At 44.1% G+C, this 288,358-nt stretch overlaps 2 protein-coding genes, 1 long non-coding RNA gene and 2 pseudogenes across 7 annotated transcripts; 3 read left to right on the forward strand and 2 right to left on the reverse strand.

The window, feature by feature from the left end:
* Positions 1 to 55,772: 55,772 nt before the first annotated feature.
* On the reverse strand, positions 55,773 to 200,551 carry LOC147617539 (histone-lysine N-methyltransferase ASHR1-like). 2 transcript variants are annotated; one of them, XM_086775811.1, is made up of 11 exons: positions 200,242 to 200,551; positions 200,015 to 200,174; positions 175,680 to 175,838; positions 175,413 to 175,472; positions 175,175 to 175,301; positions 88,478 to 88,604; positions 73,003 to 73,078; positions 72,666 to 72,800; positions 71,798 to 72,091; positions 71,464 to 71,703; positions 55,773 to 56,011 (listed from the first exon to the last, which is right to left on the reverse strand). In XM_086775811.1, exons 1-11 carry the CDS (start codon positions 200,499 to 200,501, stop codon positions 55,940 to 55,942), a joined length of 1,710 nt encoding a protein of 569 aa, XP_086631937.1. In that variant the 5' UTR covers positions 200,502 to 200,551; the 3' UTR covers positions 55,773 to 55,939. The 2 variants fall into 2 exon arrangements, with proteins under 2 accessions (XP_086631937.1, XP_086631938.1); XM_086775812.1 differs by lacking the exon at positions 72,666 to 72,800.
* LOC147617540 (uncharacterized) lies at positions 58,726 to 63,879 on the forward strand. The gene is made up of 5 exons (XM_086775376.1): positions 58,726 to 58,921; positions 59,088 to 59,319; positions 61,382 to 62,746; positions 62,842 to 63,157; positions 63,288 to 63,879. Exons 1-5 carry the CDS (start codon positions 58,726 to 58,728, stop codon positions 63,711 to 63,713), a joined length of 2,535 nt encoding a protein of 844 aa, XP_086631502.1. The 3' UTR covers positions 63,714 to 63,879.
* On the reverse strand, positions 73,082 to 73,604 carry LOC147617541 (uncharacterized). Of its 2 annotated transcripts, none has more exons than XR_015262238.1 (2): positions 73,333 to 73,604; positions 73,082 to 73,219 (listed from the first exon to the last, which is right to left on the reverse strand). It is a non-coding gene; the product is annotated as an uncharacterized LOC147617541 (long non-coding RNA). The 2 variants fall into 2 exon arrangements; XR_015262237.1 differs by having other exon boundaries at positions 73,085 to 73,222.
* LOC147617542 (uncharacterized) lies at positions 97,864 to 102,322 on the forward strand (annotated as a pseudogene).
* Positions 200,552 to 284,286: 83,735 nt separating the features above from the next.
* LOC147617543 (TLC domain-containing protein At5g14285 pseudogene) lies at positions 284,287 to 285,761 on the forward strand (annotated as a pseudogene). Of its 2 annotated transcripts, XR_015262240.1 has the most exons (3): positions 284,287 to 284,420; positions 284,513 to 285,468; positions 285,579 to 285,761. The product of XR_015262240.1 is annotated as a TLC domain-containing protein At5g14285 pseudogene, transcript variant X2 (transcript). The 2 variants fall into 2 exon arrangements; XR_015262239.1 differs by having other exon boundaries at positions 284,513 to 285,761.
* Positions 285,762 to 288,358: the final 2,597 nt, after the last annotated feature.

Below are 288,358 nucleotides of genomic sequence, written 5' to 3' on the forward strand. Positions count from 1 at the left end.
TCTCTCAAATGGCTCGCGAGCTCATCGAGAAAAAGTACCTTTAATTAGGCCAAGCAATTGGCAGAAACTTAGAAAATTCCATCGGTATCGAAAGTAGAAAACAGTACTAAAAGTGGATGTGAATGTGATAAGATGTGAATGTGATGAGATGTGAGTGGATGTGATGTGATGTAAATGGATATAGATGAGATGTGATGTGATGTAAATGGATGTGGATGTGAATGTGATAAGATGTGAATGTGATGTGATAAGATGTGAGTGGATGTGATGAGATGTGATGTGATGTAAATGGATGTGGATGTGAATGTGATGTGAGGAGATGTGAGTGGATGTAATCCCTCTCTGAAATAGGAGAAAGATCTTGTTTTACCCTGTTTTAGCCTAGAGAGAGAAAATGTCTAGAGAGAGATAATCCAAAATTTAGATAGCTTTGGATATAAAAATCCTCCTAGTGTCTAAAATGGACTCCCCTGAAACGGAAGTTCAAAATGAACTTTCTAATGTGCATTAGGAATTAATTGAAAATGGTATAAGGAACCTTAGCCTAAGGGTCTACATTTTCAAAAAAAATTGGATCATTGTCCAATTCAGGTTCCAATGGGCCAAATGGTTAATCCAAGTGTTGGGATGAGATAAATCCAAAGAATAAAAGAAAATACCCAAAAATGAGTAAATGCTCACATAAGATGAGGAGTTGACTGAGTACAAGGTTTATTAGTTAAAAATTATGAGATATTACTAAAAAATGAGATATTTTAGAATAATGATACATTTTTGACACCTTGGTAAGGAGAGGGGGACTCTTGAGGTAGGCGCCTTTTTCACATGTGTGGAAGGGTTTTTAATTCAAAAAAATTGTGATATTTTTATCTCTCCTCTCTCCTAGATCAAACCAAATAAAAAAGGGCACCAAACTAGTCCAAATCTTGTCCAAATTGAGTCAAACTAAACCTGGAAAATTCTAGAACCCAGTTGGACTTGGTTAGTGGCCTCCCTCACCTATAAATAGATCCTTAATCTTTTGTAAAAAAATATTAGAACTATACCATGCCATTATTATATTAAAATAATCATATTTTCTATTATCCCTTAAATTTTCTTCTCTTCGGAGCTTGGAGATCTCTCTCTCTCTCTCTACAACAACTCTTGGAGTTTCTCTTCTCCTCTTGGTGGACCAATTGATTGGTCGGGGGCTTCGCTCTGCTAATAAAGAATCAAGCCAAACTTGGAGGTAAAATCAAATTTTATGATTTTTTCCAATTTATCTCAATGACTTTCTTCTTCTCAACCCCTCTCAAGCTTGTGCAGCTTTCTAAATAATTGTTTTAATTCAAATCAAGCTTTCCCTCAAAGTCTTAATGCTTAATTAAAAGAAAGTTAATTTTTATGCTTATTTGTAATGCTTTCTTTAAGTAAATCTCTCTCTCTAAAAGAATAGCCATCTTTATGGCTAAATTCTTTGAAAAAGGATGCTTCTCAATGATAGTCTCTTAATTCAAAGGTAACTCTAGGCTTGATAAGCTAGAGATTAAGAAAATGGTATTTTTATGATTTTGTGTTAACAAAATAATGGTTATTTCTTTTAGATTATTTATAAGTAGTTAAAAACTACTTTGATTGATTCTAAATGAGAAATAGATTATCCTATCAATTTGGGAAAAGAGAAATAATGAAATTAGCTTAATCTAGTGGGATGATCATAATTAAGTTTATGATTATGGTTAAAATTATGATTTAAATTCATAATTTGATTTTAAGCATAAAAGAGGAACTACTATCATATTTTCATTACAAGTTTTTATTCTTTAGAAAAATTTAAGAATTATCAGTAATAGCAACGAAGCTATGATAAAATTTTCAGAAAATAATACATATCTTATTTTTATGCATAATGCTAAAAGAGGACTTCCTACCATTTTATGCAAAAAGAGGAATTTCCATGATAATTGAGATCCAAGAAATTAAATGGTAAAAGAGGATTTTTTGGCATTATTCAAATTATGATTATTTATCAAAAGTGAAATTTTGAGCATTATTAATTTTATTGGAAAATATAGGTAGAATTGATTTTTGTAAATCCCATGAATCTTTTACTCAAAAAGAAGAATATTGAATATATTTCACTTGAGAAATTTGAGAAAGAATATGAAAGTATCCATCGAGAAAAAGTACCTTTAATTAGGCCAAGCAATTGGCAGAAACTTAGAAAAGTTCCATCGGTATATCGAAAGTAGAAAACAGTACTAAAAGTGGATGTGAATGTGATAAGATGTGAATGTGATGAGATGTGAGTGGATGTGATGAGATGTGATGTGATGTAAATGGATGAGATGTGAGTGGATGTGATGAGATGTGATGTGATGTAAATGGATGTGGATGTGAATGTGATAAGATGTAAATGCGATGTGAGTGGATGTGATGAGATGTGGATGAGATGTGATATGATGTAAATGGATGTGGATGTGAATGTGATAAGATAGATGTGAATGCGATGTGATAAGATGTGAGTGGATGTGATGAGATGTGATGTGATGTAAATGGATGTGGATGTGAATGTGATAAGATGTGAATGTGATGTGAGGAGATGTGAGTGGATGTGATGAGATGTGGATGAGATGTGATGTGATGTAAATAGATGTGGATGTGGATGTGATGAGATGTGATGATATGTGAATGGGGGTGATGTGATGTAAATGGATGAGAATGAGATGTGAAGTGATAGATGTGCATGTGAATGAATGGATGGATGTGGATAGATGTGAATGTGAATGAATGGATGGATGTGGATAGATGTGCATGTGAATGAATGGATGGATGTGGATAGATGTGAATGTGAATGAATGGATGGATAAGGATGAATGTGATGAGATGTGAATGGATGTGATGAGATATGGATAGATGTGCATGTGAATGAATGGATGAGATGTGGATCTAGATAGATGTGATTGGATGAGATGTGAGGTGAATAAATATGATGTGGATCGGGGTAGATGTGAATGGATGAGATGTGATGTGGATAGATGTGATGTAATGTGATGTGGATCTAGATAGATGTGAATGGATGGATAAGATGTAAGGTAGATGAATGTGGATCTAGGTAGATGTGAATGGATAAGATGTGATGTGGATAGATGTGATGTGATGTGATGTGAATGGATGAGATGTGAGGTGAATGGATGTGATGTGATATGATGTGGATTGGGGTAGATGTGAATGGATGAGATGTGATGTGAATGGATGTGATGTGATGTGATGTAGATATGGGTAGATGTGAATGGATGAGATGTGATAAGGATGGATGTGACGTGATGTGACGAGGATCTGAATAGATGTAATTGGATGTGATCAGATGTGATGTGGATGAATGTGATGTGATGTGAATAGATGTGATGAGATGTAATATGATATGATTGGATGAGAATGGATGAAGGATGATGGGAATAGATATGACTGGATGTGGAATAAGCAAAGTGAATTGATTTAGAAGAATATGGAATAACGAGAAATGATGTGGAACAATGTGGAAAGATGAGAGTTCGTTAGAAACTGTATTTATGACATGTTTTTAAATGATTGTTTTATGTCAAGAATGCTGGGGGAGCATTTTGACCATCTTGTGAATGAGGTCGGAGACCTAAGTGATAAAGTTGCAATAGTTGACGGAGAGTCAACGGAGGACATCTCACGTAGCAAAGTCGGCCGAGGTCCTGACCAGCCTCGGTTTGATTAAAATGGTGAGCTTCCGGTAGCTGGATGAGGGACCAAGGAAGCGGCCTATGAGTGAAGTGCTAGGTGACCTCCTGCGAAGGAACCTAGAGGGTGCTAACCATATGGTGCTCCGGCTCTGGGTCACCGAAGATACGCATGCGTGCATCGAGGAAGAAAATGGAACAAGGAGTTAGAGTTGTTTTCTAAACTTGGGCATGGATCTGGTTGATTGTCCTTTGCTAGTCCTCAACGGATGAGCCCATGGCTCTTTTATATATGGATCTGTTGGTTGATCTTGCTGATCTTCAACGGAGAGTCCATCTGGATTTTCTTATGTGATTATATTGCCGGGTACTATGAACTAGGAACTATTGAAAAGGCCCCTGAGTGAACAGGTGGTGAGCATTTTGGTTGCCAATGATGCCATAGGTACAGCGATGAAGGAATGATTGGAAATTAGAATTCAAGCTAGATATTTTTGGAGGATTATGATCAGTGATACTATGGTTTTATTAAAAGATTGTTTTAAAGACAACTGAATCTGTGAAAAAGGCAATTTCATATTGGGTGTGTAAGTGGTGTGACTATTTTGAACTTTGCTTAAAGCACTGACTAGGGGGCCTTGGGAACTCTTTTCCCTGGTACCCGAGGCAAAACATAACCAAATTTCTAAATGGATCCTATCACTATAGTGGTTGGGTGGTTGGCTAACCCATGGGATTGGATGGGGTTAGGCTGGACTGATGGATCCCTAAAATGAGACTCAATTCTGTTAAGTTATGATAGTTGAAGTTGTTCTATGGAAAAGAATCAACGGCTATGCCTCTTGATGAGGAAAAGAGCGTTGGACTCTATGATCCAAGTGCAAGTCTTTCCTTGATCTGACCACCATGAGACTTACGGGTTCAGTCGAATCATTTTGGTTAGTGATGGCCTTGACTACATTAGAATAAAATTATCATGGAGGAATCGCCTACTGGGCGAGGAAATTTTTTTCGGGTTCCGTTTTGGAAGAATCGAGGGATTAGTCTCTTGTCCAGAAATCCATGGGCGAGGCCCCGAGTGAGAGGCTCTATCCTGCGCAAGAAGTGCTACTTCCGCTGCTAGCACACCTGAATTCGTTGGGCGGAGCGTGTAGGGATCTTTCAGCTGGTATCAAAGCAAATTGACTAAAGTAGAACAATCGAGAAGCCGGAAATGTCAAAAATTTATGAAGTACCGATAAAAGATTATAATTGTGTGATGAAATTCATACAAATTGATATTCAAAATGAAGATTCATAAATTGGAAATTGGGTCTTGAGATGGAAGTACCGCAATTGTACGGAATCCTTGACTTGCTTGAGACCTAGATATGATGGTATTTACCTTATATCTCCAAGGACCGTGACTACTCGTATATACCGTGGGTATATCTGTAACTCTTTACTAACAATATATACTAGTAAATCTAAGACCTTGAAATTATAAGCAAAAATGCTATCTAGATGATGAATTCGAATGCTATCTAGATGATGAATTCGAATGCTGGTTGATATGATTTTTGAATTCTGGTTGAGAATTGACGAGTTGATTTGGATTCTAATTGAAAGATGATGATTCTTGAATTCTGGTTGAAAGAAAATAAGTTGAACAAAACGACAATGAGGATGAATGGGACAAATCCCAGTGATGATGTTAGTAACTGGAATAATGATTATGACTTCAACAAATCACTATGAGATAAGTGGATTGTGCTGACAGATTGCTACTGTTAACTTTTGACCCAGTGGATCTAATTAAGGGATGACAAATTGAGAACCTGCATAACTAAAATTCTCGTGGAGGAATGTTCAGATGAAATTTTCGGTATGATGGACCATTATTGTGTTAAGGATATGAATGATATGTTCTGAATGAATTGTTCTCTGATAATGAGTTATGTGTGTTCTTCTTGTAGAAGGGATCTTTATCCCAGGATTCTGCATGGGTTGACCAGACTATAAGGAACCCCAGAATCAGTTGGATCTTAAGGTGAAAGAGTTTTTCCTCCTACTGCGAGATGAGGACATCTCGCGTTTTTTAAGTGGGGTAGGATGTAAGATTCCTTCCTCCAGCTTTTGAGGTGAAAAGGTGTAAGAACCTCCCCTTCTGTTCTTGAAATTATTCCCCTCTTTGAAATAGGAGAAAGATCTTGTTTTACCCTGTTTTAGCCTAAAGAGAGAAAATGTCTAGAGAGAGATAATCCAAAATTTAGATATCTTTAGATATAAAAATCCTCCTAGTGTCTAAAATGGACTCCCCTAAAACAAAAGTTCAAAATGAACTTTCCAATGTACATTAGGAATTAATTGAAAATGGTATAAGGGACCTTAGCCTAAGGGGCTACATTTTCTGAAATTTTTGGATCATGGTCCAATTAAGGTTCCAATGGGCCAATTGGATTAATCCAAGTGTTGGGATGAGATAAATCCAAAGAATTAAAAAAATAACCCAAAAATGAGTAAATGCTCACATAAGATGAAGAGTTGACTTAGTACAAGGTTTATTAGTTAAAAATTATGAGATATTACTAAAAAAATAAGATATTTTGGAATAATGATGCATTTTTGACACCTTGGTAAGGAGAGGGGGACTCTTGAGGAAGGCACCTTGGTAAGGAGAAGGGGACTCTTGAGGTAGGCACCTTTTTCACATGTGTGGAAGGGTTTTTAATTCAAAAAAATTGTGATATTTTTCTCTCTCCTCTCTCCTAGATCAAACCAAATCAAAAAGGGAGCCAAACTGGTCCAAATCTTGTCCAAATTGAGTCAAACTAAACCTGGAAAATTCTAGAACCTAGTTGGACTTGGTTAGTGGCCTCCCTTACCTTTAAATAGACCCTTAGTCTTTTGTAAAAAAATATTGGAGCTATACCATGCCAATATTATATTAAAATAATCATATTTTCTATTATCCCTTAAATTTTCCTCTCTCGGGAGCTTGAAGCTCTCTCTCTCTACAACAACTCTTGGAGTTGCTCTTCTCCTCTTGGTGGACCAATGGATTGGTCGGGGGCTTCGCTCTGCTAATAAAGAATCAAGCCAAACTTGGAGGTAAAATCAAATTTTATGGTTTTTTTCAATTTATCTCAATGACTTTCTTCTTCTCAACCCCTCTCAAGCTTGTGAAGCTTTCTAAATAATTGTTTTAATTCAAATCAAGCTTTCCCTTAAAGTCTTAATGCTGAATTAAGAGAAAGTTAATCTTTATGCTTATTTGTAATGCTTTCTTTAAGTAAATCTCTCTCTCTAAAAGAATAGCCATCTTTATGGCTAAATTCTTTGAAAAAGGATGCTTCTCAATGATAGTATCTTAATTCAAAGCTAACTCTAAGCTTTATAAGCTAGAGATTAAGAAAATGGTATTTTTATGATTTTGTGTTAAAAAAATAATGGTTATTTCTTTTAGATTATTTATAAGTAGTTAGAAACTACTTTGATTGATTCTAAATGAGAAATAGATTATCTTATCAATTTGGGAAAAGAGAAATAATGCAATCAGCTTAATCTAGTGGGATGATCATAATTAAGTTTATGATTATGGTTAAAATTATGATTTAAATTCATAATTTGATTTTAAGCATAAAAGAGGAACTACTATCATATTTCCATTACAAGTTTTTATTCTTTAGAAAATTTTTAGAATTATCAGTAATAGCAGCAAAGCTATGGCAAAATTTTTAGAAAATAATACATATCCTATTTTTATGCATAATGCTAAAAGAAGACTTCTTACCATATTCTAGGATTGGACATCCTATGCAAAAAGAATGATTTTCATCATATTCATGAGAAATAGTTTTTTTATAATTATGCTTAATTAATTGATTAAGAGAAAAGAGTAATTTTTGGTAAATTTATTTTTATGCAAAAAGAGAAATTCCCATGATATTTGAGATCCAAGTAATTAAAAGGAAAAAGAGGAATTTTTGGTAAATTTATTTTATGCAAAAAAAATCCCATGATAATTGAGATCCAAGAAATTAAATGGTAAAAGAGGAATTTTTGGCATTATTCAAATTATGAGTATTTATCAAAATTGGAATTTTGAGCATTATTAGTTTTATTGGGAAATATAGGTAGAATTGATTTTTATAAATCCCATGAATCTTTTACTCAAAAAGAAGAATATTGAATATATTTCACTTGAGAAATTTGACAAAGATTATGAAAATATCCAGCATCAAGAAAAAGTACCTTTAACTAGGCCAAGCAATTAGCAAAAACTTAGAAAAGTTCCATCGGTATCGAAAGTAGAAAACAGTACTAAAAGTGGATGTGAATGTGATAAGATGTGAATGTGATGAGATGTGAGTGGATGTGATGTGATGTAAATGGATGTGGATGAGATGTAAATGGATGTGGATGTGAATGTGATAAGATGTGAATGCGATGTGATAAGATGTGAGTGGATGTGATGAGATGTGATGTGATGTAAATGGATGTGGATGTGAATGTGATAAGATGTGAATGTGATGTGAGGAGATGTGAGTGGATGTGATGAGATGTGGATGAGATGTGATGAGATGTAAATGGATGTGGATGTGGATGTGGATGTGATGAGATGTGATGGTGTGAATGGGGGTGATGTGATGTAAATGGATGAGAATGAAATGTGAAGTGATAGATGTGCATGTGAATGAATGGATGGATGTAGATAGATGTGAATGTGAATGAATAGATGGATGTGGATAGATGTGTAGGTGAATGAATGGATGGGTGTGGATAGATGTGCATGTGAATGAATGGATGGATGTGGATAGATGTGAATGTGAATGAATGGATGGATGTAGATGAATGTGATGAGATGTGGATAGATGTGATGAGATATAGATAGATGTGCATGTGAATAAATGGATGAGATGTGGATTTAGATAGATGTGAATGGATGAGATGTGAAGTGAATGGATACGATGTGGATCGGGGTAGATGTGAATGGATGAGATGTGATGTGATGTGATGTGGATCTAGATAGATGTGAATGGATGGATGAGATGTAAGGAAGATGAATGTGGATTTAGGTAGATGTGAATGGATGAGATGTGATGTGGATAGATGTGATGTGATGTGATGTGATGTGAATGGATGAGATGTGAGGTGAATGGATGTGATGTGGATCGGGGTAGATGTGAATGGATAAGATGTGATGTGAATGGATGTGATGTGGATATGGGTAGATGTGAATGGATGAGATGTGATAAGGATGGATGTGATGTGATGTGATGAGGATCTGAATAGATGTAACTGGATGTGATCAGATGTGATGTGGATGAATGTGATGTGATGTGAATAGATGCGATGAGATGTAATATGATATGATTGGATGAGAATGGATGAAGGATGATGGGAATAGATATGACTGGATGTGGAATAAGCAAAGTGAATTGATTTAGAAGAATGTGAATAACGAGAAATGATGTGGAACATTGTGAAAAGATGAGAGTTCGTTAGAAACTGTATTTATGACATGTTTTTAAATGATTGTTTTATGTCAAGAATGCTGGGGGAGCATTTTGACCATCTTGTGAATGATGTCGTGGAGACCTAAGTGATAAAGTTACAATAGTTGACGGAGAGTCAACGGAGGACGTCTCACGTAGCAAAGTCGGCCGAGGTCCTGACCAGCCTCGGTTCGATTTAAATGGTGAGCTTCCGGTACGGTGTGGATGAGGGACCAAGGAAGCGGCCTATGAGTGAAGCGCTAGGTGACTTGCGAAGGAACCTATAGGGTGTTGACCATAGGGTGCTTGGGCTCTGGGTCACCGAAGATACGCATGCATGCGTCGAGGAAGAAAATGGAACAAGGAGTTAGAGTTGTTTTCTGAACTCGGGCATGGATCTGGTTGATTGTCCTTTGCTGGTCCTCAACGGATGAGTCCATGGCTCTTTTATATGGAACTATTGGTTGATCTTGCTGATCTTCAATGGAGAGTCCATCTAGATTTTCTTATGTGATTATATTGCCGGGTACTATGAGCTAGGTACTATTGAAAAGGCCCCTATGAGTGAACAGGTGGTTAGCGTTCTGGTTGCTAATGATGCCATAGGTACACCGATGAAGGAATGATTGGAAATCAGAATTCAAGCTAGATATTTTGGAGGATTATGATCAGTGATACTATGGTTTTATTAAAAGATTGTTTTAAAGGCAGCTGAATCTGTGAAAAAGGCAATTTCATATTGGGTGTGTAAGTTGTGTGACTGTCTTGAACTTTGCTTGAAGCGCCAGCTAGGGGGCCTGGGAAATCTTTTCCCTGGTACCCGGGGCAAAACATAACCAAATTTCTAAATGGATCCTATCATTACAGTGGTTGGGCAGTTGGCTAACCCATGGGATTTGATGGGGTTAGGCTGGACTGATGGATCCCTAAAATGAGACTCAATTCTGTTAAGTTACGATAGTTGAATTAAATCCTGGATAACCCTTGTTCTATGGAAAAGAATCAACGGCTGTGCCTCTTGATGAGGAAAATAGCGTTGGACTCTATGATCCAAGTGCAAGTCTTTTCCTTGGTCTGACAATGAGACTTACGGGTTCAGTCGGATCAGTTTGGTTAGTGATGACCTTGACTACATTAGAATAAAATTATCCTGGAGGAATCGCCTGTGTGCTGGGTGAGGGAAGTTTTTTCGGGTTTGGTTTTGGAAGAACCAAGGGATTAGTCTCTTGTCTGGATATCCGTGGGTGAGGCCCCGAGTGAGAGGCTCTGCCCTACACAAGAAGTGCTACTTCCGCTGCTAGCACACCTGAATTTGTTGCGCGAAGGGTGCATCTTTCAGCTGGTATCAGAGCGAATTGGCTAAAGTAGAACAACCGAGAAGCCAAAAATGTCAAAATTTTAAGAAGTACCAGTAAAAGATTATAATTGTGTGATGAAATTCATACAAATTGATATTCAGAAAATGAAGATTCATAAATTGGAAATTGGGTCTTCAGATGGAAGTACTGCAATTGTATGGAATCCCTGACTTGCTTGAGGCCTAGATATGATGGTATTTACCTTATAGCTCCAAGGACCGTGAATACTTGTATATACTGTGGGTATATACCGTGAATACTTATATATACCGTGAATACTTGTATATACCGTGGGTATATCTGTAGCTCTTTACTGACAATATATACTAGTAAATCTAATACCTTGAAATTATAAGCAAAAATGCTATCTAGATGATGAATTCGAATGCTCGTTGATATGATTTTTGAATTTTGGTTGAGAATTGATGAGTTGATTTGGATTCTGATTGAAAGATGATGATTCCTGAATTCTGGTTGAAAGAAGATAAGTTAAACAAAGCCACAATGAGGATGAATGGGACGAATCCCAGTGATGATGTTAGTAACTAGAATAACGATTATGACTTCAATAAATCACTATGAGATTAGTGAATTTTGCTGACAGATTGCTACTGTTAACTTTTGACCCAGTGGATCTAATTAAGGGATGACAAATTGAGAACCTGCATAATTGAAATTCTCGTGGAGGAATGTTCAGATGAAATTTTTGATATGATGGACCATTATTGTGTTAAGGATATGAATGATATGTTCTGAATGAATTGTTCTCTGATAATGAGTTATGTGTGTTCTTCTTGTAGAAGAGGTCTTTATCCTAGGATTTTGCATGGGTTAACCAGACTATAAGGAACCCGAGAATCAGTTGGATCTTAAGGTGAAAGAGTTTTTCCTCCTATTGCAAGATGAGGACATCTCGCGTTTTTTAAGTGGGGTAGGATGTGAGATTCCTCCCTCTAGCTTTTGAGGTGAAAAGGTGTAAGAACCTCCCCTTATGTTCTTGAAATTATTCCCCTCTCTGAAATAGGAGAAAGATCTTATTTTACCCTGTTTTAGCCTAGAGAGAGAAAATGTCTAGAGAGAGATAGTCCAAAATTTAGATATCTTTGAAGATAAAAATCCTCCTAGTGTCTAAAATGGACTCCCGTGAAACGGAAGTTCAAAATGAACTTTCCAATGTGCATTAGGAATTAATTGAAAATTGTAAAAGGGACCTTAGCCTAAGGGTCTACATTTTCAGAAATTTTTGGATCATGGTCCAATTAAGGTTCCAATGGGCCAATTGGATTAATCCAAATGTTGGGATGAGATAAATCCAAAGAATAAAAGAAAATGCCTAAAAATGAGTAAATGCTCACATAAGATGAAGAGTTGACTGAGTACAAGGTTTATTAGTTAAAAATTATGAGATATTACTAAAAAATGAGATATTTTGGAATAATGATGCATTTTTGACACCTTGGTAAGGAGAGGGGGACTCTTGAGATAGGAACCTTTTTCACATGTGTGGAAGGGTTTTTAATTCAAAAAAATTGTGATATTTTTATCTCTCCTCTCTCCTAGATCAAACTAAATCAAAAAGGGAGCCAAACAGGTCCAAATCTTGTCCAAATTGAGTCAAACTAAACCTGAAAATTTCTAGAACCCAGTTGGACTTGGTTAGTGGCCTCCCTCACCTTTAAATAGACCCTTAGTCTTTTGTAAAAAAATATTGGAGCTATACCATGCTAGTATTATTATATTAAAATAATCATATTCTCTATTATCCCTTAAATTTTCCTCTCTTGGGAGCTTGGAGCTCTCTCTCTCTACAACAACTCTTGGAGTTGCTCTTCTCCTCTTGGTGGACCAATGGATTGGTCGAGGACTTCGCTCTGCTAAAATAAAGAATCAAGCCAAACTTGGAGGTAAAATCAAAATTTATGGTTTTTTCCAATTTATCTCAATGACTTTCTTCTTCTCAACCCCTCTCAAGCTTGTGAAGCTTTCTAAATAATTGTTTTAATTCAAATCAAGCTTTCCCTTAAAGTCTTAATGCTTAATTAAGAGAAAGTTAATCTTTATGCTTATTTTGTAATGCTTTCTTTAAGTAAATCTCTCTCTCTAAAAGAATAGCCATCTTTATGGTGAAATGCTTTGAAAAAGGATGCTTCTCAATGATAGTCTCTTAATTCAAAGCTAACTCTAGGCTTGATAAGCTAGAGATTAAGAAAATGGTATTTTTATGATTTTGTGTTAACAAAATAATGGTTATTTCTTTTAGATTATTTATAAGTAGTTAAAAACTACTTTGATTGATTCTAAATGAGAAATAGATTATCCTATCAAATTGGAAAAAGAGAAATAATGGAATTAGCTTAATCTAGTGGGATGATCATAATTAAGTTTATGATTATGGTTAAAATTATGATTTAAATTCATAATTTGATTCTAAGCATAAAAGAGAAACTACTATCATATTTTCATTACAAGTTTTTATTCTTTAGAATTTTTTTAGAATTATCAGTAATAGCAGCGAAGCTATGGTAAAATTTTCAAAAAATAATACATATCCTATTTTTATGCATAATGCTAAAAGAGGACTTCCTACCATATTCTAGGATTGGACATCCTATGAAAAAAGAATGATTTTCATCATATTCATGAGAAATAGGTATTTTATAATTATGCTTAATTAATTGATTAAGAGAAAAGAGTAATTTTTGGTAAATTTATTTTTATGCAAAAAGAGGAATTTCCATGATATTTGAGATCCAAGTAATTAAAAAGAAAAAGAGAAATTTTTGGTAAATTTATTTTTTGCAAAAAGAGGAATTCCCATGATAATTGAGATCCAAGAAATTAAATGGTAAAAGAGAAATTTTTGGCATAATTCAAATTATGAGTATTTATCAAAAGTGGAATTTTGAGCATTATTAATTTTATTGGAAAATATGGGTAGAATTGATTTTTGTAAATCCCATGAATCTTTTACTCAAAAAGAAAAATATTGAATATATTTCACTTGAGAAATTTGAGAAAGAATATGAAAATATCCATCGAGAAAAAGTACCTTTAACTAAAGATAGATGTGAATGTGAATGAATGGATGGATGTGGATGAATGTGATGAGATGTGAATGGATGTGATGAGATATGGATAGATGTGCATGTGAATGAATGGATGAGATTTTGATCTAGATAGATGTGAATGGATGAGATGTGAGGTGAATGGATATGATGTGGATCGGGGTAGGTGTGAATGGACAAGATGTGATGTAATGTGATGTGGATCTAGATAGATGTGAATGGATAGATGTGGATGTAATGTGATGTGGATCTAGATAGATGTGAATGGATGGATGAGATGTAAGGCAGATGAATGTGGATCTAGGTAGATGTGAATGGATGAGATGTGATGTGGATAGATGTGATGTGATGAGATGTGAGGTGAATGGATGTGATGTGGATCGGAGTAGATGTGAATGGATGAGATGTGATGTGAATGGATGTGATGTGATGTGATGTGGATATGGGTAGATGTGAATGGATGAGATGTGATGAGGATGGATGTGACGTGATGTGATGAGGATCTGAATATATGTAATTGGATGTGATGACATGTGATGTGGATGAATGTGATGTGATGTGGATAGATGTGATGTGATGTGGATAGATGTGATGAGATGAATGTGATGTGATGTGGATAGATGTGATGAGATGTAATATGATATGATTAGATGAGAATGGATGAAGGATGATGGGAATAGATATGGCTGGATGTGGAATAAGCAAAGTGAATTGATTTAGAAGAATGTGGAATTACGAGAAATGATGTGGAACAATGTGGAAAGATGAGAGTTCGTTAGAAACTATATTAATGACTTGTTTTTAAATGATTGTTTTATGTCAAGAATGCTGGGGGAGCATTTTGACCATCTTGTAAATGAGGATGAGTCCATGGCTCTTTTATATGGATCTGTTGGTTGATCTTGCTGATCTTCAATGGAGAGTCCATCTGGATTTTCTTACGTGATTATATTGCCGGGTACTATGAGCTAGGAACTATTGAAAAGGCCCCTGAGTGAACAGGTGGTGAGCGTTCTGGTTGCCAATGATGCCATAGGTACACCGATTGCAAATTAGAATTCAAGCTAGATATTTTTGGAGGATTATGATCAGTGATACTATGGTTTTATTAAAAGATTGTTTTAAAGATAGCTGAATCTGTGAAAAAGGCGATTTCATATTGGGTGTGTAAGTGGTGTGACTATCTTGAAGTTTGCTTGAAGCGCCGATTGGGGGCCTTGGGAACTCTTTTCCCTGGTACCCGGGGCAAAACATAACCAAATTTCTAAATGGATCCTATCACTAGAGTGGTTGGGCGGTTGGCTAACCCATGGGATTGGATGGGGTTAGGCTGGACTGATGGATCCCTAAAATGAGACTCAATTCTGTTAAGTTACAATAGTTGAAGTAAATCCCGGATAACCCTTGTTCTATAGAAAAGAATCAGCGGGGGCGGCTGTGGCTCTTGATGAGGAAAAGAGCGTTGGACTCTATGATCCAAGTGCAAGTCTTTTCCTTGATCTGACCATGAGACTTACGAGTTCAGTCAGATTAGTTTGGTTAGTGATGACCTTGACTACATTAGAATAAAATTATCCTAGAGGAATCGCATGTCTGCTGGGCGAGGGAAGTTTTTTCGGGTTCGGTTTTGGAAGAACCGAGGGATTAGTCTCTTGTCTGGATATCCGTGGAAAAAAAGTAGGTGATCTAGCTAATTAACTTCTTCTGCCTCCCCATCTCAAGGTACATAATGTATTCCATGTCAATTTGCTTAAGAAATATGTACCCAGCCCGAGTCACGTGCTTAATGATGAACAATTGATTTCTCCGACTCAAGGCCAGATGGTACTCCAACCTGAAGAAATCCTTGACGTTCAGGAGAAGGTTCTCAGGAGCAGAGTCCTCATAGATTTTTTAATCAAGTACAAGTTCTCCCTCTAGAAGACGCCTCCTGGGAGAAAGAAGAAGATTTGGCAAAAGATTACCCCCACTTTGCGAGATGAGGATATCTCGCGTTTTTCAAGTGGGAGAGTATGTAGGATTCCTTCTCAGCCTGAATAATGATTAAGCTTTTACCTCAATCCCCGGGAATCATTCCCTATTTCTGAATACAAGAGAATATTGATTTTCCTTGTTTTTGCCTAGAGAGAAGAAAAATTTTAGAGAGAGATAATTCAATATTGAGATATTTTTAGATATAAAAATTCTACTAATATCTAAAATATATTTCTCTGAAACAGAAGCTCAAAATAAATTCTCCAATGTGCATTAGGAATCAATAAAAAATGATATAAGGGACCTTAGACTAAGGGTCTAATTAAGGTTCCTATAGGCCAATAGGATTAATCCAAGTGTTGGGATGAGATAAATCCAATGAATAAAAGAAAATACCCAAAAATGAGTAAATTCTCACATAAGATGAAGAGTTGACTGAGTACAAGGTTTATTAGTTAAAAATTAAGAGATATTACTAAAAAAATGAGATATTTTAAAGAAATGATGAATTTTTGACACCTTGGTAAGGAGAGGGGGACCTTTGAGGTAGGCGTCTCCTTCACATGTGTGGGAGGATTTTTAATTCAAAACAATTGTGATATTTTTATCTCTCCTCTCTCCTGGATCAAACTGGATCAAAAGGGGAGCCAAACTGGTCCAAATCTTGTCCAAATTCAGTCAAACTAAAGATGGAAAATTCTAGAACCCAGTTGGACTCAGTTAGTGGCCTCCCTCACCTATAAATAGACCCTCATTCTTTTATATTCTTATCTATGAGCTATACCATGCCAGTATTACATTAAAAAATCATATTTTCTATTATCCCTTAAAAAATCCTCTACTTTTGGGGAGCTTGGAGCTTCTCTCTCTCTTCAACAACTCTTGGAGCTCTCTTCTCCACTTGCTAAACCAATTGATTGGATGGGGGCTTCACTTCTAGAAAAGAAGCAAGCTAATCCTTGAGGTAAGAATGAATTTTATGGTTTTTTATAAAATTTTCTCAAATGACTTCTCTTCTCAACCCCTCTCAAGCTTGAGAAGTTTTCTAATTGTTGTTTTAAATTCAACTCAAGGTTTCCCTAAGAATTTTAATTTGTAATCAAGAAAAAGTTAATCTTTATGCTTATTTAGAATGATTTCTTATGTATATCTCTCTCTCCAAAAGAATAGTCATTCCTATGGCTAATTCTTTAGCAAAAGAATGCTTCTCATTGATAAATTCTTAATTCAAAACCAAACTCTAAGCTTGTTAAACTAGAGAATAAGAAAATGGTATTTTTATGCTTTTATGTTTATAAAATAATGGTTAATTCTTTTCAATTATTTATTAGTTAAAAACTACTTTAATTGATTCTAAATGGGAAAGAGATAATCCTATCAATTTGGGAAAAGAGGAATAATGAAAATAGCGTAATCTAGTAGAATAATCATAATTAAGTTTATGATTATGGTTAAAATTATGATTCAATTTCATAGTTTAGATTTAAGTTTAAGAATAGATCTTCTATCATATTTGTATTACAATGTTTTATTCTTTTAAGAAAAATTAAAAATTATCAATAATAGCAGGCGAAGCTATGGTAAAATTTTCACAAAAAAATACATATCTTATTTTATGCATAATGCTAAAAGAGGAATTTCTACCATATTCTAGGATTGGACATCCTATGCAAAAAGAATGATTTTCATCATATTCATGGGAAATAAATTTTTAGTATTTATGCATAAATATTTAATTAAAAGAAAAGAGAAATTTTTGGTAAATTTATTTTTATGCAAAAAGAGGAATTTCCATGATAATTGAGATCTAAGTAATTAAATAGTAAAGTAGAATTTTTGGCATATTTAAAATAATAGATATTTTTATTTAATTTTTAAAAAAAGAGAAATTTTAGATAAATTTATTTTATGCATAAGAAATTTTTAAATGATAAAAGAGGAATTCCCATGGCATTTGGAATTCAATCATTTAAATGCAAAAAGAGAGATTTTAAGCATATTTAAAAAAATGGATATTTGTATTTAATTTAAAAGAAAATTTTTTATGATATTTCAAGTAGAGAAAGGTTTAAATTTAATTTTGGTGACAAAAGAGGAATTTTCACCATCATTCTACCTAGAAACGTAGGGTTGATAATTAAATTGGTAGAAAGAATATTCTTAGATATTTTAGGTGGATAAATCATCAAATTGATATTTACTCAAAATTAGATTAATGGAAGAAGAGTATTTTTATAAAAACCCGATATTCTCATATAGAACCAATTCTTAATCTATTATGGAATGAAATTCATAAAGTTGGAATTTTCCTTACGGTTAGAAGTTCAGTAGATTTTTATCTGAAGAAAATTCTTAGGAATCAAAGTTAGAAGTAAATCAAATAATTTTGGTTAGACCACGACTGCGAGAGGGGCGGCCAGTAAACTACTTGCCCATCTTTGGAATCTGAATCAAGCAAAAACCTCATGGACTAATTCCAATTCTTAACACAAAGAATAGACTACCGTTGAATTAGCATAGTTTTTCCTTAATCAAAATCACCAAGAATCTAGTTGAAAATTCAGTCAAATGATGGGTAGATTACCCTGATGAGAGATCAATGATTCTCATTAAGAAAATCTGGATTAAGGGAAAAGAGTTTTGTGGAACCAATCTTGAATCGGGAATTCTGCTTGCACAAAACCTTTGTTTTCTTTTGGTATGTTATAAACTAAGGAGAGACTCGTTGCAACAGCTAGCGGGGAGTCGTCGAGGGACATCGCTCGTGGCAAAGCCTGCCGAGTCTTGACCAGTCTCGATATGGTTAAAATGGTGCGCTTTTGGTATGATGGGTGAGGACCGACGAAGCGGTCCCTGAGTGAAGTTCTAGGACACCTAAGTAGGATCCTAGAGGATTCAGACCAGGTGATGCACTGGCTCGCGGTTGCTAAGACACCCATGCGTACGTCGAGAAAGATACGAATGAACCGAAAGAATGACTTTTGTGAATGGATTTTTTATATTGGATCTCGTTGGTTGACCAGCTGGTCTTCAACGGAGAGTTCGATGATATATTTTGTAAAACAATGGACTCAATATTTTGGAGGATTATGATCAATAATACTATGATTTCATTGAAAGATTGCTTTAAAGACAGCCAAATTTGTTAAAGATAGCCGAATTTGTTAAAATGGCAATTTCATATTGTGGGTGTGTAAGTGGTATGACCTTGAATTTTGCTTGAAACGCCGGCTAGGGGGCTTGGGAACTCTTTTCGTCTCGGTACCCGGGCAAAACAGAACCAAGTTTTCATAAAAGGAATCCCACCAATACAGTGGTTGGGTGGTTGGCTAACCCATGGGCCGGTTGGGGTTAGGCTGGATTCGGGGATTTCTGCGATACAAATAGTTACGATTAAGTTACATTAGCTAGAATAAGTCCTAGGAAGACCCTTGTTCTATAGGAGGGAATCAGCGGTTGTGCCTCGCTAGAGAAGAAATAAAGCGGTGATTCTATGGACCAAGTGCAAGTCTCTTCCTTGATCTGACCATGTGACTTTCGGGTTCGGTCGGATCAGTTTGGTTAGTTAAGATTTTCACTCATTAGATCAATTCTCCCGTTAGATGATTTTCCTGGTGGAATTGCTCGTGCCTTCCGGGGGAGAGGGAAGTTTTTTTGGGTTCAGTTTTGGAGGAACCGCTGGGCTAGTCTCTTGTCCGGATATCCGTGGGGTGAGGCCCCGAGTGTGGATCCCTGCCCCGCATGAGAGACTGACGCTGCTTCTGCTGCCAGCACCTTCGGAGGGGGCGGGGGTCTCACAGCTGGTATCAGAGCTTTGTTGAAAGCTAATAAGGAAAAATGAATTCTTATCAAAAATTTATAATAAAAACTCAGAAAGAGCATTTACGTATTGTATTTTCATTCCTTAAGCTTCATTAATGAAGATTTTTAATCAAAGAATTTGGTTTTATAGATGGAAGTTCCACTCTTATCCGGTATTCTCAATCTCACACCCAGTAACAAGATATGATTGCTTTCACCTTCAAGCATCTCATCTCTTTCGCTACAACAACTCAAACGAGCCAAGCGAGACTCGCAAGCCATTTCAAGGATTTATATTTCCCAGACCCATCAGCAGAGAGACGGCAGCATAAGTGGTTTGCAGGGTAGAATGTCCATGCCTCTTACGACCAGCGCATGATGCTAAGGGAAAATATCTCGTTGGCCATGATTCTGATGAGGCTAAAAGTGAATCATGGTGTCATTTTATATCACCCTATGCCTCGAGATTTCAGACTTTCCTGCCATATCTAATAACTTCTTAGCTGCTTTGTTCCAAAGGAGAATATAGTAGCTCCCTTGGCAGTAAGGGAACGTTTGTATCGGGGCATGTCTGTAGCCCAGTATTGCCGTCTTATGCATTTCCCGAGGAGGTTTTGACTTTCGAGAGCCGAGATGCTCTATGTACATATTGCAACCTTTATATAAATAAAGAAATGTTTTGTGGAAAAATTCCCTGTTGTATAAGTGATTGTTGATTATATGATGAATTGATGAAGCAAAATCTGCTACTCGGACATATGTCATAGATCTCCAATAAGATCTTTTATCTTGTTTAAGAAATTATTTTTCAAACCTCTTAAGTCTTAGGATCTTGTTGACGAAATCAAAATAAAAGTTTAATAATGTATCATTTTTGGTAGAATTATGAGGCGAGGGAACCATGGCCGACAGCCAGATCCTCTTGCTGATGAGGAAGAGCTTGACCCCGACGTTTGCAAGGCTCTTCACATAACTACACCGCCAGGACCCTTCAAACAGGTGAAGGGGAGAACTTGGGCGAGGCTGTGGAGAAGTGGGTTGAGGCCATGGAGGAATATTTTGATGTCACCGGATACAACGAGAAGAGCAAAATGGCTCTCGCTAGGCTGAAGATTGTGGAAACAGCCAGGGTGGCATGGAGAAACCATTGCGACACTAACCATCTATGTGAGGTCCCTGCCCTCTCCGCGGTCCCCATGCCGACGCCGGAAGCGGCGTCGACCTCCCGTGTGGGGCGGGGATCCACACTCGGGGCCTCGCCCGCAGATGTTCGAGACGAGAGGCTAGCCCTGGCGGTCCCTCCGAGACCGGGCCCAGAAGACTCCCCCCGCCCGGAAGGCTCGAGCGATTCCACCATGGGAAAATCTTCTAACGGGGGAAATTACTCTAACGAGTCAAAGTCTTAACTAGGTAAACTGATCTGACCGAACCTGAAGTCACATGGTCAGATCAAGAAGAGACTTGCACTTGGTCCATGGAATCACCACTTTTTTCCTCATTTACGAGGCACAGCCGCCGTTGATCCCCTCCCACAGAACAAGGTCTTCTTAGGCTTTAATCTAATTGACGTAACTAATCGTATCTAGTTGTATTCTCAGGAATCCTCTGATGTAGCCTAACCCCATCCGGCCCATGGGTTAGCCAACCACCCGCTGTATTGGTGGGATTCCTTTATAAAGATTTGTTGGTTGTGTTTTGGCCGGGGTACCGAGGAAAAGAGTTCCCAGGCCCCCTAGCCGCCCCGGCAATTCATGTAGAAATTAAGGTAGGCATACCACGTACACAACCAATAAGAAATTACCATTTATAACAAATTTGACTGGCTTTAAAACAATCCTTCAATAGAAATCATAATATTTCTGATTATCATTTTCCAAAATTCGGAGTCCATTGTATTACAATAATATTCTCTGGACTCTCCGTTGAAGACTAGCCAACTGGCCAACCAACGAGATCCAATATCAAAATTTAGTTACCAAAAATCTTTCCTTTTAGTCAAATCTTCCTCGACGTACGCATGGGTGTCCTAGCAACCGCGAGCCCATGCATCGCTTGGTCGAAACCCTCTAGGATCCTCCTTAGGTGTCCTAGCACTTCACTCAGGGACCACTTTGTCGATCCTCGCCCATCGTACCGAAAACGTACCATTTTAACCGTACCGAGGCTGGTCAAGACCTCGGCAGGCTTTGTCGCGAACGAGGGACATCCCTGACGACTCCCCGCTAGCTGTTCCAACGAACCTCCTCTTAGAAAAACATAAGCCAAATGCTTCCTCTAGCATTCTGACATAAAACAGCCCCTTGAATTAAAAAAACAGAGGTTCTAATGCAAGTAAAATTCCAATTTGAGATTGGTTCCAAAAACCCTTTTTCCATAATTCCAGTTTCATAATGAGGATCCTTGATCTCTCATGAGTGTAATCTACCCATCATTCAGTCTGATTGTCCAACTAGATTCTTGGTGAGTTCGGTGTCAGGAAAAACTAGTTTAGTTCCGGTAGTCTATTCTTTGTGATTAGAAACTGGAATTGGTCCACGAAGTTTTTACTTGATTCAGATTGAGAGATGGACAAGTAGGTTTACTGTCCGTCCTTCTCGTAGCCTAACCAAATTAATTCGGTTTAGTTCTACAAGGATTCCCTTCAGATAAACATCTAGTTTTGGGTAAATATCCATTTAGTGATTTTACCAAATTAAAATATCCAAAGATATTCCTTGTATCACATAATTTCTCAACCTTAATTCATTAGGTAGAATTATGGTGTAAATTCATCTTTTGACACTAAAATTTAATTCAAATCCATCTTTTCTTAATTATCATAAAAATTCTTCTTTTTAACTAAATATCATACCTTTTTTTTAAAATAAACTTGAAATCCCTCCAATTATCATGGGAATTTCTCTTTTACCATAAATAAAATCTATTTAAAATTCTTCTTAAAAATTACATAAAAATATCCATTAATTCCATTAAGCTAAAAATTCCACTTTTCTCATTTAAATATTTGAATTCGAATATGGTGGGAATTCCTCTTTCATCATTTAAACTTATCTATGCAAAAAGATAAATTTAACTAAATTTTCTCTTAAAATTTAAATAAAAATCTCCATTAATTCCTTTACACTAGGAATTACACTTTTCTCATTTAAATATTTGAATTCCAATACGGTGGGAATTCCCATTTCATCATTTAAACTTATCTATGCAAAAAGATAAATTTAACTAAATTTTTTCTTAAAATTTAAATAAAAATCTCTATTAATTCCTTTACATTAGGAATTACACTTTCCTTATTTAAATATTTGAATTTCAATATGGTGGGAATTCCTCTTTCATCATTTAAACTTATCTATACAAAAAGATAAATTTAACTAGAATTCTTTTTTAATTTTTAAATAAAATATACATTATTTTAGCATCACAATTTTTCTCTTACTTCATTGGAATACGTGGATTTCCATTGTCATGGGGATTTTAACATAAAAATGGATTACTAGAAATTCCTCTTTTTCCTAATTAACTATTTATGCATAAACATAAAAATTAAATTTTCCATGATTATAATGAGAATCATTCAATTAATCTAGGATGATTAATCCTAGAATTGGTAGGAAGTCCTCTTTTCATATTATGAATGAAAATGATTTGTGTTAATTTTTTAGAAATTTTACCTAGCTCCGCTGCTATTACTGATAATTCTCGATAATTTGAAAGAATAAATTTTAGTAATATCCCTATGATTAGAATAACTATTAATTAGATCAATATCTAATTATGGACTTGATTCTTAATTTTTCCATAAATTAAATAGCATAAAAGCATTAAAAAGCCACTTATTTGGCCTCTAATTTGACAAGCATAGAATTTACTTTTAGATTAGAGCATTGCTTCATGAGAAGCTTCATTTGAATATAGAATAGGTCATAGGAATGACCATTCTTTGGGGGAGAGAGAGAAATGCTGGAAATTTATATGTTTTTTCACTACAATTCATTAAATAACTTCAATTGTATTCAAAAGCCATTCAATTGAATGCTTTTCAAGCTTGAGAGGGGTTGAGAAGAGAGAAACATTTGGAGATTAAAGAAAAAAAAAGACCATAAAGCACATTTTACCTCCTAGATTGCTTGATTCTTTGATCAAAGTAGAGGCCCCCAACCAATCAATTGGTTTGGTATGTTGATGAAGTCTCCAAGGAAGATTGAAGAGAGAGAGAAGCTCGAATCTCTTCAATTTGTAGAGGGTTTTTAGAGGATAATAGAAAATAAGCTTATCTTAGAGTAATACCGACATAGTTTAGTTCACAGATGATAATACAAAAGAATGAGGGTCTATTTATAGGTGAGGGAGGCCACTAACTGAGTCCAACTGAGTTCTAGAATTTTCCAACTTCAGTTTGGCTGAATTTGGACAAGTTTTGGATCATTTTGGCTCCCTTTTTGATTTGGTTTGATCTAGGAGAGAGGAGAGATAAAAATATCCTATTATTTTTTAGTTTAAAACTCATCCACACATGTGAAATAGGCACCTCCTTGAAGGGCCCCCTTCTCCTTACCAATGTGTCAAAAATGAATGATTACTCTAAAATATCTCATTTTTTATTAATACTTCATAATTTTTAACTAATAAATCTAGTACTTAGTCAACTCTTCATCTTATGTGGGCATTTACTCATTTTTGGGTATTTTCTTTTATTCTTTAGATTTATCTTATCCCAATACTTGGATTAATCTTATTGGTCCATAGGAACCTTAATCCAATTTTTTTTGAAAATCTTGACCCTTAGGCTAAGGTCTTCTAAATCATTTTCAATTAATTCCAATGGCACCTTGGAAAATCTATTTTGATTTTTTGTTTCAGGGAAATATTTTTTTGATATTTGTAGAATTTATTTATCTAAAAATATCCCAATATTGATTTACCACTCTCTAGAAATTTTTATCTCACTAGGCCAAACAAGAAAAAATAATATTTTCTTGCATTCAGAAACATAGAATGATTACAAGGGATTGAAGTAGAGGCTTAATTGTTATTCAGGCGCTGAGGAGGAATCTTACAATCTGGATAGGAATACCGAGTCTTGGAATAATCTCAAAGCTTATCATGTGTCATAAGACATAAAGTTGTAAATAGCCCTTGTATCGACAAGAGCCAATTTTTGGGTGAAGCTTGTCGGGGTGGTCATTCCTAACCATAACCGAGCACGTTTCACCTCCCAATATTCTTCTTCAAGGTCTACAACTTGGGCCATGTTAACCACAATGTTTTCCCCCTGAAGTTTGGCTTGCCGTTCCTTAGTCTCTTGTTAGACTACGTGTTTTCTCTGTTTGTGTTCGGTTTTCCATTGTTTTTTGTCATGAATGGCCCTGAGGGTGGTTTTAGTTAGTGGCCATAGTAGCGTTTCAATTTGCTACAATTCAAATATCCCGCTATCGCGACATCACCGAGTGTCTCTATGCGCACTCCGCCTTCTTGCAGGGTTATCTCAGTGACTAGGAAAGGTCCTAAGCGTTTGAGCTTGAGTTTCTTTTTATGGGTTTTTGTGCTAAACACGAGGACCATGTCGCCCTCATTCATTTGTTTGTCCCCTTAAGGTTTAGGCACAATCACAACCTTATTCCACATTGGAAATAATCCCTTAGAAGGGAAGTTTTATTTTATGTCTCCAGGAACTATGTGTTAAAACCCTAAGATCTCTCTAGATAATTGTTATACATAAACATGCATAGATCAGGCATAAACTCAACCACCCAACCACCCCCCCGGAGCCCAAGGGATGCACACATGAATAATAATGAAATACATCATACCTCTACCTTGATGTGCCATACCATAAAGAGGTATAACTCCAATCCAATAGCATGTAGCTAAAGTGTGAAATGGTAGAAGAGTAGATATGAACCTCTACACAAGAGAGCATAACATAGCCTTGGCCTCATGGAGCCCAAACCTCCAAGCCCCCTTGATGAGTGTGCCCCATACCCCTATTATATAGGAGGGCCCTCAGAAAGATAATGTCTTATCTTGGGAGACGTGGCCCTTGTAAGGCCACCCACCAGCCTAATGTGGGTTAGCCTCCTAGTATATGCACACATAATGTGTATATAACATAGCACACATAATGTACATATAACATACTTCCCCTCTCTCAAAACATTGCACTCTTGCAATGAAAAGAAGGAGAACTGCACTGAATAATGTCAACCAACTCCCAAGTCGAATCCTCAATTTCCCTATCTTTCCACCTAATTTTAACCTCAGGGATTAGTCAACTAGAAAGTTTCCTTTCCTTGAATTCAAGTACCTTATCACGTTCATGTGTGGAACATAGGATAATTCATTGACTTCAACGAGTTCTTGAGGAGTAACTGTGTTATCCTCACCTCTCCCAGTTTCCCTTTCAATCTATGGATATGAAAGACTAGATGAACTCTAACAATTGGAGATAGTTTTAGTTCATAAGGCAACCGTGCCAATCCGATGTATAACTCGAAATGGACCACAATATCTAGGAGATAAATTCGAGCATTTTCCCATTGACAAAGTCTGAGAATCTTTAAGAACATTAAAATAAACCAACGCTCCTGGTTCAAAAGACCGAGATGAGCGTCTCCTATTAGCATAAAACCGTGCCCTATCATGAGCACTCCTGATAGAATCCCGAGCTTCGGTCAGCATTTCCTACATATCATGCAAGAAATCCCTCGATGCATCAAGCTTGATGACCGACATCAATAGGTGCCCTAAGTTGATATCCATACATAAGTATGCACAGACTAAAAAATAATAGCTGTAAATTTAGAACTGTTATAGGCAAATTCCATCATTGGAAGATATTTTTTCCAATATGATGATTTTCTAGAGACATATGCACGAAGCATATACACTATAATCTGATTCATACACTCTGTTTGCCCATCAGACTACTGCGGATGATCAGAGCAATTCACATTCAAAGTAACTTCCTCGTTGTAAACCATTCGAAATAAAGTAGGAAAACATGGCATTATAACAGCAGAAACCAGGGATTCATCGGCGCCCCGACATACCCATATCTGCATATGGAATAATTGACGTCTCGAGTTACCCATATCAACATAGAGAGTCATCAACGTCTTGATGAGTTACATATGTCCATCCGTAAACAATCAGGTTGACTATACAAATCACCTAAAGTACGGAACTAGAGAAAGGAATGCCAACAAAGGAAGAATCCAAATTTCCTTATCCGAACACAATAAGATAAACTTGTTTGAACTCTAAAGAAAGAGATTTCAACAAGTGAAAATGCCGACGAGATTTCCCTCATCAAAACATGCAGGCTATAGATAAAAGAAATTTATCTAGAGAATGCCCACACTATAACTTCTAGTGAATTTAGAAAATAAGATTGTCTTTGAATGTTGAGGTCAACATGCTAAGTGATGTAAGCAAAGCAACAATCTTGAGCCCAAATTATAGTTGAAAGATCGGTAGAGGAGGAGGAGACACACACACAGGAGCAAACCCTAATGTATATTGCAAACCCTAACCATAGAGGGAAGCCATGTCCACTCTCACACAAAGCATAATGCAGTAATCCATAATCCACACAACACACAATGAGTTGTGTCCACACTCTACTAACCCTAGCTAATGTCCACACACTATGACCAGCTGGACACGCGGTCATTTATGTCTCACACATGTTCCTACCTAATCTGCCAGCACATAGCATAGCTGGCTCACACTGACATCGAGCTTGAATCTCAACAGCCCCTCTCAAGCTCATGATGTACTGCCGATGAAGATGTAGATGAGCTTGGGATATCAAGACTCTCAACACTCCCCCTCAAGCTCATCCCATGTACTCCCAACATAGTCCGGAAGTACTCAAACTTCTCCCTGCTAAGTGGCTTCGTGAAGATATCAGCCACCTGCTCATCAGTCTTCACATAGTGAAGATCAACTGTACCATCCAGCACCTTTTCTCTGACAAAGTGATAATGGACCTCTATGTGTTTGGTCCTCGCATGAAATACTGGATTCTTTGCCAACTGCATACTGCTCATGTTGTCACAATGTATGACAACTTTGCCATCAAGAGGCTCACTTAAATCTGCCAAGAGACTCTTTAACCATATAGCCTCACAAGTAGCAATGGCTGCACCTCTGTACTCAGCCTCTGTACTGGATAAAGCAACTGTAGGTTGCTTTTTGCTACTCCAACTCACCACAGCACTGCCAAGTGTAAAAGCATATCCACTAGTAGACCTCCTGTCATATGCGCTACCTGCCCAATCAGCATCTGTGTAGCCATGTATGTCCAAGCTTTTACCACTCTCATAAAATAGACCATAATGTGCTGTAGTTTTCACATATCTCATGATGCGTCTCACTGCATCCAAATGTGGTTTCCTGGGGCTCTGCATAAACTGGCTAACTAGCCCCACTGTATAACTCAAATTTGGGCGTGTGATAGTCATGTATATGAGACTACCAACCATCTTCCTGTACATAGAAGGATCATCCAATTCCTCGCCATAATCAGCCCGCAACTTCACATTTTGCTCCAATGGTGTACTCATAGGCTTACACCCAGTCATGCCATACTTTGCCAACATATCCAAGGCATATTGGCGCTGTACTAACCAAGTACCTGCATGATCTTTCACCACTTCAATGCCAAGGAAGTATCTCAACTCACCAAGATCTTTCATGTCAAATTGCCCACTCAAAGCTTTCTTGACATGCATCACATCTGCACTATGATCACCTGTAATAATCAAGTCATCCACATAGATGACTAGTAAAACAATCCCATGCTGTGTCTTCTTCACATACAGTGAAGAATCTGCTGTAGAAATCTGAAAACCAAGTGAGATAAGATATCTGCTCATCTTATCACTCCAAGCACGAGGTGCTTGCTTCAGACCATACAATGCCTTTTTCAACCTGCATACGTGAGTGGGATATCTAGGGTGTACATACCCTTATGCCTGTGCCATGTATACTTCCTCTTGTAGATCTCCATTCAGAAATGCATTCTTGACATCCATCTGATGCATTTCCCAGCCATTAGCTGCAGCCATAGCAATGACTGCTTTCACTGTGCCCATCTTAGCCACTGGGCTAAACGTCTCATCATAATCCAATCCATGGGTCTGTGCATAACCCTTTGCTACCAATCTTGCCTTATGTCTTTCAATAGAACCATCAGATTTGCACTTCACTTTGTAAACCCATTTACATCCAATAACATTCTTATCCTTTGGTAGTGTAACCAAGTCCCATGTATCATTATGGACCAATGCGTCCATCTCCACATCCATTGCTTTTTCCCATACATGCTCTCCAATAGCCTCTGTATAGCATGTAGGTTCCACATGCTTCACCATAGATGTCAAGTATGCATAGTGCATAGCAAAATCTCTGTATGTCAACCTGTCAACAGGATATCTGACCCTCTGGGATCTCCGCAATGCATGCGGGTCACTCTGTACACCTGTGACTCTAGCATGTGGTGGCACATATCTGTCCTGTCTAGCACCAGGTGTGCGTAAAATAGGTATGCCAAGCTCCTCATCCAAACTTTCAGAACTGGATGACTCATATCCTGTGATTCCAATTCCTTCGACTTTCTTTTTGCCTTTGTCCATAGCACTACTGCCAGTGCTTACACTCTCATGCCTCAAACGTCCTGACCATGGACGTACACTGCTGCTCTCAGCTTCTGCTGCTGCTGGCCCAGACATAGTAGTAGAACTAGAACTTGCTTGTGGTGGCAAGTTCACAGGCACATCTGCTTCCAGTGACTCAATAACACCTTCATCTTTTGCTTTATACCAACTAGCAAGCTCATCAAACACTACATCACGTGAGATGACCACTTGTCTAGTTTGTGGATTATAACACTTGTAGGCTTTTCGATCCTGTGCATATCCCACAAATACACATTTCTCTACCTTAGGATCCAACTTCCTTCTTCTTTCATCAGGCACATGCACATAAGCTATGCATCCAAAAACTTTAAGATGTCCAATGTCTGGCCTGTAACCTGTGAGCCGCATCTCTGGCGTGCTTCCATGAATGGCTGCTGTAGGTGTTTTGTTCAATATGTATACTGCAGTAGCACATGCTTCTGCCCAATAGTAATCTGGCATGCTCTTTTCATTAAGCATCGCCCTTGCCACTTCACATATAACTCTATTCTTTCTTTCAGCCACACCATTCTGCTGAGGTGTATACCTGCAAGTCAATTGTCTCCTTATTCCATGCTTCCTCAAGAAATGCTCAAAAGCTTTTGAGGTGTATTCACCACCCCCATCTGTCCTCAGACATTTAATCCAACAGCCATACTGCTTTTCTGCAAAAACTTTGAAATCCATGAATTTTTCCAATACTTCACTCTTCTCCCTGAGAAAGTATATCCATGTCATCTTGCTAAAGTCATCAATGAATGTAACATAGTATAAGCTGCCTTTGATAGATGGGTTTTGTGCAGGACCCCATACATCACTGTGCACGATCTCAAGTGGCCTGTTACTCATATTTCCTTCTCTAGGAAATCTCAACCTTGCCTGCTTCCCAAACTGATAGGCTTCACAAACATGCATATGTCCATCATATTTGAACCTAGGCAAACCATTGACAATGCCTCTTGTTTGCATGTTCTTTAATCTCTGTATATTTACATGGCCAATCCTCTTGTGCCACATATCAATGTCCTGTACCACATTCCTGCTCTTTGAGAACATGGCTGATTTTAGCTCAGGAATTCCAGCATCCAGCTTAAACAGTCTTCCTTCTTTCTTGCCTTTAGCAATCACTCTACATCCATGTTTGAAGTCTTCAAAGAAGCATCCATGCTCATTGAATCTAACCTGTAATCCCTGTTCTACCATTTGACCAACTGAGGCCAAGCTTTTAGTGATCAAAGGCACATACAGCACATCTGACATAGACTTTGTCTGACCATTATGCATGACTAATGGTACACTTCCAACATGTGTAATGACATGCTGGGTATCATCACCTGTTTCCACATAGCCCTTCACATCCATGGGCTTCATATGCTCAAACCATTCTCCATGGCATGTCATATGATTTGATGCTCGTGAGTCCATGTACCATGTATCATCATTCTCAGCATTTGTTGTCATAGAACCCACAACATGCTTCATGGCAAACAAATGATTTGCAGTTCCATCATTGCTACTTGATGCATAGTTACCACCATGTTGTGCATAGTTTCCACCATAATGACCACCACGTTGTGCTCTTCCCCCTCTCAAATCATTCTGTTTGCGAAAGCAATCTCTCGCCATATGACCATATTTGCCACAATAATGGCATTCCACATCTTGCATAGAATTTTGTTGGCCTTGCCAACGTCCTCTTCCACGGGGGGTACCTCTACCTCACTGAGGTGCATAACCACGACCACCTCGAGCACCATATGAAGGCTGAAAATTCTGTTGTGGAGGTCTATCCTGCCATCCACGACCATTACCACCACGTCCACGTGATGCGAATCTCCCCCTGCCTCTAAAACCTCTCTGCGAGTAGAAAGCCTGATTTCTGCCATCATCATGGCTAGTAGATGCATCCAAAAATGAATCACTGAGCTTGATTTCCTCAACCAGCAAGAGGAAAACCAACTCATCGAAGTCGGGTAGACCTGTACTCCTCACTGAGATAGATGTATCAAAGGATTTGTATTTCTTGCCAAGACCACGCAAGGTAATATCCACCAAATCATCATCAGGCATGGGGGCATTTATTGTGGCCAATGCATCTGCAAACTTCTTGATTTCTTGCACATAATCATGTATGCTCCTTTTATTCCTTTTCACATTGTGTATCTGCTATCACAATTGAGACTTACGAGCACTCGTATCTGTATCAAACATCTTGACCAAAGTATCCCATGCATCTTTGGGATTCTCAGCATCCTGAATGTGTATGAGCATAGCATCAGAAATGCATATAGACAAAGAATGCAGCACTTTGAATGCTCTCTCTGACCATTGCTTATGAGCAATAAACTGCTGCTGTGTAGGTTGCCGAGGTAGCTCAGGCTCTGGCTCAGCACCTGTAATGAGATTCCAAAATCCTTTCCCTTTCAAGAAACTCTTTATCCTGTACTTCCATGCCTGGAAGTTCTTCCTATCCAGCTTTTCACCAACAATCTGAACTGGATTGTCCGACATGTTGCTCAATGCGTACACCTTCCGCACACTTCAAATCTGTAAATGAGCCTTCCTCAGCTCAACCACACTCCAATGAATGTTCCAGATACTCCAAGATAGCCAACAAACTCCAAATTTGATGTAGAAAATCAACCTGTAATCATCCGAGATGAACTGACTCACGCAGTGCGGGATACCCTGAATTGACACGCCTTCCAAGGCTCCAAATCGCAAAGTAATGGTGCAATCAAGTCTAGGCAACTTGCATTGACACCTAATGAACCTCAATGTTGAGTATCAACTCCATCTGACATGTGTAATTATCAATTTTTGAAAACCCCTTTTTCTGTTTTTGGAAAAACCAGAAAAACCAGAAAAAACCAGTAGAAAATTTGCTCTAATTCCTTCAATATTTCACCAAATTGAGCAACCAGGCATTCATTGGCTTAGCAATAGTTTCCATCAAGTCCATGTAAGAGGAATTTGTCCAATTGTAAAACACCAAAGATTAATTGCTCGATTAAAATGCTCTGTTTCTCTGCAACCAGTGGACAGCTTGTTTTAATCAGCTCATTCCCAGCTCAATTAAGCATCATTGACCAAACAAATCACATAGCCCTCTTCTCCAAGATGTAAAGCATCTAATTGCTAAAGAAATTATGGAAGATGTCAAGTACCCAATGAGAATTTGATCTCCTCGTAGTCAAAATGATCAAAATCTGCACAGTTTTCTCTGTTCTGGCTGCGCCGCCTGCTGTAGGGGGGTTTAGGAGGGTTTGTGATGCTAATTGAAGATGGTTTGAAGTCCCCAAGACACCTAGGCATGTGTGTGACCCATCAATGCTTGGATTTGAGCCAAAATCACACTCCAAATGCTTCAAATTTGGGCTTCTTTTTCACTGTTTTGTGAGAGCTCAAAAAACCAGTAATTTCTCTCAATTAAATGCATGTAAATTGCTCCAAAATCACAGTAGGGCTTGCATAAGAGTTGCCATTACATCTCTCATTGTCAGATACATGTTTGCTTTGCCAGAATCACACATATTTCCACCATACATCAATGTTCCCAAGCTTTAATGGAAAGCTTCAAAAACCAAAATTTTGCCTTGCTTTGATTTGTTCTAAAATGCTTTGCTTTTGCCTGTTTCACCTGCAATCCGCTCAAGAATGTTTAGAAGACCTTACCCGGTAGGCCTAGCTCTCAGATCTGATAGTATTTGGTGTGCTCCAAGCTTCACAGCTCCAATGGCAGCTTCACAGCTTCTTTTCACAGCTTCTTCTTCTCCCTCTTCACTCACTCACTCATAAACCCTAATAAACAGCACAAGGCTCTGATACCAAGTTGAAAGATCGGTAGAGGAGGAGGAGACACACACACAGGAGCAAACCCTAATGTATATTGCAAACCCTAACCATAGAGGGAAGCCATGTCCACTCTCACACAAAGCATAATGCACTAATCCATAATCCACACAACACACAATGAGTTGTGTCCACACTCTACTAACCCTAGCTAATGTCCACACACTATGACCAGCTGGACACGCGGTCATTTATGTCTCACACATGTTCCTACCTAATCTGCCAGCACATAGCATAGCTGGCTCACACTGACATCGAGCTTGAATCTCAACAATTATCCCATAAGATAATATATGTGAGGGATCACTAGCGTCCTATTCCACCATGATACCACCTATACATACCTTAATAATTTGAAACTCCCTAGTATGCCGTCTAGGAAAATATGAATAAAATCCTGTATAAAAGGAATAAAATGGCCTTATCCAGACTTTCACATACTAAACCTGTCTCTATATACTTGAGACTACATCAAAGAATAAATCCTTCTGAGTACATCATTTAGAAAAGAAATTGAATTATTGGTGCCTTTCTAATGATAACTACCCAAAACACAATAAAGTTAGGGTAGAAAAATAACTCACCTAGATATATAAGTAACTAGGTATCCGAGTTGGAATATGTACAAGAGTACAAGAAATATACTCCAAAATTACGTGCAAAAAACGAAGGCAAATGCTACCTTCAAAGCACATGTATTTATTCAAAAGATCAAAAGATCCTTATAAAACCATGGATAAAAGCATAGAAGCTCCTCGAATCCATAAAAACCATAGTTGATCATAAAAATCAATGCATACCATCTAATGGACATAAATCATGCCAAAAGAAGCATTAAAATTGGTGGTGGCCAACTCATCAATCCGGAGTATATGAACGTTGTGTTGTTCAAATAAAACTCCAAAGTAAGAAAGTGAAACACATGTGTGTAGCACTCAATAAGAAAAAACCCCTAGACACAAGTGATCTAGGCAGAACCTGATGAGTCCATATAAAACTTGGAAAACATCCAATAAAAATCCACCAAAACAAACCGATCAACTGACCCATGATAGAGGCTTAAGAAATTAAGCACAAACCACACTTAAAAAAGTGCAAAATAAGTTATCATGAAAAAGTGTCAAAGGTGAAACACACTTTGAACGTAAATTATAGCCATCAAAAGAAATTAAGGAACATGTCCAAAAAGAATGGCTAAATAATGGTAAAAAATCATGAATACATCGTTTAGAATTAATCCAAACATAAATATCCATTAATACGAGGTATAATCGTATTAATAACCCGCATCTATCTAATGTCAGCACGAGAAAACGTACTTCAACATTAAATAACAATCGAAAATATTAAATTCTCGAGAAAAAGAATTATCATGATTTTTTTCTAGATTTTTCTAATTTTCTAAGGCCTCAAAATATGATAATTTTGAATTCCACCAAAACCTATCTTATGGCATTCCAAACTCATATTTTTCCAGAAAATTTTTAGCAATTAAATTTACCAAAATACCATTGATATTTTAAAAATATCAATTTTTAGGATTTCTAAAAATAATTTCAGAATATTTCTAATTTTTCCTGAGAATCCCATCGTTCACGAAATTTCCAATTCCGCCTGACAATTCTCAAATCCAATGAAAATTTTCAATTTTAATGGATTTTTTAAATTTTTGGGTCAAAAAATATAATTTAAAAGGAATTTGAATCATCACGGGCGCCCGAATGGACACACCACGTGCCAAACACCAACCCCACATTTTCTCGAAATTCAAAATAACCTTTGTCTAATTTTTCACTAATTTTCAAAATTTTTTTAAAAATTTTAAATTACCCCGAACGCATTTAGAATACGAATGATAAAAAATTTCAGAATTCCAACGGTTTTCTCGGAATACAGAAAGCCAAAAAAAAAAATCGGAATGTGAAAGATCAAAGGTTTCCGGAATACGGAAGGTCAAAAGTTTTTCCAGAATTCGAAAAACCAAAAGGTTTCGGGAAAACAGAAAGCCAAAGGTTTTCCAGAAGATGAAAAGCCAAAAATTTTCAAGAAGAAATTTCCAAGAATTTTCAGAGATTTTTTAACTCAAATCCAGTAATTTCCCACTATTTTCCAGGCTTTTTCCAAGCTTTTTTTGAAAAAAAATTCAAAAGCTTTTTTTTAAATAATAAAAAACTCATTTCAAAAAAAATAAAAAATAATAATAAGCTTTTTGAAGCTTATATGGATTTTAATTTTTTAAGGTGGGGGATGAGGATGGATGGGACACAACCACTGCAACATCGACTCGGACGCCAGAACTGCCACCCTACAATTGGCCTCCGGCCAAGTTACAGTCCTAATAATGGATGAAGAACACGTGCCCTCCAATCACTCATGCCAAGATGATAACCCCCATCCTACCCTCACTATTGTTATTCCACCCTTCACCAATCCATACCGCTCAAAAAGAGGCCTCTCCCAACTTTGGACACCCAATTGCCTCGTGTTTTCTCCCCACTACCCAACTCTCCAAACAGCCCAATCCAGCCTCCCCAATGCCACCAAAGTTACTGACCCCCCCGCAAAACTAACCTCACTAACAACACACTAACCCTAATAACAAATCTAATTGACGCACACAAGGCAAACATTCTTGCTAGTGGATACCTAAGAAGCTTCTCACAGCCCAGGGGTATTATGAAGGTAACACTACTCTGTGGATCCCTTGCCGATCCACTCCCCATACTCATATATCAACAACATCATCTCCTCGTCTTTCTCAAAGGAAACCCGTTTGGTAACCCCAAGCCCATAGGGTACAAGACAATCGTCGCCAAAACACTCCCCAAGGCCAAACCATCCTCGCCCACACCCTAAGCCTTGCCCAACAACAAATTATCGATGGATTCCCAAACCTTTACATCAAGCTCAAAATTACTAATCAGGGCAATCGCCAAATTTGGGTCCCCAAATCACCAAGGTACCAACTTCCTACTCTCGTCATCTCACAATTACCAACCTTCCAATGGAAGCCCAAAGTGGCCTCGGCCACTACTTTTGCACAGGGAAAAGGGGAACAAAAACTTTACGAAGCACCCTTATGAATCCAACCGAAGCTGATGGTCCCTAACTATGATATACCCTTGACTTTGGCTACTCTCCCACCTCTTGTTATCTGGCTACCTTTGAGTACTCCTGCTAAGCCCTTGGCCTCTCCACCCTCAACTACTCCCTCTTGAAAGCCTTTGAAATTCCAAGGGATATACCAACCTTGCCATCACTCAATTGGAACCGTCTTCTCACTTTGGCAAATTGGGCACAGAGTCAGTACAAAACCCGCAATGGGGTGCTGGGCACATAGCCCAGGGGTACAAAACCTGTTTGTAGGGTGCCCAAAAAAAAAAAACAAATGCCACAGTCATACCAAAATTAGCCATGGCCGTACCAAACTAAAGCCACAGTCGTACCATTCTCTATCCAGGTTGCCACGACTATTCCAACGTCAAAAGCCATGGCCATACCATTTTATATCTCAAGTGCCACGACCATACCAACCTGATTCCATGTCCGTTTCATCTATTGTGCCCACGCCCGTACCATCGAAAGCGTAGACCCTTCCCTGGAGATGCCACCTCCGTACCAAACTTTGCCATGGCCGCGTCCTTCCTGCAAAACTATAAATAGGGGCCCTCCACTTCATTTTTCTCACTCTGCTCTCTCCCTAGCCAAACTCTTGCAAATTGTCTTCTTGAGCTTGCACCTCCCTGCCTCCTATATTCCTCCCAATGGCTGAACACTCAGACTTCTCCCTAGAGGTCCTTCCCCACACTTCCCAGAAAAAGAAGCGCCGAGCTCGAGGACACTTTGAGGAGTGTGGCCGGCACCCAACACAGTTGTCCCACCTCGAGGAGAACTCGATGAAGTAGGTCAGTGGCTTTGGACACACTATCCAAAGCCTTCTGAAGAACAATCACAAGGTGGAGCACATGAGTTCTATGGTCTAAAAACGAGTTTCAATGAGTCACTAGCATAATTTCTTAGCAAGATGAAAAGCATAATGACACAACTAGATGCCAAGATGGGAGATAAAGATGCATTAGTCATTTTCTTAAAAAGCATACCAAAAGTTTACAATGCATGGGTGTGACTACACTACAAAATTTGCGAGAACCAACCTTTGAAGATGTGATTCCTCTCTTCTTGAAGAAGAAAAAGAGCTAAAGCAAGGAAGCACAATTGTGTAGCACACACTCTTCAACAAAACAACAAAGAAATGCTTTCACTGTGGAAGCATGGGGCATTACCAAAGCCAATACAAAGTCAATCACAAGCCAAAGTGTCACCATTGCAAGAAGCTAGGACACAAAGAAGAAGAATGTATATTCAAGAACCAAGAAGCCAACTACATCGAGCAAAAGAGAAGATTCCCAATGAAAGACTCTTCTAAGAGCTACATCAACAAACCTCATTACACTTGAGCCTATCTTTCAGCCTACATGTAAAAAGGGGTCACCATATGAGAGTGGAGACCCATCTCATCATATTTCAGTTGTTTCCACTACACCTTACCACCTTAAGTAGCTATCTTGGCACTAAGGGGGGGGGTGATGACATGGTGTAACCAAAACTTACCACTTAAGAGTAGCACATAAAGCACCTAGGGGGGGAGGGTATTGGAGTTTTGAAACCTTATCTCCAGCCACGTTGCAGTAGCCTAAGAATATGGCACCAAAGGGGAAGTGTTGAGAAATATGGTGCCATGAGCACAAGGAAGGTAGGGAGTGAGTGTAAGTCTAGCAAGCTGTCACATGAGTAAGCAAGAACTATTCCACATGAGTAAGCAAGAATTATCCCACACGAGCTAACAAATCCAAGATGTGCCCACCTCATATAAAAGGGATCACTTTCAAGCAATCAAATCAAGCAAGATTTGAAGCCTTTCTACGAGTACAAGTCTCAATCTTGTAACCTAACTAAACTTGAGTCTAAAGCTTAATTAGTTTAGTTTTTTATCGATATAAGTGTCCTTAGGAAACATCCACCTCAGCTTAGGGTTTTACATCATCTCTTTAGCCCACAAGCCTCCATAGCCATAGCTTGAGGAACTCATGTGTTTAACAGAAGCCAAGCCCAAGAGCAATCGAGACTAGCTAAGAGGGTACACGTGAAGACTCTATAGAGTCTCCATCTCCAATCATGGTTCCTAGACCTAAATGAACAACGACGATAGAGTTTGTCTCTTTCATAAAGCAACCACATCATCCCCTAGACCTTCACAGAGTTTTTAATAGCAAAAACAAATTCAGCCTGCACCTATTCAAGAGAATCTAATCAAAATATAGAACATCCAGGAGAGCCCTAACAAGAAGAAGAGGCACATGTATCTCCCCGCATGCCAGGATTCCTTTGTGGAAAAGAAGTGCCAAGTGAAGACATCGAGGCGAGAAAAAAGCTAGCACAAGAAAGTATCTCAAAGTTAGACAAAGATGAAGAGGTAAAGAGGCAAAGAATTGAATATCTAGAGAAGGAAAGGGAAAAGATCAATATGGAGCATGTATGGGACATCCTTGCACACAATGCAAAACTCAAGGAGAGCAAGAAACAACTTGTAATTGAGAGTTGGGAGCCACCACAAAGTGCTAGCTCACTTAACCACATCGCCATCAGCCTTGCCGGCCTTTGCAGTTGGGTGTGTGGTAGCCCAAGTCGGTGAACATAAGAAGGATTTTCCCATTAGCTTTGCCAGCTGTGCTAACTCAACGAGGTAGAATGAAATTATACCACCACTAAGAGGGAAGGGTTAGCTATGGTTTACACGGTCAAGAAGTTTTGCCATTATCTTCTGACGACCAAATTTATTTGTTAAAGATCATCAAGCTCTTCTCTACCTGGCAAACAAACCTTGCACAACCGAAAGAATCACCCGATGGTTGTTGATCTTGCTTGAGTTTGACTTAACAGTGCGGAAGGGCTCACAGCATGTCTTGGCAGACCATATGCCACGCATTCCCAAGAGCGAGCCACCAGTGGGAGTTGTTGATGACGATTTACCAAACGTTGCCTTATTCCAACTATGCTTAATTCCGAAATGGGGAGAGGAGGTTGCACACTTCCTAGCCAATGGCCTACTAGTTAACCCACTCCTCACGAAACACCATGCATAACACCTCATTAAACAGGCGACCCCCTACCAACAATTAATTGCAAGACAACTCTACATGCAAGGAAAAGACAAAATTATAAGACGCTATTTCTGAGAAGACGAATATGTCTTCCTTTTAGGAGAGGCTCACTCCGCCTGTGTGCTGGGGGGGATGGCACTTCGCAGTAGATATCAATGCATATAAAGTCCTCACCAAAGGACTATAGTAGCCCACCTTAATGGTCAACGCAATGGAATATGTTAAGATTCTAGAAATGGGATTGGTCATGGTGAAGGAGATAGATTAAGCATAAGATTAAGGTGGATTAAACCACACTAAGAACTCCATAACTAGAGAGAGAGATATTGCACACTCAACACTATTCCCTTGTATTGCATATCACAATGAACCATACAATGATATAGGCTCTCAAGCCTTATCCCACTTTACATGTCATCATCCATGTGGCACTCCCTTTTTCACTTCTTTTGGTCAACACTCACACACCATACAATATTACATGTGGCATTCCATCTCACCACAATATCTTGCACTTCTAGAGTGCTTTCCCACATACACACAATATCTTGCACCTCTAGGGTGCTTTCCCACATACACACAACACCACGATTATATCTCTCAACACCCCCTCTTACTCGAGGTGTTCCACAACTCACCCATCATCCATTATCCATACAATGTAGCATTGCACAAACGCAATCGCTATCTCTCAACACTCCCACTCAATGATACATTGGAGTGTCCATCAACCAAACATGTGTGCCCGTGTCTACCATCTTAGACACCTAGTCCATTTTGAGCCGACTCATCGCTCATAGCGGAACCACTGAGTCCGATTTGAACATGGAAGTTCGGGTGGGAACCAACCCATGCGCATGCACCTCACACGTGCATCGCTCATGCCGCACACATCACAACAACCATTTCGAGCTTCTCGGTGAGCTCGGGCATGGTTACCCTCATACCATGGATGATTACAAAATTTTTGTTTTGAGCACGCATGCTCGTGGACGATTTGACCATCATCTGGGTGAAAAAAATAAATAAAATTACAAAGCCTTTTTGACCAAAGCCGGGCAGCGGACCCAATGTGTGAACAAGAACCACATACCACATTCTTTTATACATGTGAACAAGGCATACTTCTTGGTGGTGTGAATGTACCCTTTGAGATTTTGGAAAGTTGTGGACCTTAATAAAATATAAAAAAAAATTACTAAAATTTTAATTCTGTGCAGCACGTTAAATGCGCCTCGTTGAACGCTGACACCTCCTCCCTCTCGACTCGCTGGCGAATCTCACCGACTGGACCTGCTTCTCCCAGCCTTTATGCAATGGCTGCCCACTGTCAGAGCACGTGGTCTTCGTCTCCGTCCTACTGCTCCAAGCTTCAACTGCATCTCCAACCGTGCAGCCTCTTTGGGGGCTGCTTCATGGCTCTTCCACGACTATCGCCATAGCTTCCATGCTTGGCCATACTTTCTTCTCTGTCTTTTATAGTAGGCGACAATCACCATCAGTTGCATGCGATCTTCTCTTACGTGCTTTCTTCATTCAATATTGCATTATGCATACCTCTATGCATGAAATCTAATTATGATAAAAGTAACACTTTTATGTTAAAATAATAATATCAGGAGCCCATTTGACCTTAGAGAGAACTTGTTTCCAGTCAAGTATGAGGGCAATAGAGAAAGGACAACCAGGTATCCTCCCTACAAATCTCCCAATCACAACCTCCCAATGATCCGTAATCCAATGACCATAAGCAGAAGTCCTCATGTTGACACACATGGATGCTAACATACAAGTCCATGGCTGCTGTTGACGGAAAAAAGTATGCAACATTGTAGCCTTCCTTGCTAGTACATGATATTTTATATTGAGGACATTAAATCCACCATGCATCCTTGGGGAGCACACCATTTCCATCTTCATCAGTCTCAATGCTTTCACAGCAGTTTTTTTAATCTGTAAGTACATTTGCTTAATAGTTTTTTATAAGACAGATGTCGATAGGAGAGAAAAAATAAAGGAAATTCTTAATGTTATAGTAGAAGGTAATTAATTAAGAATTATTGAGATTAACTACCTTCTACAACATCAAGAATCAATAATTCTTGAAGTTGTAGAAGGTAATTAATCTCAATGAGTAATATCTTGATAATTGACATTTTTTCTCTAAATTTCATGTATGATATCTAATATATACTATACATTCCAGGTGTCCCAGCCTCTCATCTAACAACATATACCCATTGACGTCATAGAGGCAGGTGTAAGCATGTCGAAGCAACCAGTACAATTGAGAATATTTTTGATGTATAATGGATTCATATGACACAAGGAAAAATATAAGCGTTGGTCGGTAACCTTGTGAAAATCGGATGAACCATTAGAAATATAAAAGTAAATAAAGAATACATTAACCTCCGGCGAAGCCCCTCAAGGTATTGTTGCTATCACACGGACATCTTCAAAATTTGAGGAATTGATTCAAACAAGCTGCCACACAATGATTGTAAAGCTAGCCATTGGTAGACCCATGTTTGGTATTGATACATAAGTAACCCCTGCATGGGGAATGAGATTGGTGGTGAGTACTTTTAAAGATAATAGATTGCATCAGAAGAGTAGTTGACCATATTTACAAGTGTTTACAAGCTACATTGCAGAGGGCAATAAATATGGGCAGATATAAAAGGATACAAAAAGTAAAGTGCCTGTACATTGTACTATTGAAGTGGGGAGCATTCATAGATTTATGGTGAGCCGCCATAATATTGTCATGTTGATTGCATGCTTTTATAATGTATGCTTGATCGCATTTGTAATCACTACAACCATGTCACTTGAGCAGGCCTACAGTCTCGTGTGTCCATTTAGGAGAGCATAAATTTGAGCATCCCAAGTTGTCTTACCCTTTGGAAGAAATAAATATATGGAAGGGTTTTGTAAGGTAGAACTTGAAGGAATTTAAAAGTACCCATTATATACATCCATTTGATGGCACTACATTCACACTAACATGGTGATATTTATAGGAGGGATGCAATGAGGTAGAGAGCCTCATGTGCTAGCAATATTCCAACGTGCATAGGTGTGGCATCTGTAGCATGTGCACCAAGCATATGGAAATCTCCACCATCAAAGTTGTCTTACCCTTTGGAAGAAATAAACATATGGAAGGGTTTGCATTTATAGTGAGCATGTACATTACCTATGCCCATACAGATGCCAGCTACTATGATGTGTGTATCTTTGGGTCTTGTGGATGCAGATATAATGTGATGGCTTATGCAATCAAGGCATTCACTTTTGGATGTGTCATATGCCACTTGGATTGTATTTCTTGGAGGACACATGACTAGATTTATCAAAGATGAGCATTGTATTACCTATAAGGGACACATGACTACTTTGTCAGAGATGAGGGGGTTTGCATTTACAGTGAGCATGTACATTTGGATGATCACACCTATGCCCATACAGATGCCAGCTACTATGAGGTGTGCATCTTTGGGTCTTGTGGATGCAGATATAATGTGATGGCTTATGCAATCAAGGCATTCACTTTTGGATGTGTCATATGCCACTTGGATTGTATTTCTTGGAGGACACATGACTAGATTTATCAAAGATGAGCATTGTATTACCTATAAGGGACACATGACTACTTTGTCAGAGATGAGGATTCTTTACATTTCACATTTGATTCAGGTGGTCATGTGGACTGTGAATCATGCATGGTATGGACTTTGTTTTAGGACATGTGGGCATGCAAATGTGCATATGTATGGGCCTAGATACTTTGGGCTTAGGGTCATTTATATATATGGGTTTATGGGGCCTTGGGGGATAAAAGGCATAGGGCCCATGGATATTGAAACTCTTTATGACCTTTTTGACATATCACTTCTACATGTTCTTGGAGCTCTCATGCCCAAGCTTCCATGGTGGTACTCCCCTAGTGTTCACATGTGGTACTCCCATGTGATGAGTGCATATCTCTCTTCTCTCTCCTCTCCCCTTTTCTATAGTAAGGCACTATGCATTGATGTTTTATGCCTCTTTCATCCATATATAAATGACACTCCTTTGACATATACTCCCCCCCTCAATCTTTATGAAGGGTGTCAACTCTGTATGCAATCACATTTTTTGCAAACTTTCTCTTCTTTCTCCTCTCCCCCCCTGTCTCATAGTAAGGCACTATGCATTGATGATTTATGCCTCTTTCATCCATATATCAATGCAACTCCTTTGACATATACTCCCCCCCTCAATCTTTATGGAGAGTGTCAACTTTATATGTTTTTTGCCATATAAATAAAGTGTCTGAAGCATCTAAAAACCTGTGACTTTGCTTTCAACGGACACACCCAGGTGTGTCTAGAGTAGTCATCAATAAAAGTCACAAAGTAGAGATATCCCCCAATTGATATTGTCCTCATAGGACCGCATACAACGAACACACCCAAGTAGTCATTAATAAAAGTCACAAGTAGAGATATCCCCTGTTTGATGGTATAAAATATAACTTTTGGATAGCCCTAATTGATCCATCTTTTGGAAATGATACCCTTGCATCTTTCCCAAAATGCACCCCACATATATGTTTGACAAACACCTCAAGTGAGCAAACCCTAGCATGACATTATAAGAGGTAGGTCAATAGCTCGGGTGTGAATGAAGTGGCCAAAATGGTGTAGAGGATCCCCAAGCAATGTGAATGGCCATAGGGTTAGATGGCAACAATGTGAACGGCCATCAAGTTAGGGCCTAAAGGGAACTATGTGAAAAGGTAGAAAAATATAACCTATAATCTAAGCATTTTGTTTTTATTTCCTCCCTCAACTCCTTCTAATGCTATTGGCCACCACTGACCTTCGCTCTCTTGTGATGTTGGTGATGGTGATCAAAGAGTTGAGAGCTCCAGGAGCTTGATGATGGCCACTAAGCTGAGAGTTAAGCTCGATGAGGCTACCTTTTTTAAAAATTAAAATGAAGCTTGTCATGTTTCTTTAATTATCGATGTGTCAATCACTTGTGATCCATGGACTCCACGAACACTAGCCCTGGTAAAGAAAATTAAAATAAATCTTTCTTAAAACATTGACTGGTGAGCCTTTGCTCGGAAGGGCCTCGGGAATTGAATTTATTGATTGTTGATTGATCCATATAGACCACGGGGGGTGGGCAATCAATCATGGCCAAGATCGACCCCACCCCTGATTCTGGGGCTCTATTAAAATAGGATTGCTATCGCTGTCACTTCTTCCTATAATAGGAGTTAGGGTGTACGCGAAGTTTACGAAATGTCAGAGGAATAGTTAGGTGAGGATACATAATATTTTTTGTCTATGATGGTTTTTTTTAAAGCAATGTCTGTTGCACTCTTACGTTGTGATGCCTGGTCATATGTGGAACTTGTGTGTAGTTGACTCTACGCTGCCTAGAAAAACCCGTGATTTGTTGTTGTGTTCTCTCGACACTCAGTCAGGGACAAAAGATAGAAGGCTAGCACGGATAATTTCATTAGGTGTAACACTCTGTGTTTCCCTTCACAAAAGCCCGTAATTTGCTGAGCGTTGTTCTCTTGACACTCAGTCTCAGGGACAAAAGATAGAAGGCTAGCACACATAATTCCACTCTGTGTAACTCTGCATTGCCCCCTTCATAAAAGTTCGTAATCTGCTCTGCTGCTTATTTGTTGCAAGCAGGCGGCCCACTCTCTGTCGCTTATCAAGCTGCTGCAGCAACCAAAATGATGCTTCTACCTTTAGTGAAGCTTCTGCACCTACTGGTAGCTCCCCTTAGACTCTTCCTCTTCCTTGTGTACTCAGAGCTACTTGTGCAGCAATGGTGGTGGGGTCGCTCTCGGCTAAAAGGAAGTTTCACTGCCATTGTCGGTTGAAACCATGTTACAAAAAAAAAAGATGAATCCTTGGCCAATTGATCTTTTCATGGCTAATCTCTTATGTTGTCGATGAGTTCTTCCACCATTTCAAGCATGTGTGCCTTGATGGATGGCATCACACCTGCTGATGAAGCCTACACACTGGCATGAGCTCCTACTCCTCAAACTACTTGCTCTCGACATTCTCCTCATCACTAGCTCTCATCAAAGAGGTCAGATGCGGGAGCAAGGTTTGTGTTTCATCACTATGCAATTAAAAAGGTCTTCTCATCAATCTTTGAGATCTGTTGTAGCCGCCCTACCTCGCTATCTAGCCATGAAAGCTACAGAGAAGACTGAGCCCAGGGCTCTGGTACTGGAATCCAGGATGAGCGGCCTTGGTGCTAAAATTGCTCAAGGTATGGTCTTTGGGATTAAGAGTAGCATCGTGGATTGATAGGCCTCGCATTGTGACCCTTGAGCATGTGACTTCAAAGCTATAGTAGAGAGTGAAGATTATTCTGTTATAGAGCTTACGAGAGGTCCGAGTCCAAACATATTGTCATGGCCTTGCTGGAAAACTCAAATGAGCTCCCAAGACTTTGACCTGCTTGCAAGAAAGCTATAGAGAAGACAGAGCCCAGGGCTCTGGTGTACTGGAATCTAGGATGGACGGCCTTGGTGCTAAAATTGCTCAAGATATGGTCTTTGGGACTAGGAGTAGCATCGTGGAGGATTGATAGGCCTCGCATTGTGACCCTTGAGCATGTGACTTCCAAGCTATAGTAGAGAGTGAAGATTATTCTGTTATAGAGATTACGAGAGGTCCGAGTCCAAACATATTGTCATGGTCTTGCTGGAAAACTCGAATGAGCTCCCAAGACTTTGACCTGCTTGCAAGGACCACCAGTTTTAGTGACCTTAATTTTAGTTAGCTCGAATCACAAAATGAACCTAAAGAGCTAGTTAGCTCGAATTACAAAATGAGCCTAAAGAGCCACTTGATGTGTTTAGTTATCCTTCTTAATGGAGCTAAGCCTCTTTAGCGTAGGAGATCATGTTGTAGTCTTATACGATGAACTTACTGTAGTGATGGAGTACTTATCTCTGTTTATGCACTTTAAGGCTTTTGTAAATGACTCATTCTGTAATTAATAAATTTCTTGATTAATAAGCTGTCCAAACTACTTTGATTTGTCAAGTTGTACCAAGATTAATTACTTACTAATCATAAGATTATATCACTAATAAATTGTTAATATTTTTCTTGATCAATAAGCTATCCAACTACTTTGATTTGTCAAGTTATTCTAAGATTAATCACTAATTATAAGATTAGTAGTATTCTTTGTTGTTAGTCGTTTTCTTGATCAAGAAATAGTTTTAATACACTTAATCAATAAACTATTAGCATAATCTTGCACTATTATCACTAAGGTTCTATAACCTTTCTTTCTTGCATAAAAATTCAGCAATGTCTACTATTTTCTCGAAGTTTATAATAGTTCCTCTTAAAGAAACCGGATTCTTGCGAGAAGTAACTAAGATTTGATTAAGAATTACTCATTGTCACACGAGATTTGACTCTACACAAAATCTCTATAAACTTTGAAAATTTCGCACTAGCATTCTTGAAATTTTGCTCTGCACAATAAACTGTCTAAAACTGCGAATCTGCACAGCAATTTGCATAAAATCCTCAAGAGATCTATGATCTTCAATATGCACTCTTTCTTGATAAACTGCACCAAGATTGCACAGTAATACTACACGACAATCTTTGAACAATTTCTGCAACACATCTAAAATTTGCATCACTTTCTTGACGAAGTTTTCTCCAAAACCTGCATAAAATCTTAAATCTCTCCCTAAAATGCACAAAATCTTAAGGGCCTAAGCAAGGATAGAGAAGGACTGGTAGGTTTAGTGAAAGAACTCCTAATCTTGAAAGATTTTAAGATTTCAAGAAAATTTAAAACAATCAAGAAACGCTAATCAAGAAGATTATGTAGGTTAAGGTTTTTTAAAATGGTATTAGTATAAACTTAAAAATAATTAAACGTTAATCTCACTACTAATTCTCTCAAAATGAAGAAAATCAAAATCTAAAGAATTTGTACAAAACTTAATCCAAAAATGATTGTCTTAATCACTCTCACCAAAACATCAAGATCAAAGCTAAGAGCTTGGATACCCATGCAATGAAGGGAATCTAGGGTTGCAGTCACTAGCACGGAGTATACACATGTGCTATTCATCATAGAGAGTGGACGTCCACCTAGACATGGAGAGACTGCCATGAATCAGCCACCATAGAAGCATGAGTTGTAAAAGAAATGACATAAAAAATCATAATAGCTATCAAAAAGGTACAATAGATGTCTATAGCTAACTTATATAGCCACATACCCTAAATTATGTCCACACTAGCCCATGCTAAAGCCTATGTGCCTCAATCCTAATGTGTACATGTGCTAGTGGAAAATAGCTTCATTACACCACTCCTATACTATAATAAATTCCATGACTCCTTTCCACATCAACATCCCTCACCATCCCTATCAAACCAATGCAAGCCCTACCAATCCAATTGCTTGGACTCCTTGTATTCTAATCTCACAACAAGAGAGGGAAGCTAGAAAGCTTTCTTTCTACCTACACTATTTCTCTCTCTCAATCTCCACAATCACAAGATAAGAATCATGCAAGCATCAAGCTCTCAAGCTAATTATTTTGCAAGGATGCTCGGAGTAGATGTGCCAACCTCTATCATGCTTGATGTCTTCAAAATTCTCCAGGCAGATAATAAGGGTTGTAAATATTTTGAATGTCAACTGCACATAGAAATCTTTTGAATTTTGATGCTCTTATAGAAACAGTCTCTTGGCTGTCTACATCCAATCTTCATCTAAACTGCTTCCCCTGTGGTGGGGGCAATGAGGGTAGCTTTGAAAAGTTCACCAAATATTCATTATATTGTAGCTCCTTTGATGCGAGTCAACTGTATATCCTTGGAGTCAACGTGTACTGGGGATCTACTCTTTGGGTAGTTGGGGCATGCATATGTAAGTATTCCTATAAAGGTGGGCCTTATGAAACTAGGGGAGCCACCACCTTGGCTGATTTATGATGGCTCTCTGAGGGTAGAAATTGCCCTTCTGGGATCGTATGAATACAAGTCGTAAGTGTTCTAGGTTATTCTCCCGCCATTCTTTCCATGTGGCCTTCTCGGGTCACATGAATCCAACCCTTAAGTATTCTGGGTTATTCTCCGGCCATTATTAAGATAAAGAGAAGAAAGGCATTAAAACCTTTGGGCAAAGGTTGGAAGGTTTATGGGAAATTTATGGGCCATTGGATAAAGAATTAGATCCAACGCTAGAGATTAATCCCACCTTTTTTAAAAATCGCTCTATTTAAACCAAAAGCACCCTTCCTCTTGCAAAACCACTGTCCTTAATCTTCAACCCCTCAAAGATCAAGCAATATGGATCTAATCAGCAAGTCAAGAGCTTCATCTTCTTAATCTCAGAATCGCTAAGCCTATCACCCTAAGGATTTACATAATCACGGGCTCATATTTTTTCTTTCTCCATCGCTTTTGCTCATGAAGCCTCATGACTTTTTTGCACTGCCGAGACGCATGTGGGCCCTACATTGCTAGAACCAAAGTATCTCTATATGAGATGCAGTGCCAAGAAAAGCTAGATGACTTATCGCTCAAGAGAAGGAAGCTTCTCTACAAGTCTAGGCTACATCTTTGATGAGTGTTACAATGAGGCGATAAACGTAGTAGATAATTTATGAGATAGGGATGTAGAAATCATCCACTCAAACCAAGAGACAGGGGCTACATCATCCAAAGCCTCAACAACTAAGGGTGCCCAACTAACACGAGCAAGAGTCCTAGTCAAGGACTCTTACTGGTGCCCAACCAGCACTAGCAAGAGTCTTATACTCAAGGACATGAGCGTGGACAAGTTGGCCAAAAAACTTGCTCAACAGCATAGGCCAACAGTGCGGTAGGGCCAACCCCAAGGGCAACCTAAGTCCCACTAGCAAGTTTCCCCAACTAGATACCCACACTAATTTCCACGAAGAGATGGTTTGGTATGTATTTTTTCACCAAAACCATTACTAAGGCCTAGTTAATAGTATTGTACTCACTAGCACCACCATGCAAACCATGACACAACTCATTGCTAGTACTAAGAAAACTTTGACACCATGTAGATGCTCCCCACACCATGGGAACCATGACACAACACATTGTTGGTACCAAGGAAATCTAACAAGGTTAAATCCAACACCACAACAACAGATGCTCCTCTCTATTCCATTCCATGGGAATAGTGACATAGTTCAGTGTTGGTACCAAGGAAACCCAACACAATGGACTTTGACGACACCACAACAGATGCTCCTCGTGCTAAGAAACCATTAGCCTTATCAGTTTCACTAGTCACTTCTCAACCGACACAAGCTGCAATGCTTGCTTATCCAAATCCCCACTTATCCAAATCCCCACTTATCGAGAGGTATGTATAGACCACCACATTTACCATATCCATCTTTGGTATTACCACCACCTGAAATGGTTCCTCCAATAATTGCATGACAACAACACTTGATGACTCTATCTACAAAGATAAAAAAGCAAGGAATAAAAGAGCTGTGAGGCTTATGAGCAACAACACCTCTACAATAATAAAAGAGCTGTGAGGCTTATGAGCAACAACACCTCTACAATAATATGATCCCTGTGGGTATCTAGAACATTCTTGGACCATAGATTACACCTCCTTGTTGAAAGCTATGGTGCAACAAAGAGCAAGAGACTTCAAATATATGGTACGTAAGCCTTGATGCAAAGGCCCATACCACATTATTATGAAGTATCCTCACAAGGACCTTGCACCAAATCCCCAAGGTGCTCCAAGCACTCTAGATCCATACCAAACCCCAATGCCATTCCTTATAGTGGAGGCACATGTTACAAGTGTGGATTCGATCATGTCAACAAGGATTATCCCAACGGATTGACAAATTGCCCCAATTACAGAAGCATTGGCGCCACTTCAACAAGCCTTAACTTCTTATTCTTACGGACCACCTCAATGCCACAGGGCTCCAAGTCAATATGAGAGAACAATATCGAAGGGAATATCTAAGGCTACCAATAAGCAAAAAGCTCAACCTTCAACCCCAAAAGCAAGTAGCTAAAGAGCTTGAGGTGCCAACTGGCCACGATAACCCTTAAAAAGGCTAAGAGACTAGAATCAAAGGTCCAAAAGAAGATATCAAAGAACATGGGAAAAACATTAATGCACAGTCTCTTTTCTAAGATGATGCATCATGACCGTTAAAAGTAGCTACTTGCTTCAACCTCAAAGCAAGTACTAAAGAGTCCAAGGCATAAGCCCTAAAGACCACAGTAGCCCTTGAAAAGGCAAAGGGATTGAAATCAGAGGTCCAAAATAAGAAGACATCAAAGGGTTAATGAATGGTAAGTTGTCAAAGACGATGACATTGTCACCATTGAAAGAGCCTTCGAACCATTGAAAGTGAATGGTAACAAGCTGAAATGCTACTATATGTCCCTCACCTAGGACATACTCTTATGAAATCTGTAAGAAAAAGAGAGACGAACAATGAAAAATGGAGAACGCGCCTCAAGGTGAATGCATGCTAACAAAAAAACTCCAAAGAATCCCCAGACTGTCATATAGATCTTTGTACATATAGACAACCTTCAAGATGGGACTGAAAGTAAATCAATGGTACTTGCTTGAGCTAAAGTTCTACCAGAAAGACCACCTAGTTGCATGGCTTGCCTTGGTTGACACTAAGGCTAATCACAATGTTTTGTCTTACGAGAAGTGGACCTCATTAGGTCATCCACCCCTCACACTAGTTGCAACTACTATCAACGTGGTACACAATGCCCAATCCATAACCTCAACAATTTTGAAGTAGATATTTACATTAGAACAAAACTTACGTCTTTTGGACCGCAACATAGGTATAATGAAAGAGAGCATCATTCTTAGGACAGGTTCGATTGCAACCACCAACTCTGTAGTCAATTGGTAAAGAAGAAGCACGGCACTTGAACTTTCCCATGGAACGATATGCATATCTTTCGTAATCGAGGACACCTCAGACCTTTCAACATCCCAAGCCTCGACATCCACTTATAGGACATTACCTCAAGTAACCCCTAAAACTCAACACTCCTCTTGTTTGATGTGGTGGCCATCACCTCAAACCATTATGAGGTCCAAAACCTCACCCACAAAGATAAAGAACACTCTCCAAATGTCAACCACAATAACATTTTGGGGAGGTCAGCAAGGAGGAATGGATACCCAATAGTACCATGACTAGCCAAGGAGAGTACGATGCACAAGCAAAGACCTAGCAACAAAGGAAAGTACAATGCAATAATGAAGACTTGACAACCAATTTAGCCAAAAGCTAGCCGATGAACAAAAATTTACCAACAAGTGAGTGCCTTAAGTAAAAAGAGTTTTCCTCGTTAGATCCCTATGAAGATATTAGAAGCTCAAGGCTTCTACAAGTGAAACCCTTTTGTCTAGGCCCCAAAAACCTCACCATTCACACCATAAACTCCTAAGCTGAAGAAAGTCTAGCCCCAACAACCAATTTCATCCCAGCAGTCAACGCCACATTGGATCCCAAAAAAGCTGCTAAAAGCTCAAATCTTCTACGAGGGAAAACCCACATTTGGGTTTTGAGGTCAAAGAAACCCACACCACAAGTCTATATATACATGCCATCAAATGTCACGTCAAAGATGGAATGGTGACCTAAAGCCATGTCTCCAACGCCACCGCCAAAGTTTAAGCAAGAATGGAGAGAAGTTTCTCCACCACAATGGAGGTAAAAGGGTCCTTGGACAACTATCAACAAGAGGCAGCATCACTAACTCCATGTGTGGTGGTGTGGACGTAGATCCTTCAGTTCAAGTAGAAGAAGAGCCAGCAAGAGGCATCACTCAGTCCATTTATGGTGGATGTACAACCTTCAATTCAAGTCAAAGAAGAGCCAGGTGCTAAAACCCAAACGAGCGGCGCACAAACTGGCACAACCAACAAGCAATCCTATAACAAAAAGAGATCACCATGGTTCCATAACAAACCTATGCGCCACATTCCAACACCACCTCATGAGCTAGAAGGCCAAAGTTCAATCAAGCACACCTGCAAAATCGATGTCGATGGCATCAAGGCTTTCATTGTTAGACAGGATAGGGTTTTTGACCTTCGCGCATTAAGCCCATCTGATAAGCTGAAAACCTTAAACCTTCTTGTATATCTGTAACATAGCACTCTATCAATTGTAGAGACACACATACCCGAGAATTATTGGAACTTAAATATAAAAACCAAAACAAAACCTAAAATAACAAAAAAATGCCAACACATTCACACTCTAAAAACATATACCCACATGTGCACAATCCCCACACACACACACACCCATCAACATACACACATTTACACTTGCACACACATACGCGCGCGCGCACACACACACACACACACACACACACACAAATCACAAATGCACTCTTAACTTGCACATGCACAATTCCAAAAAACACACAAACACATCCACCCACCTTTTTTAAATAACTCCACCCCCCTTTCGCTACAATTTTTTCACTCTCCCAAGGGATGTTATTTATCAAACCCCCTTCCCTGGATGACCTTAACTGGGGGGTGATCATGCTGTCAATGGTCTCACTGCATCGTGCTCACCAGATGTGTCAAGCTACTATGCTACTGATGGTCTCCCATCTCGAGCTAGTGTGTGACTCTAGTGTCTAGGGTTATAGACTTTCACTATTTTAAGCTTTGAGTAAGGCCACATTCTATGTTCCCATCCGAGCAAGTAAAATGACAAAGCACCTTACAGTAGGTTGTGTAGGTGAAACCACGTTAATCTTCAAAGTGGTTAACATAACCCCCTTCCTAATAGTGACTGCATTCAAACGTCACCCAAGTCAATGGTGAAACTGTTGCCAGAGTGAAAATGTGTGATGGTCCAAGATAGACCATGAAGCTGGCATCTGAGATTAAGTGGTATAGTTTGAGACCGATCCGCAATCGAATGCAAAGCCTTATACTTTCCTTATTTGACATTAAGCATTGAGTAAGGTCACTTTATATCTTCCGTTGTCCTCTTACAAAAGACAAATGCCCATTCGAGTTGGTAAAATGGCAAAGTGCCTTACGTTAGGTTGTGCTTGTGAAACTATGTTAACCTATAAAGTGGTTAACATATCCCCCTTTCCAAGAATGAAAGAGTCCTCACATCACCCAAGTCACGGGTAAAACTATTGCCGGAGTGGAAATGTGTGATGGTCAAAGATGAAGTTAGCATACAAGGTTAAGTGGTATGGTTCGGCACCGATCTACAGTCTGATGGAGTGCAGTCATACGCGGCTGCCTTTTGTTGCCAACACCTTGCCCTTCAAGTGTGGCACAATGAGCATCAAGACCACCAAGGAATAATTTGCATGGATAGATGGCACCCCGAATGTTCTTGGCACAACATGATATCATGCCTTGATCTAATATTGGGATGCTTAGAGGGTGGGCTTCTTTGTGGCATATACATCAACCCAAGATGAGATAAGGTGTGTGGAGGGGGAACCTCCAAGGTCGATGGATAGATGGTGGTCTGAATGTTCTTGGTGGTATGACATGATATAATACCACCATGGAATGATTCCCATGAGTAGATGGCCATTTGGATTTTCTTTGCGCAACACGATTCAATGCCCCGATCTCACAAGATTCTTAGAGGGTGAGCTTCTTCGTGGCTAATACGTCAAAGCCAAGGTGAGGGGGTGTGAAAATAAAGTCGAAGCAAAAAGTCTACATGCATTGCTCTTTGGAGGGACCTACAAGATCTATGGGTTTTCAAAGCGATGGGTCCCACCATGGACCAAGCTTGTGCCCACATGGTCTCCCCATCAAGAAATGTACACTGGAGTTGGCATTGACAAGGTCAGTTATAGGTGCATGTGTCCATGTGTCATGAGATATATATACATGTGTGTGTGCACGCGCGTGCCAAGGAATGGGTCCTACCATCGACCAAGTTGTGCCCACCATGGTCTCCCCGTCAAGAAATGTACATTGGAGTTGGCGTTGACAAGGCTAGTTATAGGTGCACGTGTCCATGTGTCATGAGATGCACATATATATATATATATATATATATATATATATATAATGTCTGTGATGCCGAGTGCCTCTGGGGGATGCCCTCCCCGCCTTGACGGTGAAATTTTCGGAACGTGGAAATGGGACCGAAACCAATGGAACCGGCGAACCGTGCCGTGCTGACAGGCCGAGACGCAGCTGGGCCGACCGATCATGGATGGAAGGTAAGCCCCAAGCCAAGGCCGTGGGAGCCGGGCCGGACATGAAGGCAAGTGATCGGTGAGACCCGCAACGCACGAGACACGCTTGACGGGCCGGTGGAGCCATGTCATGAAGCTTGGTTTGTGGAAGGCCGTCCCGCAGCTAGATGTCCGAGTTCCGCTCCACCCGAGCTCTTGACACTGTGTGTATACACATATGCGCGCGCACACACACACATACCAATAAACATACAGATACTCCTATATGTACATACAGATACTCCTATATGTACATACATATAATGCCCCGATCTCACAACAAAATGCTTGGCTAATACGCCAACCAAGGCGAGGGTGTGAAAATATACATATATATGTATGTGTGTGTGTGTGTGTGTGTGTGTGTGCGCGCGCGCGCACTATGGATTATATGGATGCAGCATAATTATGCTTTCTTGGGTCAGCCACTGTCTCATTCATATGAGTCCTTTAGATCCTCACTGAGGCAGTCTTTGTATGATGCCTGTTACACGAGGGTGATCTTCATGTCTCTTGCATAGAACTTTTTTACTACTGTTTTTAAGTTCTAGGGTTTAGACATCCTCTTTATGTCAAACCCCTTTGTACATTTATGATATAATGCAATTTTAACTGGTTTTACCAAAAAAAAAAGTGTGTGTGTGTGCACGCGTGTGCGCACACACACGCATTTATTTATGTATCTATAGGTATGGTGTCAATTGCTTCTATCAAGAGACCCTCGAAATTGAAATCCTCAGCAAGGCCATGTTCCTTGGAGATGCTCATGTTCGCCCAACACCGGAATCTTCCGTCTTCTCACTCCCCAGTAGTCTATTCTTCTACAATAAACGTAAATCTACTCTCCCTGAATCATTAGCTACCACCTCGAAGTCCTTGTCTTACAAAAGAAAGTTCAAAAAACCCAAATAATAAAATCGTTGCCACTACTGAAATGGAATTCCTGTTATCTAAGTTTTCATTTCCCCACAATTCCTCCATCACATCTCTGTTGAGCAAACCATATCTGTCATCAATATATCCCCCGATGAACTAACTCATAAATCAAATCCAGGCCATTGCTAAAAGGATTCTGAACATTCCACTAGTGCACTTCAAGCATTTATTCAAAGCTCAAGCTGTCCATATATATCAACTCTAAGTTGTTGACTTCAGTAGAAGCTTCTATTCTGTACATCAACTAGTTCCAGAAAAAGACATCTCTTTACCAAGGACTAAAAATATCTTCATCGAGCAACTTACTAAACCTATTAACACCTTTTAAATGCATGATCTAAAGACAGATAAGGTAAACCTTAAAGCATGCATACTCATAGGCAGCATCAAGAAGCCTCTGCTTACAAGTATCTGAGTGACACCTTTAACTGCACTCATATACTAAAACCAGCACCCAAATGACAAAACAAACCATAATTGACTGCTTCCCCCAAAAAACATCCTTTAATGTAACAAAGCTTATGCACTAAGGCAAGAAGACAAACTCATGCTGGTATAAAATGTGAGGTCGCACCAAACATCATATACAGCAGAATCCAACAACAAAATATAGTTCTGCAAACGAACTATAATGACAAAGTGGCTCGTCCTAGGCATATTTTTCGTATATGGCGAACTTGATGAAACGTCTCTTGTGCCTGGAGATTATAAAATCCATTGTAAGTCTCTCTCTCTCTCTCTCTCTCTCTCTCTCTCTCTCTCCATATTTATCTGTATGTATGTATGTATCTAGATACATACATGCATGTGTGTTGGTTCACACCAAAAAAAAGTGTGTAAATACACACACACACACACGTATACGTATGTACACACTTTTTTGTGTGTGAAAACACTGCTTCATTAATTAAAGTAATGTACATTGATAGCTGTCCCAGAGTGGGACAGCTACGACTCAGATCAAAAACAGTGGGAAAACACCTTGAGCTAGAGCTCTCCAAGATCAAAAGAATCTCTGAGAGACTGGTAAAGTGATCTACAGAAGACGGAAAAAGGGTCAACATGAACAACACAAAAAAGCAGCTGATTCCAGACATGGTAGATAGTCCAGAGTGCCCAGAATCTTGTCCAATCCATAAAGATTGCACGAGTTGGCAATGGTGGAGACGGTCAACCAAATAGCCAAAATTGCCTCCTAAAAAGTCTGCTTGGAAATTGTGCCCGTAGGTGCCCTGACAATCTGTCCACGAGGGCTCGAGAGTGGGGGCAGTACCACAGAAGATGGGGCACTGTCTCACATGGAGAGCATCGTCTGCATGAGGCTGACCCAATATGTCTACTTGCCAAAAGAATCCCCATCGAAAAAGCACCCATAATACATCTCCATAGAAACAATTGTTGTTTCAAGGGCAATTTGCTCTTCCATATCCATCCCAATGCGACTTTCCACCAAGGCAAGGATTTAGACATCCTCCATAGATGATTCGCATGCTCATGAATCCTTGGGTTGGGGGGGGGGGGGGGTGGGTTATGTTTGCGCAAAAGGAGCTTGTACACCTTAGAGACAGTGAGCTAATGAAAAAGAAGAGGGGTATATCTAGGGAGCTACCTGTCAAAAAGTCAGTCTTTGAGTCAACCTTCTTCTTGAAGCACAGGCACTGGCTGCATCATCTCCATAATGACCCTCCAAATCAATCTATGACGCAATCCCAAATGACAATGCTTGAATTCCAAGCACGCAAAGGTTATAGGCCTTCCTTCGCTGGGATAATGCAAGAGGCACTTCAAACACCCTACTCCAATGAATTCTCTCCATAGTCAAAGAGTTTCCTTGGTTTGGGGGCCAGCCCAACCAATGTAGGTGGTACAACAAAGCTTTCCACTCTTGAATGATAGTAGTAGCATAGGGAGAACCCGTGATTTTGCCATTAAAATGCCCAAAAACTGTATCATCATAATGGGTGACCCAAAGTCCATATGCTTTTGTACACATGGAGACACACATACTGCCCAACATGCGAGCCCATGGCTTTGTTTGTGCCACAAAATCAGGTCTTCCTCACGAGGACATGATAATGGATATCGAGAATATTAAGTCCACCATGCATCTTAGGTGAGCAAACCAATTTTCAGTTCGCTTTTGTTTTCCACAGGCATTCCAGGGCTTTAGACATGAAAAGTTCAATTTGTCTGCGAGACCAAGGCAATAAAGGGAGATAGAATTGCACATACGCCATAATTATAGATTGCACTATTTGCAGACGTACATGCAATGGCCATGTAGACAGCTTCCAATATTCAAATTTGTGATGTAGTTTCTGCATCACCCACTCAGTCTCTTCTTTGAGGGAGATGTCCCATCCAATGGGATATCCAAGATATCTGGCTATCTGGCATAATTTGTCATGGCAAGAGTAACCTATGCCAATCATAATTTTTCAGCAGTAATAGCTTTGATTTTACAAAGTTGACATTCAGCCCAACAACCAACCCATAAAGTGCTCCGTATGGTGAACTACTAGGCCTCATAAGTTTCCTATCAAGTAGCTCCTCAATCTAAGACTGGATTTCTTTTTACTTTAGAATCCTACCATGGATAATGATTTATTCTATGCTCTTCTGGTCTAGAATTAGATAATCCAGGAGGTAACTCATTCATAAAACTATCCAAAAATTGTGAAATGAATGGCTCATGCGAGGTGTCCTTGGAAATTGGTTTAGAGGCACTAACTTCATTAACTATGACTAGGTAAGTATTTTCCTTTTTCCTCATAGCTCGCTTAGCTTGGGTAAGACTAAGGAGTGCACATTCACCTATCCCAAATCTGGAGATTGTCGAAGAAATTGGTTTAGAGGCACTAACTTCATTAACTATGACTAGGTAAGTATTTTCCTTTTTCCTCATAGCTCGCTTAGCTTGGGTAAGACTAAGGAGTGCACATTCACCTATCCCAAATCTGGAGATTGTCGAAGAAAATCTGACCCCACCACAAGTGCAGGCATATAAGGCATGACATGAAAGAGCCAAAAAGTGCTACACTAGTTGATGTCGCACATGTATCCAAAAATCCTTCCGCCCCGCTGCCCTGTTGGGGGCATAAATATTGAGGCGATCCTCCCCAATCCTGATGATCACCCACTGTGTGAGTCCTTAACTGGCCTTCCATGAAGACCCACTCTGTTGTCGCCCTTCTGTATGCATACTCATGGCTCCACCCATCATAGTAGAGGTAGTGATAAGCCGGCGTAAGGGGTACCGCCGCATTGACACATGCAGAAAGAAAAACAAGACCACCTCTAGACTCGAGAAGGCGAGGGATCCATCCTGGTTCCGGTGCCCTGACCCTCCTACCTCCGTGCGTGCTAGGGGCCAGCAGTTGGTGACTATATCACTAAGTTCTGCATCTCCAACATGGAGGGGAAGCGCGACTGCCTGAGAATGGATATCAGAGGACGCCGTCTCGCAGTCCCACTCACTTCAAGGGGTGATACTGAGGGAGAAGGAGAAGACCGATGTGCCATTGTTGGGGGTAGTGGACCGCGAGAGGTGGTAGATCACACAGACTCACAAAGGAGCCAAAGTCTCCCAGAACTCACTGAATCCACAGGTAAAGCATCAGAAGAGGCTGTGATCAAACAACTCTCCCATCATACACGCAGGGGGCGCGCGGGGGCGGGGTTAATGTGGGAACTCAGGTGACAAGGAAGCCACAAGGGAGGCTAACATCATCATCTCCACTGGGTCAGAGAACTCGTCAATCAGGTGTCACACAGAGCCAAGCTATCTTCGTCAAGAAGATCAAGAGTCGCGGGAAGGTGAAGGGAATAAAGAGGAAAGGCGAAGGGAATTAAGAGGAGCAGGAGGCGGAGGAGAGGAGAGGAGGGAAGAGGCTGGAAGGAACCAGGAAAGGGGGGCGCGGCTTATCATCAACGTCGAGGAGCGGCATTTGGACAGGGGAATTGTGAACCCGAGGGGCCGCCTCGCCATCAAGATCCTGGTCCTGAGGTAAATGCTCGAAACGGAAACCAGTAGGTACCATCGCCTCCGGGGTCCCCCGATCCTCACCCTCTAGCTGTCGCCAACTGAGCATTTGTTGGGGGGAGGGGGGGGGGGGATCAGTGGCCTGCGACCTATGTGTTGAGCCTGTCGCTGGGGAGGCTGGTGGTGGGGCGTCAGGTCTACCTAGCGAGGCACCTATCCATCTGGCTGTGAAGGCTGGCCACTCGGCTCCTCCGTTCCTTTTGGGGGAACTTGGTGCAGATCAGAGGGGCGACCTCGACGGGCCTGACATCAATGGAAGGCTTCAGCCAAGTGTCCCATCTGTCTACAAATGAAGCACTTCCCAGGGGAGACCTGAATACTTCACGCGTTGCATTATCAGCCCCTCCTAGAGGAGGCTGGGCAGCGCAATGACCTGCGGGAGAGCATCCGGAGAGGCAATGCATACCCTGCTGGAGGCCCTGGCCTCACCAAAGAGACAGCAGTCTGGGGGGATTCTAAAACCTATCCAATCAATCGGCAAATATATTGCAGGAGGGAAATATACTCCTTTCGGAGGCCTGGGAAGCAAACTGTGACAATAAAGCCAAACAGTCCTGCATGGGGATCGGATGCGGGGTCGAAGTCATGGTGCCATCGAACGAAGAATGCCTGAGCTGTTGTATTGCGATGGTACTCCACTGAAGCACCTTGTCAGCCTGCAGAAAAGTCGAAATCTACCTAGGTGTAGCCGTGACCAAGAAAATGAATATCGATGATTTTCTTGAGCTTGCCAACGAGGCCTGCTTGAAGCAAATCCCCAATCTGACCACGTGCTGGGCGGCTCCCACGACCAAACCAATAAAGTGGCCACGAGGGAGGAGATTGTCGATGCCAAGAGCTGAAGTCTGCTTGTTTGTGGTGCAGTTTCATTTGACCTCAGAACCCAATTGTAGGGGTTCCCTTCATAAAAGCCTTGAGTTTTGAGCAGTTTTGACAGGGTTCAAGGAGGATGGAACTGGGGTTTGAGGCCCCCCGGTTGACTTTCTTCAACTTAGGAGTTATAGTGCGCTTCTTCTGAATACTCAAAAGAAGCAGAGCAAGTTGCTGCTAGGGAGAGATATCAATGCCAACTTGGAAAGCCTCACTTGCTCGCCAAGTCGGGGCGGGTGCTAAATCTACCCAAAAACCACACGACTTGTGCCAGTTGATCTGCGCTCTTGATACGCGGTAGAAAATCTCAATCGCCTCCACGAATCTCTGAAGATTCCTAACATCTCCTAAAAGGAAGCCTACTGTGTCATCTGCAGACTCTGAATCAAGAAATTCCTCTTACATAGGGAGGGGAAGACGCAATCCCTAGAGTCCGGTTTCCTGGGTAGAGAGAAAACTGTTCACGGCCTCCATGACGAAAAGAAAGAGGTACGGTGCCAACGGACAGCCCCGCCGACCTGAACAGGAGAGGAGAAATCTGTCACCTCGGGCTCCCTAAGCGAGGACCTGGCTATGCGAGCATAGTTGCAAAAAAACGCGTTTCAAACTTTAGGCTACTCGTTTGAAACGTGCAAACGTTTCAAACGTTTGAAACGCGTTTTTTTGCTGGGCCAGTTTTTTTTTATGATAGAAAACGTACGATGCAGTATCTCCTGGCATTTCAGTTTTGAAAGTGACGCTTGAAAGAGACGTTTCCAGCCTTTGAAGTCTTCCAGGTTTGCTTGCACCCCTACCTACGCACCAGTCCTTCTCCCCCGGCCCCTACGCACCGTAGGTAACAGGTTTGTACTAACCCTAAATCCTGATTTTTTCTGATTTTGGACCAAATTTCAGATTTGAAATTTGGGCATTTTTTGCCAGGTTGCCTACATTGGTGCATGCACACCTTGCCTACGCACCAAGCCTACTCCTCCGGCCCCTACGCACCCTGCTTCTCAGGTTTTTAATAACCCTAAATGCTGATTTTTTCTGATTTTGGACCAAATTTCAGATTTGAAATTTGGGCATTTCTTGCCAGGTTGCCCAAATTTCTTCATTCATTCATCATGCCTCGGGCTAAGGATGCCATGTGGAACCACGTAACTCCTGTGAGCAGATATGGGGGTTCAGGCACAGAAAGGTGGAAATGCAATTTTTGTGCCAAAGTGTCAGGTGGGTCTATTATTAGGGTAAAGGCCCATTTTACAGGAGTAAGAGGGGAAGGCATTGGCCCTTGCAGTCAAGTACCAAGAGAGGTTGTAGCGTCTCTTCAGCAATGGAAGAGAGAACATGAAGCAGCAAAGGGAATTCAGCCTATTGATGATGATGTACAAGATACAGATTCTGTAGGTGATGTGTCCAAAAGAGCTAGGACAGAGGATGATTTGCAGAGTCAAGCAGGTGGGTCTAGCTCCATTCCTGTAGCCCACAGATCTTCATTGCCCACCGTGCCTTCTCTAAAGAGGGCAGGCATTAAAGCAGGCATACAAAAGCAAGCTGTCAAGGAGGCCACACGTGAATTGACAAAGTTGTTTATACAATGCGCTTTGTCATTTCACGTCGTGCGTACTCCTCGTTGGAAGAAGGCCATTAAAGCTATCAGCCGCATTGGGTATGAGTGGGAGGGTCCATCTTATGAGTCCCTTCGCAAAACCCACTTAAGGAAGGAGAAGAAGGCAGTGGAGCTTGAGATGGAGCCTTTGAAGGCAACCTGGCAGAAATATGGATGCACATTGCTTTGTGATGGCTGGACAGACATGAGAAAGAGAAATGTATATAACATTTTGGTGTCCTGTTGTAAGGGCACAATGTTTTTGCGTGCCATTGATGCCTCGGTTCCAGGTACAGTTGTTACTGGAGCATTCATATGGAGACATTTGCGTGAGGCAGTGCTAGAGATTGGCCCAGAGAACATAGTGCAGGTAGTTACAGATAATGGGTCAAATTGTGTATCTATGGGCAGGATGTTAGAGGATGAGTTTCCAAAGATAGTGTGGACTCCATGTGCATCACACAGCTTGGACCTCTTGATAGAGGATGTGGCCAAAATTGGGTGGATTGCCGACCTCTTTAGTACTTCTCGGAGCATGGTGAAGTTTGTCACCAAGAGGCCAAAGGTTTTAGCTATGTTTCGTGCACACAGTGATTTGGAGTTGTTGAAGCCCTCAAACACCAGGTTTGCTTACATGCTCATTGTGGTTGAGAGGCTTGTGCGGGTCCGTACAGGTTTACTCCGCACTGTTGTCTCTCAGGAGTGGATGGCATGGGATGATAGAGAGCATCCCAAGGCAGTAGCATTTGTGCGCGCGGTAATGCGAGACACTTGGTGGGCTGAGGCCCTTGCACTTGTCACGGCCACTCAGCCTATATATAGTGTGCTTCGCATTACGGACATGGAGGGCAGCACCCTTGGACTCTTATATGAGTTCATGGACCGCATTGGAGAGGCCCTAGATCGATGCACTATACTATCAGCTGAGAGGTATGTATCATTGTATGTCATTGTTGTTCTTTTAGTTGCCAGTGGCCACATTATACATTGATATTAATTCCATGCTTCCAAGTGTCGTTGAACAGGATCCAGGACATCAGGGAGGTGTGGAACCGTAGATGGGATTGGTTTCATAGGCCAATCCATGCGGTTGCCCATATACTACACCCACTATGGCGGAATGAGGAGCAGTTCAACAATGAGGAGCTAGAAGAGGGATGGCAGTCTTACATCCAGACCTGGACTGGAGGTGATGTTCAGCTCCTCAGGAAGTTAGAGGATGAGCTCCTAGTATTTCGGAATGGGAGTCATGCCTTTGGGAGAGCCACTGCAGTTTTGAGAGAGACTCAGCTTCAGCCAGTCTCTTGGTGGGAGAAATATGGCATCGGTACTCCAGTTCTGGTAAGTGCCCACTGACAAGTTACAACTTACATGTAATAAGTTTGCACTTTGAAGTAACAACTTAGTACTTACAACTTATATAAGTTGTTTCTTCTTATTATTTATAAAGTTTTCTGTTATCTTTTGACAGAAACGCCTTGCATTACGAGTCCTCTCACAGGATTGCAGCTCTGGTCCATGTGAGAGAAACTGGAGCACATGGGCCCTCTTCCATACAAAGAAGAGGAACAAATTGTCCACTGCTCAATTAGAACGGTTGGTGTATTGTCATTGCAACCTCCGTTTAATTGAGCAGCAAGGCAATCCCATTGAGCCGCGCCAAGTGAATGTCGACAAGATCGACATAGAGAAAGTGAAGGACGTACCAGAGATCCCTGCTGAGGAGCGCGACATCTATGCCATGCTATACGAGGAGATGATGGCACCAGCTACTATGACACGATCACGGGCACCGACATCAGCAGATCATGCATCTACGAGTGCTGAGGCTGAGGCTGAGGCTTCATCTTCTTACGACACAGACTCACATTCCTCAGAGGAGGATGATGCTGAGTAGTTACTAGTTACTACTAGTGACTCTTGACTCTTGACACTTGAGTCTAGAGTTGAGAGTCCAGACTCCAGACATTGGAGACCATTTGTTTTTTCAGAGTTTTTGTATTTGGTCTTTCGGTACAGACATCTGTATTTCAGATTTCAGATTTATCATTTGACACTATTCACTAGTGCTTAGTATGTTGCTTAGTATGTTGTAAGTTGTAACTTGTAACTTCAAACTGGTTATGCTATTAATAATTATATGGGTTTTTGCCATCTATGATCTAATTCCTGATTCCTGAAGACTGCCATGTATCATGTATGATGTATCATGATTCATGTTACATGTATGATCATTGTATGATGTAAATTGTAATCATGTATGATGTATTAAGAATCAGGATTCAGTATGAAATTTGAATCATGGATTCATCATTCATGATGTATCATGATTCATGTATATGAAAGTTGAATGTAGATTTTAGCATTAAACTGTACCAAACATAAATTTATGGACACCCCCCTAAAAAAAACCTGGAAAAAACACCTGAAAAAAAATTTGAAAAAAACTTTTAAAAAACTTTTGGAAATTTGTTTGAAACGTTTTTGAAACGTTTCAAACACGTTTCAAAAACGCGTTTCAAAAAACGTGTGGCAACTATGTATGCGAGGCTGAGTAGTGTCCTGAAACCCCAAGAATCCACTCCACGGAAAATCCCATCCGGCTCATCGTGCCCTCCAGAAAGCTCCAATCCACCCTATCATACGCTTTCTCGAAATCTAGGAGAAGCACGATGAGGTCGTGCTACCGCATCTTGGCCAAAGCTGTCGCCTCCCAGAAGGTAAATATTTTGTCCAGGATGCTCCTATTGTGAACAAAGCCACTCTGAGTGTCATGGATCAAGTCTAGGAGAAAAGGCTGAAGTCTCCTACTGATGGCTTTGGCCAATAGCTTGTAGACTGTCCCAAGGAGAGTGATGGGTCTCCATTGCCGGATCTCCAATTTGTAATCACCCTCCCTAGGAATCAAGTGAATCAAGCCCTCTGAGAGCCTCTCTATCATGGCACCTATAATCATAATCTCATTGAAGGTAGCTCGAAGGCCACCTTCCATGAGGTCCCAATGGCGAAGAAAGAAGGAGACTGGAAGCCCGCCCCTGGGCATTTGTGCCTCGGAAATGTCGTCAATGCCTCCGCCAACTCCTCAGAAGTAAATGGTGTCAATAAAAATGACCAAAGAGAAGGGAAAACCACCCCCTCGTATGAGTCCACCACCTGTGAACATGTCGGGGCACCAGTGAGGAGGAATCGAAAAAAGTCTGTGGCGATGACTCTCACCTTTTGGGGGGGGGGGGGATCTGAAACAATAGCTCCATCCTAGCCACGCAACCTACGAATACCATCTCTCCTTCTGTGGGGTCCAACTATCTCGAAGAAATCCCGTGTGAATCTGATGCCTACCTATGTCCAGAAAGAGGCCCTAGCATGATAGCTATACTCCACCCTCCTCTCCTCTATGGATCTAATCTCCATGCAAGCAGCAGCGACCTGACTCTCGATCCACTGGCTATCTGGGGACCTCTCCTTAAGCTGTTGGAGAGAGGCAAGACGAATCCTCAAACTCCTCTCCTGCTCCCGGAAACCCTCTAATTTTCTCTGGGCTGCCTCCTACAAGAAACTGATGATCTCCCCTATAAGCCCTCATCCAATGTGCACGCAGCAGAGCCTGAAAGAAAATCCAATCCCACCCCATATCTGCTCTATCCTGCTGCATATCTCGGGGTCCCGAATGAGACTGTCCAGAATCCTCGAGCTCACATGCCCGTCATGCCTCCAGGGGTCTTCTAAGGACAAAATAACCGGGACGTGATCTGAAAAGGAAGTACCTACCAAAATACCAACCAGGCTACAAGCCCACTCATCAACATAAAACCTGTCAAGTTTAGAGAGGTTGGGGCCAGTGCTCCTATCCAATCTCGAGAAGAAAAGGCTCCCAGGGCTACGCCCAAAGTTTGGAAGATGCCAAGGGTCCTGTCCCGACTACAAGAATCATCTCCTCCCAGGCTAAGTACTCTGCTCCTGAAATTGTGGCCGTGCCACCTCCAAGCATGTCCTGTGCTCCCTCAATCATGTTAAGGTCACCGCCCAAGCACCAAAAGTCAGCCTGACGGAGGGCCTGCCGTATCGAGCTCCAGAAGAGGGCTCTACCTGCAGCAACGTTCAGAGCATAGATGATGAGGAAGCCAACACTATAGGCTCTCCAATAGTAATGGTAATCCACTGTGCCTGCCGCGGGACAATGACCCTTGAGTCAGTCACTGCTGGCAACAGCTACTTGTCGTTGACAGAAACACACACCCCTCCCTGTGTCCCTAAGGGGCCAAAGGATGGGGACCAGAAAGTACGACTCCTGCTTGGAGGAATCTTCCCGCATCTACGGGTGCGCCCCTCTGAGAGATGATGCTCTTGGAGGAAAAGAATGTCTATGGCTCTCCACTATGGCCCTCGGTGATGCAGAGATCATGGAGAAGAGTTCAACTGCCTGACCCTGAATAGCAGCTACCACTAACTCAGGATCCCACTCTGTCCTTGGGGCTACATCACGCCATTATCTGGTGTAGAGGGCTTGAAGTGGTGAAAAACCACACATACACGAACAAGGGCTACTGTCTCCTCAGCATGTCAATCTCTTCCGTTGGCAGACATCGGAAGAAACTATAGTCCACAGACTCTCCCAGGATCATGGGGGCCCCACCTGGGGACTCTGGTGGGAGAGCCCTCACCGGGGAGGCAGCGATGGTCATCTCTACCGAATCGGAGAATCAGTGAATCAAGCGACGGACTAATCCCACAAACTGCCTCCACAAGACGACAGCCTGCGGGAGAGCCCTCACCGGGGAGGCAGCGATGGTCATCTCTATCAGATCGGAGAATCAGTGAATCAAGCGACGGACTAATCCCGCACGCTGCCTCGGATGATAAAGGAGGGGCGGACTGCGCTTCGGTGGGTAAAGTCAGTGACGAGACTGGGCAAGGAGGAGGGGGAGGAGGTGGGGGATGCGGCGGTGGCGACGAGAGAGGGCGCAAGGACGGAGAGGCCAAGGAGGGGTGCTGCTAAGGGGGATCCATCGGAGAGGAAAGCTGGGGGGAGGGGCCCGCCATGGGGCTTAGAGAGGACGACCGGCCTCTCAGAACACTGAGGGCCGGAGAGAGGGGGGAAGGGGGGGGGGATGATCTCGATGAGGTATCGGCTGCCATACTGGTGGGGCCGGAGGGTCCCGCTCCGGGACTGGAGAGGGCACGTCACCAACGGAAAAGTGCTAGGATAAATGCTCATAACGGTTCTATCATAGAATTGAATCCTCTTGATATTTGACAGCTTGGCACACGCAGCGGCGGCGGCGTTCGACTCGGATGGTCGTCTGGCAGCCCAAGCACAAGCCAGTGGTCCACCACTTGCCGATAGTTGGGTCATCTGGAGTCGGGGCCTCATATCTGCCGGCCTGGCACGCTCGACGGCGGCGCTCGACTCTAGTGGTCGTCTGGCGGCCCGAGCGCGGTCCAACCGTCTACCACTCACCGTCCGCTGGGTCACCCGATGTCGCGATCTAGTGCTCTGCTGCCTGAGGGCTTGCACCTCTCTCTACCCCCTGGTGAGGGTCAGCACGAGAACCGAGGGGAGGAACAACCAGAGGCGGTCTCTTGGACTGCTGCCGAGAGCAAGCTCTAGCTAAGTGACCCATCTGTCCACAAATGAAGCATTGGCCTGGGAGGCCAGAATACTCCACGCGCTGCTGTATGGGGTCCCCTCGGAGGCTAGGAATAGAAATACAATGTGGTACTGACTCCAGCGAGGCCACACAGATGCAGAGGCTAGGAATAGAAATACAATGTGGTACTGACTCCACCGAGGCCACACAGATGCAGAGGGATGGAATCCTAACTGCCCTCGCGAGGGCCGAGGCAGCGGTGGGGGAGGACTCCATCACTCTCCAAATGGCACCACTAATCACCAGGAGAAGAGGAAGGTACTCCTTCGCAAGGCCTAGGAAGCAAACTGTGACTGGGAAGCCCGAAACGCCAGCCAATGGGTCAGACGCAGGATCGAAGCCGTGCTTCCACCAAGCAAAGAAGGCCTACGCCGTATGCAGTGCAAGGGGACCCAGCTGCATGACTCAGTCTGACACCGTTGGCGAGTCAAACTCGGCCTGGTAGTATCCGCGCCCTAGATGGTGAATATTGGTGATCTTTGCAAGTTCACCAATGAGGTTGGCCTGAAAAAGATCCCTGAGTTGTCCGCGCGTGGGGCGGCTACCAACAATTTTGCAGACCAGGCCTCAAGTGAGACAACAGTCGTGGTGGCAAAAACCTGTAGATCCGCTTTGGAGAAGGAAATGCAAGCAACGGCGGCTTCGATCGGGGATGACGGAGTGGCTGCCATGGAGTCCTCCTCAAACTAAAGTCTAGAATGAACCGAAGCTTGCCAAAAGAACTAAAAACCCCAGAGGCCTGGAAACATCAACCTGCACGGGAGGAGAGGGAGGAAACGAAAAGAGAAAGGGAATAGAAGAGGGAAAGAAAGAGGGGGGGGGGGGGGGGGGGGACAGTGCAACGAGGAGAGGGAAGGGGCAGGCAGCAAAGAAGGGGAAGCAACAAAAAAACGAAAGGCGAAAAAAGGGCAAGGATTACGCTGAGACGGGGTGGCAGAGAAGCGAACGGGGGGGAGGGGGGAGTCTTTATGTCCAAGGTGTGGGCATCTAGGGCCCTCACGCACCCTAGCCCTTGGAGCCGTGCCCTCATGCACCCCGGAGGGCACAGCTCTGGGGGGCCGGGAGGTGTGAGGGTAGGCATGAGGGCCGAGCCGGGCCGTGGGGGCATGAGGGCACGGCTCCGCGGGGGGCATGAGGGCTCCGGGGGGCTGGGCCAGGGGGTGTGAGGGGGGTGTGAGGGCCCGACACCGCGGTGTGAGGGCACGGCTCCGCGGGGGGCATGAGGGCTCCGGGGGGCTGGGCCAGGGGGTGTGAGAGCCCGACACCGCGGTGTGAGGGCACGGCACCGCGGGGGCCGGGCACATGTGAGGGCACGACACGTGGGGGTTGGGGGCGTGAGGGCACGGCTCCGTGGGGGGGCGGGCCGGGAGGTGTGAGGGCACCGGGGGGGGGGGGGGGGGTTGCGCACGACTCAATTTGTTTATATGTACTTCTTTACAGCGTACACCATGGCTAAAGCCTCTCTCTCAGTGGGGTAGTTGCGTTCAGCATCATTGAAATGACTCCTAGCAAAGGTCACAACAAAATTCCATATCATGCTTCCTTGATTGTGCTAACACGCATCCACTAATAGCGAATGTTAAAGCAGTGATATGCACATGGAAAATCAGATCCCAATTGAGGGATCTCAACATAGGTGTGCTTTATAATGCCTACTTTAGCTTTTCATATGCCCATTGACATTCGTCTGTCCATTCGAGAGAATTGGCAGCTTGTACAAAGGTCTAACATATATGGCATACAAGAAGATGAATCTTTTGTAATACCTCACATGCCCCATGAATCTCTACACCCCCTTGTACATATGGGTGGTGGTAATTCTAAGATCACACGGATCTTATTCTCGTCTCTGGAGATACCATTCTTCGAAATGATGCGTCCAAGGATAACTCCATGCTTAACCCAGAATTGGCATTTGAGTAGATTTAATGAGATGCGATAGAGTCTCTCTCTCTCAAAGACTAGTCTAAGATAAGCAAGATGCTCCTTCCACTTTGAGTGCACAAAGTTATGCACATCAAGCGTTGGAAAGTGGTGGGAGCACTCTTGGAAATGATGTATCCAAGAATGACTCCATGCTTAACTCAAATGCCAAGTGGCATGGAATTAGTCAAGCCAAATGGCATGATGCGATAAGCATGGGCTTCCCGCTCTGTAGCAATGGTTGTCTTGTATTGATCTATTGGACCGATCGTTGCTTGGTTGTAGCCTAAGAAGCTATCCAAGAAGTTGTAAGCCTCTCCTTCTCCGGCGAGGCTCTCCAACAAGTGGTCACTATATAGTAGGGGATAGTAATAACAGACTACGGTGGCATTAATATTTTTGAGGTTAATGCACACTCTAAGCTTTCCGCTCTTGGGAACAATCACTATCGCTAACAACCACTCGGTGTGCTCAATCTCATACACAAATCCCGTGTTTATGAGATTGTCTAGCTCTTTTTGTACTATTAGTCCGAAATTTGGATTCATGTGGTGGGCTCTGTTTTGATGGTTTTGCGCCTTTAGTGAGAGGGATGGTGTGTTTCACTACTTCCAGACGGACTTCTTAAAGCCCTCTCATTGTGTACCACTCTGTCCCCAATGTTGTAGGACTTCGTACTTAGGCACTTGCCTCAGATCTTCCTCTTGAGGCATGGCGAGCTCTTTAAGTTTAGCTTCCTTTTCCGCCTTTGCCTTGATTTGGTTGAGCTTGTGTCTAGACGCTCGGGAGAGCTTGGCTTACTTGGACCTCGTGGGCTCCTTGTCACCTTTAATGGTCACTGTCTTGGCCGAGAGGGAGGGTGATCTTGTTTAGTTCAACTTCCCATTGCTTGGTGTAGGTCTCGTGTGAATCCACGTCATACTTCTTAGACTTCATGCATGGTTCCTCTTTCTTGGCCAGGTGCATGTGGGAAATGTGGAAGTGGCTTCTTCCACAAAGAAGTCATCGCTAGATGATTCACTAGCAACCCTTCACTGTTAGCTCCAAAAAGAGCTGCACTAAGCATGACAAGGAAGGTTATTTCCATTCCATCAAGTCTTGCAAACCTTGTTCCAAGCTTATGTGTAAGAGTGTTCATGGTCACTAAGAGATGAATGCAATCCTCAGAGTCGTCAAGCTGTGCGAGCGGCTCGTAATCCCAGTTCCCACCTTCACTGTCTAACAACTTGTTGCAACGTTTGCAAATATTGACCTAAGTGGTCCAGACAGTTGTATCGGACTCTTTTGCAAGAATTCCTCAAGTCATTGGATAAGTCTTCCCAGTTTTCAAATCTATCATGAAGGATTGGTTACCCTTGCATATATAAATGTGATCGGTTTCCCAATCATGAACCAACCTTACGTCTCTCATGGAAGTCCTTGGTGTATGACCCTCTTCTTTGGGAATCCATCACCACAAACGAGTGGTGAAAGTTTAGCTCGAAGGTCATGATTTTCGCATCGTTAAGGACGACCAACGGTTTTGTTGATTTCCCGTAACGCAATCTTGACCATGGGACTGGTCTCTAGTAGTGGGCTTCCCCAAGCCTCCGAGCAATCCTAGGTGATTATGCTAACACCAGCGCCACCATCTAAGATTGCGGAGTCTTTCCCTTGTACACGACAGGCAACACGGCAATCATTTGATCACTTTCAAAATAGTGTCCTGGCTTGTTCATGGGAACGTTCAGCTGTCCTTTGGTTTTGGGAATGGTTTTTCCAGCTTGTTCAAGTATAATTGTATAGCAAATGTATGAAAGCATCTATCACAAGTTCCAACACTTCAATGAACCTTCTAAGCATGGTTCACTTCAATCAGCTCTGCGTTACGCACAGAGGTGTCTTGACAATGGCTAGTAAGTCCTCCTTTATGTGTCTTGACTGTCCTGACAGCCCTCCTTCAACAACATCATACAACGCAGTGGACACTAGGGCACACAAAGACAGTAATGGTATGCAGAATATAGATATTATTCAAAAACACCAGCCTTAACGAGGAGACAAACTTTCAGTTTTTTTTAAATGCCACATTCTCACCTGTCTTTTGTATCGTTTTGCTAAAACTGGGGAGATATCCACTGAATCTGCACGCTCGGAGTACATTTCTCCCAGGCAGAAATAGAAGTTGGCCAGTTCAAGAGATGGCCCATTTAACACCTTTTCTAAGCAATTGATTATATTTCTGCACACCCTTGCACCACCTTCCGCATCCCCAAGAACTCGGCAACAATTCATTAATGGTGTCAATGCATCGAACATTAGCACATGTAAAGGGTGCTGCAAACACAGTACTTCATCACATGACACGCCACAGTGACGCCCATGATGTTCAAAAAAGCATTGTCCATAAAGGTATCATGAGAATGCATACCAGCTTCCCTGTAAACTCTGAAATAAAATTTTCTAGCAGTACTCGAGCATCCTTGAAGCGCCTTTCCTTGTACACCACTATGGCTGCATACAGTTTCTCGTGTCCATGAGCTACCAAATCCCATGGCCTTTCATTCAAAGGCCTATCTTGGGAAGAATTTAGTGCTGGATCCAAAACACCAGAACATGAATCACATTGCCATAACGCAAGAGCTTGATCAGCTGATAAACCTATTGCTTCTTGAGGCTTTTTCACCACCACTCCACCACAACCTTTGATATTGCACAGCACCCCCTGTGAATGTGCAGACGATCCAAACAATTAGCATTTGCAGTTTTAATGAACACTCATCAGCAGAGTTACAAACCTTTGACAATAGGGTAGGCTTGCAATTTAAACAACTAATGCTAAGGTAAATTTCAAGCCTCCGATCACAGTGTTTTAGCAAATCTCAAAATAAAACTACAAGACTGCCTGTGAATGTGCAGACAATCCAGACAGTTAGAATTTGCAGTTTTAATGAACACTCATCAGCAGAGTTACAAACCTTTGACAATAGGGTAGGCTTGCAATTTAAACAACTAATGCTAAGGAGGTGACTCTTCCCACTGACACTGTATGATGTCAAGGCTCCAACCACAGTGTTTTAGCCAATCTCAAAATTAAACTACAAGACTGCAGGTTTGCCTGGCAGTTCCAAATAATCCACTGAACTACCACACCTAGAGCTTTATGAAAGAAAAAGCAAACAAAAGACCCCTCTCATTAAATAGCAAGCACACCTACAGCTTTATGAAAGAAAAGGCAAACAAAAGACCCTCTTCTCATTAAATGGCAAGCACATAAGTCCAGGGACATTTGAAAAAACCTCGAGAAATCGGTCAACTGACGAAGAAAGAGGCTCCATACAGCGTGTACAGCCACAATCAAAATGCTTCGTAGCCGCAAGTTGATCTCTCCTTGTAGCTCGTGACTCATATAGATTTATATATGATAAGCAAAGCTAGGGCATTAAGGTATGCAAAAATCAGTGACCTTGAAAAAAAAAACATCTGAGCATTGCTGTAACATGATTATACATCCCACAAATTTAGAACGTTCAAACGGTAAAATTACGTCATATTCATGACTTAACCATGCTTATCGTAAGAAAAGATGGAAGATAAGAAACCCATCCACTGAAAAACAAAATTAATTTGGCTTACCTCTTTGTCTTTGGATATGTCTTGTGTTGCCCTTACATGCATTACATTGCCCTCGGAAAAAAAACAGCAATTAGGCCTGCAAAAAACAAATTCTATGGACAGTGGAATAAGAAAATGTCAGAAGTCATTACCCCTATAACACAGCACCACCTTGTATCCAAGTCTGAGCCTTTGAAAGACTCGTATTCTGAAGAAGAATTTCGGTTTACGGCACCACCTTCTAAAGCCAAATCTCATTTCAACTTACAGCTCAGAGACACAGACAAAAAAGGGACTTTTAAGAATTGACTTCACAAAGTAGATTACTAGAGAGTGATATGAAACACTAACTTTTTGAACAAGAATATAAGACGGAGGCGTGCTGCTGAACTGCGCTCGCGCTACTGATCCTGCCGCATTCTTCTCTGTCCCCACCTCTGTCCCCCACCTTTTGCTGCCTGCGCCTTCTTCTGCTGCCCCCTCCTGCTGCTGCATCTGCCATCCGTCACCGCCTTGCCCGCCTTTATTTCCACCGCCTCTGCCTCCGATCTGCTACTCCCGCCTCTGCCCCCCACCATCTTCTCCCGCCTCTGCTGCTCCCGCATTTCCCTCCACCACTACCCCCGCTCTTCCCCTGCCCTCCGCCTTTGCCTCTGCTGCCCCTGTCTCCTCCACCACTACCCCCGCTCTTCCCCTGCCCTCCGCCTTTGCCTCTGCTGCCCCTGTCTCCTCCACCCCTGCCTCCTCCCATGCCTTGCTTCCAACCCCCGTCGCTTCCTCTTCCTCACCCTCACCCGCCTCTTCCTCCCCCAGCTGCCTTTTTCCTTCAGCAGCATTCTTTCAATTATTTTCAAGTCGGCCGCCCATCGTCGAGTGGCTTTATGGCTTCCGCCACACCCTATCTCTCATCACCCCCACAAGCCGGGAGAATCATCAATTTTCGCAAGACGAGCTCACCTCTCTTCAACACAACATTGATATTGAGGTCCAGACCACCCTTATTGCAAGGGTTTATGGCTACCAGCCCTCTCGCTTTCGCAGGCCCATGAATGGCTTCTAGCAGCTCTCCCTTCGAAGTTGATTGTGCATTTCCAAGATACACGTTTGCTTTGTCAAGGCTTCTTCCAGGTGGACTTTCTTTCTCCGGAAGATACTTCTCAGATGTTGGCTGGCAGCCCCTTTCCTCTTGGTCCTAGGAAGATTTTCTTCTTTCAGTACCAGGTGGGCTTTGATCCAGTGGTGGAGGATCAACGCCTTACCCTGGTCTGTTTGCGGTTCCCTGCTCTTCCTCGGTCTTATTGGAAGCTCTTAGCATTCAAAGGGGCATCCTTTGGCCAGGTTTTAGAGGTACCGGCCCTTCCAAGCTCTCCCGCCTCAGTTTTCGTGGCTGTTACCGCCACTTCTGATGGTGTACCCCAGGTCTTTGTGCTTGTTCCCGATCCATCGATTGCTGACAACCATATCATGCTTCAGAGATGTCACATGCACTCTGCACTGTAGTGCATTGTGACAAGATGGCTCATCATTAGTCAAGTCCATTAACCCACTTGAAGAGAATCATTCATGCATGTAGAGTCAGTAGAAGCCTTAGGGTTTGCATCAAATCACGGTCCGCAGTTGCATAGCATTCATCCCCATGTGCATGTAAACCACTGCAGAAGCCTTAGAACATTATTCAACATTATTGCATATTTATTGGCACTTATTGAGCATTTTTATCATCACTAATTCAACATTTATCACATTAGCAAGTCGTGTAGCATTTAATGCTACAATCAGCCAGCTCTGTAGCCAGCCAACCAGCACCTCATATCCATATAAATAGCATCCTTCTGCATCTCATCTTCCATAAGCATAAATGATTCAGCATTCAGTCCCTTGGATCATCATCGCTTGGAGCATAGAAGCACACATCGGCATAAAAAGCATCATCAACAATCAGCGCAGGGAAGCGCTTCAGCCCTTGCATTTCTCAGCCTACAGCATATGCATTCATCATCGTTTGCTCCATCCTCCCGGATGAAGGTAAACGCAGCATATTCATGCATTTATCTTGCACACTCATAGCCTAGAACAGTCTCAAAACAGCCAATCTCTCAGACACAATTTGCAGCCTTCCTATAGCCTTCCTTCCTACAGCCCCTTGGAAGAGTGCATTGGCCTCGAGATTGGACATCATTGGTGCTTCTACAGCCGTGTTCAGTTCAGCCCAACTCTCGGTCTTCCGAAGGTCTTGTGCTTGGCTTATCTACAATCCCAAGTTAGTCACGCAAATACTCCTAGCAATAGGAGGGGACCCTTCAGTGGGTAACCCAATAAGGTGTACAGATCTCTCTCTCTCTCTCTCTCTCTCTCTCTCTCTCATCTCTTAAAGAAGGCGGTGTGAGACTGTGTGTGACGAGACTCTACATCTACGCATAATTCCGCAACCCGCTGCATGTTACAAGCGACCTGATGGCTCTCATTTCCGGCAGAGGATGGAGATTGCAGGCAGACCTGACCATTGTCGGATTTGTCGACATGGCCACATTGCTAGAGATTGTCCCAGATCGAGAGGCCATGCTAGGAGGCGGCATGGTCCTACCCAGCAAATGCATTCTGCAGTTGCCTAGACTCCAGTTGCCCCTATGCCCCTGTGGTTAGAGGCACCCTTGAATCCATCGTACCTGCCTCTTTATCCGCAGCCCTAGTGGAGCACCTCAACCCTTATGCAACTCTTGCCGCACAGGATATGGATCCTTCTTTGGAGAATGAGACTCTGCAGGCACAGGATTTGGATCCCTCACAGGAGGATGTTGCATTAGAGTTACAAGACAATTTCACCCTGGAGGATGATGTTGCAGAGTCGCATTGTCATGGTACCTCTCAAGTTTTGAGGACCAACCTCGGAGTGGGAATGAGAGGTGAGGTTTTCATCGTTAGATTTTCCCTCCCTTACCTCCTCCGTCTCTAAAGGGGGTCCTTCGTCAACCAAGAGATCTAGTCGTTCCTACTTTGAGCATAGAAGCCAGGTACGGGACCGGATGTATAATACGGCAAAGTATAATACGCGTACTCGACGTCTTTTACTACAAACTGAAATATAATACGTCACTTTTTTTTAATATATTTTAAAGGGCCTAGGGGAATGGTCTTGTCAAGTAGATCATAGATTAGGAATTTACAAAAGAGGAGGAGAATGGAGGGGGCAAAGTAGAAAAGGAGAAGGTAGAGAGAGAGAGAGAGAGAGAGAGAGAGAGAGAGAGAGAGAGAGAGAGAAAGATTTTATTAACGTCTTCCAAAAGACCGAACTCGGCCTATGAGACAAATCGGAGTACCTGTATGGGGTATCCTCTGTCATCCCAACAAAATGAAAAAGTACTGAATAAAAAAGCTGAATCTGGGTGTGCAGGGGATGGAGCTCTACTACTAGGAGAATGCAAAGCTATATGCATGGAGTATACAATCATGATATGCAACCTAGCTAGCTCCATCCTGTACCATACTGGGGATATAAAATGGTATACATCAGTGAAGGGGGTGTCCACAGCTCCCTGAAGAACATGCCTGGGTGTGCTCTGAAGCGAGCCAGTCGCTCCGCACCCTCTCTGTGAAACTGAGCTCTGATCTCTGTCATCTCTCTCTGGTATAGGCGTGGTGTCCGAAAGCCAGGTGTCCTCTGTCTCCTGCGGGCTCTAAGTGTCTCTGGTCTCTGGAGAGAGAGAGAGAGAGAGAGAGAGAGAGAGAGAGAGAGAGAGAAATGAAATGAAATGAAATGTTATATTAACGTCTTCAAAAGGCCATAATGACCTATGAGACCAAAAAGTTACATCATGGTGGATCTGATACAATGTCTGGATAAAAAATCAGAAAATGAAAAATAAAGATGATACTACTGGCACCTAGAAAATGAAACTGGAACTGGAAGGTAAACAGAAACCCTTATAGGGTGTGAATATAGTGAGGGGGGGGGGGGGGGGGTACGCTATGGAGGTGAGTGGAGTACATTGAGGGGATACAATATCATGTGGGATGGGGAGTACACTATGGAGGTGCCTCCATCTCATAATATGTGCCGCATCGGACGCTGGCGGATCCCCTCAATATCCTCTGTGGTGAGCACCCTGACTGGGTGTCCCGCATGTCTCGCAAGAATAATCCGAATCCGCCGCTGCAACCTCCGTCTATGCTGGGATCCCCTCCTCCGTAGTCGTGGGCGTCTGGACCACCCAAGCTCAATCGCACGATCAATCAGTGTACCGCTAGTGTGGGCGGTATCCATGTCCTGCTGCTGCTGTGGTCCATCTGGCGCAGTGATGGCTGGACTAAAGAAGTCTGTAATGTGCCTCTGAGTCTGGCTCTCTGTGCGCCTAAGCAGGCTATCTCTTTATCTCCGCAGCTCAAGCAAGAACAATCCCAAACACCTCTTGTCCTGGTACCCCATGACTCTGGAAAGTGGTCCAAAACCCTCTCTGAATAAACAGTGGAAACGACCACGTATCTCATAGTATGCACAGAGAGAGAGAGAGAGAGAGAGAGAGAGAGAGAGAGAGCTGTATTAACGTCTACTAGAGGCCGAACTCGACCTATGAGACAAAATCAATGTACAACTGTCAATGTCTTCTGGATGTCCAGAAAAAAAAAAAGAAGAACAAAATGAACATGAAATGAGAGAGAGAGAGAGAGAGAGAGAGAGAGAGAGAGAGAGAGCTTGTGCATAGAGAAGATATCGGCCACACGAACTCCCAGCCACACGACACGCTGTCGAACCTTATCAAATTGATTTTTTTTAAAGACTACAAAGGTTCATGTTTTTTATCATAAAGATGTTTTTTATTAAAAAAAAACATAACATATAGTACTTTAAATAAAATACGCGTACTTTAGCTTCTATGACTCTCAGTCCTTATGAGGATTGTCTCATGGAACATTCAAGGTCTTGGGGGTCTTTTTTCCGCATCGGCGGAAACAAATTGTCAAAACTCAGCTTCACAGTGCAGTTACAGGTGGACCTATGGATGTATTGCTCTTGCAAGAGCATAAATTGGATACTAGCCACTGTGGGAGATCAAGCAAGCTTCTCTTGGGACACACCTTTTGGTTGCTATCTATTGGTACCAAAGGTGGTGTTTGTATTTCTGTTTCAGCTTTGGTCCCTTGCATCATTGGACATGGTGTCATTTTGTTTGCGAGAGCGTAGTGGATCCTTCTTATGCAGGGTGTTACATGCATTGGTATTTTTAACCTCTATTGAAAATCTCTCACTACATTGATGCCTCATTCTGACCATTGGATTATTGGTGGGGATTTTAACATGGTTGAGATGCCAATGGATAAAAGAGGTGGACATGAGGGCTTTGTGCATCCTCTTGAGAGAGCGTCTTGGGAGAGGTTTATACTCTCCATTCATGGCAGAGATTGTTGGCATGAGGATGACATTCCGAGGACACCATCGACTCTTCTTTTTTAATGGTCTAACAGGAGAAGGGATGCAGGATGTATTTATGCACGTTGTGTGGAGCGCCAAGATGGAAGGCCGTCACGTGGAAGGCCTATGCATGGATAGTATGCGGCAGCAGGTCGACGAGGCATGGCTGGGCCGAGACATGGCCATAAGGGGCCACAGTGGCCACGCTATGACCATGCAGGACAACTTGCCCTATGCCGCCCAGCCAGCACGGCCAACCCAGTCAGGCCTAGGCATGGCCATAGGCGGCCATAGTGGCCGGCATATGGCCATGATAGTCCGCCCTGTGCCACCCAGCGAACACGACCAAGCCGGTCAGGCTTACATGCCCATTGCCTAAGGTGGCCACGGCCCAAGTTAATACAACCGGCGCTCAGACCAGATTTCCATACCAATGCATATGAATAAAGTATTGCAAACAAGTGGTTGTCGATGTAGACTTGCAACCAACACTACCCTCTCAAGTGCCCATGTTCCCTACCATCTGCTCTCTATTGTTCCACCAACACAAGGTAGCAACAATCTGCAAGAGAGCACGTAGGACAAGAGTACACTACACAAGGTATGTGATCTTGTAATCCGGTTCCTCCCTCCTGCTACTTGCTTCCAAATTTAAGCATAAAAGCTTACCAATAGCAAGTAGAGTCAATGACAGCGGAAGTCTTCGCGATGGAAGTCCTTGGAGTGTTGAGATCTTTGATTTTGTCGCCTTTCTTTGCGACAAAATTCTTCAAGAGGATGAAGGGAATCCTGGGAAAGCTTCCCCTATGGTTCAACTTGAGAAAGAAAGGCTAAAATTAGGGTTTTCAGCAAAAAGACCAGAAATTACAGCAAAAATGAGAGCTGTTTTGCTGAATTTCAGTCATTGGGAGTGAGTAGGAGAGTAATTAGCACTTGGAAACACTCTTGGAAGCTTGGAAAACACCCTAGCAAGTTGGGTATGGCTATGGAGAGCTTGGAAATGAAGAGAAATGATGAAAAAACAAAGTTTTCAGCCTCCAAAAATCTTCATGAAGAGAAAACGCGAATTTTCTCTTAATAAGTAAGTGAATTGGGGTCCAATCAGGTGAAGGGACATGGGGAGATGCCCATTTATGAGTAAAAGGGGAGTATCAGGTCCTGGACATTGAGTCTTGCCCCCCTCGGGACTTCAGTGAGTGTGAACTTGGAAGCGGTCATAATTTATGAGTGACTTTTGGGCGCCCAAACTTTAATGAAGTAGGAACGCACTCATTTATAAATATTGGCTAAGTCCTAAGGGCTATTTGAGCCTAGATTGGGTGATACTTACCACCTATTCACATGCCACACAACCATGTTAGCAGGACAGTTTCACACGCACAGTTCACGGGCGGGCGTCCCCTTACCCGGAACTACACATTGGTCAAGCAAGCATGAAAACAGCATGCAATTTTAATTGCAAGCAAGCACATAAAGATGCTATGCAATGCAGCATTGGTATGGACAATCCCCGTTCATGAGACTATACCAAAATAGACGTGCTCCAAACAAGTACACGAGGTATCAGACCCAATGGAACACCAATCCACCAAGCATTTCCGGGCATGTACACGGAGGCACAAGTCCCAACGGAAATCCAAGTCTACAGTATCACATGAGTGGCATCAATCCCCGACATAAACAACTGCCATGGACACCAGCCCAATGTGCATACATGATAAGAAAGCACGGATGGACCAATTGGGTGGCCAAATGGTGACATCCCCCCCGGCTTCTAAACAGTTGTCCGCAACTGAAAAGCATCCAAATATGTCTGAAGCACATGCGGGCAATCTTTGAAGAACTCTTCATCTACCCATTTAGCATCAATGGGAAGATAGTTCCTAAACTTCACAAGGTAACGCCTGACAACTTTGCCTGCAGCAGCAAGCTTGTGTTCCTTGTGATACACAATCTGCTCTGGCTGCAAGATCTCCTCAAGCTTATCCACTTCTAGTGGATCCTCAATGACCATTTCACTGGGCTCCGGCCCTACATACTTGCGAAGGAGACTCACATGAAAAGCATTGTGTATGCGCCAATGACTAGGTAATGCCAATCTGAAAGCCACTTCATTGATCTTCTCGATCACTCAAAAGGCCCATAGTACCTGGTTGCAAGCTTAGGATATGCACCCTCTTTGCCACGCCTCTTTGCAAGTCTTGCTTTCTCAAATTTCAGCAATACCCAATCATTCTCTTTAACATCCAATTGCCTTCTATGCTTGTCGGCAGCCTTTTTATGCTTGTCTTGTGACCTTGCAATGGCTGTCCGCACTTGAGCAAAAGCAATATCCAAGTCTCTTACATACTCATCAGCTGCAAATATCTCATCCTTTGTGCGAAGGATGGGTGGCAAAACCACCTTACCATAAACAATCTCAAACGGGGCCTTTCCCGTGGATGCATACACCGTGTTGTTGTATGCAAATTCCACAAGCGGTAAGTACTTCTCCCAAGAAGACTTCTGATCCGCCACACAACATTTCAAGAGATCCAACACGGCTGAATTTGCAGCCTCACTTTGCCCATCCGTTTGAGGGTGATAAGCTGATGAGAAGTCCAATTTGGTGCCCATATTATCAAATAAGGCCCGCCAAAAGAGACTTATAGTTCTGGGATCTCTATCTCCCACAATGGACTTCGGCATTCCATGATATTTGAACACTTGTGCAAGATATATTTTACCCATATGCTCAGCTTTGATGGTCTTTTTGACCGGCAAGAAATGAGCTTACTTGCTAAACCTGTCCACAATTGTCCAAATTGCATCATTTTACCCTGTTGGGTACGTGGCAAGTCCATAATGAAATCCATTGTAATACTTTCCCATGGCTACGTGGAAATAGGCAATGGCTGAAGCAAACCTGGTGCCTTTTGCCTATCAAATTTGACTTTTTGACAGGTGATACATGCACGTACATGTACCTCTATGTCCTTCCGCATACCTGGCCAAAAGAAATACCGCTCAATCATGTGCGTAGTAGGCATTATGCCTCTATGACCAGCATATAGAGGAGCATGGCACTCATCCAAAACCTTTTGCCTCATGTCAGATACCACACATAGGCACTTATCTTTCATGAGATAACCCTCTTTGATCACATACGAGGCATGTGCATGACCAGCCATCAAATCAGTCCAAATAGTGGCAAAATCAGCATCCATATGATACAAATTACGCATAGTAGACAAGTCCCCATGAGAGGCAACCGAGATAGCTGCTATATACGGCTTTCGTGACAATGCATCAACGACTACATTCTTCTTTCCCGGGGTGTGTAAGATCTGAAAATGAAACATAGAGAGGAAATTGGCCATCCTCATATGCTTCTATGACAACTTAGTTTGAGTAAGAAAATACCTCAAACTCTGGTGATCTGTCTTCACAGTGAAATCAGCCCCGAGAAGGTAATGTTTCCATATAGTAAGTGCATGAATTACAGCCAAGAGCTCTTTCTCATAAATGCCAAGAGATAGCTCTGCATCATGCAATCTACGACTCTCATAAGCCACGGCATATCCCTCTTGATTAAGAGGCAGCTTCTATGCAATTTCCAGATGCATCACATTCCACACAAAAAGGCTTTTGCAAACCCGGAATGGTCAATACTGGACCATGAGTAGTTGCATCTTTCAATTTGAGGAATGCATCTCTCTCTCTACATTAGTCCATTTGAACACGGCCTTCTTTGTCAAATCATGTAAAGGAGAAGCAATCCATGCAAAGTGCCGAATGAACCTGCGATAGTAAGAGCATAATCCAAGAAAACTACGGATCTCATGCACTGAACTCAATTCGGGCCACTTCCGAATTGCATCAATCTTTGCATCTTTGCAGGATCCATCCGCACTCCATCTTTGGACACAATATGCCCAAGATAATGTATCTCTGACAAGAAGAACTCACTCTTCTTTGCATTTATGAAGAGTTTATGCTTACGGAGTTCTTCAAAAACAATGGCCAAATGAGCTCTATGCTCTTCTTCGGTCTTGAAGAAGACTAGGATGTCATCAAAGAAGACACCTGTAAATTTCATGTACCCACGGAATAAGCGATCCATCATTCTATTGAATGTAGCCGGGGCATTTGTAAGACCAAAAGGCATAACAAGATACTTATAAAGCCCAAATGTTGTCCTGAAAGCAGTTTTGTGTACAGCCTCAGGCACTACACGCACTTGATGATATACACTCTTGAGATCAATTCGGCTAAAGTATTCCGATCCATCCAACTTGTCAAGGATGTCGTCTATGCGTGGAATCGGAAACCGATTATGAATGGTAAGCTTATTCAAAGCTCTATAATCCACACACATACAAAAGGATCCATCCTTCTTTTGAACCAAGAGGACGGGTGAACAATATAGGGAAGTGCTTGGCTGAACCAAACTCTTCTCAAGACGCTCATTCACTTGCTTCATGATCTCCTCTTTTTGGGATGCACTTACGCGATAGGCTGGCCTATTAGGTGGTGAGCTACCCGGCACAAGATCAATGCGATGATCTTGTGGTAACTCATTTGGTAACTCATCGATCGTACAAGTGGTAACTCATTTGGTAACTCATCAGCAAAACAATCATTGTGCTCTTGCAAAAATTTCAACCTATCATTACTAAGAGTATTTACATGTACATTATTTTCCTCAACATGATCTCGTACAAAAATCAAGTACGCAAAAACACTCTTTTTCATTACTTTCTTAATTTGTACATGAGATACAAGGGAAATGGTATCACCCTCTTCACCAGCATCAATTACATGCTCTCGGCCTTTATGCATGAAGGTGATCCTGTTGGTCTTCTAAGCCTTGCACGGATCAATACGTGTATGCAAAGGCTTTCCAAGCAATACATCACAACCATTCAAAGGTGCGACAAGAAAATCCTCATGATCCACATAGCCTTGAATGTGTATGCGCAACTTGCCAAAAATAGGCATGACCTGTACTTCTCTACCAACAAAGGCAGTCCCTGCTTCAATTTGAGGACTTCAATACCCAAAGCAGCTGCCATTGGATATGAAATTTTCAGATGCACAATCATGAAACATGAACAAAGCGGGCTGATCTTTGAGCTGTCCCCAAGCTTTACATACAACCCTATCTTTGCTATCATGTGAAGTGTTGCCCTGCACATCCGGAACCATATGCACATTATGCTTTGATGCATTTGCATTATCACGCTTCTTCTTGTTTGGGCATGCCTTTGCAATATGGTCGGTGCTACCACAAATAAAGCATTTCCCTTCACTCATATATTGCTTTTTCTGCTCCGGAGTGAGACCATAGTCTCTCAGTTTAAAGGGACGCTTCTTGGTAGTGTTATTTTGAGCCTTTGGACCATTTTTATCTTGGTTTTGGTCCTTTTTAGGTGGCTGTCCATCATTTTGCAGGTTCTGGACAGCCCTCTCTTTGCCTTGAAATGAGGGGTTTAGCCTTATTGGATCGACTGAATTTGAGTTCCAATCGCTCGGTGGTGGCGGTGGCGGTGGCGGTGGCGATTAATTGGTGTAAGGTATGACCAGGATACATTTGTAGTCCGGCTTTGTACACGGGTTGCAATCCCGATTGAAACCTTCTCTTCCTTTCCGCCTCGGTGACATGCATAAATGGAGACACCTCCAAAAGCACTTTCCAAAACTTTTGTACATATGCATTTACCGATTCCCTCTCATTTTGCTTTACCCAATCCCACTTCATTGTTATCTCATTCAATGGATTGGGAGGCAAGAATTGAGCATAGAACCTCTCCTTGAACTCTTCCCATGATCTAACAAGATTCGGTGAGAGCTTCTCCGTGAGCCACCAATGGGCAGCAGTGCCTTTCATGAACATGCTTACATGCCGGATCATGGATTTCTGAGTCAAATCCTCATCACTGAAAGCAATATCAAACTGGGCAATAAAAGCAAGTGCCTTTCATGCATCATATTCCCCATGATATGTGTCAAACTTCACAGATTTGTCTCCGGCTTTGAAGAATGAATTATAAGAGAGCTTTGATTACAATAAGGCAAGAAACTCAACCTTCACAGCAGAACTCCTGAAGCCTGCAAAGACCCTGCATCATGGCTTCTTGTGAACTCGGCATCCACAAACAAGTCCAGTCATTGTTCACATCAAAAGACTCCCACACATTGAGTCCTGCATACAAAAGCTTTCTCCCATGATCAGGGCTACCACAACCATCCATAGCCTCTCACCCTATGAACAACATCACACCCTGACACATCCAGTACTCCTACATCACAACAAAGACTCCAAACTGTTTCCCAAAAGAGAACTTGCATCACAGCACAGCATACTATACAATCGGCACACCTGTACCAACCCTCTCTACCTTCCAAGGGTACTATCCATCTCAGTCATGGATTCCTGAACCCCTATCCAATCAGCAGCAAGGCTAAACCAAACATGAGTCCATTCCTATACCCATTGCCTACATGTGACCTATCTCCTGGAGAAACCAAAAACATGTTTCCTCGAGAAACCTATGACCTAGCAAGAAGAAAACAATCTGCTCTATGAACATGCACCCATGCGAGCTTGCATCACTTCCATGCCAAGAAACACGTCCAAATGACCCTGTACTTGCAGCCAACCAAAAGAGCCCATAAACAGTCTCAAAGCAGTCCTCGGGTCCTGCAGTTCTGCTTGCAAACGAGAAAGAAGAAAGAAAGAAAACTATATTAACGTCCTTTAGAGGCCGCATCTAACCTATAGGACTAATCAGATACATCCATGTGATTACATTCCACTTCGGGGGCAACAAAATGAAAATAAAGATAAAACTAAATAGAGAGAGAGAGAGAGAGAGAGAGAAAAGCCTATTCAGCTCTATGTGCATGCAGCCCAGCTCGCCACTAGCCACAAAGAGGAGCAAAACCTGTCGTACTGCACCTCCTGCAGCCAGCCCGCCAGTAGTCAGAAGGGAAAGTACACGTGCTGCAGCCCGTCCTCCTCCCCAAAGGCATGGACAGCCCTGCATTTCCTGCAGCACAACCCACCAGCCTTCCAAGGAGGGAGGAGCCCCTCTGCAACTGCCCAACTTTTTTCCCAAGATAGAAGTGCATCTCTCCAGCCGCCAACCCCCTTTTATAAGAGAGCCAATGCAGGTGTATATGCTGCCCGATTCCTAACCAGCTGGCTGTGCTGCCTTCCACATGTGGGAGAGAAAGGGCAGTCCCACCTTGTGCTTGCAGCCCCAGTCGCCAAAAAGAAGCACCCCAGTCTGCTGGCCCGACCAGATGCCAGACTTTTTCCACGAGCCAAAAAGCACACTCCCCCAATAATAGCGTAACCCCTCCCAAAAGGGCCACAATCTTCAAAAAGAGTGTTCTTTTATTTTATTGGGTTTTTAACCCTTTTGTCCCCTCTAACCTTTGTCCCCATGGGCTATGAGAAGGGACTTTAATCATTTGGCCCCAAACTGGTGCCATTCACACCGTCCACCATGTCCCCGTGCACACTTGCAAACTATCGAGAAAAACACAGGGCCGTAACATCAGTTGCCCTCACCTACATGGCCTCTTGATAAGCTCTCATAGGCAACAAGGTGCCCATGTTGCTGCAATATTGCTCCAAGGCCTCCTCCACTAGCATCGCACAAAACCGTGAAGGGCTCATCCAAACCGAGTAAATAACCAAAGAACGGTAGCGAATGACATAATAACTTTGAGCTTCTCAAAATAGGCCTACTCAATCGAAGTCCAACAAAATACCCCATCCTCCTTTGTAGAATCTGTCAGAGGATTGATCTCCCGAGCATAATGCTCCACAAAACGTTGATAAACGACTGTAAGGTGGAGAAATCCACGAAGCTCGTGTACATTTTCTGGTAAAGGCCTCAAACTTCTTCTGATCCATCGAGATTCCATCCTCGGAGATGACATGAGATGACACGCCCCAAAAAAGAAAGTTTGACCATAAAAAAACTCCATCTTTTGAGGGTGAAGCCACAAATAAGGGGCAATAATCAACCATAAGGCCATCTCCACATGCTTCGTATGCTCATCTTTAGTCTTGCTAAAGACCAAAATATCATCCAAAAAGACAATAATGAATATCCCAAGAAAAGGCTAGAACATCCGGAACATTGTCCTACTGAAGGTAGCTGGGGTATTCATTAACCCAAATGGCATCCCAAGAAACTCAAACAAACCCAACCAAGTCCGAAAAGCCGTCTTCTAAATATCATCTGGATGTATCCGGTTTTCACATCCAACTTGCTAAACCACTTCACCCCACACACACAGGCGCATACTCTGGTCCTTCTTCTTGACCAAGGGGACCAGATCTCCAAATGGCGAGGACCTCGGACGAACCAAGCCTTTGCCCAACATTTCCTCTAGTTGTTGCTTGAGCTCTAGTCATCTCGGGACGACTCATCTGGTATGGAGCATGAGACGGAGGCTCTGTACCAAAAATGAGATCAATGTGGTGGTCCTCGAGCCACGACAGAGGTAACTTCTCGAGCAAAAAAGTGTCCATGCTCATCTAGAATATGTTGTCTATCTGCAGTCAAATCCTCCAAGTTGTCCGGCTCAATAGCCAGAACATATACCATACATGTATAACCACCCTTACGCACCACCCGTTTCATCTAAAAGGTGGATATAACTACAAAGGGGCTTGTGTGAGACGGTAACGACTCCCCAACCACCTCTAAGGAGCAGCCGGAAGTATCCTACAAATTCAACCAGTGCTCTTTGTGGTAGACCTTGCCCACATGATCATACAAACATGGGTGGCCATACCATCCACCGATTCAAAGGTGCAACATTCTGAAAATTCCCCAAAAGCCAACAAGGCATCCTCCAAGGTCTCTGCAATCTAGAATTGGTTCGATTTCTTCCAATTGCCTCTCATGGGCGGTGGCTAGGCCCACGCCACTGGTGTCCACCATCATAGGCAAGTTCAACTGCTCGACAACACGGACTTTAATGATGTCCTCTAACGCTCCTCCATCAAAGAGTATGAACACCGGATGTCCATGAAGCATCCCTAGGCACATCGTATAATGCCGGCCAACGATCGTTGAGATCCTCCCAAACCGGGTCAAGTGAGGCGCAATTGTGGTACTGGTTGGAGAGGGAGGGGGAGTGGATGGTGCATGTGTCATAGTAGATACTGTTGCAACAGACGAACTGACCTTCTCCTTGCTCTTATCGCTCTACTTCCTCGTTTTCTTCAAACATTCCCTTCCAATATGCTCAATGGAATCACAATAAAAGCACTGTCCAGCATCGATCTTGGCATGACACTCTTCAGAAGTGAGGCGAGTCACCGTCAAGACCCCCCCACTTGCCTTGTCCTTATCATCCTTTGCCTTGAACTCGCTACCCTTGTCTTTTCCTTTCTATTGCCCGTAATGTTGAGTCCCAGACTTGGAACCCTCCCACATCTCAAGGGTTGTAGCAAGACAAACCGCATCTAAGACGAACCGCATCTGAAAGATCATGCGGCCGATGTGCACAAACGTCCAGGTGCAAAGACAGTTTCAAACCATCCATAATAAATCACTCGACCTGCTCCGACCGCAGGACGCTCCTTGGGAGCATGAGCAAAAGCTTCCAAAAAACGAGTGAGTGATTCACCATGTTTTTTTGCATAAAATGCTCCTACTGTTTCCTCAATTCACGCTGGTAATCGACAGGAATAAATTGCTGAAGACCACCTTGCTCATCCCAGCATGTCATGGAGTGGTGCCTAAGGTGGTCTTTCGATCACAAGAGAGTGGACCCGTCAAAACCGTACACACCAAATGGAGCTGAAAAATATCAACCCTCAAAAGAGTCACAAAAAACAATTTCAGAATCTCAAACTAGGAGCAAAATCAAATGCCTCTAAATCTCTTGAGCTAATAAAATAACTTGAAGTCAAGCGTTTTTTAGATTTTGAAGTAAGAAACTCATCCATTGAGTGAAAGACTAAGACGGCAAAAATACTATTGTGAAAATGCGTAGACTCTACTTTTTATCAGTTTATACGGCATCCAAACAGGTCTTTTGAAAGATGTGTTAGAGCGCCGAACCCAAGGAGTGTATCACCTGCATGAATGATTCATCATGGAAACAAAAGGAAATATCCCAATTGCTATATCAGTGTTGTGTAGGCCTTGGGCACCCATTCCATGAGCATTTGCATTGATCAAAGCAGCCAGATATTCCAAGTCCTCTGAAAAAACACATTCAGATAGAACAATCACCACAAGCAGCAATAGCAAATTTTTGAGAAAACAATTATCTGTTTCTGCTACAAAATAATGTCATAGCCAATCTAGACATTTGTTTTCTTCTTTGTTAAAGATTAACATTTTTTAAACTAGCAGGAAGTTCTTTGCAGCTTCATGTACTTGCTAAGTTTGCTCTGCAATTAACAGAAAACTCTGTTTTCTGGAATGCAGCTCCATAACATTTTTATTCATTTCCCCAACATGCTTTATTGAAATGGCTGAACCAAAAGAACATTTCCTAGCATGCGTGTGGGTTTGACATGATCTTTTCTTGATGAGAATGCCTGAATGAGCACACATAGGGAGAATGATAAAGTGAAATTGAGAGCGAACATAGAAAGAACACCAAAATAGAGAGTGCAGGTATCACTGCCCACTCAGCTCCTATCCAGCCGGCCCATGTCATGGCCCACTGCCCAGACCTAGTCCTGTCTGCATTGGCATGCGAAACAACCCATCCCTAATGAAGGCTGCTCACCTTCTCCACGGAACCAAGTACATCCGACTCAACCAAAAACATGCAATCCTCTTAATTTTAACCATCCAAGAGAAGTATCATGTTCTCCCCCATTAAAACTGCACCTCCTCAACTGCAAGGCCTCCTAACAAGCTTTCAACAAAGATGAGACTCGACTCATCAGTGAGCTAGCTTTCATCAAACCATATGGCCTGCACCATGGTAGCTTGAAAAAACACTAAAGCCTGTTTCTCCGAGATCTTCACTTGAACTGATGAAGAATCACCTCTTCTGGATCAAAACTTCCTAATTACTTCAGTTGTCCACTGGCAAGGACACAATTTCCTCTCTCAGCATCACTAACTCAAACCCATTGTATTCCGAATGCATCTTTCAAGGGCTGGGTAACTCCACCTCGTAGAGACCACTGAAGGAAGTCAGCAGTTAGGGTTAGGGTTTGGAGGTACTTCAACAGAAAACGTGAGAGGCAGAGAGAGAACACGACTGCTCTTACATTCAGTAGTGATAAAGTGAAGTACAATAGCCACATAATGAAGTGACCTAAAAGATGTGTTCACATGGTCCGGCCATAAAGTGTGCCAGGTGGACCAAATCACTTATAAACTATTATAAGTGAAACTAAGCTAAACTGAGAGAAAAAACCTCCACTAACTGAAGTAAAAAGTGCCCGAGTAATCTACTGATGATCACTAGCACTCCTCTGGGTGCATACACAGCATAAAACCCAACAAACCCCCCTGGAGTGATATGTGATCACTGTACATCATCCACCAAAAGGAAACAAATTCAAAGCAGTGCGGAATGCTTCAAATTTCGGACGTGGTAATGCCTTGGTGAAGATATCTGCCACATTCTGATCTGTAGGAAAGTAGATCAGACTGACATCACCTGCCTGGAGTCTCTCCCGAACAAAATGATAGTGAATCTCAATGTGTTTCGTGCGAGCATGAAACACATGATTCCTGGCCACAGTAATGGCACTCTGACTATCAGTATAGATAGGTGTAGGCTCCTCCACTGAAATATCCATATCAGTCATGAGACGACGCATCCATGTAGTGGCATCAAAAGAAATACTGTCATCTTGTAGTGACAGTTTCATCCCAGGCTCCATAGGAGTGCTAATAGGCTTGCAATCCTGAAATTTAAACTTCTCCAGAAGTTTAGCAACATACCGACATTGCAACAACCCAATGCCTCTGTTATCCTGCACAAACTGTATGCCCAAATAGTAGTGTACGAGCCCCAAATCAGACATGTCAAATGTCTGTTGCAGTATCTCTTTAAAAGCTGCAATTTTGTCATCATTTGATCCCATGAGCAAAAGATCATCTACATAAAGACTGATGACCAGCAGATCTTTCTCTTCTTTCTTTACATACAAAGTGGCTTCTGATGGACTGTTCACAAAGCCTTGAGTGAGTAGGAAAGCATCTATCTTTGCATACCAAGCTCGTGGAGCTTGTTTCAAACCATACAAGGCCTTTTTCAGCCTGCATACTTTCCCTTCATGACCATGTTCTGCAAAACCTATGGGCTGATATACATAAACTTCCTCCTCGAGGTCCCCATGTAGGAAAGCAGTCTTGATGTCCAATTGGTGAACAACCCAACCACGATGTGCAACCAATGCAATGACACACCTAAGTGTCGACATACGGGATGTAGGAGCAAATGTCTCCTCATAATCAATGCCCTTCTTCTGTGCATAGCCCTTTGCAACTAGACGGGCTTTGTACTTGTCAATGGATCCATCTGCATGTCTTTTCAACTTATAGACCCACTTAGTACCAATGGCTTTCTTGCCTTTGGGCAGATCAACCAAATCCCATGTTTGATTCCTTTTAATAGAATCAAGCTCATCCTGCATGGCTTTGTTCCAATGCACATTGTCTCGTGCATCCACAAATGAATCAGGCTCATCATCATCCTGTAAACTGGCTGCCATAACCATATTCAAATCCATGATGTGTGCATGCTCATTGGTCCGTGTCTCCCTACGAGTACGACCAGCAAGAGGACCCTCTAGATGGCTGTCCTGTAATGTCCTCAAATACCGTCTAGGTATGTGTCTGACCTGTGGTGCCTGCTGCCCCATATTTGGCTCAACTTCTGGCTCAATTTGTTGCTGAATTTCTGCACCACCTTCATGATTGGCTGGCTGTCCTGTACCCTCATGGGTTGCATCACCAACTGTGGAATGAAACTCCATAGGTAGTAGACCTTCAAACACATCATTTTCAGCCTGATTTGCATCATAACCAGCCATGGATATTTCTGATTTTTCATCAAAAATCACATCCCGACTAGTGAATATCTTCTTGGATAGTGGGTCATATAACCGGTAGCTCTTGCTCTCACGGCTATACCCAACAGAAATGCATTTGGTGGCTTTATCATCCAACTTCCTCCTCAACTCTTTGGGTATGCGTGCATATGCAAGACACCCAAAAGTACGAAAATGTGATACCGAAGGCTTGCGGCCATGCCAAGCCTCAAAAGGAGTAATCGAAACCAATGCCTTTGTGGGACATCGATTCAAAATATGACAAGCATACATAACAGCTTCCACCCAAAAGATATATGGTAGCTTCTTTGCCTTTAACATACATCTGGCCATCTCCATGAGTGACCGATTCTTCCTTTCTCCAACCCCATTCTGTTGTGGAGTATAAGGAGTAGTATACTGATGTTTGATACCTCTACTCTCAAGAAAGGAATTCAACATGTGTGACATATATTCCCCCCCTCGGTCAGAACGGAGAGTCTTAACCTTGCATCTTGACTCTGTTTCAGCAAGTGCTACAAAGGCCAAAAATGCATCATATACCTGTGATTTCTGTGTCAACGGATAGACCCAGCATATACGAGAGAAGTCATCAATAAATGTAGCAAAATAGAAGCAACCTCCTAATGACTTCGTCTGCATGGGACCACAAAGATCACTATGTATAAGCTGCAACTTTACCGTTGCTCGTAGAGCCTGATCACGTGGGAAGGAAAACCGATGCATTTTTCCCAAAATACATCCTTCACATATGTGATCTGGAGGCTTCTCCATAAGAGGTAGGTCTGTGAACATGTTATGTCGCTGCATAAGCATAAGACTACCAAAATTTACATGCCCCATGCGAGCATGCCATAACTCCGCATCAACCATAGCTGGAGTAAGAGTGAATGCATTATAAGCAGACTGATCCACTGGCTGAAATGCATCCAACTGATAAAGTCCATGACATAATGTACCAGTAAGCATCAAGGTCAAAGCATTAGCTTTGTCTCTGACCATGCATTTGTCATCATCAAAGTGGACTTGCATACCACAGTGTGCTAAAGAAGAAATGGACAACAAATTCTTCTTTATCCCTGGTACATATAAGGCATTTGTAAGGCAAAGAATAGAGCCATCAATGGCTGTGAGCTGAATCTCCCCAATGCCACGAACTGGATATGAAGCATTATTGGCACACTGAACAGTTTTGCCAACAGGGGCAGGGCCTACATGACAAAACAAATCCCTGCGAGATGTGATATGCTTTGAAGCACCACTATCAAAATACCAAGTACATGCATGTTCTGTCATACTGAGTGCCTGTGAAGACAAAGAGGCATCATAGCTGCATGTGTAGAAACAGTAATCCCTGTCCTCAACAAAAGAAGCAGTCTCCGGAGGAGCTTTAGAGGCATCATTTACAGACATCCCAGATTCCTTTGCCTTCTCTTTGGCAATCCTCTTTCTACACTCTGTGATGTAGTGACCTGGCTTCTTACAGTAATGGCATTTGCCCTTCTTCTTGGGCTGTCCATCACCTTTCTTGGTATCCTGAGATGAACCACCATCACCTGAATTCTGATTTGAACTCTTTGGCTGAGATTTGCCTTTCCCTTTTTGACCTGTAGTAAATGCTTGTTCAGCACTTGTGCTCATATTCATATTCTTCCTGATTTGCTCTTCTTGTAGCAAGAGAGCAACAAGTTCCTAATACTTAAGGGGTTCAACAGCATTCCTCATGCTGAGGTTCAAAGAGGTATGAAAAGCCAAGTAAAATCTTGGCAAAGAGTTCAAGATGGTGGACACAAACTGTGTCTCAGGAATAATCTCATCCACATTGATGAGTTGCTCTCTCAAATCCTGCAGCTTGTTCAAGTGGCTAGACATATCATCTCCTTCATGCATTTTCTGATTTTCTAGCTCTCTTTTTAAAAACGAGATCCGAGCCTCATTACGAGCAGCATACATCTGCTCCAAAATCACCCATGCAATCCACGAAGAGCCAGCTGAACGAATATGAGGTATAATAGACCTCTGTACTGACAATGCAATAAGTGACAAGGCTTGTGCATCTCTGGCATCCCATGTCTTCTGAGCATTTGTTCTTTGAACAAGCAATGGCTGACCTGGTGCCTGTACCTGTTGTCCTCGTCCACGAGCACCCCCTTGGGGAGGAGTCTCTGGAGCCAATGGACCTGGACGTGGTTCATCACCACTAACAAAATCCCAAAGACCTTTTGCCACGAGCACATTTCTCAGCATAAAACTCCACAAGGAGTAGTTCATGCCATCCAACTTGTCTTCCTTAGACACTCTGCTGTTGATTTGCCATTATGCCAATGCACAATGTTGTACCTGTGTATCAAAAAAAAACCCAATAGCAACAACCCTGAAAGCAACTGTACTCCACTGAATACAGCTAACCCAAATATGCCTGCACTCTCAATCCTCTGAATGTGCAAAACAATGCACCACTGACTGAGTAGAGCAGCAAAAAATGGCTTACACAGTGCCAAAATGCCAAAAAATGCCCAAAATTATTGCACCCAAAACCTTGCAAAAAACCTGTAGAGATTTCTTTGCAAGAAAATCTGCTTGTATCTGCCAGAAAATTTTCACAGAGAAAAATGCCCAAATTTCAAAACTTGTAAAGCTTACCACAACTGTGATTTTTGCAGGTACAAGTCAACTGTACTGTGCAAGTACACGCAGCAGGTGCTGTACGGAAGCTACAGTCGACTGGTTGGCTTCAGGTATGCGCAGCAGGTACTGGACTACTGTACTGTGCAGGTACAGATGACTGTACGGCTGCAGTACTGTACGATGACTGTACGGAGCATACTGCAGGTTCGGTCGACTGTACGGCGGATGTACAAAGCTACTGTTACACGTAGCATATACAGTACAGAGACAGCAGTCGACAAGTACTATACGGAGCTGGGCGAGCAGGTACACAGCAGCAGGTTCTATACGGAGCTGGGCAAGCAACTGACAGCAAGTTTAGGTCACCTGCAGGTACTGTACGGGGCTGGGCGACTGTACGGAGCAAAGCAGGCGCCTGTACGGAGCAGAGCGACTGTACCTGCAGCTGACGGGTACTGGGCGAACTTGGCTGTACGAACAAAAATGATAACAGGCGAGCTGTACGGACCTGGGCGAACTCAGCTCTGATACCAAATGAAGGAACTCAGCAGTTAGGGTTAGGGTTTGGAGGTACTTCAACAGAAAACGTGAGAGGCAGAGAGAGAACACGACTGCTCTTACATTCAGTAGTGATAAAGTGAAGTACAATAGCCACATAATGAAGTGACCTAAAAGATGTGTTCACATGGTCCGGCCATAAAGTGTGCCAGGTGGACCAAATCACTTATAAACTATTATAAGTGAAACTAAGCTAAATTGGGGTAAAAAACCTCCACTAACTGAAGTAAAAAGTGACCAGTAATCTACTGATGATCACTAGCACTCCTCTGGGTGCATACACAGCATAAAACCCAACAACCACATCATTGAGTTTCTGAATGACCTTAAATAGGCCGTTCTTCTTTGAAGCAAGTTTGAAAGAAACTTCCCCAAATTTCTTCGTACACCTTTTCTGAACTTTCAAATAGACCCAATGGCCTTCCATCATCTGGGCATTGCTCCTCTGCTTGTCTGCTTCACAAGCCTCCATGGTTTGAGCCTTCCAAAACTATCCACAAATCTACTAACATGTGGTCCAGATCTTGGACCAGCTCATCGACACCATCATGGCCTGTGGAACTCTAAAACGCTCTGGTCATACACCAAATCATTCGGAGTCCTCTTCATGCATTTCTCAACTACGTCCATGATGTCATGACACCTAGGGATAAACACTCCATTCACAGATTTGATGCTACTAACAGTAACGCGTCAGCACGGTGATCATGGTTCTGTTCATGCTCGGTCTGTCTGTCGGCTGTACTAAATGGTAGCTTTGTCCCCAGATCATAGAACAAGGTTTTCCAAAAGGCTCCTGTGAACTTTGAATCATTGCCTAAAAGACCTACCTTATTCCATGCAAATCAGCTCCATGGGATAAGGTGTGTCCACATTTTCAACCACCGATCCATAACTGTCAAAACACACTCAGCTCTTCAACCAAAGTACATGCCCATGGCAACCCTAGAATTGGTAATAACTTGCCTGCTCATTTCTTGGTATTCTCATTTGACTTCTTTCAAATTTGACAGAAACGGAACAGATTTGTGCACATCTTGCTTCATGTGAGGCCAATAGAAGAGGCTGTGCACATCTTGCTTCATGTGAGGGCAAAAGAAGAGGCTGGACCCAAAGACATCGCCTACTAAAAGAGTCTTCAACGTCTTACTGAGACTAAAGGATCAGACACTAAAGCAATTGATGGTCATGCAGGTCCGGATCCAACAACAATTGCATAGTGCCATCATTTGCGAAGGACGTAGACCACTATAAGAGACTCTTGGTCATAAATGGAATATCTAAACTTTGCACACTGGAGATTCCTGTTCTCATAGGCATTTGGATGCTTATTTGTTGAATGTCCTAAGCTATGGAGGTTGAAAGATCTTCATGACATAGAAGTGTGTGTTCAAAAAGATAGAGAGAGAATAAAGAGAGCGGAGTACACAACTCAATGATGTGATAGTTTGCTTGATTTCTTCAATGAAGTACATGCACCTTTATAGGTTACAAAGGTTGCCCCAACGACATCACTGCTTATGTCAGCCTTCAAGCACACACAAATATCTAGATATTATTTGATACCGCTCTAAGAGGTGGTTCACACATAGACAAGACACTTACACAATGTCACTCTCTATGAGGTGGTCACACACATACACAAGCAATACCTTGATCCCAACATTATTATGCCACAAATTTGCACCAATGTCGCCTGGATGAAGGGATGGTCAAAGTTGGAGATAAAGCACTCGAGCTAACCACATGAGGAGCTTCTTGAAGCACTCTTGCTCTACTAAGGTCCAACACAATACCCAATCCTCCTTTTCACATCTTTCAGAGGGTTGGTCCCCAAGGATAGTGCTCCATAAAACAACAACACTAGACTCAAAAAACTACGAAGCTCATGTACATCCCAAGTGCTCCTCTTAGGACTTGCTGAAGGTCGATACGTCATCAATGTAGATGATGACAAAGCGCCCGAGATGTGCATAGAGCATGCAAGACATCATTCTACTGAAAATAGTTGGGCCCATTCATCAATCCAAAAGGCATCATTGGAAACTCCAATAGTCCAAGAAAATTTCCGGACCTAGTGTTAGCCACACTTTAGACCCGGCTTACTGAGCACCTTTGATTCAACCACTAGTCTAGTATCCACCTAATACATAGGTGCCATTGAATCTATGACTACAGAAATACTCCCCTAGGCCAAAGAACATCCTGCAACAACTCAAAAGCCCTAAATGGCTGGATTTCTCCATCTTACCACACATATGTCATGCTACATGATGACATTGTGTGGTCATTCGATGATACCATCCTCCTCCAGAATAGAACGCTTTAGCCGGCACCCTTGTCGTGGGAACAACTCCAGATGACATGGCAAAAAGGGAAGTGACTTGGAGTGACGTGGACTTGGTGGATAGCCAGCCACGGACAGCTGGCCAGACACCGACTTGGACTTGGCAGATAGTCGGCCATTGATGGCGATAGTCAGTCGGCCATTGATACCGACGCGCTTAGACCATCTACCCATGGACTATTGGAGTCGGCTACTCACCTACCATAGGCTATTTTGGTCGACCTCTACCAAGGGCTACTACACAGCTACTACACGCATTCCTTGTGGGAGCAGATATATATCACATCCTCATCATCAGTTTTGTATCTCATTCTGGAGCACTTAGCCCTTAGTTTTCTCTGTAGCTGCACTGTTTTCTCTTACACTAGTCTAGCTTGGTGCACTCCCTACACATCCCTTGGTTTCCCTTCGGCTACTAGTCTAGATGCTGGGGTGTAGAGACAGTGGCCACTCTTGTCCTCTTTGGGATATATAGTGGATTGTCTTGGCTTGGCCATTCTCATTTCTTGCTATTGTTCATGGTTGTTGCAGTTCACTGTTGTTTTAGTACTTGTGCACTTCTGTTCACCCATGTTCACTGAGCACTTGCAAGTGATTACCTTGCATTTCTCTTTTCATCACAAGGTTGTTCTCACTATGCACTAGCACTCTGTAGGTATTTCAGCAGTTCTGGTGGTAGACTCCTGGCTCGACATACTGTCATGAGAGATAGAGTCCACAGTGAGTAGGGGACCTGAGCCACTCAAGCTAGCTAACAAGTACACCAAAATTTGGCACGCCGGGTGGGACGTTCTCTCATCACATCAGAGTCTACAGCAGTGAAGTGAATACTTTGGCTACTGTGTTTTCTGTTGGCAACTCTCACCAATTCACTCCACTGCCTGCGGCAAACACGTTCTTCACATGGTCCTCAGGATAGCCCCATCAAAAGCTCCCTCTCTTCCTTTGAAGTTCTATCAAAGTAGGAAATTTCGCTACATTGCACCAAGAAATCCTCCTCCACCCCTACCTCTTCCTCCCCCATCACCAAATACTTCATCTTCTTCTGCCTCTCACAATCCCATGGACCAAGCAGCCAGCCAACCTGAGGCCTTGGCCACCTTCAAAGGGTCCTCCAGAGAAGATGCTGATGATCACATCCGACGATTTCTCCCCATGTGTCGGAGCAGAGGTCTAGTCCGAGAGGATGCCCTTAAAGCCCGGAGGGCTGCTGATGAGAAGGAGCTAGAATCCCTCAAACCTAACAAGCCTAGCCCGGAGGTCAACACCCTTTCGCAGCTTCACAAAGAAATCGACGACCTTAAAGCTACCCAAGACGCTAGACGACACCTTTGGTGTAGTCTGTCATACTGCGGGCCACACGGCTCCCACATGCCCTCACCGGAAGTACTGTAGCTTCTGTCAACAAGCTGGCCATGCTGATGCAGATTGCTACTATTTGAAGGGTTTCCGGCAACTACACCAACAGCAGCAACAAGTTGGCCACGCTTCGGCTCCCACCTCATCCCACTTGGCTTCACCTTGTCTTTCCCCTACAGGGTACACCTTGAGCCAGTCCCAGTCCCGTCCCCCTCTCATCTCCACACCACCCGGGAATCCTACCACCTTCGCAGCCAACCCCTCCTCCGTATACCCACGCCCCAGTAGACCCCCTCTCAATTGGCCCAATCGGCCTGTCATGTGCTATCGTTGTGGCAAATATGGCCATTTCCAGGGCAGATGCTCACTTCCCGAAGGCTCACCTCCATGCCATCACTGCCCTAAGCTAAGGACCACTATAGCCGGGACTGTCCTACGCAAAGGGCCAGCACCTCGGTTAATCCGGTCTCCGACTTCACCTTCCCCACCAACTTCATCTCGGTGAAGCTTCCTCAAGCTCCCTCCCCCTCTTCCAATACAGTGATTCCACAAGTGGCTTCTTCACCCAATCCCACCACTCTAGGCGTCCTTACTCACACCCAACGTGCCACCTCCAATCTCCCTTTGGGCCCCATTCCATCCCCTGTAGAGGATTCTTTACCACCTTCACCCTCCGCTATTGACCAGGCACTCCAAGATGCCGTCGCGGAGCTCCAAGGCCAACCTCCGGCCCATCCCAATACCCCTGGGGGTTCTCGTCTGTCCATGAACGCTCTCCTACAAACCACTCATTACAATCTCTCTATGATCTACTCTCTCTTAGCCCCCAGGGAGCTGAGACTGAAGCTCTTCTGCAATCTTTTCCCCCCGTGCTAGCTGGGGGTGGCCGGTCCCTCCAACATCCCCTAGCCAACGATGACCAACCGCTACAGGGTCTAGCTACTCCATCTGCATGTCTGGAGATTCAGGCCACCTCTTCCTTAACCAACTACAAGAGCACTCAAATTACTGTAAAAGTCAAAGGAACACCTCTCTCTGGTGTGATCATCGACGGTGGCTCAGGTGTCAACATCATGCCGGAGTACACTCTGCAAGCTCTAGGCCTTCACATGAGCAGACCAGCCAACTTCTCCATCACCTTGGCCGACCAACAAGCTGTGACTCCCCTCGGGATCGTGGAAGGATTCTTGGTCGAAATGCAAGATCTCCAATTCAAAATGGATTTTGTGGTCATTCACCTTCCAGAGATTCAAGGCAGCTATTCCTTTCTCATCGGCCGGCCATGGTTACGGCATGCACGTGTTGTTCATGATTGGGGTTTTGATACACTTAGGCTTTCTCTTCCTGGACAGGCCAAGAGAGAACTCACTCTCGAAGCTGGGCCTGACCAAAATATGGGCTCCTCGTTCACCATCCCGTCTCTCTCATGCCCTCCCAACGAGTTCTCTGACACTGAAGATGCCGACATCCTGGATTGGCTAGACGCCACAGCTGTCCTCTCTTGCTACATGATAGTTCTCTCAGAGGTCGCTCAAAGTGAAAGCATAGAGTCAACCCTTCCAGATGACACTATCCAGGTCACCAGTCTCGGAGAACCTATCAAAGATCGTTGTGGAGGGAAGAAGGCGCCACTCCCTTCTCCAACTTCATCTCAGCATCAGGAGTCTTCAGTCGCAGTTCAGCAGCCACCTCCCTCACCAAAGGCTAAGCACACCTCTGGTAACCCAGCATTGCCTCTGGGTAATTTTCCCTCTGGCTGGTGGGATGAGAAAAATATGGGGACTTTCCCATCGCCCAAAAGCCCGCTCATGATCCCTCTGCCCTCCAACACTCTGCCAGCACTGGCGATCCCATTACCCTTCCCTCGTGTCAAGACCCTATCCGCAAGGTGTCTCTGGGCGACCCGGATGAACCTCAGCCCATCCTTCTTGCTTCCTAGCGCTGGGATCACCCTTCGCTCCTCGAGCAAGCCATTTCATTCTTCCGCTCCTATCGTGACGTGTTCGCCTGGTCCTACAAAGACCTAGAGGGTGTCCCAGCTGACATCATCGGTGTTCACACCATTCCTCTCCCAGAGGACACCCGGCCAATGCGTAGCCGCGCCTACAAACTAAATCCCAAATATGCTGAGGCTGTCAAAGTCGAGCTCGACAAAATGGATGCAGCCGGCATTATCTCTCTGGTTGAGCATTCCGAACGGCTTTCCCCTATGATCATCTCGCCCAAGAAGAAGACCAACAAGATCAAAGTCTGTGTGGACTTCCGCGCTCTTAAGAAGGCTAACATTAAGGATGGCTTTCCTAACCCGTTCATGGATAGGGTCTTGGAAGATGTTGCCGGTCAAGCTCTGTATAGCTTCATGGATGGCTTCAGCGGTTGCAATCAAGTAACCATTCACTCGATAGATAAGGCCGAAACCACTTCCATCACTCTGTGGGGTACCTACAGATATCACAAAATGCCATTTGGGCTTTGCAATGCCCCAGAGTCACAAAATTCCTTACAGCTTCTATTTTTCTATTGTTCATGTGTGGCATGGGGAGCCTGTCACCAATTGGCCGACCATTTGGTCCATCTCCAGTTTTTGTGTCTCGTTCACTTGAGGCCAAGCCGGTGTCTCATGTGAAGAGGCCAGTATTTTTGCTTGACATGGACGGGAGCCAGACTGGTGCCACCCATGTGTTAGCAGGATGGTGTCGTATGGACGGGAGCCAGATTGGTGCCACCCGTGTATGACCTGGACTGTGTTCTATCCATGGGATTGTCACGCCATGGAAGAGCCAGTATTTGTGCCGTGTCTTGCCTATGGGACTGTCACTCCATAGGGACGCTCGTGCCTGGAACTGTGTCTTACCTATGGGACTGTCACTCCATAGGAAGACCAGGATTTATGTTTTACGTCGTGCCATTTTTGTGCCCGACAGATATTTTGTACTTGTTCCATGAACGGGAGATATGTCCATGATACTATTTGCACATGCACTCATGTTCTACATGTTTGAAACTGTTTTCGCATGACTTGTATTTTTGTGTTTGCCTGCTTGACATGTCACTTACTGAGGGGGGACGCCTGCCAGTGAATCGTGAAGTTTGCTCTGTCTTCTCACAAGTTTTGTTGCGTGTTAACGGGTGGTAAGTGTATTGCACATGTTGGTTTAATACTTTATTCTTTAACCTTTCATTTTATAAGGTTATATGTTCACATTCACTTAAAAGTGGGCACCCACTTAGGGGCCAAGGTGGGGGAGCCACACTTAACTTGTGTGTGTGTGGGGGTGTATGCATGGTCACCTACCCACACCACCATGAAGCTGGCCGCCCACATGCAAACGTGGGGAGCCAGCAAACTCTAATAGTTTAAACTCCACTCCAACCTTACAAAAAAGGAGCCACCACCTCTATCGTGGGAAGGAAGAAAGCGACGATCATCTGGTCCGCTTCAGGCTGTGCGCTTGTTCACCGACAAGCTGCCTCCCTTGCAAGCAAGAGGCTTTGGCCTATGTACGTGGCTGTGTTCTGCATAATGGCGCCTCCTCCTCTCATCAGGCTGCGCTTCTGCAACCCCTCTGCTGGCTGCGCTAGTCCTTCAGCTGGCGGCTGTTCTCTTTGCACTACAGGCGGCGCACGCTGCAGCCAGGCACCTCCTATCCATCAGGCGGCTGTTTCCACATCCTCTCAGGCGGCTGTGCTCTCAGCAGGTGTCTGCGCCTGTTTACCAGCTTGCTGTCCACTCTTGCCAGCAGCTGTGTGCCACCCTCCAGTAGGCGGCTGCCTACTCAGCAAAGCGGCTGTGCGCTCCACCACCAACAAGGCTGTTGTGCTCTGCATACTGGTGGCAGCTGTGCCCTGCATACAGGCGGCTCCTGCTCCATCTCTTTCAGGCGACTTCACCACTCATCCACTTGCAGCCATAGGCGGTTGCGCCTGTCCAAAGCTGGCGACTGCGCATGCCTCTCCTCCCATACAAGCTTTTGTGTTCTTCACCAGGCGGCTGCATTACTAGGCGGCTGCAGCAAGACAAGCTACGCCGCCTCCTCCACAAGAAGGCGGCTGTGTCCTGCACAGCAGGTGGTGGTGCCTCCTTTCCATAGGCGGCATCTTCCTTCTTCAAGTGGCTACATCTTCAACACAGGCAGCTCCTCCTCCTCCTCTTCGACAGGCACCTGTGTCTTGGTGTCCTCCACTAGTAGCTGCACACAGACAGACACATCCGAGTATTGGTCTTCCATCTACAAGGTACAAGTAACTGAATTTCAGATTTAAGTAAAGAACTTTGTGATAAATCTGATAAGGAATTCTCTCTACGGCAACACCCATTCGATGCCGGGTAGACCAAGCTCTTGGAGAACCACAGTCCAAAGGTGCTGAGATCAGGAGAGCCAGGCGTTAGTACAGGAGCGCCTGTTTGTGCGTAGTCCTGGAACACCAGTGGGGCGCTCTTCGCGGAATCCAGTGAAGGCACAAGACCGTCTTTCGACTGAGGATTATGTGAACGGAAACATACAGTCTTGCAGCTCCAAACAAGAGGGCAATTGTTAACACAATGGACAGCCAAGGCAACCCTTTGGAAGTGCCTAATTCGAGGGGTCCATCTAGTGCCTCTCGTGGTTCTGATGCTCTGCGAGGAAGGCACAAGTCCCTTGAAAGGGTTAATGATAGTGAATCAAAGGGTCAACTGTCTCGAGGAAAGACAGTCATGCTAGAAGAAGAGCCTGATGCAATGAGGGCTGAATTGGAACATATGAGAAAGCTTTTGCAGGCACAAGAGCAAGAGTTAAAATTTTTGCGTGAAGATCCCCATGTGCAAAGTGCCATTGAAGCAAAGAAAGCCGATGCAATGGTAGATGTGACTTTTGAGTCCATGGCACAGGAAGTGGGCAAGAAGCCAGGGGAGTTGGCACTTGCCTACCTCCTCCGCAAAGGTGACATCAAAGCGGGGGACGACGGAGAGCTGAAATTCAGAAATCCACCTCGCTTGAAGCATGGAGATCCCGCATCTCAAAGGTTGAGGTCTTTTATGCAAAAGGAAGAGGTGACAGTCACCTCTCGTTATACGTCTTCTCCACAAGGCACAAAGCCTGACAGGTATATGTATGCTAGTGCTCATGGAGGGCATGAAAGTCACATGCATTCAAGACACGTATCCCATGGTAGGGGTGACACGTCTGCAACTAGAAGAGCTTTGCCCACTGAAGTGTCTCATGGAGAGACATTGCCTTATGCAGGAAAGTCACATGCATCTGATTCTCAAGTTCGTGGAGCACATGCCACCGTGCTTCATGAAACTTCTATGATGGCCCATGAAGCCCATGCAGATAGGGCTGCCCCATTGGATAAGGGGAAAACAAAAAGAGAAGACCATGAGCCTCATGCCAGAAAGCTCGAGGAATTTGAAGCAGGTGACAAATCTGTTAAGTTTGATGTTTTTCATGGAGAGCATGATGCTTCCAAAGTGTTAGCATTTGTGGAACAATTTGACATTGCTTTTAGCGATGAGGACTTCACTGAGAAGTCTAAAGTACGCCATGCTAGCATATTTTTGAAAGGGACCGCTGCTCATTGGTGGATCACTGAAAAGATCACCAAGGACCCCATTGGCACCTGAAAGGAGTTTAAGGACAGATTCTATGCTCAGTTTTTGCCACCAAATGCGGAGCAAACTCTCACTCAAAAGTGGGACAGGCTTGAGCAAAGAGATAATGAAAGCGTGCAACAGTATGTCAACAAGTTTTGGAAAGTGTTGCTGGAAGTAACTCCTTTTATGCAAATCACTGAGGATGAAAGAAAGAGGAAGTTTCGCTCCGGACTGCAACCAGCATATCGTTCGGGCATTGAATTGCACCCGAAACATACTTTGCAACAGCTCATAGCTTCTGCTCTTGCTACGGAGCAATTGGTGCTCAAAATTAAGCAGGATCAGGGCGGTTCAAAGGGGAAAGACAAGGCTGTCCCGAATCTGCAAAAAGGTGGACAGCCACCTAAAAAGAACTTGCGGGAGACCCACAAGGGTGGTAAAGCTGAAAATACCACATCTAAAGATCAGGACCCAGAGAAGAACAAATTCGGCTTGACCCCGGAACAAAGAGAGCAATATGCCAAGGAGGGAAAATGTTTTTCTTGTGGTAGCAAAGAGCACATGTTTAGACAGTGCCCTGACCACAAACCAAAGCACGAGGACAAGCAGACCAAGGCTAATGTACATGCAGTTCCCGATGTGCAGGGAAACACTGAACATGATGCAAAAGAGCGAATGGTATGCAAGGCTTGGGGTCAAATCAAGGATCAGCCCGCCTTATTCATGTTTGATGACTGTGCAACCGATAACTTCATCTCTATGCAAATGGCAGCTGCAACATGGAACCTCAGATTGAAGCCGAAGCTGCATTTGTTGGTAAAGTGGTGCAGGTTACCCCATTGATAGGGAAGGTTGCGCATACATATCCAGGGCTACCTTGATAATGAACATTTCCTAGTTGCACCACTAAATGGATGTGATGTATTGTTGGGCAAGCCGTGGCATCATAGGCTTGAGCCCCGCAAAGAGTACAAGACCAATATGATTTCTTTTATGCATAAAGGCCGCATGCATTTTATTGATGCTGGCAAAGAAGGGGATTCCATCCCACTTGTATCACACATCCAAATTAATAAAGCAATGAAAAAGAGTCTTTCTGCGTACTTGGTTTTTGTTCGTGATAGCCTTGTGCCAAATCATCAAAATGTGGATGCTATGACTCATGATAGGCTGAATTTTCTTCATGCATTCAACGACTGTTTTGTTGATGCATTGCCAGGTGAATTACCTCCCCAAAGGCCCAAAGATCATCGCATAGATCTTGTGCCAGGTAATTCTCCCCCTAAAAAACCCGCATACCGAGTGAGTGCTGCACAACAAGAAGAGATCATGAAGCAGGTAAATTAGCTTTTAGATAAAGGTTTGGTTCAGCCCAGTTCCTCACCTTATTGCTCTCCTGTACTTCTTGTTCAAAAGAAGGACGGATCATTCCGCATGTGTGTGGACTATAGAGCTTTAAACAAGCTTACCATCAAGAACAGATTCCCAATTTCGCGTATTGATGATATTTTGGATAAGCTTGATGGTTCGGCTTGTTTTAGCCGACTTGATTTGAAGAGTGATTATCACCAAATACGAGTGGTGCCACAAGATGTCCATAAAACTGCATTCAGGACAGCCTTCGGATTATATGAATTTTTGGTAATGCCTTTTGGTCTAACCAATGCTCCTGCTACGTTTAATCGTATGATGGATAGGATATTCCGACCCCATCGCAAATTCACAGGAGTATTCTTTGATGATATCTTGGTTTTCTCCAAGAATGAGCAGGAACACAGAACTCATTTGGTCACAGTGTTCGAAGAATTGCGAAAGCATAAACTTTTCATTAATGCCAAGAAAATTGAGTTCTTCCTTTCAGAGATACATTATCTGGGTCATATTGTATCCAAAGATGGAGTAACAATGGATCCTGCAAAGATAGAGACCATTCGGAATTGGCCCGAATTGCAAAACGTACATCAAGTACGAAATTTTCTGGGACTATGCTCGTATTATAGGCAATTCATAAGGCATTTTGCTATGATAGCCACCCCTCTACATGATCTCACAGAGAAGAAAACCACTTTCAAATGGACTTCACTTGCAGCTCAAGCATGCTATCATATGTGGTCCAGTATTGATTGTTCCTGACTTGCACAAGTCATTCGTAGTTGAATGTGATGCTTGTGGTGATTGCATAGGAGCTGTCCTAAATCAAGAAGGGCATGCAGTTGCATACGAGAGCCGTCGTTTGCATGATGCTGAGCTTCATATGGATATCTATGAGAAAGAGCTCTTGGCTGTAATTCATGCCTTAAAGATATGGAAACATTATCTTCTTGGGGCTGAATTTGTAGTCAAGACAGATCATCAAAGCTTGAGACACTTTCTATCTCAAACAAAGCTTTCAGAGAAGCAAATGAGAATGGCAAACTTTCTTTCCATGTTTCATTTTCAGATTGTGCATACTCCAGGAAAGAAAAATGTAGTGGCCGATGCATTATCCAAGAGGCCTTATGTAGCCTCTCATGGCGACTTATCTGCTATGCGAGATTTGTATCATTTGGATGCTGATTTTTGCCATATATGGACTGATTTGATGGCTGGTCATTCACATGCCTCTTATGGTATCAACGAGGGTTATCTTATGAAGGATAATTGCCTATGTGTGGTGAAGGATTTGCGTCCAAAGGTTATGGAGGAATGTCACGCTCCACCTTATGCTGGTCATAGAGGTATCATGCCTACTACACGCATGATTCAGAGATATTTCTTTTGGCCAAGCATGCGTAAAGATATGGAGGCTTATGTACGTGCATGTATTACTTGCCAAAAGGTGAAATTTGACGGGCAAAAACCTCCAGGTTTGCTTCAGCCATTGCCTATTCCCTCGCAACCTTGGGAAAGTATTACTATGGATTTTATTATGGACTTGCCTAGATCCCAGCATGGGAATGATGCTATTTGGACCATTGTGGACAAGTTTAGCAAGCAAGCTCATTTCTTGCCCGTCAAGAAAACCATTAAAGTTGATCATATGGTAAAGCTTTTTCTTGCTAACATTTTCAAGCATCATGGTATGCCTAAATCCATTCTTGGGGATAGAGATCCCAGGACGATAAGCCTCTTTTGGAGGACTAAACTTGAGTTTTCATCAGCTTATCATCCCCAAACGAATGGCCAAAGTGAAGCTGCAAATTCAACCGTGTTGGATTTATTGAAGTGTTATGTGGCAAATCAAAAGACTGCATGGGAGAAGTATCTTCCACTTGTTGAGTTTGCCTACAACAATACAATCCATGCCTCCACGGGAAAGGCTCCATTTGAGATTATTTATGGCAGAGTGGTATTGCCACCCATCCTTCGTACAAAGGATGAGATTTTTGCAGCTGATGAATATGTTCGTGACTTGGATGTAGCCTTTGGTCAGGTAACGGATAGCCATTGCAAGGTCACAAGATAAGCATAAAATGGCTGCTATAGAAGGGACATGCAAGTCAAAGAAGGTGATTGGGTTTTGCTGAAATTTGAGAAGGCTAGGCTTCGGAAGAGGCCAAGACGAGAAAGATCGTATCCTAAGCTTTCTCCTCGCTATTATCGACCCTTCAAGGTGATTCAGAAGATCAATGAAGTGTCATACAGGCTTGCTTTACCTAGTCACTGGAAGATTCACAATGCATTTCATGTGAGTCTATTTCGGAAATATGTGGGACCAGATCATCCTGACGAGCCTGTATCACAGAAGATCCGCCAGAGATTGATGACCTTGAGGAGATCCTCCAGCCAGAACAGATTGTTTTTCACAAGGAGCGAAAGCTACCTGCAGGAAAGCTTTCCACGAGATACCTTGTGAAGTTTAAAAATTATTTGCCTATTGATGCCAAATGGGTAAATGAGGACTATGTTGTTGACTATCCACAGTTGTTGCAGGCATATCTTGAGGCTTTTCAGTTGAGGACAACTCTTTAGAAGCCCGGGGGGATGTCACCAATTGGCCGACCATTTGGTCCATCTCCAGTTTTTGTGTCTTGTCACGCCATGGAAGAGCCAGTATTTGTGCCGTGTCTTGCCTATGGGACTGTCCCTCCATAGGGAGGCTCGTGCCTAGAACTGTGTCTTACCTATGGGACTGTCACTCCATAGGAAGACCAGGATTTATGTTTTACGTCGTGCCATTTTTGTGCCCGACAGATATTTTGTACTTGTTCCATGAACGGGAGATATGTCCATGATACTATTTGCACATGCACTCATGTTCTACATGTTTGAAACTGTTTTCGCATGACTTGTATTTTTGTGTTTGCCTGCTTGACGTGTCACTTACTGAGCGGGGACGCCTGCCCAGTGAGTCGTGAAGTTTGCTCTGTCTTCTCACAAGTTTTGTTGCGTGTGAACAGGTGGTAAGTGTATTGCACATGTTGGTTTAATACTTTATTCTTTAACCTTTCATTTTATAAGGTTATATGTTCACATTCACTTAAAAGTGGGCACCCACTTAGGGGCCAAGGTGGGGGAGCCACACTTAACTTTTGTGTGTGTGGGGGTGGGTGCATGGTCACCTACCCACACCACCATGAAGCTGGCCGCCCACATGCAAACGTGGGGAGCCAGCCAACTCTAATAATTTAAACTCCACTCCAACCTTACAAAAAAGGAGCCCCCACCTCTATCGTGGGAAGGAAGAAAGCGACGATCATCTGGTCCGCTTCAGGCTGTGCGCTTGTTCACCGACAGGCTGCCTCCCTTGCAAGCGGGTACTCCTCTCACAGCAGGAGGCTGTGGCCTATGTACGTGGCTGTGTTCTGCACACTGGCGCCTCCTCCTCTCATCAGGCTGCGCTTCTGCAACCCCTCTGCTGGCTGCGCTAGTCCTTCAGCTGGCGGCTGTTCTCTTTGCACTACAGGCGGCGCACGCTGCAGCCAGGCGCCTCCTATCCATCAGGGGGGCTGTTTCCCCATCCTCTCAAGCGGCTGTGCTCTCAGCAGGTGTCTGCGCCTGTTTACTAGCCTGCTACCCACTCTTGCCGACGGCTCTATGCCACCCTCCAGTAGGCGGCTGCCTACTCAGCAAAGCGGCTATGCGCTCCACCACCAACAACGGTGCTGTGCTCTGCATACTGGTGGCAGATGTGCCCTGCATACAGGCGGCTCCTGCTCCATATCTTTCAGGCGACTTCACCACTCATCCACTTGCAGCCATAGGCGGCTGCGCCGGTCCACAGCTGGCGACTGCGCATGCCTCTCCTCCCATACAAGCTTTTGTGTTCTTCACCAGGCGGCTACATCACTAGGCGGCTGCAGCAAGACAAGCTACGCCGCCTCCTCCACAAGAAGGCGGCTGTGTCCTGCACAGCAGGTGGTTGTGCCTCCTTTCCATAGGCGGCATCTTCCTTCTTCAAGTGGCTACATCTTCAACACAGGCAGCTCCTCCTCCTCCTCTTCGACAGGCACCTGTGTCTTGGTGTCCTCCACTAGTAGCTGCACACAGACAGACACATCCGGGTATTGGTCTTCCATCTGCAAGCTACAAGTAAGTGTATTTCAGATTCAAGTAAAGAACTTTGTGATAAATCTGATAAGGAATTCTCTCTACGGCAACACCCGTTCGATGCCGGGTAGTCCAAGCTCTTGGAGAACCACGGTCCAAAGGTGCTGAGATCAGGAGAGCCAGGCGTTAGTACAGGAGCGCCTGTTTGTGCGTAGTCCTGGAACACCAGTGGGGCGCTCTCCGCGGAATCCAGTGAAGGCACGGGACCGTAGAGACTGGACCACTCAAGTGGTCGCTCTACTTCGAACGTCGACTTCGAGCTTCTTGTTTGGTACTGTATTCATTTGTACATGGACATCATCTAGTTCTTTGAACCCATGGAGCATTGTATTTGTTAAATACTCCCAATAAATATATCATATATTGAGGGGGGGGGTCGGCCCGTTCCGGCCCCAGTGCTGGTGTCCATCTATTTCATTTCATTTCATTTCAAATTCCAGTTGTTATTAAGTTGTCCATTTCAAATTGTGATATTAAGTTGTGCTATTACGCGTGTGGGTGTCCAACGGAGTCTATTCCCACTTGACGGGATCGGTTTCAGAGCCTGACATGACATACATGTCTAGTTGGTGTAGCCTGACATGGTGTGTCTGTGTGGCATATGGAGCCTGACATGACAGTACATGTATGGCTGGTGTAGCCTGACATGATAGTACATGTGTGGCTTGTAGGGCCTGACATGATGTACATGATGGCCATGGAGCCTGACATGATGAAAGTCTCTAGGACTAGCTATCTTGGAGATCTTGTGTATTTATGTTCTCGGAAGGTTCCGGAAGGATCATGAGCCCTAGCCATTTTACCGGATACAACTGAGCAGATGGGTGTTTCTTCCACTATAATTGCACTCGTGTGTGCATGACTTTTATTTTATCTTTGGATGACTTGTCTTGTTTGCCTGGACAATGCCTGAGATTTCTACCTGTGTTGTCCATGCGGTCGGGGACGCCTAGGCACCCTGTGGACGTGTATGTGCACACCTGTTTGGGACTGACAGGTGGTCTACATGTGTTTTGCAAGTGGTAAGTATTCCCAAAAACTCAATTTACAGCTTTATGAGTTCACTTGTTAATAATTATGGGTGCAGGTTCACACTCACTTATACATGACCGGACAACTCATAAGTGAGTACACATTGAGCAGGACCTATTTAATACACGTGGTGGCCAAAGCCCGGGCATGGACATTATTTGGACTCCCTTCATGTAGGCTCCCCTTTCTGGACCAAAAAAGCACACGTGTGGTCTATTTTCAGCGGGGAAGCCTCTATTATTGAAAAAACTCCAGATTGGAGGGGGGCGCATGCTTTTCAGGAGTGCATGAGGGCTGGTCGGCTGGTTTTCAGCTGGTTGGCAAGTTTCTACAGCCATCCATCGCAACTGAAGTTCACCGGATGCATGGGAGAAGCCGGACGACTCCTTTTGCATGTTCTCCACTGCTGGCAGGTGGATTTACAGCTTGAATAGAGGTTGGACAGAGGTTATAAACAGGGAGGAAGAGCTGGTCGGGGGCTTCTAGACAGTTTTCCTTCCGACCGGAGGTTTGCAGGCTTGTGCACAACTGCTAGTCGCTCTCTTCTGTGGCTACTGAGGGCTGGTTGACTGCTGAAAACAGCCTTTAAGGGCTGGTCGACTTGCCCTATGCGCCAGACAAGAAGAAGATGAAGATGTTGAGTTGTCCCGGGCTGATGTGGGAGTGCTATGGGCTGTCCATAGTTGTCCTGCATGTGCTTGATGCCGGGAATTCTCACTTGTGCTGAAATTGTCAGCAAATTCAGATACTATGATGTTTTTCTTGTTTTCATATTGTATTGGAAGAAATAGGTGCAGCCAGTGGTGAACCCTGGGCACCCGTAAAGTTGTATTGGAAGCAGACTCCTTTTTGGTAATCTAACCATAAAGGGGGAAGGGAGGGGGGAGGGGTGGGTCAGCCCATCTTCTGGCCCCTAGTGTGGTGTATTGTGCAACTTTGTCATCTTGTTTTATCTGGCATGCATATGTGTATTTTATAGATTTCATGATTGATTAGATTTTCCGTGTTCAGTTGCCCGTTCCATTTACACCCGGCCACTTTTTAGTGCATTGTCACAAGCATCTTCAAGGATTATTTCCTCAGCTTGTTGCGGATCTTCGAGGATGACTTTACCAACTTCAACAGCACATGCCTCTCTTCTCGCATAGAGGCCTTCAGTGAGCATCCCTCTCAGCTAGCGCTCATCTTCAACAAATTCAGAGTCTCTTGGCTACGCCTCAATCCCAACAAATGCCACTTTCTTGTCATTCAAGGTACGTTGCCCGGTCACGTAATTTCAGCTGAGGGTCTTGCTCCTGATCTTCCACCTCCAATACCTTTTCTTATCTCAAACATTGTCTCACAGAAGCCCCTATCCTAGTGTCCCCAGATTGGTCCCTCATTTTTCATGCACACACCGATGCTAGCCTAGCAGCTGTGAGTGATGTACTCCCTCAGCCAGACAAGGAGCACAATTTGGATCGGCCCATCTACTATGCCAGTCGCCTTCTGACTTCAGCAGAACAGAATTACAGTACTACAAAGAGAGAAGGCCTAGCAATAGTCTACACACTTCACAAGTCTCGCCGTTATCTCTTGGACGCCCATTTCATTGTCGTCACTGACCACCATGCCCTGAAGTATCTCCTCAACAAACTTCACGTCACAGGTCGTGTATGGCGTTGGTTCCTTCTCTTCCAGGAGTTCGATTTCGACATCCTTCTGCGCCCGGGGAAACATCATGTCATGGCTTTCACACATCGACTCCGGTGAACTTGCTTCAGGTATTTCTGATGACCTTCCTGATAGTGTCTTATTTAAGGTAGATGCTACCCCCGATTGGTATGGGGATGTTCTTCAATTGCTAGCTACAGGCTCCTACCCGTCCATGGCTACACCGAGAGATAAACGCCACCTCCTAATCAAGAGTAGGTCCTTTCAACTCATCAGAGGACAACTCTACAAAGCCGACACAGACAGTGTTCTGAGACGCTGTGTTAGTCCACATGAAGTTCCCTCTATCTTGGAGGATGCACATGCTGGCCCATCTGGCAGTCAAAGCACTGCACACCAAATCTTCCAGAGTGGCCTATGGTGGCCATTTATGTTCAGAGATGCCAATCTGCATGTCCAACACACTGATATTTGCCAAAGGAGTGGCCCGAAACCCTCTCGCCAAGTGAATCGGCCCCTCCACATCTCATTAGCCTGGCTTCTCTTCAAGCGGTGGGGCATCGATTTTGTGGGGCCTATAGAGCCAATGGCGCGTCCCTCTGAAGCAAAATATTTCCTGGTCGCCACAGACTACGCCACCAAGTGGGCTGAGGTCCAGGTAACTAGGGACAACACAGCAGCTACAGTGGCCAAATTTCTCTATGAGCACATCTTCAGCAGGTTCGGGTGTCCCCTTGAAATCACCAGCGATCGGGGTTCACACTTCGTCAACGAAATGCTCTCTCATCTCTTCACTCATTACAAAGTCTTTCACCGGAAATCTTGTGCTTACTACCCCAGGGCCAATGGACAGGCCGAGAGCACCACAAAGGTCTTGGGCACTCTTCTCCGAAAAACTAGTCACTCTCACCCGCACACATGGGACCAAGCGATCTGTGGCACTGTCTGGGCTTCTCGCACTACTTTCAAGGCTACAACACAGCACACCCCTTTCCAACTACCTTATGGTCTCGAAGTAATTTCACCATTTGAATTTAACACAGGCTCTACTCATGTCAGCATCACAAAGCTCCTTGGCTTTGCTGCCGCATGTACTGCTGCAATATCCCGCTTAACATGCCTAGAGAAGACCAGACTCTTGGCCGCCCAAGCTCTCAGTACTGAGCAACGTCGTCATAAAGCCTGGCATTATCGTCACCTTCGCAGACCGCAATTCCAAGAAGGAGACCAAGTACTCCTGTACCAGGCCAAATTTCTGAAAAGGACCAAGAAGCTGGTTCTGGCTTGGCAAGGGCCATACATTGTCAAAAAGATTCTTCCGCAAGGCACTGTTCAACTCGCCCATCTTGATGGAACCCTGCTTCCTTTGATCAACCGCTCCCGCATCAAGAAGTATACTTCTCACCCCAATTAATCCTTTTCTTTTCTTCGCTTTTCTATTATTTCTTATATCTATTTTTTTTCCAAAAAAAGAGGACACTCTTTTAGCTTCTTTGTCCACTCCACTTTACCATTATTTTCACTTTATTTAACCCCCCCCCCCCCCCCCCAAAAAAAAGCAACACAAAAAAAGCAACAAAAAACAAAAAGAAACCTCTCACCTTCTCCTTGTAATCACTCTCACCCCTTCCCCTCTCGCCCACCCCCTCATCGCCTACCTCATCAGCCTACCCTCATCGCCCACCCCCCTCTCGCCTGCCCTCATCACCGCCTACTCTCTCTCGGCCTACCCAGTCATCGCCTACCCCCTCTCGGCCTACCATCATCATCACCCACGGCCTACCCCATTGCCCACCCCCTCGTCGCCTACCCCGATCACCCACCCCCCTCTCGGCCTATCCTCATCGCCCTACCCTCACCCCCGCTTGCCCTTGCTCATCGCCCTCACCCTACCCTCACCTTCGCCTAACTCCACTTACCCTTACTCATCACTCTCACCAATGGTGGCCCACCACTTCACCACTTTAAAAAAAACAAAACAAAATCCTCGCCCACCACGTGTCTCTAACCACCGCCTCCTTCCTTGGCAATAACAGCTTTACGCCCATTTTAGTTAAGGTGTTCTCAATCCTCATCGTGAGTGCACCACCCTTGCCGCTGGACAAACACAGATGCCGAGGCACGAACACAACTCATGGCTTCCTCGTAAGCACAACCTCCCTCTGCTCCTCAACCTCCAACTCTACCTCCTCCTGTGGCGATTATTCCTCATCCGACGAGGCCCATCGCCCAAGTTATGGAAGCCACTCCAGTTCATCATCAGAATCTAATTCATCTGCATCTGAGAAGGCTCCCTCCCGGAGCCAACCCAAATCTCCTAGTAAGTTTTTAGTATCTCCGTGTCTTCCACGCACATCCCTTCCCGCTTTCACAATTCAAATTTGAGACATTTCTCCATGTCCCTCCTTCATTTCTATTTTTTCTCCCCTTAAAATCACTACACAGAATTGTCAAGCCCTTGCCTCTTCTAGCCTTTCCCACCATTGATGAACCCCTTCTCTGTGCCTATCTTCATCAATTTCCTCGCCTCTCCATCAGCTACATTACCCCTGATAGTCTTGCTCATGCTCTACACTTTCCCTCTGTTCCTCAACCTACAACGCATTCCTTCTATGGTTTACCATTGACTGCCTTGATGGATCACTGCAAGGCTTACCTTGATCCCCAACATTCAAAATATTCTCGCTTTCATCAAATCTTCCGCCTTTTTCATTATTTCTTTCTTCTTAGAGGACCCCCCTCATCACCATCCATCCCCAACCCCATTCTTGCTTATGCCTAGTCAAACCCTATCCCTTTCTCGAACTCGTATACATGAACCTTCAAGCTCGAAGTAAGCGCTTCACCACCTTCATGCTCCCTTCTGCTCCGTTCATCACCTTTCTTCTTCGTCTTCCCGGACCTTTGGCACCGCAGGGCACACTCCATCGCACCCGCCCCACCACCACTTACACCCCCCCCCCCCCCCCCCCCCCCCCCCCCCCCCCCCCCGGCTTTGTTAGCACTCTCCCCCAGCTTCATCAACACCCCCTTCCCCGGCTTCTTCATCAGCACCCTCCGCCCACCTTGCAACCACTGCTACACCCTCTACACCAGCCTTTTCATCAGCACCCACTTTTACACCCTCTGCACCAACCTCTTCATCAGCACCCTCCGCCCAACACAAGCGCCCAAGGGTTGTTCATGACACCCCTCAAAGGCTTGCCCAACTCCATCTATACGAGCGCCCTTTTCATCTCATCCGGAGGAGGTCTGCACCTGTGCCCCCTCCTATCTCTGCTCCAAACCTCTCCTATGCTACAGCTCCTATCCCATCCGCCTCGACGACTACGCCACCTGCTGCCCCAGTATCTATTGCAACCTCTCCACCTTCGTCTCCTCATCCCTCTTCGTCACTACCCCGCACTCGCCCTCGGTCCACAATCTTGATAGGGCCACCAAGGTCCCCTGATCCAAACCGCAGGTTTCCAAGAGCTGAGACAGCAGGCTACCGAATTCAATGCAGCTATCACCATCCTGGATCAGGGCTCTCTTAGGCTCACACGAGCCTACAACGGAACCGTTCAAGACCTCCACGATCTTCAAGAGAATCTTTGTCTCGCTCTTCTCGACATCAACTCCCGCGACACTATCATCTCCAATCTCCGCTCGCAAAACCACTCAACAACACGACGCAGCGGCTAGTGAAGCTACCATCTCTGAGCTTCGCTCCCATATCACTACTTTGGAAGCACGACTTCAAGTCACCAAAGCCACTGTTAGCCAGGAAAGAGCTGAAGCCGATCAACTTCACCAATGGAAATCCAGCTTGGCTGCTCTACTTCAGCCTCTACACCAACCTCCTACAGCACCTTACACCTACACCATACTCCACCAGTCATCACTCCACTCCCACCACCACTACTCCCCCCCGTGACTTCTCTATCATCCACCACTTTTTCCCAGTGTATATACGAGCTTTTCAAATTGCTTTAGTTTCTTAGTTTCTTTTGTCTTTCACATATCAGCATGTTTTTTCTCATTGTTCTCACCATGGACGGTGTCACGGTAAGTTCTCTAGTGGCAAGCAACCTGTAGCCCGCACCCTTGTCATTGGCAAAAAGGAAAGTGACTTGGAGTGACGTGGACTTGGTGGATAGCCAGCCACGGACATCTAGCCAAACGCCGACTCAGACTTGGCAGATAGTCGGTCATTGATGGCGATAGTCAGTCGGCCATTGATGCCGACGCGCTTAGACCATCTACCCATGGACTACTGGAGTCGGTTACTCACCTACCATAGGCTATTTTGGTCACCTCTACCAAGGGCTACTACACGGCTACTACATGCGTTCCTAGTGGGAGCAGATATATATCACATTCTCATCATCAGTTTTGTATCTCATTCTGGAGCACTTAGCCCTTAGTTTTCCTCTGTAGCTGCACTGTTTTTTTATTTTTCAGAAAGGAGACTTCTATTAAGTACGAAGAAATTTTACAAAATGGAGATTTCAGACCAAAAAAGGTGGAGATCTCAACCAATCAGGAGCCCTATGCTGCCAATAGGGTCCCAAATGAGAGGACGTGAAAAAGATACCAATGTCCCACTCTCTCATAAACTGGCCGCACTTCCTCTCCGCAGCCCTCGAAGATCCCTGGATTCTGGCCCAGGTAGCCATGATGGTGTGAATAATATCACTCCAAATCCTGCAAAGACACTGAGAAACAAGAACAGGAGTACCCTCAATGGCCTCGGTGCATCTAGCCTTCCACATATTCCAGGCTGAGATGCTAGCAATAATCTCCCAAGAACTGTCTAACCGCTGTGCCGGAGGGACAAAGTGTGAAAGTGGCAAATCCTGAAGACAACACTGCCGAGAAACTCCTTGCCTAACCATAATGGCCAAGCTCCTGTCAATCCCCTCGAACAATAGTCTAGCTTGGTGCACTCCCTACGCATCCCTCGGTTTCCCTTCAACTACTGGTCTAGATGCTGGAGTGTGGAGACAGTGACCATTCTTGTACTCTTTGGAATATATAGTGGATTGTCTTGGCTTGGCTATTCTCATTTCTTGCTAGTGTTCATGGTTGTTGTAGTTCACTGTTGTTTTAGTACTTGTGCACTCCATGTTCACTTATGATCACCCATGTTCATTTATGTTTACTGAGCACTTGCACGTGAGCACCTTGCATTTCTCTTTTCATCACAGGCTTGTTCTCACTATGCACTAGCACTTTGTAGGTATTTGAGCAGTTCTGGTGAGTAGACTCCTGGCTCGACATATTGTCATCTAAGAGAGTGTCCACAGTGAGTGCTAGCTACAAACACAAAGAAGCCATAGCATCTCTCCACTGTGATGGGCGCTCACCATGTCATCAAAGTATATCCTAGATCTACAGCTGCTGCAAGGTGGAAGGTGTCTGACTCTTAAAAGGGATCACACACGCTCACTAGTGCCACCCTGTGTACATGGGTCCATAGGATCAAACGTTTATACAGGCCATCGTGGACCACGCTGGTCCTGCCACCGCTCTTGTCGTGCCACAATAGTCAGTGGCTGTGACCCAAAGAAATTCGTGATGGATGTTTAGGAGGCGCCTCGTTGGCTCTCTCTCTCTCTCTCTCTCTCTCTCTCTCTCTCTCTCTCTCTCTCTCATGAGATTATTCGAGCAGAGCTGGCGGCTGCCCCTCTGGTGATTGAGGCTCTTACGAGATCAGTCTCCTACATACATGGCTTGTGGGATCTCCCCCGAGACAGATATGCACGCCTCGCCCTGGAGTCCTCCCGACAGTTAGCTTTACAGGGAGACACGGCTTGTTGGTATGGACAGATGACATCTTGGTTCCAGGCACATGGTTTTAGCATGGACAGATTGCCTCCCTTCCAGTATTCTCTGGAGGCACCCTCTCTCACTCTTACACGGACAGAGATTACCAGACTCATCCGTCAGGACTTAGTTCAGCTGGACATTAGGAGGACATGGATACAGCCGACTGAGGAGCTGGGCACGAAGATGGCTTTCTACAGAGAGCATTTTCTTCAGCTCACAGCAGATGGTTTTGTGATCAGACCCAGTTACATGGATGTACACTTGTCTCATGCAGTACGATGTGCTATTGGTCAGATTCGCACATCCTCACACCAGCTTGAGATTGAGATTGGCCGATATAGAGGTATACCAGCTAAGGCCAGGATATGCCGAGTATGCCATGGGGAGCCAGAGACAGAGCTGCATTATATATGCCATTGTACTGCATACTATGAGATACGTGGTCGTTTCCACTGTTTATTCAGAGAGGGTTTTGGACCACTTTCCAGAGTCATGGGGTACCAGGACCAGAGGTGTTTGGGATTGTTCTTGCTTGAGCTGCGGAGACATAGAGATAGCCTGCTTAGGCGCACAGAGAGCCAGACTCAGAGGCACATTACAGACTTCTTTAGCCCGGTCATCACTGCGCCAGATGGACCACAGCAGCAGCAGGACATGGATACCGCCCACACCAGGGGTACACTGATTGATCGTGCGATTGAGCTTGGGTGGTCCAGACGCCCACGACTACGGAGGAGGGCATCCCAGCATAGACGGAGGTTGCAGCGGCAGATTCGGATTATTCTTGCGAGGCATGCGAGACACCCAGTCAGGGTGCTGACCACAGAGGATATTGAGGAGATCCGCAAGTGTCCGATGCGGCACATATTATGAGATGGAGGTACCTCCATAGTGTACCTTCCAGTTCCACTTTCATTTTCTAGGTGCCAGTAGTATCATCTTTATTTTTCTTTTTCTGGGTTTTTTTATCCAGACATTGTATCAGATCCACCATGATGTAACTTTTGGTCTCATAGGTCATTATGGCCTTTTGAAGACGTTAATATAACATTTCATTTCATTTCATCTCTCTCTCTCTCTCTCTCTCTCTCTCTCTCTGCCCTCCCCCCGTCTCTCTCCCCTACGCATCTCTCCCTCCCCTCCTCCCCACCTGTTTGCCCTCTTGCCCGCCTGCACCCCGCCCTTTGTCCCCTCCATCTCTCTCTCTCTCTCTCTCTCTCTCTCTCTCTCTCTCTCTCTCTCTCTCTCTCTCTCTCTCTCTCTGCGCCCCCCCTCCCGCTGCCCCCTTCGCTCTCCCCTCCCGCTGCGCCCCCCCCTCCTGCTGCCCCCTTCGCTCTCCTCTCCCGCTGCGCCCCCCTCCTCCCGCTCCGCCCACCCCTCCCGCTGACTGCCTCGCCCCCCTTCGCTCTCTCTCCCGCTGCCTGCCTGCACCCCCCACCCCCCCCCCCACGTTGCCCACATCTCTCCCTCCCCTCCTCCTTGCCTGTGCGCCTTCTTGCCTGCCTGCACCCCGCCTTTTGACCCCTCCATCTCTTTCTTCTTTTTTTTTTACACTACCGCAGATCTGCGTTTTAGGGTTTGGCTGCACTTTCTAAATTTCAGATCTGCAATCTCTCTCTCTCTCTCTCTCTCTCTCTCTCTCTCTCTCTCTCTCTCTCTCTCTCTCCTTCCATGGCTTCCCCCTTGCGCAACCCGACGAAGGCGACCTTTATGGTTACAAACAAGAGGATAACAAATGTGGAAAAGGAGATGAAGGAATGGAAGGCGGAGATGGAGGGATGGTGGAAGAAGGAGAAAGCCAACTTTCTCCAAATGGTATTCAATGAGGGTAAGCGGTGGAAAGAGGAGAAGGAGGACCTCATAGCAGAAGTTAAAGACCTTCACGGGGAAGTCAACACGCTCAAAGGCGTAATTTCAGCTCTTCAGAGGAATCTTGCAAAGGCTAAGGCAAATGGTGGACTTGAAGAAGATGAAATTCAGCCATCCATGATAGAAGAGCTCAAGGTTATCAAGGAACAAGTATGGGCAATTAAGGAAGAAGAGAAGCAACACGAAGCAAAGACTTCCTCGTGGGTGGAAGTCATCACCAAGACTCAAAGGAAGATGGATGAAGCGGAGAAGTGGATAGAGGTCGCCAAGAAGGGTAAAGGTAAGGAGATAACAACCCCTACACCTACAATCATTAACATGACTTTGGAAGAGGAACAACGAAGACGTACACGTGCTTTGCATGTGAGGATTACCAGCCTTAAAGACGGGGATAAAGTTGAAGAGGAGGTGAAAGGGCTTATGGTGTTGATGGGGATTGACAGTCCGGCACACGCAAAAGCCTGGAGAGTGGGCAAAAAAAGCGGAGGCAACGGGGAAACGTCAAAGGAAAGAGCTCTCATACTTCACTTCCCCTCTATTGAGGCGAAGAAGGAGTTCTTGAAGAGGCGACCCACTTTAAAGAATACAGGCATTTTTCTTGGTGACGATCTTACTCTTTCACAGCTTGCACATATGAAGGAAGTCATGCCAGAGATTAGGGCGGCAAGAGAAAAGGGAAAGATAGCATTTTATAGAGAAGGGAGGGTGGTCATCGTGGAGCGACGCTCTACATGACGGAGCGAGACCTATGGGACCAAATTAAAGCTAGCCTGGAACTGCAATGGATCCCTCAGACTTGATGTAGGTGCCTTTGAGGACAGCTTTAGAGATAGAGATATAGTCTTCTACTCGGAGACTCACCAGGCCCCTGGTCAGATGATGCCACAGGTGATAGGATACAGATGGGAGACAGCTTGCAGAGTAGGGACGAGATCGATACACAGTAGTAAGAGGATCAGGGGGGTGGCAGTTCTTTTCAGGGAGGAGCTGCAACCGCTTCTACACATCGTTCAGAGAGATGATCAGGCCAAATATATGTGGGTGAGACTGAGGGCCGACATAGGCAGATTCCTGTATATTGCCATATGCTCGACATATGCAGCACCTAGAGGGCAGTCTCCTTTCTCTGTGCTAGATGATGACATATGGGAGTTCTCTAGGGATGGAGACATCATCCTATTAGGGGACTTTAATGCCCGGATGGGCAACCGCCAGACAGCCTTTTATGATACCTCAGAGGAGATGCTGAGAGAGCTGGACACTCTAGATATGGGATTAGACAGACGGTCACAGGATGTGGAGTGCACAGAGTATGGGAGATATTTGGTAGATATGGGGACTGCACATGGGTTGGCCATACTTAATGGCTTGCAGAGGTTTCCGTCAGCAGCTGGTTTTACTTGCTTTCCACTTAGACATGGTGCTAGCACAGTGGATTATGTTATGGCTATGCTGAGCTTTGTTTCATGCATTGAGGACTTCACAGTTGGATCTCGACCCATTGGGGTAGTAGTGGATCATGCATTGTTGACATTGACCATCTCTTTTCACTTTACCACAGCTCAGAGGACACGAGGGGCAGATCACACTTGATATACTTTTACTTCAGAGACTGATGTTGTCTACAGAGATGGGATTTACAGACGTCTGTACACAGAGGAGCCAGGGAGACCTTTGGAGGAGCTGACCCATATACTGACAGAGACTTTACAGGATGCAGCGAGAGAGGCATATCCACATACTCAGCCTGGACAGAGACAGCGTTCTAGGTGTATGCCCCAGAACAGCTGGTATGATGAGGAGTGCAGAGAGACAAGAGCCCGACTGCAGCGGGAGGTTGCTTTGGGAGTCACTACTCACCGACAGTCACGTATTGCCTTCCGACGCCTTGTGCGAAGGAAGAAGCGGGCCTTCCTTGCTAAGCTAGAGCAGGAATTATACCAGCTGTTCTTGAGCCAGGATTCGAGGGAGGCTTGGCGTTTGTTTCATGAGTCCTCCCCTGCTTTGGCCATCACTTCTAGAGAGGTCTGGGGTAGTTATGCAGCATCTCTATATACAGTTCCTGGACAGACACCTTTTCCTGACCCGCCAGCACCATGCCCACAGACATGTACTTTCTTTACCATAGAGATGGTAAGGAAGGCCATTGATAGGATGAAGACTGGGAGAGCATATGATCATGATGGATTGGTCGTTGAGCACTTTATTCATGCAAGAGACATGCTGGCAGAGCGTCTATCAGTGATGTTCAATCGTGCTATGTGTGAAGGCTTACCCGAGACTTGGAGTATGTCCACCATCGTGCCTATCTTCAAGTCAGGGGACCCTATGGAGCCAGGGAATTATCGCACTATTATGATTGGTCACACACTAGCACGAATCCATTCTTGAGCAGCAGTTGAGTAGATGGGCAGAGAGAGAGGGCATTCGAGCAGAGGGACAGGCAGGGTTTAGGAGAGGATTCTCTACTCTTGACCACATCTTGATTCTGCGGGCCATTATTGAGGAGGGCAGGTCGCATGGGCGACGGATTTATTGTAGCTTTGTGGACTTCCGCAAAGCATTTGATACAGTGCCCAGAGCCAGATTGATGAGGCGATTACAGGAGATGGGGGTACCCACAGAGCTCATATGGGGGATTATGGCTTTATATAGATCAGTTGCAGGACAGGTACGCACCCCAGAGGGGGTCTCTACTTTGGTTCACTCCACTATAGGAGTGAAGCAAGGTTGCCCGTTATCTCCTTCATTGTTTGGTATGTATGTGGATGAGGCTTCTGACTACATTGAGAGATTGGGGGACAGAGGAGCCCAGCTAACAGGTACATGGATCCCACTATTGTTATATGCTGATGATATTGTGTTGATCTCTGACTCCCCTGAGGGTATGCAACGTCATCTGGATGCTTTACATGAGTTTGCACATGATAGTGGATTGTCTGTCAACCTTGGCAAAACCAAGGTTATGGTATTTAACATCACGCCAAAGTGGGTTAGGCGATCAGCTCCCACATTTACATATGGGCAGGAGATTGTGGAGTATACAGATGCATATACATATCTTGGGGTAGAATTCAGTGGGCCAGTGTTTTCGATGAGGAGAGCAGCAGAGACTAGATTGACTAGAGCACATGCAGCCCTAGGTGGTTTGGAGAGGATGTGTTCGCATGTTCAGTTTCAGGAACCTCGAACGAAACTTTGGCTTTTTGACACTCTAGTGACATCAGCTATGCTTTATGGAGTGCAGATATGGGGACCTTCAGTGGGCCATCACAGCGCAGGCGGGTGGAGAGGTATGGAGAGGCCTTTGGTATCTATGATTGCTAGGATTATTAGAGCCAAGGCCTCGGTACCTCATGAGATTATTCGACCAAAGCTGGCGGCTGCCCCTCTAGTGATTGAGGCTCTTACGAGATCAATCTCCTACATACATGGCTTGTGGGATCTCCCCCGAGACAGATATGCACGCCTCGCCCTTGAGTCCTCCCGACAGTTAGCTTTACAGGGAGACACGGCTTGTTGGTATGGACAGATGACATCTTGGTTCCAGGCACATGGTTTTAGCATGGACAGATTGCCTCCCTTCCAGTATTCTTTGGAGGCACCTCTCTCACTCTCACACGGACAGAAATTACCAGACTCATCCGTCAGGATTTAGTTCAGCTGGACATTAGGAGGACATGGATACAGCCGACTGAGGAGCTGGGCACAAAGATGGCTTTCTACAGAGAGCATTTTCTTCAGCTCACAACAGATGGTTTTGTGATTAGACTAGTTACATGGATGTACACTTGTCTCATGCAGTACGATGTGCTATTGGTCAGATTCGCACATCCTCACACCAGCTTGAGATTAATATTGGCCTATATAGAGGTATACCAGCTGAGGCCAGGATATGTCGAGTATGCCATGGGAAGCCAGAGACAGAGCTGCATTATATATGCCATTATACTGCATACTATGAGATACGTGGTCGTTTCCACTGTTTATTCAGAGAGGGTTTTGGACCACTTTCCAGAGTCATGGGGTACCAGGACCAGAGGTGTTTGGGATTGTTCTTGCTTGAGCTGCGGAGATATAGAGATAGCCTGCTTAGGGGCAGAGAGAGCCCGACTCAAAGGCACATTACAGACTTCTTTAGTCTAGCCCCATCACTACGCCAGATGGACCACAGCAGCAACAGGACATGGATACCGCCCACACCAGCGGTACACTGATTGATCGTGCGATTGAGCTTGGGTGGTCCAGACGCCCACGACTACGAAGGAGGGCATCCCAGCATAGACAGAGGTTGCAGCGGCGGATTCGGATTATTCTTGCGAGACATGCGGGACACCCAGTCAGGGTGCTGACCACAGAGGATATTGAGGAGATCCGCCAGCGTCCCATGCGGCACATATTATGAGATGGAGGCACCTCCATAGTGTACCCCCCCGTCCCGCATGATATTGTATCCCCTCACTGTACTCCACTCACCTCCATAGCGTACCCCCCCCCCCCCTCACTATATTCACACCCTATAAGGGTTTCTGTTTACCTTCCAGTTCCAGTTTCATTTTCTAGGTGCCAGTAGTATCATCTTTATTTTTCATTTTCTGGTTTTTTATCCAAACATTGTATCAGATCCACCATGATGTAACTTTTTGGCCTCATAGGTCATTATGGCCTTTTGAAGACGTTAATATAACATTTCATTTCATTTCATTTCTCTCTCTCTTGGAGTGTTACCTTCGCATGACCTCTTTGTCATGGCAGAACTCTAGTAAATACATGCCATATTGCATGACCCGTCAGAGGGGACCGCTCCTCCTCCTCCACCTCACCAGTGGTGCTTACTCTGCATATATGTGCGTCTCGTGGGATGCCCTTGGCTCTTCCAAACTCAACCCTGAGGTGACGATGAGCAGATACCCTCAACTAGCTAACCACTATCCACATGGCATGCGACATGCATTTGTAAGTACCTAGGCCCTCAATGTACCCATCCTTAGAAAGCTCACAAAATGTTGTGTAAAACCAATGTCAAGCTCGTGTGAAGCCCTAGCAAGTCCAAGCGAATCAGACAGTTAATCTCTTGTTCGGAGAGATCCAAAAACCGAGAATCCAAGCTATGAGGGTAGCAGAAGCCATGCCCATCAAGCCAATCAACCCCTAAGAGTACCATGATCTGCCATGTCCATCCCAATGTAACTACATTGAAGACTCAAGGGCCAATCTCGAAAGACGCTCAGCCTCAAGTGTATATACGTGATGAATATAAGTAATGGTCTAAAAGAGGGCATCCAGGACTAAAGGGGCAGCTCCAAACTCTCCTAGCACAATCTCATGTGGCACTAATGGCTTACTCTTGATCATCCGTGAGAGCATCATCACCTAGAGTCTCTCTATGCTCTGCTAAGTTACCTCATTGAGATCCGGTCCCCAAAAGGGGGGCCCATACATTGCTGCTCAGCACACCAACGTATCAAATAGCCAACATTTGGTGCCAAGTTCTTGGTTATGTGCTTGGAAACACTGCCGCTCTAGACAAGCTAAGGATGCTATCCTCTCGCCAACAAACGTGCATCGGCAACCAGTCAGGTGTGAGCACTAGTTGGTCGAGAAGCCTAGGTGGAGATTGTTTCATCTTATCTATACCTCAAGGGCAACATTCTTAGGCCCGATCTTGTCCATGGGACAAGCTACCATCACCATGCTCTTGTCACCATTTGGCCACCCAAATGACTTCTCCACCCTCATGCCATTCTATGGGGGCCAAGCAACCTTCGTGCAAAACTGATATTGAGGCCAGTGTCTAGATTAGCGCCCGGGATCCCACTTTTTCGTGCCCATTTGTGGCCAATGTGTGGATCCAAGTGTTCGTGATCCTAGTTCCGTGCTCTTTGTTGTGCCAAACTTGTGCCTAAAAATCCCAGTGATGTACATGTTCCATGACCGGGAGATTTGTCCATAACAAAGTGCACATGCACACATGTTTGCATGTTTCAATTGTTTTCGTATGACTATCTGCTATGAATGTCGAGTTCACAAGCCTAAGGTGCCTACCCATGAACCATGCGAATGCCTTGTATTCTGTATTCTGATGTGCTCTATGGCATGTGAACATGTGGTAAGTGCACTCTAAACCTTTATTTTAATCTATTAAAATGCTTTGTAATGTTTATAACCTTTGTAGGTTCACACACATTAGAATCTAAGTGGACAACTTAGTAAAGAGCTCAGGGCCCAACCTAGTGGGCACCTTGGCGGCCATGGTGTGTGGGTTGGACACCCCATGACCACCCATGCATGACTCCTCCTCCCCTCTCTCCAAGCTTCATCATCATCTTCCCCGCGCGCCAACAATCCAGCATTTTTGCTCATAGAGGAGGCAACACCCATCCATTTGCAAAACCAAGCACATATTTGTGATTCTCATTAGAAGTGTGCCCTGCTACACCTCTCCATGTCTACTTTCCGGTTACTTCATCAAGGCAGCTTATATGGCCCACGTCATCGGCCGGTGGCTGTACGGTTCAATATCATGCAACTTCCCTTCTACAATCAAATTAAGCAAGGTACTCAATGGACATCCCTGTGTCACAGATTGTCCAAGCTTCCACAGAGGACAGAGTTCATTTTCAATAATACATTGGGTTGTGCCTTCCTCATACAGCCAGTATATGATATTCCTCATTTTTGGACCAAAACCCATTTTGTCCATCACTTGAGCTATGAATTGCCATTGAACGCTGTCAAAAGCCTTTGCTGCGATGGCCGTGTAGGGTAGCAAAAAGGGTAAAATGGTTTAATACTTCCGTCTCTAGATGATGTTTATTTTGAGTCCACTGCCCATTATCCTTTTTGAGTCTATAAATGGATTGACTCTGCCCAGAAGCATGCAAATTTATGAAGAAGGCCTTTGAAGAGCAACCTTTATCCTTGAGAGACTTTTATCATGCCCTAATTTGCCATTTTTGAAGCTTCTCGGCATCATTGCGTTTTAAGCAATTTTGAGCCTCTAGAAGATCATCCTAGTCCTGAACATCCAGTATCTCATACTGACTATACTCCGTCAGTAATTGTATTTTAGATTTTTCAATCAATACATTTTGCCTTTCCACACCCATATAGCATTTCCCATATTTTCAAATGACATCCTGGAGTCTGATTGCAAATCTATACCGCGCAAGATCTACATATATTTGCATGTGAAGCTTTATAGGCTGAATTTCAGTCTCCACCAAAACTTTGAATTGTTGATGTGTCAGGTAACTCTTATTAACTATAAGCAGTTTCTTGCGAGGCAAAGGTACATCATGCATAGTCATTCAAAATACAAAGTCATCCATAAAGGGAAATGATCCGAGGTTTACATAGAGAAGTCTATGGACATAGTGCAAGTAAAGGCAGCAGATTGATCTGCATTCAGCATATACTATAGATCCAATCTGGCCCAATAGTCAATTATTGCACTGTGATGGAAGGTATATCCTTTTTCAGCAGGCATTAGGTGCACCGTGCTTCCATAAATCACACGCTCTTATGCTTTGAAGTACATTTTGCCATGTCCTTTTCTCAGAAGCAATCATGTGTGATCTGTGAGAGCTATTGTTTTCATAGTCTGGTGAATTATTGACAAAAAAGCATTCGTGACCCATGGATAAGCTTGTAATTGTTGCCACGTTTGAGCTTGCATTGCAGATGTTTACGAAGTATATACAGTAGCAAACTCAAATATTTCACCATTCCCCATGCAGTGAATTATCATTCATCTGCCTTGAGGATCATTACAGACTAAATGAGGCTATAGCTCATGCCTAACCAAAATGGCAGCACCAGAAAAAGCACAATTACCGACATGAGGGCTTGGTGCATCCTCTTGAAAGAGCATCTTGGGAGAGGTTTACACTCTCCATTCATGACAGAGATTGTTGGCATGAGGATGAAATTTCGAGGAGACCATCCACTCTTCTTTATTCATGGTCTAACAGGAGAAGGGATGCAAGATGTATTTATGCACGGTTAGACAGATTTTATATGGATGTTTGGGTGCTCGACAGAGGGGAGCATACTTTTATTGCTACAGGCACCTCTAAATCAGATCACTGCACAGTGGTTTTATGCATTAGACATCCGAGTCACCATGGATCAGCACCCCATGTACGCATCCTTGATCAGTTGTTTCAGATGCAGAGCTATCACGTCGTATGCTTGATATTTGGAGATCTCGTGATTTCTCGCAGCCCTCGCAAAGTTTGGCCTCTACTCTTTGTGATATTGGTGACTTTTATCACACATGTGCCTTGTCTAAGAGGCAAGAGGCCTTGGATTCAGAAAGGGCTATTAGACGTAGTCTGGCTGCTTTACAAAAAGAGCACGAGAAACATCCTCATGGTCAATGGGTTGCAGATTCTTTATGTACTCTTAGGGTAGAACTTAATGTCAAATCCCCACGGATCGCTCATGAAACATGACTCGAAACCTGCAAAACAAAGCCAAATAACGTGAAGGGGGTGCAGGCCTGACTCACCACCCAGCCTTGACAACCGTGGGCAAAACCCACAAGTCTTGGCTGTCCCCACTGAGCCACGAGCTGAGCTACCTAGCAAGATGTAGCGGCCAATCTCTACCCCGTGACGTCCCATACCGCCACGAGCTACCCTTGCGGGCCTCGAGACTGCTGCCGGCCTCGGCTGCATGAAGCAGGTGCACATCTGCACTAGATCCAGGCTCCTAACCATAGAGCTCTCACAAAGACTCGCAAGACTCTATAAACAATTGACTAACCTTGGCCACCCTTTTTATAGGCTCTTGCCCGGTCACCGAGCACCCACACTTGGACGCCCGCCTGCCCGCCCATACTTGGGTGCCCACCCGTCAGTCTATCTCTAGCCCAGCTCGCCAATCAGCCTGCCTAGCTCCAAGCTTCCCCAATCTTTTCAGGTTTGTGTGGCAAAATGTCATATCCTCGACATCTATGATTTCTTGAGGTGTAACTAACTGGTCTATTCCACCCAGTACTTCCTTAAGTCTACTAACATGAAATACGGGATGAACTTTCACATGAGAAGGTAAGCAAGTTGATATGTAACTGAACCAATCCGGTGTAACCCGAAATGGTCTACAGTATCTAGGAGATAATTTCGGAGACTGACCCGTACGTAAAGTCTCAGAATCTTTCGGAACTCATAAATACACCATCGTTCCTTCAGAGAAATCTCTGGGTGAACAATGTCTATTAGAATGAAATCTCTCTGTGTCTTAAGTACTTCTAATAGATTCCTTCGCAACTTGTAACATTTCTTGCATACCTTGCAAAAAATTACACACTGCATCGTGTTGAAGTCTTGAAAATCTACTGCTGCTAGCAACGAAATTTTGCTGCTAAGGCAGCGCTATTTCGCGCTGCGGGGCAGAGAGTGAAATCCCCAACATCCCGACAAAACACTGTTGTAGACAAAATAGGTAATATTTCCTGAAAACGATAAACATTTGGCATCTTTCAAAGATTCCATCAAAAAAGTTTAATTTTTTACCTCTTTTTAAAAAGTGGTCTACGCATGCATAGCTACGCATGCATACAACACTACCAAAAAACGATAATATTTTGGGCACTTTACATCTAGGTTGAAAACCATACATGAGTATAAAGGGACTAAAACCTGTACTCGTATGCTTAGTACTGTTATATGCAAATTCTAACATACGAAAATAATCCTCCCATGAACTCTGTCTTTTGGAGACATATGCACGAAGCATATCGGATTGAGTATGATCTGAGAAACTCAAATTCAAAGTTGTTTCCAACTTCTCAAAAACAAGCCTCCAAAAGTCACTTGTTAACTTAGAGTCCCTATCACTGACTATGTCCTGCGGTAAACCGTACACTCTAAACAATTGCTCGATAAACTACCTTGCTAATTGCGTAGCTGTAACAGTCTTCCGTGTAGGTAAAAATCTAGCCATATTTGTCAAGCCGTCCACCACAACCCAAATAGAATCCTGGCCTTGACGTGTTCTCGGCAATTGGGTGATAAAATCCATGGAAATACTTTCCCACTTATTACCTAGGATTTACAAAGGATGCAACATCCTAGCCTGTCTAAAGCGTTCAACTTTATTTGCTTTACAAATCTCACACTTGAGAACATAATCGTCTACGTCTCCTTTCATCTTTGGCCAATAAAAAGTGTGTTTCACTAAAGCTAATGTCCTGTGTACCTCATCCAGCAGAAGGGGTGTCGTGACACTCCTTAAGAATCTTGGACCTAATGTCCGAGATTTGTGGTACACAACTTTTGTCGTGCAGGAGTACTGTCAGTTCATACTACCGATGACCGACTTGTTGAAATGTCGTGGACGTAAGTCAAATCAGCCTATCTCTTGGAATAATGATTTGGATATGGCCTTCAGACTTTTGAAACATAAAGTCAAGGAAGCACCTAGCCTTATGTTGAGACTGACGTAAGTGACTATGCGATCGGGGTTGCTCTATTCCAACATGGTAGACCTGTTGCTTTCGAGACTCGAAAGCTGGACGACACTCAATCTTGTTGGCCAACCCTTGAGAAGGAGCTTTATGCTATTATTCACGCTCTCATGGTTTGGAGGCATTATTTATATGGTTCCAAGTTTGTGGTATTGACTGATCATCAGTCAATCAAGTATGTGTGTGATACGGTTGATTTGAGAGGAAGAAAAGCTAGATGGACAAAGTTAATGCAAGATTTTGATTTTGAAATACATTGTCGAAAGGAGTCCATGAATAGTGTAGCATATGCGCTTAGTCGGATCAGAGAGGTGAATACTTTGTCGTGCACCGAGATTTCTACTGACTTATTTTAGTCATTGAGAGGGCTTTGCAAGACCGATAGTTAAAGAACGAAGTTGTCTCACTGTCTGCGGTATAGGCCAGGCCAAACCTTCTCAACTAGGTCATAGTCAATGTTCAACCCGTCTCTTGTGATCTTGTGTCCCAAGTAAATGATTTGTGTCATAAAAACCTCACATTTACTTAATTTAGCATGCAGTCGATTCTGTCTTAAATTTTTCAAGACAATCATGACTCGTGAGGTGTCTAACATGATCCTCAAGAGTACGACTATATACTAAAATATTGTCCAAGAACACAACCACGAACTTTCTCAAATGTTCACGAAAAAGATCGTTCATCATTTGTTGGAAAGTGACTGGAGCATTGGTTAACCCAAATTCCAATAGGTAATATGAGAAACTCGTAATGGCCATACCTAGTCCGAAAGGCGGTGCTTTCGACGTGCCTTTCATGAATACATATCCGGTGATAGCCAATACGTAAATCTATCTTTGTGAAATACTTTGCTCCGACTAAACAGTCAATCACGTCATCGGATCTAGGGAGAGGATAGAGGTTCTTGATTATCACTTTGTTCAGTCTCTTGTAATCTGCACACATTCGCCAAGTGTTGCCCTTCTTTCTCCTAAGTAACACAGGCGCACCCGGGGACGGATATGGTCCATCCTCAAATAATTCGCGTGTTGTTTAGCCAACTCATCTTCCTCAGTCTGGCTCATCCTATAAGGTGGAATGCTAACAGGTTGAGCACCAAGGACCAGATCAATACGATGATCCACTACCCTTTCGGATGGTAAGCCCGATGGCAGCTCCTTAGGAAATACATCTTGAAACAAATCAAGTAACTTCTTTAATTCTTTGCTTTCAAACACACTTAATTCATTAATATCCATAGTAGATATGAGAAATGAAGAAAGTCGAATCAAGATACAGTGGAAAGCATTATACAAAGAAGAATCCATTATATTTCCAAAATCAACGTTATTTACAAGAGGTCCCTAAGAGGGATGTATACAATCACCTAAGATACAATACTGGGTGTTCCTATGTTCAAAAGAAAAAATATGACTAGACCAATCTATCTGGACCTGAAGGGTCTTAAACCACGCAATCCCTAATAGCAAGTCTACACGCTCTAGGTGCATAACATAGTACTACCTTTTGATCCCACACTTGCCGACTCGCAAGTAGGCGTACCTCGTAGGTATGATTGCTAGGTGTTGTGTCCAGACCCAGTTTCTGCACAAGTTTATAATTAACAAAGTTGTGTGAGCTTCCAGGGTCCAGAAGAATGTGGATTCTATGGCCATTCACTTCTCCATAAACTCAGAGAAGATCATGCAAGGCAAAAACTTTAGAGTTGAACATACAATCAGAACATGAACTAGGGCGAGAAAGTACAGTGATTGAAGTACCTATCAAAGACAACTGGTTGGCTGCCTTCGTCTTGGGTCCTGCGTTGGTCTTAGCACCCTTCTTCTTCGGGCACTCGTTACGCATATGTCCTTTTTCTTCACAGATGAAGCAAAGTCCCTCCTTCTTGAGCTTCAAAGCCTTGAGGAGACGGTTTTTCTTTGCTGGAGTCGAAGTAGAATTCTTTGAAGGTTGGTCCGAAAACTTTCCTTCTATCGTGCTAGCCATCGACGCGGAGAACTTTCTTTTGTGCTTGTTCCCTTACGCGGAGACCATCGTATCGTCATAAATACGAGTAAAATGAATGAGCCCGTCCAGAATTTTGCATTTGTTATTTTTGACCAGTAAACGGTACGAGTCAGGTAAACCTGCTACGAAGAAACCCAAAAGAGCAGTAGAATCCATCTTCATAGCTTTCATCTGGAAGCCTCTAAATTTCTGGAGGTATACCTCATAAGTGAGATTCTCCGAGGTCATGGTCAAACTGGCAAACTGAGCAACGATGTTGTAGTCATCCTCCTCCTTGAGGAATTCTTTCTTGAAGACTTCTTCAAACTGTGCCCAGGTTGTTGGTTTAGGTTTGAGTTCTTTCCACCAGAGCAAGGCTTTGCCTGAGAGGAAACCTGCTGCTAACTGAATCTTTTTGTCATCGCCATATGGATGAAACTGGAAGTGGACCTGCCACTTATATAGCCATGTATCCACAATCTCCTTGGTACACTGCTTTTGCTCGCCCCCAAACTGCTCCGGAGTACTGTTGGGGCCTAAAGCAAACGCCAAAGTATCCATGCCCGAGAGAGTAGAAAGAGTAGTGATCAATAAAGAGATGGAATTTTGTAAAGCCTGAATCTACGTGGCGACTTGTGCCTGACGCTCCAAGAAAGAAGCTTCGAAAGTAACTTTAAACTCCTGAAAATCAGATTTAGTCATGAAATCTTCACGAAAAGATTGCCATCGGCGGCCTCAGTAGTAGCCGCCGGGTCTTCACAATCGCAAACGGGTTCCATCTCCCATTCTTGGGTCTACATCTTTAAGAGGGCAAGTGAGAGAAAATCTTGGCTGGAAACAAGGAAGAGTGTTAGAGAGTACCAGGAGATGTGTGGCAAGAAGCCCACTTTATGCATATTTTATAGGTCTCCCCAAAAGCATGCGTGTTTCTGTTGCTTTTGTGTTTTCTTTCTTTTCAAAAAAAAACATGCTAGAGGGCTTTAATAAAAGCCACACATAAGGCTTGTAAAAACCACTCTAAAAAACACATAGGCCACACATAAAAGCCATGATTTATATATATATATATAAAAACCATGTAAGGCATGTAAAAAATATAGTGCTTTTTTGTGGTTTCAAAAACACACTTGTAAGCAGTTTTTTTATTAAAAACACGCAAGCTGCATTTAGAAAAACGTACGGTGCTTTTAAAAGAAAACAGAAAGCAACGAGGGAGACCTAAAAAAAAAACAGGCTTTAAAAAAACGGCGAAGGGGGCTGCCCGCTGCCCGCCACCTATCAGCTGAAGGAAACACAGGCCGACTTCTTCGCATAGCGCCAAGTTGTTTTCCCCGAACTGCCGGCAGCCGACAAGCTCTCTCTTTTGCTGATTCACTTAGCCGACAAGCTATTGCTTGTTGAGTCACACAGTCGACTAGTTCTTGCTTTTCTCTTTCTTTTGCTGATTCACAGCAGCCTCTTGCTTTTCTCTCCTTGCCAATAAACAATTCTCTTCAAATACAGTTCAAATAGACCTTTTGCAAGACCAAAACCCCATCACAGGTTCCAACGATGCAAACATAACATAATATGCTGAATTCTGAAAAGATAGCAGTATACACGAAAAAACAGCAATCATCTCGAACTCATACCTTTTTCTTTGACCTCTTTCTTCTCTACCTACCGACTTGCATGCTCTTCGAGGCATGCTCTGATACCACTGTCAAATCCCCATAGATCTCCTCGTAGAATGCTCCTGAAACATGACTCGAAACCTGCAAAACAAAGCCAAATAACCTGAACGCGGTGCACGTCTAACTCACCACCCAACCTTGACAGCCGTGGGCAAAACCCACAAGTCTTGGCTGTCCCCACCGAGCCACGAGCTGAGCTAACTAGTAAGACGTACCAACCAATCTCTACCCCCTCACGTCCCATACCGCCACGGAGCTACCCTCGCTGGCCTCGAGACTGCTGCTGGCCTCGGCTGCATGAAGCAAGTACACGTCTGCACTAGATCCAGGCTCCTAACCATAACTCGCGAGACTCTATGAACAATTGACTAACCTTGGCCACCCTTTTATAGGCTCTTGGCCGATCACCGGGCGTCCACACTTGGGCGCCCGCACGTCCATACTTGGGTGCCCGCCCGTCAGTCTATCTCTAGCCCAGCTCACCAATTAGCCTGCCTAGCTCCAAGCTTCCCCAAGCCTCGAAGCTAGTCTTGTGTGCGTGTTGCACACCGTAGATACACTCTGTGCACATGACACTTAATCCCTCTCTTGAGCAGCGCACGGAGTACCGTTACCATGCCCAGGAATCCTTTTGGACCCAGATGGGTGGCAGATGCAACAAACATTTCTTTGCTACTCATGGCCCATCTCATGCCAAAGATAGTGTCAAGCAGTTGCAGGATTCACATGGCACCCTTCACTCAGATCCTCTTATGGTTAGACAGATTGCCACTGATTTCTATCACCAACTTCTTAGTGCTGAGCCGCACTCTAATTTGAGACACGGGGCACAGAAGAAGGTTTGGAATGCACTGCCACATTTGATCACTAAGGAGATACGTGCCGTTTTGGATGACCCTTTTTCTGTGCAGGAGTTTGTTCATGCTCTTCATGCCTTACCTCATGGTAAGTGTCCAGGGGAGGATGGCCTCTCCCCTGTTTTTTTCATTACTTTTTGGGATGAGATTGGGACTGAGATCACATCAGCTCTCCAGGAGATGTGGGACAGAGGTTCTATGCCTTCTTCTCTCACTGAGGGGCTTATCTATCTTATCCCTAAGAGTGGGGATAAGACATTGATTGGCTAGTGGAGACCTATCACCTTACTTGAGACTCCATATAAGATTCTTGCTAAGGCTGTGAGCATCAGATTGCAGCCAATTTTGCAAGAGGTCACTCATGATACTCAGAATGGATTCTTACACACGGAAGGAGCATCTTAGATAACATTTCCTCGTTTTGGGAGGCCGTGGAATGGGCCAAAGCGAACAATTAGCCTTGAGCCATTCTGCTCTTGGATTTTGAGAAGGCCTGTGATAGAGTGGATTGGGACTTCCTTAAGGGTACTCTTAGCCATATGGGTTTCTCTCAGAGATGGATCAAAGGCCTTTCATGCATGTTCCATGATGCCCACAATAGTGTGCTCGCTTGCGGTGATAGAGGAGAGCGGTTTCAGATTTCTCGCTCAGTACAGTAGGGTTGCCCTTTAGCCCCATTATTATATATCATAGTTGCAGAGGCCATGAGCATCTTCCTCTGCTCCACTACTGGTATTTGTGGATTGAGGTTGCCTCTTCGTAGTCAAAAGGAGCTGGTTGACTCCAAGTTAGCTGATGACACAGCCATGTTCTTGGAGGCCTCACGCATATGCTTACGTTCCTTCCGGGTAGCACTCGAAGAGTTTTGTTTGGCAGCAGGGGCACTCATTAATTGGCACAAATCTATTGGTTTTTTGATTAGTGACTCACCAAGAGTTGCTTGGGGTGCAGAGCTTGGTTTTACTTAGATTAATAGAGGATGCATTGCTAGATATTTGGGATGCCAGGTTGGGGTTGATATTTCTCCTGCACCGGCAAGGCAGTTTGCTCCAGTACTTATGAGCATCCCGAAGAAGCTTCTTCATTAGAGCTCCAAGAGATTAGATTTAGCCTCCAGAGCTTTGGTGGCTAATCAGGTATTGCTTGCCTCGGCTTGATTTATTGCCTCTTGTTGGTGCTTCTCTCGTACGTGCATTGGTCAATTGCGGAGATTGATCTGCAATTTTCTTTGGTCAGGTTTGGATGGCACCACAGACACTCCTGCCAGGGTAGCTTGGCTCACAGTTATTCAACCCAGACGAGAGGGGGGACTGAATATTATTGATCCGGATGTTCATTGCAGGGCGTTGCGCTGCAAACTTGTGGTCAGAGGTTTCCTACTAGGCACTGAGCCTTGGAAGGATTTTTTCTCGTCTCAGATTTTCGGATGTACACCCTGTCTTGGGAGACACTGGATGCCAAGCACACGATTTTTGTTCGCAGAGACTAATATTAGGGCACCATCTTCCCCTCTTATTGCAGCCATTGTCAGAGAATGGAGAAGCATGAGACCATTTTTGCAACAAAGGCTTCCTAGGTCTTTGGATGAGGCTGACCGCCAACCTATTATGTGGAACGAGTTCATCAAAGATGAGGCCGGTCGGCCACTTGGTGCATCTCGTTACATGCAATGGTCAAGATGGGAGAGATATGCATACACAGTTCTTGCTTGGAAGACCTTTAAGAGTCTTTCGAAGGATTGGAGAGGTGCATCCATTCCGCATCTTAGGGGCTGTCGCATACGTATTGATCAGATTGATGCAGCTATTCCGCATGAGTGGCTCTCTGAGACCTTTCATGGAGACTATCACCCAAGTTGGTTGGGAGTCTTTTCGAGGATACGCATACCTCTATAGCTCATTGCTCTACCGAGCCAGGAGGCTACAGATTGTATCGATGCCTCGAAGGATATTGAGGAGATGTAGCATGGAGGGGATCATCCTAGATACTAGGCTTAGTCTAGTGAGGATTGTTGATCATTCAGGGAAGCATTGGTTCATTGACCCTTCTCAGATAGTGACTCATAGCTCTTGGTGTTTGAGGCTATATGGCGGTAGTCTTATCCGATATCTTCAGTGGGATCCAAGAGAGTGGGAGTGGATTGATGCTTTCGATCCATTGCAAAGCCTTCCCTTTTTCAGTTTCACGGTCTGGAATGCCAAGCTTCTCCTCACTCAACATATGCATAGGATCCCTACTCTCAGGCCTCATTAAAAGAGTTATGATATCTCTCAAGTGATATAGCGCAAATATTGGCATAGGCTTTGGCATTCATACAGAACGAGCCATATCTCTCATTTCTTTTGGTTATTTTTACATGGTGGTCTCAGTGTAGATCAGTTTTCGGTGTAGCACCTACTTGCCCTAAATGTGCGGCAGATTCTGAGACTGTACAGCATTGTTTATGGGGATGCAGCATTGCACAGAAGATTTGGGTTTCTATAGCCCAACTTATGGGCAAATTGAGTGGCCGCGCCATGCATGTGACTCGGGGGGCAGTTGCTTGGCTCTCCCAGTCCGGTCCGCAACTTTTACGAGGGCAGTACCGTTCAACGACTATGCATGAGAGTCCTTTTGGCACGAGGTGCATGCCATTGTCATTGCGGTGACTCCCTTGTATAGGGTTTTGCGCATGGCCAACATGGAGGACTCCACATTAGGGCTACTCACCCACTTCATGCGAGAAGCTCTAGCGGAGATTCGTGTGACCACCGTGCTTGATGAGGACGACCCGACACTCCTATGGAGGGGATTAGGTAAACCCATGTCCCATGTTTTCAAATCTCGTTTTCACATCTCTTTCTCGTTCGTTAAAGACTTAACCTTAAAGTGAAATTTTTGCATTCTAGGGATCCCACCGAGCCTCCACCCACTCCGCGACGCGATTCGATCGTGGCGCTTGTGGAGAGGAGGTGGCGATGGATGCATAGACCTATTCATGGTCTTGCGGCCTTTTTGCATCCCGCCTACAAAGTACCAAGGCTCTTCGCCGATGAGGAGCTACTTTCCGATCGGGATGCCTACTTGCCAAGGATACTTTCCGTCCACGAGCAAAGAGACTTCCTCCAAGAGCTCATTTGGTATAATGATCAGAGGGGAGCCACTTTCACGAACCCACTTTGCTCGAGTAGGGAGTCAATGGTCCGGCCACTTTTTTGGTGGAAGTCATTTGGTTATCAAATGGCTCACGTACAAAAAGTGGCTTTGAGAGTCTTGTCACAGCTGACTATTGAATATATAATGTATACTCGAGTCGTAACTACTAACTAGTTCTTACATTCTAATTTTTAACTCTCTTATTTTTCATAGGATTGCTCTTTCGGGTTATGTGAGAGGAACTGGAGTTCCTACTCACTCATATACACAAAGATATGAAACCGTCTCAACACCATGCAATTAGAGCAGCTTGTAGCATTCGGAAGAAGCTTTTGTATTGGAGTACAGCTCGGCTATCCTTGGCTGGGAGGGTGGTGGTGACAAATCAGGTGCTTTTAGCGACCATGTGGTACATCACGCCTTGCTAGATCTTCTCGAGCTCTTGCATCAGCCAAGTACAGAGGCTGATCAGGAACTTTCTTTGGTCTGGGCGGGACGGTCAGCCAACCCGGGCTAAGGTTGCTTGGGCAGTTATTACTCTTCCGCTGGCCCAGGGGGGCTTGGGCATTATAGATCCAGTTGATCAGAGTAGAGCCTTATTGGGGAAGCTTATTGTTCGGGGGCTGCTTCCAGGCGCTGAGCCTTGGAAGGAGCTTCTTTTTCAGCGACTGCAGGCTAGGGCTCCTCCAGCAGGGGGCACTTGGGCACCAGAGATACGATGGATCTTCATAGAGATGAGGAGGACAGGCCTCAGTAGAGGATGGGAGGACAGATTTGCCTTGAGCATCCTGTGAGCTTGGGAGCTGCTGCCTGAGACCGGGGCTTTCTCAGAGACCTACTTGTGATCAGGAGCGAGCCAGACAGCCGCTCATCTGGAGCCCCGCGGTACGCACTGAGCAGGGTCATATGCTGGGTTCTCGGCCTCATCTAGCCTGCCCCTTGGCCCGGCTCCAATGGGACCCTGGCGAGTACGAGTGGCATGATCCTTATGCGCCCCCGAGGCCACATAGATTACCTTTTTCCAGTACACTGTTCGGTTGGGGAGGCATATTTTGACAGCGAGGAGGATGGTCTCTCCAGCCGCATCGGAGCATTGGCGGCTACAGGGACTCTCACAGGAGTTCCTAGAGGATTTTTGGGCCAGGCTCTGGGCTAGTCGACAGGCACGCAGGATCTCGACTTTCCAGTGGCTGGTTGCCCACAGGGGCTCTGCAGTTGGCACCTGGCTTGTCTAAAGTGGTCTTCCGACGGCCTGCGTCCGATGCGGCCACCCATTGGAGACACAGAGACACTGCCTATGGGACTGTCCACACAGGCGCAGCAGATTTGGCTGAGGATGCTGCGCATTTTGGCCCCCCTCTCTCCAGAGGGCATGTATACGTGGGGTGCCGCTGCTTGGTTGACTTCGTCAGGGCCTGCTCTGGGATACGAGACGGAGCAGGACAGCCAGGCCATCAGATTCATTAGGGGTCAGCCTCGCCTTGTTCCTTCACCGGATTTCTCGTCCGCCGACTGGACACAGGAGAGGGATCTACGATGGGAGCTCCTCAACAGCCTCACCATCTGGTTCACCTGGAGAGCCCGGTGTTTGAGGGGAGACTGGAGCCAACAGCAGAGACTGTTCGGGGGATTTGGCATGAGCTGATCCACACCTTGCGAGGACAGTATGACCGCATCCGGGGCAACGGATGCAGCGATCTTGCGGCGCCAGGCCTTCCACACCACTTGGCGCAGCGGCCCCTTCTATACACTACACGTGGGTACCCCCCGCTGGCATTACAGGCCACCTGTTTGGCTTTCCCCCCCTCCTATTGTATGATATAGCTCTCAGTTATTTGTGCTGATATTTGTACCTTTTTGCACCTAGGGAGAGTCTCCCTAGGTGCCTTGATTGGATCTCTGCTCTGCCTTCTTATGAGCAGGAGAGTTTTTTTTGTAGCCCAGCGGGCGTTTTTTTTTATAACTAATGAAAGGATCTTTTCTCGGAAAAAAAAAAATTTAGAGCAGCTTGTATATTGCCGTGCTACCAAGGGAATGAATGATGTCAAGCCAGATGCTCCCGATATAATCTAATAATTTATAAATGTTTGAACTTTGCTTTCAGGTGAATGTCGACGAGTTCAAGTTGACAATGGACACTCTTAAGAGTGTCCACAAGGAGCGAGATCCAGATGAGGAGGCCATATATGCCGATCTCTACAGGGAGCTAGAGGAGATTGACCGTCGAGTTTCTCGTACTCATAGAGGTCACGTAGCTAGAGTGGCACGTGAGTGGGAGGCCACTTATGCACTGTTCGGCGCCCTACTTCAACCCCGATGGCTACATATGTGAGGCGTGGCTCCGGCTCGACTTCGAGGAGCACTTTAGCACCTCTTGCCGACGACGAGGATGCTCCTATTGCAGGCATCAGAGAGCCCGAGTACGATGATGAGGGCAATGTCCTTAGCGAGGGCAGTTTTGGGTTGGCCTCTGATGATGGAAGCACCTCTAGCAAGGGCATTCCTTCCCCTAGTGATTTCTCTGAGGAGGAGGACTAGAGCCTAGACTCTAGTCTCTAGAGTCTAGACTTTAGACATTTTTGTACTTAGTGTTGTGACTAGTCAGTGGTCACAAACACTTTTTTGTATTTCCTATTGTAGGCCGTGGGCCACGACTCTTATTTATGGCATATTCAGTGTTCATTGTTCATGAATCTTGAGTTTTTGTACTAGTTTATGTCATATGACAAATTACACCTTCGCTACACTTTGCATCTCTAAATGTGTACAAATATCTTTTTTTCAAGTGTTTTTTAAAGTGGATCGTACCTCAACCGAGCTTATTTTTCAAAATTTAAAAGTCCCGTATCGGTACCGTTTTTTCGTACCTTCATTTCGTACCTTTGTTTTGTACCTGACAACTATGCAGTTGGGAATTGTAGAATGTGGGATTGTAATTATGGGATTAAGGAGACAAAGAAGATATGAACTAGGATTAGGAAGAAAAAGAGATGGGAGAAGAAGAGGTGAAAAGAAGAGAAGAAGAGAAGGACGAGAAGACTAAGAAAAAGAAGGGGAGGAAGTGGAAGAAGGAAAGGAAGGAAAGGAAGAGCAGAAGGAAGGACGGAGGTAAGGGAGATGGCCCATGGTCACTTAAGTTGCTACTACAAAAGGATCTACTCAAGGAAAAAATAAATATTAAAAAAAATTGTGAATTTTTTTTCCCGAAACTTTCCTAGCCAAGAGGTTTCGAGGTTTGTAGAAACGTTTTGTAGGTTTCGAAACGATGAAATGCATTTTTTTGTGACTATGAGTGTGCTATCCATCCCCATCTGTCTCCATAGTTGCTCCCCATCTTCTATGGAGAGCCTCTTGCAAGAGGCACCTAGAGGCCCATCAAGGAGCTAAGAAATGGGAATCGGAAAAAGAACTAAAGTATCTAGAAGACTGCAAGCTTGTGTGCCGGACGTTGTTTTGGATATCGCTAGCAACTTTACTAAACCCTCAAGAACATTCCGGAGTCTGCAAGCTGGTGAGTGATGGATTTGTAAAACATATATGGGATATATCCCAGTGATATGGGCCACTAGGATCTACCATGTCACCGGCCCTCAATGAGGCAAATGTTGTAGCCTATGATAAGGCAAATGTCCAAGACTATGTGGCAATGTGTTAACTCGGAGGGTTCTTCTAGATCTACACGGTCCCAGTAGAGCACTCGATGTTGTTTAGCACGACAATTACCCCGACATAGTGATTGGAAGAAACTCGAAGTTTTTGGACACTTCATCTAGTCAATGATTGGCTAGGTTGAGTTCCAAATCGTGATGACTGTCCTCCATCTATCACGCAATGGAGAGGATGTATCAAATCTCTGTAGTGCTTTACGCATTCTCAATACCAAGAAACCATTTGATTGGTTGGATTTGCCTATGATGATACTAAGCATACGATTCCTGACAGCTAGGTTATGTTTCTTATGGGTATTTGGCCGGATTCCCCTGAGACTAGAGAACTTGAAGGTATAGATCTACGTGCAGCTATCCTTGTGAAAGGTCCGACCTATTGTATTATGTATAGCGGTTGCACTGTCATGCATCGATAAATGTTATTGTGCAGGATAAAGATAGATTGCACTAGGGGGGGTTTTGTCAATGGTATTTTGGTTTGAACACGGTCCTGATTGAGTTTATCACTAGTGTTTTGGTTGAACATGGTCTTGATGTGCACATTCTTTGAGGTTATCCATGATGAGAGTGCTAAGATAACCGATAGTTCTATGATTTTCCCATGAGTATTTTATGTATCCTCACGTACAACAAATTACCCAATCTTGATGAGGATAGGTAAAATGATGTTACTAGGTACAACAATTGTCTTCATGACTTCACGTTGTCCGATTCCGTGTTAATTGGGTTGGGGAGTTGTTTGTGTTTCTCATGACCTTGATTCGGTGTTGATTCTGTCTGTTGTTGCAACGAGAGAGTCTTGTAAGAAGAGTGGCTTGTGATTAAGCTGGTTCCTATACATGTAACTATGTGGAAAGATTAAACGTGTGTTAACCTAACTTCGCAGTCACTTGTCCAATGTAGCTAGACTTTCTCAAATTCATTTCCGAGGATGGAAATGTCTCAAATTCATTTCTGAGGATGGAAATGTCCAAGGAGGAGAAGTATGTTATTCACCAAATGCTAACGGTAGGGTTAGCTGACCTAATCTTGGGTTAGTGTAGCGCAGGGACACGTGAAAGTGACAAAATTGATGAACTACTTGTAACAAACCCACTTAATCAACAATCACAAAGAATGACAGAAAGTAGGATTCAAAGAAAAGAGAAGCGAGACCTCATTGAGAGGGGAACAGGTCTCTCCCCCTTTGCAAGAATTTATTGAATCAAACCAGGGGCACAAAGTGCCTCAACCTTTACAATAGCTGAGAAGTGCCTTCCCAAATAAAGAGGGAGTGCTCTAATTTATAGGTTTGAGGCTACAATGCTATAAAATGGGAAGAGTAAGCTTCAAATGACAAGTGGCTACTTTAATTGGCAAGTGTTAGCTAAAGTGATGAGTGTAAGGTGAAATGACGAGTGTAGGGATCATTCTAGATGCCACATGTCCCGTTCTAGATGCCACATGTCTTAATTTAAGAGGCGATTCTTCCATAACTTTCTATACTAAAATATCCCAACTTGTAAAGAAATTGACAAAGTGCTTTAGTAACTCTTGATCCTTGTGAAAATCTAGAGGTTTTACCGCGAACGGAATTTCCATCACCAAACATAGCAACTCTCCTAGATTCTAGGAGTTGCATGCTTTAGGTCCAAGAAGGCTTTTGTTGTAAAGATTCACCTCTTCATGGTTTGTTCAAATGATTTGAGCATCTAGTTTTGCCTTCGAACTCATCTGGGCGATTTGGTCAATTTGACTACCCGAGTGCTAAACCCAATTATCTGGGCATTTGGTCTATGACCACCCGATTGAAAACTTTGGGCGTTCTAGCCAATGGCCACCTATAAATAGAAATGAGCATTCTAGCTTAATTAGCTACTCAAAAGATATACAAATCACAATTCATGCTCCATGAGCTATGTGCTAATTACCAACACATATGGAACAGTTTTGAGCAAGACAATGATCAATTTGAAGAACAAAGTAGGAGGCTGGTTACATCTCTCCCCCTTAAAATCTGTCTTGGCCTCAAGATAATGAATGAAGTGCTTTTGGCCCGACAGCTTCTTCATAAGCTGTGAGTATTTCAGGTAATCCTTGAAATACTCCTTTGGCATCCATTTGCATCCATGTGACGAGTTTTCAAACTTCAAGAGGAATTTTCTAGTGATGTTCCTTCCTTTCTTTCTAACCATGTGGAAGATAATCTATTCTAGTTGCACTATCTCTTCTTGTTCATCCACTTCCGGTGGTTCCTCCATAACAAGCTCCTTTGGAGGTGGTCCTACATAGGATTTTAAAGGTTAACATGGAAGGCATTATGAATCCTCCAATGATCTGGAAGTTGCATCCTGTAACAAAGATCGCTAATCTTTTTGTTGACTTAAAAAGGTCCATAGTGTCTAGTGGCTAATTTAGGGATTTGGTGCTCTTTTTCTTTGGATTTCCTAAGTCTGGTTTTATCAAACTTTAACCAAACCCAATCTCCTGTTAGAAGTCATCTCCTGTCTATTTGTATACACCAGGGCCTCTGTTGTGGGTGTGCCTGCCCGTATATCATTTTTCCACACTCCCCGTATTTTTTCCCTATTTTTCCCATTTTTTCCTAGTGGCTGGAGGGCTGCCAGGTGATGCCAAGAGCACCCCAATGCTGGCCGACTGGACTTTCTTCAGTCGTGTGCATCTGGGCTGCTGGCCGACTTGTTCTGACTAGGCGTAGGCATCTGTAGCTGGCCGACTGCTATTTTCAGCAGTCGTGGGCATTTTTCTCAGTCGTGGGCACCATCTGAAGCTGGCCGACTGCTCACATGGAGATGTATATATTGCCCCTCAGCCCCCACCACTTTCTCATTCAGTTTTTCGGGATCTTGTGTATAGAGAAGAGTTTACACACCTATCTCTCTGTGTTTCTTGTGCTGATTATTTTCTGCAGTCTACTTGCTCTTGTCTACCCAAGTTTGGTTGTCATTTCCGCTGCATATTCTGACATGGTATCAGAGCCCTAGGCTCTAGCAGATCTTGGGCGTTTTTCTGAGCAAGAGGGGGAGCAACAGGTTGCTGATCGGTGGACTGTTTCGGGCTGAACGGGAAGTGAAGGTGCAAGAGGAAGGCGGGCAGAGGGGCTGGACAGCCACTTGCATATATTCTGATTTTCAGATTTTTTCCCACCCACCCACCCTTTCAGGTTACTCTCCGAGATGGCGGATTTACACGAGATGGCAGAGAAGCACGTGAAGATTCCGACTCTTCCCACGTTCCCAGTGGATCGGCAGTTGGACGGGTCCAATTATGGCATCTGGAAGGTCATGATGGAGTCAGTTCTGGAGTCATATGATCTTGCTGATTTTATTATCAAAGGGGTGCCAAGGCCGGAAGCTGAGGAAGGGGAGGTTTTATCCGCGAGGAAGGACCGAGAGGCACAGGCACAAATGTGGGACCGTGTCAACGCCAGGGTCCGGTCATTTATATTCCTCAATTGCACACCACAGGTGATCAACCATGTGAAGCACATGACGCTGGCGAGAGGCATATGGGAGCACTTGGCTTCTTTGTACAACAGGGTGTCACCCATGAAGCGGATATCCTTGGAAGTGCAGATGCGGGTTATGAACCCTGCAAAGTCTTCGACGATGCGGGAACACATTAACAAGCTGCAGGCCCTTCAGCAGGAAGTCCTTCAAGCTGGGAAAGAGATATCGTCCGAAGATATGGCCATCACGTTACTTTCTCACTTGCCTGGTCAGTATTCCGCTTTCTATTCCTCGTTGATCACGAGTGGCAGGCTCAGCACCATTACTTGGGAGGAGCTTGTGCCAATGGTCTTGGACCAGGAGGAACGTTTTACGAACCCTCCTCACGGCGGAGGTTCGGAGGCCTTAACTGGCCAACGGTCAAAAGGCCGTAATACCAACAAGGGCAAAGGGAAGGCTTCACCAGATAAGTCTTCCGAGAAGAAGCCTGATCCAGAACGAGAGAAGCTGAAGGCCGAAAGATCTTGCAATGATTGTGGCGAGAAAGGCCACTACTGGAGGAAGTGCCCTAAGCGGACAGGGAAGAGTGCTGAGTCCTCAGCCTCAGCTGCGAAGACTCCGGCATTTGTGCACTTGGAGATGGTGGACTCCGATGATTCATCGTCTTCGAGCAAGGAGGCAGTTGGCTTCACCGCAAAGGATACTCGGGAATGGATTCTCGACAGTGGTGCTTCCAGGCACATGACTCCATCCCGTGACTTCTTCCTGGATCTGAAGCGACAATCAGGTCGTATCTTTATTGGTGATAACTCCACTATTCCGATTCATAGTGAGGGCCGGATGGAGATCATTCCCGACGGCAAGGGGGGCAAGCATGCTTCCCGTGTTCTTTATGTCCCTGCTCTGGGCTTTCATCTTTTGTCAGTGCATGAGGTATGCAAGACTGGCTTTCGGGTGGAATTTGAGGAGCATTCAGTTGCTCTAAGGGACCGTGAGACAGGCAAAGTTGTTTGGGAAGGCGGTGTGGAGAACGGTATCTACAAACTCTCTGCACTCTCCTCACTGACAGGCTCTCAGGTCGGAGACTTGTGGCACTTTCGTTTTGGCCACTTAAATGTGGATGCTTTGCGGCGCGCCTTCCGGGACCAGATGGTGGTTGGCTTGCCAGATGTTGGTAGTAGGCAAGGACGCTGCAATTCTTGCATACGTGGTAAGCAGCACAGGGAATCCTTTCCGAAGCAGGCTTCCAGGCGGGCTTCGAAACCTTTGGAGTTGATTCACACTGACTTGTGTGGACCACAGCAGATACCATCCTTGGGAGGATCTCTCTACTTCATGCTGCTTGTTGATGATTGTACCAGATTCACGTGGGTCTACTTTCTTTCACAGAAGGACCAGGCTTTTGCTCGGTTCAAGGATTGGCACGTGATGGTGGAGAAAGAGTCTGGATTTCAGGTCAAGACTCTCAAGGCTGACAAAGGAGGGGAATTCTCCTCGACTGTATTCTTTCGGTTTTGTGCAAATCATGGCATCAAGAGGGAATTGGCCAATACCGGATCGCCTTCGGAGAATGGAGTTGTTGAACGTAAGAACAGGACTGTGGTGGAGATGGCGAGGACCATGCTGGAGCATCGAGATCTTCCTCGTCCACTTTGGGGTGAGGCTGTGGCGACAGCTGTCCATACCATTAACCGCTCTCCGACGACTTCTGTACCCCATATGACTCCATTTGAGGCATATTTTGGCAGGAAACCCGATGTCTCGCACTTCCGTGTCTTTGGGAGTGACGCGTATGTACATATTCCGAAGAAGCAGAGGGGGAAGCTTGACTCCAAGTCCCGCAAGCTGGTATTTGTGGGGTATAACTCTCTTTCCAAGGGATACAGGTTGTATGATCCAGAGAGGAACGAGATTGTTGTCAGCCGGGATGTGGTCTTTGACGAGCATGTTCCAGCATCCACTGTCGAGGAGCCGCCACTTCTTGGAGATCCAGAGTCTGATGATGATTCCCAGTCTACCACTCCAGTTGATCCACCTCAGTCATCACAGGAGGTTGAGCCCGCAGCTGGAGTTGAGCCCCCGCGACCACAGGAGGCTCCACGATCTGTTCGAGTACCTAGGTGGTTGATGGACACCCTTCGGGAGTCAGGTGTCACGGAGCTACCCTCCGAGTGGACCACAGAGGACGGCCCTCGAAGATCACATCGAGTTCGAGATAAAAGCAACACGGCGGAGCTTCTTCAGGTGAACTATGCTCTTATGTCTCGTATCATACGGGATAAAGAGCCCACTTCCGTAAAGGAAGCCCTTTCACAGGATACTTGGAGGGAAGCCATGCAGGTGGAACTTGACGCCATCGAGAAGAACAACACTTGGGAGTTGGTACCGAGGCCGTCGAAGCGGTCAGTCATTGGTGTCAAATGGGTCTTTAAGACCAAGTACGCGGCTGATGGGTCGGTGGACAAACACAAAGCCAGGCTCGTGGCTAAGGGTTATGCTCAGCGGCCAGGCATCGACTACGAGGATACCTTTGCACCGACAGCGCGGATGACCACGATTCGGACCGTTCTTGCCCTTGCTTCTTCTCAGAGGTGGCCCGTGTACCAGATGGATGTAAAATCGGCGTTCCTTAATGGTGACCTGCAGGAGGAGGTGTACGTTGAGTAGCCTCCAGGCTTCATTGTTCCAGGATCGGAAGGGATGGTTTACAGGTTACGTAAGGCCTTGTATGGTCTTAAGCAGGCTCCGCGGGCTTGGAATCAGAAGATTGATTCCTTCTTTATTCGGACTGGATTCCAGAGATCGGTTGCAGATCCGAACCTGTATCTCTTTCGGGAACGCGGCATGGTCACACTCATCATCCTTTATGTGGATGATCTCATTCTCACCGGCGGTCATGTGGAGCACATTGGAGTGACGAAGGCTGCCTTGTCAAAGGAGTTTAAGATGATCGACTTAGGCTTACTCCACTTCTTCTTGGGATTGGAGATCTGGCAGACCCAGAGGGGGTTTTTCGTCTCTCAGCAGCCGTATGTTCATGAGTTGCTTGAGGCCTTTGGGATGGAGAACTGCAAGCCTATTACTTCGCCGATGGACCCGAACACAAAGTTAACCGTTACAGATCCTTGTGAGCCAGTTGATGCCTCGCAGTACCGGAAGTTGGTTGGTTCATTGATCTGGTTGCTGAATACCAGATTGGACTTGAGCTTCTCCGTGGGGCTGTTGAGCTCTTTTATGCAGATGCCATTGAAGACTCATTGGGACGCAGGATTGCGGATCTTGCGGTATCTGCAGAGTACGAAGGATCTGGGACTCTTTTACACAGGAGGGAATGGAGTCAAGCTCCAAGGTTGGAGTGACTCAGATTGGGGAGGAGATCCAGACACGAGGAGATCTACTTCAGGATACACTTTTACCCTCGGCTCAGGAGCGGTTTCTTGGAGCAGCAAGAAGCAGCCGACTATTGCCCTTTCTTCGACAGAGGCAGAGTATCGGGCTGCTTGTGGTGCTGCTTGTGAGGTTGTATGGCTACGGAGGCTGCTTGGCGAGATGGGGTTTCCACAGAGGGAGCCCACAGTCATCCAGTGTGATAACCAGAGTTGTATAGCTATTGCTCGGAACCCGGTTTTCCATGCCCGGACCAAGCATATAGAGATACAGTATCACTTTGTTCGTGAGAAGATCTTGGCGGGTGACATCTTGCTACTTTATTGTTCGACGGAGGACAATGCGGCGGACCTCTTCACGAAGTCTCTACCTCAGGCTACGCTCAGGCGGCACTCCAGCTCCCTGGGGTTGGTTACACAGCCAGGAGCTGAGAGGGGGTGTTAGAAGTCATCTCCTGTCTATTTGTATACACCAGGGCCTCTGTTGTGGGTGTGCCCGCCCGTATATCATTTTTCCACACTCCCCGTATTTTTTCCCTATTTTTCCCATTTTTTCCTAGTGGCTGGAGGGTTGCCAGGTGATGCCAGGAGCACCCCAATGCTGGCCGACTGGACTTTCTTCAGTCGTGTGCATCTGGGCTGCTGGCCGACTTGTTCTGACTAGGCGTAGGCATCTGTAGCTGGCCGACTGCTATTTTCAGCAGTCGTGGGCATTTTTCTCAGTCGTGGGCACCATCTGAAGCTGGCCGACTGCTCACATGGAGATGTATATATTGCCCCTCAGCCCCCACCACTTTCTCATTCAGTTTTTCGGGATCTTGTGTATAGAGAAGAGTTTACACACCTATCTCTCTGTGTTTCTTGTGCTGATTATTTTCTGCAGTCTACTTGCTCTTGTCTACCCAAGTTTGGTTGTCATTTCCGCTGCATATTTTGACATCTCCTTCCCCAAAAGTAAGAGTTCTATGCTTACCAGCTACTTTCTTCTATTTGATTTGAGACCTTTGTATTGCTATGCTAACCTGAGCAAAAGCTGTATCCATATCTCGCACGAATCCATCGGCATGCAAAATTTCTTCTTTGGTTCCAAGTACAGGTAGCAAGAGTGGCTTGCCATAAATGCTCTCAAATGGAGCTTTACCTGTAGAAGTGTGTACTGTGTTATTGTAAGCATATTCTACCACTGGTAAGATCTTCTCCCGTTCTACTTTGGCTTCATAGCAATAACACTTCAACATATCCAAGATAGTGAGATTTGCTATCTCACTCTATCCATCTGTTTCTGAATGATAAGAAGAGGAAAAAGTTAGCTTCGTACCCATGTTATCAAAGAGAGCCCTCTAGAAAAGACTGATAGTTCTCCGATCTCGGTCTCCCACAATGGATTGTGGCAATCCATGATGCTTAAAGATTTGCAGGATGAACAACTTAGCCATATATTCTCTGCCTTGATAGTTTTCTTCACTAGAATAAAATGGACCTGCTTACTGAACCTATCAATGATGGTCCATATCCCATCAAATCCATTGGCTGATTTTGGCAAATCAAAAATGAAATCCATAGCAATACTCTCCCAAGGTTGGGGATTAGCAGTGGGCTGCAAAAGTCCAACTGATTCCTGTCAATCAAACTTGACCCTTAAGCATTCCCTAATATACTGCTCAAGATCTCTTCTCATACTTGGCCAAAAGAAAGACATCTCCAAGGCCTGAGTTGTAGCTAAAATACCACAATGAGCCATGTAAGGAGGAGCATGACATTCCTCTATCACTTCAGACATGAAATCCTTTGTGTCACACATAACCTGCCCTCCATTAATAGAAATCCATTCTTGATGGCATAAGAAGTCACAATTTCGCCATGTTGCAATTTGTCCCACACGAGCTGAAAATCTTCATTAAAAGCATACATCTCTCTCATAACAATGCAATTTGTAATACCTAAGGTGCCAGGATTTTATAACTCTTCTAGCGTGGTAAGGTGCACTCACTCCTGAGCTCCCCCCCGGTATGGTTTTGTCCCACCTACGCCCCTCCCTCCCCTTAGACCAGTGCCTGCGCCCTCCACCCTCGGCACTCCTATCTCTTCCCCCTCCCCCCCCTCTTTTTGTTTGCCACCTCCATTCGCCCCCCTATCCTGTTCCCCCCCTCCCCCTTTTCCCCTTTTTCTCTGAGCCGCCGCCCCCTCCCTTTTTGTTCCGTTCTCCGTTTTGTTTCTCCACCTCCCTCCTTTCTCCCCTCCTGTGAAGGTTGGTGATTCCACGCTTCTAGGGTTTTTTGCTTATTCAGCAAGCTTCGACCTTTTCTGGTCTTCGGCCCCAAGCGGACTCCATGGCAACCGCTCCGTCATCTCCGACCAAGGCTGCCGTTGCCTGCATTTCATTCTCCGAAGCGGATCTTCAGGTTCTAGCCACGATTGTTGCCTCACTTGAGGCCTCCACCTTGGTGTGCAAACTTGTTGGTAGCCGCCCCGTGCGCGTACAGCTTAGGGATCTTTTACAGGCCAGCCTCATTAAAGATCACCAATATTCACCCTCTGGGGTGCGAATACTACCAAGTGGCATTCGACTTGCCATCGGCATCAAACCAGGTCATGCAGCTGAGTCCCTTTGCATTGTGTACGACACAAGCCTTCTTTGCACGGTGGCAACATGGCTTCAATCTAGACAGTCTAACCCACTGGCTGACGTTTCAGGCTTCCCATTTCACAGGCCTTAGGAAGGAGTACCTTCCTCTTCTCCCGATGATTGGTGGTGCCATCGGGAGAGTGATGGAGTCCCCCCCACCGCTACCTCGGCCCTTGCGTGGGCCTCGGATTACATCCCTCCGCATCTATGTGGCCTCACCAGAGTCTATACTCCATTGTATATCTATTCCTAGCCTTCGGGGCGACCCCATATAGCAACGCGTGGAATACATACGCCTTCCATGCCAATGCTTCATTTGCAACCAGAGGGATCATTTAGCCAAAGCTTGCCCTCGGCAGCAATCCAGGAGACCACATCCGGTGGTTCCTCCCCCCGTTTCTCGTGCTGATCCCTCACCAGGGGGCAAGGAACGAGGCAGGCCCTCAAGCAACAGAGCACTAGGCCCCGACTCATGACCCAGCTGCCGGTGAGTGGTGGACGGTAGGCCCATGCTCGGGCCACCAAACGACCACCAGAGCCGGACGACATCGCCGCACCCGCCAGGCTGGCAGGTCTCAGGAGGATTCGGTTCTGTTAGAGAGCCGTTACATCTCAGCATTTTCCCGTTGGTGACGCGCCCTCTCCAGTTCGAAGCGTGCCTCTCTAGCCCAACCCGTATGGCGACCAGTCCCTCATCGAGACTCCCCCCGACCCCGAGTGTTCTGAGAGGCCCGCAAGCCCCACTGAGCCCCCGGCAGGCCCCTCCCCCTAGCTTTCCTCTCCGATGGATCTCCCACAACAGCACCCCTCCCGGCCTCTCCGCCCTCCCTTATCGCCTCCCAAACTCCTTCCCCCCTCCTCTCCCAACCTCGACACCGACTGCACCCGCTGCCGCAGTTCACTCCGCCCCGCCTTTACCATCCAAGAACCACCCCCCCCCAAATCTACCTCTCCAAAGCATTCTCGTCACCCCCCTGCAGCCCCTGACCCGTAGCGGATGCAGCCCGCGGGATCCATCCGTTGCTTGATTCACCGATTTTCTGAGCCGGTTGAGATGACCATAGCTACCTCCCCAGTGCGGGCTCTCCCGCCAGTCCCCAAGTGGGCCCCGAGGATCCTGGGACAGCCTATGGACTACAGTTTCTTCCAATATCTGCCGATGAAGGGGACCGACATATTTGAGGAGACAATAGTCCCTATTCGGGTATGTGAGGTTTTTCATCACTCCAGGCCCTTTACGCCACATAATGGTGTGATGATCTTCTCTTTCCCCTTCAATGCAACCCCGAGGACAGAGTGGGATCCCGAGTTTTGGTGCTTGGGCGGTGACCTTAACATGATAGTGGCAGCAGAGGACAAACTTGGAGGTGGCATGGCCACAGTTTCTGGAGCGGAGGATTCAGCCTGGGAGGAAATGATTCACATCTTCCTGCGTTTGGGCGTAGCCCTGGGAGCCTTTTCTTCTCCAGATCGGATAGGAGGAGCACCGGCCCCAGCCTCTCTAGACTAGACAGGTTTTATGTTGATAAGTGGACTTGCAACCGAGGGGGTATATGATTGGTATCTTGGCAGCCACTTCATTCTCGGATCACACCCCTGTTATTTTATCTTTAGAGGACCCCTAGAGACACGACAGACATGTGAGATCAAGGATTCCGGACAGCCTCATTCAAGACCCCAAGATTTGGGGCAGAATAGAGAACATATGGGCGGGATCGGACTTTTCTTCAGGCTCTGCTGCGTGCACATTGGATGAGGGCTTAGGGGAGATCAGCAATTTCTAGAGCCGATTGGAGGGTTTCCGGGAGCAGGAGAGGAGTCTAAGGAGGAGTCTTGCCTCTTTACAACGACTTCAGGAGAGGTCCCCCGGTGGCCAGTGGATCGAGAGTCAACTTGATGCCGCTCGCACAGAGATTAGATCCATAGAGGAGAGGAGATTGGAGTACAGGTATCACGCCGGCAACAGAGTCACAGGAGATTTCTTCGAGATAGCCGGCCCCCACAAAAGGAGAGACGGTATTCGTAGGAAGCGTGGCTAGGATGTAGCTATTGTTTCAGATCCCCCCCCCCCCCCCCCCCCCCGAGTGAGAGCCATCGCCATGCACTTCTTTTGATCTCTCCTCCTAGGTGCCCTAGTATCTCCACAGGTGGTGGACGCACGCGACAGGGTATGGCGGCATACGAGGGAGGTGGTTCCCCCTTCTCTTCGGTCATTCTTATTGACACCATTTACTACTGTGGAGTTGGTGGAGGCATTGACGGCACTTCCCTAGGGCGAATGCCCGGGGGCGGACAGGCTTCTAGTCTCCTTTCTTCACCATTGGGACCTCATGGAAGGTGGCCTTCGAGCTGCCTTCAATGAGATTATGATCAGAGGTGCCATGCTAGAGAGGCTCTCAGAGGGCTTGATTCACTTGATTCCCAAGGACGGTGGTGACAGATTGGAGATCCAACAGTGGAGACCCATCACTCTTCTAGGGGCAGCCTATAAGATCTTGGCTAAGGGCATCAACAAGAGACTCCAGCCTTTTCTCTCAGACTTGATCCATGACACTCAGACTGACTTTGTTCAGGATCGGAGCATTCTGGACATCTTTACCTTCTGGGAGGCGACAGCTTTAGCCAGGATGTGGCAGCAGGACCTCATTGTGCTACTCCTAGACTCTGAGAAAGCTTATGACAGGGTGGATTGCAACTTTCTCGAGGGCACAATGGGCCGGATGGGATTCCCCATGGAGTGGATTCATGGAGTCTCGGGACTTTACTCAGTCTCACATAACCAAGTTCTCATTCAAAGAGCCCGTGGCAACAGATGTCCCCTCTCCCACTCAGTTAGATAGGGCTGTCCTCTGGCACCTTACCTCTTCCTATTCGTCGTCAAGGCCATGAGTAGTTTTCTTCAGGGATTGCGTCTTCCACTCCGCATGTAGGAGAAGTTGTTGGACCCAGGGTTTGCAGACGGCACAGCAGCTTTCCTTGCAAGAGATGTGGGGATTCGGGAATCTCCAGAGATTTGCAGAGGTGATCGAGATTTCTACCACACATCAAGAGCACAGGTCAACTGGCACAAGTCGTGTGGTTTTTGGGTAGGCTCAGCACCCACCCCTGACTTGGCAACTTGTTGAAGCTTTCCAGTGGATCCCGAGGGGCGCTCCAGTTCGTTATCTCGGCTACCAAGTTGGCACTGATCTCTCTCCCGAGCAATAGCTCGCCTTGCTTCTTCTGAGTATTTGAAAGAAGTTTCTTTACTAGAGCTCGGACGAGGCTCTCCCTCGCGGGCAGGGTGGTGGTGGTGACCCAGGTACTCCTTCCCACCATGTGGTACATCGCTTCATGCTGGGCCTTTTCTCGGGCATGTATTGGCCAGGTACAACGATTGACCCGGAATTTCTTATGGGCCGGCAATGATGGGAGCCCAACCAGGGCCAAGGTGGCATGGAGAGTCATCATTCATCCACGTCACAGAGGGGGGCTAGGCCTCATCGACCCTGCTATCTAGAGCCACGCCCTATTGGGCAAGCTGATTGTTAGAAGCCTCCTTCCTAGTGGTGAGCCCTAGAAGGATTTCCTATTGTCTCGGATTTCAGCCCGCACTCCAAGTCTTGGGGGCCCTTGGCCGCAGTGTACCAAATGGATCTTCACAGAGATGTGAGCCCGTGGTTTTAGACCGGCTTTTGAGGACAAATTTGCAGCCAGTTTGCTTCGTGCTTGGGACCATCGTAGGCCAGCCCTCAAGCAGATAGCTCCAGTTGCCTCAGAGGAGCGGCTTCGGCAGCCTTTGGTCTGGAGCCCCTAATCCGTTTACCCAGTGGCCACATGTTACGGCCTGACCACATGTATCTTGGGACGCCTTGAGCATTGGACCAACAAGGTCTCTTTGAGATTGGATCGCCCACAGATAGTTACCACCGGAGATGCAGGAGAGAGGCCTAACTGAGATCCAAGGTAGAGATAGGCTCAGCACCGAAATCGACTCAGCTATCCATCTAGAATGGCTCACTCCCCCAAACCCGACCCCCCCGTGTAGCTAGGCGTGTTTACCAGACATCATATCCTCGTGGTGGTTCAAGAAGCAAATGGGTCTGCTCACTTTTTCTATTGGATCCCATGGTAGACTAGAGAGATCTGAGCTTCCCTTGGAGGATTTCAGTGGCTGCACCTTGCAGAGGGCGAGAGTGATTGGCTTTCGGGCATGCGAATGGCACATTGATCCAGCACCGGCCAAGGTGGCCAGGGAGAGATTATGGCGGCTATGGATATGGGAGTGGCGACCTCTCACGTGCCTTTAAAGTTTAGTGGGACCCGAGAGAGTGGACTTGGCATGATCCAACGGATCGGGAGGAGACTCTAGATGCCCCCTTCTTTGCATATATTGTGCGGCTAGGCCACAGGATCCAGATGCCTGAGATAGATGGCACACCAACAGTTGCAGCACATTGGCATTCTCAGGGCCCCTGGGCCTCTCACAGCATTTCCTTTCAGATTTATGGAAGAGACTGTGGGATAGCTTTCGGCCCTAGAAAGATCACCCTCTTTCTTTGGTTGATGGCACATAGGAGTTTGGAGGTCGGTACTTGGCTAGCAGTTGGAGGTCGACCAACAGCTTGCCCGTGGTGCGGCCACCCCCAGGAGTCTCAGAGACATTGCCTTTGGGATTGCCCCAAAGCTCAACAGATTTGGCAACGGATTCTCCACATCTTCGCTATGGACAGGGCACCGGCCCGGATCATTACATGGGGGCACTGTCACTTGGGCCACAGAGGCTGGAGTGGTCAAGGCTTATGAGGAGGATGGGGGAGAACTAAGCCTACAAGTCTCTCACCATCGTATTGCATCAGTACCAGTCACAGCCCCACCTGCACGCAACTGGCAACCAGGCTCATGCCAAAGATAGGAGATTTGTAGTAGCATAGCAGCCTGGCACATTTGGTGTGCTAGATGCAGTGAGGCTATCGAGGGTACCCACACTCCGCCGGCTGAGACCATCAGAAGCATATGGCTTGATATCATTCACACCCTCCGCGGTCAGTGGGGAAAGCTACAAGGTGGTTCAGACCACATGCGGAAGCAGCGGGAAGATTTCTTGAGACTTTGGAGGCCTGGCCCTTTCCTCAGAGAGATGCGATGACCCCATTTTGCATTACAAACCACCACTGTGGTTGTCCCCCCCCCCCCCCCCCCCTCTTATGAGATAGCCAACCGGAGGAGAAGCGTCTCTTCCCCTTATGTTCATTTGATTCCCGCCCTTAAATGAGACAAGTTTGTATTTAGTCCTTCGTGACTGTTTTTCTATAACTAATGGAAGGATCTTTTTCCTAGAAGAAAAAAAAAACATTGCAATCTATATGACAGTGTTGACAATCACAGGATCAACCATGGAGCTATGGAGGATGAAAACTCTCCATGGTTGAGGAGGAAGAAGAAGAGAGCATGAGCAAGCAAGAGAGAGCAAGTTGGGCACAACACAAGTTATGAATGTGCAAGCTTTGGAAAGATTTATCCAATACAAGAGCCATGGTGCCCGCCATCTTATCATAGTGGATGGAACAAGAGTTGGACATTAGAAGGTTGGTTTTGCCTATGAGAAACTTGCCTAAAGAGCATCCGAGGATTTGGAAAAGATTTGGCGCGGATTCCATAGTTGCATGCAACAGAACTGCCGACCAAAACACATGATGTCTCTCCACCAACGGAAACGGCATGTCTTTTAACAATATATAGTAGATGCACATAGAAATGATAAAAAAACTTTATAGAAATAGGGAAAAAACTTGGAATATATCATAATTTAAAAGAGATAACATGGAAAATTAGGAAAATTTCATTACTTACATTGCAAAAAGTGTGGGAAAAATCCTAGGTAAGATTAAGAAAGGGAAATGGACGGTACCTCCAAAGGAACGAAGTTTCCACAATTTTGGGCAGAAATTTTCAATTTCCTATTACTATGGCATAAACACACTCTTTTATGGTGGTTTACACTCACTTATGGTGTGAATGGACAATTTACTAAATGGGCATCTCAAATTTAAAAGTTTACATACATATTATAAGATGGACATCCGATTTCTAATGTGATGTGAAACAAATTACTCATGAGGATGGACATTTTGCACACACTTGGGGCAAGTGTGTATGCATTAGATTGACAAGCGGCATTATGAGGTGTGGAAACAAAATTGGGACAGGTGTGTATGCATTAGCTTGACAAGTGGCATTGAGGTGTGGACACACATTTGGGGTAAGTTTGTGTGTAACCCCTACGTTTGGCAACTCCTCTCTTTCTTTTTGGATAGCTCCCTCTAAGTAGTTGGTGTCTCTACACACTCTTTCATACCAAGAACCAGAAATCAGCTCTCTCCACCCCCTCTTGCTCATCATTCGTGCTCCCAACTGCCTAGAGGTTGTCTTGCTTGTGAACATGTGCAGATATCTAGAAGATCAATCCCCAAAAGGCAAATAAGCTTAGAGCTTTGCTGAAAGCTTCAAGCTTTTCACGAGGAAGAGCCTTCGAGAGTAGATCTGCCATATTGTCAAGTGTAGAGACATAAACCAAGCTGATCTATCCTACGTGGATAATGCACCTCAATGTGCTTCGTGCGAGCATGAAACACTCAGTTCCTCTGTAACATGCCCACCTTCAATAATAATATATATCCATTTAAAAGATGATTTTATGGTCTTTTTTATAGTGTGAAAATCATCAGTTTTATTAATTGAGCTATTTCCACTTGGAATCTTTCTTAGTCTAAATTTGGAATTTGCGCGTGATTTTACCCTAATAAGGATTTTACACTCAAAATGGACACCGGACAAATTTTTAGTTGGAGTACAGTAAACTTCCGACCCTAATAAATGCATGTCCGAGTGTCTGATTGACAAACAGATTGCACTCCTACGACCAGGACAATTTCACCAAACAAAATTTATGAAGGCGTCGGACGTGCCAACACGCATATCAAGGCCGGCGCCCCAAAAAGAGATCCCCGTCTCCAAAAGATGCCATACACATATCCGAGCACCCATACAACGGTCGCGTAAGGACCAAAGACCGGCCACCCTAGCGTATGGTCCCCATTGGCTGCCATGTGGATACCCATGCGACCATTGGCCCGAAAGATACATGCGTACCCCACCTTTGGCCTGCATACAAGCACCAGCCCTTTCCCTAGATTCATGCAGCCACAAACCAGTGTACTTTCACCGTACACCGTTCTTTTCCGTCCTGCTTTGATCTCTCTTTCCATGCACTCATACCCGTACCAACCCCTATATAAACCCTTAGTATCCCTCCATGGCCGACACTTGACACTCGAGCAGAGATTGTACCCGACAGGCCGTACCCGATAGCCCTCTACAACCAATCTCCCAGCAAGCCCTTTTCAATCCATCAACCCACAAGCAGGCTCTGTAGAATTTCTTCCATCAACCAACCCTTGTCTCCATAGTTGCGGTCTCTACACACTCTTTCATACCAGGAACCAAAAATCAGCTCTCTCCACTCCCTCTCTTGCTCATCATTTGTGCTCCCAACTGCCTAGAGGTTGTGTTGCTTGTGAACATGTACAGGGATCTAGAAGATCAATCCCCAAAAGGCAATAAGCTTAGAGCTTTGCCAAAAGCTTCAAGCTCCATGAGTCAACACCATGGAGATTACATTGATAGAAGATTTGGTGGTATTCATGATGGCAAACAAGTTATGCATGAAGAAGCTTTTTATGGTCATAGAGAAGGGAAGCAAACTCTGCAAGAGGCTTCTATAAAGAATGTCATTCGGATTCATCATGGATGGATGTTAGGGAGCCTCTTATAAAGGATCTAAGGCCACTTACATTTCATTCCAATCCATCTCACTTAAATGACAAAAAACAACAAGCCTCACACACTGCCAATGGATTCATGCTTTGGGGGAGGCCAAGAGGATACCCATTCATTGAAAGGCCAGATGTCTTGGTGGGATGAAGAAGACATAAATTATTGGGAACACATGTCTTTCACATAAAGGTAAAAGGAGGTACATGATAGATGGACATAGTTACCTTCTTTCATAAAAAAGGAGTACAAGGACTTTTCCCAATTCTTGAACTCTCAATGTGCTTCGTGCGAGCATGAAACACTCGGTTCCTCTATAACATGCCCATCTTTAATAATAATATATGTCCATTTAATAGATGATTTTATGGTCTTTTTTATAGTGTAAAAATCACCAATTTTAATAATTGAGCTATTTCCACTTGGAATGTTAAAATTATGAGTCCAAATTTGGAATTTGCGCGCGATTTTACCCTAATATAGGATTTTACAACTCTCAAAACGGACACCGGAATAAGCCTCTACATAAATTTTTAGTTACAATACGACCCTAATAAATGCATGTCCATGTGTCTGATTGACGAACAGACTGCACTCCTATAACTAAGGAAACACGCCGGACAATTTCACCGAACAAAATTTCCGCAGTCGCAGCGCACACTAGCATGCATATCGAGGCCGACGTCCCAAAAAGGGATCCCCGTCCCCAAAAGATACCATACACATACCCGAGCACCCATACAACGACTGTGTAAGGACCAAAGGCCGACCGCCCTAGCATATGGTCCCCATTGGCCACCACGTCGATACCCATGCAACCACTGGCCCGGAAGGTACATATGTACCCCACCTTTGGCCCGCGTACAAGCACCACCCCTTTTCCCAGACTCATGCAGTCACAAACCAATATACTTTCACCGTACACCGTCCTTTGGGCCCCACTTTGCTCTCTTTCCCTACACTCGTACCCGTACCAGTCCCTATATAAACCTTCAGTATCCCTCCATGGCCGACACCCGACACTTTGAGCAAAGACTGTACCCGACAGCCCTTTACAACCCATCTCCCAACAAGCCCTTTTCAGCCAACAAGTAGGCTCTGCATAATTTCTTCCATCAACCAGCCCTTGTCTTGTAGAGGGGGTGTTCTACACTCCCCCACCCCACCCCCACGCCCCTCCCCCCCCCCCCCCCCAGCGCACGTGTGAATAGACTTAAGGGGAAACTCTCCTTCTCTTCCCCTCTAGTTCACTTTCCAGCCTTGCCCCCAGCTTAAGGACACTCTTACCTTTTGCCTCCCTCCCCCCCCAGCCCCCCTTTGCAGAGACTTAAGCACACTTTGGCTCTTAGAGGTGGTTCCATAGTCACAGGGGACGGAGGGGACGGCTGCTTGGAACGCGGGGACGGCGAATCGGGAAGGAACAGCGACGGGGACAGACAGACATCCCCCACAGCACATTTCTCACAGGGGACGGCGCAGGGACGGGGACGCCGATCGGGGACGGCTTTGTGAGGGGACGACAGAGAGCCGTTGCTCGCCGTTTTTTGCCGTTGCGCTCGCCATTTTTGGCCGTTGCGGTTCCCGTTTCTAGCCGTTTATGGCTGTTGGCTTGGCCTTGGGCCTTGGCCCTTGAGCCTTTGAGACTTGGCCCTCTCTCTCTCTCTCTTGCCCTTAAGCTTTCCTCTCTCTCTCTCTCTTGCCTATCTATATAAGAACAAGCCTCTACAAGGCTACAAGCACACACAACTCTCAAGGCTCAAGCTTCTTCTAGCTTCCAACTTCCAAGCCTCTAGGCTCTCACACAAGGCCCGCGGGCCGCCGCCCTAGATTCTAGATTCTAGAATCTAGACTCTCTCTCTCTCTCTCTCTCTCTCTCTCTCTCTCTAGCCTCTTGAGTCTTCCAACTTCCAAGACTCTAGGCTCTAGGCCTCTCTCTCTCTCTCTCTCTCTCTCTCATGGTTCACCTCTCCCTCAACTTTCAAGCCTCTTGAGTCTTCCAACTTCCAAGCCTCTAGAGTCTAGGCTCTAGCCTCTAGGCTCTCTCTCTCTCTCTCTCTCTTTTTCTCTCTCTCATTCCTCAAGGCTCAAGAGTCAAGCCATCTTCAACCATGGCATCCTCCTCACGTGCCGGGGCTTCTCGTAGAAGGACAACGGGATGGACATGGTGGGAGGAGGTTAACTACACCACATCCGTTCATGGAGGCGGTTCTTGGCCATGGGTATGCAAGCTTTGCCCGTACCGGCAAACGGGTGGCGCCGACAAAGTGCGAGCCCACCTCTTGCATGAGAGTGGGCATGAGGTGAGGTTTTGCACGAATGTCATGCCCGAGAAGAGACGGGAACTTCTTGACAAGCTTAGTGTCTACGAAGCAGTCGAAGCGACAAGAAGGACACCACGAGTGGCCGTGGATCCCGCGATGATGGGGAGAGAAACTCAAGCCTCTACAATGGAGTCATGTGGTGGATCGGGATCATGCACACCATCACCTTCACCATCAAGTCGGAATGTTACTCCCTCCACGACGCCGGCACCCTCCATCTCCACGGCCTCTCAATCATTACGTGGCCCACGGCGACAATCTACACTTGGGGAGAATTGGAACCCCAAGTTGAAGGAGGAGGTGGATATGGCGGTGGCCTGCTTCTTCTTCCACGACCACATTGCCTTTCAAGCGGCTAGGTAAGTGCAATCGATCATTGCCAATTCATCATTCATGTTTTCATCATCCTAGTCCCCTTCTCATTAGTAAATTACTTTCTTGAATAGGTCGGAATACTTCAAGGTCATGGTTAAGAAGACTGGGGAGTATGGCTCAACCTATACGCCCCCTCATCCAAGAGCTTGCGCACTACATTGCTCGAGAAGGAGAAGCGCATTGTAGAGCAAGCGGCCAACAACACAAAGCGGCAATGGGAGAGGAACGGAGTCTCCCTCATTGTGGATGGATGTGGTGACACCCGCAAGAGGAGTATTCACCGCATGGTTGCATATTCCCGCGGAGAGATGTACTTCATCTCATCTCATGATGCATCCGGCACTGGGAAGAGCGCGGATGTGCTTGCGGCGGAGTGGGCTACCACCATGGAGATCGTTGGCCCCGAACATGTAGTGGCTTTGTTGCGGATGGGGGGTCTTCCAATAGGGCGGTGGGAGCTATTCTCCACGGTATGTATGGACATGTCACGGTGTCCTTTTGTATGGCTCATTGCCTAAACAACCTCCTCAAGGACATCGGGGCATTACCATGGATCAGCCCGCTCATTGAGGAGGCCAACACCATGGTCTCCTTTGTCCTCAACCACCAAAGACTTCGGCATGAGTTCAACAAGAGGTCCTGTCTCTCTCTCCTCAAATATTCCGACACTCGGTTTGCCTACAACTTTCTCATGTTGGGCCGGTTGAAGGATTGTAGCGGTGCTTTGAGGGGGCTTTTCCTTAGCGACAAGTTTGTCGCCATGCAAGAGTCCCATACAAACACTGGCCAGGAGTGTAGGCTACGGGCGGATGACGCCTCTTGGTGGGAGCGTGTGAAGACCACAGATGCTATGGTGAGGCCCATAGTCCTCCTATTGAGGATTGTAGACGCTATGCAACCATGCATAGGCAAGGTCTACGAGGCCATGGATCGCATGATAGAGAAGTTGAAAGACTTCGTGCCTGACGAAGACAGATATGAGGAGATCCATGCCTTGTGTCTAGGAAGGTGGAATTCCTACTACTCTCCATTGCATGCAGCAGCTTATGTGGTGGACCCAGAATTCCAAGGCAACAAGCAGAAGAGCGACCGGGAGGTGAGCGCTGGATGGAGGATCATCTTGGATCATCTTGTGCCTGATGCATCGGTTAGGCACAAGATCAGGGACCAGCTTTCGATGTACAGGTCATTTCATGGCTCCTATGGCTGTCATGATGCACAGGTTGACCACTCCAAAGTTGGTGCTGCTCTATGGTGGGAGGACTTTGGTTCAGATGGACCGGAGCTGCAGCAGCTTGCCATCCACATACTTAGCCAGGCCGTCAGCTCCTCTTGCTTGGAGCAACTTTGGAGTACATACAGCCACATTGCCTCTAGGAAGAGGAACCGACTCGGGGTAGAGCGTGCCAATGACCTTGTCTTCGTCAGCACGAACTTGCGAATGCTTTGCAAGAGCGTGACCAAGAAGGCAGATTCCTTCACCAAGTGGGAGATGAGTCAACAAGAAGAGCAACAAGAGGATGAGATGCAGGAGCAGCATGCCAGTGAGGATGAGACTGAGGATGAGCTTGATGCTTCTTTGGCACAAGCTACCCATGACCATGAGGCGAGCACTTCACGTGGATGAACATTCATGGATCATGATTCATGGGCCTTACTACTTAGCTCTAGCCTCTAGCCTCTAGTCTTCAGCACTTTTTTGTCATTGACTCATTCGAGTCCGTCCATGTATTCTGCCTCCTTAAGGCTTAGTCCTGACTCCTGACTCTTGAGTCATGACTCATTTTGTATCTACTTAATTATTAATATGACTCAAAAGCTTACCATTTTAGGGAACGGAGGAGGGAACGGCACTCAAGAAATACTTTTTTTTTATAATTTTTCTACTCTACACTTATTCTACTTTGGAAGTACATCAAAATGAGCACAAATTTACACGTTCCCTACTTATGGCCGTCCCCCGTCCCGTCCCGTCCCGTCCCCGTCCCCGTCCCCCGTCACCGTCCCCCGTCCCTTGTGACTATGGGTGGTTCCCACGAGTGAGTTTTATGTTGAGTTGGCCCAAGGTATCCCTCCTACCATTGGGAAGTTGAAACTCGCCGGTTTGGGCGAGAGTTATGAATGTTGCCTAGTTCTGTGGACCCAGGCTAGTGTGGTGAATAAGCCCACCCTAGCACGTAGACATCTCTCCGAGAAGCAAAAGGATCAAGTGACGGAGCCTGAGACGGCGACAAGCCAGCTTGAGTCCTCGCCGGCTTGTCAAGGACGAGGTGTATGGTCCCGTAGGGATTGCCTCATCTATGGCAACTAGAAGACCAAATTCTAGATTATCGATGGAATAAAATAAGCCTTCATCTAGCTATGGATAGATTTGAACACTGTATTTTATTTTAATTAAATCCCTTGTTTTCTAGTATTCTTGTATCATTGTTAAGTGGTTGTTTTAACGAACACTATGTCGCACAGCATGGTAGGACTAATTAGAAAACAAAATTGGCGCGTGAGTTGGGTGGAAAGTGGGAGGATGGAATGCCCTGACGGCACCATCCTATGAACGGGTGGACCTGATTAGTCATGTAGCTTTCCAACAAAATTAATTGAAAGTTCTACGTTAGGTAAGTAGGTCCCTTGGCAACCCTACTCTAGAGGATTAGGCCAACAGCTGTGCCTCACGTAGATGGGGAAAAAACCGTTGTTTCTAGGAATCAAGAATAGAGGTTTCCCACGTTAAGGTCAATCACTCTATGGGTGATTTGATTTTAAGAGTCATTTAGGAGACCACGCTCCCCTTGCAAGATAGAACTAGGTCTTACCTATTAGTCGTATCCTCGCATCTTTACATGGTCGAGGTGTCGACGAGTAGAAAATTTTTCTTTTGTTAGACTAAGTAGACTATCTTAAGGTTTCCCCTTTTTAGGAGGGGACCCTTACATCCTCACAACTACGAATGCGCTCTCTGAGAGTCGGTGTAGATAGGAGTGGAGGACTATTGTTCAACGCTAAGATCTGCTAAAAGGCATCTGAGCCATACACACTCAATGGTAGCTGTAAATGTTGCCTATACTCAACCTCACAATTAGATGTGGCCACTCTCAGTTGTTTCTTCTTAAGCCATGATATGCATGAACCACAAGGAAAAAGCAAAATCCGTTAGTGGACACTCTGGTGTCGTAACATCCTGCCTAGTTTGAATAACTCAAGACATGCAGTTGTGACTCACCCCCCTGAAATAGAACAATCTAAGGAACTGGGTGCCCTCTAAGTAACGGAAAACCCCTTTGACAACCTGCCAATGCCTGGTACCTAGACAATGCATAAATCTACTCAACTGAGACACCCCATACTGAATGTCTAACCTCCTGACCTCCTGTTGCATAAGGAGATCAAGCATCCAACACCCTGCTAATATAGTATCTCAACAAAAGGCTCTCCAAAGTCCTGAGTGCTAAGCCTAGCACCTGTCTCAACTGGTGTAGACACAGGTTTACAATGCACCACAGACGTACCTGAGTCTTTCTTCTCTTTCTCTTTTGCAAGCCTCTTCGTGCATTCATTAATGTAGTGACATAGTAGTTACATTTCCCTTCTTCTTGGGCTTCTCACTATCACCAATGTCATCAGAAGAGGCAGTGCCATTGGTAACAAATGATTTGCCTTTGATTTTTCCTTGGGTAGCAAATGCTTGATCCCCATGCTTTATGCCAAACCTATTCACCCTAGATTGCTTTTCTTGCAAGAGTAAAGACACCAACTCATCAAATGAGAATGAGTTGGGATTGCCCTTCATCAATAACCTGAGTGTAGTGGCAAAACCTTGATACATGCCATGTAACGCATTGAGAATAGTAGTGATTAGAGAGCTGTCCGGAATGATTTCATCAATGTTGACAAGTTGCTCTCGAAGGTCTTTCACCTTCGTCAAATACTCATCCATTGAGCCACCCTCATCTATACTCATCAACAAGTCAAGCTGCTTCTTCAAATAGGCCATGCAAGCCTCATTGCGCGCTTGGTCGGAAGGCCCAAATTGTATGCACCAATGGCGGTTCAATTACTCGATTTTCCCCAAAAATCAGAAAAACCCCAAATTAATTTTTGCTCTGCAAATCTGCATGTACACAGGTACAGAGATGACAGCGGTGATGACTGAGGTCAGTAGAAGGCGGGGTGATGGCAATGATGGCGCAGTGCTGGCAGTGGCAGGCACTTCACTGTACGGCAGCGGAGCTGACTGTGCTACAAGGCAGCGCAGGCAATGGCGGGTTTTGGCACTGCTGTACACAAGGCAGTCCAGATAGCCAGCACAGCAACAAGTACAAGAGGCAAGTACACGTGTATGAGCAGGTACAGTCGGGTGCAGGTACAACTGTCAATACAAACAGTATGAACGACAAGCACAACGACTGTAAAAGGGGGTGGGAGGGGAGGTCGCATTGGGGACGTACGTGTAGGTACAGATGTCACGCACATGTACGAATAGGTATGAGTGTCGTGCGTGTAGGGGTTGTATGGCAGAGGAGAATGTACAGATGGGAAAAACATTCGGGGAAAAATCAACCTGGAGCTCTGATACCAAATGTTGGAACTTGCAGGTTAGGGTTACCAGCAGCAAGACACTCACACTACAGCTCAAACAGAGTGGAAGAGTAAGAGGCGCACTAAATGATGATTACCAAGTCAAATGAGTGGTACAAGGTACAAAAGATAAGTACACACAAAGGATAAGTGTTAAGAGGGTGTTCACATGCACACCAGGAAAAAACCTCCTAAAGAGGGAAATAGTGCCCAACTAGTCCTAGAGTGTTCACACACCACTGCCCATGACATAGATGTCTACATGGGGATGCCTAGGGACCCCCATGGACGTGTATCACATGTGCTTGGACCTATTTGAGGCCTAAAAAATGATTTCTATGGGTTTTGCATGTGTTATGTATAAAACCTACACCCTTTATTCATTATAAAGGTTTTATGGCTAATGTGGACATGGTATGTACACATTACATTCAAATGAGGGTGGACAACTTATAAATTCAGGAAGCCCATTTATAAGAGAAAGTGGGCACATCAGTTTGGGCCTCTTTCCTTTTTAGAAGACGTGTAGCAACACACCCATGGGCACCCACAAAGTGTGTGGGCAGCCCTGCCAAGTGGCTGCCCAACACTTGGCAGCACCCTTGGCATGGGTGTGGGTGGCCAATGACGGGTTGACCAGATCTCCCCTCTTCAAGCGCTTGATCGTTTTGCTCCATTTACCATTGTGGAGTGTTGTATCCATCATTGCAAGGCCTTCTTTCCTGCACCATCGGTACCGTACGCCCAGCTTCTACATGATCCACACCTGGTATACAGCCAGCTCTCTTGCACCCATGTTATACGCTATCCTGCCAGCAGCTGTACGGCTTTTCTTATTGCCCATGCAAACTGTATGGTTGCCAGCTGTACGACAGCTGTATCTGGCTGAACAGCCCCATCTTGGTGGGCAGACTGAACCCCTTTGATGCTTGTTGCTGCTAGGGGCTGATTTGACAACCATCTACTCTTTTGGAGGCTGTTCATCTGATTGGAGAGCTGGCCCAAGCCTTCGCTACAAGTTGGAAGTTGTTTTCAAAAATTGGAGATTCCCGTTGCGTTTAGGGCTGTCTTTGCACTTTGGACAGCTCTTTGATTGGAAACCATTAAAGCTCTTTGAAGGCCATTGAAGTACACTTTGAAACCCATTGAATTCTTTTTTGAAGACTTTAAGGTTTAGGAACACTTTAAAAATTAGATGGCTTTAATAGGTTTCATTGAAGACTTTTGAAGACTTGGAGGACTATTGAAGGCTCTTGGAGGCTTTTGGAGACGGGCGAATCAGGGATAGCGGCTGCATATTGGTTGTACCAGCTGAAAATGAAAGACATGGGCTGCTTGAGCGCTGAGTGAGTACTCATTTACAGCCATATAATCAGATCTGTGGGTTGTCTTAGTGTTCTGTTTATGATTGAAGCTGCCCGGAATAGTTGCACCACTTGTATACATGCAGGAGATGAGCTATATGCTGGTCAACCTGATCCAGAAGCTTGTTTGAAGACCTTGAAAGCTTTCTTGTGGAGAACCACGCTATCCACGCTGAAGAAGAGTTTACCCAAGGACGGATAAGCTTGTAACCTAGAGCTTTGCAATATCAGGTTGTCCATTTCACAATCCCATGAAAACTTGAAGAGAACTAGGGTATCCTCAAGAGGGAGAGATACTTCCTCTTCGCATGGATACGCCTGTGATGAGGACTCTATTTCCCGGAAGTTAGCCAGTAAAAATTCCCACCAAAACTGCTGCATCGACATTCTTGTTTGACCATTGTTTCATTTCAAGGTTGCAGCTAGAAATCTGGTGATCCGCTGACAAGCATGTACATACAAATACTACTTTGGTAATAAAATACCTAAGGGGGGCTCAACCCATCTTTGCCCCCAGAGGTGTTGGTGTTGGTTTCGTGACGTTTCATTTATGGTAACTGTGTGTTTGATTCAGTTAATAGTTAAGTGTTTTGAGAACCGCACGCTCCCATTACACATCAGCCAGCTCAAGGACCAGAACGGGTTGTGTATCTCATCTCATCACTACTGAGGATGTTACTCCTCTTTGTGCAGTATCAGTCTTGCCAAGGAGGCCAAGTATGAGGTGCATAATTGTATGCGTTGGATCGTTAACAATTAAATGCTATCTTCTTGCAGTAGCCATTCTCTATGGGTGTGCTGTGCCATGCGCTTATATTTATCAAAAACAGAGGAATCGTCTCAGATTGATGGTCCTAGTAGGGCTTTACTTGGGAGACACTGAGGCTTGAACTTTGGAAGCGGTCGCTGAGGCTTGGAGATGGCTATATCTCTAGCGGGCTTAATAGTGGTCTCGTTATGCTTATTCCCAAGAAGGGCGAATTCCATGATCCAAATAACTGCCTGCCGATTTCCCTTTTGGGCCATCAATCATCACCAATCACAAGGGTCTTCTTGGAAGACTGGAACATTACAGATAACATGCGCACACACAGTGAGTGGGGCACTGGGAGCACGAAGGGAGGTGTGAGTGGCCAAGGGACAGAGAGGAAGCACTGACAGAAGAAGCAAAACCGTTTTGATGCAGAAACAGTTTTGCAATCACTAGAACTAGAGCCATGCTTGAAAATACTGTTGAACAGACGGTTGGAATTAAACATACCAGCAGCTGACATGGTGAAGCAGATTAAAAGTGTTCCGTAAAGCAGACATTAATGGCAATGTGCTGCACAACTGCATGTGGTACTGAAACCGGCCTTCAGAAAATCTGACGGGCGGTAAAACAAACACTCGCACATAAAACACTTCAACACCATTGAGGACCTAGAAAAGGAAAACAAACAGGGGGAGCTAGAGTGCTCTAGCAACAAACAGTACACGGACACCGATTGGCCCCAAAACGCAGTGGCGCCCCTTGCGGTATTTCTTTAATCGATTATAAGAGCTTTGATTACAATAAGGCTGGGAACTCAGCCGTCATAGTAGAACTCCTGAAGCCTGCAAAGAACCTGCATCATGGCTTCTTGTCCACTCGGCATCCACAAACAAATCCAGCCATTGTTCACATCGAAAGACTCTCTCACATTGAGTCTGCATATATACAGAAGCTTTCTCCCATGATTAGGACTGCCAACTCTCACACTATGAACAGCATCAGACCCTGACACACCCAGTGCTTCTGCATCGCAACACAGACTCCCAAACTGTCTCTCAAAAGAGAACTCCCATCACAGCACAGCATACCATACAGTCGACACACCTGTACCAACCCTCTCTACCTTCCAAGGATACTATCCATCTCTGTCATGGATTCCCTGTCCCCTGCCCAATCGGTAGCAAGGCTGTACCAAACATGTGTCCATTCCTGTACCTTCTGCCTGCATGTGACTATCTCTTAGAGAAACCCAAAAACATGTTTCCTCAGAACTACGACCTGTTTCCACATGAAACCCTTAGGCTTGTTTCCCTTTGAAACTTCTGTCCTGTTTCCATACAGAACCATTCATGGCACCATTCAACAACAGTGCCAACAACAGCAATCTAGTTTCCTGTTCCCTCATGAAACATCTGGCAACATAGAGATGCCCATAGCTCTAGGTCCCTCTATTCCTTTCTGGCAGGAAGAAAACAATCTGCTCCATGAGCACGCAGCCATGCGAGCTTGCATCACTCCCATGCCGAGAAACATAACCAAGTGACCTATACTTGCAGCCAGAAACCCAAGTACATAGCTGAATTTGCAGCCAAACAAAAACAGCCCATAAACAGTTCATAAACAGTCTCAAAATATTCCTGTTGCAAGGAGGATCAGCACCTAGTGCACCTTTGTCCCAATAGCCACCTATGGGTGAGAGGAGCTGTACACTACAATCCAAGTTTGCCTTCAAAGAGCTGTGTGTACCTCTGCAGTCCTGGCCACCTGAGAGTCCAGGGAAACCAGCCCCTCCTTTCTGCAAAAACACGCCGTCCTCCAAAAAGCACACGCCTGGCCACCTGAGAGATGCACTGCCGCCTATACGATGCGCTGCCCGCACAGTACTCAACCTGCAGCCACCTGTATCAGCTGTCGTACAGCAACCGCTGCCTGTACCAGCTGTACAGGACTGCAACGTACTTGCCTGTACCAGCTGTACAGGACTGCAACGTACTTGACTGTACCTACTGTCCGTACAGGCCTGCAGTTACTGCCTGAACCAGCCGCCAGCCAACCTACACAGTAGGCGTCTGAACCTGCAGCACCCATACCCTGGTCGCCAGCCCCGCCTGTACTTCCAGCCGCCAGTAAACATGCAGCCGCCTGTTCTGTACGACCAACAGTTCTATAGGGGTACTCTCCACGCAGGTGTGATTCCCTTCTCCTCCACGCAGCCGGTTTGTACTCCTCCTCCCCAAAAAGCAAACGTGAGAAAGAGGCGTGCCCCCTTCCAAAAGTAGAGTAGCCTCTATATTTTTACTTAGGGGCCTCCCAAGGTTTTAAAACCTTTATATCATTAATTTTTGACCACCAAAGGTTATAAAACCTTTTCAAATCAAAATCTCTTTGCCCCCTTCACACTTGGGTTTGTCCACACATGGGTTTACTTTTTGACTCCAACCTGATGCCATTCACACTGTCCACCATGTCCCCGTGCACACCTGCATACTGTCCAGAGAAAAACACAGGGTCGTGACGTACCCCCCTCTTGAAAAATGGCAAGCGTCCTCGATTGCACTCAATGGCACAGTAAGGCATCTAATGAGCAAAGACACCCCATATGGCAAAAACAATGGTCCTCCAATGCATCTGGATGATAAAACAATCATCCTGCACAATAGGCCACACTGTCACATCAAAGTGACAAACCACTCTTGCTTGTTCCTTTAGAACCTACAGCAAAAGTCTAAAACCAAATGGAAACATGTTAACTGTGTTAACCAAAAACAAAACCATGCATCATTCTACATATGGCACACATACGCATGACACACATATATGCATTCGCAAACAATATGCTCCTCAAAATGCTCTACCTACTCTAAAGTAACAGTCTAAGGGCTGCTCGCAAGCCTTACATCCATGGCCATCCCGCAGGACCCACGACTGATGGTACAACATGAGCATATGAAAGCACTCAATGCATCCAAACACTACATCCACTAAGTACTTCCCACATATGTCTCATGGCCATCCCGCAGGAGTCACACCCAATGGTGCATCCATGAACATAATAAAGCACTCAAGATGTATCATACCAATATACATGCATCACACCACACAATCCAGAGTATTTCCCAATGTATTCTCAATGGTACCAGGATCCAATGGCACCAGAATACAAAAATACCTCTACCTCAAAAAGTGTATGCATACATGCACAAGTAGAGTTCAATCCATATATGAACCAAACCAACTCTAGGACTGCTCGCAAGACTTATGCCCTCCATACAGTTATCCATAGTTGCAGTTATAGTTCAAGGTGCGGCCGACTGTGAACCATACCATCTCATGTGTCTAGAACACAAGATCATAGAAGTCCCATAAGCAGATGTACTGTCGGCCTCAATACCTTCGGGTGAATTCAAAGATGTCACCAAGCGACTCCTAGATAACAAATGAGCCTGTCTGTAACAAGGGAGCCGAGGTGCTACCCCCCTCTTGAGCATCAGGCAATGCTCTAGACCTATGCTCTACTGAACCTGAATGAGCCGTAACAAGAGTCGACTCCAACTCAAAGGCATCAAGATAAAGCTGCAAATCCTGAGGTGAATCTGCTAAGTCACCCTCCTCCATCCACTTCGCATCCATCAGTGAACCTCCTCCATCCACTTCGCATCCATCAGTGAACAGCTCTTGAACTTCACAGGATAGCGACGGGAAACTTTACCCTGTACCTTTCTTTCCTTATGTGCCAGTATCTGCTCGGGAATAAGAACCTCGTCAAGTTCCTCCGCTTCCGTCTGTGCCTCATCTGATACATCCTCAGGCACCTAAAACCTGCTTGCACTCCACCCAAGTGGTAAGCACACGTCCTCGATGAAGCATAGTAGATCACCACTGCTAAACATAGAAAGAAACTGTCTTCCGAACCCATGAAGCCTCTATGAAGATACAACCGGTGACAAACTGTCGAATGTTTTGCACCATACCACTTCAATTGCTTCTTGTTCCTGGCCGACTACTTCTTGTCCTTGGTGTCTTTTCTCCTGAGCTTCATCTTCAGCTCTTGCTCTTCACCTCATATAGGCAAAGACACACAATCCTACACTTCCCTTTCACTTTCCACATGTTGAAGCTTTTGATGTGACTCTCATGAGACAACCACGAGCTCGCTCCCTTAGGAAAGTTGGCGATTGTCCCGGCAACGGAACCTTGAAACCGGCCTTCAGAAAATTTGACGGGCGGTGAAACAAACACTTGCACATAAAACACTTCAACACCATTGAGGACCTAGAAAAGGAAAACAAACAGGGGGAGCTAGAGTGCTCCTGCAAACAGTACACGGACACCGATTGGCCCCAAAACGCAGTGGCACTCCTTGCAGTATTTCTTTAATTGATTATAAGAGCTTTGATTACAATAAGGCTAGGAACTCAGCCATCATAGTAGAACTCCTGAAGCGTGCAAAGAACCTGCATCATGGCTTCTTGTCCACTCGGCATCCACAAACAAATCCAGCCATTGTTCACATCGAAAGACTCTCTCACATTGAGTCTGCATACATACAGAAGCTTTCTCCCATGATCAGCACTGCCACAACCATCCATAGCCTCTCACACTATGAACAGCATCACACCCTGACACATCCAGTGCTTCTGCATCACAACACAGACTCCCAAACTGTCTCTCAAAAGAGAACTCGCATCACAGCACAGCATACCATACAGTCGACACACCTGTACCAACCCTCTCTACCTTCCAAGGGTACTATCCATCTCTGTCATGGATTCCCTGTCCCCTGCCCAATCGGTAGCAAGGCTGTACCAAACATGTGTCCATTCCTGTACCTTCTGCCTGCATGTGACCTATCTCTTAGAGAAACCCAAAAACATGTTTCCTCGAGAAACCTACGACCTGTTTCCACATGAAACCCTTAGGCCTGTTTCCCTTTGAAACTTCTGTCTTGTTTCCATACAGAACCATTCATGGCACCATTCAACAACAGTGCCAACAACGGCATACATCTAGTTTCCTGTTCCCTCATGAAACATCTAGCAACATAGAGATGCCCATAGCTCTAGGTCCCTCTGTTCCTTTCTGGCAGGAAGAAAACAATCTGCTCCATGAGCACGCAGCCATGCGAGCTTGCATCACTCCCATGCCGAGAAACATAACCAAGTGACCTATACTTGCAGCCAGAAACCCAAGTACATAGCTGAATTTGCAGCCAAACAAAAACAGCCCATAAACAGTTCATAAACAGTCTCAAAATATTCCTGTTGCAAGGAGGATCAGCACCTTGTGCACCTTTGTCCCAATAGCCACCTATGGGTGAGAGGAGCTGTACACTACAATCCAAGTTTGCCTTCAAAGAGCTGTGTGTACCTCTGCAGTCCTGGCCACCTGAGAGTCCAGGGAAACCAGCCCCTCCTTTCTGCAAAAACACGCCGTCCTCCAAAAAGCACACGCCTGGCCACCTAAGAGATGCACTGCCCGCACAGTACTCAACCTGCAGCCACCTGTATCAGCTGTCGTACAGCAGCCGCTGCCTGTACCAACTGTACAGGACTGCACCGTACTTGACTGTACCTACTGTCCGTACAGGCCTGCAGTTACTGCCTGAACCAGCCGCCAACCAGCCTGCACAGTAGGCATCTGAATCTGCAGCACCCATACCCTGGTCGCCAGCCCTGCCTGTACTTCCAGCCGCCAGTAAACATGCAGCCGCCTGTTCCGTACAGTACTCAGCTGCCTGTTCTGTACGACCAGCAGTTCTATAGGGGTACTCTCCACGCAGGTGTGGTTCCCTTCTCCTCAACGCAGCCGGTTTGCACGACTCCTCCCCAAAAAGCAAACGTGAGAAAGAGGCGTGCCCCCTTCCAAAAGTAGAGTAGCCTCTATATTTTTACTTAGGTGCCTCCCAAGGTTTTAAAACCTTTATATCATTAATTTTTGACCACCAAAGGTTATAAAACCTTTTCAAATCAAAATCTCTTTGCCCCCTTCACACTTGGGGTTGTCCACACATGGGTTTACTTTTTGACTCCAACCTGATGCCATTCACACTGTCCACCATGTCCCCGTGCACACCTGCATACTGTCCAGAGAAAAACACAGGGTCATGACAGGTACTGTTTGAGAGAAGCAACCACCCAAACCAGGAAGATAAAGGCAACAAGACTTACATACTTGGGGCTGTTTAATTGTCTGCAATGGTCAGAAACCATGGCAAGTACTGGATTTTACAAATTTCAATGGTCTACAATAGCCATAGACCCTGGTAAGAAGAAATTTCAAATTTGGCAAGATTGAGCCATCATGCCAAAAAGGCATTCTAGTTCCATACCCATATGTGTCATTGGCACTCAGAACTCCTGCACAATGTGTGCACTTGTTGGATCCAGCGCCCAACACGCACTCTTTCAGTGTACACCTCAAACAGCCCTATGAGTCACCGCTTGTCTTTGCTCTTAATAAGGACTTCTGCCACAACCCCCCAGAACCATATGTAAAAGCATCAAAGAACCAACCCCATACTTCAAGGATAGCAAGAAAAGACAGTAGAAAACAAATCAAGCTGTTGACACCAGATTCTTAAAAAACCTCAAACATAAAAGGGGAAACTCCTTCAGGTAGCGGTCAGGTGAATGTTTATGTAGTGAATACATGGAACACTACAAAATTCCTGAAATACTTCTTTATCAGACATTGGCGTGGTCACAAAAGATACCAATGCATGAGAGAAGATGCGCCAACCCATCAGTTATGCAGGGATGTCAACTAAAAAGTGCTGGAAACAACAGCCTTTACATGCTGCAAAATAAGTCAATACTATACGCTACGAAAACGATCATCCAGACATTTTCTACCATTAGTGCTGTGTTATATGATCACTATGGCATAACAACTTTTCAAGTTCCAACAACATCAAAGTCTTGAGAGAAAAGAAGACCTGTAGTGCTCTTGAAGTTTGTGATATGATTTGCCACTTGATTGAACAACATTTCACAACCCTTTCTCACAGAAGATTTCCAAGATGCTGAAACTTTATCTTTATGGGTTTGCAATCCCAAGGCATCCTATACACAAAGAAAAATAAATAAATAAATAATCCCGATGATCATTGACAAAGTTTGTTTTATGTAACTTAGAATTCCTGAACTATTTTTTGTTAATATCTAACGGTTAACCTGAAATGAAGGATGTAGAATCCCCCCTTTGATTTGACCTGCTTCACCATCACTTGGCACCTGAAAATCAGTATCACTTAAGTAAATAACCAAACGTCAGAACACTCTCAGACAGGCAGACTTAGAATTATTAATACATCAGCGAACATTTAGGTATTTGAAGTGACCAAATGTTTTTTACAATTACACCAATGTTGCATTACTCTACAGCTACATATGCCCTATTTGAAGCAAATCAAATCTTAAACAAAGAACCCAATTACAAACCTGATCGTGCTCTGGATTAACTGAGTTTCTCCTTAGGGACAGTGATAGCACTAGTCTTAGCAGGTCTCCATCACAGTCCGCTTGTTCAGCAATGCCACCTATTTTACCAAGTATTGGACAGCACTCACTATGCAATCCAGAAGCCATTTGTTCGCATTCCTGCACTCACTTCATATGAATCAGATATAATGTCTAATGACTTCACAAAGACTACCTCAAAAATCAAAGCATATTCAGGCATACATGAGATATCTCTTGCGGGTGACGCGTGGCATTGATACATGGCAATGATGAAGAGGCGATAGTGATGTGGCATTGATGACATGGCAATCAAGTACAAGTGGCCGACAGCAATACTACTGGCTGACTAGAAGCACTGGTGCATATATATATATATGGGTAGCCAAATCATCATATTCATCTGCTCTACTCAGCGTCGGACTTCACAGAGCGTTTTTTGTAGGCAAAGTGCTAGCCAAGAGTGTACAGTAGGTCACAGGATTGTGATTTGACGTCTCGTACTTGAAATACAGTTGTATTACTTCTCTCTTGTACATAATACGGAGCTCTTGTGTGTGTTGATGTGTGATTCTGCTGCACTTTTGTTTCTATCTCTTGAAAACCCTAGCACATAGGTGCAAGTGTTCTACACGTTGTATCAGACCTTAGAGAACCTCCAAAAAAAAATATTTCTTGGCACCAGTGTTGTGCATTGAAGAGTAACTACTCCAATAGGGTAGAGCACTTAGATTCCAACAATGCACAAGTTCGAGATCGGAAAAAGTGAATATTTGGGTTCTCTTGATTGCCCCATCAACCCTTATCTCATCACGCAGAACTGAAATCCCTCACCCGATCCTTGACATGGTCACAAGAAACGTTTCAAGGTTTTGAAGGTTTTTTTTTGGAAAGGTTTCGTCCGTCGCTTTAAAAACTGCAGGTTTCGAAAGAATATGGTGTTATCCCACACATTCCAGGTATTGTCATTTTTGTTGCAACTAGGAATTGTAGAATGTGGGATTGTTATTATGGGATTAAGGAGACGATTCACGAAGAAGATATGGATTGGGATTAGAAAGAAAAAGAGATGGGAGAAGAAGAGGTGTAAAGAATAGAAGAAAAGGAGGAAGAGAAGACTAGAAAAAGAAGGGAGGAAGTAGAGGAAGAGGGGAAGAAAGGAGGAGAAGGAGAGGGCCCATGGACTCAAGTTGCTACCACAAATGGATCTACTCAAGGAAAAACAAAAATAAAAATAAAAAAATAAAAAAATGTGAATTTTTTTTTCCCGAAACTTCCTTGGCCAAGAGGTTTCAGGGTTCTTTAGAAACGTTTCGCCTTGAAACCTTTCATATATTTCGAAACACCAAAACGCATTTTTCATAGTCCTTGATCACTTGATATTTGACATGGATTCACAACCCATTGATTTGCTTCTCCGCATGAAGGCATCCATGGACACATAGACAGTTAAAATGGAGGCTATATCTACCTGTCTCGACAAGATGGAGTCGGCACCTCAAGCACCTAGTATTCCGGATCTCAATCTACAAGGGCCGTGCTTCACAGCAAGTATTGGACGATTCCAAGGAAAGTGACAAAACTTTCTGGAGGAGGATTTTTCACTCCTTTGGATGCAAGCAAGATTGTATTGGACGAGCTTCAATCCCAACCCAGCAATCATCATTTTACATCTACACATAGATGGTGGAAGAGACGCCATTCGCATCACCGACGCTCTCCTTCGCGAAGTCCCTCTCCACCGGATTCTTTGCACGGTTCCCGCTCGCTAGACCCAAGAGGAGGACACCCACACAATGTATCCCGTGGACCGACCTGGGGCTATTGCCGACCCACCTCGCCCGGGAGAGTTACCTCTGACCAAGCATGTGCACACAAGCGTACCCGGCACCTTTGGACCCCCCAAACGACAGCCTACGATCCACTCAACCATACTCGTTAGCCCCACGCTTGATATATTGGATAGTGGTATATCATCTATTGGTATATCATGTTTCATGTTCCTTGTATTCCATGATGAGATTTCAATGGACATTTTTGTATCACTCCAATGAGATAGTTTTGTTTTGTTTTGTTTTATTTCATGTTCCATGATGAGATATACCATGGACATTATTGTATCACTTTGGTCTCATAGGCCCATTGGGTCTTTATTGGACGCTTAGTATATCTTTCTTTCTTTCTCTGCCATCATATCACTTCTAGCCGAGGCAGGTATCATCATTACTTGATCATGGCATATCTTACTCTACACCGGATCATCTCCTAATTACATGTACATACACTAGTGTTGATTGTTTTCTTTTTACTATTTCTTTCAATTTTCCATGGCACAAAATATCCATGGTTCCATTGTATCACTTTCGGTCTCATAGAACCTCGGGGTCTTTCGTAGCCGTTAATATTACTTTCTTGGTCTCCTCTCTCTCTCTCTCTCTCTCTCTCTCTCTCTCTCTCTCTCTCTCTCTCTCACATGATTTTATCACCCGCCCGGCGTACATGGATGTACACCTATCACATGGGATACGTTGTGCCATTGGACAGATCCGAACCTCATCACACCAGCTGCGGATTGAGACAGGGCGATATGTGCATCAAATCTTGGATGACCGCATTTGTCAGCTATGCTACCATGAGGCAGAGACAGAGGAACACTACATTTGCCGATGTACAGTCTATTATGAGATCTGAGGGAGATATCACTGCCTCTTCCAAGAGGGTTTTGGGCCGTTACACAGGGTCAGGGAGTTTGAGGATTAGAGATGCCTGGGATTGTTCCTACTTGAGCTCAAGAGACACAGAGAGACCCTCTTGGCAGACAAGAGACCGAGCCATGATGTACCTAGACAGAGGACCCCGACATATTTCTTCGGCACTAGCACCAGCACCAACAACCCAGCCCACACACCTCCTGATACCTCCTCGATTGGGCCATCAGGGCACCCACCACGCTCCTAGGGAGTCACCACTGATAGAGCTATCATCTTATGTCATGCTCGTCGGCCACGCCCACCAGGATCCTGACCACGGCATCCTCACCATCGCCAGATCAGAGCCATTATTACAGGTAAGCTATTTATGATCGGACAATTATTTATAGCAGCATTATCCGCTATATAAGTGAGACTTGGGTTATTATTGTTCATAGAGAATTATTCACTATGCGGTCTGTGATGGACCAAGATTACTGTCGAGAACATTGATTGGAATCGACGGATCACGGACGGCGGTCATGCCTAAGGCCTGGGTAGGCAGGTGTTGGTGGTATGCCAATGCTCACTGGCATGGTTCATGGGGTTGGAGCCTTAGCCTCTGGCTCGGGGGAGGTTTGCAGATGTGAACATACGGCCTACACCCCTCTTAGAAGATCCGTGGGGTTGTAACGATCAGCCACCTCTGCCCCCACCTCCAAATCCCCGCCCCACCACCTCCACCTTCTTCACAAACGGTACGGTCCACCAGGCTATCTATAGACTACGTAATGGCCGGGCTCAAGATCACCAAGGACTCACTACCGAGTATCTCTCACATGCCAATGATACCCTCACACCCCTACTAACCTATATGCTCAATAGAGCCATTTGTGAAGGATTTCCACCCTCTTGGTCCACTCACCCTCACCCCCATCCTCAAAGCCAGAGATCCACTTAATCTTAATAACTACAAACCCAATCATGATTGGCCACACATAGGCCAAACTCTATGGCCTACCCTTGATCACATCTTTACCCTTTGTGCCATCATCGAGGGCAAGGCATGACAGCAAAGGAATTATTGTTGCTTTGTGGATTTCCGCAAAGTTTTTGAAACCGTACCTCGATCCCACCTCCTCCACCGTCTACAGGAGATGCTCTACTATGACCCTCAATTGCCCTTATATAGTGGCTAAAGGCTGGTCAGCTAGTTCGCTGCCCCTCAACAACTACGAAATGGTGTGCCAAGCTGTCCACACTTGTCCCAACCATGGGTGCCTAGTTGTTCGGTGTCCGGCTGCCCAAGATTCCTCCATGAGCCCCTAATCTTTACCTAAAAGGCGGGAGTGATGATAAGAATAATGTCCATGTCGCATCCATAGTTGCCATGAAACGTGTTTCATAAACATTTCTTTCATTTCCCAGAAGTTTCAAAAACGTTTCATACAAAAAGGGGGGGGTACAGGCCCCAGAATTTATATACAAGTTTATAGTATGTTAAAAATATGTTGCCTTCCCTGCAAAACAATATTAAACATGCATCATTTACACATTAAAACATGTTTACAAGCTAAAACTAAAGAATCTCGGAAACCAGTTACAATGGGCACCCAACTGAGCCACTGACCAATTGGCATAAATAAACTGGCAACATCAAGAATCAAGATCTGGATTCCATCATCAATAATGGCAACTACTCAATAATGGCACTCAAAGTGATCACAAAAAGTTTGAATCCTGAACTGATACAAAAAAAGTAAACTGAAGTCTGAAATACACAAAGTAAAGCATGCTGATAGATGCAATCATGCATGACAAACAGTAAACTAGAGGAGCTTGATAGCCCCAAAGACTAGAGTTCTCAATTTGGAGTCGAGGCACTCAATCCTCAACATCCTCGATGTCCTCATCAGTAGTCTCCTCGGTAGACTCAACATCACTCTCAGAAGAGGACGATGTTGCCTCAACTGCCGCACTCGTCAACAAGACCTGAACTGCAATCTTGTGAGAAGACTTGAATGGCGAGGCGTTTCTGCCATTAAAATACAAAAACTTTGTAAGTACCAAGTATAATCATCATTGATCAATGTACTATGTAAATAATACACTTGTCTTTTAGAGTTGTACTCACCAAGTGAGGACTACTAATCCCATACTTATCCCACCATGAGACTGGCTAAAGCTGTCTCTCTCGCATGCATGCAGTCTATCTACCAAATGTGTGGCTTGCATTCCGATACACTAGCCGCTCATCCTCCAAGCGTCTCATGAGCTCCACATTGATAGAATGTGCAACGGAAGAAGGGAAAGTGGAAACACAGGAGAGAGAGAGAGAGAGAGAGAGAGAGAGAGAGAGAGAGGAGGAGGAGAGAGAGAAATCAACCAACCATTATGAGAGAGAGAAAGAGAGAGAGAGAAATGAAATGAAATGAAATGTTATATTAACGTCTTCAAAAGGCCATAATGACCTATGAGACCAAAAGTTACATCATGGTGGATCTGATACAATGTCTGGATTGAAGGGAGGAGCTGTCTTTAGGGTTTTGTCTACAGTAGAGCTGCTGTTTTAGGGTTTTGAACAAAAATTGGCTGCTCTTTTAGGGTTTCGAACAGATTTGGGCTGCTGTTTTAGGGTTTCCTGTACATGTTTTAGGGTTTCGTCTTCAGTAGAGCTGCTGTTTTAGGGTTTCGAACAGATTTGGGCTGCTGTTTTAGGGTTTCCTCTTCTTCGAAATCTGCTGTTTTAGGGTTTTGAACGTAGATTTTGCTGCTGTTTTACAGTTTACAGCAGTCGTTTTGGGGTTTCCTTTTGCTGTTATAGGGTTTTCAGGCTCTGCTCTTAGGGTTTCTAGGGTTTGCAGCTACTGATTTAGGATTTGCAGCTGCTGAATTAGGGTTTGTAGGTGATGTTTTGTGTGCAGTTGAACATAAGCAGCATAAGTTGGCTGGCAAAGCCTATGTATATAAGGGGTTTCATGTTTTCTACAGCGGACATCCTGCTTCGCAGTCAGGTGTTATGTTTGCTGTTCGTTCGCAGTTTCAGCCTTCTCTTGTGATTCAAGATGTTCATGGAAGATTTCTAGTGATACAGATTGTTTGGGATGATACGCCTTTATGGTTGTTAGGGGTGTATGCTCCAAATAATGCTCGTGCACGCCGTTTGCTGTGGAATGACTTGTGTGCTCTTTCAATCTCTCATCTTGGCTTTGTGATGGGAGACTTTAATATGTGTGTCTCCAGGGAGCAAGCCACGTTGTGGTCTTGGTTGCTTGTAGATGACAGGGGTTACACTTATGCCTCACAACAGTTTCAGGGCACTTATGCTAGATTGGATAGGATGTATATTTTACATCAAGATCTCTTTTTGCCAGAGGTTCTTACTATGATGGTTGATCAGCAACACGTTTTCTCGGATCATTGGCCGCTTGTGTTTGAAATGGTCTATCATCCTGTGGATGCATATAAAGGCTTGTTGGGACGCTTGCCTTTGCGCTTAAATCACACTTTTTGGGAGCATGAAGTTTTTGATGTTTATATGCGTCAGTTGATACGACATTTCTCCACAAGAGTGTCCATGGCTGATTATCATGCTTGGCCAGTGTTCCTTAACAACACTCGGAAATTAGCGCGGCATTATGGTCTTGCTAATGCCTCTATACAAAAACAGCATGTGGCTCTTCTTGAGTCGCTTTTAAAGGGCTTGCAGGCGTTCATGTTTACTGACTCTATGGATGCTGAAGTTGTGGATACCATAGAATGGCTGAAAAAGGAGCTATCTAGGGTGCAGGAAGCACAATATAAGGAGCTATCTAGGGTGCAGGAAGCACAATATGTTCGCTTTAAACTACTTGCACGTCTTGATGCTTTGCGGGATGCTAACTGTCAATCTCATCGCTTCTATGATAAGTTGCATCAAAAACATATGCGTGAGAATATTGTTAGGCTGATGGATGCCCAAGGCAACCTTGTTACTCAACCTTCTGAGGTTATTCAGCATTGCATCAGGTTTTATGAAGATTTGCTTGCCCCTCGAGAGGATTTCTCGCCGGCTGTCCTGGCTGCAAGGGAGTCATTGTTTGACTAAGTACAATATCAAGTTGACCCTGATGTGGCGGTTCAGCTTGATGCTCTTGTTACTCAAGGGAAAGTGGAAGCTGTTCTCTCCAAACTTCCCATGGGAAAGAGCCCTGGTTGGGATAGTTTGACAAATGAGTTTTTTCGAAAATATGTTGATCAGCTTGCAGAGCCTTTGGCGCTTATTTGTCAAAGGGTTTGGGATGAGGGATATATACCTGCCGATTGGAAGTTGGGCATACTTCGTTTGTTGCCCAAAGTCCCTTCGCCTACTTCTTTGGCTCAATGGCGCCCGATCTCACTTATGGGTATTATGTATAAAATCTTTACAAAGATTTTTGCCAATCGCTTGCAGAAGGTGCTTCCTACTCTTATTCATCCATATCAATATGGATTTGTGCATGGCAAGAATATTTTGCATAATATTCTTAATGTTCAAATTGGAGTGGATTATGCCAAGGCAAAGAAGCAAGAGATTGTGATGGTGCAGCTGGATCTTGAAAAAGCTTTTGATCATGTCAGCTGGTCTTTCCTTTCTCAGTTAATGACAGCCATGGGCTTTGGTCCCAAAATGGCTAATTTGGTGCATTTACTTGGCTCTGGCTCTATCACGCGGATTATGCTCAATGGAGGACTTTCGGATGGTATTTCTCTCACCCGTTCTCTCCAGCAGGGCTGTCCTCTTAGCCCTCTTTTCTTTGCCATTGCCTCTCATCCTATGTTATCTCGCCTAGATGCTATGGCATCGCATGGTGAAGTGGTTGGTTTGCATCTCCCTCATGGCAAGCAATTGGTTGCTCAAGCCCTTGCGGATGACACTTTTATGTTTCTCAGGGCCGAAAAAGCCAATATAGATCGAGCAATGGAAGCTTGGAATAATTTTGCATTGGCTTCTGGGCTGAAAATAAATTCAACAAAATCAGCCCTCATTGTATGCACGGAATTTGATCTTGAGGCATTAGGGTGGCAAGGCCGTGTGGTGCATACAAGAGACATTGTTCGTCATCTTGGGTATCCGGTGGGTGTGGATGTGGACCCCCAAGCGCTTCTTGCTTGGATTTCTGCTCGGATCTCGGATAAATTTGTATATTGGAAAGCTCAAGGGTGGCCTATGCACGTGAGGGTTAAGGTAGCTCAGGTTATTATGCTTAGCATGATTTCCTATTTTTTGCCTTTGCTACCTTGGACGCACAAATCTCTTCTCCGTTTGGTTGCTCCCATTCGGTTTATGCTGTGGAAGAGGCAAGGAAATATTATGGGTCAAACATGGATAGCTTGGAATCACATTACGACGCCCAAAAGAATGGATGGGGCTCCTTTACTGGATGTCCGCTTGCATATGGTGGCGCGTAGGTGGGCGCTTTTTCACGATGTGTGTTTGCAGGAGCAGCCTTGGGTATTCATGGCTCATGACTTGATTGAGTTGGAGGGATTGTCACATGGACAGACACGTGTGCAGGCTTCATGGTGGGACATTGTGAATGCGGCTCATCCTGTTCGTATTCGCTCATCTCACATTTTATCGTATATTCTCCTTTCTTGGCATGAAGTTCTACTATTGGTTCGGTGGGATCCTGGTCATGAAAGACTACTTTTGAACTCTTTGCAGTTCGAAACATTTGTGGAGTCGCGTGTCATTGTTTGGCCAGACAGAGATGCTTCACGCATACGACTCAACCGCATGGTCAGGTTAGGCTTGGTTAGAATCCGAGATGCTGTGATACCTGGTCGTGACAGGCCATATTCGTTTCGTCGTATTTGGTAGCACTTTGAGGTTCCTCGGACATTTCAGCCACTATGGGTTGACATCATGCATGCAGTTGAGCCTTTTACTCCATTACCTCGGCCATCTGCAGATCAGCCTTGGCTTGATTGGACACTATGTAAATCTGGTGACTTGATATCACTTTCAGCTAACCAGGTCTATCATAAGCTCGTATCAGAGAAAGATTGGGTTTCAGCCAAGGCCAATAAGGTGTGGGGATTGCACAAGTCTAAATCATGGTGGCAGAAAACTCTTATGCGTGGTTGGCAGTCTAAACTCCCTTACCAAGGTAAGGTTTTCATTTAGAGGATGTTGGTGGAAGGGTTACCTACATGGGATCAGCTCAGCCGTCGTAAAATTACATTGGCCTCTTGCTTCTTCTGCACAACATGCACTGAAACAGTTATGCATCTGTTTCATGAGTTGTCCAGTGGCCCGTCAGATTTGGTCTTTTGTCTCTCGCATTTGGGAGGCAGTAGAGAGGTCTATTGTTTCGGCTCATCAGTGGATATTTGGGATTTGTCCTCAAGTCATTACTTCGGATAGTCACCTTGTGATATTCCATTTCCTTAGATGGACAGGACTTTGGCATATTTGGACTACACAGAATGGGTGTTCATCTTTGATTCCTTGTCTGGAATACATGGGCACATTCTACGTATCCGCGGTTTGCTGCTTTGGCAGTTTTCTTCTCTTCTCTCAGCCCAGCTACTGGACGCAGATGTTATTTCGTTATGGTCTATGACGGCTCGGCTGGCTCATCTTTGATGCTTTTATTTTGGATGCTTATTTGGCAAGGAGGCTTTCTTATTAGTGTACAGGTTTGCATGGTCATGATGCTTTAGAGGATCTTTTGTGGGGGTTTTTGGGGCCATAGGTTCTGTGTGAGCCATGTGGCTGATGTACATTTTTTACATATAATATAAAACACCATTTCACGAAAAAAAAAGAGATGGAGAGAAAACACAAGTGAGAACCTGCTCTCAATATCATCATCCAAAGGCATACATGTCCCGAGCAAGAGGGGAGAAAACCTCGTATGTGGGACTGCAGCAAACAATGCTAAGCAAGCAGTGCAGAATGAGGGAGGCAAACCAGCTATATATATGCCCATATGAAGGCAGCCAACTAGGGAAAACGTCCTGCACGACTAGGGAAAAATTCCTAAGACTCCATAAAATGGGAAATAATATGGAAAAACATATGTGAGGGGTGACCAGCCCCTCTAGCTAACATGGTCAGTCCTAGAGGCTAAAATAGGATACCAAACAGGAAGCCACCAAGAAGGGGATGATGTCTAACACCCCCTCTCAGCACCGGATGCTGAGTGAACTCCAAGAAGCCAGAGACGCCGTCCTCGATCAAAGATGAAAGACTGCAGAAATGGGTACCAAGAAAGCTCCACAAGCAAACTCCTCAACAACTCAGCTACAAAAGCAACAGAACAAGCTGCCAAGTACACCGCTCCTCTCGAAGAAAACAAACATATAGGCTGCGACATGCTGCTCCAAATAATGGTTCCAAACCCAAGTGTAAGAACACTCCCTGAAGTCGAATGTCGTGTATCCAACCTGGAGTAGGTATGAAAAACCTCATAACCAACCAAGATCAGATCTTGTATATAATCAATCTTGGGAAAAGCAAGTTGCTCCTCACTGGAACCCTCAAAAGAAAGAGTCAATCTGCTCCAACTCTGTACCAAGATAAATCTTATTTTTATGCATAATTTTTAAATGCAAAAAGAGGAATAGCCAAATGCTGTACAAAAGCGTCCTCTGAAAAGATCGGCATCGCAAGATGCAAAGACTCTGTAGAAAAGATGGGGTCCATCTGCTCAAACTCCGTACCATGAGTTGCCCAATGTTGTACATAAGTACACGCCACATAGGTGGGCATCGCAAGGTGAAAGGACTCCACATCCCCCTCTGAAAAAAGATATCGTCGGACTGGTACGAGCCCAACCTAATTCTGATCCAAATCCAAGAAACTCTCGAAGTACCACTGTGCCCCAGGCACGGTTAGCAACCAAAAATCCAAAGCATCCCACTGCGTCCAAAAAACCATCCTCCAAAACAATAAACCTATCGAACTGGCAGGGGGAGGGGCATCCTCAAAAGCATCACAAAGAGAGGCAGAGGTAGACTCCTCACAATGAGAAAGGGAAGCAGGAATATAAACTGCAGTGGTAACAAAGTCCTCAAAAGCATCACTGATAGCAGAAGACTATTCCATAAGTAGACGCAGATCCCAAGAATTAGCAACAAATAAATGATCCATGTGAAAGGATCACACCTCAAGGGCAAAACACCCTCCTTGTTCTGAAAACACTGCAAAGAACACAGGCTCGAACAAAATAAACTCTGCTCAGGATCTCTGAAAAGATCACTGCTCTCCTCCAAAATCTGTAAACTCCTGTCCCAGAAGAAAGTCTCCACAGAAACAAAACAGCTCCCGAAACTGATCCTCAAGTGAAGTAGCTGGAGAAGGGCCCCCTCTGAGTCTAGAAAACTCCTTTGGGAAGTAAAACACTGCTGTCCAGCAAAAAACAGCACTCCACCACCAACAGAAGGCAAGGAACATGAAGAAACTAGGTAACTGTGTAGGCCAGGAACAAAACACAGGTATAGATGCTCCAAAATCAGCAAAACACTGACTGAAATCAAAAATTCAATATCCTCCTCAAGTACCAAACTACCTCCAAAGCCACAATCCAAACAAGAAACCCCCTCTACAAGTGATCTGTGTCCACTCGAGAAGAAAACACAGCCAAACAGGGGATACAAACCTGAAAATTCAGGCCAACCAGTGTGCACACCTCCTATGAGGAAAAACACTGAAGAGAAGGTACCTTCGGGTCCAACAGACGAAGCCCAAGTGAAGGTAGAGCTACCAGCAAGATCTATTCAGAAAAACGCAGCAACTATGGCTGCAAATCTGAAAACACAGAGGTAGATAGGGCTGAATCTAGAAAAGCAAAAGATATATGGTACCATCAAGTCCTTAGATCAGCAAATAGCATCAGAAACCTGTAGAAGAGAAAAACGCAACAAATATGCTACTGCTGGCCTGTACAAAACAGGCGACCAGCACTAAGGGGGGGTATGAATACTGAGAACTGCTGCAATCTGCTGTAGACAGCCACCTGTAGAAAAACGCAGCAAACTGGGTGCTGCTGCCCTGAAAACAGTGCAAAAAACAGGTGTGAAGGAAGTCTCACAAGGTCAAACCGGCTATGGATGACCACGGGCTGCGGAGAAAAAACACCTAGAAGAGGCAGGCGACCAGTAGCACTTCTGAGAAAAAAACCGCAAATCTGTCCACCTTGCTGAAAACACAAAAAAACACAGGAGGGAGAGGAGGGAACATGCAACACTGAAGATCACCGGCACTCTGATACCATGATAGAATGTGCAACGGAAGAAGGGAAAGTGGAAACACAGAAGAGAGAGAGAGACAGAGAGAGAGAGAGAGAGGAAACACAGGTGAGAACCTGCTCTCAATATCATCATCCAAAGGAATACATGTCCCGAGCAAGAGGGGAGAAAACCTCGTCTGTGAGGGACTGCAGCAAAGAATGCTAAGCAAGCAGTGAAGAATGAGGGAGGCAAGCCAGCTATATATATGCCCATATGAAGGCAGCCGACTAGGGAAAAAGTCCTCCACGACTAGGGAAAAATACCCAAGACTCCATAAAATGGGGAATAATATGGGAAAACATATTTGAGGGGTGACCAACCCCTCTAGCTAACATGGTCAGCCCTAGAGGCTAAAATAGGACAACAAACAGGAAGCCTGCAAGAAGGGGATGATATCTAACACACATCTCCTCTTGTCCATTTCTGAATGTAATCTTGTCCTCCATCTTCCAACTCTTCATTAATATACTGCGCCTCACTATGCCAAAGAGGGTGCAATATGTGGGCAACTGCGTGGATTGGTCTATGGAACCAATCCCACCGATCATTCCAAACCCGTCGAATGTCCTCAACCCTAAAAATTAGCCATGAATGATCAAAGCTCTTAGCTAAAGCCTACGATAAAAGTTACAACAAGAAGGCAACTAGTTGGAAGTTCAGTACCTCTCATCTGTCAAGAGAGTGCATCGGTTAAGAGCCTCTCCAATCTGGTCCATGAACTCATACAAGAGTCCAAGAGTGTTACCCTCCATGTCAGTGATGCGAAGAACACTATAGATTGGTTGAAGAGCACTCAATAAAGCCTATGCCTCCTTCCACCGACGACCTTGCATCACTCTGCGTGCAAAAGCAACTGCCTTCGGGTGCTCATGGTCCTCCCAACTCATCTACTCTTGACAGACCATTGTGCGCATGAGTCCCTGTCGAACTCTCACTACCCTCTCAACCACAATGAACATATATGCAAACCTGGTTTGTGAGGGCTTCAAAAGCTCAAGGTCACTATTGGCACGAAACATTGCCGAGACCTTGGGCCTCTTGGTAACAAACTTCACCAATCCACCTAATCTTGGCAAGATCTTCAATGAGCAAGTCTAGGCTATGGGATGCACATGGAGTCCATACAATCTGCGGGAACTCATCCTCTAGCATCCATCCCATAGAGAGACAACTGCTACCATTGTCAGTGACCACATGCACTATGTTTTGTGGGCCTATCTCCATGATAGCCTCGTGGAGGTGTGATAATATAAACTCTCCTGTCACCACTGTCCCAAGAATAGATGCATCAATGGCACGCAAAAACATAGTGCCCTAGCAAAAGGACACCAAAATATTGTACACATTCCTCTCGCGTATATCTGACCACCCATCACATAACAATGTGCAACCATACTTGCTCCAAGTGGCTTTTAATGGCTCCATCTCCACCTCCACCGCTTGTTGCTCTCTTATGAGCTCTTTAGTGCACAAGGTCTCATAGGAGGGTCCCTCCCACTCACATCCAATGGGGCTAATTGCCCTTATGGCCTTTTTCCATCGTGATGTGCGCACAATGTGAAAAGAAAAAGCGCATTGGATGAAAAGCCTAGTGAGTTCCCTAGTTGCATCTTTAATTGCCTACTTTTGCATGCTTGCTTGAATGCTTGCTCTCTTTAAAGAGGCTCTGGGTGCTATGGACAAAGGGGTTCATGATGCTGTGGGAGTGGAACTACCAGCACCCCCGAATCCTGCTTGGCACTGTGCATCTTCCTCTGAACCCAACCGTGTTCTCTTTGATGCATCACTTGTATCGTCACTAGCCCCAATATCTTCAGGCATAGGCCCACAACCGCGTCCTACCAATGTTTGCAGGCACAAGTTTGCATGCACCAATGCCTTCCCCAACCTATGAAATGGGCCTTAACACGGATTATGGACCCTCCTGAGCAAACCCCACAAAAATTGCATTTCCACTTTTGTGTGGCTAAACCACCATATTTAGATACAAGAATGACATGGACCCACATGGCATCCTTAGTGCGAGGCATCTTAACAAAGGCAGGGCTAGATTGGCACCCTGGCATGAAAATCCCCAAATTTCAAAATCTATGTTTTGTTGCAAAATCGAAGAAAAAAAGGCACATATCAGCACAACCAACCTAAGAGATGGCAGGCACAGAACCTAGGAAGTGCGGGCGGAGCTGGTAGGGGCTGATTTGTGCAAGGTAGGAGCTCCCTTCAAATTGTTTCATAGGCGCATGTAGGCATTTTTTCAAAAAACGGGCTCTGGATGAGAAAAACGCTGATTTCGTATATCTTCCCAAGTGAAATGAAAGAAACATGTTTCAAACGTTTATGAAACGTTTCGTTTCATACAAATACAATGAAACGCGTTTCATTGCAACTATGGTCGCATCATAGATGTAATGCACATGACAATCCCTCCTGCTAAACTTGGAGCACTAGGGCACATGATGCACCAAAGCATGTGCGGCAAGAAGGTTAAAGTTCGAAGAACTTTGTTGTTGGCGAAACGAACGAAGGCCCGTATTTCGAACCAAAATGTCTACGGGCCTCAAGGCGTAACTCAACAGCATAGAGTAAGCCTGCTTTTGGTATTAAGACAAGGGCAAAGCTTGGCGAATCGAAGTTCCTTTCGGGTTAAGCCACTACATGCAACGCTATATAAGTATGCGAGAAGCCATTCGGCAGTGCCGATAAGTATGCAGCCAGACCGATAAGTATGCAGTCGGGACCGTCCCAAACCCCACCCCGATAAGCAGTTGGTTACGATCCTGTTCCGTCATTGGAAAAGGCTATTCTCACCAATTGTTCCCGGTTCACCTCATGAGGTTACTTCCCATTCTTAAGCATGGATTATTATACGATAATCTTTGTTTCTGCTTTCCTACCGAACTGCATGGATTATTATACGACAATCTTTATTTGCTTTTTTTACTGTTGACATGCACCCTTGCTCCACCGATCCTCGAGGTCTTCGGGTCTCGTCTAATGGTAGGCTTTAGAATTGCTACTTGAGCTACTACCTTTGAAACCACTGCATCACTGATAACCTCATCCTCCACCCAGTGAGGCTCTCCTTAAGATCTTCGAGAATTGAATGAGGAACAGCGACCATGCTTGTCTTACCCTCCTCCATATAGGATTCGGAGAAACCCTTGAGCTCTCACATAGGCATCTCAAGCACCTGCCAGTCTTCAAAGAATACAAGTTGTACTGAATAAAACTTGTGCTAGCTCTGACTCCACCGCCACGAACATCGGCACCTCTTCTTCAGGGTCCTTCACCCACCTACTTAGAGAAATGGTCTCATGTGCCACTTCCGATTGTGGAAGCTTGCGGGCATGGCGGGAAACTCCCTGCTACCGAGTCTCAACATCAAGTGAACATTCCTCTTTAGTGACTATCCACGAGCTCTGTCATTGTCTCGGCTACAACTTGTGCTTGGATCTCTCATTGACATTTTGCCAAATTGTACTCCCATATCTTCATGCCACTCAAATTGTTGCATAATGGAGAGCATAAATTTGATCTCGCCCTTCCAAGCCTCTAATCACTGCCAAGGAAAGGATCCTTAACTTGAGAACACACTCCATGTCCTATTGGACGGTGGTTAAACATAGTGCTTGCAGGATTTCATGTAGAAGGTGTCAACTATGCAGCCCTTAGTGGTGCTCAAGCGGCAGTTATTTGAAAAGTCTCCTTTGTTTCAACCTGTAGGCGAGGACAGTACGGATGGTACGTGTATTGCAGGCGTCAGTTGGGGAGCACACAGAGGCGGAGAAGAGTGGCATAGGTGTGCAGAGGCGTTTGAGTACCAACAGTCAGGCGCGCAGGTGAAGATGTCGTGACAGGGAGCCGCCAGAGCAGCAGCACAGAGACGACGGACAGGGAGGCGGAGCCGTCAGAGCACGCAGAGTCGACGGACGGGGCGGCGGCGGCACACAGAGCGACGAGCTAGGCAGATGCGGCGCAAGCAAGCGCAGCTGCGCGAAGGACCTGGCGGCGGCGGAGACCTGCCCAGTATCGCAGCCGGCCGGGCTGGGCGGTGGCGGCTCTCTGCGTAGTAAGAGCGCCGGCAGGGCTGGGCGGCGGCGGAGAGCTGACCACTATCGCAGCCGACCAGGCTGAGCGGCGGCGGCCGACTGGGCTGAGTTTTCGACGGAAATTCGCCGACGGAATTCCACAGTAAGCTCTTATACCAATTGTTGGTGTTGGACTCACACACTCACACACACAAACCTGCACATTAGGGTTAGGTGCAAGATAGAGAAGCTCACACACAGAAAATGAGAGGGGGAGAGAGAGAGAGAGCCAAAAGTGTGGTAGCCACAAAATGCAAGTCAACCCTTGCATGTGTGCCACATCCATATAATATAGAAGTACAAAATATTATATGTAGAGTGTCCTTTCACACTTGATATCCAAGGGGAAAAACCACATGGGAAAAAGTGCCCTTGGTTAAGCCCTGTTCACACATAGCACTACCATAAGTGAGCATATGCCTACAGATGCCGCATAAGCACTTGATTGTTAGTAGTAGGGGTCCATGACAGCACATGGAATTCAAAAGAGCCTTCTTCTTATGAAGAAGCACATCAAGGACAACAAGCACCATCTCATCCTACGTAATGGTTTCCATCCATCCTGAGGTAAGAAGTGAAGAATAGAAACTCTCATATTTCGGGGACAACTGAGCAAGCAGCCGCATCGCCATATCCTCAGTGGAAATCTCCTTCCCGCACCCAAAAATCTCAAATTGCAATGACTCCACTTTGTTGATGTGATCCCGCATGGAAGTAGAGCCAGTGGGTGAAAGCTTCAAAATTTGAAGCCCCACAAAAACTCTCTTCATGGCTGTCTTCCAGTCGTAGATGGCGGAGAGTCTCTTCCAAGCAACATGTGCATGGGTATCCCGTTTGATGTGAGCAATGACTAAGAGTTGAGAGTTGAGAGTTGAGAAGAATGAATGACCGAGCACCAGCATTAAGCCGATCCCATAGAGCAGCTACGTGTGCAAGAGCATCCCTCATATCCTCATCCTCTGCAAGTTGGGCCAAAGGACCGGTCGAGTGATGAACTCCAGAAGATTATAAGTCTCCAAGACTGCTTCCACCATGACTTTCCCGATGTCGTAGTTTGTTCCATCCAGCTTGGCATCTGAAGGAAAAGTTGGAAGAGTGGGTATCTGAACTGCCTGGGGTTGGATGAGTCCCATGATGTACCCCCTCTGAAAAACGCAGCCACCGAAACAGACCAAGAGCTGCTCTCTGCACTTGTGGGAGGGTGGGCGCGAAAGAAAGAGTGGAGAGGAGAAAGAAACGCAGATCTTCCGCTCCACAGAAGAAAACGCACGTTTGAAACACTACGGACAGCCACCAAGTTTGCGTGAAAACATAAAAAATCAGCACCAATCAGCCTCCAATCAGCGATTCCAGATCTAGAGGTCTCTCGGCTCTAATACCATGTCAGAGGGCAACGGAAAGATGTAGATGAATGACAAAAATGCTGAAGCTCCGAGAGAGAGAGAGAGAGATGAGAGAAAACAGCAAAAACATTGATGCACTAATCTCAAGAAAAGAGAGTAGGCGAGGAGTGGACTCCGTACACAGAGGGCTAAAGGTGCTCACCAAAGTGATCAACAAGCATGATCAAAGAATGAATGATAAATGAGGAAGAGGACAGCAAATATATATACTCCAATATGAGCTGGCCGATTGTCTCCCAATGTCCTACACGACCTGAAAACTCCATAAAATGGGTGGGCAACCAACATCAAAGGCCCATAAAATAGGGGGAAAATGTGGGGAAAAATATGGAGAATGCATGAGCATAGAAATGGCCCCCGTAAACACCAGAAAAGCCACCAACAGGAGATAATATATGCTAACATCGGCAGCCTCCAAACAATAGTCGGCAACCAACAGGGGACTCGGTCAAGGCCAAGCGCCAATGTGAAGGCCAGCAGTAAGGGATAAGCATGGAAATAAGTGCAGCAATTAAAGGAATATTTTATGAGAATACGTGAATATGAAGCGGAAACAAGTAGAGATCAAACAACAGAAAGTAGACAACCAAGATCTGAAATGTATTGAATGAATTATGAATGAACGATGTCCATGCTTATATAGATATCTGTAGAGCCAATCGGCCTATAGAGCTGAGGACAAATGTCCACAACTGATAAAAATGCCTAAAATAGTTGAAAAAATATGGGAAAAATCCCTAATTATATTAGATAAATATCTGGATAAAAAGTGGCATGAATGGAGTAAAATGGGTTGAAGATGAGTGTCATGTGCATCACAGATGCCATGGACATTCTCAGGGCTAGATCCAGAAAAGGCAACCAGATAAAGAGTATGAACCCAGTAGAAGAACCAGGATGATGGAGCACAGAGCACAGAGCACAGAGCACCTTTGCAGTGTAGACTGAAGCAAGGCTTGGAGAAGAACCAAAGGGATGCTGTCGGCTGCTCACAGAACCAGTCGGCTGAATCAGAGGACATGGGCAGCATCAGGCGCATCATGGACAAGTTTATCATCAGTCGGCGGGCAGCGCTGAATATTAGTATGGACATGGAACTGGCAGCAGTCGGCCAGCATAAAGGGGGTCAAAGACCCATATAAAAAGGCCCAAGTGCTCATTGTTTCAATCATTCAGCCCACTAGGGGTTTGAGTCATTAGGAGTCCTAGTCTAGGGCAGAATTTTGGGTGTTTTACCACCTTTTCAAGAAGGCAGCCAAGGGCTGCAGATATGTACCCTTTTTGTACCATAATATATACTGAATTTCCAGCACTTCTCTCTCTCTCTCTCTACTCTCTCTCTACCTGCGTTTTTGCATCAGATGGTGCGTTTTTGCATCAGAAGGTTTTCAAGAGTGTTTAGGGCTGAAAGAAGACCCCCAGAGCTTCCGCACGTTACATTGGTATCAGAGCATCAGGCTCAGCCAAGCTAAATACTGAATCAGTCCCATATGATGGTGTACATGTCCAAGGTACAGGAAAGTACACGGATTCGAAGCCCAAGGCAAGAACACAGAGCGGGAAGAACTCCCAGGAGGTCTGTTGGTGGTGTTCCACAGTGCCAGATGGGGATGGCAGTTCCGTGAGCCAGATAGGTTCTCAAGTAACGGTCCCAAGGGAGGTTGATCCTCCAAGGGTGATGTGAGAGTGCCAGAATCAGTTCCAGGAATGAAGACCAAGACGGTGTTCAGAGTCAGGGCAGGAATGGATTGTGGACTAGAGGAAGACCAGATGCATAGATCTTCATCAGAGACAGTGGTTTGGAGAACACGCCGGGATTTCAGAGAAAAAGGTTTGCCAGGGATGGATGATGACAGAGGGACTTCGGGACAGGATTGGGATGATGACAGTCATCCAAGAGCAGGTTGGATTCCCGTCATCAAGTTTAGCAGAGGGGGATGTCATGTGCATCACAGATGCCATGGACATTCTCAGGGCTAGATCCAGAAAAGGCAACCAGATAAAGAGTATGAACCCAGTAGAAGAACCAGGATGATGGAGCACAGAGCACAGAGCACCTTTGCAGTGTAGACTGAAGCAAGGCTTGGAGAAGAACCAAAGGGATGCTGTCGACTGCTCACAGAACCAGTCGGCTGAATCAGAGGACATGGGCAGCATCAGGCGCATCATGGACAAGTTTATCATCAGTCGGGCAGCGCTGAATATTAGTATGGACATGGAACTAGCCGACCAGCAGTCGGCCAGCATAAAGGGGGTCAAAGACCCATATAAAAAGGCCCAAGTGCTCATTGTTTCAATCATTCAGCCCACTAGGGGTTTGAGTCCTAGTCTAGGGCAGAATTTTGGGTGTTTTACCACCTTTTCAAGAAGGCAGCCAAGGGCTGCAGATATGTACCCTTTTTGTACCATAGTATATACTGAATTTCCAGCACTTCTCTCTCTCTCTCTCTACTCTCTCTCTACCTGCGTTTTTGCATCAGATGGTGCGTTTTTGCATCAGAAGGTTTTCAAGAGTGTTTAGGGCTGAAAGAAGACCCCCAGAGCTTCTGCACGTTACAATGAGTCATGACATGTCCAACACCTCCTCTCAGCTCCAACACGCGGGCCCGACTCCCATACAAGTAAGGAGTTGATCAATAGTATCTCGAGGAAGAGGTTTGGTGAAGAGATTAGCAAGGTTGTCCTAAGAAGGACAATACTCCAGTGAAATGATGCCGTCGGCCACTAGCTCATGAACGAAGTGAAAGTGGACCTCGGTCCTACCATGGGAGGATGAAGTTCGGGCCAACGCTCAGGCACTCTGGCTATGAATGAGAATACGGACTGGATAATCCGAGAGTACATCAAGATTGTTCAACATCTCGAACAACCATAACAGCTCACAACATGTATCCAGACAAACACGGTACTCAGCCTCAATAGAAGATAATGAAACTGTATTCTGCTTCTTGGATCTCCAGGAAATAAGACCGGAACCAAGAGTAAAGCAATAACCACAAGTGGATCGTCGAGTATCCTGATCACCTGCCCATTTCTTGCAGTGTCAGTGTTCTCAATCAATTTTCTTTCGCTCCTCCACATTCTCATTGGCAGGCCGCTCTAAGGGTTCTCTCATACTTATCACAGTATCCAACAAGCTCAGTGCCTCCTCTGAAAGAGAGACCATAGTCCAAGGTACCAGATAAGTATCAGAGAACCCTCAGAGCGGCTTGCCAATGAGAATGTCGAGAAGCAGAAGAAAACCGACTGAGAACACTGACACCGTAAGAAATGCCGAGCCTAGTGTAAGTCAAATAAGTAAGAGAACCAACAAGCCTCTGGTACTGTGTACTGTCCTCGAAGAGGGGAGAGGAGAGGGATCATCATGGGAGATCTTGGAGTTAGGATCCATCAGACGAGAAATTGGATGGCACTCAATCATCCCAAATGTCTCCAAATGTAACATGTAGAAGCTTCGAAGAAGATCGGTAACTTCAATGCTAAGAAATCAGCACTCTTTTCGCGACGAAATTAACGCACAAACTGAATGAAGATGTGCAAGAGAGAGAGAGAGAGAGAGAGAGAGAGAGAGAGAGAGGACACAGTATTGGGTCCCAAATACCCTCTGTAGGCCCCCACCACGGATGGTGTATTTGCTTTATTAGAATGATGTGAATCTGAAAAGAAAATATAGAAATCCTTGACCTTTCTTGGCTGAGAAAATCCCTGCCCTTGACCTGCAGTCCTTCACCCCTTTACTTAGCACCTTCTTGGCTTGTCTAGCCCTTTTTTGCTTAAGCTCTTGGTGAGAAATGAGATGAACTAATGGGATTGTTGGCTCACTATTTATACTACTCTATCAACAGCAGTCGGCCAGCATTAATTCAGGCAGCCAGCAATAAATGTCCCACAACTGAGTACTTCAACATTTAATGCTGAAAAAATCAAATAAATTCCAGCGCTTCTTTCCCTTGTTGGCTGGGTATCATGCGCATGCTTCTACATGGGCTGGGCACTGATTTGCAAACAGTCTGGGGGCTGGGCAGCCTGTATGGGCTGCCCCCATACCTGCCCTACAGCCACACAAAGGCTACATCTCTTGAATGTTTGCCCTTAGCCTGCCCCAAGGGCTATCCTACAGCCCCTCCATGGCTGGTGGGTTCAGCCAAGGCCTTCCTAGCCCTCATAGGGGTGGTTTCACACTATCTCCATGCCCACACAAAGACCCGGGGTAGCCCTATGGGCTGGCCCCTTGTTCTAAAAGCAAGCCCTAACTAACTACTCAATGATTTGGCATCCGGTACCATACCAGATACACAGAACCACTGACATCATTCCAGAGGGAGACTCACAGCGCGGACTGGCACTGTTTCGTGTGCAGGACAGTGCACACGAAACCTTGGACTCCTCTGCAGGACAATGCACACCTGACCTCGGACGACTGGGATGGATCCCTGGCTGACTCGTCCCGGACTGGGCTCACATGGGACCAGTTCACCATCCCAGGTCCTGCACCTTCTGTACAGATATGTCTACATGGCATCCAAGTGCGGGATGCATGTTACATCCCCTTCTGCTTAACTTGACGGAAGCTGCATAGCCTCCAAATAATCTGTAAGACATATTCCATAAGGTTAGCCCAGGTGGTGTAATTAGACCCATTAAAACGAGTCTTTTCTGTAAAAGCATTTTTGGCCATAGATACATGGAGGAAAGGAGATGGTGGGGTCCAAGATGGCTGGTACCCATATTCGGAGAGTAGAGAGTTAGGTGTCACTCCAGAATAACCACTAATACCCAACATAGGTGAAGGACCTAGCTAGAGTACTCCATAAGATGAAATATAAGGTTGGGCACTTGGCTGAGGCACAAATCCTTGGATAGGCACACGAGCTCATACGGGTATAGTGCCTGTGATGGGTTGATAAACTACATGATACCCCAGAATGCTGGGTGGCGACACAGTGCCGGTGGGCATAGTGCCAAGAGATCCCTATGTTGGGTAAAATGCGTACGCAGGTCCCTGTGGAGGTGCAGTCGGTAATGGCTGCATGCCAATGCCAGCAGGAAGAAAAATGGGTTAGGTGGAAGGGTTTTGTGCTTGAGGTAGTGCAATATTTCAACACACATTAGAAGCAAAAATAGAAGGTAAACCAGAAGAGAAAACAGTGTTACCTCCTTGTACACCAGTAGTCTGACAGCGTATGCTACCCTAGACCCTCCTCTATTCACGCTCACATCTCTCCAGGATCATGGGTAGTAGTTGGTACTACATACTGAACCTGTGCTGCAGTGGTACACCCAGGTAGTATTAGGCACTCAATGGTACATACAAACCTGACACGGTCTCCGATCAAGTTGATGACAATGGATCTCCAGGCGACCATGAAGGTACCTGTCCTCCCTAAGAGAATGACCCAAATCGAAGTCCAGGCTGTCGGCTAGATTGGGCACTAGGACTCTCCAAATAAGGCTCGATACCAAGTTCCAGTATTGGCACATTGGCTGTAGGCGTGTATCATCCTCCGGAAGTGAAGTCTAGTAGGCTCAAAAAGGAAAGTCGTGATGCCAAAGGTGTAGAAGGTGAGCTGTTGTGGCTGCACAAGAGCAAAGCGCCAATGCTGAATCAAGGACAAAGCACCGATGCAAGATCTTGGATGAAGATGGTGCAGAGGGCCACATTGCTGATGATGTCAATTGATGAATGAGGGGCAACGAGCTTTATATAGCGCTGGCCCCCCACAAAGCCAGGTTGGTTGGCCCTGTCGGGCAGCCTGTCCAACCTCGACAAAAAGCCATTTTAGGCCTTTAATGAGGGTCTTCTTGGGCCCTTATTGAGGGCCTTTTTGGGCCCTTATTGAGGGCCTTTTTGGGCCCTATTTGCCACCCCTTTTGGGCCCGTTTGCCATCCCTTTTGGGCCTAATAGTCACACAATGTGTACTTGCTTCACTGTGTGTGAGTGTGTGCTGTGCCAACCCTTACTATCTGTCAGCAACAACATACTTGGCCAACAGAAATGCCCTTCTTGTCGTTGCATAAAGGAAACAGTGATGCATCTTCTTTGGTCTAGTCTAGAGACCAAAAGTTGATTTAATTGGTGTACTCTCTTTCGAGATGAAATTTCCATGTACATTATTGAAATATGATCGATTGTATAGCAACTTCCTTAGTGGTAGCCTCATCAATGGAAAGTAGGAATTGGATGCTACATCCCTAATAACGGAAGATCATGTGGTTACTGGAGTCAGGATCCTGTGCATAAACACTCCATTAACCTCAAAAGAATGGTCCCAAGCCCACCCGCAATCTTTTCACTTCACGAAAAATGTTTAAAGTATTGGAATGTAATCATTGTCTAGAATGAAAAAGATTTCCGACCAGGACATGAGTCCAATAGTACCACCTACTGGTAAGAATACTCCTTCGACAAATTCACATTCTCTTAAACTCAGATTCCTAGGGTATTCCTTCTCTATATTTTTTTTGGTTTTTGAAAGGTGGCTTTCTAGATTGGAACATGCATGACCCTTTCTAATCAAGACTAGATATTGGGCTTTGTGGACAATATGGCATGCAAGAAATCAGTTGGTTTTTCATTCCGTAAGGATTGCACGCGATTACTTCTTTCATCAATCCTTTCGTCAGTGTTTGTTTGACAGCATCCATCCGCATCAGATCGATGATGGCCAGTTGGCTTTGTTCTTCGACTGTTTTTAACTTTTGTGTGTTCTTCAATGACGGCGGCTTCCTTTGAACAGTGAAGCAATAGAATATAGCTTTTTACAAGTGTGTGTGGGGGTCTGCGTGTGAGAGAGAGAGAGAGAGAGAGACAGACAGACAGACAGACAGACAGACAGATAAGAGAGAGAGAGTGTGTGTGTTGAGAGGGCAGCCGTACCTCACAAAACATTGTGTATTTGCATTTGTCACATTGAACCTCGGGTGAGGTCTCTGATAAATCTTTACAGCAAGCATGGCAAGCCGCTGTCCGATACGTGGAACGTAAGACAAAAGCTAAGGCCTGTTCTGATATGACCAGCTCCCCAGCCTTTATTTCCCTACAAAAGTGCCACTTTCATAAGTGAAAAGGAGTCAGGAAGATAAGCGCCGTATGGTGTTTCGTACCTGGTGGCGATGGCGCATCGACCACGTCGGGGCCTGGTTACTATCTTCCAAGGGTAGTGGGCCTCCACGCACCCCTGAGACGGGAGAGAAGTGTTGCTGGCTAGCACGTGAAGGGAGGCGGAGGAGCTGCCCTTGCTCTTACTCTTCTTCTTCTTCTTCCGCTTCTTCCTGGCTTCATCAGTAAGTGGTGATGTTGGTGACTGAACGCCCTCGAGAGGAGGGCCGGAGTCCAGACAGAGGTGAGAGAGGCCGTCTTCCATCACTAAGCTGCGTCTTTGATTTTTAACCCGCTGGGTACTGCACTTGCTCTATAGTAATATATATAGTACATTTAATTCTTCTTTATGACACGTGTATGTTCAACACATATGTTTAATTCTTCTTTAATTAAAAAAGACTTAAATTCTTTTTCACGGCTCAAATTTGAGAAAACTGTTTCCCATTAAAAAGTACTTAAATAATATCAATGCTATAAAAAACCCAATTTTTAATGTATTTTTCACGGCTCAATTTTTTTGGAAAAGCAGTCTTGAAATTAATGACCAAGATTTTTAGGATTTCAGTCTCACAGATTTTTAGATTTGCACAACTTTGAAGGAAAAACCAACCTCTCCTTGTTTTGATTGGTAGCTCTAAAAAAAAATCTTACACTATTAAATATTATTTCTCCTTTGCTTTTTTTTCACATCAATTTTGTTCTCTTACTTGCTTTTTTTGTATTTTAAATGCATATATGGGGAGCTGATCTAGGAAGAAGAAGCCCATAATTTTGAGAAATAAGAAAAGGATATCTAAGGAGAAGCAGCCAATAAGAGTAAGGAAGTAGCGACTTGGGAGGTTTGGTTATTAAAGAGTTGTGCACACAAGAGTCCAACAAGATGATGGTGAAGAGGCAATAATCATGCCACCAATGGCATGCCTAAGATAAGCTAAGACAATTTTAGTGTCTTGTATCCCAAGGTTATGCTTGCCCTAGCTTGGCAACCTCCCACACTTATGAACAAAAGAGGCAAACTATTGTCATAATATTCATCTTACTAGCCCTCCAACCCTACATATGAAGAAGAACCTTCTACAACCTAATAGTGAACCTCTCCAAATTGCCATGCAAGCTTGATATGTGAGAAAGGAAGGGCATGTTTCGATTTTATAAGTTATGGTGAGAAAAGAAGAGCATGTTCCGAAGTTATGGGGAGAAATTATACAAGCACTTCACAATACTTTTATCTAGCTTACTAACAAGTTTTGGGGACAAATTATACAAGCACTTCACAATACTTTTGCCTAGCATACTAATAAGTTTTTCATGTGATAAGAAAATACCATTAGCCATGTAATTATCATGGCCAAGTTTTTTATGTGTGACAAGAAGAACTTGGTGATCAATTTAGAGATGTTAGCGGGTTTATTCCGCTCTTGTTTAGGCCCTTGTGCAGGCTGAGATGATGTTGGGGGCATGATGCCATCAGCTACCCAACACCCTCCCTATTTCCATGGCTATCCTTAACATTTTAGGGGTTAGCCCTACCATGGTTGGAGCGGGTGTGCTAGTTGGGGAATAATAGGTGGGAGGAGCTGGGCTGGGTGGATAATAGACCATGGGGGGTCCTTGTCTCATGGGAGGATTGGGATGTGCTTCATATGGCCCCATATGGTATCCTCGGTAAGCTTCTCGAGGCAGGTATTGTTGGTACATTGGTGCCTCAGGCTGATATGACGGGACCGGACATGCCCTCTCTCTCTTCTGGTATGATGTCTCAGGCCCTAGGAGAGCTGGTTCTTTTCCTAGGTTTAGCACAAGTCTCTGGGGTTGGTATGAATCGGCCATTCGTGAGGCAGGCATGGCATGAATTGGCCATTCCTGAGGCGGGCATGGCCCTCCAGACGGTGGATGAGTCTGGGTTTGGTTACTTTAACTTTGGTCTATCTCCATTCTAGGATCTTGAGGCGGCGTGGGCTCTCTTTCAGGTTGGTTTTCCATACCTCTATCCATGGGATGTGGCTTGTCTAACTGTGCGTTTTCCATGATAAAATTCCATAATCTCGAAGCAAGGTTTCTCTATGAATGGGTAGGGGATGTAGGGTCTTGCTACAGGATAGGTGGTTTGTCCATACACTAAGTCTCTAGTCCTCCTGTCTCTAGGTCACGAGTAACTCGTCATGTGCTGCTCGGATGATCTTCACTCTCATTGGTGCTGTTAAAGACAAACACTGTTTGGTACCAAGCTGTGTTGACCAATGGGTCTAATCTTATGAGCGAGGAGCATCAGGAGAGTTTATATCGTCGAATAGAGGGTTGTTTCGCACCAATTTTCCTGAGCGTAGGTGCATGAATGTGTGGAATAGTAGTGCTAGACAACCCTATGGATAATCTCTTTGTCTGTTTTTTTATTTGGGAATGGGATGGCCATATGCTTTCAAGAAGGTACATGCATACACTTAGAAGAGGACAGGGGCGTTCACTTCCCAGCAAGGGAATGGAACAAGTTGACACGAACGTACGCTTCCAAGAAGACACGGGCATGGCTACAGGAAGGGTACGAGCGTGCACTTGTGGAAGATGAAGGAACAGAAGTATGTTCCAGATGGTACGTGTGTACGCTTGCAAAAATGGAAGGCACGGGCGTGGCAGAGCAGAAGGAATAGGCATATGCTCAGTTATGGCAAGGAAGAAGGAACAGGCATGGCTTTAGGGAAGGAACGACCATATGCTCCAAATGGTACAAGCGTAGACTTTGAATGGAACAGTCGTACGCTTGTCAGTTCAGAGAGATTTTTAATGGTGCAAGTGCTAATAGCCACCCACTGAGATTCCCTGATAGTATAGTTGTATTGCTTGTTTAATGTTGTTTATGCTTAATTAATGTAGTTTATTCTTTTTTAAATGCCTTCTACACAATTTAATGCTAGAGATACCAGAAGATATGCGCTGGAGAATGAAAGGTGCATGGCAAAGTTGCCACGGCCGTGGCACTAAGAAGGGTACAACCGTACACTTCTCAGAGAAACTAGACCAAAGTGAAAAATTTGCCTCTTCTCCTCCTCAGATTTCTCATGATTCATGTACTTCTCGAGTTTTTTTTTTGTTTTTGTTTTTGTAGGAGGTTAGAGCTAGTCTCTAGCTACCGAATGATGCGTAGAATGCCTAAGAAAACCTAATTAACTGAGAATGATTAGAGGATTAAGCTAATTGTGCAAAACTTAACAAATGTTGAACGAAACCAAAAATTGCATGAATCTCAAGAGTAAAGATTAAGCACTTACTTGTGCCTCCCCGATGAATACTTTGACGCTCGTCATGCTCCATTAATCTCCATTGCTCCATGGTAAGTGTAAACAAAATCAAACAATAAGAAATCAACACGCAACCACCGGTGGATTTGCACTCCAACCAAGCAATGTGATGGCTGGTGAGTGAAATGTATGGAGGACCCTAAGCTAAATGCTTATCCCCGGCAACAGCGGTGCCAAAGATGTTAACCAAAACATACTACCTTACATAAGAGAGGGAGAGAAGAAGAGAATGATGCCATGCAAGGGTCAATTCGGAGACTTGTATTTAGCCAACCCTAATGAGGGTTAGCTCCCCTATGTGGCTAGGGGCTCACTCCACCACCACTTGTGTCACCCAAGTGGAGATCCACAAGATAGGTAGGTAATGAGCAAGGAAGAAGGGAGCTATGGAAATCTCTACCTCCACTCAATGCCATTGTGCATGCAAGAGGGATATTGAGAGGAAGACAAGAGAATGGAGAAGAGAAGAGAAGCTAGACTAACACCATCCACTCTATGCGTACACAACAATCAAGTAAACAAGCATTCACAAACACAAGCATGCAGCCCCATAAGCACTAGAGAGAGAGAGAGAGAGAGAGAGAGAGAGAGAGAGAGAGAGAGAGAACAAGACTCAATTGTAACAAATGGGATTGTCTCCTTTTCATATTCCATAAAATTATTTATATACATGAGCTCACTTTTTACAATGGCCAGCCATCCATTTATAATCGGCGGAGGCCCAAAATTGGCTTCCTAGCTTTATGAATATCTAGCTTTATGAATATCCATTTATAATCGGAGGCCCAAAATTGGCTTCCTAGCTTTATGAATATCTAGCTCATTCCTATGATGACCGGAATCACACAGCTCGGTCATCCCATATATCTTTTACCATAAGTGCTTAGTGCAGTTTTAAAATGGGAGACTATAAGAAGCGTAGACTCACTTGAAAAAGGATGTTAACTAGAGTGGTTAACACACTAGCAAATGGAGCTGCTACCAGCCCCTTCTCCCACCCACAGCCTCCTCTGGTTGAAAGCATATGGGGGAAACTGCATGTATACTAGAGAAGTACATCATCTTGGTTCTTCCAAGCCAGAAGCACCGTGGGAGCCCTATATGAGGTACTGGAAGTATATGTATCACTGTTGTGTGTTGTGTCTTTGCCCTTGTTCTAAGATGAAGACTTGCCCTTGGTCTTGTCCTTCTTCTTGGACAAACGATCCTTGGACAGATGCCCTCTCTTCCCACATGAGAAGCAATGACTCCAACCTTTCTTCTCAACTGAAGTAAGTGCTTGATCGTAACTGTTAAGAGACACCTTGATCTTCTTCTCTGAGAAACGAGGATGGACTCTTCTTCTAAGAGAAGGGAGCTAAGGTCATTAAAATCCAACTGAGTGGTTGTGACCTTGCACAACAAAGCTCGAGAAACCACATCATACTCCAAGGGAATCTTGATGAGGATAAGTGCAGCCAATTGAGGAGTGGACAAAGCAGCACCCATTACCAATAAAACTGGTCATGGATAACTTTGGCCTTCATGTGAGAAACGACTGCATAGAACTACATGAAATAACAAACCGTAGAGTTGTCCTTGCAAAGTAACTACCCTCATGGACGAATCTTGAGCAAAGAGATCCTCCAATTTAAACCATACTTGATGAGCACTGGTAAGAGTTTGCATGGCCGGTGAGACCTCCTTTGTGATGGTCCACACAAGCAAGCACTAAATGCGCCCTTGAATCACGATTCTCCCAGCCTTGTAATTCCGTAAGGAATTCGTCCTTAATCCTGGGTCTACCTCCTTGAGTTTTGAGGACACTCGAGCTTAATCCCCCCCTTTTTTTGGGGGGCTCAATTTGTTTTTGGCAATCATTGGCAAGGTTACATGTGATTTTTGTTAGTGGGGACACTAAGAGATGTTAATAATGGGAGAGAAGAGAGAGAATGATCCAAAGGAACATAGACTTAATCAACAGAACGAGATGGTGATTCTTAGTTCTTCATTTGATTTTTGAAGCAACATTCATCATTTGAAGTAATTGGCTTTTGATGATGTCCCTTTGTATGGCAGGATTCTTGTCAAATGTTGTTGAGAAGGACCTGTACCTGCTTTCTTCTGCCTATGTGTTTTTTTAATTTTTTTATGTATATTTAAGTGCTCATATGAAGTAGATTTACATGAAGTACAAGAATTGAGTCATATAGACTCTTTTTGAATTGCTTTGTGTTGAGGATTGAAAAATTTACGTCGACTTGTGAGGCTAATATAGATATCTTCAGTAAGGATTGAAGATCATTGATTTGTGATGATGAAGATTGTAGCATCGTTTGGAGAGGTTTGTAATTTGAAGAAAAATTCTAGGCAATGGGTTGTACCATTGACTAGGCTTTCGCCCACCATGGCCCCCCCATCCAAGGATGTACCTGGAAGTTGTTGATGGTGAGGTTTTGGTGAAAATGTTCTCCAGTGCATGAGTATGGATATGTACTCATGGAGCAGCTGCTACATTAATTTAGCCAAAAGAATAGTAAGCAATAAGGTTAACAATTATATATTGGCTATTGCATGATATGTCTAAATCCGTGATGGGAATTAAATCGTGAAAGTGTAGGTTCTTAAGTTGTGAGATGGAACTCCGTGAATTTATAGGTTTTTTTTGGTTGATTTTATGGGTCATCTAGATCATGATTTGCAAGCAACAGCTTCTTGTGCGCTCATTTCTCACTTCTAGAGGGGTGACAAGAGCATTGTTATTTTGTTCTTGATGTGCTCCTAAGTCTCCATATTTGTTCTTGAATTTGTTGGCTGAAATGATGTCGAGGCAGTAGGGGAAGACTACTGATTGTTTGCTTGAACATACAAGCTCTTGTGTTGGTGCTGAATGCACGAGAGTGGTTGAGTGATTTGCTTGCTGTTTCTTGGGCCTCCATTGTTGTCGAACTTTAGGTGAAGTTGTTGGGGTTGAAGTCGGTGGTGAGATTTTCTTCATATTGTTCGATTTTGGCAACCATATGATGGAATTACCATCATAGTATCCTTGTTGTTGAAGTATATGCATAGGCACCCATCTTTGACCAACACTGTAATTTGGTGGCCGGTGTGCTTAGTGTTGAGGCTTTTTTCTTTGTGCAAGCTTAGGGGACTTTGTGATGCGCTTGGGGACCCAAGCTTTGGTATTTCTTTGGTAGTACCCTTGTGTTTGCAGCAGTGTTTTTGGTACCCACAGCATAGGTGGAGTTCTTTGAGAAACTCGCATAGGCTTTTGTGGACGGTGTTGTGGAGTACTCTTCTTCTTCCTTGGCTTTTGAGTGCTACGTTGAGGAAGAGGTTTTGACTATCGAGACACCCAAATTTGATTGGCACCTTCATAGTAGCCTTGAGCTACAAGTAGATGCTTCTCCACCCACATTTTGATATTATTAAGATATCATGATTGTGGGAGTCTTGGTGGAGTTTTCTTTAGGGTTGATGTGGAAGGTTTGGGGCCCTCCTTGACTTTGGCTGGTGCTGAGGCTGTAGGTTTGAGACTCATGGTTGGGCACTATTGATCATGATGAGGTTAGAGTCTTTTGTGGAGTGACTGTCATGAGATGAGGCCTTTGAGCATGTGGTTATCTCCTTTGATGGGGTTTGTCAATGAAGATGCATAGGATCTGGGGCCTTTCCTTTGAGTTCCCTATTAGAGATAGATGGTTGGTGGGCTCTGGAAACTTCTTCATGAATAGTTGCTGATTGCGAGGTTTTGGCATCGGACTTCATAGGTGAGGATGGGGTTGAAGGAGATGCTTTATCGAAGTCGGTCATTGATGCAGATGGTAGGTCATTGTGTAGAGGGGCTTTTGTAAAAGAGGCTTGTTTTTGCGTTCAACATCATAGATATCCATTAAAGTTGGATCCTCTTCCTGGCAGTATGGTATTGTCAACTTTTTTTCATTGACCATCATGATGACTGTATCGCTAGAGCAAAGCACATTCGTGCTTGGGCAGCAACAATCCATTTATGCCCCAAGATTAAATCTGCTTCCAACACATACTCAACCACAAAAAGCTTGCAAGTAAGGAGGTTAGTTTCAATATACATTGTATGTTCAAAGTACCCCATACATGGCATGTTCAAGTCTCGTGTAAAGGTAATCCTTTTAGGATGTGCCGTGAGTGTTGGTTGACCTAACAAATCCCATAGCTTGAGAGTCATGAGATTGTGTTCTCGTGTTGGGTAAAGCTGTGCTTGAGCTGTGGTGATTTTATTTTGAAATTTCCAATCCCACCAAAATCCTAGAGATCTTTTTACCAAGATATGTTGGAAGTTCTTACTCCTGCAAGGTTTCTTCCTCCCGTAATAATAGCAATTGTACATTGCCTGTGCAAGAGTGTTCAAGGTGATTGTTTGCATAGATTCATCTAGTGAATACAATGATTCACCTATCCAAGTTCCACCAAGGATGACATCATATTCAAGGGAATCTAAGGTAACATGGAATGTAAATTCCATATCGCCACCATCGATTGTTTGAGTAGTATTTCTAAAGTAACATGGAACTTCAATGTTTTGTCCATTGGCTCCTCTTGCAAGACTATTGCTTGCAGGGATGAGTTTAGGTTGTCCCAACAATGACACCCAAGTGTCTATTGTCACAATGTTATGACTTACTAGAGGGCTAATGAATGCGCGTTTGCGCTTAACATCATTGCCTGTAGGGAAATCCAACCATACCATGATAGAATCTTCCAAAGGAACCATGAGTGTTTCGGTTATTGTTTCAGCTTTAGATCCTGTGTCTTTTTCATATTCCCCTTCACTTTCATCCTCTGTTTGGGTCTTAGCTTTTTCAAGAGTACCCAATGCGTACATTGGCACACTTGGCCCTCTCACAATTCTTAATGAGGGTTGTTTGGAAACTTGCAAATCCTCACAGTCCTGTTTTATGGAGTTTGTTATGTCCTTGTATAACTCAGGTTAAGCCATTAAAGGTGCAAGTGTTGATGTGATGCTCGCTTTATCATGAGAGAAGAGCATTCCTCCGAATGAGGTTTTGAGAGACCGTTTTAATCTTGTAAAGGAATTATCGAATTCCTTACGTGCTTTCTCAAGCCTATAGTTCATATAGTCTGTTTCAAATGACTCTTCTGTAGAGAGTATGTCTTCCTCGTGAAAGGAAAAGCGGTACTCCTCTAGGCTTTGTATCTTGGTTACTCTTTTAAGATTGGCATTATGAGGCTCAATCACAACCGGTGACCCTGTAAGACATTCAACCAGGCTAAGCATGCTCTCCGGAGCTTGCTTTTTGCGTTCCGCATATGTCATGTGATTATCATTATCCATTTGGGGTGGTTGGGTGGGTTCTAGTTTCTTGATTGGTCTATGTGGTGCACTGAGCGAAGAGTAAGAACTTGTTTTATCCTCACTTAGCGATGTACTAGAACTTGTTTCATTCTCTGACTTTCTTTGGTTTGTCAGTTTTTCATTATGTTTACCCATGCGCGACGAGATCGAATTTTCTTTTAAGTTTTGGTATCCTATGTCGTACATATGGGTGTTGAGGTTTGTGTGGTGGTCTTTGATGTGGATGCTTCTGCATCCTGTATAGCTTTTGGCTCTTTCGTGTTTATGTCCTCTTTTGGGTTTATATTGACTACAGGCTCCTTTTCCCTGTCTTTTAATTCGACCTTGGTTTCAACAATTTGTTGTCCTTTGTTTTTCTTGGTTTTAGAAGTTTTTGCTCCTTCTTTTGGGTTTTGTTTTAAGGCATGTTCTTCTACCCATGTTGAGGTATTGTCTTTTGCTTTCCTTTTGACCGTTTCTCATGTCTTGGCTTGCAAGTAAGTAAGCACATTCAAGGGTACCTGTTCTAAAAGGAAGACATATTCATCTTCTCAGACATAGCGTCTTATAATTTGATCTTTTCCCTACGTGTAGAGTTAGCTTGGAATTAATTGGTAGGGGGTCGCCTATTTAATGAGGTGTTATGCATGGTGTTTGTTGAGGACTGGGTTAACTAGTAGGCCATTGGCTAGGAAGTGTGCAACCTCCTCTCCCCATTTCGGAATTAAGCATAGTTGGAATAAGGCAATATCAACTCCCACCGATGGCTCGCTGTTGGGAATGCCTGGCATATGGTCTGCCAAGACATGCTCTGAGCCCTTCTGCATTGTTAAGTCCAACTCAAGCAAGATCAGCAACCATCGGCGGGTGATCCTTCCGGTTGTGCAAGGTTTGTTTACCAGGTAGAGAAGAGCTTGATGATCTTTAAAAAATAAATTTGGTCGCTAGAAGATAATGGCGAAACTTCTTGACCGTGTAAACCATAGCTAACCCTTCCCTCTTAGTGGTGGTATAATTTCGTTCTACCTCGTTGAGTTGGCACGGCTAGCAAAGCTGATGGGAAAATCCTTCTTATGTTCACCGAGTTGGTCTAACACACACCCAACTGCAAAGCCTGGCAAAGTTGATGGTGATGTGGTTAATTGGGCTACCACTTTTTGGTGGCTCCCAACTCTCAATTACAAGATGTGTCTTGCTCTCCTTGAGTTTTGTAGTGTAAGGATGTCCCATGCATGCTACTTATTGATCTTTTCCATTTCCTTCTCTAGATATTCATTTCTTTGGCTTTTTACCTCTTTATCTTTGTGTAACTCTGAGATACTTTCTTGTGCTAGCTTTTTTCTCGCCTCGATGTCTTCACTTGGCACTTCTTTTCCACAAAGGAATCCTAGCCTGGGGGGGAGATACATGTGCCTCTTCTTCTTGTTAGGGCTCTCCTGGATGTTCTATATTTTGATTAGATTCTCTTGAATAGGTGCTGGCTGAATTTGTTTTTGCTATTACAAACTCTGTGAAGGTCTAGGGGATGATGTGGGTTGCTTTATGAAAGAGACAAACTCTATCACCATTGTTCATTTATGTCTAGGAACCATGATTGGAGATGGAGACCCTATAGAGTCTTCACGTGTACCCTCTTAGCTAGTATGGGTTTCTCTTAGGCTTGGCTTGGCTTGTGTTAAAAACATGAGTTCCTCAAGCTAAGAGACAAACTCTATCACCGTTGTTCATTTATGTCTAGGAACCATGATTGGAGATGGAGACCCTATAGAGTCTTCACGTGTACCCTCTTAGCTAGTATGGGTTTCTCTTAGGCTTGGCTTGTGTTAAAAACATGAGTTCCTCAAGCTATGGCTATGGAGGCTTGTGGGCTAACTTTGGCTTGTGATTGAGTATGTTTTCGCTTTGGTAATGCCCCATGCTTCCACAGTGAAAGAATTTCTTTGTTGTTTTGTTGAAGAGTGTGTGTTGCACAATTGTGCTTCCTTGTTTGAGCTCTTTTTCTTCTTCAAGAAGAGAGGAAGCACATCTTCAAAGGTTGGTTCTCGTAAATTTCTTAGTGTAGTCACACCCATGCATTGTATTCTTTTGGTAACCTTTTTAAGAAAATGACTATTGCATCTTTATCTCCTATCTTGGCATCTAGTTGTGTCATTATGCTTTTCATCTTGCTAAGAAATTGTGCTAGTGACTCATTGAAACTCATATTTTAGACCATAGAATTCATGTGCTCCACCTTATTATTGTTCTTTAGAAGGCTTTGGACAGTGTGTCCACAGACCAAATTCATCAATTTCTCCTCGAGGTGGGCCAACTGTGTTGGGTGCCGGACATACTCCTCAAAGTGTCCCCCAGCTAGGCGCTTCTTTTTCTGGGGAGTGTGGGGGAGGACCTCTAGGGAGGACTCTAAGTGTTCAGCCATTGGGAGGAATATAGGAGGAGGCAGGGAGGTGCAAGCTCAAGAAAACAATTTGCAAGAGTTTGGCTAGGGAGAGAGCAAAGAGTGAGGAAAATGAAGTGGTGGGCCCCTATTATAGTTTTGCAAGAAGGACACGACCATGGCAAAGTTTAGTACGGACGTGGCATCTCCACGGATGGTAGATGTACGAACGTGGGCATATTAGATGAAATGGACATGGCATCGGGTTGGTACAGTCGTGGCACTTGAGATATAGAATGGTATCGCCATGGCTTGAAGTTGGAATAGTCGTGGAAACCTGGATAGAGAATGGTACAGTTGTGGCTTTGGTTTGGTACGGCTATGGCTTCTTTTGGTATATGACTGTGGCATTTGTTTTTTTTGTTTTTTGTTTTTTTTTTTGCACCCTGCAAATAGGTTTTGTACCCCTGGGCTATGTGGCGAGCACCCCACTGCGAGTTGTGTACTGACTCTGTGCCTAATTTGCCAAAGTGAGAAGACGGTTCCAATTGAGTGATGGCAAGGTTGGTATATCCCTTGGGAGTTCAAAGGCTTTCAAGAGGGAGTAGTTGATGGTGGAGAGGCCAAGGGGCTGAGTACGAGTACTGAAAGATAGCCAGAAAACAAGAGGTGGGAGAGTAGCCGAAGTCAAGGGTATATCATAGTTAGGGACCATCGGCTTTGGTTGGATTGGTAAGGGTGCTTCATAAAGTTTTTGTTTCCCTTTTTCCTGTGCAGTAGTAGTGGCCAAGGCCACTTTGGGCTTCCATTAGAAGGTTGGTAATTGAGAGATGACGAGAGTAGGAAGTTGGTACCTTGGTGATTTGGGGATCCAAATTTGGTGATTGCCTTGGTAGTATTTTTGAGCTTGAAGTAGAGGTTTGGGAATCTATCGATAATTTGTTGTTGGGCAAGGCTTAGGGTGTGGGCGAGGATGGTTTGGCCTTGGGGAGTGTTTCGGTGACGATTGTCTTTTACCCTATGGGCTTGGGGTTACCAAATGGGTTTCCTTCGAGAGAGATGAGGAGCTGATGTTGTTGGTAAATGAGTATGGGGAGTGGATCAGCAAGGGATCCACAGAGTAGTGGTACCTTCATAATACCCTTAGGTTGTGAGAAGCTTCTTAGGTATCCACTAGCAAGAATGTTTGCCTTGTGTGTGTCAGTTAGATTTGCTAGTAGGGTTAGTGTTGTTAGTGAGGTTAGTTTTGCAGGGGGCTCAACAACTTTGGTGGCATTGGGGAGGTTGGATTGGGCTGCTGGAGAGTTGGATTGGGCTGCTGGAGAGTTGGGTAGTGGGGAGAATATGCGAGGCATTTGGGTGTCTAGAGTTGGGAGAGGATTTTTTTTGGGCGGTATGGATTGGTGCAGGGTGGAATAACCATAGTGAGGGTAGGATGGGGGTTATCATCTTGGCATGAGTGATTGGAGGGCACGGGTTGTTCATCCGTCTCATTAGGACTGTAACTTGGTCGGAGGCCAATTGTAGGGTGGCAGTCCTTGCGTCCCAGTCGTGATGTTACAGTGGTTGTGTCCCATCCATCCTCGTCCGAGAAGAATTTCCTCATGCATAGTTCCTGCAGACATCACATAAAACTTCCCTTCTAAGGGATTATTTCCAATGTGGAATAAGGTTGTGATTGTGCCTAAACATTAAGCTACTCGAAAGGCCATGGTTGTGACTGTGGAAGGGGTGTCTTTTAATGGGGGCCTCCCGAGGGAAAGGCATGTGTCATAAGACATCAAGTTGTAATTAGCCCCTGTTCGACAAGAGCCAACTTTTGGGTGAAGCTTGTCGGGGTGGTCATTCCTAACAATAACTGAGCACGTTTCACCTCCCAGTCTTCTTCTTCAAGGTCTGCAACTTGGGCCATGTTTTCCCCACGAAGTTTGGCTTGTCGTTCCTTAGTCTCTTGTTGGACTATGTGTTTTATCTCTTCATGTTCGGTTTTCCATTGTTTTTTGTCATGAATGGCCCTGAGGGTGTCCATAGTAGCGTTTTAATTTGCTACCATTGAAATATCCTGCTATCGTGACGTCATTGAGTGTGTCTATGTGCACTCTGCCTTGCAGGGTTATCTCAGCGTGACTAGGAAAGGTCTTAAGCCTATGAGCTTGAGTTTCTTTTTATGGGTTTTTGTGCAAACACGAGGACCATGTCGCCCTCATTCATTTGTTTGTCCTTAAGCTGGTGATCAAACCACTGTTTATGCCTCATTTTTTCGACACTTATACTATAGATAGCGCGGAGGCATGTTTTGTCAAGCTTTTCAAGCTCAATTAGGATAGAGCCGAGGATATTGCCCATGTGTTTTTCGTTTGCTGCAATTCATAAACTTGGGAGCAAGAGCTCCATACAGTACTATAGGTCAGACTGAAGGGTATCGCATTAGTAGCAGCCTTGTAGGACGTTTAATAAGCCCAACGTGCTGCAGACAACTTTTGTTCCCAATTGTTACAATTGGCTTCAACTAGTTTAGTTAAAATGGCACAAAGAACTTTCTTGGTGCTCTTTGCTTGGCCATTGGCTTGGGTGGGTAAAGCCCTTGTTCACATGCTTGGTAATTGATTACACACATACTTGGGTTCTCTGCCCGGCTTCGGCCAAAAATACTCACATAAGATGAAGAGTTGACTAAGGACCAAAGGAAATACTAAAAAAATGGATTTTTGACACCTCACAATGGGAATTCCCCCCTCATGAAGGAGGCACCTATTTCACATGTGTGGTGGAGTTTTAAATTATCAAAAATTGAGATATTTCATCTCTCCTCTCTCTTAATTCAAGTCTAGTTCCAAAAAGTAAGCTAAACTAACCTAAAAATGGTCAAAATTTGACCAAACTGATCTGGAAAATTCTAGAATCAGTTTGCTTGGTTAGAAGCTCACTTTTTCCTATAAATAGAATCCTCCCCCTCTGTTGAAGCTTAATAGTGTTTTATGCACTGTTACTCTACTCCTCCCAAGAGCCAAGAACTGTGAATTGCTTAATAATTCACTAGTTTTTGACCTTTCCCTCTTCTAAAGAATTGGTGGCCACTCTTGTTGCAAACAAGAGTAGATCCCTCAAACCATCAAGCCAAAGGAAAGCTCCTACAATTCATGTAAGTTAGAAATCTTATATTTTTCTTTACTCTTTCAATGGTTTTCTAATTTTTGTTTGGTTTGAAAATAATAAATCGATGCTATGCCTTGTTGGAAAGGCTTTCCCCCTCTCTCATTCTTAAAATCAGTCCTTCTTTATCCTAGTTAAGTGATCTAATAGTTGGAATTAAACTTTTCATATTGTTTCTTTTTTAAAAGTGAAAATTGATTAGTTTAGAGTGCTTAAAACCATTTGGGGATAATTTTTACGTAATTTTAAGATAGAAAAAATTGAAAAATGGTCAGCCATACAAAGGAGGTTATGGCAAAATTTTCTAAAAATTTGTGAAATAAGTTTCATCTTTTATTATTCTAAAAGAATAATCCCTATCGTTTATTAGACGACCAAACTCTTTCGTCAGTTTCGAGGAAAGAAGATGTGACCAGTTTAGAAAAATACACTCAAAACTCTCGCCAAATCTAAAACTAAGTTTGAGACCCTTCGAATTGATATGTGGATCAAGGTTACAGAATTCGAGGAATTCTGGTATGAAATTTAGAATTCCGATCAAGAAGTTTTGGGGAGTGTTCAAAGGGTAGCTCACGCGGCAAAGCCTGCCCAGGTCTTGACCAGCCTCGGTATGGTTGAAAAATGGTGCGCTTCCGGTACGATGGGCAAGGACCGACGAAGCGGTCCCTGAGTGAAGTGCCAGGACACCTAAGGAGGATTTTGACCAGGCAATGCATGGGCTTACGGTGCCTAGGACACCCATGCGTATGTCGTGGAAGATATGTATGATGGACGAAATAATTATTGTAATCTGTTATACTGGATCTTGTTGTTTGCTGACTAGTTGGTCTCAACGGAGAGTCGAGAATGTTGAAATATACATGTGAATAGGGTGTGTCTAGGAACAAGCCCTTAACAAGAGGCTGTAAAAGAGAATCTGTAAATGTGAGAGAAGCTGTGAAAAGGTGAGAAGTATCTATTGGGAGAGAATAAAGGGTAGCATGAGGAGATTTAGGAGGTGTGGAGATATTCTGGGAAGAGGTGGAGAGAATTAAGCAAAAGAGGTGGAGTGAATAAGGGAGAAATCAATTAGATTAGATGCTTGGATGTAAACTATATAAATTGAGGCATTGGCCTAATGAGAATTTGCTGGTTTTTGATTACCCATGCCTACATTAAGCTATCAATTAATTGCTCACTAATCACGTCTTAATTATCATCTAATCTATTTGTTAATGATGTTGATTCTAGCATTTGATCCACCATAGCTCATCACATTGCTGTAAATTTAACATGGTATCAGAGCCTAGCCTAGAATCCATCAATTTTTTGAGCCCATTATCTTGCTAATTAAGATTAGTAGATGATTAATAAATAATCATTTTTTTAAGAACAAGCTCTTTGCACCCGCAGCTAGTGGAGGGGCTTGATCTCCCTCCAGGAGCAACATTAGGGCAAGTGCTTCTAGGCAAGCATAGCCAGCCTCCCCACAGTCCCAGCCCATCAAATCGGCACGTCAAACCACCAAGCGAAGCTCACGAAAATCGCGATTTAGCAGGCACCGTTTTTTCGAGAAAAAATGAAATGTCTTCTTCTCCAGATCAAATTGCTCTAATTCCTCTTGGCCCTAGGGGTTTTCAAGGGTGCTCTACAAGAAGCTGGTGAAGACAGATTTTGATTTGATCAAGTCTATACTGAGATCCAAGCTCTTCATCAAATCTGCAGGTGACTTTGGTAAAACAGAGATTAAGCATTCAATGTTTGGTCAAATCTTGTGTTTCTTTGCTTAATCTTCTACTAGACTAATTGCTTTTGATGGCCTTGAAAGGATTTAAACTCATTTGAACTCTAAGGTCTCAGATCTGGACTCCTCGTATACTCTGTTTTTTGCACACAACAAAGGTTTAATTTACTAATCAATGATTAATCAACACTAATCACTATATTTTGGTGCATTTGAGGGTTCAAATCAACCATTAGGTATCTAATACAGATCCTTATAACTTCAAATTGCAATTCGGAGATGGTTTGATGCTCCAACCATTCCGTACAAATTTGTTACCCTTGGTTTAATGTAATTTCTAGTAAAATTATGCTGATAAATTTGTGGTAATCATCATCTTGCATTCAACCCACACACAAATTCAAGTTATTCACAGCTAGAGTTGTATTTGGGAATGTGCATAAGAATGAATGCTATATGCATTATGTATATTGGGCACATTACATCATTGTAAAAATGGGTTCAGACACTACCCTTGTCCAGAATAAGGCAAGAGGCAAGACCTCCCGCATAGATTTGGGTTTGCATTATTGCATAATGACACAAGATAAACATCAAAAGTCCAAAAGAACTGTCAACAAAACATTAAAACATGTTGCTCACATGAAGCAAGAACTGACGGTCAAGCTCATGGCCCCCCCAGCCATAAGCTTGACCCCAGCCATAAAAGAAGAAGAAGATCTCTTTCCAAGAGGAAGATCAACACCGAGAAGAAGAGCTAGACGAAGCATTGAAGGAAGACATGGATGCGTGAAGAGAAGCTGCCACGACAAGAAGACTAAAGACAAGAGAAGATGTGAGGCTCCAAGAAGTGAGGAGCCATGTGAAAATCTCAGAGAGAGAGAGAGAGAGAGAGAGAGAGAGAGAGAGAGAGAGAGAGAGAGAGAGAGAACCCACAACCCAATGTAACCTGCCCCAACAGAGTAAAACCACCTCTGAAAAACCGATGATGTAGGCCATGTGGTAGATGTATGTGTGAGTACTTTAGTCAAGGTCACGGGCACTTGTAGTAGCCTTGGACACATAGAGAGAGAAAGGACTATGAGTTTAGGGACTTGAGGCACTGGTCTCGCGAACTATCAAGTAAGAGGGAAACTTGGTATAGGGTCCAGGTGTGCTAGGAGTATTCACTTGAGGGGAGGTGTTAAAATATACAAGTGAATAGGGTGTGTGCGGGAACAAGAGGCTATAAAAGAGAATCTGTAAATGTGAGAGAAGCTGTGAAAAGGTGAGATGTAACATACCCATCTTCACTAATAAAGAAATGTCCATGTAATAGATAAATTTATGAGTTTTTATGGTATAAAAATTAATTATTTTATTATTTGAGTCATTTCTACTTAGAATCTTCAAATTTTGAGCCCAAATTTGGAATCTACGCGTGATTTTATCCTAGTATAGGATTTTACAGCATCCAAAACGGACACCGGATCAAGCTTATACGTAAAAGCGACGACCTTTAAACCTTAATAAATGCATGACCGGGCGTCCGATTGACGAACAGTCTGAACCCCAAAGACCAGGAGAACCTCCCGGACAAAAAAAAATCGTCCCTTGGGGCGGTTCGGCACGCAAATCGAGGTCGGTGCCCCAAATTTGGGGATCCCGCCTAAAAAATTTAGATCGTACACACTTACCAGGGTGCCCGTACGATGGCCACACAAGAACCAAAGGACGGCCACCCACTGTGTGGTCCACACGTACTGCTACGTGGACACCCATGCTGCCCCTGACCAGATAAGGTACATGCATACCACTCCTTTCCCTGTTAACCGACACCGTATCTTTCCCCTAGACCCATGCAAGCCACTGATCTATAGCCTTTGTTGGTACACCGTCCTTTCGTCCTTGCTTTGCGCAACGCCCGTACCCGTACCCCACAGTTATATAAACCCTTGGGGTGCTCCTTGGTTAACATGCATTTCTGCGTAGCCTATGCTCTGCTGTGCCGTCGTCCGTCCTTGTGCAGGGTACTTGCTGTAGTATAGCCGCCCCTTGCATCCACCCCTTTCACACCCCCTCATTTGCTCCTTTTCAGATAAGGCAATTTTCCTCTATCCCCCCTCTTGCTAGGAGGCAGTGTCCTTAACTCTTCTCTCTCTCCTCTCTCTCTCTCTCTCTCTCTCTCTCTCTCTCTCCCCCCCATGTGAAGAGACTTACAGCAGCCCTCAGCCCTTCTCCCCTTTTGCATAAGAGGTTTTAGCCTTAAGAGAGGGTTCGTGCGCTGTGGTCTTTTGCTCATACGGTGAGCAAACGATCTCAGAATTGAGATCCGACTGAAGCGTTTCGACCGTGATAGCGAGCCCTACAAGACGACATCCAAGATGGCCCCTTCTCGAAAACGTCAGAATATTGCCTCGGGAGGAGCGCGCAACAATGAGATTAGGGAAGATGCTCCCCAACCCTCCCTTTACAAGCTCCTCAAAGAAATGGTGGCCAGGTTAGCTTGGTTATCTTTTAAAGAAGAGTTTTTTTTATATTAGTGTTAATAAATGTGTATCTTTTCCTTTTAAAATAATGACATAAAATTGCATGAAGTTACGAATTGTGTGATGCTGTATTTAATAAATTGCATTAAAATTGTTATCTTTAAAGAGTGCAAGTTTTTCCTGGCTTCGACGCTAACTCCGTTCCCTGCTTGTGTAGCCAAGCGGCGTCGTTAGCAAAGCCCAGGAATGGCCGAAGGTATCCCTCATACCGTTGGGAGAATAAGGTTCGCCGATTGAGGCGAGAGATTATGATGCGGCCTAGTTCTGAGGGCCCAGGCTAGTGCGGTGAATAAGCCCACCCTAGTGTGCAGACATCCCTCTGAGGGGTAGGAGGATCGAGCGATGGAGCCTGAGAGGGTGACAGGCCGTCTTGAGTCCTCGCCAGCGAGACGGTCGACGATGAGGTGTATGGTCCCGTAGGGTTTTGCCTAGCATGCAGAGGCTGGAAGGCCGAATTCTAGATCATCGGCAGTATAAAGAAAAAGAATAAGAGAGCCGGTTTGGCTTGTATGAAATTGATTCATGTATAAACTTTTTTATAAATCTTGTCTTTGGCATTATTGTACTATGGAAAAAGGTTGTTTTAACAAACCTTGTGAAAAGGGCCTTAATTAAGGAATATGTTTATTTATGTCAAACAGTGTGGTAGGATTAATTAGAAAACAAATTGACACGTGAGTAGGGTGGAAAGTGGGAGGATGGAATGCCCCGACGGCACCATCCTACGGACGGGTGGACCCGATTAGTCGGGTAGCTTTCCAACAGATTAAGTGAAAGCCCTATGCTAGATAAATAGGTTCTTGGGCAACTCTATTCTAGAAGACTAGGCCAGTGGCTGTGCCTTGCATGGATGAGGAAAAAAGCGTTGCCTCTAGAACTCAAGTCTAGTAGTTGCCCAATTTATGATCGATTACCCTATGGATGATTTGATTTTTAGAAGATCACGCTCAGTCGATCATGAAATCGAGGTGATTCTTAGGGCTCAACCCGTCTCAAAAACGCCCTATAAAATGTCCCTTCCTGAAGCCATTGAACTTAAAGAGCAACTTTCCCAACTCATTGAGCAAGGATACGTACGCCCCAGTAGCTCTCCTTGGGGGGCACCTGTTCTTTTCCAAAAAAAGGACGGAACTCTCCGCCTCTGCATAGATTATAGAGGACTAAATCAAGTCACTGTCAATAAGTATCCTATCCCTCGCATCAACGAACTTCTTGACAGGCTTCATGCAACACTTCCCCTTTGGTGCCATATTCTTAGGCTACTGCAACGTGGCAAGAGATAAGGTTTCAAAACTCCAATAACCCCCCTAGGTCCTTTATGTGCTACTCTTAAACGGTAAGTTTTGGTTACACCATGTCATCACCCCCCTTAGTGCCAGGATAGCTACTTAAGGTGGTAAGGTGTAGTGGAAACAACTGAAATGAGATGAGATGGGTCTCCACTCTCATATGGTGATCCCTTTTTACATGTAGGCTGAAAGATAGGCTCAAGTGTAATGAGGTTTGTTGATGTAGCTTTGAGAAGAGTCTTTCATTGTTGGGAATCTCCTCTTTTGCTCGATGAAGGCTCTATGTAGTTGGCTTCTTGGTTCTTGCTCGATGAAGGCTCTATGTAGTTGGCTTCTTGGTTCTTCAATATACATTCTTCTTCTTTGTGTCCTAGCTTCTTGTGCAATGGTGACACTTTGGCTTGTGATTGACTTTGTATTCGCTTTGGTAATTCCCCATGCTTCCACACAGTGAAAGCATTTCTTTGTTGTTTTGTTGAAGAGTGTGTGTTGCACAATTGTGCTTCCTGGCTTTAGCTCTTTTTCTTCTTCAAGAAGAGAGGAAGCACATCTTCAAACGTTGGTTCTCGCAAATTTTGTAGTGTAGTCACACCCATGCATTGTAAACTTTTAGTATGCTTTTTAAGAAAATGACTAATGCATCTTTATCTCCTATCTTGGCATCTAGTTGTGTGATTATGCTTTTTATCTTGCTAAGAAATTATGCTAGTGACTCATTGTTGAAACTTGTTTTTAGACCATAGAACTCATGTGCTCCACCTTATGATTGTTCTTCAGAAGGCTTTGGATAGTGTGTCCAAAGCCACTGACCTACTTCATCAAGTTCTCCTCGAGGTGGGACAACTGTGTTGGGTGCCGGCCATACTCCTCAAAGTGTCCTCGAGCTCAGCGCTTCTTTTTTTGGGGAGTGTGGGGAAGGACCTCTAGGGAGAAGTCTGAGTGTTTAGCCATTGGAAGGAATATAGAAGGCAGGCAGGTGCAAGCTCAAGAAAACAATTTGCAAGAGTTTGGCTAGGGAGAGAGCAAAGAGTGAGAAAAATGAAGTGGTGGGCCCCTATGGCAAAGTTTGGTACGGAGGTGGCATCTCCAGGGAAGGGTCTACGCTTTAGACGGTACGGGCATGGGCACAGTAAATGAAACAGACATGGAATCGGGTTGGTACGGCCATGCCACTTGAGATATATTGACGTTGGAATAGTCGTGGCAACCTAGATAGAGAATGGTACGACTGTGGCTTTGGTTTGGTACGACCATGGGTGATTTTGGTACGACTATGGCATTTGCTTTTTGTTTTTTTGGGCACCCTACAAACAGGTTTTGTACCCCTAGGCTATGTGGCCAGCACCCCATTGCGGGTTTTGTACTGACTCTGTGCCCAATTTGCCAAAGTGAGAAGACGGTTCCAATTGAGTGATGGCAAGGTTGGTATATCCCTTGGAATTTCAAAGGCTTTCAAGAGGGATTAGTTAAGGGTGGAGAGGCCAAGGGCTTAGCAGGAGTACTCAAAGGTAGCCAGATAACAAGAGGTGGGAGAGTAGCCAAAGTCAAGGGTATATCATAGTTAGGGACCATCGGCTTCGGTTGGATTCATAAGGGTGCTTCGTAAAGTTTTTGTTCCCCTTTTCCCTGTGCAAAAGTAGTGGCTGAGGCCACTTTGGGCTTCCATTGGAAGGTTGGTAATTGTGAGATGACGAGAGTAGGAAGTTGGTACCTTGGTAATTTGGGGACCCAAATTTGGCGATTGCCTTGATTAGTAATTTTGAGCTTGATGTAAAGGTTTGGGAATGATAATTTGTTGTTGGGCAAGGCTTAGGGTGTGGGCCCTCGAGGATGGTTTGGCCTTGGGGAGTGTTTGGCGACGATTGTCTTGTACCCTGTGGGCTTGGGGTTACCAAACGGGTTTCCTTTGAGAGAGACGAGGAGATGATGTTGTTGATATATGAGTACGGGGAGTGGATTGGCAAGGGATCCACAGAGTAGTGTTACCTTCATAATACCCTTGGGTTGTGAGAAGCTTTTTAGGTATCCACTAGCAAGAATGTTTGCCTTGTGTGCATCAATTAGATTTGTTAATAGGGTTAGTGTTGTTAGTGAGGTTAGTTTTGTGGGGGGGTTAGTAACTTTGGTGGCATTGGGGGGAGGTTGGATTGGGCTATTGGAGAGTTGGGTAGTGGGGAGAAAACACGAGGCAATTGGGTGTCCAGAGTTGGGAGAGGCCTCTTTTTGAGTGATATGGATTGGTGAAGGGTAGAATAACAATAGTGAGGGTAGGATGGGGGTTATCATCTTGGCATGAGTGATTGGAGGGCACGGGTTCTTCATCCATTATTAGGACTGTAACTTGGCCGGAGGCCAATTGTAGGGTGGCAGTTCTTACGTCCGAGTCGATGTTGCAGCGGTATCCATTCTCATCCGAGAAGAATTTACTCACACATAGTTCCTGGAGACATCAAATAAAACTTCCCTTCTTAAGGGGTTATTTCCAATGTGGAATAAGGTTGTGATTGTGCCTAAACATTAAGCTGCTTGAGAGGCCACGGTGTGACTATGGAAGGGGGAGGGAAAGCCATGTGTCATAAGACATCAAGTTGTAAATAGCCCCTGTATCGACAACAGCCAATTTTTTGGTGAAGCTTGTCGGGGTGGTTATTTCTAACCATAATCGAGCACGTTTCACCTCCCAATCTTCTTCTTCAAGGTCTACAACTTGGGCCATGTTAACCACAATGTTTTCCTCCCGAAGTTTGGCTTGCCGTTCCTTAGTCTCTTGTTGGACTACGTGTTTTACTTGTTCGTGTTTGGTTTTCCATTGTTTTTTGTCATGAATGGCCCTGAGGGTGGTTTTAGTTAGTGGCCATAGTAGCGTTTGCTACAATTCAAATATCTCGCTATCGCGACATCACCGAGTGTCTCTATGCACACTCCGCCTTCTTGCAGGGTTATCTCAATGACTAGGAAAGGTGCTAAGCCTCTGAGCTTGAGTTTCTTTTTATGGGTTTTGGTGCTAAACACGAGGACCACGTCGCCCTCATTCATTTGTTTGTCCCCTTAACCTGGTCATCAAACCACTGTTTACGCCTCATTTTTTCGACACTTATACTATAGATAGCGAGGAGGCATGTTTTGTCAAGCTTTTTAAGCTCAAATAGGATAGAGCCGAGGACATTGCCCACCATGTGTTTTTCGTTTGCTGCAATTCAAACACTTGGGAGCAAGAGCTCCATACAGTACCATAGGTCATATTGAAGGGTATTGCATTAGTAGCAGCTTTGTAGGACGTTCAATAAGCCCAACATGCCACATACAACTTTTGTTCCTAATCGTTTGCAGCTCGCTTAACCTATTTTAGTTAAAATGGCACAAAGAACTTTATTGGTGCCCAATGCTTGGCCATTGGCTTAGGGGTAGTGTGGGGAAGATTTCTTGTGAATGTGACAAGGAATTCCTTTAAGAGGCATTAGATTACCTCATTAATGAAGTGCATGCCGTTGTCAAGATTTCAAGAACTTTATTGGTGCCCTTTGCTTGGCCATTGGCTTAGGGGTAGTGTGGGGAAGATTTCTTGTGAATGTGATGAGGAATTCTTGTAAGAGGCATTAGATTACCTCATTAATGAAGTGCATGCCATTGCCAGGATTTTAAGAGTGCATTTGAAGCATATAATCATTGACTCATACAGGAATTTTGTAGTAGATCACGCATTAGCCTTGTGGATAGTCCTTGCTTTGGATTATTTCGTGCAATAGTATGTGGTTGCAAGATGTATCGAGCTTGAGTGTAGTGAGTGGCGGGACTAATAGCTTCAATGAAATCAATGCCCCATTTTTCCAACAATTGCAAGGACACAACTGGGTTGAGGACAGATTTTCCTTAAAGCGTGGAATTATCGCTCGTCGTTGGCATTCACCGCACTGCTTGACATATTCCATTGCGTTGACCATTAAAGTGGGCCATCATAGTCCTGTGGTGAGGACTTTATGTGCATTGATATCTATTGCGAAGTGCCACCCCCCAGCACACAGGCGGAGTGAGCCTGTCCTAAAAGGAAGACATATTCGTCTTCTCAGAAATAGTGTCTTATAATTTCGTCTTTTCCCTGCATGTAGAGTTGGCTTGCAATTAATTGGTAGGGGGTCGCCTGTTTAATGAGGTGTTATGCATTGTGTTTCTTGAGGAGTGGGTTAACTAGTAGGCCATTGGCTAGGAAGTGTGCAACCTCCTCTCCCCATTTCGGAATTAAGCATAGTTGGAATAAGGCAATGTTTGGTAAATCGTCATCCCGACTCCCACCGGTGGCTTGCTGTTGGGAATGCATGGCATATGGTCTGCCAAGACATGCTGTGAGCCCTTCCGCACTGTTAAGGGAACTCAAGCAAGATCAGCAACCATCGAGTGATTCTTTCAGCTGTGCAAGGTTTGTTTACCAGGTAGAGAAGAGCTTGATGATCTTTAAAAAATCAATTTGGTCATCATAAGATAATGGAAAAACTTCTTGACTATGTAAACCATAGCTAACCCTTCCCTCTTAGTGGTGGTATAATTTCATTCTACCTCGTTAAGTTGGCGCATCTAGCAAAGCTGATGGGAAAATCCTTCTTATGTTCACCGAGTTGGGCTACCACACACCCAACTGCAAAGGCTGCTAAAGCTGATGGCGATGTGGTTAATTGAGCTACCACTTTGTGGTGGCTCCCAACTCTCAATTACAAGTTGTTTCTTGCTCTCCTTGAGTTTTGCATTGCGTGCAAGGATGTCCCATACATGCTCCATATTGATCTTTTCCCTTTCCTTCTCTGGATATTCAATTCTTTGCCTCTTTACCTCTTCATCTTTGTGTAACTTTGAGATACTTTCTTGTGCTAGCTTTTTTCTCGCCTCGATGTCTTCACTTGGCACTTCTTTTCCACAAAGGAATCCTGGCATGCGGGGAGATACATGTGCCTCTTCTTCTTGTTAGGGCTCTCTTGGATGTTCTATATTTTGATTAGATTCTCTTGAGTAGGTGCTGTGGTGGCTGAATTTGTTTTTGCTATTACAAACTCTATGAAGGTCTAGGGGATGATGTGGGTTGCTTTATGAGACAAACACTATCGCCGTTGTTCATTTAGGTCTAGGAACCATGATTGGAGATGGACTCTATAGAGTCTTCACGTGTACCCTTAGCTAGTCCCGATTGCTCTTGGGCTTGGCTTCTGTTAAAAACATGAGTTCCTCAAGCTATGGCTATGGAGGCTTGTGGGCTAAAGAGATGATGTAAAACCCTAAGCTGAGGTGGATGTTTCCTAAGGACACTTATAATGATAAAAAACTATACTAATTAAGCTTTAGACTCAAGTTTAGTTAGGTTACAAATTGAGACTTGTACTCGTAGAAAGGCTTCAAAACTTGCTTGATTTGATTGCTTGAAAGTGATCCTTTTTATATGAGGTGGGCACATCTTGGATTTGTTAGCTCATGTGGGATAATTCTTGCTTACCCATGTGGAATAGTTCTTGCTTTCTCATGTGGCAGCTTGTTAGACTTACACTCACTCCCTCTCTTCCTTGTGCTCATGGCACCATATTTCATAACACTTCCCCTTTGGTGCCAAATTCTTAGGCTACTGCAACGTGGCTGGAGATAAGGTTTCAAAACTCCAATACCCCCCCCTAGGTGCCTTATGTGCTACTCTTAAGTGGTAGGTTTTGGTTACACCATGTCATCACCCCCCTTAGTGCCAAGATAGATACTTAAGGTGGTAAGGTGTAGTGGAAACAACTGCAATGAGATGAGATGGGTCTCTACTCTCATATGGTGACCCCTTTTTACATGTAGGCTAAAAGATAGGCTCAAGTGTAATGCGGTTTGTTGATGTAGCTCTTAGAAGAGTCTTTCATTGGAAATCTCCTCTTTTGCTCGATGAAGGCTCTATGTAGTTGGCTTCTTGGTTCTTGAATATACATTCTTCTTCTTTGTGTCCTAGCTTCTTGCAATGGTGACACTTTGGCTTGTGATTGGCTTTGTATTCGCTTTGGTAATGCCCCATGCTTCCACAGTGAAAGCATTTCTGTGTTGTTTTGTTGAAGAGTGTGTGTTGCACAATTGTGCTTCCTTGCTTTAGCTCTTTTTCTTCTTCAAGAAGAGAGGAAGCACATCTTCAAAGGTTGGTTCTCGCAAATTTTATAGTGTAGTCACACCCATGCATTGTAAACTTTTGGTATGCTTTTTAAGAAAATGACTAATGCATCTTTATCTCCTATCTTGGCATCTAGTTGTGTCATTATGCTTTTCATCTTGCTAAGAAATTATGCTAGTGACTCATTGAAACTCGTTTTTAGACCACAGAACTCATGTGCTCCACCTTATGACTTCAGAAGGCTTTGGATACTGTGTCCACCCACCACTGACCTACTTCATCAAGTTCTCCTCGAGGTGGGACAACTGTGTTGGGTGCCGGCCATACTCCTCAAAGTGTCCTCGAGCTCGGCGCTTCTTTTTCTGGGGAGTGTGGGGAAGGACCTCTAGGGAGAAGTCTGAGTGTTCAGCCATTGGGAGGAATATAGGAGGCAGGGAGGTGCAAGCTCAAGTAAACAATTTGCAAGAGTATGGCTAGAGAGAGAGAAAAGAGTGAGAAAAATGAAGTGGTGGGCCCCTATTTATAGTTTTGCAGGAAGGACGCGGCCATGGCAAAGTTTGGTACGGAGGTGGCATCTCCAGGGAAGGGTCTACGCTTTAGATGGTATGGGCGTGGGCATAGTAGATGAAACGGACATGGAATCGGGTTGGTACGGCCGTGGCACTAATGGTATGACGTTGGAATAGTCATGGCAACCTGGATAGAGAATGGTACGACTGTGGCTTTGGTTTGGTACGGCCATGGCTAATTTTGGTACGACTGTGGCATTTGCTTTTTTTTTGGGCACCCTACAAAAACAGGTTTTGTACCCCTGGGCTATGTGGCCAGCACCCCATTGCGGGTTTTGTACTGACTCTCTGCCCAATTTGCCAAAGTGAGAAGACGGTTCCAATTGAATGATGGTTTTGATACTATTAAGATATCTTGATTGTGGTTGTCGTAGTGGAGTTTTCTTTTGGGGTGATGTGGAAGGTTTGGGACCCTCCTTGACTTTGGCTGCTGCTGAGGCTGTGGGTTTGAGACTCATGGGCATTGTTGCTGATGATGAGGTCAGAGTCTCTTGTGGAGTGGTGACATGTCGATGACGAGGCCTTTGAGCATGTGGTTGTCTCCTTTGATGAGGTATATCGATGAAGATGCATAGGCTTCGGGGTCTTTCCTTTGAGTTCCTTGTTAGAGATAGATGGTTTGGCTCTGGGAGCTTCTTCAGGAATAGTTGTTGATTGCGAGGTTTTGGCATTGAACTTTGTAGGTGAGGATGGGGTTGAAGGAGTAGAGGCTTTATCGGAGTTAGTTGTTGACGTAGATGGTAGGTCATTGTGTAGAGGGGCTTTTGTGGAAGAAGCTTGTATCCTTTTACGTTCAGCATCATAGATATCCATTAAAGTTGGATCCTCTTCCTTGTAGTATGGCATTGTCAACTACCATCATGATGACTCTATCGTCGCTAGCAAAGCACAGTGGTGCTTGGGCAGCAACAGTCCATTTATGCCCCAAGATCAAATCTGCTTCTAACACATACTCAACCATAAAAAACTTGCAAGTGAGGGGACACCTGGTTGTATTCTAGAATCACTAGGTATTCCTTCCTCCATTCGGGTTGAATTCTGAACTCCTCCAGACGGGGGTGCTCTTTAGTAGTGACGATTATGGTGTAGCTGCCTCTTGTGTGCACAGGGTTTGCTTTTCACCACCTACGAAAACAATAGCTGAACATAAATGTTACTATTTTGATCTCCAAGTCAGCTAACTGTGGGTTGGAGAGCTTTGTGTGCTTGGCCACATTTTCCCATAAGGTGCCCTCTCCCACCAATGGAAGAAGTTCTTCGAGATCAGGTTGTGGGGCACGGAGAGGGTATGGTACATTATATTGCTTTGTTGGAGTGACCTGTGAGTATACTTCAGGCATGATCCGTCATGTAGGCTCAAAGGGAATAATCTGCATTAGTACCTTGAACATTAGTTTGGGCCTCAAAAGAGGATTGCCTGCTCTTATGAGTCCCTTGTATTCTACAGCTGACAAAGAATCCAATACTGTTTCATCAGTAAAACGGTTGAAGATTATCTTGTGGTATAGTTTGTCTTACCTCTTGAGAGTACCTTGTTGGGGTAGGTGCCAGTACCTCCTCGGGGGCGAGAGTGTTAGTGGGAAAATCTATCTCAGGAGGATAAAAAGATGAGAAAATGCATTCTGCCTAAGAGGTGTTAGTAGGTTTCGAGCTAGGATATGGGTTAAGTAGCTTACTAGCAACATTAGCATATACAGGATAAGTGGATTTTGAAAATGAAGAAGAAGTTTCTTCTTGACCCTGTCCTATGCTAGGTGGCGAGTGACTAGGCTTATGAGACTTAATAAGTTCCCGTAAGTCTGGAATTTCCTCTTCGTTTATAGTTGGATACTCTATATGGGTAGCATCAAAATTATATTGTACAGTTGTTAGCATGGATTCTAAATGTTTGTAAATATTATTGTAGAGTTTTAGAATGCCATAAGGGTGATAGAGAGTGGACTCATAGAGGTTTAGATGTTGGTGAGTGTTATAGACCTCTAACCACTCGTGACTTATGATCCACTAGTAGCTATGTGCTACGACTTCGTAGTTGGTGGGCGTCTCTGGAATGTCATCTGGGACAAAGAGGTCTAATTTTTTGACACTGTTGTCCATAATTTCTGAGTTTTGGAGCACGTGACACCAACTACAAAGGTTTAAGATGATAGGATGTAGGGAATAGAAAAAGATATCCTGAGGGTTAGTCAATACTAAATCACCTCGTAAAATTTCCATGATTATGGTAGGATCAGCGTCTCTTTTTGTATTTTGCTTGATTAGGGTTAGTTCCCCTAGGCCTATATCCTCAGCTAGATTTATACTAAAGTAAAGAGAGGGATAGTGTAGACAAAAACAAAGAGAGAGTGTGAGGAGGGGCTCGAGGAGTTACTCGCAATTGTCCCAACTCGGAGGCCCGCTCAAGGAGTAGACGAAGGTCTTCATTGGGTTCTGGCCACTGACTTCTTTCTTGTATGGCAAGTTGGTGGCCCAATTCTTGCATGCGGGATTCTGTGTTATTCATGAGATTTGATATTGCAATTTCTTTGACCATCCACGTAGCATCCACCCCAGTTCTTCAAATCTTCGGGTGGCTTCTTATTGGGCTCGCCTAGTTGTTACTTCCCTTGCCTGAGCCTCGGTGATCCGTTGTAGTCATTGTGCTGCTAACCTCTCGGTGCCTTGAAGTTGTTCTGTGAGTTGTGTCACTGTTTCCTTGTGTGCCAACTCACCACTGTGTGCTTCGACCTGGCATGCAGCTATTGTATCATTGAGACCTTTGATCTTTTTAGCATGGGCCTTGTTGGTCTGTTCTCTTTCCTGTTATTACAGACGTAGTGTCTTCTCTTCCTATGCTTTGAGCAATGCTATTAGTTGTGTAATATTATCTTGCAATATGGCTTCTTTGGTCATAGCATTGTCTTGGAAGACCTGGATGTGCTATGCATGCAGTGTCGTGATTTCGTTTGTGTAATTTACTTCTTTCTAGAGTTGTTCTTTTGCTTGTTCTAGCTTGGCGTTGAGATCCACATTCTCTTTGATCTTTTGTACTATTGTTTGGCTCAACACAAGGTTATTATTCTCTAGCGTGTTATACCTTTTCTCCAGCTCTTCTCTAGCCTTTAAACTCTTCAAAATTACATCCTTGTGTGTTGACTCTGCTGCTTCTAGGTGGGCCTTTAACTTTTGCACTTGTGCTGATGAATCCTTGACTTGCTGTGCTGCCATAGTGCATTGTTGCGGTCATGGAGGATATGTATTGTTAAGTAGATGGCATCGCCACACTTTCTACTCCTACTTCCACATGGCATCGGTTCTTGATCCTGTTTCCAGCCCAGTTGGTGGTTGTTTAAGTAGCTCATCAAGTCCCTCTACAGTCTCCTGCAAGAATTGTTGGTAATCGATGTTTTGTAGGGAGGCAAGCTGTGATAGTCCTTCGTCTTCCAATATCCTCCTCTTGTGCTTGGACTTGACGACTCTGGAGTTCTTTGTCATTTGATTTCTTCCATGGATCTCTCAGGTTCCTGTACTTGGGTTAGGGCTGCCTCTTCTTCTCTTGTTTCTTCAGCTTGTATGAGTGTTGCTACCTCTGGAGCTATTTCTATGGGTGTGTCTGTTAGACTGGAATCCTTGAGAGGAGATAAGTCGGTAAATATGAGTTGAGCAGGGCTGGCTGGGGGAGTGATCTATTGCTGGGGTCCCTGTGTTATTTGATTGAGCATATTCTCCTTCAGTGCCTCCTGGTAAGTCCGGATTTTAGTGGCCACCTCTTCCTTGAGTCTTTGTGACTCCGCTGTAATATCAGTGAGTACCCCCTCATCCTTCGATATGTTCTTTTCTTTCAATCTTTCTTCATATGTTTGATTATATATTTGGTTTCCATTAAGATGGCTTGTCCTTCATGTACCTCTTTGGCTATTAGTGTGGCTTGATTTGGTAGCAGGGCCAATTGTATGTGTTCCTCCGGTTTAGGCTCCTTGACAGGTCTTATGGTGACATAATTGAGCACTTGTGTGAGGAGGTAAGGGTTAGATATTTTGGATTGGTGGGCCTTCAAATAGTTCTCCATCTCTTTATGTAAATAGAATGCCCAATCTTCTTCCTTCTCTTCATGTATTTTGGCGATTCTATTGAGACCCACCCTGTTGTATCTGTCTACAAGCTTTACCTGCATTATTAAAGACATCGCCCTACATGCCTTCTCTGTAGCTGCATCTTGGATATTGTCATATTCTCCACCATTCCAATTATAGGAATTCTTTTTCAGCATGTCCTTCAAAGGCATCTTGTCAATGTTGTGTATGTGGGCCTTGACTACAGCCGTGAGTTGCAGAGCTTCTCTTATCAAGTCCTCTGTGATGAGGATCTCTTCTCAGTAGTGCCATCTGCCTTGGTGATCCTCCCTCTTTTGGTCTTCTTGTCATATGTCTTCAAGTACTCCGCATAGACTTTTGTGTCAATAGTGCAGGGGAGTATCTCTACCATTTTTCCCAGACTGACTTTGTCTAATTTGGCCTTCACTTCAGCATCTTCCAATATCTATAGACACTCCGGGCTATGGTACTGGAGAGCTACCTTTTCATAGGCTGTAACAGCTTCTGTCCGGAGGATGAGTGCCCCATGGAGCGGTTGGGCATAAAGACCCAAAAAATTCAGCTTTGGTTTTTGTGCCCCCCGTCGTTTCTGACTACCTGGGGATCCAATGGCACTGCTTGCCTGAGTGGTAGATAGGTGCTCGTGGTCGAAGGCCGACATCTGTATTAGGCACATAAGATCAGTCGAATGACTGGTGGGGTTGATATTATTCTCTCTTTCTCTCTTTCTTTTCCCCTTTTTTTGGTCATTCAGTGGGAATAAGTTACTATAGTTGAAGAGAGTGTTAGTGTATGAGCAATTTATTGGTTGGTTAATAGTCAGTTAATGTGTAGGTCATGAAAGGTGAGGCCGTGAAGGTGCAGGAATTGTTCCATGAAATGCTCAGGCATGAAACACACTGGCATGAAAGTGTTAGTCTCGTGAAACATTCATGCATGAAACGCATTGGCGTGAAAGTGTTAGTCGTGAAACGCTCTAGCGTGAAAGTGTTAGTTGTGAAACACTCTAGCGTGAAACGCTCAGGCGTGAAAGTGCAGACATAATTCCATGAGGGTGTGACAAATTATGAGAGTGTAACATTATCTTCAATCATATGATTTGGTGTATGTGGAGACACCAATCTTTTATAAATTTTGTGATTAAATTTCATGAAATAGCCAGAGTATTTATGCTCGTGCCACCCACATTATAGGTGGATCCATTGTACATGCCAATTAAAAGAAGATGGACGCCGTTGGAGTTTCACGATGAAGCCAAAAGACGTGACTCTCATGTGTGCTACAACTTCCTAATCTTTGTACCAACAACTTTTGGCCACTTACAGGAACAAAGATAGCAAATATAGACATGGATCCGGGCATGGCACAACATCCCCAACCCCGCCATTGTAGCCAGTGTCAGATTTTTGAAGTTAGTGGTGGTGGTCGTCATGGACCAACCAAAGGAACATTATGATGGTCATGAGGCAGAAAATTTGAGACTCGACATGAACCAAGGTGCATTAGATAGAGGGATCATGCTTTATTACCACCATCTTCGTTGTCTTCTAGGATACATGCACATCACTTTTGAAGATATGGTGGATACTGGTTTTTGGAGATCCCATTTAGCTTTCAAACGTACACTTAAAAAGCTCCATCTTGAAGAAATTTTTACCGACACATGAGTTCTCGGTGACTAGGTCTCCCGACCTAGGTTGTAAGATTCCTCCAGTACGGTGGATGAGGGACAAAGGAAGCGGCCTATGAGTGAAGCGCTAGGTGATCTGCGAAGGATCCTAGAGGGTGCTAACCATACGGTGCTCGGGCTCTAGGTCGCCGAAGATACCCACACGTACGTCGTGGAAGATATTGGAACAAGGAGTAAGAGTTGTTTTCTGAATTCGGGCATGGATCTGGTTAATTAACCTTGTTGATCTTCAACGGAGATTCCATTTTGATTTTTATAAGTGAATATATTGCTAGGTACTATGAGCTAGGAACTATCGAAAAGGCCCCTGAGTGGATAGGTGGTGAGCGTTCTGGTTGCCAATGATGCCATAGGTACATCGATGAAGGAAAAATTAGAAATTAGGATTCAACCGGATATTTTGGAGGATTATGATCAGTGATACTATAGTTTCATGAAAAGATTATTTTAAAGACAGCTGAATTTATGAAAAGGCAATTTCATATTGGGTGTGTAAGTGGTGTGACTAGTTTTAAGTTTGCATGAATATCCGACTAGGGGACCTGGGAAGTCTTTTCCCTGGTACCCGGGACAAAACCTAACCAAATTCTTAAATTGATCCCATCACTACAGTGGTTGGGCAGTTGGCTAACCCATGGGACTGGATGGGGTTAGGCTGGACTGATGGATCCTTAAAATGAGACTCAATTCTATTATGGTACAATAGATGAAGTAAATCCTAGATAAAAGTTGTTATATGGAAAAGAATCAACGGCTGTGCCTCTCAATGAGGAAAAAAGCGTTGGTCTCTATGATCCAAGTGCAAGTCTTTTCCTTGATCTGACTATGATACTTACGGGCTCGATCAGATCAATTCAGTTAGTTAAGACTCTTGACTACGTCAGAGCAAAAATATCCTGGAGGAATCGCTTGTGCTTTCCGGGCAAGGGAAGTTTTTTCGGGTTTGGTTTTGGAAGAACCAATGGATTAGTCTCTTGTCCAGATATCCATGGGCAAGGCCCCGAGTGAGGGACCCTGCCCCGCGCAAGAAGTGCTACTTTCGCTGCTAGCACCCTGAATTCGATGCACAGAGGGGACAAGGATCTTTCAGCTGGTATCAGAGCAATTTGGCTAAAGTGGATCAACTGAGAAACCAAAAATGTGAAAATTTTATGAAGTAGCAGTAAAAGGTTGTAATTGTGTGATGAAATTCATACAAATTGATATTCAGACTGAAATTCATAAATTAGTAATTGGGTCTTCAGATGGAAGTACCGCATTTGCATGGAATCCCTAACTTGCTTAAGGCCTAGACATGATGGTATTTACCTTAAATTTCCAAGGACCGTGACTACCCATATATACCGAGGGTATAACTGGAGCTCTTTACTGGTAGTATATACGAGTAAATCTAAGACCTTGAAATTATAAGCAAAAATGCTATCCAGATGATGAATTCAAATGTGGTTGATATGATTTTAAAACTCTGGTATAGAATTGATGAGTTGATTTGGATTCTGATTAAAAAATGATGATTCTTGAATTTTGGTTGAAAAGCGATAAGCTGAGCAAAACCATAATGAGGATGAATGGGACGAGTCCCTGTGATGATGTTCATAATAACTGGAATGACAATAATGACTTCAGCAAATCACTGTGAGATTAGTGGATTGTGCCGATAGATTGCTACTGTTAACGCTTGACCCAGTGGATCAAGCTAAGGGATGACAAATTAAAAATCTGTATAATTAAAATTCCCATGGAGGACTGTTCAGATGAAAATTTCAGTCTAATGGACCATTATTGTGTTAACGATATTGATATAATCTGAATGAATTGTTATCTGATGATGATTTCTATATAAGGGATCTTCATCCCAGGATTTTGTTGGGTTGACCAGACAATAAGGAACCCCAGAATCAGTTGGATCTTAAGGGAAAGAATTGCCCTCTAGTTTGCGAGATGAGGACATCTCGCGTTTTTTAAGTGGGATAGGATGTAAGATTCCTCCCTCCAGCTTTTGAGGTGTGCAGGTGTAAGAACCTCCCCTTCTGATCTTATAATTATTCCCCTCTCTGAAATAAAAGAAAGATCCTGTTTTACCCTGTTTTGGCCTGGAGAGAGAAAATGTCTAGAGGGAGGTAATTCAAAATTGAGATATTTTTTCATATAAAAATCTTCCTAGTGTCTAAAATGGTTTCCCTTGAAATAGAAATTCAAAAAGAACTTTCCAATGTGTAATTGGAATTAATTGAAAATAGGTATAAAGGACCTTAGCCTAAGGATCCAGATTTTCACAAATTTTTGGATTATGGTCCAATTAAGGTTCGTATAGACCAATAAGATTAATCCAAGTGTAGGGAGGAGATAAATTGAAGAATAAAAGAAAAACCCCCCAAAAATGAGTAAATGCTCACATAAGATGAAGAGTGGCCTAAGGACCAAAGAAAACAATTAAAAAAACTGAATTTTGACACCTCAGAGTAGTGGGGATCTCCCCTCATGAAGTAGGCACCTTTTTTCTCATCATTACCCCCAAATTTTAATCAATAAAATGAGATATTTCATCTCTCCTCTCTCACTAGATCCAAAAAGTAAGCTGAACTGACCTAAAAATGGTCAAAATTTGACCAAACTGATCTGGAAAATTCTAGAATCAGTTTGCTTGGTTAGAGGCTCACTTTTTCCTATAAATAGAAGCCTCCCCCTTTGTAAAAGCTTAATGGTGTTTATGCAGTGTTACTCTACTCCTGTCCTGAGCCATTTACATTGAATTTTTTAATAATTCAATTGTTTTTGGCCTGATCCTCTCCAAAGTGAATTGGAGACCTATATGTTAAAGTTGCAACTGCTGTGAGACGGAGAGTCGATGGAGGACGTCTCACATAGCAAAGTCGATGGAGGACGTCTCACATAGCAAAGTCGATGGAGGACGTCTCGCATAGCAAAGTCGACCGAGGTCTTGACCAGCCTCGGTTCGATTTAAAATGGTGAGCTTCCGGTACGGTGGGGCGAGAGACTAAGGAAGCGGCCTATGAGTGAAGCACTAGGTGATCTGCGAAAGGATCTTAGAGGGTGCTAACCATACGGTGCTCGGGCTCTCGGTCGCCGAAGATACCCACACGTACGTCGGGGAAGATATTTGGAACAAGGAGTATGAGTTGTTTTCTGAATTTCGGGCATGGATCTGGTTGACCGATCTTGCTAGTCCTCAACTGATGAGTCCATGGCTCTTTTATATGGATCCGTTGGTTGATCTTGCTGATCTTCAACGGATATTCCATTTTGTTATGTGAATATATTGCCGGTTACTATGAGCTAGGAACTATCGAAAAGGCCCCTGAGTGGACAGGTGGTGAGCGTTCCGGTTGGCCAATGATGCCATAGGTACACCGATGAAAGAATGAATTGGAAATTAGGATTCAACTGGATAATTAGAGGTTATTGATCAGTGATATTATGGTTTCATTAAAAGATTATTTTAAAGACAGTTAAATCGATGAAAAAGGCAATTTCATATTGGGTGTGTAAGTGGTGTGTGACTAGTTTTAAGTTTGAATGAGTATCCGGTTAGGGGGCCTGGGAACTCTTTTCCCTGGTACCCGGGACAAAACCTAACCAAATTCCTAATTGGATCCCATCACTACAGTGGTTGGACGGTTGGCTAACTCAGGGGACTGGATGGGGTTAGGCTGCACTGATGGATCCCTAAGCTGAGACTCAATTCTGTTATGGTACGTTAGATAAAGTAAATCCCGGTAAAAAAATGTTCTATGGAAAAGAATCAACGGCTGTGCCTCTCAATGAGGAAAAAAGCGTTGGTCTCTATGATCCAAGTACAATCTTTTCCCTGATCTAACTAAGGAACTTACGGGTTTGGTCAGATCAGTTCAGTTAGTTAAGGCTTTTGACTATGTTAGAGAAAAGTTATCCTAGAGGAATCGCCTGTGCTTCCGGATAAGGGAAGTTTTTTCGGGTTCGGTTTTTGGAAGAACCGATGGATTAGTCTCCTGTCCAGATATCCGTGGGCAAGGCCCCGCGAGTGTGGGATCCTGCCCCGCGCAAGAAGTGCTACTTCCGTTGCTAGCACCCTTGTTTTCGTTGCGCAGAGGGGACAAGGATCTCACAAACAAGATTACTATAAAGAATCGATATCCCATTCCAAGGATTGATGATTTACTTGATGAATTGAAAGGATAAAAATATTTCTCCAAGATAGATCTCAAGTTCGAGTATCATCAAATAAGGATGAAAGATGGTGATGAGTTTCGGACTGAACGGGGTCTATTTCAATTCATGGTTATGCCTTTTGGATTATCAAATGCCCCAACCACATTTTACGCTCTCATGAACAAAGTTTTGAAGCCATTCCTCTACAAATAAATTTTGGTCTTCTTTGATGACATGCTTGTGTATAGCAAGTCAAGGGAAGAGCACTTGATGCATGTGGAGCGAGTGTTGAAGGTATTGAGAGAGCACTAGTTGTTTTCCAAGTAAAGCAAGTGCACCTTTATGTGAAAAGAAGTGGAATACTTGGGTCACATTGTGAGCAATGATGGTATTAAGATGGATCCCAAGAAGGTATAATGTGTGAAAGAGTGGCCTACACCCACCAACACTACTCAACTAAGGGGATTTTTGGGATTATCATCCTTTTATAGGAGGTTCATTCGCCATTATGCTCACATGGTAGCCCCACTTATCGATAGGCTTACGAAGGAAGCATTTTTTTGGGATGTCATGGCTAATAAGAGCTTTCAAGAGCTCAAGCAGGCACTCATTTCATCTCCAATATTGGTTTGCCCTCATTTTTCTAAGCCTTTCACTATATGGGCTGCAAGTGGGAGAGGAATTGGTGCCATGCTATATCAAGAGCATGGGGTGATTGCTTATGTGAGTGTAGAAAGCTCACCGAGAAGGAATGGGAGCTTCATGTTTATGATCAAAAAATGTTGGCCATTTTGCATGCAGTAAAGAAGTGGCATCACTATTTTTATGGTAGGCATTTCAAAGTAAGGACCGATCACTGAGTACTCCAATTTTTCCTCACCCAACAAAACCTTTCTCCAAATCAAAAGAGATGGCTTGCTACCTTGCAAAATTATGATTTCTAGATTTCTTACACGGCGGGAAAGGATAATGTTGTGGTGGATGCACTTTCTAGGATGTGGGCTTACACTATACATGCTATTTCGGAGGTGCATTATGATTGGATTTGGTGGATGACATGGCTGGTCCAATGTTTCAGAAATTACAACAAGGGTTATGTGATGAATATCCACATTTTGAGGTGCATAATGGATTGCTTTAGCACAAGGGAAAGGCCTATTTAGTCCCTCACTCATCCTTCAAGCTAAAAATCCTACAAGAGATGCACTCTTCACCAATGGGGCGGGTCATTTGGGAGTAGTCAAGACCTATGAGGATAAGATACAGAAGAGTTTCTTTTAGAAAGGACTTTGGAAGGATGTGCATGAATATGTGAAAAAGTGCTTGCCTTGCCAACAAAACAAGGATCCCAATCAATTGCTGGGAGGATTGTTGCTACCGTTGCCTATTCCAGAAGGAAAGTGGACACACATAGCCATGGATTTCTTTACCAGGCTACCCACTACTAAAGCAAGGGTGGAATAGCATCTATGTGGTAGTGGATAGATAACAAAGGTGGCTCATTTCATACCCACAAAGGTGTAATATACAACTTCTATGGTGGCTCAACAATTTATGGAGCATGTGTTTAGGTTGCATGGAATGCCTAATCAAGTGGTGAGTGATAGGGATGTCAAGTTCATGAGCCATTTTTCAAAGAGTATCTTTGATTCCATGGGGACTACACTCCCTCCAAGTATGGCCTATCATCCGCAAACAGATGGCCAAACCGAGAGAGTGAACAAGTGGCTCGAAATCTATTTGAGACACTGTTGTTATAACACCCAAGCTTCATGGAAAAAATGGCTATAATTAGCTGAATTTTGCTGTAACAACACCTTCTATCACATGAGCATTGACATGTCTCCATTTGAATCCATGTATGGGTATAAGGTGCATGTACCTTCTATTGCATTCAATGAGGAAAAGGTGAATGCACAAGCCAAAGAGGAGATTGAGAAGATATATGCAATATTGCAAAGGTGCAAGGATAACATGGCTAAGGCACAAAACCAAATGAAGCAATATGCCAATGAGTCAAGGAAGCATGTGGAGGTCAAGGAAGGGGATTATGTATTCTTAAGAATCCCTAAGTCAAGGTATGCTTCATTGAAGGGAGACACCAATACAAAGCTTGCTCCATCACTTTTATGGACTCTACAAGGTGTTGAGAAGAATTGCATTAGGAAACCTTTGGACATCTTTTGGGCCCTTTGCTAACATGACCTTCATTAGCAATGGACCAATAGAAAGAGAGGAGTGGAGGAGTGTTTACGTTTAGTCTCCTCCAAAAGTAGGGGGCAACTAGGCTTGTCTCTCTCATTCCTACATTTGTGGGGTTCAAAAAGTAGGGAGTGGCCTTCATAAATTAGGGAGGTGGAGTGCAAAAAGTAGGAGGGTGCCATAAAGCAAGGGGATAGCTTCTAAAAAGTAGAGGGCTCCACCAATTTCAGCCCCATCATTCTCATGGGTCAAAAAACCCTAATTTCTTTCCCTACACATTATTCTTCTCTCCAGCATCATCCTCTTCACCCCAAACCTCAAATCTCCATAGCTCATTTTCTCTCTACTGTGCAACCTTCTCTCTCTCTCTCTCTCTCTCTCTCTCTCTCTCTCTCTCTCTCTCTCCCCCCTTCCTTCTCTCTACTGTGCTCAAATTTGTAGCATTCTCTATCACGTGCATGTGCACACATTTGAATCTCCTCACACCCACATCTACCTCCCTCTCCCCAATAACCTGTACTATGCAACCTTACTTCTTTCTCTCCCCCTCCTAAAACCTTTCTAGCAGAACACTATGGAGGGTAGTGCATCTTTGTCGAGGAGAAGGCTAAAGGACAAGGTTGGGATTCTGCTCATGCATAATACCAAGGATGAACACGGTGCTTAGGTTGAAAAACAATTTCAAAAGGGAGATTAGGTGTATTTATAGCCCAGTGCCACACTGGACCACATCGAGTTCGACGTCGAGATGTGGTTGAGCACCATTGGAAGGGGCGTCTACTAGGATTCAAAGAAACAAGGCATGATGGATTGGTGGCCCGAGTGAAACATGTGTACTTAGCATCGAAAATTTCTTTGAGCCCACATTGTCATAATCCTCGTTTCCCTTGAAACTGTATGCTTTCACTTTGGTATGTTAGTGTACATGGTATTTGAACTGTTCTTTTCAACTTTATTTGACAGTTTTCTCATTTCCATATATTTTCCCTTCCAATATCATTGAGGAGCAGCCCATAAGGAGCCTAAGAGGAACATTCTATGCCGTACACGTGCACATTGGGGATGGTGTATTCTTTGATAGTGCCCCTTTTGACCTTGCTAGTCAAAAGATTTTCTTCTACACCCACAAATATGTAGTCCCGACACAGGTCAAAGGGTTTGGTAAGCTTAAAGAGGTCCCCTCTCCTTCCCTCAATTGAAGAAGAAAAAGAGCTAAAGCAAGGAAGCACAAATTGTGCAACACACACTCTTCAACAAAACAACAAAGAAATGCTGTCACTATGGAAGCATGGGGCATTACCAAAGCAAATACAAAGTCAATCACAAGCCAAAGTGTCACCATTGCAAGAAGCTAGGACACAAAGAAGAAGAATGTATATTCAAGAACCAAGAAGCCAACTACATCGAGCAAAAGAGGAGATTCCTAATGAAAGACTCTTCTAAGAGCTACATCAACAAACCTCATTACACTTGAGCCTATCTTTCAGCCTACATGTAAAAAGGGGTTACCATATGAGAGTGGAGACCCATCTCATCTCATTTCAGTTGTTTGCACTACACCTTACCACCTTAAGTAGCTATCTTGGCACTAAGGGGGGGTGATGACATAGTGTAACCAAAACTTACCACTTAAGAGTAGCACATAAAGCACCTAGGGGGGGTATTGGAGTTTTGAAACCTTATCTCCAGCCACGTTGCAGTAGCCTAAGAATATGGCACCAAAGGGGAAGTGTTGAGAAATATGGTGCCATGAGCACAAGGAAGGTAGGGAGTGAGTGTAAGTCTAACAAACTGCCACATGAGTAAGCAAGAACTATTCCACATGAGTAAGCAAGAATTATCCCACATGAGCTAACAAATCCAAGATGTGCCCACCTCATATAAAAGGGATCACTTTCAAGCAATCAAATCAAGCAAGTTTTGAAGCCTTTCTACGAGTACAAGTCTCAATCTTGTAACCTAACTAAACTTGAGTCTAAAGCTTAATTAGTTTAGTTTTTTATCGATATAAGTGTCCTTAGGAAACATCCACCTCAGCTTAGGGTTTTACATCATCTCTTTAGCCCACAAGCCTCCATAGCCATAGCTTGAGGAACTCATGTTTTTAATAGAAGCCAAGCCCAAGAGCAATCGAGACTAGCTAAGAGGGTACACGTGAAGACTCTATAGAGTCTTCATCTCCAATCATGGTTCCTAGACCTAAATGAACAACGGCGATAGAGTTTGTCTCTTTCATAAAGCAACCCACATCATCCCCTATACCTTCTCCATCTCCAATCATGGTTCCTAGAGCTTACTAAACAACGGTGATAGAGTTTGTCTCTTCCATTAAGCAACCCACATCATCCCCTAGACCTTCACAGAGTTTGTAATAGCAAAAACAAATTCAGCCAGCACCTATTCAAGAGAATCTAATCAAAATATATAACATCTAGGAGAGCCCTAACAAGAAGATTAGGCACATGTATCTCCCCGTACACCAGGATTCCTTTGTGGAAAAGAAGTGCCAAGTGAAGACATCGAGGCGAGAAAAAATCTAGCACAAAAAAGTTTCTCAAAGTTAGACAAAGATGAAGAGGTAAAGAGGCAAAGAATTGAATATCTAGAGAAGGAAAGGGAAAAGATCAATATGGAGCATGTATGGGACATCCTTGCACACAATGCAAAACTCAAGGAGAGCAAGAAACAACTTGTAATTGAGAGTTGGGAGCCACCACAAAGTGGTAGCACACTTAACTACATCGCCATCAGCTTTGCCAGCCTTTGCAGTTGGGTGTGAGGTAGCCCAAGTCGGTGAACATAAGAAGGATTTTCCCATCAGCTTTGCCAACTGCGCCAACTCAACGAGGTACATGGTCAAGAAGTTTTGCCATTATCTTCTGACGACCAAATTTATTTGTTAAAGATCATCAAGCTCTTCTCTACCTGGCAACAAACCTTGCACAATCGAAAGAATCACCCGCCGATGGTTGCTGATCTTGCTTGAGTTCGACTTAACAGTGTGGAAGGGCTCACAGCATGTCTTGGTAGACCATATGCCACGCATTCCCAATAGCGAGCCACCGGTGGGAGTTGAGGACGATTTACCAAACGTTGCCTTATTCCAACTATGCTTAATTCCGAAATGGGGAGAGGAGGTTGCACACTTCCTAGCCAATGGCCTACTAGTTAACCCACTCCTCAAGAAACACCATGCATAACACCTCATTAAACAAGCGACCCCCTACCAATTAATTGCAAGCCAACTCTACATGCATGGGAAAAGACAAAATTATAAGACGCTATTTCTGAGAAGACGAATATGTCTTCCTTTTAGGACAGGCTCACTCCGCCTGTGTGCTGGGAGGTGGCACTTCGCAGTAGATATCAATGCACATAATATCCTCACCACAGGACTATGGTGGCCCACCTTAATGGTCAACGCAATGGAATATGTCAAGAAGTGTGGTGAATGCCAATCGAGCGATAATTCCACGCTTTAAGGAAAATATGTCCTCAACCCAGTTGTGTCCTTACAATGGTTTGAAAAATGGGGCATTGATTTCATTGGAGCTATTAGTCCCGCCACTCACTACACTCAAGCTCGATACATCTTGCAACCACATACTATTGCACGAAATGAGCCAAAGCAAGGACTATCCACAAGGCTAATGCGTGATCTACTGCAAAATTCCTGTATGACTCAATGATTATATGCTTCAGATGCACTCTTAAAATCCTGACAATGGCATGCACTTCATTAATGAGGTAATCTAATGCCTCTTACAAGAATTCCTTGTCACATTCACAAGTAATCTTCCCCACACTACCCCTAAGCCAATGGCCAAGCAAAGGGCACCAATAAAGTTCTTTGTGCCATTTTAACTAAAATAGGTTAAGCGAGCTGCAAACGATTAGGAACAAAAGTTGTATGTGGCACATTGGGCTTATTGAACATCCTACAAGGCTACTACTAATGCGATACCCTGCAAGAAGGTGGAGTGCGTATAGAGACACTCGGTGACGTCACGATAGTGGGATATTTGAATTGTAGCAAATTGAAACGCTACTATGGCCACTAACTAAAACCACCCTCAGGGCCATTCATGAAAAGAAGCGCTGAGCTCGAGGACACTTTGAGGAGTATGGCCGGCACCCAACACAGTTGTACTATAGATAGCGAGGAGGCGTGTTTTGTCAAGCTTTTTAAGCTCAAATAGGATAGAGTCGAGGACATTGTCCATGTGTTTTTCATTTACTGCAATTTAAAAACTTGCGAGCAAGAGCTCCATACAGTACCATAGGTCATACTGAAGGGTATCGCATTAGTAGCAACCTTGTAGGATGTTCAATAAGCCCAACGTGCCACATACAACTTTTGTTCCTAATCGTTTGCAGCTCGCTTAACCTATTTTAGTTAAAATGGCACAAAGACCTTTATTGGTCCCCTTTGCTTGGCCATTGGCTTAGGGGTAGTGTGGGGAAGATTTCTTGTGAATGTGACGAGGAATTCTTGTAAGAGGCATTAGATTACCTCATTAATGAAGTGCATGCCATTGTCAGGATTTTAAGAGTGCATCTGAAGCATATAATCATTGACCTCATACAGGAATTTTGCAGTAGATCACGCATTAGCCTTGTGGATAGTCCTTGCTTTGGCTCATTTCGTGCAATAGTATGTGGTTGCAAGATGTATCGAGCTTGAGTGTAGTGAGTGGCGGGACAATGAAATCAATGCCCCGTTTTTTAAACAATTGCACAAGGACACAACTGGGTTGAGGACATATTTTTCTTAAAGCGTGGAATTATCGCTCATCGTTTTTGGCATTCACCACACTGCTTACATATTCCATTGCGTTGACCATTAAGGTGGGCCACCATAGTCCTGTGGTGGTGAGGACTTTATGTGCATTGATATCTACTACGAAGTGCCACCCCCCAGCACACAGGCGGAGTGAGCCTGTCCTAAAAGGAAGACATATTCGTCTTCTCAGAAATAGCGTCTTATAATTTTATCTTTTTCCTACATGTACAGTTGGCTTGCAAGTAATTGGTAGGGGGTCACCTGTTTAATGAGGTGTTTCTTGAGGAGTGGGTTATCTAGTAGGCCATTGGCTAGGAAGTGTGCAACCTCCTCTCCCCATTTTCAGAATTAAGCATAGTTTGAATAAGGCAACATTTGGTAAATCGTCATCAACTCCCACCGGTGGCTCGCTATTGGGAATGCGTGGCATATGGTCTGCCAAGACATGCTGTGAGCCTTTCCGCACTATTAAGTCGAACTCAAGCAAGATCAGCAACAACCATCGGGTGATTCTATTTCGGTTGTGCAAGGTTTGTTTACCATGTAGAAAAGAGCTTGATGATCTTTAAAAAATAAATTTGGTCGTCAGAAGATAATGGCAAAACTTCTTGATCGTGTAAACCATAGGTAACCCTTCCCTCTTAGTGGTGGTATAATTTCATTCTACCTCATTGAGTTGGCGCAGCTGGTAAAGCTGATGGGAATATCGTGGCGATGTGGTTAAGTGAGCTATCGCTTTGTGGTGGCTCCCAATTCTCAATTACAAGTTGTTTCTTGCTCTCCTTGAGTTTTGCATTGTGTGTAAGGATGTCCCATACATGCTCCATATTGATCTTTTCCCTTTCCTTCTCTAGATATTCAATTCTTTGCCTCTTTATCTCTTCATCTTTGTCTAACTTTGAGATACTTTCTTGTGCTAGCTTTTTTCTCGCCTCGATGTCTTCACTTGGCACTTCTTTTCCACAAAAAGGAATCCTGGCGTGCGGGGAGATACATGTGCCTCTTCTTCTTGTTAGGGCTCTCCTGGATGCTCTATATTTTGATTTGATTCTCTTGAATAGGTGCTGGCTGAATTTGTTTTTGCTATTACAAACTCTGTGAAGGTCTAGGGGATGATGTGGGTTGCATTATGAAAGAGACAAACTCTATCACCGTTGTTCATTTAGGTCTAGGAACCATGATTGGAGATGGAGACTCTATAGAGTCTTCACGTGTACCCTCTTAGTAGCTAGTCTCAATTGCTCTTGGGCTTGGCTTCTGTTAAAAACATGAGTTCCTCAAGCTATGGCTATGGAGGCTTGTGGGCTAAAGAGATGATATAAAAACCTAAGCTGAGGTGGATGTTTCCTAAGGACACTTATAAAGATAAAAAACTAAACTAATTAAGGTTTAGACTCAAGTTTAGTTAGGTTACAAGATTGAGACTTGTACTCGTAGAAAGGCTTCAAAACTTGCTTGATTTGATTGCTTGAAAGTGATCCCTTTTATATGAGGTGGGCACATCTTGGATTTGTTAGCTCATGTGCGCGATAATTCTTGCTTACTCATGTAGAATAGTTCTTGCTTACTCATGTGGTAGCTTGTTAGACTTACACTCACTCCCTACCTTCCTTGTGCTCATGGCACCATATTTCTCAACACTTCCCCTTTGGTGCCATATTCTTAGGCTACTGCAACGTGGCTGGAGATAAGGTTTCAAAATCCAATACCCCCCCCTAGGTTCTTTATGTGCTACTCTTAAGTGGGGGTTACACCATGTCATCACCCCCCCTTAGTGCCAAGATAGCTACTTAAGGTGGTAAGGTGTAGTGCAAACAACTGAAATGAGATGAGATGGGTCTCCACTCTCATATGGTGACCCCTTTTTACATGTAGGCTAAAAGATAGGCTCAAGTGTAATGAGGTTTGTTGATGTAGCTCTCAGAAGAGTCTTTCATTGGGAATCTCCTCTTTTGCTCGATGTAGTTGGCTTCTTGGTTCTTGAATATACATTCTTCTTCTTTGTGTCCTAGCTTCTTGCAATGGTGACACTTTGGCTTGCGATTGACTTTGTATTCGCTTTGGTAATGCCCCATGCTTCCACAGTGAAAGCATTTCTTTGTTGTTTTGTTGAAGAGTGTGTGTTGCACAATTGTGCTTCCTTGCTTTAGCTCTTTTTCTTCTTCAAGAAGAGAGGAAGCACATCTTCAAACGTTGGTTCTTGCAAATTTTGTAGTGTAGTCACACCCATGCATTGTAAACTTTTGGTATGCTTTTTAAGAAAATGACTAATGCATCTTTATCTCCTATCTTGGCATCTAGTTGTGTCATTATGCTTTTCATCTTGCTAAGAAATTATGCTAGTGACTCATTGAAACTCATTTTTAGACCATAGAACTCATGTGCTCCACCTTATGATTGTTCTTCAGAAGGCTTTGGATAGTGTGTCCACTGACCTACTTCATCAAGTTCTCCTCGAGGTGGGACAACTGTGTTGGGTGCCGACCATACTCCTCAAAGTGTCCTCGAGCTCGGCGCTTCTTTTTGTGGGGAGTGTGGGGAAGGACCTCTAAGGAGAAGTCTGAGCGTTCAGCCATTGGGAGGAATATAGGAGGCAGGGAGGTGCAAGCTCAAGAAAACAATTTGCAAGAGTTTGGCTAGGGAGAGAGCAAAGAGTGAGAAAAATGAAGTGGTGGGTCCCTATTTATAGTTTTGCAGGAAGGACGTGGCCATGGCAAAGTTTGGTACGGAGGTGGCATCTCCAGAGAAGGGTCTACGCTTTAGATGGTATGGGCGTGGCACAGTAGATGAAAGGGACATGGAATCGGGTTGCTACGGCCGTGGCACTTGAGATATAGAATGGTATGGCTTGACGTTGGAATAGTCGTGGTGGCAACCTAGATAGAGAATGGTATGACTGTGGCTTTCGTTTGGTATGGCCATGGCTAATTTTGGTACAACTGTGGCATTTGTTTTTTTTTTGGGCACCCTACAAACAGCTGGGCTATGTGGCCAGCACCCCATTGCGGGTTTTGTACTGACTCTCTGTCCAATTTGCCAAAGTGAGAAGACGGTTCCAATTGAGTGATGTGGAAAGGGTTGTATTATATCCCTTGGAATTTCAAAGGCTTTCAAGAGGGAGTAGTTGAGGGTGGAGAGGCCAAGGGCTTAGCAGGAGTACTCAAAGGTAGCCAGATAACAAGAGCTAGGAGAGTAGCCAAAGTCAAGGGTATATCATAGTTAGGGACCATCGGCTTCGGTTGGATTCATAAGGGTGCTTCGTAAAGTTTTGTTCCCCTTTTCCCTGTGCAAAAGCAGTGGCCGAGGCCACTTTGGGCTTCCATTGGAAGGTTGGTAATTGTGAGATGACGAGAGTAGGAAGTTCGTACCTCGATTGCCTTGATTAGTAATTTTGAGCTTGATGTAAAGGTTTGGGAATCCATCGATAATTTGTTGTTGGGCAAGGCTGAGGGTGTGGGCGAGGATGGTTTGGCTTTGGGGAGTGTTTTGGCGATGATTGTCTTGTACCCGTCGGCTCGAGGTTACCAAATGGGTTTCCTTTGAGAGAGACGAGGAGATGATGTTGTTGATATATGAGTATGGGGAGTGGATCGGCAAGGGATCCACATAGTAGTGTTACCTTAATAATACCCTTAGGTTGTGAGAAGCTTCTTAGGTATCCAATAGCAAGATTCTTTGCCTTGTGTGCATCAATTAGATTTGTTAGTAGGGTTAGTGTTGTTAGTGAGGTTAGTTTTGCGGGGGGGTCAGTAACTTTAGTGGCATTAGAGGGTGGATTGGGCTGTTGGAGAGCTGGGTAGGGAGAAAACGCGAGGCAATCGGGTGTCTAGAGTTGGGAGAGGCCTCTTTTTGAGCGGTATGGATTGGTGAAGGGTGGAATAACAATAGTGAGGGTAGGATGGGGGTTATCATCTTGGCATGAGTGATTGGAGGGCACGAGTTCTTCATCCATTATTAGGATTGTAACTTGGCCGGAGGCAAATTGTAGGGTGGCAATTCTTGCGTCCGAGTCGATGTTGCAGCGATTGTGTCCCATCCATCCTCATTTGAGAGGAATTTACTCACGCATAGTTCCTGGAGACATCAAATAAAACTTTCCTTTTAAGGGATTATTTCCAATGTGGAATAAGGTTGTGATTGTGCCTAAACATTAAGCTGTTTTTTGAGAGGCCACGGTTGTGACTATGGAAGGGGGTGTCTTTTAATGGGGGCCTTCTGAGGGAAAGCCATGTGTCATAAGACATCAAGTTGTAAATAGCCCCTGTATCCACAAGAGCCAATTTTTGGGTGAAGTTGTTGGGGTGGTCATTCCTAACCATAACCGAGCACGTTTCACCTCCCAATCTTCTTCTTCAGGGTCTACAACTTGGGCCATGTTAACCACAATGTTTTCTGCCCGAGTTTGGCTTGCCGTTCCTTAGTCTCTTGTTGGACTACGTGTTTTATCTGTTCGTGTTCGGTTTTCCATTGGTTTTTGTCATGAATGGCCCTAAGGGTGGTTTTAGTTAGTGGCCATAGTAGCGTTTCAATTTGCTACAATTCAAATATCCCGCTATCGCGACGTCACCGAGTGTCTCTATGCGCACTCCGCCTTCTTGCAGGGTTATCTCAGTGTGACTAGGAAAGGTGCTAAGCCTCTGAGCTTGAGTTTCTTTTTATGGGTTTTTGTGCTAAACACGAGGACCATGTCACCCTCATTCATTTGTTTGTCCCCTTAAGTTGGTCATCAAACCACTGTTTACGCCTCATTTTTTCGACACTTATATTATAGATAGTGAGGAGGCGTGTTTTGTCAAGTTCTTTTTAAGCTCAAATAGGATAGAGCCGAGGACATTGCCCATGTGTCTCGTTTACTGCAATTCAAAAACTTGCAAGCAAGAGCTCCATACAGTACCATAGGTCATACTGAAGGGTATCGCATTAGTAGCAACCTTGTAGGATGTTCAATAAGCCCAACGTGCCACATACAACTTTTGTTCCTAATCGTTTGCAGCTCGCTTAACCTATTTTAGTTAAAATGGCACAAAGAACTTTATTGGTGCCGTTTGCTTGGCCATTGGCTTAGGGGTAGTGTGGGGAAGATTTCTTGTGAATGTGACGAGAGGAATTCTTGTAAGAGGCATTAGATTACCTCATTAATGAAGTGCATGCCATTGTCAGGATTTTAAGATGCATCTGAAGCATATGATTATTGACTCATACAGGAATTTTGCAGTAGATCACGCATTAGCCTTGTGGATAGTCCTTGCTTTGGCTCATTTCGTGCAATAGTATGTGGTTGCAAGATGTATCGAGCTTGAGTGTAGTGAGTGGCAGGACTAATAGCTCCAATGAAATCAATCCCCCATTTTTCAAACAATTGCAAGGACACAACTGGGTTGAGGACATATTTTCCTTAAAGCATGGAATTATCGCTCGTCGTTTTTGGCATTCACCACACTGCTTGACATATTCCATTGCGTTGACCATTAAGGTGGGCCACCATAGTCCTGTGGTGAGGACTTTATGTGCATTGATATCTACTGCGAAGTGCCACCCCCCAGCACACAGGCAGAGTGAGCCTGTCCTAAAAGGAAGACATATTCGTCTTCTCAGAAATAGCGTCTTATAATTTTATCTTTTCCCTACATGTAGAGTTGGCTTGCAATTAATTGGTAGGGGTTGCCTGTTTAATGAGGTAATTAACCCTTCCCCCTTAGTGGTGGTATAATTTCATTCTACCTCGTTGAGTTGGCGCAGCTGGCAAAGCTGATGGGAAAATCCTTCTTATGTTCACCGACTTGGGCTACCACACACCCAACTGCAAAGGCTGGCAAAGCTGATGGCGATGTGGTTAAGTGAGCTACCACTTTGTGGTGGCTCCCAACTCTCAATTACAAGTTGTTTCTTGCTCTCATTGAGTTTTGCATTGTGTGCAAGGATGTCCCATACATGCTCCATATTGATCTTTTCCCTTTCCTTCTCTAGATATTCAATTCTTTGCCTCTTTACCTCTTCATCTTTGTCTAACTTTGAGATACTTTCTTGTGCTAGCTTTTTTCTTGCCTCAATGTCTTCACTTGGCACTTCTTTTCCACAAAGGAATCCTGGCGTGCGGGGAGATACATGTGCCTCTTCTTCTTGTTAGGGCTCTCTTGGATGTTCTATATTTTGATTTGATTCTCTTGAGCTGAATTTGTTTTTGCTATTACAAACTCTGTGAAGGTCTAGGGGATGATGTGGGTTGCTTTATGAAAGAGACAAACTCTATCGCCCTTGTTCATTTAGGTCTGGGAACCATGATTGGAGATGGAGACTCTATAGAGTCTTCACGTGTACCCTCTTAGCTAGTCTCGATTGCTCTTGGGCTTGGCTTCTGTTAAAAACATGAGTTTCTCAAGCTATGGCTATGGAGGCTTGTGGGCTAAAGAGATGATGTAAAACCCTAAGCTGAGGTGGATGTTTCCTAAGGACACTTATATAATGATAAAAAACTAAACTAATTAAGGTTTAGACTCAAGTTTAGTTAGGTTACAAGATTGAGACTTGTACTCGTAGAAAGGCTTCAAAACTTGCTTGATTTGATTGCTTGAAAGTGATCCCTTTTATATGAGGTGGGCACATCTTGGATTTGTTAGCTCATGTGGGATAATTCTTGCTTACTCATGTGGAATAGTTCTTGCTTACTCATGTGGCAGCTTGTTAGACTTACACTCACTCCCTACCTTCCTTGTGCTCATGGCACCATATTTCTCAACACTTCCCCTTTGGTGCCATATTCTTAGGCTACTGCAACGTGGCTGGAGATAAGGTTTCAAAACTCCAATACCCCCCCCCCTAGGTGCTTTATGTGCTACTCTTAAGTGGTAAGTTTTGGTTACACCATGTCATCACCACCCCTTAGTGCCAAGATAGCTACTTAAGGTGGTAAGGTGTAGTGGAAACAACTGAAATGAGATGAGATGGGTCTCCACTCTCGTATGGTGACCCCTTTTTACATGTAGGCTGAAAGATAGGCTCAAGTGTAATGAGGTTCGTTGATGTAGCTCTCAGAAGAGTCTTTCATTGGGAATCTCCTCTTTTGCCGATGTAGTTGGCTTCTTGGTTCTTGAATATACATTCTTCTTCTTTGTGTCCTAGGTTCTTGCAATGGTGACACTTTGGCTTGTGATTGACTTTGTATTCGCTTTGGTAATGCCCCATGCTTCCACAGTGAAAGCATTTCTTTGTTGTTTTGTTGAAGAGTGTGTGTTGCACAATTGTGCTTCCGTGCTTTAGCTCTTTTTCTTCTTCAAGAAGAGAGGAAGCACATCTTCAAACATTGGTTCTCGCAAATTTTGTAGTGTAGTCACACCCATGCATTGTAAACTTTTGGTATGCTTTTTAAGAAAATGACTAATGCATCTTTATCTCCTATCTTGGCATCTAGTTGTGTCATTATGCTTTTCATCTTGCTAAGACATTATGCTAGTGACTCATTGAAACTCATTTTTAGACCATAGAACTCATGTGCTCCACCTTATGATTGTTCTTTTAGAAGGCTTTGGATAGTGTGTCCACTGACCTACTTCATCAAGTTCTCCTCGAGGTGGGACAACTGTGTTGGGTGCCGTGGCCATACTCCTCAAAGTGTCCTCGAGCTCGGCACTTCTTTTTTGGGGAGTGTGGGGAAGGACCTCTAGGGAGAAGTCTGAGTGTTCAGCCATTGGGAGGAATATAGGAGGCAGGGAGGTGCAAGCTCAAGAAAACAATTTGCAAGGGTTTGGCTAGGGGGAGAATGTGACACACCTTGTCAACCCTCACCACCAAGCTAAGAGACCCTGTGATCAAGCATAAACAAATAGGAAAACACATAAAGACTCATGCATCTAGCTCACCACCCAACCATAGAGCCATTCAGGCTCACCTCGAGCACATGGGGATAGTAGCATCAAAGACATGGCTCCACGTGCAAAGTCCCTGGTGTCCCATATACCAATGTGCACTCTCTACATTTCGTTTCATTGTACCAGTGTGCACTCTACATTTCATTTTATTATACCATCGGATATTTACATGGAGTAGTCTCAAGGCCTTGAGTCCACATCTGACGAGGAGCTCTCCCTCAAACTAACTAACTTATAAAATCACTGAAAATGCTCGAAGAGATGGAAGAACAAACCAAGGCAATCCAAAAGGATATTAAAGCTGCCCAAGATCGACAAAAGCATTATGCTGACACCAAGAGGTCTGAAAGGATCTTCAAGGAAGGAGACAAAGTTCTTCTACGAGTGCGACCCAGACGAAGTTCTCTATCACTTGGGAAATATAAGAAGCTCGGGCCTAGGTATTGTGGTCCCTATACAGTTATCAAGTGTCTAGGTAAAAGTGCCTATGAACTCCAACTCCCAGTCCATATCAAAGTCCACAATGTATTTCATGTAAGTTTGTTAAAACCTTATGTACCCAGTCTCGATCATATTCTTGATGATTAACACATTGTAATCCCTACTCAAGGAGTCCTTGAATTACAACCCAGTAGCATCATAGATTTTGGGGAAAGGTAACTGCGAAATAGAACTCTTGTAGAACATCTAGTACAGTGGAAAGATTATCCTGAAGAGGATGCAACTTGGGAAGATGAAGCTACACTCCTAAAGGATTATCCCCAATTCATGAACGAGATGAGGACATCTCGATTTCTTTAAGGGGGGAAGGATGTAACATACCCATCTTCACTAATAAAGAAATGTCCATGTAATAGATAAATTTATGAGTTTTTAAGGTATAAAAATCAATGATTTTATTATTTGAGTCATTTCTACTTAGAATCTTTAAATTTTGAGCCCAAATTTAGAATTTGCGTGCGATTTTACCCTAATATAGGATTTTACAGCATCCAAAACGGACACCGGATCAAGCTTATACGTAAATTTCAAACATTTTTTGTTAAAAAGCGACGACCTTTAAACCTTAATAAATGCACGACCGGGCATCCGATTGACGAACGGTCTGAACCCCAACGACCAGGAGAACCTCCCAGATTTAAAAAAAAATCACCCCCCGGGGGCGAAATCCGGCACGCAAATCGAGGTCAGCGTCCCAAATTTGGGAACCCCACCCCAAAAATTTGGATCGTACACACTTACTAGGGTGCCCGTACGATGGCCGCACAAGAACCAAAGGACGGCCACCCACTGTGTGATCCACACGTACCGCTACGTGGACACCCATGCTGCTCCTGACCAGATAAGGTACATGCATACCACACCGTACCTTTCCCCTAGACCCATGCAGGCCACTGATCTATAGCCTTTGCTGGTACACCATCCTTTCGTCCTTGCTTTGTGCAGTGCTCGTACCCGTACCCCACAGTTATTTAAACCCCTAGGGTGCTCCTTAGGCAACATGCATTTCTGCGTAGCCTATGCTTTGTTGTGCCGCCGTCCGTCTCCCTGTGTAGTGTACCTGCTGTAGTATAGCCGCCCTTTGCAGCCACCCCTCTCACACCCCCTCATTTGCCCCTTTTTTAGATAAGGCAATTTTCCTCTATTCCCCCCCTTGCTAGGAGGCAGTGTCCTTAACTCTTCTCTCTCTCTCTCTCTCTCTCTCTCTCTCTCTCTCTCTCTCTCTCCCCCTCCCCCCCATGTGAAGAGACTTACAGCAGCCCTCAGCCCTTCTCCCCTTTTGCAAAACATTTTTGTGTTAAGGACATCTCACAATCCCCCCCCATTTGTGTGGACTTTAGTACGTGGACTTTAGTAAGAGGTTTTAGCCTTAAGAGAGGGTTCGTGCGCTGTGGTCTTTTGCTCATAGAGTGAGCAAACAATCTCAGAATTGAGATCCGACTGAAGCGTTTCGACCGTGATAGCGAGCCCTACAAGACGACATCCAAGATGGCCCCTTCCCAAAAACATCAGAATATTATCTCGAGACGAGCGCACAACAATGAGATTAGGGAAGATGCTCCCTTTACAAGCTCCTCAAGGAAATGGTGGCCAGGTTAGCTTGGTTATCTTTTAAAGAAGAGTTTTTTTTATATTAGTGTTAATAAATGTGTATCTTTTCCTTTTAAAATAATGACATAAAATTGTATGAAGTTACGAATTGTGTGATGCTGTATTCAATAAATTGAATTGAAATTGTTATCTTTAAAGAGTGCAAGTTTTTCTTGGCTTCGACGCTAACTCCGTTCCATGCTTGTGTAGGCGGGCGACGTCGTTAGCAAAGCCCGGGAATGGCCCAAGGTATCCCTCATACCATTGGGAGAATAAGGTTTGCCGATTGAGGCGAGAGATTATGATGCTACCTAGTTCTGAGGGCCCAGGCTAGTGCGGTGAATAAGCCCACCCTAGTGTGCAGACATCCCTTTGAGGGGCGGGAGGATCGAGGGATGGAGCCTGAGAGGGCGACAGGCCGGCTTGAGTCCTCACCAGCGCGACTGACGATGAGGTCTATGGTCCCGTAGGGTTTTGCCTAGCATGTAGAGGCTGGAAGGCCGAATTCTAGATCATTGGCAATATAAAGGAAAAGAATAAGAGAGCCAGTTTGGCTTGTTTGAAATTGATTCATGTATAAACTTTTTTATAAATCTTGTCTTTGGCATTATTGTACTGTGGAAAAAGGCTGTTTTAACAAACCTTGTGAAAAGGGCCTTAATTAAGGAATATGTTTATTTATGTCAACAAACAGTGTGGTAGGATTAATTAGAAAACAAATTGACACGTGAGTAGGGTGAAAAGTGGGAGGATGGAATGCCCCGACGGCACCATCCTACGGACGGGTGGACCCGATTAGTTGGGTAGCTTTCCAACAGAATAAGTGAAAGCCCTACGCTAGATAAATAGGTTCTTGGGCAACTCTATTCTAGAAGACTAGGCCAGCGGTGGCGGCGGCGGTTGTGCCTTGCATGGATGAGGAAAAAAGCATTGCCTCTAGAAATCAAGTCTAGTAGTTGCCCAATTTATGATCAATTACCCAAATAATAGGAATATGCTTAGAATTTGGTAGTTAAATAAAACCCTGAAGAATTTCTCAAATGAGTAGATCAATGGCTGTGAAAATGCGTTGATTTCCTCAAATGATTAGATCAATGGTTGTGCTTGATTTCGGTTAGGAAAAAAGCGTTGATTTCTTCAATTTAAGTTAGTGATAGTTTTCCTTCTATCTGGGTTTGTGAAAATGCGTTGATTTCCTCAAATGATTAGATCAATGGTTGTGCTTGATTTCGGTTAGGAAAAAAGCGTTGATTTCTTCAATTTAAGTTAGTGATAGTTTTCCTTCTATCTGGGTTAATCAGGTGAAGGATAGTTTAGTCTCTTGACCTGTAAGAAAATTCGATAGGAAAATAAAAAAGGTGGAATCATCCCCGTTTTTCGAGCAAGAGAAATTTTCTCCGTTTTGGTTTTGGAATGACCATGAGATTAGTCTCGTGTCCTGACATTATTCGAGGGTGAGGCCCCGAGTGGGAAACCCTGACCCGCGCAGCAAGAGGAAGCTACTTACTTCCGTTGCTAGCAACCGAGAATCCGGTGCGCGGAGGGGCCAGAGGGGTCTCACAGCAAAACTAACCTCACTAACAACACTAACCCTACTAACAAATCTAACTGATGCACACAAGGCAAACATTCTTGCTAGTGGATACCTAAGAAGCTTCTCACAACCCAAGGGTATTATGAAGGTACCACTACTATGTGGATCCCTCGTCGATCCACTCCCCATACTCATATACCAACAACATCATCTCCTCGTCTCTCTCGAAGGCAACCCATTTGGTAACCCCAAGCCCACAGGGTACAAGACAATCGTTGGCCAAAACACTCCCCAAGGCCAAACCATCCTCGCCCACACCCTAAGCCTTGCCCAACAACAAATTATCGATGGATTCCCAAACCTCTACTTCAAGCTCAAAATTACTAATCAAGGCAATCGCCAAATTTGGGTCCCCAAATCACCAAGGTACCAACTTCCTACTCTTGTCATCTCAAAATTACCAACCTTCCAATGGAGGCCCAAAGTGGCCTCGGCCACTACTACTGCACAGGAAAAAGGGAAACAAAAACTTTACAAACCCTTATGAATCCAACCAAAGCCGATCGTCCCTAACTATGATATACCCTTGTCTTTGGCTACTCTCCCACCTCTTGTTATTTGGCTACCTTTGAGTACTCCTGCTCAGCCCTTGGCCTCTCCACCCTCAACTACTCCCTCTTGAAAGTCTTTGAGTACTCCTGCTCAGCCCTTGGCCTCTACTCCCTCAACTACTCCCAACAAGGGGTAACCAACCTTGCCATCACTCAATTGGAACCCTCTTCTCACTTTGGCAAATTTGGCACAGAGTCAGTACAAAACCCACAATGGGGTGCTAGCCACATAGCCCAGGGGTACAAAACCTATTTGTAGGGTGCCCAAAAAAAAAGCAAATGCCACAGTCGTACCAAAAGAAGCCATGGCCGTACCAAACCAAAGCCACACTTGTACCATTCTCTATCCAGGTTGCCACAACTATTCCAACTTCAAGCCAAGGCCATACCATTCTATATCTCAAGTGCCACGGCCTTACCAACCCGATTCCATGTTCATTTCATCTATTGTATCCACGCCCGTACCATCTAAAGCGTACACCCATCCCTGGAGATGCTACGACCGTACCAAACTTTGCCATGGCCGCGTCCTTCTTGCAAAACTATAAATAGGGGCCCACCACTTCATTTTCCTCACTCTTTGCTCTCTCCCTATCCAAACCAGCTTGGGGACACTTTGAGGAGTATGGCCGGCACCCCAACACAATTGTCCCACCTCGAGGAGAACTTGATGAAGTAGGTTAGTGGACACACTGTCCAAAGCCTTCTGAAGAACAATCATAAGGTGGAGCACACGAGTTCCATGGTCTAAAAACGAGTTTCAATGAGTCATTAGCATACTGACACAACTGGATGCCAAGATAGGAGATAAAGATGCATTAGTCATTTTCTTAAAAAGCATACCAAAAGTTTACAATGCATGGGTGTGACTACACTACAAAATTTGCGAGAACCAACCTTTGAAAATGTGCTTCCTCTCTTCATGAAGAAGAAAAAGAGCTAAAGCAAGGAAGCACAATTGTGCAACACACACTCTTTAACAAAACATAAAGAAATGCTTTCACTGTGGAAGCATGGGGCATTACCAAAGCGAATACAAAGTCAATCACAAGCCAAAGTGTCACCATTACAAGAAGCTAGGGTACAAAGAAGCGGAATGTAGATTGAAGAACCAAGAAGCCAACTACATAGAGTCATTGAGCAAAAGAGGAGATTCCCAACAACGAAAGACTCTTCTAAGAGCTACATCAACAAACCTTGTTACACTTGAGCCTATCTTTCAACCTACATGTAAAAAGGGGTCACCATATGAGAGTGGAGACCCATCTCATCTCATTTCAGTTGTTTCCACTACACCTTACCACCTTAAGTAGCTATCTTGGCACTAAGGGGGGGTGATGACATGGTGTAACCAAAACTTACCACTTAAGAGTAGCACATCAAAGAACCTAGGAGGGGTATTGGAGTTGTGAAACCTTATATCCAATCACCTTGCAATAGCCTAAGAATATGGCAGCAAAGGGGAAGTGTTGAGAAATATGGTGCCATGAGCACAAGGAAGGTAGGGAGTGAGTGTAAGTCTAACAAGCTGCCACATGAGTAAGCAAGAATTATTCCACATGAATAAGGAAGAATTATCCCACATGAGCTAAGAAATCCAAGATGTGCCCACCTTATATAAAAGGGATCACTTTCAAGCAATCAAATCAGGCAAGTTTTGAAGAATTTCTATGAGTACAAGTCTTAATCTTGTAACCTAACTAAACTTGAGGCTAAAGCTTAATTAGTTTAGTTTTTTATCATTATAAGTGTCTTTAGGAAAAATCCACCTTGGCTTAGGGTTTTACATCATCTCTGTAGCCCACAAGCCTCCATAGATATAGCTTGAGGAACTCATGCTTTTAACAGAAGCCACGCCCAAGAGAAACCCAGACTAGCTAAGAGGGTACACGTGAAGACTCTATTGAGTCTCCATCTCCAATCATGGTTCCCAGACCTAAATGAACAACGGCGATAGAGTTTGTCTCTTTCATAAAACAACAGACTAGGATGCAAGGACTGTCACCCTATAATTGGCCTCCAACCAAGTTATAGTCCTAATGACGGATGAAGAACCCGTGCCCTCCAATCACTCATGCCAAGATGATAACCCCCATCCTACCCTCACTATGGTTATTCAACCCTTCACCAATCCATACCGCTCAAAAAGTGGCCTCTCCCAACTTTGGAAACCAATTGCCTCGCGTATTCTCCCCACTACCCAACTCTCCTCAGCCAAATCCAACCTCCCCAATGCCACCAAAGTTGTTGACCCCCCCCCCCGCAAAACTAACCTCACTAACGACACTAACCCTACTAACAAATCTAACTGACGCACATAAGGCAAAAATTCTTGCTAGTGGATACCTAAGAAGCTTCTCACAACCCCCAAGGGTATTATGAGATGAAGGTACCACTACTCTGTGGATCCCTCGCCGATCCACTCCCCATACTCATATACCAACAACATCAGCTACTCATCTCTCTCTAAGGCAATCCATTTGGTAACCCCAAGCCCACAGGGTACAAGAGAATCGTCCCTTAAACATTCCCCAAGGCCAAACCATCCTTGCCCACACCCTAAGCCTTGGCCAACAACAAATTATCGATGGATTCCCAAACCTCTACTTGAAGCTCAAAATTACTATCAAGGCAATCGCCAAATTTTGGTCCACAAATCACCAAGGTACCAACTTCCTACTCTTGTTATCTCACAATTACCAACCTTCCAATGGAAGCCCAAAGTGGCCTTGGCCACCACTACTACTGCACAGGAAAAAGGGAAACAAAAACTTTACGAAGCACCCTTACCCGTCCACCAACCGAAGCCGATGGTCCCTAACTATGATATAACCCTGACTTTGGCTACTCTCCCACCTCTTGTTATTTGGCTACCTTTGAGTACCTCTGCTCAGCCCTTGGTCTCTCCACCATCAACTACTCCCTCTTGAAAGCCTTTGAACTCCCAAGGGATATACCAACCTTGCCATCACTCAATTGGAACCGTCTTCTCACTTTGGGGCAAATTGGGCAGAGAGTTAGTACAAAACCCGCAATGCGGAGTTGGCCACATAGCCCAGGGGTACAAAACCTATTTGCAGGGTACCCAAAAAAATACCAATTAATTGCAAGCCAACTCTACATGCAGGGAAAAGACAAAATTATAAGACGCTATTTCTGAGAAGACGAATATGTCTTCCTTTTAAGATAGGCTCACTCCGCCTGTGTGCTAGGGGGGTGGCACTTCGCAGTAGATATCAATGCACATAAAGTCCTCACCACAGGACTATGGTGGCCCACCTTAATGGTCAACGCAATGGAATATGTCAAGAAGTGTGGTGAATGCCAAATGACGACGAGCGATAATTCCACGCTTTAAGGAAAATATGTCCTCAACCCAGTTGTGTCCTTGAAATCGTTTGAAAAATGGGGCATTGATTTCATTGGAGCTATTAGTCCCGCGACTCACTACACTCAAGCTCGATACATCTTGCAACCACATACTATTGCACAAAATGAGTCAAAGCAAGGACTATCCACAAGGCTAATGCGTGATCTACTGTAAAATTTCTGTATGAGTCAATGATTATATGCTTCAGATGCACTCTTGAAATCCTGACAACGGCATGCACTTCATTAACGAGGTAATCTAATGCCTCTTACAAGAATTCCTCATCACATTCACAAGAAATTCTCCCCACACTACCCCTAAGCCAATTGCCAAGCAAAGGGCACCAATAAAGTTCTTTGTGTTATTTTAACTAAAATAGTTTAAGCGAGCTGCAAACGATTAGGAACAAAAGTTGTATGTGGCACGTTGGGCTTATTGAACGTCCTACAAGGCTGCTACTAATGCGATACCCTTCAGTATGACCTATGGTACTATATGTAGCTCTTGCTCCCAAGTTTTTGAATTGTCGTAAACGAAAAACACATGGGCAATGTGTTTTTCCTATTTGAGCTTAAAAAGCTTGACAAAACACGCCTCCTCGCTATCTATAATATAAGTGTCAAAAAAATGAGGCGTAAACAGTGGTCTGATGACCAGCTTAAGGGGACAAACAAATGAATGAGGGCGACATGGTCCTCGTGTTTAGCACAAAAACCCACAAAAAGAAACTCAAGCTCAGAGGCTTAGGTCCTTTCCTAGTCATTGAGATAACCCCGCAAGAAGGCAGAGTGGGCATAGAGACACTCGATGACGTTGCGATAGCGGGATATTTGAATTGTAGCAAATTGAAACGCTACTAAAACCACCCTCAGGGCCATTCATGGCCATAACTAAAACCACCCTCAGGGCCATTCATGACAAAAAACAATGGAAAACCGAACACGAACAGATAAAACACGTAGTCCAACAAGAGACTCAGAAACGGCAAGCCAAACTTCTTGGGGAAAACACTGTGGTTAACATGGCCCAAGTTATAGACCTTGAAGAAGAAGATTGGGAGGTGAAACACGCTCGGTTATGGTTAGGAATGACCACCCCGACTAACTTCACCCAAAAATTGGCTCTTGTGGATACAGGGGCTATTTACAACTTGATGTCTTATGACACATGGCTTTCCCTCAGGAGGCCCCCATTAAAAGACACCCCTTCCATAGTCACAACCGTGGCCTCTCAAGCAGCTTAATGTTTAGGCACAATCACAACCTTATTCCACATTGGAAATAATCCCTTAGAAGGGAAGTTTTTTTTGATGTCTCCAGGAACTATGCGTGAGTAAATTCTTCTCGGATGAGGATGGATGGGACACAACCGCTACAACATCGACTCGGACGCAAGAACTGCCACCCTACAATTGGCCTCCGACCAAGTTACAGTCCTAATAATGGATGAAGAACCCGTGCCCTCCAATCACGCATGCCAAGATGATAACCCCCATCCTACCCTCACTATTGTTATTCCACCCTTCACCAATCCATACCGCTCAAAAAGAGGCCTCTCCCAACTCTGGACACCCAATTGCCTCGCGTTTTTTCCCCACTACCCAACTCTCCAGCAGCCCAATCCAACCTCCCCAATGCCACCAAAGTTACTGACCCCCCCGCAAAACCAACCTCACTAACAACACTAACCCTACTAACAAATCTAATTGACGCACACAAGGCAAACATTCTTGCTAGTGGATACCTAAGAAGCTTCTCACAACCCAAGGGTATTAAGAAGGTAACACTACTCTGTGGATCCCTTGCTAATCCACTCCCCATACTCATATATCAACAACATCATCTCCTCGTCTCTCTCAAAGTAACTCAAAGGAAATCCATTTGGTAACCCCAAGCCCACAGGGGGAAGCCCATAGGGGGGTACAAGACAATCGTCGCCAAAACACCACCCAAGGCCAAACCATCCTCGCCCACACCCTAAGCCTTGCCCAACAACAAATTATCGATGGATTCCCAAACCTCTACATCAAGCTCAAAATTACTAATCAAGGCAATCGCCAAATTTGGGTCCCCAAATCACCAAGGTACCAACTTCCTACTCTCGTCATCTCACAATTACCAACCTTCCAATGGAAGCCCAAAGTGGCCTCGGCCACTACTTTTGCATAGGGAAAAGGGAACAAAAACTTTACGAAGCACCCTTATGAATCCAACCGAAGCCGATGGTCCCTAACTATGATATACCCTTGACATTGGCTACTCTCCCACATCTTGTTATCTAGCTACCTTTGAGTACTCCTGCTAAGCCGATGGTCCCTAACTATGATATACCCTTGACATTGGCTACTCTCCCACATCTTGTTATCTGGCTACCTTTGAGTACTCCTGCTAAGCCCTTGGCCTCTCCACCCTCAACTACTCCCTCTTGAAAGCATTTGAAATCCCAAGGGATATACCAACCTTGCCATCACTCAATTGGAACCGTCTTCTCACTTTGGCAAATTGGGCACAGAGTCAGTACAAAACCCGCAGTGGGGTGCTAGCCACATAGCCCAGGGGTACAAAACCTGTTTGTAGGGTGCCCAAAAAAAAGCAAATGCCACAGTCATACCAAATATAGCCATGGCCGTGCCAAACCAAAGCCACAGTCGTACCATTCTCTATCCAGGCTGCCACGACTATTCCAACATCACAAGCCATGGCCATACCATTCTATATCTCAAGTGCCATTCCATGTCTGTTTCATCTACTGTGCCCACGCCCGTACCATCTAAAGTGTAGACCTTTCCCTGGAGATGCCACCTCCGTACCAAACTTTGCCATGGCTGCGTCCTTCCTACAAATAGGGGCCCACCACTTCATTTTTCTCACTCTTTGCTCTCTCCCTAGCCAAACTCTTGCAAATTGTTTTCTCTCGCTTGCACCTCCCTGGCTCCTATATTCCTCCCAATGGCTGAACACTCAGACTCTAGATGCCAAGATAGGAGATAAAGATGCATTAGTCATTTTCTTAAAAAGCATACCAAAAGTTTACAATGCATGGGTGTGACTACACTACAAAATTTGCAAGAACCAACATTTGAAGATGTGCTTCCTCTCTTCTTGAAGAAGAAAAAGAGCTAAAGCAAGGAAGCACAATTGTGCAACACACACTCTTCAACAAAACAATAAAGAAATGCTTTCACTGTGGAAGCATGGGGCATTACCAAAGCGAATACAAAGTCAATCACAAGCCAAAGTGTCACCATTGCAAGAAGCTAGGACACAAATAAGAAGAATGTATATTCAAGAACCAAGAAGCCAACTACATGAGGCCTTCATCGCAAAAGAGGAGATTCCTAATGGAAGATTCTTCTAAAAGCTACATCAACAAACCTCATTACACTTGAGCCTATCTTTCAGCCTACATGTAAAAAGGGGTCACCATATGAGAGTGGAGACCCATCTCATCTCATTTCAGTTGTTTCCACTACACCTTACCACCTTAAGTAGCTACCTTGGCACTAAGGGGGGGTGATGTCATGGTGTAACCAAGACTTACCACTTAAGAGTAGCACATAAAGCACCTAGGGGGGGGTATTGGAGTTTTGAAACCTTATCTCCAGCCACGTTGCAGTAGCCTAAGAATATGGCACCAAAGGGGAAGTGTTGAGAAATATGGTGCCATGAGCGCACAAGGAAGGTAGGGAGTGAGTGTAAGTCTAACAAGCTGCCACATGAGTAAGCAAGAACTATTCCACATGAGTAAGCAAGAATTATCCCACATGAGCTAACAAATCCAAGATGTGCCCACCTCATATAAAAGGGATCACTTTCAAGCAATCAAATTAAGCAAGTTTTGAAGCCTTTCTACGAGTACAAGTCTCAATCTTGTAACCTAACTAAACTTGAGTCTAAAGCTTAATTAGTTTAGATTTTTATCATTATAAGTGTCCTTAGGAAACATCCACCTCAGCTTAGGGTTTTACATTATCTCTTTAGCCCACAAGCCTCCATAGCCATAGCTTGAGGAACTCATGTTTTTAACAGAAGCCAAGCCCAAGAGCAATCGAGACTAGCTAAGAGGGAAAACAAGAGTTGAATCCTCAAACCATCAAGCCAAAGGAAAGCTCTCAAATTCATTAGTAAGTTGGTGATTCTTCTCTGTTCCATTTATTTTATGGTTTTTATGGTTTTTTATTCTTTTTGTCTTCTCTAAAATTGCAAGTGATGTTATCCCTCAATTCAAAAGGCATTTCCCTCTCTTCTCTAGTAAATCCAACCATTCTCTATCCTAGGTGAATGATTAATGATTATTCTAAAGTAGAAAAATATTTACTTTAGAATAATCTCAATACTCTTGGTGCACTTTTAATTAATTTTAGAGACTTAAAAATTAAAAAATGGTCAGCCATACAAAGGAGGTTATGGCAAAATTTTTGAAAATTAGTGAAATAAATTTCATCTTTTATTATTCTAAAAGAGTAATCCTTATGGTTTCTATATTCTAAAGTATCATTTTCATGCATAGAAGATGCATTTTGATTATTTGTATAAAAGAAAATTAGTATTATTATAAAAGTATTACTTTCATTATATTTGATTTTTATGCATAAAAGATTATTTTTTATTATAAAAGTGTTACTTTTATCATATTTAATTTTTATGCATAAAAGTATGCATAAAAGATTATTTTTTTATTATAAACTATCATAATTGATTTTCATGCATAAAAGTATGCATAAAAGATTATTTTTTTATTATAAAAGTGTTACTTTTTATCATAAAAGTGTTACTTTTATCATATTTGATTTTCATGCATAGTAGTATGCATAAAAGATTAATTTTTTTATTATAAAAGTGTTACTTCTATCATAATTGATTTTCATGCATAGAAGTATGCATAAAAGATTATTTTTTTATTATAAAAGTGTTACTTTTATCATATTTGATTTTCATACATAAAAGTATGCATAAAAGATTATTGTTTTATTATAAAAGTGTTACTTCTATCATAATTGATTTTCATGCATAGAAAAGATTAATTTTTATTATAAAAGTGTTACTTTTATCATATTTGATTTTTATGCATAAAAGTATGCATAAAAGATTTTTTTAATTATAAAAGTGTTACTTCTATCATAATTGATTTTCATGCATAGAAGTATGCATAAAAGATTATTTTTTAATTATAAAAGTGTTACTTTTATCATATTTGATTTTCATGCATAGAAGTATGCATAAAAGATATTTTTTTATTAAAAGTGTGATTTTCATCATAAATGGTTTTTATGCATAAATGAGTGCATAAAAGATATATTTTTTTATATTAAAAGTGTGATTTTCATCATAAATAGTTTTTATGCATAAATGGGTGCATAAAAGATATTTTTTAAAAGAGTGATTTTCACCATAAATGATTTTTTTAATGATAAAAGTGTGACTTTCATCAGAATCGGATTGTGTGCATAATTAGATGCATATAGAATCTTTATAATTAAATAAGGGTTCTCCTTAGTCCTCTATTTAATTTTCGCAAAAATTGAAAAAATGAATAAGTAGATAATCTGTGAGAAGAAATGCTACCGTAATGAAAAAAATTCAATAAAACTATCGAAGTCAGAGATCGAGATAAATGACTATCTTATTTCTCATAAGAAATTCATGTTTTAGAAACCTGTAAGCAAATATTCGTAGAACGAAATTTAGAAAAAGAGAAATTAAAATAGTACCTTTCGAGAGAGATAGTTTAGGAAGAACCTTTCCAGACCCAAACTCTGATTCTGACTATTGACCAAGACCTAATTTCTTCGTCAATGACGATGTGGTCAGTTCAGAAAAAATGCACTCAAAACACCCCACCAAATCTGAAACTAAGTTAAGACTTTTGATTTTGATCTGAGGATCAAGTTAACAGAATTCGAGGAATTCTATTTGGAATTTAGACCTGGATCTAGAAGTATTGGGATACGGATTTAAGATTATTCATGGTTTTCAAACAAAAATCAAAACAAAACTTGCATAGAAACCCTGTTTTCTTAAAAGACTGTCTTATGCCAGAATGCTGGAGGGAGCATTTGGCATATATGTTTATCTAAGGGAAGTTCGGTTACAACAACTGGTGGGGAGTGTTCGAGGGACAGCTCACGTGGCAAAGCCTGCTGAGGTCTTGACCAACCTCGATATGGTTAAAATGGTGCACTTCCGGTACGATGGGCGAGGGCCGACGAAGCGGTCCCTGAGTGAAGTGCCAGGACACCTAAGGAGGATCCTGGAGGGTTCTGACCAGGCGATGCACGGGCTTGCGGTGTCGAGGACACCCATTCGTATATCGAGGAAGATATTATATGACAGACCAATGTTATTGTAATCTCTCACTGGATCTCGTTGTTGACTCGTTGGTCTCAACAGAGAGTCCAGAGTGATATTGTTTTGTGAGAAACAAAGACTCAATGGAAATTTTGAAGTATGACATGTGTAACCAGTAAATTATTTGTCAATGGATTATTTTTATTAGGCTAACCCATGGGCCGGATGGGGTTAGGCTCGAATCATGGAGTTTTAATAATCAAACTGAAAAATCTTAGGATTACGCTAGGCTTCGAGTAGATAGTTAATGCCCTGATAAAATTCTCGATTGAGTGGATCAACGGCTCTGCCTAATCTTGATTAGGAAAAAAGCATTGAAGTGCTCAGATGAATAAATTATATCAGTGATAGTTTCCTTCTATCTAGTTTATTCAGGTAGAGGATAGTTTAGATTTTGATCTCGTTAGAAAACTCGTTAAGAAAAATTCAAAAAGGTGGAATCGTCCCCGCTTTTCGGGCATGGAAAATTTTCTCGGTTTCGGTTTTCGGAGTGACCACCAGCCTAGTCTCATGCCCGGATATTCGTGGGCAAGGCCCCGAGTGAGAAACCCTGCCCGGCGCATGAGGGGGCTGCTTTTGCTATCAGCTACTACCGAGAATTCAGCGCGCGGAGGGGGCAGAGGGATCTCACAAAGCAACCCACATCATCCACTAGACCTTCACAGAGTTTGTAATAGCAAAAACAAATTCAGCTAGCACCTATTCAAGAGAATCTAATCAAAATATAGAACATCCAGGAGAGCCCTAACAAGAAGAAGAGGCACATGTATCTCCCTGCACACCAGGATTCCTTTGTGGAAAAGAAGTGCCAAAGTGAAGACATCGAGGCGAGAAAAAGGCTAGCACAAGAAAGTATCTCAAAGTTACACAAAGATGAAGAGGTAAAGAGGCAAAGAATTGAATATCTAGAGAAGGAAAGGGAAAAGAGAAGCATGTATGGTACATTCTTGCACACAATGGAAAACTCAAGGAGAGCAAGAAACAACTTGTAATTGAGAGTTGGGAGCCACCACAAACTGGTAGCTCACTTAAGCACATCGCCATCAGCTTTGCCAGCCTTTGCAGTTGGGTGTGTGGTAGCCCAACTCGGTGAACATAAGAAGGATTTTTCCATCAGCTTTGCCAGCTGCACCAACTCAACGAGGTAGAATGAAATTATACCACCACTAAGACTAAAGGGTTAGCTATGGTTCACACGGTCAAGAAGTTTTGCCATTATCTTTTGACGACCAAATTTATTTTTTAAAGATCATCAAGCTCTTCTCTACCTGGTAAACAAACCCTGCACAACCGAAAGAATCACTCGATGGTTTGCTGATCTTGCTTGAGTTCGACTTAACAGTGCGGAAGGACTCATAGCATGTCTTGGCAGACCATATGCCACGCATTCCCAACAGCGAGCCACCTGTGGGAGTTGATGACGATTTACCAAATGTTTCCTTATTCCAACTATGCTTAATTCCGAAATGGGGAGAGGAGGTTGCACACTTCCTAGCCAATGGCCTACTAGTTAACCCACTCCTCAAGAAACACCATGCCTAACATCTCATTAAACAGGCGACCCCCTACCAATTAATTTGCAAGCCAACTCTACATGCAAGGAAAAGACAAAATTATAAGATGCTATTTCTGAGAAGACGAATATGTCTTCTTTTTAGGATAGGCTCACTCCGCCTGTGTGCTGAGGGGGTGGCACTTCATAGTAGATATCAATGCACATAAAGTCCTCACCACAGGACTACGGTGGCCCACCTTAATGGTCAACACAATGGATTATATCAATGCACATAAAGTCCTCACCACAGGACTACGGTGGCCCACCTTAATGGTCAACACAATGGATTATATCAAGCAGTGTGGTGAATGCCAACGACGAGCGATAATTCCACGCTTTAAGGAAAATATGTCCTCAACCCAGTTGTGTCCTTGTTGCAATCATTTGAAAAATGGGGCATTGATTTCATTGGAGCTATTAGTCCCGCGATTCACTACACTCAAGCTTGATACATCTTGCAAACCACATACTATTGCACGAAAGGAGTCAAAGCAAGGACTATCCACAAGGCTAATGCGTGATCTATTGCAAAATTCCTGTATGAGTTAATGATTATATGCTTTAGATGCACTCTTGAAATCCTGACAACGGCATGCACTTCATTAATGAGGTAATCTAATGCCTCTTACAAGAATTCCTCATCACATTCACAAGAAATCTTCCCCACACTACCCCTAAGCCAATGGCCAAGCAAAGGGCACCAATAAAGTTCTTGAAATCCTGATAACGGCATGCACTTCATTAATGAGGTAATCTAATGCCTCTTACAAGAATTCCTCGTCACATTCACAAGAAATCTTCCCCACACTACCCCTAAGCCAATGGCCAAGCAAAGGGCACCAATAAAGTTCTTTGTGCCATTTTAACTAAAATAGGTTAAGCGAGCTGCAAACGATTAGGAACAAAAGTTGTATGTGGCACGTTGGGCTTATTGAACGTTCTACAAGGCTGCTACTACTAATGCGATACCCTTCAGTATGACCTATGGTACTGTATGGAGCTCTTGCTCCCAAGTTTTTGAATTGCAGTAAACGAAAAACACATGGGCAATGTTCTCGGCTCTATCGTGTTTGAGCTTAAAAAGCTTGACAAAACACGCCTCCTCACTATCTATAGTATAAGTGTCGAAAAAATCAGGCGTAAACAGTGGTTTGATGACTAGCTTAAGGGGACAAGCAAATGAATGAGGGCGACATGGTCCTCGTGTTTAGCACAAAAACCCATAAAAAGAAACTCAAGCTCAGAGGCTTAGGACCTTTCCTAGTCACTGAGATAACCCTGCAGGAAGGCGGAGTGGGCATAGAGACACTCGATGATGTCGCGATAGCGGGATATTTGAATTGTAGCAAATTGAAATGCTACTAAAACCACCCTCAGGGCCATTCATGACAAAAAACAATGGAATACCGAACACGAAAAGATAAAACACGTAGTCCAACAAGAGACTATGGAACGGCAAGCCAAACTTCGGGGGGAAAACACTGTGGTTAACATGGCCCAAGTTGTAGACCTTGATGAAGAAGATTGGGAGGTGAAACATGCTCGATTATGGTTAGGAATGACCACCCCGACAAGCTTCACCCAAAAATTGGCTCTTGTCAATACAGGGGCTATTTACAACTTGATGTCTTATGACACATGGCTTTCCCTCAGGAGGCCCCCATTAAAAGACACCCCTTCCATAGTCACAACCGTGGCCTCTCAAGCAGCTTAATGTTTAGGCACAATCACAACCTTATTCCACATTGGAAATAATCCCTTAGAAGGGAAGTTTTATTTGATGTCTCCAGGAATTATACGTGAGTAAATTCTTCTCGGATGAGGATGGATGGGACACAACCGCTGCAACATCGACTCGGACGCAAGAACTGCCACCCTACAATTGGCCTCCGGCCAAGTTACAATCCTAATAATGGATGAAGAACTCGTGCCCTCCAATCACTCATGCCAAGATGATAACCCCCATCCTACCCTCACTATTGTTATTCCACCCTTCACCAATCCATACCGCTCAAAAAGAGGCCTCTCCCAACTCTGGACACCCAATTGCCTCGCGTTTTCTCCCCACTACCCAACTCTCTAGTAGCCCAATCCAACCTCCCCAATGCCACCAAAGTTACTGACCCCCCCCCCCCCCCCCCCGCAAAACTAACCTCACTAACAACACTAACCCTACTAACAAATCTAATTGTTGACGCACACAAGGCAAACATTCTTACTAGTGGATACCTAAGAAGCTTCTCACAACCCAAGGGTATTATGAAGGTAACACTACTTTGTGGATCCCTTTTGCTGATCCACTCCCCATCCTCATATATCAAGAACATCATCTCCTCGTCTCTCTCAAAGGAACTCAAAGGAAACCCATTTGGTAACCCCAAGCCCATAGGGGGGTACAAGACAATCGTCGCCAAAACACCCAAGGCCAAACCATCCTCGCCCACACCCTAAGCCTTGCCCAACAACAAATTATCGATGGATTCCCAAACCTCTACATCGAGCTCAAAATCACTAATCAACGCAATCGCCAAATTTGGGTCCCCAAATCACCAAGGTACCAACTTCCTACTCTCGTCATCTCACAATTACCAACCTTCCAAAGTGGCCTCGGCCACTACTTTTGCACAGGGAAAAGGGGAACAAAAACTTTACGAAGCACCCTTATGAATCCAACCGAAGCCGATGGTCCCTAACTATGATATACCCTTGACTTTGGCTACTCTCCCACATCTTGTTATCTGGCTACCTTTGAGTACTCCTGCTAAGCCCTTGGCCTCTCCACCCTCAACTACTCCCTCTTGAAAGCATTTGAAATCCCAAGGGATATACCAACCTTGCCATCACTTAATTGGAACCGTCTTCTCACTTTGGCAAATTGGGCACAGAGTCAGTACAAAACCCGCAGTGAGGTGCTGGCCACATAGCCCAGGGGTACAAAACCTGTTTGTAGGGTGCCCAAAAAAAAAAGCAAATGCCACAGTCGTACCAAATATAGCCATGGCCGTGCCAAACCAAAGCCATAGTCGTACAATTCTCTATCCAGGATGCCACGACTATTCCAACTTCAAGCCATGGCCATACCATTCTATATCTCAAGTGCCACAGCCGTACCAACCCGATTCCATGTCCATTTCATCTACTGTGCCCATGCTCGTACCATCTAAAGCATAGACCCTTCCCTGGAGATGCCACCTCCGTACCAAACTTTGCCATGGCCGCGTCCTTCCTGCAAAACTATAAATAGGGGCCCACCACTTCATTTTTCTCACTCTTTGCTCTCTCCCTAGCCAAACTCTTGCAAATTGTTTTCTTGATCTTGCACCTCCCTGCCTCCTATATTCCTCCCAATGGCTAAACACTCAGACTCCTCCCTGGAGGTCCTTCCCCACACTCCCCATAAAAAGAAGTGCCAAGCTCGAGGACACTTTGAGGGGTATGGCCGACACCCAACACAGTTGTCCCACCTCGAGGAGAACTTGATGAAGTAGGTCAGTGGACACACTATCCAAAGCCTTTTGAAGAACAATCATAAGGTGGAGCACATGAGTTCTATGGTCTAAAAACGAGTGTCAATGAGTCACTAGCATAATTCCTTAGCAAGATGAAAAGCATAATGACACAAGATAGAAGATAAAGATGCATTAGTCATTTTCTTAAAAAACATACCAAAAGTTTACAATGCATAGGTGTGACTACACAACAAAATTTGCGAGAACCAACCTTTGAAGATGTGCTTCCTCTCTTCTTGAAGAAGAAAAAGAGCTAAAGCAAGGAAGCACAATTGTGCAACACACACTCTTCAACAAAACAACAAAGAAATGCTTTCACTGTGGAAGCATGGGGCATTACCAAAGCGAATACAAAGTCAATCACAAGCCAAAGTGTCACCATTGCAAGAAGCTAGGACACAAAGAAGAAGAATGTATAATCAAGAACCAAGAAGCCAACTACATCAAGCCTTCATCGAGCAAAAGAGGAGATTCCCAATGAAAGACTCTTCTAAGAGATACATCAACAAACCTCATTACACATGAGCCTATCCTTCAGCCTACATGTAAAAAGGGGTCACCATATGAGAGTCATCTCATTTCAGTTGTTTCCACTACACCTTACCACCTTAAGTAGCTATCTTGGCACTAAGGGGGGGTGATGACATGGTGTAACCAAAACTAACCACTTAAGAGTAGCACATAAAGCACCTAGGGGGGGTATTGGAGTTTTGAAACCTTATCTCCAGCCACATTGCAGTAGCCTAAGAATATGGCACCAAAGGGGAAGTGTTGAGAACTATGGTGCCATGAGCACAAGGAAGGTAGGGAGTGAGTGTAAGTCTAACAAGCTGCCACATGAGTAAGCAAGAACTATTCCACATGAGTAAGCAAGAATTATCCCACATGAGCTAACAAATCCAAGATGTGCCCACCTCATATAAAAGGGATCACTTTCAAGCAATCAAATCAAGCAAGTTTTGAAGCCTTTCTACGAGTACAAGTCTCAATCTTGCAACCTAACTAAACTTGAGTCTAAAGCTTAATTAGTTTAGTTTTTTATCATTATAAGTGTCCTTAGGAAACATCCACCTCAGCTTAGGGTTTTACATTATCTCTTTAGCCCACAAGCCTCCATAGCCATAGCTTGAGGAACTCATGTTTTTAACAGAAGCCAAGCCCAAGAGCAATCGAGACTAGCTAATAAGAGGGTACACATGAAGACTCTATAGGGTCTCCATCTCTAATCATGGTTCCTAGACATAAATGAACAACGGCGATAGAGTTTGTCTCTTTCATAAAGCAACCCACATCATCCCCTAAACCTTCATAAAGTTTGTAATAGCAAAAACAAATTCAGCCAGCACCTATTCAGGAGAATCTAATCAAAATATAGAACATCCATGAGAGCCCTAACAAGAAGAAGAGGCACATGTATCTCCCCGCATGCCAAGATTCCTTTGTGGAAAAGAAGTGCCAAGTGAAGACATCGAGGCGAGAAAGAAGCTAGCACAAGAAAGTATCTTAAAGTTACACAAAGATGAAGAGGTAAAGAGGCAAAGAATTGAATATGTAGAGAAGGAAAGAAAAAAGATCAATATGGAGCATGTATGGGACATCCTTGCACACAATGTAATTGAGAGTTCGGAGCCACCAAAAAGTGGTAGCTCAATTAACCACATCGCCATCAGCTTTGCCAGCCTTTGCAGTTGGGTGTGTGGTAGCCCAAGTCGGTGAACATAAGAAGGATTTTCCCATCAGCTTTGCCAACCGTGCCAACTCAATGAGGTAGAATGAAATAAAACCACCACTAAGAGGGAAGGGTTAGCTATGGTTTACACGGTCAAGAAGTTTTGCCATTATCTTCTGATGACCAAATTTATTTTTTAAAGATCATCAAGCTCTTCTCTACTTGGTAAACAAACCTTGCACAACCGAAAGAATCACCCGATGGTTACTGATCTTGCTTGAGTTCGACTTAACAGTGTGGTAGGGCTCACAACATGTCTTGGCAGACCATATGCCACGCATTCCCAACCGTGAGCCACCCCGGTGGGAGTTGATGACAATTTACCTAATGTTGCCTTATTCCAACTATGCTTAATTCCGAAATGGGGAGAGGAGGTTGCACACTTCCTAGCCAATGGCCTACTAGTTAACCCACTCCTCAAGAAACACCATGCATAACACCTCATTAAACAGGCAACCCCCTACCAATTAATTACAAGCCAACTCTACATGCAGGACAACATTATAAGATGCTATTTCTGAGAAGACGAATATGTCTTCCTTTTAGGACAGGCTCACTCCGCCTGTGTGCTGGGGGGGTGGCACTTCACAATAGATATCAATGCACATAAAGTCCTCACCACAGGACTATGGTGGCCCACCTTAATGGTCAACGCAATGGACTATATCAAGCAGTGTGGTGAATGCCAACAACGAGCGATAATTCCATGCTTTAAGGAAAATATGTCCTCAACCCACTTGTGTCCTTGCAATCATTTGAAAAATGGGGCATTGAGTTCATTGGAGCTATTAGTCTCGCGACTCACTACACTCAAGCTCGATACATCTTGCAAAACCACAAACTATTGCACGAAATAAGTCAAAGCAAGGACTATCCACAAGGATTATGAAGAAGAAGATTGGGAGGTGGAACGTGCTCGGTTATGGTTAGGAATGACCACCCCGACAAGCTTCACCCAAAAATTGACTCTTATCGATACAAGGGCTATTTACAACTTGATGTCTTATGACACATGGCTTTCCCTCAGGAGGCCCCCATTAAAAGACACCCCCTTCCATAGTCACAACCGTGGCCTCTCAAGCAGCTTAATGTTTAGGCACAATCACAACCTTATTCCACATTGGAAATAATCCCTTAGAAGAGAAGTTTTATTTGATGTCTCCAGGAACTATGCGTGAGTAAATTCTTCTCGGATGAGGATGGATGGGACACAACCGCTACAACATCGACTCGGACGCAAGAACTGCCACCCTACAATTGGCCTCCAACCAAGTTACAGTCCTAATAATGGATGAAGAACCCGTGCCCTCCAATCACTCATGCCAAGATGATAACCCCCATCCTACCCTCACTATTGTTATTCCACCCTTCACCAATCCATACCGCTCAAAAAGAGGCCTCTCCCAACTCTGGACACCCAATTGCCTCGCGTTTTTTCCCCACTTCCCAACTCTCCAGCAGCCCAATCCAACCTCCCCAATGCCACCAAAGTTACTGACCCCCCCCCGCAAAACTAACCTCACTAACAACACTAACCCTACTAACAAATCTAATTGACGCACACAAGGCAAACATTCTTACTAGTGGATACCTAAGAAGCTTCTCACAACCCAAGGGTATTATGAAGGTAACACTACTTTGTGGATCCCTTTTGCTGATCCACTCCCCATCCTCATATATCAAGAACATCATCTCCTCGTCTCTCTCAAAGGAAACTCCACAGGGTACAAGACAATCGTCGCCAAATCACTCCCCAAGGGCCAAACCATCCTCGCCCACACCCTAAGCCTTGCCCAACAACAAATTATCGATGGATTCCCAAACCTTTACATCAAGCTCAAAATTACTAATCAAGGCAATTGCCAAATTTGGGTCCCCAAAAATCACCAAGGTACCAACTTCCTACTCTTATCATCTCACAATTACCAACCTGGCCCTTGGCCACTACTTTTGCACAGGGAAAAGGGGAACAAAAACTTTACGAAGCACCCTTATGAATCCAACCGAAGCCGATGGTCCCTAACTATGATATACCCTTGACTTTGGCTACTCTCCCACATCTTGTTATCTGGCTACCTTTGAGTACTCCTGCTAAGCCCTTGGCCTCTCCACCCTCAACTACTCCCTCTTAAAAGCCTTTGAAATTCCAAGGGAAATACCAACCTAAGGAATAAGAAGAGTACTCCACAACACTATCCACAAAAGCCTATGCTAGTTCCTCAAAGAACTCCACCAATGCAACAAGTGTGGGTACCAAAAACACTGCTGCTGCAAGCACAAGGGTACTACCAAAGAAATACCAAAGCTTGGGTCCCCAAGAGCACCACAAAGTCCCCTAAGCTTGCACAAAGAAGAAAGCCTCAACACCAAGCACAACGGCTGCCAAATTACAGTGTTCATCAAAGATGGGTGCCTGTGCATGTACATCATCAACAAGGATACTATGATGGTAATTCCATCATATGGTTGCCAAAATTGAACATTGTGAAGAAAACCTCACCACCGACTTCAACCCCAAAAGACCACCTAAAATTCAACAAGAATAGAGGCCCAAGAAACAGCAAGCAAATCACTCAACCACTCTCGTGCATTCAGCACCACACCAACACAAGAGCTTGTCTGTTCAAGCAAACAATTAGCAGTCTTCCCTATTGCCTCAACATCATTTCAGCAGACTGCTCCATGAGTACATATCCATACTTATGCACTGGATAACATTTACACCAAAGCCTCACCATCGACAACTTCCAGGTACATCTCTGGATGGGGGGGCCATGGTGGGCGAAAGCTTGGTCAATGGTACAACCCATCACCTAGAATTTCCCTTCAAATTACAAACCTCTCCAAACAACGCCACCATCTTCACAAATCCATAATCTTCAATCCTTTGTGAAGATCTTTATATTAACCTTGCAAGCCGATGTAATTCTTTCAATCCTCACCAACAAGTGGCTACTTCAACACAGACCGGTTCAATAAGAGTCTATATGACTCAATTCTTGTACTTTATCTACTACTAAGGGCACTTAAATATACATAAAAGCATAAAAAGCACATGGACAGAAGAAGATAGGATCAGGTCCTAACATTTGACAAGAATCCTGCCACACAAAGGGACATCATCACAAGCCAATTACTTCAAATGATGAATGTCGCTTCAATGAATCAAATGAGGAACTGAGAATCACCATCTCGTTCTGATGATTAAGTCTACGTTCCTCCGGATTTGTCTCTCTCTTCTCTCCCATTATTAACATCTCTTAGTGTCCCCACTAACAAAAATCACATGTAACATTACCGATGATTGCCAAAAAACAAATTGAGCCACAAAAAAAGGGGCTCACACAAATATAAAAATGCAATCATTCGTAAAAATCCCCACCCCGTTATTAGGAATTCCCAATACACCACTAACCTCTTCATTCATTAACTTCTTATCCTTCTCGAGGAACAAAGACCATTGAACGTCATTCAACATCAAAGCCATCGACAAAGCTTGTTCATTCTCCCCACCCAAAGGTCTTCAACACGATCATCATCAGCAAAGGAAGGGGGGAATGTTAATCCAATTCTAGGATTAACAAGAGCTACTGCCATTATCTTACATCAAGGAGTCATGGTAGATACACCAAAGGGTCATACATTCAAGATATGAAGCAATAGTGTCAAAAGCTACAACTTGGACGGGCACCCGTAATGGTGTGACCGAGAATTTATGGCGATTCCTGCCTCAAGAGCGTGTGGTAGCAAGTTAGGATGAAGTCCTAAGTTATCTACTTCATGGATATATTATGAGAGTAGTCATTGTAATAGCATTAGGCCTCTTCTGAGCCTAAAGTGCTCGACCGGACATAGTTTAAGTGAGTGTGAACGCTTGTGGCCATGTATATAAGTGAATTTCTCTCATAATACAACATACTCTCCCATTGTGCAATTGAGTCTTGCTCTTGCTGATCTCTCTCCCTAATGCATGCTAGTGAGTGTGTGTGAGTGAAGTGAGGTGAGAGGAGGGACGAGGACCCGTAGTGCAACGCGGCGGTGTGACAACAATGCTCTCGCGGGGTGGAATTGCTTCTCAAGGAGTTATAGAGCTTGGAGAAATAAAGGGTTACGAGCTCAGCCATTGGAAAGATCCTCACACGACAGTTGCGGTTCACCAAGTAATCTCTTTTTGGATATGTTTCAAGGAGGGTTAGGAAAGAAGAGAAAACACTGAATAGATGAAGAAATGCTGCCTGACTCGGAAGAGGTTAAGAAACAGAAAACAGAAGAAGAAAGAAAAAGGGAGCTAGAGGAGAAACAAAAGCAGGAAGTCGTTGTTGCAGAAGTTGAAAAGAAGAAGAAGCTTGAAGAAGAGGAAAAGAAAAAGGAGGAAGAAGAAAAGAGAAGAAAGGAGGAAGAAGAGAAAAGAGGAAAGAAGGAGAACAACAAAAAAAGAGAGAAGACGCAACTCAAAAAGGAAGCTACCCACAAGAACAAAAGTAGTCATTCCAATGGAACTACGGCCTTGGGTGGCGACTCTAGCATAGACGGTGCAGGAAGGCCCAAGCCATAGCTTCACGCTACCCGGAGAGTTGGAAGGAGAAATCCCCAGCCAGTAGTAGCTGCATATGAACAAAGGGCTCATGTCCGTGGCCCAAAACATCCTCTCATAGGCTCTCTCTTCGATGGAGGAATATGAGACGAAGGCCCAGAGCACAATCAATCAGATGTGTGCCCTAAACCATAAACAACATGGAATGCTAATGAATGGAAAGCACGAAAATGCTATCGCTCGTACTACCCAAAAAGGAGCGCGGAGAGCTATTGGTTGAGGTTCGGAAGTTGCATGACATCAACCAAGCCCTGCACAAAGAGAATGAGCACCTGAAAGACCGATTGGTCAACAGCTCACCAGCTCCATGGGCCATGGGCCAATCTTGGACAATCCATTCTTTGAAGCTTTACATGTGATGTTCTCTGAGTTGCTGAGAGCTAACAAAGGGCTACCACTATATTTTCAGAATGTAGACAAAATAAGATCCATGCTTACCAGGAAACCTCTTCCTCTCCGAAACACCCATGCTCACAATTCTTGTTCTCACAGATGTCGGAGGGAAGGAGGATGCTTCCTCCTATCTACAAGTATCAATGTCTGGAAGTGGGGCACCAGAGACCCGGAAGCAAAAAAAGCTACAAAGCTCACCAAGAACAAGAAGTCTCAGTGTAAAAGGGCGATTGATCACTATAGATAAAGACAAGGGAGATACGGTGATAGACATAGAGAGTGATAGACACTTAGATAGAATGAATGTATAAAGGGTGCAGTCATTACATGCTCTCAAACTGATAGTTGACAATCTGTGTCATGAAGCTTGTTATAGTGATAGTAGTCAGGAAATGGTAGTCTATGTTGGGCGACTACTTTGTATTAGTCTGCAATACTTCCGGAATGTAACTAAGAGCAATCTCGCTATTTCATTATTGTTTTGTATTGCTCTCTACACTAGGTGGATTAAGTAGCTGAACATGCTGTGTATGTGAGAGAGTGAGTGAGATAGTTAGTATGCGGACTGAGAACTGAGTGAGAGATGCGGAGTGAGATAGTTAGTGGAGAGATGCGGAGTGAGAACTGAGTGAGTGAGAGTGAAAGTTTGCTTAGTAGAGTGGTGTTCTCTGTGTCCCCGCCGTGACCATTTGAGAGTTGGTGTTCGTACCCGAAAACTCTGATGGGTGACTACACATCTCCCACTGCATTGCTTGACTGGTCTGTCACCCTAGATTGCTGTCTTGCCATTCTGCTGAGAGGGAAATCAACGAGAAATAGGTGACCTTGTTGACTTCTTTGGATGGAGGAGAGCTAGGTTTTGACTTTTTTACCCCTTGTTGGGAGGCACTAGGGGAGCTGCTCCTCTTGAGCTTATGGGGGCATTCTTTGGCAAAGTGGCTAGTCTAGCAGATATCTAGGAAGGCGCCAAACCTAACTACCACACAGAATTGGATGCCTTCAAGGGTGACCAGCTCCATTTCCTCTGGTGTATCATTGCACATGTCCACAAGATGCATCAACTTCTTATGCCGTGCCCTTTGTTCTGTTTGGTTGGTGGAACATAGAGCACCATCGGTGATGGAGCAAACTTCCCCCCAAAAAAGGTAGTAGGGGAGGTTGGAGAAATGAGCCCAAATGACGAGGGCCTTGGTTTTACAGGATTTGTTATGGCTTGAAGAGGGGAACTATGGCATAACATACACTAGACCACCACAGTAGGCAAAGGTGCTCTCACGTAGTAGGTTGCATTGGGCATCAACACTTGATAAAACACCCTTCCCATAAAGTTGGAGCACCCTACCTTGAAAGGTGGAAGAGAACCACCTCTTGAGTTCATCATTAGTGGGGAATCTTCCCATGAAGTATAGAAAGGCTCCACACTCACTGCTTCTTTTAAACTCAACACATATTAGGTTTATGGTGGGGAGATCGATCTTGGAGTGGAATATCTTCTTGGGCGTAAAGGAACTGGCATCGGCAAAGGGCTTAGCGCTTAGGTTTGCAGTTCTGAAGCTTGTAGGGGCCACACTGCTTAATGAAGTTCTAGCATCGCTTAGAGATGGTAGCCTTGTCAAGGTAGGACAATGGGAGGCTAGGCTCCATATTGCATATGGCTAGGGATGTATGAGGGTCCATGCATTCATCATGTGCATCTGCCTATTGCATGATGGCTTCACCGTTAATTTTGAGGGGTGTTAGTGCCACTTCAAAAGTGCCATGCTTCAACTGCTCTATCAGATAGGACTCATACATATGGGGAGGTGTGATGCCATGTGGCCCTAAGTTCTCCACATAACCCTAGACAACTCAAGTTTTCCACTTTTCACTCTAGTTTAGTGTTACGCATAAACAACTAGATTTGCTTGAATTTAGGTGCATGCGTATTGCAATAGAAGAGAAATAACATTCTTTGATCATGGTATCCCTTGAAATAATTGAGTGTGAATGTTTAACCTCTCCCTTGAACACATCATGTGTCCTTGTTTTGACCAGCAAGGATGAGACCTTAAGTTTAGACCTTGTTATATAAATAGACATAGTCCTCATGTTTAGTCTTCCTTTTGCATCTCAACGGTCTTTTTAATGATGTTAAAGCAAGGAAAAGAGTATAGTCCTTAGCACTATTTGTGTTTGGTGGCACCGCTTGGTTTTAATGTCTAATTAAAAGAAATACAAGAGAGTGTTTCCTTGTTTAACATTAGCACACTTTCAAGGACTACTATTGATAGGACTCCACTTCTTTATAATTTGGCATCACTTTTCAAGGACCACTATTTAATAGGAGTAAATCTTTATTGATAGGACTCCACTTCTTTATAATCGTTTCACAGTAGCACACTTTCAAGGACTGCTACCGATAGGAGTAAATCGTTAATGATAGGATTCCATATCTTTAAATTGGGCTTCATTACCTTTCTTCTCATTCCCTTTTCCTTCTCCCCCTAGGGTCCAACATGCTATACATCTCTCTCCTCCTCCTCCTTCCCCCTATATCTATGTGATTAAAAAAAGACCCTTGCACTACCCTTTGTTGCCCATGTGAAGCATAAGTGGTTAGTGGTGCGAGAGACCTCATCCACGTGGTTGGATAGCTCTTCAAGGGTTTGTAAAAAACAATTCTTCTACTTCTTCTCAACGAGTCCTCCCATTCTCTGAGCGAACTTTTTCGAGCGAGGAAAAAATCGAGCGACACATTTCAAGACTACCAAAGGTGTGCAACATAAATTCACCACAAAATGACAATAACACAAGCACATATCGATTTTTAAACATTAGGTTCGGAGAACACTACATGTATCCTTATAAGCCAAGTCAATTTCTAAATAGACTAGCCACAATACAAAAAAGATATAGTCAAAAGAAAACATAGAATGACTAGTATGGCATGTATCCATATGCGTCAATCAATCAGATGTACATTCGATCAACAAAGGGATTTCATCTTGAGGAGGACTCTCGAGTATCTGTATCATAACGTCGATCGGTTTCCATAGCTAAAGCCATCGCCTCTGCATACTTTGGCAGTACACTTCGAAAACAAAAAGAAAGGGCTGTTACTCCCTGTGTGTCTCCTTTGCCATGGCTAGGGCCCTTACTTTAGCTACTCATGTGGAAATAATCTCTTAATAACATTCCTTACTATCCCCATCATGCTCCCCCTTGCCATGACTAGGGCCAAAGAAGTTCCATGGCATCTACCAGCATGTGAGCCAACAAATCTTGTAATAAAATAGAAGGGTCTCTTGGTCTTGAATTGAGAGAGGCAGTCCCATTTGACCAAACCTAATGTGCTGCTTTATCTTTCAACCATTTCCCATGCAACATGAAACAATATTAAACAAAGAGGGTGTGTAAGGTGAACTTTATCTTGAACAAAGAGGGCTCTCCTTGATCTCGGAAAGGACATCGCGTCAGTCGGGTGATGAGGAGACTTCACTCTCGGCATGGCCATAGAATAGGGAGTCAATTTGTGAGGGGGCCAATACTTGATAGGGTGGAATTGCTATCGGAGTGGACACGACTACATACAGGGTGGGCTGGTACTATTACATGGCTTGGAGGGTAGCTGTAAGCATTAGCGCGAAGGTCAATGCTTAGCAACAACTGTTAAAGAAACCCAACAAGGTTAACAATAAGAGATTAAAACTTAAATAAATTAGACTCGCCTTGGAGTGTGATAAATTTCAAATATCTAATATAAATGCCTCTTGACTATCAAATTAACCCTTATATAGTGGACTTAACTCAGTATTGATGAACCTCGTAACCTTGATAACCAATCCAAATTATTTATAGAAATAATGAGGTAACTAATCTTGATAATCAACTAATCTTTACACATTAAGTACCCACATAATCTCGCATGTTGTTCTAGTGTACAAGGCAAGCTAGGCTCTCCTTAATCTTTACACATTAAGTACCCATATAATCTCGCATGTTGTTCTAGTGTACAAGGCAAGCTAGGCTCTCCTTAATCTTGGAAAGGACATCGCGTTAGTCGGGGGATGAGGAGACTTCACTCTCGGCATGGCCATAGAATAGGGAGTCGATTTGTGAGGGGGGCGATACTTGATAGGGTGGGATTGCTATCGAAGTGGGCATGGCTACATGCGGGGTGGGCTGGTACTACACAAAAACAACTACCCTAAAGGAGGCTGCACCAGCTTGGCCTCCTTTAGGGAAGTTTTTTTTTTAAATTTCATGATTATGCATCGACTACTTCCTTTCCTTTTTTGTGAAGAACACCACTTCTATCAAGGCTACAGGCAAAACACGCATTCGGCCCACACAAAAAAAAAACTACCCTAAAGTAGGCCACGTTGGTGCGGCCTCCTTTAGGGTAGTTTTTTTTTAAATTTCATGATTATACAGTGACGAATTCCTTTCCTTTTTTGCGAAGCACACCACTTCTGTCACCCAAAAAAAAAGCCTTGAAGGAGGCTGCGCCAGCGCGGCCTCCTTCAAGGCTTTTTTTTTGGGTGAATTTCATGCTTATGCAACAAAAGATTTTCAGGACTTCCTTTTTTTTTTGTTTGGAGCCATGCCATAACCATAGATGTAGCAAAGAACACTTCCATCACAAAAAAATTTCCTTGAAGGAGGCTACGCCGGCGCGGCCTCCTTTAGGGCATTTTGTTTTTGGTTCATGCTTATGTCGTGAAAGATTTTTAAGACTTCCTTTTTTGTAAATTTCTTTTTCTTATTGGAGCCATGCCATAACCATAGATACAAAAAAGAACACCACTTCCATTATCACCAAAAAAAAAGCTGTGAAGGAAGCCACGCCGGTGCAGCCTTCTTCAAGGTAAGTTTTTTTGTGTATGCCATTGAAAACGATCATAAAGTATGCCTTGGATTTAGAATGCCAAACGTAGTCCGTAACAAAGGGTTGGGATTGGCCACAACTAACCGTACAAAGATCATGTTAAATATGGGCTCATAAAGCATTGCCATGTTTAATAAAAACTACCTCAAAGGAGGCCGCGGCGCTGGCACCATGAGAGTGCACTGTATTGTATGGTTTAGGATAGTATGATGTGGACTATGCTAATTGAATTGAGTGTGACTTGAACAGATATGATTTGTGGCTATATAAGATGTATTTGGCCTCACTCGCTTGTGTGAGAGGATTTTATGAAATAGATTTGGTATGATTATGAGTAATTAGCTTGCTAGTGTGCACCTTGCTTAATCTTTTCTTGTAGTTTTTAATCATGGATTTTTCTAGTTGTTATGATCCAACAATAGTGGATGATGGAATTGTTTTGGTGGGATCGAAAATCATTGTTCTTGATCACTTGATCATCTCAAATTAATCCCATGTAGCTACTGTATTGTATGGTTTGGGATAGTATGATGTGGACTATGCTAATTGAATTGAGTGTGACTCGAACAGATATGATTTGTGGCTATATAAGATGTATTTGGCCTCACTCTCTTGTGTGAGAGAATTTTATGAAATAGATTTGGTATGATTATGAGTAATTAGCTTGCTAGTGTGCACCTTGCTTAATCTTTTCTTGTAGTTTTTAATCATGGAATTTTTCTAGTTGTTATGATCCAACAATAGCGGATGATGGAATTGTTTTGGTGGGATCGAAAATCATTATTCTTGATCACTTGATCATCTCAAATTAATCCATGTAGCTATCAATCTCGTCTTTCACGATCTCTTGATAGCCATGCCAAGTCTTCATCTTTCAGTTGATAATGCGATGCATGCTTGTTGAAGTGTACCCATAGAAATACAAATTACAAGCTTGAATCCCTCTTTTACATCATATGTCATCATATGTAAAGTCATTGTGCCGTGATGTAGATTTGGTATATGTTAGCATTGGCTAACATTTTCATGAAGGAACTAGGTACAAAAAACTTTTGCATGTTTAGGAGCTTACTTGGAGTGCAATGTGTGGAGTTGAGCTCAAGGGGGAGTGTTAAAATATTAAGATCAACTAGTGTTAGAGACATTGATGATGCAACTGGGTGATAGCTTCCACACTTACACTACTAGCATGGTAGGTGAGATGATGGGTGATATGCCACCAATGGTTTACAAGCTGTATCCACTTTGGTGTACTAGAGTTATGATATAGCATCATCTCATGTAGTTAAGTTCACACTATGGCCAAATGGTTTAGAGATAGCTTGGATTAGATTCGGCACATAGTTAAATAGGCTACATGCTTCACTAGTCTTTTATCTCATAATGGTCCATACATGGAGTAGGTAGACTTTGCACTTGGACACCCTATTCTAACATTGTGTGGGATCCAAACAGGGCCCACGATGAGCTATGATGTCCAAAGTTGCTTGTACACTTTTTTGAGCAGAGTCTACACTATAGATGGTGGCATTGATTATAATCGTGGACCTATGTGATCATGTCATGGCCACCTCGCATATATAGACCTATGTGACAATTGCGCTGAGTTCCCTAGGTGCTCATGCAAAGGATTCCAGAAAAGAGAGAGCAAAAATCTGACATATGTCCCATGCAAGCATATTTACTATATTTACATCTAGGTGCTTAGCTTGGAGCCTGTGGCACGTGAGTTCATGCATCAAGCTGCGCTCATTAAGGTGGAGTTGTTTTAAGCACTAGATGGTAGATGCCATAACATTGCTCCTTGATATTGTTTGATATTGTCATCCTGATCCATCTTGGTAATTATGTGCCACATTCTGGGGCTCTACTGCTTTAGGTGGGCTATGCCTTCCTGTCCACAATATGTTTTTGTAATCCACTAGAGTTGATGCATTTTTGGAAAGTTGCCACTTGCGCTGTTATTAAGGAGGTTTGAAAAGTGCCATATATTTGGTGTTGGTTTGGACTCCGAAGTGCCCACTGTGATGGTGTAATTGATTTTGAATCGTAATGATTTGCATGTGACTTTCCATTTATTGATGAAGTCTGAAAGTGTACTAGTTGTGAAGGAAAAGCTCCATACAAAAACACATTTAATCCATTCCTAGATGTGTTGAATTTGTGTTGCACACCTATAGTGTTCTCATTACTGGCCTTAGCCTTCTTGTGTGCCTGTTCCTTGAAATATGTCGCTCGATTTTTCTCACTCGAAAAAGTTCGCTCAGAGAAGGGGAGGACTCTTCTCAACCAAAAAAGAGGCCCCCCTCTCTCCAACAAGACCATACGCTAATCTCTTTTGCCTTCTCTCTTTTTGGTAAATCCAAATCCACAATAGATATTCTCGCTTGAACCACGGCCCACACAAGTTTGGATCCGTTTCGTCTTCCTTCTTCTTGCATCTTAGCGATCTGGGCAGGTAAGGGCCAATAATATTATTTCTGATTCTGATGATGCCGAAGCAAGAAAAAGAGTTTAATCCTGAGCTCTGTTTGTGTTTGGTGGGGGCAGGCCGGGATGCTTCGCTGAGGCGTGCGTTTAAACCTCTCTGCTGGGAGAACCCTAGTGCGTGCGCTGCGAGCGATGGAGGACAGTGGCAGTAGTAGGGTGTTGGTGTGGTGCAGTGGCCTGTTCGGCGCGATTTACCTGGTGGGTTACTGGACGGTGGCGTTGCGTGGTTGGAAGGGGAAGAAGGCCAGGCACGAAGCCGCCAGCTGCTGCATGTCCCTCCTCCACGGCACTTTGGCTACGCTCCTAACAGCCTGGGACCTCCTCCCGCCGCTGCTACTGCAAGGGCCGAAGCCGTGGCAGCAGCTGCTGGACGCTCCCAACACGCCCTTCCAGGACGCTGTGATGGAGTTCAGCACCGCCTACTTCCTGGTGGACCTGCTGCACTACGCCCTCTTCGTCCCCCAGGAGCCCCTCTTCATCCTCCACCACATCGCCACCTCCACATACATGCTTTCCTGCCGCTATTACACCACGCATGGCGCCGTCTCCGTCATGGCCCTCCTCGGCCTCGCAGAATGCACCAGCTTCCTGCAGAACCTCTGGACTCTGGCCTCCTTTGACGACTCCCCCTCCGCTGCGCACGTATTCCACTTCTTGAACCCGCTTTTCGTCCCGATCTTCACTTTTGTTCGGGGCTTCCTTGGACCGTGGCTCACGTGGAACCTCTGCAGATTCTACTTCTCCGGTCAAGCGGATTCTGTGGTTCCCAGGTGGCTCGCGTATTACTGGATGTCCACCGTCATTCTAGCAATAGCAGGTAGCCTCTTCTGGGTGTCTAGATTGTGGGCCAGGCTTTTCGAGTTTCACAAAGCGAAATTGCTTGCCGATGCCAAGTCCAGAAAGTTAGAGTGAGTGGGGTCATTCACCTATACAACAACCTGCGTGATTCATCAAACGACGCTTATCTGCTTCAAATTAAAACTTTTGGGACCTCTGCCAAATTTCAAATTTTGAAGGTTTGTCGTGCTAAATTCCAGTGCCTCTTTTCTTTTCAAGGTTTGTCATTCTGACTCTATCACGGTAGGCTTCCAAGCTTAGTTTAAACTGGGGTGATTTCTTACTGCAGTATGTGGGCACAGTGCACAGGCTGCCTAGCTTCCTAATCCTTGTACAACTTTGAGTGATGTATCATAGAGCAGATTGAAGAAGATGCTTGGTTATGGAAAGGGGTAGATGGAAACCAGATACCTTGCTTGACTCTTCCTTTCATCAAAGAGAATACACACTTTTTTTTCAAGATTTTAAATTAGAGATTTTGTGCAGAGTGTGCCTTGTCAGGGTTAACTTTGTTAGGGTTAATGAAGGGAGTATGAGTTTATGCTTTGCTCGAAAATAGATTTGAACTCATTCTAGAACTATTAATATCCTGGAGCCCATCATGGAACTGCAATGTCATGATCCTCAAGTGAAAATGAATGTGAATGTCTACTTTTTGCATGTATTTATATTGTACATTCATCTGAGCATGCATGTAATCCGTACAATTTTTACATATTAGACATTACTATCTTTTCACTGTCTACTGCATTTTCTACAACGCTCATGTGGAGTGTATGCTGTTCATACAGCCTAACACACTGTTTACACTCCACTTGGTGCTAAATCGGCTGTCCGAGCATGTTGCATGTGGAAGCTTGAAGGAACTTTTACATGTTAGATTGCAGAGATAACATTCACTTAAGATCTTCAAAGAGAGAGAGTAAGTAAGAAAGAAAGAAAGTTATTTTAAACGTCTTCCAAAGACCCAGTGGGTCTATGAGACCAAAAGTGATACAATAGTGTTAGATTGCAGAGATAACATTCACTTAAGAGCTTAAAAGAGAGAGAGAGAAAGAAAGATAAAGTTATATTAAACATCTTCAAAAGACCCAATGGGTCTATGAGACCAAAAGTGATACAATTGTGTCCACCTAATCTCATCATGAGAGAGAGAGAGAGAGAGAGAGAGAGAGAGAGAGAGGATTGGATTCTTGAAGGGATTCCACTCGAAGGTGTATTTTCTTGTATTGATGTAGATGATGAATGGACTGACTTGGGCTGAATCTGGCCCACAAAGGACTGACTGATTTGTGCGTTACATGGCTGCCTCTGGCCGCCCTTCATAGATGCGTTAGGATGCTTCAGGCGCAGTCCAAAGCCCAAAGGCTCAAAGCATGGGAGGCCATTTTGGCGCCTAGGCAGTGACATGGTCAATACCGGGCTCCTCGTTGTGTGGATAGAGACACTCAATGTTCTTGGAAGGAAAAGAGGAAATCTGAAAAGGAGGTCTTTTCTTCTAAGAAGTGGACCAAGGAATTCAAGGTTGGAGAGAAATCATTAAAGTTTAAGAACTTCATGGGTGAGTTTTAACACTAATAAAGATTTGGCTTTCATCTCTCCGTTTGAGATGGCCTTTTGTGTTATGTACTTGAACACTAATCTATGGATTAGGGATTTGATCCAATATGTACTTGGACACTAATCTATGGATCAGGGATTTAATCCAATGGGGTTAGGGGGCCTTGAGATTAGGGATTAGTAGGCGTATTGGCTAGGATTCTTGGATTGATAAAACAAGCTTAATGGACTTTTATAGTAAGTTAGCTACTTATGGTGTCGTTATCACTATATAAGTGAGATCTTGGGTTATTATGAGACACAGTTATGTGGATGCACCATTGAAGGTCTTGCTTAGAACATGAAACTAGACATGCTCATGCCACGCAGATGGCGAGTACAGAGGTTAGCCGTGTCGAAGGCCTACAGGTGGGCTTCGGTGGTATGGGATGTCGGAGTTAAGACATGGGCCTATGGGATTGTGTAGGAAGCCGTAGCCTTGGTTAGAGGGAGATTGGTGGATGTAGGTCATGGTTGGGAGGTGAGCTAGCTTGCTACCTCATGATTTGGTTTAGGACTTACCTTGGTTTTCAGCTACATTGAAATGATCCTTGAGTCCTAGTCTAAATCAATGGAGATCCCCGCGTGGACCTATTGCCAATACCAATACCGAATGAAATGCCCTATTGGCCCGACATAGCCCTCTCAAGGAATCATATAAGTCATTTCAAAATCGGGTGAAAGATTCACTCAAATTACCCTTGCGATTTTCTTGTCAAGTCTTGCGTAACTCTGTTTACGGTAGGGTAACTACCCGCCATAAGGATAGGACATAGCAAGGTTAGAAAATATAGATACATTGAGAAACTCTACATGTTGTAGACCCTAGTGTCCCATACAACTAGGATACACATCGTATAAAATTCCCTCGAGACTTTTAAACCCGAGTCAGAGTGATCAATCCTTTCCCAACTAAGTCTTGGTGCACTACACCTCCACTCCATGTCATAGTCCACCCTACACGTAAACCACTGGAATAACAATGGAATAATTCACACATGCACACATCTGACAACTGTTGTCCTAATGAGTTGCCATAGGAAAATATACCGTACGATTTGTCCCGATCCTGAGATATTCGGACTATTGTCAGACAATCTCGACCTCCCCAAGCTAGCTCGTCCTCAAAGCCTCAGATCTTGGGATCCAAACAATCGTGTGATGTGAAACCTTGCAGTGATACTTTCCAAACTAATGTACTTATCCGTTATAACCCAAAATTAGCATTAGACGAAAGGGTACCAACACATTTAAACACTTCATAACAAATATACATTATATTATGAAGTCTAGCTAAGTTTACAAAATAGAGGGTGGGACCAGAAAATCATCCTTCAAATATTAGTACTAGAGCATCTTCCATTTCAAAGGAAAAAAATATGACCCTTCCAATCTACATGACGTAGTAATTGAGACACATGCTTGTTCGAGATCTGTCCATGTCCCGCTGCCAGGTTCACACTATACATG

Source organism: Cibotium barometz, chromosome 36 (genome assembly GCF_041138505.1).
Source record: "Cibotium barometz isolate CiBa-2024 chromosome 36, ASM4113850v1, whole genome shotgun sequence".
Classification (NCBI taxonomy): Eukaryota; Viridiplantae; Streptophyta; class Polypodiopsida; order Cyatheales; family Cibotiaceae; genus Cibotium; species Cibotium barometz.

Coding starts and splice junctions, on each gene's coding strand:
- LOC147617540 (XM_086775376.1), top strand. CDS start 58,726: ATGGAGGGGAAGCGCGACTGCCTGAGAATGGATATCAGAGGACGCCGT. Junction 58,922..59,087: donor AGAACTCACTGAATCCACAG/GTAAAGCATCAG, acceptor GGTGTCACACAG/AGCCAAGCTATCTTCGTCAA. Junction 62,747..62,841: donor ACTATACTATCAGCTGAGAG/GTATGTATCATT, acceptor GTCGTTGAACAG/GATCCAGGACATCAGGGAGG.
- LOC147617539 (XM_086775811.1), bottom strand. CDS start 200,501: ATGGAAGACGGCCTCTCTCACCTCTGTCTGGACTCCGGCCCTCCTCTC. Junction 88,605..175,174: donor AAACTTCAAGAGCACTACAG/GTCTTCTTTTCT, acceptor GTGTTTTTTCAG/AGGACTTGGAATATCTGGCT. Junction 71,704..71,797: donor CAGAGTTTACAGGGAAGCTG/GTATGCATTCTC, acceptor CTGTGTTTGCAG/CACCCTTTACATGTGCTAAT.